At 43.6% G+C, this 266112-nt stretch overlaps 16 protein-coding genes and 2 non-coding genes across 32 annotated transcripts in view; 7 read left to right on the top strand and 11 right to left on the bottom strand.

Moving 5' to 3' along the window:
• Nucleotides 1–587: 587 nt before the first annotated feature.
• btr12 (bloodthirsty-related gene family, member 12) lies at nt 588–9723 on the bottom strand. The gene is made up of 7 exons (XM_029256126.1): nt 9604–9723; nt 7075–7700; nt 6810–6905; nt 2814–3047; nt 1953–2100; nt 1774–1800; nt 588–1145 (listed from the first exon to the last, which is right to left on the bottom strand). The coding sequence occupies exons 1-7, from the start codon at nt 9608–9610 to the stop codon at nt 607–609; spliced, it is 1677 nt and encodes a 558-aa protein (XP_029111959.1). The 5' UTR covers nt 9611–9723; the 3' UTR covers nt 588–606.
• A 13322-nt stretch (nt 9724–23045) lies between these two features.
• LOC108940940 (DDB1- and CUL4-associated factor 8-like) lies at nt 23046–32463 on the top strand. Its single transcript, XM_029256505.1, has 13 exons — nt 23046–23241; nt 24301–24356; nt 25271–25342; nt 26092–26675; nt 26758–26898; nt 27450–27544; nt 29572–29682; nt 30093–30223; nt 30352–30459; nt 30567–30697; nt 31788–31907; nt 32093–32209; nt 32315–32463. The coding sequence occupies exons 2-13, from the start codon at nt 24320–24322 to the stop codon at nt 32414–32416; spliced, it is 1749 nt and encodes a 582-aa protein (XP_029112338.1). The 5' UTR covers nt 23046–23241; nt 24301–24319; the 3' UTR covers nt 32417–32463.
• A 6317-nt stretch (nt 32464–38780) lies between these two features.
• On the bottom strand, nt 38781–57734 carry znf219 (zinc finger protein 219). Of its 5 annotated transcripts, none has more exons than XM_018763987.2 (6): nt 57558–57734; nt 49561–49657; nt 48777–48896; nt 45445–47437; nt 45068–45214; nt 38781–44077 (listed from the first exon to the last, which is right to left on the bottom strand). In XM_018763987.2, the coding sequence occupies exons 4-6, from the start codon at nt 47432–47434 to the stop codon at nt 42912–42914; spliced, it is 3303 nt and encodes a 1100-aa protein (XP_018619503.1). In that variant the 5' UTR covers nt 47435–47437; nt 48777–48896; nt 49561–49657; nt 57558–57734; the 3' UTR covers nt 38781–42911. The 5 variants fall into 5 exon arrangements, 4 of the variants coding, with proteins under 4 accessions (XP_018619503.1, XP_018619505.1, XP_018619504.1 ...); XM_018763989.2 differs by lacking the exon at nt 57558–57734 and adding an exon at nt 51278–51430; XM_018763988.2 differs by lacking the exon at nt 48777–48896.
• An 8913-nt stretch (nt 57735–66647) lies between these two features.
• Nucleotides 66648–103484, bottom strand: arhgef40 (Rho guanine nucleotide exchange factor (GEF) 40). 4 transcript variants are annotated; one of them, XR_003798001.1, is made up of 27 exons: nt 103114–103484; nt 94834–94923; nt 94516–94623; nt 93287–93572; nt 91587–92829; nt 89435–89655; nt 88000–88182; nt 86766–86874; nt 86432–86525; nt 85502–85588; nt 85264–85380; nt 84978–85076; nt 82919–83070; nt 82057–82195; nt 81839–81958; nt 80732–80938; nt 80141–80608; nt 79407–79789; nt 78139–78388; nt 77957–78046; nt 73776–73982; nt 72675–72854; nt 72148–72328; nt 71930–72043; nt 70156–70268; nt 69353–69553; nt 66648–69249 (listed from the first exon to the last, which is right to left on the bottom strand). XR_003798001.1 is itself a non-coding variant. In XM_029256233.1 (27 exons), the coding sequence occupies exons 1-26, from the start codon at nt 103114–103116 to the stop codon at nt 69524–69526; spliced, it is 5274 nt and encodes a 1757-aa protein (XP_029112066.1). In that variant the 5' UTR covers nt 103117–103484; the 3' UTR covers nt 66648–69249; nt 69504–69523. The 4 variants fall into 4 exon arrangements, 3 of the variants coding, with proteins under 3 accessions (XP_029112066.1, XP_029112067.1, XP_029112068.1); XM_029256233.1 differs by having other exon boundaries at nt 69504–69553; XM_029256234.1 differs by having other exon boundaries at nt 69504–69550.
• Nucleotides 103485–106637: 3153 nt separating this feature from the next.
• On the bottom strand, nt 106638–111188 carry LOC108940811 (complement C1q-like protein 4). Its single transcript, XM_018763182.2, has 3 exons — nt 110739–111188; nt 108603–108731; nt 106638–107334 (listed from the first exon to the last, which is right to left on the bottom strand). The coding sequence occupies exons 1-3, from the start codon at nt 111028–111030 to the stop codon at nt 107030–107032; spliced, it is 726 nt and encodes a 241-aa protein (XP_018618698.1). The 5' UTR covers nt 111031–111188; the 3' UTR covers nt 106638–107029.
• Nucleotides 111189–111611: 423 nt separating this feature from the next.
• LOC108940810 (cerebellin-2-like) lies at nt 111612–115813 on the bottom strand. Its single transcript, XM_018763181.2, has 6 exons — nt 115558–115813; nt 115379–115462; nt 114546–114629; nt 114320–114445; nt 112626–112754; nt 111612–112379 (listed from the first exon to the last, which is right to left on the bottom strand). Exons 1-6 carry the CDS (start codon nt 115805–115807, stop codon nt 112105–112107), a joined length of 948 nt encoding a protein of 315 aa, XP_018618697.1. The 5' UTR covers nt 115808–115813; the 3' UTR covers nt 111612–112104.
• Nucleotides 115814–133723: 17910 nt separating this feature from the next.
• LOC108940801 (serine/threonine-protein kinase Nek11-like) lies at nt 133724–142987 on the bottom strand. The gene is made up of 13 exons (XM_018763170.2): nt 142844–142987; nt 142630–142702; nt 141357–141502; nt 141010–141109; nt 140713–140825; nt 140365–140448; nt 140215–140282; nt 139821–139907; nt 138251–138305; nt 137442–137642; nt 135212–135266; nt 135041–135080; nt 133724–134640 (listed from the first exon to the last, which is right to left on the bottom strand). The coding sequence occupies exons 3-13, from the start codon at nt 141498–141500 to the stop codon at nt 133794–133796; spliced, it is 1794 nt and encodes a 597-aa protein (XP_018618686.2). The 5' UTR covers nt 141501–141502; nt 142630–142702; nt 142844–142987; the 3' UTR covers nt 133724–133793.
• A 6163-nt stretch (nt 142988–149150) lies between these two features.
• LOC108941045 (apolipoprotein L3-like) lies at nt 149151–152845 on the top strand. 3 transcript variants are annotated; one of them, XM_018763485.1, is made up of 5 exons: nt 149151–149278; nt 149376–149418; nt 150062–150086; nt 150497–150536; nt 151646–152845. In XM_018763485.1, the coding sequence occupies exons 4-5, from the start codon at nt 150503–150505 to the stop codon at nt 152437–152439; spliced, it is 828 nt and encodes a 275-aa protein (XP_018619001.1). In that variant the 5' UTR covers nt 149151–149278; nt 149376–149418; nt 150062–150086; nt 150497–150502; the 3' UTR covers nt 152440–152845. The 3 variants fall into 3 exon arrangements, with proteins under 3 accessions (XP_018619001.1, XP_018618999.1, XP_018619000.1); XM_018763483.1 differs by having other exon boundaries at nt 151641–152845; XM_018763484.1 differs by having other exon boundaries at nt 149151–149418; nt 151641–152845.
• A 459-nt stretch (nt 152846–153304) lies between these two features.
• LOC108940825 (apolipoprotein L3-like) lies at nt 153305–160245 on the top strand. The gene is made up of 4 exons (XM_018763209.2): nt 153305–154579; nt 155975–155999; nt 157955–157994; nt 159363–160245. The coding sequence occupies exons 1-4, from the start codon at nt 154502–154504 to the stop codon at nt 160207–160209; spliced, it is 990 nt and encodes a 329-aa protein (XP_018618725.2). The 5' UTR covers nt 153305–154501; the 3' UTR covers nt 160210–160245.
• On the top strand, nt 160242–165116 carry LOC108940824 (kelch-like protein 33). Its single transcript, XM_018763208.2, has 4 exons — nt 160242–161542; nt 162111–163059; nt 163638–163808; nt 164045–165116. The coding sequence occupies exons 1-4, from the start codon at nt 160753–160755 to the stop codon at nt 164562–164564; spliced, it is 2430 nt and encodes an 809-aa protein (XP_018618724.2). The 5' UTR covers nt 160242–160752; the 3' UTR covers nt 164565–165116.
• Nucleotides 165117–166415: 1299 nt separating this feature from the next.
• Nucleotides 166416–172141, bottom strand: LOC108941034 (kelch-like protein 33). The gene is made up of 4 exons (XM_018763472.2): nt 171194–172141; nt 167745–168666; nt 167349–167519; nt 166416–167132 (listed from the first exon to the last, which is right to left on the bottom strand). The coding sequence occupies exons 1-4, from the start codon at nt 171960–171962 to the stop codon at nt 166619–166621; spliced, it is 2376 nt and encodes a 791-aa protein (XP_018618988.2). The 5' UTR covers nt 171963–172141; the 3' UTR covers nt 166416–166618.
• An 11276-nt stretch (nt 172142–183417) lies between these two features.
• Nucleotides 183418–189462, top strand: LOC108941028 (FH1/FH2 domain-containing protein 1). 2 transcript variants are annotated; one of them, XM_018763465.2, is made up of 9 exons: nt 183418–184389; nt 184644–184784; nt 185995–186177; nt 186283–186402; nt 187011–187172; nt 187639–187853; nt 188088–188166; nt 188504–188612; nt 188900–189462. In XM_018763465.2, exons 1-9 carry the CDS (start codon nt 183910–183912, stop codon nt 188926–188928), a joined length of 1518 nt encoding a protein of 505 aa, XP_018618981.1. In that variant the 5' UTR covers nt 183418–183909; the 3' UTR covers nt 188929–189462. The 2 variants fall into 2 exon arrangements, with proteins under 2 accessions (XP_018618981.1, XP_018618980.1); XM_018763464.2 differs by having other exon boundaries at nt 188088–188286.
• Nucleotides 189463–190725: 1263 nt separating this feature from the next.
• Nucleotides 190726–203322, top strand: LOC108941249 (heterogeneous nuclear ribonucleoprotein C). Of its 3 annotated transcripts, none has more exons than XM_029256326.1 (9): nt 190726–190835; nt 192670–192703; nt 197472–197737; nt 199459–199531; nt 199690–199737; nt 199825–200006; nt 200433–200546; nt 201670–201830; nt 201973–203322. In XM_029256326.1, the coding sequence occupies exons 3-9, from the start codon at nt 197497–197499 to the stop codon at nt 202078–202080; spliced, it is 927 nt and encodes a 308-aa protein (XP_029112159.1). In that variant the 5' UTR covers nt 190726–190835; nt 192670–192703; nt 197472–197496; the 3' UTR covers nt 202081–203322. The 3 variants fall into 3 exon arrangements, with proteins under 3 accessions (XP_029112159.1, XP_029112158.1, XP_018619462.1); XM_029256325.1 differs by having other exon boundaries at nt 201667–201830; XM_018763946.2 differs by lacking the exon at nt 201973–203322 and having other exon boundaries at nt 201588–201820.
• Nucleotides 203323–209211: 5889 nt separating this feature from the next.
• Nucleotides 209212–245190, top strand: ndrg2 (NDRG family member 2). Of its 3 annotated transcripts, none has more exons than XM_018763835.2 (16): nt 209212–209738; nt 231294–231391; nt 231926–231967; nt 232059–232164; nt 234282–234402; nt 234722–234784; nt 235300–235360; nt 235918–236004; nt 236925–236981; nt 238735–238838; nt 239016–239054; nt 239319–239370; nt 239544–239591; nt 239695–239730; nt 240944–240995; nt 241899–245190. In XM_018763835.2, exons 2-16 carry the CDS (start codon nt 231317–231319, stop codon nt 242060–242062), a joined length of 1107 nt encoding a protein of 368 aa, XP_018619351.1. In that variant the 5' UTR covers nt 209212–209738; nt 231294–231316; the 3' UTR covers nt 242063–245190. The 3 variants fall into 3 exon arrangements, with proteins under 3 accessions (XP_018619351.1, XP_018619352.1, XP_018619350.1); XM_018763836.2 differs by lacking the exon at nt 209212–209738 and adding an exon at nt 222097–222181; XM_018763834.2 differs by lacking the exon at nt 209212–209738 and adding an exon at nt 223708–223739.
• On the bottom strand, nt 214601–214673 carry trnar-ucu (transfer RNA arginine (anticodon UCU)). The gene has a single exon. It is a non-coding gene; the product is annotated as a tRNA-Arg (tRNA).
• On the bottom strand, nt 237234–237306 carry trnar-ccu (transfer RNA arginine (anticodon CCU)). Its single transcript has one exon. It is a non-coding gene; the product is annotated as a tRNA-Arg (tRNA).
• Nucleotides 245191–249848: 4658 nt separating the features above from the next.
• On the bottom strand, nt 249849–252948 carry LOC108940854 (carbohydrate-binding X8 domain-containing protein-like). The gene is made up of 3 exons (XM_029256071.1): nt 252851–252948; nt 251133–251567; nt 249849–250812 (listed from the first exon to the last, which is right to left on the bottom strand). The coding sequence occupies exons 2-3, from the start codon at nt 251563–251565 to the stop codon at nt 250769–250771; spliced, it is 477 nt and encodes a 158-aa protein (XP_029111904.1). The 5' UTR covers nt 251566–251567; nt 252851–252948; the 3' UTR covers nt 249849–250768.
• An 8284-nt stretch (nt 252949–261232) lies between these two features.
• Nucleotides 261233–266112, bottom strand: part of tmem253 (transmembrane protein 253) — a 6721-nt gene continuing 1841 nt past the window's right edge. The window contains exons 2-6 of the mRNA XM_029256378.1: nt 264615–264725; nt 263851–263907; nt 263575–263769; nt 261965–262216; nt 261233–261286 (exon numbers count right to left, since the gene is read on the bottom strand). Of these exons, the coding sequence (XP_029112211.1) occupies nt 261233–261286; nt 261965–262216; nt 263575–263769; nt 263851–263907; nt 264615–264725 (669 nt within the window). The remainder of the gene's footprint in view (nt 261287–261964; nt 262217–263574; nt 263770–263850; nt 263908–264614; nt 264726–266112) is intronic.

The following is a 266112-nucleotide window of genomic DNA, read 5'->3' as shown; positions in this document are numbered from 1 at the left end:
CTTTAACACACAGTACTGCACCACATCCTGTGACAGAACACTGACTAGATGTCATCAAGTTCAGTGCCTCCCTCCATAGCCATTACTATAGTAATATTTTTTCACCTTCCTGGACTCTTTATTTGGAAATTAAGTGTAATGCTAAATGTTAAAACATCATGGTTTTTAGTATCTGGTACATTAATGGCATTTTACATGTTCTGTTTCTTTAGAAAAGTGAATAGGCTCAATAAAGTCCAGTTGTAAAGCACTGGAAAATTTACATAATGTCTCAAGGATCCTTGTACAGAATAAATGGACTATAGACGGGCATCACATGTGCTTAATAAAGTCACAAAATTGAAAAAAAGACAACCACTTGTTTCAGAGGGTTCAGTAGCTTGGAAAGATCTGATGTATTTGTCATTGATTCGCTTTCCTTTACTGTCCTTTTCAGGGTCACGGTGGTTTGGAGCCTATCATGAAACAACTGGGCACTAGGTTCGGATGCATTTTTTTTTTTACAGTGACCACATCTGATATTTAATTGGAGTGGAGTGAGCTGTTTTGGGAGTGGTCTAGGAAATTTCTGGTCTGTTTTTATGCAGGGCCATTCAGCTCTACAGACTATCCATGCTTGACAGTGGAGATGATGAGAGGAGCTGAGTTCTTGCCTTCTTCACTCAGACAAGGGCTGAAAATGGGGTACAGGTTTTGGCTGAAAGTGTCCATGAACGTGTAGAGGTGCGAGCGTGCCTTCACGTCATAGAACGACACCTGACCCGCCTCAAAGTCCAGGTAGATGCCAACTTTTTGGGGCGGAACGGGCAGATGGAGTGGCAGGCGGGCGGATGACAGGGCGTTAACCTCGCCGGCCTTCAGCCACAGGCACCAGTAGCCGTTCTCGGGGTTCAGCTTGATGTCACCCTTCTTGCGTACTGACTCGGAGGCCACACCCAGAGTCCACGCTGTCTTCGTGCCCACTTCCACCTCCCAGTAGTGGCGGCCGGAGGCCAGACCTTCGCGACCCAGGACGAAGAGAGCTGGCTGGAAGCGACGCGGGCCATCGGAGACAGACCGTTTGTGCTCCTCATACCTCACCTGCTTCCCATCCTCTGATACGACCAGGTTCCGCTGTGCTGTGGATGGATCCAGGAGCACCTCACCTGGCATGCAGAAGGAAAGGGGAAGAAAGACGCAGAGTGACAAATGCTTAACTATATATAGTACGCATATATGTACCTGTATGTATACACACACATATATAATTTTTATACTATGCTTTATCACTCAAATGATCAAATCCAGTGAAATGTGCCTTTATAAACTATACCGATACCTGGAAAACTGTATACTATATCAATAATTTAATTTAACTTTTAATAGTTGCCAGCGATACAAAGAAAAGATTAAAATTATGCAAATAATAATATTATTATTATATTGCTGTTATAATAATAATAATAATAATAATAATAATAATAAAAATGAATAGTGCTGGGAGGGGGTGCGGTGGCGCAGTGGGTTGGACCGCAGTCCTGCTCTCCGGTGGGTCTGGGGTTCAAGTCCCGCTTGGGGTGCCTTGCGGCGGACTGGCGTCCCGTCCTGGGTGTGTTCCCTCCCCCTCTGGCCTTACGCCCCTGTGTTCCCGGGTAGGCTCCGGTTCCCCGTGACCCCGTAAGGGACAAGCGGTTCTGAGAATGTGTGTGTGTGTGTGAATAGTGCTGCTGTTCTTGGACGCATTATTTATGTCCCATTCCTTTGGTTTCGTTCTGCTTCGCTGTAAAGACGTACTTGCGTAGTTCTGGAGCTTCCTCAGTTCTGGGGATGAGAGAACAGAAAATCACACTTCCAAAGTTTACCGATGCACTCGGTGTGTGTTCATCAGCTCGGCACAATACACAGGTGTGTCGCGGAAAGAGGATCTTGCCGCAAGTTCCCATTATTAGACTTGCAATCTACCAGTCACATACCTTTCCCGTAGAGTTTCTGCAGCTCTTCCTGGAACCTGTCAGTCAGGGTGCTGACAGACTTCCGCACTGTCCCCACATACAGGTCTGTGTTCACAGACACGCCGGACCAGTCTGAGGGCTCTGGTGGAGGCGCCAGTGTGGGCAGCGTCTGCAGCAAGGACAGAGGAAATGGCTTAGTGTGTGTGTGTGAGATTGTGTTTCTGGAATATGCTTATCTTGTATATTTTGAGGGTGTGTGCATCTGTGTGGGCTGCATGATATATAAATACAGTATATATGTGTACATATGTATATATGGATAAGTGTATGTGTGGATACATACGTTTGTGTACGTTTTTCAATAGTCGTCTCCATAAGACCGGTAAAACTCCGAGTGAGTTGAAAATCCTATTAAAAAGTTTAATTTAACAAAACCTCTACAGGATTTTTTTTTACTGCGTATTTCAGAGCTTTTAAAACTGCTTCTGATGCAGGGATTCATTTGTTACGAGTCTGTAAGAGAAATTCGTTTGTGTAATATGTCTGTAACGTAAATGTTTCTGCATATTTAAAAAAAATAAATAAATGCTTTAGTAGGAAATTGGATAAAGTTTTATGCAGCTACTTTTGTGATGAACGTTGGTTCACATGGTGGAAAGTAACTAAGAAACTGCACTTAAAAATCACACGTCTGCAACTATGTCTCTTTCTCCTAATGTAATGATCACCTGTATTTTCTATGAGATGTACATCACTTTGGAGGAAATCTTCTGCTGAATGAATAAACGTAAATGCACATGTGTGATGCAGCATCTCATTATGTCTGATGGAGAATTTGTGTGATTGAGGCCCTGCCAGTTTCAGCGGGCAACAGAGAGGCACCTGGAGGAAAAGCACTTTGTCCTGCATCTGGGACAGCTGGTCCAGCTCCGTGCTTCTCTTCCTCAGCTGAGAGAGCTCCTGCTCCAACATGCGCACCAGCTCCTGGGCCTGTCGCTCGGCCTCGCGCTGCCGCGCAGTCACGCGCTCCACCAGCTCCGCCTGGCTCTGCTCCACCCAGCGCTGCAGATCCGCGTACACCTGCCAGCTCTCCTCCAGCTCCTTCTGAGAGGAGCTCTGAGGTTCGACAGGCAACAGGCACAGAAATTCGTTAGGATTCAATGACCTTCTCGTCGATGGTATGGACCCGTTATAGAACTACTTATAGAATTTTTTTACTCTCCGTAACACCCATAACCACCCATTACACACCAGAATCCTGAACGTCGACCACCGGAACCATCTAGAAGGACACCAGCCACTTTCATATGGACTGCAGAAATTGTCCTCTCAGATCCCTGATGGTCTCTGCTGAAACCTCGCTTAAATTCATCTCCATCCCAAGTATAGATGCTCTATTTCTTTAATACATTTAATACATTAGGTCTATATACCCCTCTTTTCCAAACAATTATTGCACGAAAAAAACTCACCTTTTTTGCAATACCACTTTTAAATCTGTTTACGCTTATATTTATTGAACCAATCACACCACCGCACTTTATTCCAGTGTTTTCAGTTTAATAGTTAGTTATTATTAACTGTCCTGTAGTATTAATAGTATATGTTGTATATGTTGTCCTCTGCGTCACACCGTGGTCTGGGAGAAACGCTATTTCACTCCAGTGTATGTTGTAAATAAATTATGGAAGTGATCAATCCTTTACACTGCTACTCCTGCAATGTAACATAAATGTTTATATGTATTTAAAAAAAAAAAAAAAAAAAAACTACTAGGAAGTTGATTACAGTTGATCCATATTCTGGTAAAGTTCTATGCAGCTACTTGTATGATGAATGTCGGTGCATCTGGTGAAGGAAAAAAACTGTACTTAAGAATTACACATCTGCAGCTATGCCACTCCTAAGGTAATGCACAAATTGTATTTTCTATGACATGTACCATACGTCGCTTTGGAGAAAAGCATCTGCAGAATGAATAAGTGTAAGTGACAATAAAGTTGATTTTGACTTCGTTAATAAGACTACAGAGTGCGCCTCGAAAACTTGTGAACCCTTATTTTTACCGCAAAATTGTTATTTAATGAGAATCAGTGTTTCTCATGTGACATAATAGGTGTGTAATGACCAATATGGTCCATATGTTGCTTTAGAGGAAATCGTGTGTGTGGTAGAAACGCACAAGTAGTGCAGGTGTAAAAATAAGTGAAGCCCAAGTTTATTGGATAAACCAAGAAGGTAAATAGAATCAGGGGTGTAAATCATAGTCATTCCTGCATTTTCTAATTAATTACTCACATAATTAAGCTTATGTTTATAAGTTTCTTTTAATATTTTATATAACAATAATAACCACCCCTATGGGATTCACATACTTTCAAGCAGCACTGTATGCTTTGGATTCCCGTCAGTCTCCTTGGTGACTCCCCTTAAAGCACAGGTCACATTCTCCTGAACCCCTGGCTTCTAAACACAGCAGTGACACACCAAAACAGTAGATTTATAGAATTTGTAAAGGATGCAATGTTCTCCTGACTTGGTATAGGGCTTGTCATGCATCGGTGGTGCTGAAAACTATGCCGTCGGTATTATGATTACCAACAGGGCCTCCCGAGGTGAATGGGTTTAACAGCGGAGATGCCAGACTAACTATACCACCCTTCTGGGCAGCAGCAGATGGGCGGTGCTGAAGGTAGAGGATCACGCTCGAAGCGACAACAGCAACAAGATCAAAATTCACTGCGCAGAAGAAAGGCCCGGCAACCTACTTGAGGAGAAGAGGAAGACCTGTCCTGAGATGACTCGATTCGTTGACAACAACGACGGGGACGACGCTGGAAGAGCTTGCCAAACTCGCACGAAACCGATTTCTTTTTAGATCTTTAATTCAACAATTCGCCATGAATCGAACGCGAGTCGATGGCGCTTAACCAACTAATGTTGCATATGAATATTCTAACCACGAGAAGTCTAAAACTGTTATTTAGCAGCTCCACACCTACCGAGGTGTTACAATTTCTGACAGGTAAATAATTACATCACTCTGTTGGAGGTTAATCCTGAAGCAGAGAGAACCGAGCAACACAGTGGCTCAATGACTAGTGCTCCTCTTTCACAGTGCCTGGGTGGTGTAAAAGAACATGAGTTTGATCCCCACTCAGCCTCTATGGAGTTTGCATGTTCTCTCTGTATGGTGCTCTGGTTTCCTCTCACAGTGCAAAGACGTGTGTGTGTGTGTGTGTGTGTGTGTGTGTGTGTGTGTGTGTGTGTGTGTGTGTGTGTGTGTGTGTGTGTGTGTTCCACTGATGTATGGATGAGTGACCCAATGTAAGTAGTGTATCTAGCAGTGTAAGTTACCCTGGTGAATAAGGTGTGTGGGCTGATAACGCTACACAGAGTCTCTTGGAAGCTGCTTTGGAGAAAAGCATCTGCTAAATAAATAAATGTAAACTGAAGAGGAGCTCACTGAATGCCTGTCTGAGAAAACACAATGTTTACCTTCAGCATTTTGCCTGCTGTGAACGCAACCTTGTAAGGCAGGACCAACCAGTCAAACCACATTCCCTCCGTAGATAAGCAAATAACTCACTCCTGCTCTGTGTCGCACCTTTATTGTTTCAACGCGCTATAAAATGTGACACCAGAGTTAGCCATGGGGAAAAGGTAAAAAGTTACCTACGGTCTACGTTATTTATGAGGTACCATTGCATTGCGAAACAGTGTCAGTCTTTTTAACAACAAACTATGATTGAATACATGAATTATAACATGATCTATAAATAAAGGCTGTAAAGCAAATTTTACTCACTGTTAATATGATACTTAATATGACCAGCAGTACCAGGTTTGATATATGTTTTAATTGTACTATTTTACCTATAATAAAAGACTTTTGAAAAGGTGTTCTGCTCTCCATGGCTACAGCTGGATCTATGTTTTGTAAGACAGATTTCATTTTATAGTGATTGCAAAAAAAGAAACTGGGAAGGTGTCAACCTTCCAGAAGGTGATCTGGAATCGTGGTTATGCAGCTACTCATGTGATGAACGTTGGTTCATATGGTTGAAAGGAACAACCTAACTCTACTTTAGATTGTACTTTAAACTGTACTTTTAATTTTCTTAAGAAAAAAAAAATTATTTACGTAATATCCTCACTTTAACTATTCTTTCCTGTTTTCAGCTCTGTGGTTGACTTGGTTGCGGACAGATCAAATTTCTGCCATGTAATTATATATTCATTGTATTTTTACACACGGCTCAGCTGCCTTCGAGGCTATTTGAAGACGCAGGCAGGGCAGGAGCACCGGCCTCTGGATTCCATGAGTCCGAAATGCAATAAGTTGGCTCCCCAGCAGGTGAGAAAAGAAAGTTTTCAGCAGCTGTAGGACCTGAGCTTTCGATATGTGGTTAGTATTTCCATTGCTTGTTGTCTACCCTAGTAGCGGGTACAAACAGTTCAAAACATATCTCAGTAGAGGGTATGTATATGATCAATGTGCATATGCTGTATGGTGGAAAATAACACGCGGTAGGAGGTGTGATGATCATGTGACCTGGTGTTGGACTGCCACTGAATTAAATATGAATTCTGAAATAAGACCGGCAGGTGTGGAGTTTGCGTGTTCTCCCCATGTCTATGTGGGTTTCCTCCGGGTGCTCTGGTTTCCGCCCACAGTCCAAAAACATGCTGTTCAGGTTCCCCCATAGTGTGTGAGTGACAGAGAGAGTGTCTGCGTTCCACTGATGTATGGATCAGTGACCCAGTGTAAGTTGTGCGCCATCTTCACAGCATCCATTTTCATAACTGTTATGAAATTTGTAAAGTGTTTGAGTGTTTGGCACCGTCGTGTAGTGTTGAGCAGTCGACTGTACTCACTTTGATAACTTTGATTGATTGTTTGATTTCCTCCAGCTTCTTTGACCTCTCTTTGATGAAGTGCTTCACCTCTGACCTCTTCTTGCCCACTTGGCTCTGAAGGGGAGAGGATCAGGTGAGAGATCAAGTGACGAGAACGTGACTTACACACCAAAAATCAGGTGCAGTGATTTCCTCTCTGAATCTGAAGGACAACAAATTCACGAAGACCTCGGTGTGAAGTCTTCCTTGGGTTGTGTCCTGTCTTCAATCAGTCTTGACTCACCATCTTTTTCTTCCACTCTCTGTCAGCGGAGATGATATCATGGGACTTGTGCGTGGTCTCTGCGCAGACTGTGCAAACGCAGGCATGGTCACTGCGGCAGTATACTTCCAGGAGCCGCTTATGCTTGTTGCACATCTTCTCCTCCAGTCTGGCGGTGGGCTGGACCAGGCGGTGTGTGGAGAGAGATCTTGTCTTATGGTGGGAGCGCAGGTGTGTCTCACAGAACGAGCCCTGGCAGTTCAGGCAGGACTTCATTGCTCTCATCTTTCTCCCGATGCAGGCATCGCAGGGCACCTCCCCCTCCCTTGCAAAAGCCCCACCTTCTGACTCCCCAGGATTGTCATTCCAATGGTTGGAATTAGGTCCCTCTTCCGACACTCCGAGAGCCTGGAACTGCTGAGCGATATCGGCCAGCACGCGGTTGACGCTGAGCTCGGGCCTCCGGTGGAAGGTCCTCTTGCACATGGGGCACTGGATCTGCTTGCTGTGACTCCAGTAGCCCCGCAGACAGGCCAGGCAGAAGCTGTGGCCGCATGGTGTCGAAACAGGCTCCACAAACACCTCCAGGCAGATGGAGCACAGGAACTGCTCCTCGGACAGAGTGCGGGCCCCTGGGGAGGCCACGTCTATATGGAAGAGGAACAGGTGGCAGTGATCAGTTCCACAGCGGTACACTGCACAACAGCCAGCTTCAGACTGCAATAGCGTAGAGGTTTACAGAGTGATCGGGGCCTGAGAGGCAGAGTTCAGGGGTCAGGTGGTAGGGGTTCAGTTAAGGAATATATGGTTGGGTTAATGAGACAGCAAGCAGAAAAAGAGCATTATGTGAGCTCCTGTAGGGTCTTTGGGTTAGGGTTAGGGTCTCGTAGGGTTCATATTAAAGATAATCCACTTTCTCTTGTGTTGCTGTGTCACAGTGCGTGGGTAGTTGAGAGGACATGGGTTCAATCCCCGTTCAGTCTGTGTGGAGTTTGCATGTTCTCCCTGTGTCTGTGTGGGTTTCCTTCAGGTGCTCTGGTTTCCTCCCACAGTGCAAAGACATGTTGCTCAGGTTCCCCCAGAGTGTGTGTGTTCCACTGATGTATGGATGAGTGACCCAGTGTAAGTAGTGTATCTAGCAGTGTAAGTCACCTTGGTGAATAAGGTGTGTGGGCTGATAACACTATGTTGAGTTCACTGGAAGTCACTTTGGAGAAATATGTCTGCTAAATAAATATGTGTAAAGCATAATAAACGGATGTGAAAATAAGTCGCACACCAAAGACAGAAAAACAAACTAAACCGAAATGGACTTTGACTGGAAACTGAAGCACCTGGTGGAAACACATGCAAACATGGTGGGAAAATGCAAACTCCAAAACCTGAGCAAACCCAATGCTGAGAGACAGCATCACTACCCACTGCATCACTGTGCCTCCCTAATCTTTGTTATTACTTAAATTAACAATATATTGACCTGAAAATCATCTCACGTCTTTGGAATTAGACAGTTTGGACAGCAATGTGATAACAATGAAGCTCAGTGGAAACACAATGTGCAGCTGATCAAGAAACATAAAGAGCCTGAAAGTATTATAGAGAGAATCAGAATTAACGAGAAACACTAAAACCCAGTTTACGGAAGAATTCAAGACTGCTGAAGGACATGGGGGCAGCTGCTAGCGCAATGTTTAGAGCTGCTGCCTTTAGATGCGGGTTCAAATCTCACCTCCTTCTGTCGTACCCTTGAGCAAGGAACTTACCCTAAACTGCTCCCGTAAAATTACCCAGATGCATAAATAAGGAAAAAGTTGTAAGTAACTTTTTGTAAGTCAATTTGGAGAAAAGCATCAGTTAAATGTATAAATGCAAAGGTAGGAAGTGCAAAATGTTAAAAATTTCCTGAGCAATAACAGAAGAACAGTTGGGAACTAGAACATATAAATGTACATTATCTTTATACAGCAATTCCTACTAGGACAACTTAGGGAAAAAGCCTTGGTACCGAATGAGGAGGTGCTATTCGAACCCGGCTCTTCTGAATGCAAAGTAACATCTGTAACCTCCACACTACCCTCCGCCCCATAGAAGAAGAAGCCAATTTACACTCGACTGAACACACAAGATCACAGCAGCTAATAAGCATGTATACATATAGACAAAGTGCTATTAAATAGAGACTCTTCAGCAGTGTGTGGGAAGCAGCGAATAGAAGTCGCCCCCCCACAGTGAACCCTCCATGACATTTACGGAATGCAGTAAGACAAGCTCTACCTGTGAAAACGTAACCCACCATGCAACAAAAGCAATGTTACGAGGAACGATCCCTTTTCCATCTTCCTGTACAGCCTCTACCCCGGCATTGTGTAAAAAGTACATGGAAAATCTATATTTTATCTACAATCCCTTATTACTCCATTAGTTTCTACTTTCAGTGATCGTATCTGTTAAGTTTTTAATTTGTCGCTCCTCCGAATTACTGCTTGTGTTTAAATTTATGTCTACGTGTATCGGTGAGTGTGAAACTAAGGAAATAAGAATGAGACTCACTCTGCATTTCTGCTTTCGATCTCCAGGCCTTCTATTTGTAAATTTTATATCTGTAAAAGTTGGGTGGCAAAAACGGTGGCATGTCCTTGCAGTCCTTCTTCCTTCCTCGGCTTCTTTGGCCTCTCTCTTTCGGATAATGCGAGTTCCCTCCCTCCTCAACTTCCCGTACCTCCCTCTGTGTCTGTCTCCTCCTTCGTCCGTCTGCCTGTCCGGTGGGTTGGATTCACTTTACTGGAACAGTACAACAAACTGAAAGGTTTACAGTGCATGAGGTGTAAGTAACGAATACACGTAGTAAAAAGAAAGTAAAAGTTATAGGAAAAAGAAAAAAATGGTCAGCAAGAAAGATTATAATAATTGTAATAATAATTATCACACAGAATACAGAATAACCCAGAATCCCTTGAAAATTGTAAGAATTTTTAATTTTTTTTAATTAAATAAAAATAGGCTCCGGTTCCCCGTGACCCCGTATGGGACAAGTGGTTCAGAAAATGTATGTGTGTGTGTGTATTATCTACATGTATATGTGTGTATATTTATGTATACGCCAATCAGCGAAAACATTAAAACCACTGACTGTCAAGGGGTGGGATATATTAGGGAGCAAGTGAACAGTTAGTTCTTGAATTTCATGTGTTGGAAGCAGGAAAAATGGGCAATCGCAAGGATCTGAACGACTTTGACAAGGGCCAAATTGTGATGTTTAGATGACTGGGACAGAGCATCACCAAAACGACAGGTCTAGTGGGGCGTTCCTGGTATGCAGTAGTTAGTATCTACCAAAAGTGGTCCAAGTAAGGGTAATCGGTGAACCCGCAACAGAGTCATGGGTGCCCAAGGGTCACTGATGCGCATGTGGAGCGATGGCTAGCCTGTCTGGTCCGATCCCACAGAAGAGTTACTGTAGCACAAATTGCTGCAAACCTTAATGCTGGCCATGAAAGAACGGTGTCAGAACACACAGTGCATCACAGACAGGTCAGAGTGACCATGAGAGTGACCCCTGTTCACCGCCAAAAGCGCCTTCAGTGGGCACATGAGCGTCAGAACTGAACCATGGAGCAACGGAAGAAGGCGGCCTGGTCTGATGAATCATGTTTTCTTTTAGATCATGTGGACGGCCAGGTGTGTGTGCATCGTTTATCTGTGGAAGAGATGGCAGCAGGATGCACTTTGGGAAGAAAGCAAGCCGGCAAAGGCAGTGTGATGCAGCAGGCTTGGTCGGTGCCCACTGTGTGGTGGGGCTGGGATTCAAGCCCTGCTTGGGGTGCCTTGCAATGGACTGGCAACCTGTCGTGGGTGTGTCCCGTGCACCCTGTGTTGCCAGCCAAGGCTCTGGCTCGCCAGGATAAGCAGTTGTTAATGTTGTGTGGTAAACACTTACATTACAGGAGTAGCTGCATAAAGGTTTGTGATGTTATAGTGCATGAACATTTACACCATACATGAACTTAAGAGATGATGGGTAAAGTGACTCCAGAAGAGGTGAGTTCTCAGAGCCTTTTTAAATATGGACAGAGATTCAGCAGTTCTGAGTAGAAGGGGAGGTTGTTCCACCGCCACAAAACCAAGAACCTTCGTGCTTTACCTTTTGTGCCTGGGACCACCAAGCAGACAGATGTGGAAGAGAGAATCAGTCTGGTTAGGGTGTAGCAGATGATCAAACCAAGGGGTGTAGCGGATAACAAATAACAAGCGAACAAAGTCTGTGGTTCAAATTGTGTTATTTAGAAAAAATGCAGTTAACCTCTGAGATTTGTGTGAGCATGTCTACAAACATGGCCATAAGTTTAAAAAAAAGGAGCTGTGAGAACATGGCCCTCAGAAAAGAAGAAGTTTGTGGACAACCATTGGCTCCACCTTTAGGCCACTGAGTGCAAATCTGATTGTCTGAGTCATGGATGGAAAGATGGTCTAATAGCTCAATAACATAAATGCAACAGTACAAAATAAGTAACTGATTATAGACAGAAGAGATTCTGTATAAATGGCAGCAAAATAAAATTTATCCAAAGAATATATATAATGTTACCTATAATATAATTGTGGCTCCACTGAGATTTTTTTTCTCTTCGGTATTACAATGTACTGTCCTCTCATACTGGGGAAAAAAATTGCTAGAGCTTTTAATTTATCAGGAGAAATTTATGCAAGGTGTGAACTTAGAACGTACAATGTTCGAGAAGTAACCTTGCAATGCTTCACCTGTTCATACAACAGAATTCTTATTGTGGCACAAAGTAGGGTCCTTTAGATGGACACGTGACAACATTTCCTACTACAGTGTTGACTCTGCAACCTTTGATGTGCAGCACTCTCATCCGTATGTTCTTGTATTCTTTCAAATTCTGCAAAAAGACATGAGAGATGTTTATGAAGATGGCCACACACTGTGTTTAGAAACACATCTTTATTGAAGTGAAGTTGCAATTTGACAATATCGTATTTACATTTATTTATTTAGCAGACACTTCTCTCCAGAGCAACTTCCAACTCCCTCTGTGTAGTGTTATCAGCCCACACACCTTATTCACCGCGGTGATTTACACTGCTAGATACACTACTTACACTGGGTCACTCATCCATACATCAGTGGAACACACTCTCTGTCACTCACACACTATGGGTGAACCTGAACAGCATGTCTTTGGACTGTGGGAGGAAACCCACACAGACCGAGCGGGGATCAAACCCATGTCTTTTCGCACCATTCATGTGCTGTGAGACAGTGGTGTTTCTTGCTGCACCACCATGCTGCCCTCATATGAACCTGATTGTTCACATAAATGTCTTTGCTCAATGTTCGGTGGTATTTTTTTTATGATAAATATATTGTTTTTGCTGTTTTTTTTATTATGTAATTGTCTCCAGAGAGAAATATATCCTGGATGTTTAATATAAAAAAATGTGATAGCAAAAAAAAAAAACCGTTTAGGTGTTTTTCAGCCTGCTAAATTAGGAATGCATGTAGATACTATAGTATTGAATGATGTAATCCCTGTTAAAAAACAGGAATGCATATAGCGCAATGGTGGCACGGTGGTGCCCGTGTTTCTCAATTTCAGGGCTCTGGGTTTGGACCTGGGTTTGAATCAAATTGTCTGTGTGGAGATTGCATGTTCCCCCCATGTTCATGTGGGTTTCCTGACCGTTCCCCATATTCCTCCCACAGTCCAAAGACATGTGCTTCAGGTGAACTGGTGACTCTCATCTGCCCTCAGTTCACAGTTTGTGAGTAAGTGAATCAGTCATTAAGTCTTGTCCATGGTTTACCCATCCGTAAACCCAGTGCCTCCTGGACCGGCTCAGCCCTCAACTGGAAAGTAGGAGTTGTGTGGTAAAGTGTGGAATACTCCACCAGTTACTGTCAGAAATGCCCCGTCCGTATTGGTCTTCAAATCCAGACTAAAGACTTACATGTTCACTTGGGCAAATCACCTTGAAATGTAATTCCACATAGCTGTGTTTCTGTTTTTTCCACCTCTGTGTCAAAATGGATTAAACTTTATTTAAGTTATTTAAGTTATAAATTACTAACAATTCCTTCTTTTTGAGTATTTTGAACCACTGACACTGGGGCCCCCAGAGGTTTTTTCTCCTTTGATTTTCAGTTGTGAGTTTTTGTTCCTTTCCTCCGTTTCCAGCAGACGTACTTATAAAAGCATCGATAATGTCTATAAATTATCTCCTTTGTTTCTTTGTCGTGATGTATTTGTTTTTTGCCTTATGCCTTTGTTCAGTGCTCTGTCAGTCTGTGAGTAGAGCGAGCTATAAAAATACTTTATACTGAGCTGAATTGGGGGGTGCGGTGGCAGAGCAGGTTTGCCTGGGTCCTGCTCTCTGGTGGGTCTGGGGTTCGAGCCCTGCTTGGGGTGCCTTGCACCAGACTGGTGCTCCCTCTGAGGTGTGTCCCCTCCTCCTCCAGCCTTATACCTTGTGTTGCTGGGTAAGGCTCTGGTTTACTGCGACCCCACTTGGGACAAACAGTTTCAGTCTGTGTGTGTGTGTGTGTGTGTGTGTGTGTGTGTCAAATTGGTGGAGAGCCTGGAAGAACAGATTCAGCACCAAGGACAGTTACTCAGTCCCAAAGACCTCAAGCATCATTGAATTTTGTCCACGTCCCTTCCCCCTCCAGCTTTACGCCCTGTGTTGGCGGGTTAGGTTCTGGTTCGCTGCGACCCTGCTTGGGATGAGGGGTTTCAGGCTGTGTGTGTGTGTGTGTGTGTGTGTGTGTGTGTGAATTTTGTCCAAACTACATGCAGAGGTTCTGTTTTGTCAATAAAGAAATTCTAGAAGAAACAAATATTGAAAAAAAGGCAGTTGGAATCAGGATATACAGGAAAGTAGAGTATCGGAATAATTTTTGCATGTTGCACTGTTAGATCTGTGGTTGAGACTTTGATTTTTTTTGTGGTTCAGGGAATGAAGTCATCACATCCACACCTATACCTGACACCAATCAAGCACCTGACACCAGTCTAACCCCTGACCGACCACTCTCCTTTAAAAGATCCTCCTCAGCTCCCATATACTCGCGGAATCGCATTTGAGACAAACGTCTTCCTTCACGATGTCCTGCTCTCCCGCAACCCTTGTTTCCTGTTTCCGTTCTCTGGTTATCGACCCTTCGCTTCATCCCCTGACCACAAGCATGGATCCTCGCTCTAACTCTGACCGCCGATCGACCAAACCTTCTCCCCTCCCCGATAACGAGAACTGTTTATTTCTTTCTCAAGCATTAAAATCCCAATCTCAACAGTTTTGCATTTAATTAGAACCTTCTTTGCAAGGAATAACTTGGATCCACCAGTCCATGCTTTTCATGTTATTATATTAATGTGACTTGTCACCAGGTCAGGTTTATTCCACTATTTTTTAATTAGTATAACACACAGAATTTAAGAGAAAAAACTCAATTTTTCAATAACGTATGTCTCTTAAGTGAAAAATAACCACTGTTTCTAAACAGATGTTTAGGTAAATTGATAATTTACATTCAGATTATTATTATTACTATTATTGTTACTATTATTATTATTATTAACTCTTTTTTAAATTCACACTGAGTCAATTTTTATACAACCTTGGCACATACTTTATTTGACACCAGAAACATACAATTTATTAAATTATGTTCCCTTGACATGGCAGGAGTCCAGTGAAAAATGTTATCCTCATAGTCCAGATTTTTTTTTCTTTTTCTCAAATTCATTTTTTTCCCACAGGAAGAAGAAAAAAAAAATAAAACCAAGTGCACAAAGTGTCTGATTTCTTGCATCAAATTTATTGTGGATTAAAACAATACAAGCGTGTTTCTGCGGTCATTTACTGGGCAGCTTTCAGGCTCACTATAAACCCTCAGCTTCTTGTGATGCAGTAAGGGAAATAGTACATTTGCAGCTTGCACTCTGTTTTAAATAAACATGTACACACAGGGTGTCTAATGTTATGTAGTCCAAACAGGAATCACATAAGAAGCAGCTTCATATCATCAGGAAAAAGGACATGCGTTAATAGTGATGTTCATATCTGACAATCAAGCAGATGAGTCAGAAGTCATAAAAATGGAGATGGTTACTGTGTTTCCTTCCACTTGCTTAAACAGCTAGACAGATTTAAGATTTTATACAGATAGATTTTTTACAGATAGATTTTTGAACTGATGGCACCTTGAGGGATTGCAAACAACTCCAGAGTACTGGCCAAATGTTGCACATTATTTTGGGGGTCGATTTATCCAGAGAATATGGGCCTAAACCTATATTGCACCTCTAATTTTTGAGGGTCAACTTATACACCGGATCGACGGATACGCCAGCATAAACGCTACATCAGTTGGATTCGAAGTCAGTACATTTTTACCGACTCCGACTCCAACTCCAGTAACCCAATAATTGCTTCCGACTCCACGACTCCGACTCCACAGCACTGCTTGATGGAGCAGACATTCTCCGTCCCTCCACTGACGTCCATCTCCATTGAAGAATACTGGAAAGAATAGTTTAGACCAAGTGCAGCCTTTATGTCTCTCACCCACCCCACGGACAGACCTTCAAACTCGTGTGCCCTGAGAACGCTGTTTTTTCTGCATTTTCGCTATTGCTGAGATGTGGAAAGTGTTGGGATGGTGAACGGATACAGAGGATGATTAATGTGGTGATTGTCAAATTATAATTTTCACCTTCTTATGGAGGTAATTTGTCTTAAACATTCCTTTTCATCATGTTCTTTTTTGTGCCTCTATTTCTTCTTTTTCTGGATGCGCCGGAATTGGTTCTGGATGGCCAGCGCAGCCTTTTCTGTCTCAGGGGCATCCAGGTCGATGTCCACCTCTTCATCGCCAGCCTTCCTCGCGGAGTCTGCTAGCTTCTCTGTAGGAGAGAAGGCAGGAGGTCACTGTGACGGCACTCAGGGAGCAGTGAGATGCAGAAAGAGTGAGGAGGGAGGAGACTGAGATGTGAGCAACAACAAAGAGGCAGAAGAAGATACGTAAATTATTTGTTTGCCTGCGTGTCTGGATGGGCAAATGGTCTATGGTGCCAGAGTCTGGAGCACTGGAGCACCTAGGTTAACAACCTTGACAGGTGTTCTAGTCTCTGAAAGGAAGTGTAAGTTTGAATCCCACTTCTGACACACTTACTTTGTGGGCACCTCATAGTTTAGTGGTTAGAGCTGCTGCTGTTGGATCCAAAGGTTGCCAGTTGGAATCTCACCTCTTGTTGTAGCATCCTGATGCAAGGGACTTACCCTAAATTGCTCCAGTAAAAGTACCCAGCTGTATAAATGAGTAAATACTAGCTGTAAGTAGTGTAAGCTGGCGGGTGGCCTGAACTTCTTGCATTAGGTGAGAGCTGGAGGATTGACAGCTGTCAGCCCCCGACCCGAAAAAATAATTGGGCAATTTTATGACTGCCAGCTGCCAACATTTAGAAGGTCAATCAAAGGACCAAAAAGGCAGCTAGTCGGAGGACTTGGAGAGAAGTGTTTTGACTGAGTTTGGAGAAGAACAGGCCAAAAGTGAGGCCTGGAAACAAGTTTTTGTTCTGTTTTGGTGTAGTTATGGTCTTATGCCCAGAAGGGCCTGTTTTTGTTCCTTTTGATTTATAGTAAAACCCATTTTTGGTTTAAAGTCCCAATGTCCCATGCCTTCCTGTGACTGCCTCTTCTCACAGCTGGCCACTGTACTTCAACATCGTAAGCTGCTTTGGAAAAATACATCAGCTAATTGAATAAATGGAAATGTGATCTACGTCTTGCAGGGACAGGGAGACCAGGTCAAAAGTAATGGTCTTGGCTGCAGTTTATCAGTTTACTACAATTATCACTTTATTACATACATCTGAGCAGTCCTGGCCAACTCCACCTCACAAAACTGTTTAAACTCATTGATGTTTCTTGTGCACAACTTTCTTAAGGTCCCACCACAACATCTCAGCGGAGTTCAGGTCTGGACTTGGCCATTCCAAAACCTCGATTATTGACTCGGTCAGTCCAAAACCCCGATTCTTCTAGTTGAAGGTTTTCTACTAGTCACTTGCAGATTTACTTGTGTGCTAGAAGAATTTCTCTATTCCACGTTCCACTTTCAGCTAAGTTTTACCTGCTCCGCACACGGTCTCATCATTTGTATTGGTAGCCAGCTATCACTGTCCCTTTCTTTCTCCAGCTAGCTGATGCGGTTGAAGTCATATCAGAACCTTTGTGCCTCTCCTCATTCTCATCTCAATCAATATGAAAATTCCGTGGTATTTTTTCAAGGTCTTTTGATGACATTTTAATGGATTCTCTGTGTTCATCATCCTATTTTTTGCACTCTTTTTCCCAGGATGCTTAAAGTTATTTCCCATGATGGTGGGACTGAAAAGTAGGCAGCTCAAAGTATCTAGGTTACACTGAAAGGTGTTCCTTGTACTGTAGTCATAATCTCATTGTAATGACAGAAGATGAGAGCAAGACTACATTTATGATCGTTCTAAATGTTTGAACAATATTTTGTAATATCTGAAGAAAAAAGTCATTAAACTGTACATCCTATAAAGGAAATATTTCTTAGCCCCCATGGAAGACTCAAAGTGAATTAATATGCACAGCTGAATGGGTTATGGAGCAAGAGCTACATAATCGATGTGCATATCTCAAACACACGTGCACAGACACACACACCCACACTGGATGAATGTCTCCAAACACAGACTAACGGATGCAGAAGCAAACACACACACACACACACACACACACACACACACACGCAGGGCAGGCTCTCTGTGGCAAGAAACAGAGACAACTCCATCCAGTCCTTTCTTTACCAAGTTTGGATGCAACCAGGCCTCCCTGCGTGCGTTACTGTGTTTCCATTGTTCCATTGTTGTTTAAACGTTGCGCGCATATGTATTTCTTGAGGTGTCCAAAGTGTTCCTGGCGACACCACTGCTTGGTGCCATGCCAGCAACACCCTTTGCCTTCCATTAGGAAAACAGGGAGCCACAGGAGGACACAGAGGAGAGAGGGACGCGGGGAGGAATGTGACGCAAGAGAGACAGAGCCAAAGCAGTACAGAAGCTGAACGGGTAAAGGAGAAGAGCTTGAAAATAATAATGGAAATTAACCAAATAGCAATATTGTTTTGGAGGCGATGTGGTGATGGAACTGGGAAAATAACTGTTTCCGTCTCTCCGGTATCTGCTGGAGAAGGCATGATCTCCTTTTCCGTATGAATTAAACATGCTGCCTGTTAATGTCTCAGCTGCTTTGACTGCCCACACACAGAGGCAGAGAACATACTGTAACCCCTGGCGACCAGAAAAGAACCACTCAGCCTATCAAAGCCATGGAGAGGAGGTGGACCAAGACAGATAAATCTTCTTTGATCTTCTCCGGGGGGGTTGTAATAAGGCAGGATATAGGAAGATGAAGAAATGATGTGAGGAATGCAAATTACACCAAACTGATTATGGATATGAAAACAGCAAAGGCAGAGCATGAGACGGAGGGATCGGGGGAGTGTAAGTGAGAGGAACGGAGGATCAGACCTTTGTTTTCAGAGGTAGGGACCTGGGTGCCGCTGTCCTTTTCACTGGATCTCATCTGAAACAGAAAAGAGAGGACTGCCGCCACTCCATGGAGGAGGAACCAGAAGCCAACGAGGAGGAAGGACCAGAGTCTCCTGCATCAGTGCCGATCTTCCCTCAAACCACCATGTCACCACGTCAGTGTGTACAGTACATGGACCGTGTTCGCAACATCCTGTTAAACTGGCTTTATCTTCTGAATAATTCTACATAGTTTGTCTTGAGAAGAAACTTCCTTGATCTTCCTGTGAAACCTCCAATATTTGCTCAAGAGGCACTCAGAGAATGATCCACCTCCCAACAGCTTTGAAATGCAGAGTAGTGTTCTGATCCCAACCTCATGATTATATCCATAAATGGTTATTTTCATTAGTGCCAGTGATGGAACTATAGCCCTGCACTAATTACTCAGCTGTATCATTGCATAAAGATTAGTAGGTGCTTCAACACAGTAAATGTTCAGACATGGGTTCAAATCCAGGTCAGTTATATGTGGGTTGCACAGTGAGTAGCGCTGCTGTCACACAGAACCTGGGTTCGATCCCCACTCAGTCTGTGTGGAGTTTGCATGTTCTTCCCATGAGTTTCCTCCAGGTGCTCTGGTTTCCTCCCACAGTCCAAAGAAATGCTGTTCACCCCTAGTGTGTGAGTGACAGAGAGAGTGTGTGTGTTCCACTGATGTATGGATGAGTGACCCAGTGTAAGTACTGTATCTAGCAGTGAAAGTCACTGCGGTAAATAAGGTGTGTGGGCTGATAACACTACAAAGAGTTCATCGGAAGTCGCTTTGGAGAAAAGTGTCTGCCAAATAAATGTAAGTGGTGTGGATGTGAGTGAGATTGTCCTGTGATGACCTGGTTTCCTCTTAAGAAAATACTCTGCCTCATGCCCTGTGGTTCTGGTCTAGGCTCTGGAGCACTGTAGCCCTGCATTAGGGACAGCAGTAATTGACAAGGAATGAATTTATATGTGTTAATAGACAAGAATCATGTGTCTGCACCCAAATCGCCCCTTCTGTTGGTCTAATGCACTTTTTGAATTGTTCTGAGATGTATGTCGCTTTGGAGAAAAGTATCTGCTAAATGAATAAACGCAAATGTTAGGATGTTCAAAGCTTTAAAATATTTGACCTTTGTCGTAACAGAAGACATCCTGGAGTCGATGGCCGTCTCTTCACTCTTTTAACGTCCTTGTAAAGCTCTCCAGGCACATTTAAAATCTAATTAGCTTAGGTCATTAATACTGGAGCACGATCATCAGGGGGCAAGCCCTTAAGATATTAATTTAGAAATCAATTATCCGGTCAGCCAAGGACTGAAGGAAGGGAGGAGCAGTTCGGCGTGTCCCTGTGTGTCTCTCAGTCATTGAATGTCTACAGGAGTCTAATTTCAACTTAATCAGAAAAGCAAACACCGCAGCCTTTCGCTTTCATCCACCGTGCTGAGAATAAAAGTGGCTTTCAGAAGGGGAAGCGTGTCTGTTGTCTGAGGGTGTGAATGAACGCAGCTCCCACCTACTTAATATTCTCATTTTGCAGTTGATGAAAGTGTGCAGGCTATTTAAAAAAACTGCTTAAAAGCATAAGTAACAGCTGTTGAAAAGTAGAAAATAGTACTGCTGAAATCAGCACGCTCCTGTATTATCCAGGGGTGTTTTGACACAGGCAATAATAATAATAATAATAATAATAATAATAATAATAATAATAATAATAATAATTGTTTCTATCTCAGACAACAGCTATTATAGTTATTATTTTTCTAAAAAAAAGATTTGATTGATTTTTTATTTATTAATTTGATGTATTATTAACATTGTTGTTATTATCATTATACTGTACATTCAAGATACACATTATTATTATTATTATTATTATTATTATTATTATTATTATTATAGGCTATATAAACTAAGTCAAAGATAGTGTCCCAGAACTTCTTTTCTTGCTTTAAACTCCACTCAAGGCACAGTGCTTACCCTGAACTGCTCCGGTAAAAATTACCTTTCACAGCTGTATAAACAGGTAAGTCACTGAAAGTGATTATCGAACATTGTAAGTCATCTTGGATAAAGGAGTCAGTTAAAACAGTTAGACAAAGTTCATCATTAAACATAAGAAATGATAAATAATAATAAAATAGTCGCTGAAGTTGCTCACTGAATCAAGGTAACACTCAGGAGCCTCTTTTCCCTCCAGTGGCATTTTAAAGTAAATAGAATTAGCGTGAAAAATATGGAAGGTATTTTTCAGGAGTGATGGATACATTTATCTCCAAGAAGAAACGTAAAAAAATCAGAACACCGCTTTGTGAAATGTTGGGTAAAGATGCACGAATTACTTTGTTTTTACTCACCTCGCTCATTGTGGGACAGAGCGGCAGCTTTACACACCGTCCTCCTCTGAAAGCCGTGGGTGAGAGGGACGCCGGAGCTCGATGTTCCCCGCGAAGACCCCGGCAACCTGTCACGCGCCCGAGATGTGACCCCCAGCAGAGCTTAGAGCGGCGAACCTGCGTGGGGAGCCGCGTGGCCGATCGTCCTGTGATGAGTGCGGATCCCTGTCCTGTTCTGTCCTGTACTACTGTCAGTGTCCCAGCCCATCCCCAACACCCCCACCCCGCCCCTCCCACCCCCTCCCTCCCTCCACTTTCACTCTCACAGTTACTACATTCACATTACATACTGTAGCGGTGCTCAGGGCATTACTGGAAATCGTTGTTGTACACAGTTGCGCCTATTAATTAGTGTGCGTAATGCGATTGGTTGTTTCTGCTGTTTATGCAAACGTATTCCCCAGGGGTCTTCTGGGACACCCAGAGGTGGGCAACCCTGGATGGGAGTTGTAGGATGTTGTCTGGCTGAAAGGACATGGGTTGTAAACAGCTGTTCCAACACAACGCTACTTTGTGTTTGCTTGTTTGTTTCTGTGGTGTGATGAGCTTCTATTTTAGATTTTATTATTGCCATGGCAGTTTTCAGGATTCATTTATTTATTGAATAAAGATTTTAATCATTGGAAATGATGAATGGAGAAACTTTTACCTGTCAAGTTGGACAGTGTGGAACCAGGCACCCTTGGTGGGCTGGTGATCCATTATGATCTGTGAGGGGAAAAAAAAAAAAAGAAGGAGCTTCTTGATCTATTGCCTGAGATTAAAAAATAGTTGTGTGATAGTTAATAAGCATTTAGTCAGAGGTATTTTCTGGTTGTGTAAGAGTTGGAGAGTTTTCATCTTTAATAAATCAATCTAAAGACTTCAAGACATAAAATAAATGTGGTCAAGACTGAGTGCAGTTGGATGTCTACTTTCCATACCGGGATCTTACTCAAGGTACACAGGAACCCTGAGTACCTATTCCTCAAGGGAGCTGTTAATACACTTCGTTACCTAAATCATTGTATAATGTTAGGATTCAGCTTGCCCAAAACCTTAAGAAGGAAGCAGTGGTCAACTCAGGCAAATGCTCCTTTCTGGTCTAAATTGACCGGGTAAATTCTTCTTCTCTGTCCATGTAATCACGTCTCAGGTGAGGTGTAAAATTTTGGACAGCAGATTGCTATAACCTTGGTGTAGCAGAATAGCCATATCTAAGCTTTTCTCAATCACTCGGCAAGAGATTTTCTTTTTTCCAAATTATTTTATTGACAGCTAAAAAAGTTGCACATTAGAACTGTACATTTTAAAACATACTTTAACCAAATTCAATTATTAAAAAATAATACATGGACCCAGGGAGGAGCTGTTAGTGTAATGGTTAGAGCTGCTGCCTTTTTAGAGCCAGAAGTTGCAGGTTTGAATCTCACTTTTAGCTGTAGTACCCTTGAGCAAGGTACGTACTATGAATGGCTACGGTAAAAATCGCTTTTCTGTATGAAATGCGTAAATTATTACAGGTAACATAAAATTGTAAATTGCTGTGAAGAAATTAGTCATATTTTTATGTTACATATTGAGGCGCTAAATCTTTCTCTTTGCCTTTTGTAAAACAGCTTACAACACTTACAATTATTTACCCTTTTATACAGCTCAGTAATTTTGCCGGAGCAAGTAAGTTAGTACCTTGCTCATGGGTACTACAGCCACACAGGTGAGATTTGAACCTACGACCTTTGAATCGAAAGGTAAAGCATTATCCACTACGAAATCCGCTGTGCTGAAACAAACAGTCCATTGTATCACAACTGGTCAGCTCCGTGAATAAAGAAATATAATAATAATAATATCACGTGCTATTTTCTTGAAGATTTCAAACAGTGATTGGCTTGAAAAACTTCGCGAAGGAGTGACAGAACTACAATTCCCAGAACTCCCGTGTCCCTGGATGTGGCTCCTGATTGGCTGCGAAGGGACTCGCGAGAGTCAAGCGAGCCACGGAGGCCCATGAAAACATAAACAGAGGAGCAGAGGAACGTTCGTGGTGCCCGTTCGCCGTCATCCGCGGCCGAGGCGTATTCGCTCCCTCCTGTTCTCCGAGCCCCAAAATGCAGCTTCGACGCGGCGATCGGGAGTAGAAGCGGAGGATCGCGGACCGAGCTGCAGCGAACCGTGCGACCGGAGAGAGGCGGGTGTGTGTCTGTGTGTTGTTTTTGTCGTTGTACTTAGCCTTAGGAGTTGTTGTGTATGTGTGTGTGTGCACGCGCGTGTTTGTTTGTGCGGAGAGGAGCTCGCTGGCATGTAAACAAATATGTGTCAGAACGATGAGACGCAGACTAGCGGCCGCAACACGCACTCAGTGAGTCACGCTCCTCCTCGTCCTCGTCCTCGTGCCCGGTGATGTGAAGGCAGGAAATGTGTTTATTATGTCACTTGACTTGTTCGTGTAGATGCGCGCGGGGGTCTCGCCGATCATGCGCTAGTTTATTTCAGCAGGTGGGTTGGAACGAAGGTGAACGCGTTGCGATCGCGGGTTCGAGAGGGAGTCACTCGCTCTCGCTGTGCGCATTTAAAAGGACACACGTTTCTGCTTGAGTTTCTCTCAAGAAAGGACGAATTGATCCCTCGCAAATCGCGGCGAAGGGATAAAGCGCGAGTGAGCGCGAGCGCGCGCACGCAAACCGGCGCAAGTTGATGGGGGCGGCGCGGTGGGGCAGCGAGTAGCGCTGCTGTCTCACAGCGGCTGGGTGGTGCGAGAGGACATGGGTTCGATTCCCCCTCTCACTCTGTGTAGAGTTCGCATGTTCTCCCCGTGTCAGTGTGGGTTTCCTCCGGGTGCTCTGGTTTCCACCCACAGTCCAAAGACATGCTGTTCAGGTTCCGCAATATTGTGTGAATGACAGAGAGAGTGTGTGTGTTCCACTAATGTATGGATGAGTGACCCATTCTAAGTAGTGTATCTAGCAGTGTAAGTCACCGCAGTGAATAAGGTGTGTGAGCTGATAACACTACATAGAGTTCATTGGAAGTTGCTTTTGAGAAATAATAAATGTAGATGTTACGAATGCCTCTCTTGTGAGAGGCTGGTGTGTCTTGTGTGCCTTTCCCCATCTAGAATTTGGACCCTACAATAGTGAGCTGATCCTGTGACAGCTTTGTAAATCACTGCAATTCACTTTGTTGTGCCAGTGCTGGACATTGAAATGTTTAATGTTAATAATATTTCATAACTTCTTGGCTTACCTTCGCAGGTGTTGGCGGACATACAGGATGGCGAGCGGAGAGCGAGCTACAGGGGACCTGAACGGTAAGAGGGTGGGACGTCGAGTTAAAGGACCACAGAACCTGGGCTTTTTTTGTGTTTGTTCACCGTTGGGTTTGTATTTCTGCTTCTTGTATTTCTAGGGTTTGAAGGCAGTTTGGCTGTAACTATGACAAGTTGCTCCGAAAGGCTGGGTGCATGTAAATCTATAAACCCCAAAATTTATAAAATACATGTTTTCATTTAGCTGACGCTTTTCTCCAAAGTGACTTACAATGTTAAGCTACTTACAATTATTTACCCATTTATACAGCTGCGTAATTTTACTGGAGCAGTTTTAGGGTAAGTACCTTGCTCAAGGGTGCTAACAGCTGGAAGTGGGGTTCAAACCTGCAACATTTGGATCCAAAAGCAGTGACTTTAACCACTACGCTACCAGCTGTTCAGATGAAATATTTTCTGAATAATTTCAGAAATACAGTACTTGTAAAATATATTGAAATTATCTAATTTATATTTCCTGTTAGTAGTTAATATATTCACTCAACCATTTCTTAGTGTAGTGGTTACAGTGTTACCTTCCAGCCAAAGGACATGGGTTTGAATCTCAATTCCGCTGGTAGTACTCTAAATCAGGGTACTTACCTTGATTTGAAAGGGTAAAAATTCCCCAGCTGTATGAAGGGGTAAAACAGTGTACATACTATAATGTACAGATATTAATATATAAACCTAATGAGAAAAATCTCCATTGAATGAATAATAATTTTAAAAAATTAGATTTTGAGGAGTTTCACGGCAGTTTAGAGTGTCAGATATTTGCTGTAAATATTTCCCATCAACACTAATCAGGCCCCCCCTCAACCCACCCCACCCCTTTGATCACTCTCATCCTCCCTCACCTTCTTGACCTTCCTGTGTGTTTCGCTCATCTTTGTGTCTCTGCATCCCATCTGCAGACTCCGGTAACTCTGATCGAGGAGAGAGAAGCAGAGCAAACCCTGATGGGGCACCAGCTGAACACGACGCCGGTAAATTCTTGCTCTGCACCCGTTTCCCACTGGATGTAACCTAAAAACAAGCTAGTTTTCATCTAAAAACAAAGCGGCGACAAATAGTAAAGTTCGAAACACGGTTGACAATCTGCTGGAAGTTCAAGCTGTAAATGTGTTTCATAAAATGAAATACAGGTAATCAGGCATATATTTCTAAGGACATGGGCTCATAACCTGAAGGGCGTGGGCTCAAGCCCGAATCACTGCCACTGCTGCCGTACCCTGGATCAGGGTAGTTACCCTGAATTGCTCCAGGGTAATACTGTATAGATACTTCAGATACTGTAATCGTTGTGAAAAGAAGTACAAGCTGTGCAGGTGATATAGTGGTTAAGACCCAGGTTCGAAACCCATCTTCTGTGGTACCCTTGAGCAAGGTACTTAACATGAATTGAAGCAGTAAAAATTACCCTGGGATAATGGGAACAGCTGGTAGTGTAGTGGTTAGAGCTGCTGCCCTTAGACCCAAAGGTTGTAGGTTCAAATCCCAGCTATAGCATTGTTAAGCAAGGTACCATAAATCAACCCAGCAGTTTAATTTTAAACTGGTTTCTCACCAGAAGCAGCAACTGTTATGTAATAGACTGGCATCTGTCCTAAGCATAAGGACATAAAATAACACTTTTAACTGAATCTTGAGAAGCTTCAGAGCGGAACATTGCAGGTGTTTCTCCATAAGTAGCGTTTGCTTCCTTCCTTCCCTCCTTCCCTCCATCCAAACACAGGGTCCCGGAGCACAGCTGGTCCCGACCGAGAGGAAGAGGATGCAGAAAACATGGAGGGCAGCGAAGAAGAAGAAGCCAGGGAGGGTGGCGGGAGCGCGAGGGACGGGAGGATGATGGACGCAGAAGGGGACGGGACCAGGGAGACCCGGAAGAGACGCAGGGAGCGGGAGCCATCCGGGGGCGGGGCTACACACAGCTCCTCCAGCTCGGAGGAGGAGGACGAGGCGGAGGAGGAGGAGCCGCACGCCGAGGAAGATGAGCAGGCGATAGAGGCGTGGCTGGGGGCAGAGGTGCGGGAGCTGGCAGTGCCCTCCTGGAGGGCGGTGCCGTCTCTGCGGGCGCGCGAAATCGGACGGGGAGCCCAGTTTGTGCGGCGGGCGTGCGGCGCGAGGGGCTTGGTGCAGCGGCTCGAGCTGCAGAGCAATCTGGAGCGGCACGCGGGCTGCGTCAACACCCTCCACTTCAACCCGTCGGGCACACGCCTGGCGTCCGGCAGCGACGACCTCCGCGTGATCCTGTGGGACTGGGCGCGGTGCCGGGCCGAGCTGGAGTTCGACAGCGGCCACAAGAGCAACGTGTTTCAGGTGAGGAGGCGTGCGATCGGTGGCTGGGGTGTCGCCCGGCGGGGCGCCACGCGGAGGAGCTGACCGCTGCTCTCCGTTCCAGGCCAAGTTCCTGCCCCACAGCGGAGACTCCACCCTGGCCATGTGTGCACGGGACGGCCAGATCCGGGTGGCCGAGCTGTCCGCAACGCAGCGCTGCAAGAACACCAAGAGGGTCGCCCAGCACAAGGGCGCCGCCCACAGGGTATAGCAAGCGAGCTTTAGTGCGTGCGTTGCATGCGCGACAGGACGTGTATTGGACAGGAGTTCGAGTGCTGCTCAGTTTGCGTTGCTTTCTGCCTGGCGCTCTGGTTTCCTCCCACAGCCCAAAGATTAATTTCGGATTAAGTAGTGATTTTAAATTCCCTGTAGTGTGTGTATGTGGGGGCAAGGAGTGCGTGATGCTGCTCTCCTGTGTAAAAGGGTGAACGTTTATAAGGACTTCAGGGTAGTGTATTTAACACCGTAAGTCACCTTGGATAAAGGTGTCCACTGAGCAGCAGATAATGAACGTTGTCACTATGGAGAAAAGCATCCGCTAAATGCTAAATAAATGTTAATGTGACATCATCACAAGCATTATATCCAAATTACGTTTACTGTAGCCTTTTTAGGTAATATTACCTGATTTCTTTGCTATTAGGAGACTGTATGTTTTTTTGGAAGATGTTAATAATGCTACCAAAGACAGAAGCTGCTCCATGTGATGCTCTAGGGACACTAGTGAGGTCTGACCACCTCTCCCCTGTCCCTCAGCTGGCCCTGGAGCCCGACTCCCCGTGTTCCTTTCTGTCTGCCGGGGAGGACGCCGTGGTCTTCGGCATCGACCTGCGCCTGGACCGCCCGTCCACGTGAGACCCCTGGGCTCAAGCGCAGTGTGACTACATGCTACACACATCATGTCTCCAGAATGAAACTTTGAGCCTTATAATAATGTTAGGGCTTCGCTGAAAAAAAGCTTTGTGCTTGAGTGGTGGACAAAAATGAGCGAGGGTGCCCTTTTCTAGTAAGAGTAGGTTCAGAAGGTGGCGTGGTGGTTGCAGCTGTTGCCTTCGCTATAAAAACCCGGATTCGAATCCCTGCGCGAGGTACTTACCCTGCCTTGATACAGTAAAATTACCCTACTGTATAAATGTACATTCCTTCATTTAGCCTCGATGCTTTTCTCCAAGGAAACTTAACAGTGTGGTGTCAGATTAGAATTTTAATTTAATAAAATTCACCTTTCAACTCACCTCCCTGAAATTTGAATTTGGAAAATCGGCTTTTAAAAATTCAAATAAAATTCAGGGAGTGAAATTCCAATGTTAGAATTTAAAGGAACCCCCATACAGAAAACAAGTCTGGATGTAATAGGACTCCCGCCGGTGTGGCCTTCCAATCCCACCCCGTCAGATAAACTCTGCAAAGTTCAGCGATTTATTTTTTAATTTGTCAATTATATTAGATCGTATTACTTTATTAATACTAATAAATAAGTTGTATTTATTACCTTATAAAACCACAATTTTATTTTTTCCTCCTTGCTGGAAATCAGTTTCTCATTTCAATATGTCCAAATTCAAACATGGGAATTTCACGCTCCAAATTCTACTGCCCAAATTTTTGAATTTGAATTTCAAACGGGTGAATTAAGTGACTTTTTAAATTCACATTCTGTTGACTGATCTGATGCCATTCGTAAGCTACTTACTGACTTACTACCGGTTCATATACGTACCTGGGTACTTTTTACTGGAATAGTTCAGGGTAAGAACCCTACTTAAGGGTACTAGAGCAGGAAGTGGGACCCAAACCTGCAAACTTGGAACAGAAAGGCAGTGACTGTAATCACTACGCCTCCTACTGCCACATATGGGTATAAATTAAAGAATGTTGGTAAGTACCATAGTAAACAAACGTAGCACTGTAAGACAGGAGGTAGGAGCTAATAATGGTTGATAATAAAGCTGTTGTTCCAGCTGTAACATCGGTGGAAATAAACCTCTGGAAGAGAGGGTTCACTTGTGCCTGGGAGATGGCATATTGGGGAATATAAACAATGTGATTCTTAAAGATTATCTGGTTATTACGATCTGACTCCATTAAAACTGCTCTGTAAACTTCAGACTTGTTTTATGGAAGTCAGAACTAACACGGCAGTGAAGGTTGCAGTTGCCTACCTTTGTCCAAACTGATGTGTTGTTATGAAGTTAGATTAGACCAACGTTGTTTACTTTTAGCGGACGCTTTTCTCCAAAGTGACTTACACTGTTAAGCTCCATACAGTTTTTACCCATTTATACAGCTGGGTTGTTTTACTGGAGCAATTTAGAGTAAGTACCTTTCTCAGGGGTTCTACAGCTGGAGGCGGGATTCAAATCAGCGAACTTTGGGTCCAAAGGCAGCAGCTCCGACCACCACACTTCCAGTTGACCTGTTCTTACTTGCTTTGCAGAGAAATGTCAGCTAAGTGGCCCAGCGGTGGTATGGTGGCACAGCGAGTAGTGCTGCTGTCTCACAGCGCCTTGGTGTTGTGAGAGGACATGGGTTTGAGCCCCACTCAGTCTGTGTGGAGTTTGCATGTTCTCCCTGTGTCTGCATGGGTCCCCTCTGGGTGCTCTGGTTTCCTCCCACACTCCAAAGACATGCTGTTCAGGTTCACCCATAGTGTGTGAGTGACAGAGAAAGTGTGTGTGTGTGTGTTCCACTGTTGTATGGATGAGTGACCCAGTGTAAGTAGTGCATCTAGCAGTGTAAGTCACCGCGGTGAATAAGGTGTGTGGGCTGATAACACTGCATAGAATTCACTGGAAGCCGCTTTGAAGGAAAGCATCTGCTAAATATGTAAATGTCAGCTAAGTGAATAAATATTGATAATAAATTAATCTGTCAACAGGAAACTGGTGGTGGTGAAGGAGGGCGATCGGAAAGTGGGGCTCTACTCCATCTTCGTGAACCCGGCAAACGCACACCACTTTGCCGTGGGTGGGAGAGACCAGTATGTTAGGTATGCCCATGCCGCTAATTGGTTTTCCTCTAGAAGACAGTGTGTCATGGTGAAATAACATTCACATACACACACACACACTTGCACGTTCCAGCACAATGTCATCTTGTTCTTGGAGCAGAAGCTTCAGTAGATTTTGTCATCATTACGTCTTTTCCCCCGGTTTTACTATAGTAATGTCAGCTGTCCGTCACACTCTCCCCGCCTTTTACCATGCTTCTCCTCTTGTGTCACACTGCTCTGACTCCATGTATTGCAGGGAAAAAAGTTTTAAAAAAAAAAAAAAAGTCGCCGTAGTTCAGCCGCAATCCTTCAGCAGTGGAATGTAAGCACATCGCGAGGTTGTTTCCTACGGCCCTGCCAAGCGAATGTAGAGCCCTCGCTCCTCACGCCTCCCGCTCCTCCCGCAGGGTCTACGACCAGAGAAAGATCAACGAGAACGACAACAACGGGGTCATGAAGAAATTCTGCCCGTCCCACCTCGTGTCCACCGAGGGCAAGGCTAACATCACCTGTCTTGTGTACAGCCACAATGGCTCGGGTAAACCGGGGCGACACACTCCGGCACACTCCGACACACGCATATCGTTGCTCTGAAACCTGGTTATTGGTGGCCAGGAATACATCAGTAATGTGTGTGTTCCCTGTGGTGCTCACGCTATCCGGCAGAGGTACTTGCCAGCTATAACGACGAGGACATCTACCTGTTTGACAACAGCCATGGTGATGGGGCAGATTATATCCGGCGGTACAAGGGCCACCGTAACAATGCCACAGGTGAGTGTGTTGGGATTTTGGGGGTCTGTGTATCTCCGGTGTGGCATCGTCTTGTCCCGTACGCCTCTGCGAGGTTCCGCTCCGCTCTCCTTCTGTCTGTCCCGTAGTAAAGGGTGTGAATTTCTACGGGCCGCGGAGCGAGTTTGTGGTCAGCGGCAGCGACTGCGGACACATCTACCTATGGGAAAAGAACTCGGCTCGCATCGTCCAGTTCATGGAGGGGGACAGAGGAGGAGTGGTGAGAGAACGGGGGTGGAAAAGAGGCTACACATTGGCTCCTCCGCTTATGAACTTTTGGGACTGTGAGTCTGTTCGGAATCGGATTTGGTCGTAAATCGAAAGTCCCTCACGCCGCTGTTTCACAGTTGAACTTTAACGATACTGAAATCCCTCGATTTCATTTAGGGGTTAGGTTCCGTTAAAGTCACGGATAAAGCAATATTATTCGGCATAAACTCGATTCTAAAATAGCAGCAATACAAGATTCTTTTTGCTAAAAAGAAAAAATACCAACACCACAGCAAGTGTATGAAGCTAATAATGTAACTTAAATTAGCAACTAATGATTTTTTATTTTTTTTTGCTTTATGTTACATTAAAAAAAAAATGTTCACTGTAACTCGCAATGGTGCAAAAATAAATTAATAAAACATGTCCTTACTCATTAATTTATTTGTTGATTTCGCTATTGGATTGTAAACTTTCTTCAAAGTCAGATTATTCCGAATCGCTATCGAATTCAAAATCACTGACTGTTTTTCCACCAAATATCATCCCCTGTGCCACATAAATAATACGCTTTAAGATGATTATTTCAAGATTTTTCTTAAAATTAAAAATAGATTGACTAGAAAAAATAATTTTTTTTTACCCTACAGGCTCCAATTTTTTACTGTTTTATTCCATAACCTTGCGCAGCATCCACAGTCACTCATAAAAACGCCAGACGGAGAAGTGATTTGGTCTAAAGCGCTCCCACAATCCTGCTCTCTGTGTGATTTGCTGCCAACTAGTGGCGGGAAGTGGAAACACAGGTGTCGATTCGCAATGCAAATTTTAGAAGAAAATGCAGTTAAACATAAATAAACAATTGTTTTATTTAATATTTTAAATAAAAACAATGTTTTTATCTTTGAAAATTCATCACTCTTACTTTTGTAACGCGAGGAGCCGGTGTATTACCTAAGGAAACACAGCACTCTTCAAAACAATTCACTTCAAGAGCCAGTTTAAATGAATAAGCATAGAATAAAAGCAAAAAAAAAAAAAAAACTACTGATTGTCTGTCCTTTGTCTCTGTTTCTGTCCGTCTCTCTGTCCCTGTATAGGTGAACTGTCTGGAACCCCACCCCTACCTTCCTGTCTTAGCCACCAGTGGCCTGGATCATGATGTTAAACTGTGGGCCCCTACAGCCCAGACCCCCACCGGCCTGAAGGGTCTCAAAGAGGTGCGGTACTAGTGACCACTGTGTATTCTCACACACGTGTCCCGTAATACAGACACTCGAATGTGTGCGGACTCGTGTTCTTACTACAGCAGTGTGTTTACCAGATCATGTGTGGGCAGTGTGAGTGTCTCTGTTTCTCTGATGATGTCATCTGTGCTAATGCTGTGGTGGCGCTGGCGGCGCAGGTGATGAAGAAGAACAAGCGTGAGCGCGATGAAGACAGCGTGCGTCACGGCGATACGTATGACACGCAGCTGCTCTGGTTCCTCATGAGGCACATGAGACACAGGCGTCCGCAGAGGGTGAGCGAGAAGCACCAGGCGCGTGCGTTTCACCATTTACACCGGTAGCGGTGTGGGGTCAAAGCGGCCGTTTGCGTTGAGGGCGACGCGTTCCTTCTCTTCCAGAGCCGGCGGGCGGACGGGGACACGGACGAGTCCTGGAGTTCTGCCGAATCCTCCAACGACGAGGACACGGGTCCCGACCACGTGCAGTGCATGTCTTCCTGAGCTGGAGGCAAAACCAGAGCCCACCCCCCACCACGCACGCACACACTCACACATTCTCACACACACACTCACACACGGGGCGCACATGCTCACCCTCTTGCACGAAAAACACAGACACACTAAAGTACACACCATGTCTGTCTTCCTGTCCTGAGCCTGACAGATGCACAACACCCATCCACACACCCCCACACACACGCACCCACTTACGCATATCTGCACCCAGGGCTGATTCATTAATACGGAATTATTCAGGCTGACGACTTGAGTGACTCTATCGCACCGATGGCAACACAGTCACGCCATTCAGCGCACCCCTTACCCCCGCTCGCCACACACGCTCGGTTGGCGGCACCGCTACCAAAACACACCTGTGGTGGACAGATGCAGGTGACGACTGAGTGATGAAGACTGACCGCCGCACTGGACAGAGTCATGAACACTGATAGCCTCGCAAACGTGAACGCGATGCACTGATTGATCGGCTTTCGCTGGCGCGCACACACGCTCACACACTCACACACACTTCATCTGACAGAACTGCTGACTGTCTCTCACTGTCAGATTCATGACTTGCAGGAGAAAGGAGGACAGGAAGAGAAATGATACTTTTCTTTTATTAATACACCCCATCAGCATTTTACCCCGTTTTCACCTTGTGTTCGTCCTCCGGGGGTAACTCTTAGTGGAAACTGCAGGTCTGAGGGCTTTTTTTTTTTTTTTTTTTTTTTATTTATTACCAAAAATAATTTTCTCTTTCTAGGATTTTCTCTTCAAATATCAGCTTATTTAATCTGTCAAATAAAAAAAAAAAAAAGGCATATTTTCATTTAGAAATAGAGTTTTTACTGTCAGGTATCATTGCTCAGATGATGTATTTAAGGCTGTTTGTTTGTTTTCTCCTGCTGGGGAATGGCAAGGGAAAGGTGGACGCCACACAAACCCTGTGCAATATCAAGGGTTTCATGCCCTGCTCTTGGACCCTAAAAGATCCTGCGTTTGATCCCGAACAGCAGCGAGCTTCCAGATGGTACCTCAGCTCGTACCCGACACGCACGCTTAGTATACGTCGCTGGAGGGCTTCTGATGGGACGTAGACAAAGGCGACGCCCCCTCACCCATTCAAGACCATCTTCCTGTGTCTGGATGCTGGACTGTGGCACCTTCCTCTTTCCCAACCCGCGCAGATTATTATCCGTCACGCTTGGTTTTCGACAGAGCTTTGGAGAGGTTTATTGGAGGATTCCGTTCTTTGCAGACCCCTCCCGAGGTCCAGTTTCGGGAGAAGATCGGATCCTGCAATGAACCGACCCAGCTGCCTGAGCCTCACCTGTATTCCTCTTTCTATGTGGAGATTCCGTGTTTTTTATGCATTGAAGAGCACCAGCATGGTCTCCCTCCAGCTCTCAAACTCTGTTGTCTCCAGATCTGGCTGAAAGGTCCAGTACGGCTGGCAGAAAACACCTTTTTTAGCAGTTTGAGACCAGATCTTTCAAGGTATTGACATGGAAAGACGTGTCGCACGCAAAACCTGAGCCGATCGCCACTTTGACTCGTTCGCTTGGTCCTACCTTCAGGTATCTGGGCCGGCCGTGAGGTCTGGAGCCGCCGACGGCCTCGCGTGGCCTCGCTGGAGCGGCGGTGTTGGAGAACGTGAAACGCCAAGTTGACAGACAGGTGCAAGCATGTAAAAGCATGTAAACACTGTGGTGCTGTGGTGTGGTGTTTGTCCAAGGCTGTGGTAATAACCCTTCGGCAAATTTCAGGGCTGAGATACTTCGTACGATATTCCGGTGATACTGTAATATTCTCGAATCTTGTGGCACAGCAGCCATACGGTCTTGTAAGTTCAGATGTCGAAAAGAATCGTTCCTATTTTTGATCCTTGAACAAGGTTGAACTTTGCTCTTTTTATATGGAAGAAGTATCCCTGTATTTCTGTAAAGAGAAACTGGGGAATGAGAAACCTGTGGGGTGGGGTGGGGTGGGGTGGGGGGTCAAAAACTTTTTCAGTTTTTCTTGACAAAAATTTTAAAGGTTAAAAAAAATTGGTTTCGTAAAATTGACAGCATTTTGTTCATGATATATAGATAACGACTCTCTCGCTGTGTGTTTCCCCTTCGGTCCGTATCTTTCGATTCCCATGGAAGTTCCATTCGAACGCGAGCTTTGTTTCCGCTGTTTTGCTTTCTCTGTTTTACTCTGCAGAAGTTTTGAACTTGTATGATTTATTTAGTAAACAGGAAAATAATTTTGTTTGGTGTCTTTTTTAATGCATCTCATTAATTTTTTTTTTTTTTATTATTATTCTAACACATGTATAGCACTCAATTATAGTTAAATAAACAGGACTGATGATTTTGCAATTTGCCTATATAGTACTTATATTATTCTGTTAAATACTATATTGTCCTTGGATGTGTATTAATGTTTTACGGTATAGAGTTACAGTAGGCTTTTTTGATCAACTGATTTAGTTCATGCTAAAGACACATTCCTGCAAATCAATTTCGAATTACAGATATGAAATACAGTGTTGCTGGAAAGTATGTGAAACCTTGTGTCCCTCGGTTTCACCACAAAAACGGTTATTTCATGAAAATGAGTGTTTCTCATGGGACATAACAGGTGTGTAATGACCAGTTCCATTCGTCTCTTTAGAGGAAATCATGTGTGGTAGAAACACACAAGTAGCGCAGCTGTAAAAAATAAGTGAAGCCCAAGTTACACTGATTAAACCAAGTAGGTAAGTAGAATGAGGGGTGTAAATCATTGCCATTTACTCATTTTATACATTTAGTTTAACTTTGAGATTTCATGAGCTTATATTTTGATATTTTGTACAAGAATAACTACCATCCTTATAGGGTTCACATACTTTCAAACAGCACTATATATATAATATACATACTATACATATATTCACACACACATATAACAAACTAGAAAATTTTGATGTTAGAGTATTTTCTTATCATTCAGTGTAAAAAAACACCTATTTGAATCCATTATGGATCATTGTTATACATACTGTATGTTTTTAGTATTTTTTTTTTACATTTGTAAAAGCTGTAATGTTTAAAATTGCAATCAGCTTTGCTTTATACCATTTACTCTTAAGGATGCGGCTGTAAAAGTTACTGTGGGGGTGGAGGAGGCGTCCGCAGGCAGAGGCTCTCGTCGCAGTAACCCTCTGCACACGGAAGGATGGAGGAACATGCAGAGTGTGTGTGTGTGTGTGTGTGTGTGTGTGTGTGTGTGTGTGAAAGTGAGACTGGTGAGGCCTGGGTCCGTGGAACGCAGGGACTTCCTGGCCAGACGTCACGAATGGTGTTGTACGTATATGGACTGCAAATATTTTCTGTTTGAAAAATCACATCTTCTGAGTGCCTGCAGAAGGACTGAACAGATATGAGAAATAGCTAAAGAAGTGACATCATGCGTCAAGCTATTTGGTAAAATGTTCCGTTTTAAAGGCAGTACTGTGGTATTACCATAAAGAGGAGGTTTTGGCGAAGGCCCTCTTAGGGTTGACGTGTACCCAGTGTTGTCAGACCATCAAAGACATCTCTTACCATATTATGGGTTCACTGGTGAGACTGAAATGATGATGATGATGGTGGTGGTGGTGGTGACTTTGTTCTCACGCTGATGTCACTTGAAAGGAACTGTTCTCAAATTGCCAGTGTGGGATAAGCTGAAAAGGAGCCTCCGGCCAGGAGGTCATGTAAGGTCATGTAGCGATAGCCAAAATTGTCCTGACGTTCTTCATACTCATATCCTCCATGTTTTATAATAACAGTTTTTGCTGTGTTCAGTTGGGAAAGTCATTTCCCAGCAGCCATCGCAGTGAGGGAGGTCTTCATCTAGCTGCCTTCATCTCCGGTTTGTTGGCAATTTTCCTGTGTTTTGAATTAACCAGGAAAATTTCTGACACGGTTAAAATGAGAGAAAAATCGCAAGGGTTGGGTGGCCAGGATCAGAAGGTCCTGGGTTTGAATCCCAGCTCCTCTGTAGTGCTGTTGAATGCTCAAGTACGAATTCCGCACTTTCTATATGGGTAAGTCTTTGTGTTTTGTGCGTTAATTTACAAACCAGGTTTGGCAAGTGGTCTTGAACAGAGGTGTCATGTGAAGAACCCTGGTACTGTGGAGATTCACAAATCTGAACATCCTCTTTAGTCACCGGACCACCAATAGGTGTCACTAAAGCACGTGCCGTTACCTTGTTCTCGTACCTCTGCCTGCGGATTTTCACATCAGGGTTTTTCTGTTGATGTCAAATGTTCCTGCTACTTTTAGCAAGAACTCTATCAATGTTACCATGTTCTTGCTACTTTTCCAAAACAGAATATGACACTTCTGCCTTTTACATAAGACGTCTATGGAAATGATGCTAGCTGATAAAAATTAAAATAGATTTTTTTTTTCCCCTCACTCTAAAGAGAGTGTGGTGGAGCAGCACATGGTGCTGGTGTCTCACTTCTTCTGGTGGGTTCAGACCTTGATCCGAATGCAGTTCACTGAGTGTAGTTTGCATGTTCTCCCTGTGTCTGTGCGATTTTTGCCAGGTGCTCTGGTTTCCTCCCACAGTCCAAAGATGTGTTTTTGGTGGATTGCTGACTCTAAACCACACTCTGTGTGTATGTATGAATGAATGAGTGTGTCATAGGTGTATTTCAAGTTTTCACACAACCTAACCTGTGAATAAACTAAGGGATGTGTGTATTATTAAGCTTTTGCTGACTGTGACGTGGTGGTTGGACTTACGAACAAACTGAGTTATGAACAGATTTTGTACCGTTTGTGTTTGTACGTTAGAGACCCGGTGTGTGCCATAAAAATATTTGATAATTCTAGCCCAAAAATATACCCACTCTGGTAAGGGAAATAATCTTCAGTGCTAGTTAGTCATTCATGTGTAAAGCACTTAAAACAACTTTATTCCCACGTGCGCTAAGGTGTGCTGTTGGTCGCTCACCTCGCCTCTTCCTTTACTGAAGTGCTTACTTCCATTGTTCAAGTACCTCCTTTAACAAAGTATTTTTTTTTTAAAGAATCTCGTAAATCTGCAGGTGGGGACTGGCGTTTGACATCTAGGGCCTGAAGAATTACGTGCGGCACCGTACTTAGATTTACCACGTTGTTGAATTCAGCCGTTCGGTTCCCGACTTGCTGTCTGCGCCTTTAAAAAGAGACGCCTTCGCTTCGGGTTGACGAAAGCTGCAAGGAACAATTAAGGGTGTGATTCGGGAAATTGCGTGAGCTGTTGCTTCAATAAAAGGAATTAGACTGTCGAATGCTGGATTCGCCGTAATGCGCCTGCAATATCTGGCACCTGTTGTTCCCGAGAAAAACACCTGCGCTAATTTTAATAGCGCTACCTGAACGTTCACAAAATTAAAAACCACTCTAATTTAAGTTCGATTAAAATATTCAGCGCCGAGCGAGAAAAACACAGTTTAGAACTTTAAAAGCCTGCATTTTGAATATATTATCGGTCCAGGACCTTGGAAATGGCCCAAACATTTACATTTATATGATACTTTTCTCCAAAGTGATTTGTTAAGGTTAAGATTATTACAAGCTTATAATTAGTTATGCTGCTGGGTAATTTTACTGGAGAATTTAGGGGAAGTATGTTGCTCAGGGGTCCTACGGCCGGATATCGAACCCGTGGATCCAAAGGCCATAGCTCTAACCGCTGCACTACCAGCTGTCCCATCCCAAACATCTCCACTGTGTCCTCCACGACTTCACTCATCAACTTGGTAACTAGAAGACCCCTCAACCTGCTGCTCGTTGTATTTGCTGCGTTTTACCAGCACGTTTAACACTTTGAATGCCGAAGATTGGCGTCACATCGAGTCACTGGGACTTAGAGCTCCGCTGTAGATACATCTCAAGGTCCCACACACACTCCAAGGACACGTGTTCCAGATGAACTGATGATTCTCAATTGCCCATAGTATGTATTTCTATGTGTGTGTGTGTGTGTGTGAGTGTGTTACACTGATCTGCTGTACGAATGAGCGAAAGACCGTAGGGAGTTTACTGTAATTTATCACTGTAAACCATCTTGGGTAAAGGTGTCAGTGAAATACTAGTTAATAATCAATGTAGACTGAAGGGTCTGATAAGAGAATAAACTATACGAAAATGTAAGTGTTCAGCATTACCTTGATTTTCGCTGTATGCCGTGTTAGAGACGGGCGCTTCTCGTATCCCCGGTAAAAAAAAGTTCTGACTACAGTAGAGCGCTATTTCAACGGAAACATTTTTAAAAATCTGGCACTATTTACAATGCAGATAATTAAAAAAAACGAATCACAGAAAGATGGGGTAACAGAAAACATAGTCAAAAAAACTTTTAAAAACTCTTTAATGGGTTCTTCTCTAATGTTTTCTGTCCACATTTTCATATTAGTCACTACATGTTAGATCAGCTCCCTCACTGCAATAGCAGTCAACTACACGAGACCTCAAACCCACCCGTCAGCGCGCCCTTCCTACTGCACTTACCAGCACACACACAAACACAGGGCCATCCGGGCGCCGGACTCTCCCTCTACTTGTGCCTTAATACACTGAAACCCCTCTGCGAAAAAGTAGCATGCGAACATATTAATAAACAAAGGAATATTTCATATAACGGCATATATATAATAGCAGTGGATGATATTTTCTTATGTATTTAATCATTTCTATTATCGAGGCATGGAAGAATATTACAGACCTTATAAATTGCTCGTAGCAATTTACATAGGATTTACCATGTTTAACAGTACATTATTTTTCCGCAAAGAACATCGTCGGGCACAGAAGCAGAGCTGCTGGGTTTGTGGTCTCAGTAAAACACAACGTTTCTAGTGCTATCTGTACAACATTCATCAGACACATTTGTTTTTATTATACCAAAAATAATAATAATAATAATTATAAGAAGAGCAATACAGCAATGGACTGCCATCTCATCAACATCAATTTAAAAAGTCACATTTGAAAATTAACACAAACCTAAACAAAGGCCTCAATACCAGTTAGTTTACATCACCTTCCTGTGGTGTTTGTGAGAGACACAGATAGAGAGAGGTGTGGAACGCAAAGGCTGAAATGCCCAGATCCACCAATGCTGTATTTCCATTACACAGATACAATTATAAAAGCTTCATCTGTCTGTAATAAGATATTCTGATTTCATATAAAACTTAAGCAGTAGATCATCGTTAAGTAGACTGACCCATAGACACAATTAGGTGCAGGAAGGGGGAAAAAAAAAAGAAAAAAAAAAAACGAAGACATGTCTATGTAGTGGATAAACAGAAAGAAATACAAGACCAATGGAAAAGTGAGGATGGAAAGAGGCATTTGAAATTAGGTGATATAGACTAAGTGCTTTGGGTGCTCACGTGATACTCCAGGAAGTGCTTTAAACAGAAGGCACGATGGTATTGAATCTAAGAACCACCACTTTGACCGAGAAACTCATAAGGTGCTCTAATAACAACGTAATATAACGGACAGTCTGACACAGTAAAGCCGCAGCGAGAATCACCCCCCCCCCCCCCCCCCCCGCCCCCTGCCCTCGACACAACGGACCAGGCTCGGCTCCCCCGGCATCATCACGCTCAATGATGAGTCTTAAGTCATAGCACGAAACAGCTCCAGCTACATTATGGATGAAATTCTTGAAACTCTCCGGAAGTTTTAACACTGAATATTTATGTGCTTTCAAGAATCAGCCCTCTGGCTAGTATGACATTAGTCAGTTTGGAAAAAGGATCCCCAGAAGGCAAAGCAAGTGCTGTACAAATTCACAAAATTTTGATTTTTTTTTCTTGAACTGAGCTCCCGACAATCCGGCAACAAGACAGCGGAAGTCAAAGGCCAACTTTTCCCATGTACTGGAAGTGTACAGTTTTCATAAAACATATAAAAGAAGGAACTAAAATCGGATGCAACTGGGAAAAAAAAACAAAAAAAAAACAAGGCAGCAGGATATGGAGACCCCCACCCCCACCAGGGATAAAAGGAGATGGGGGCACAATTCACGGTGCAGCTCTACAGGTTCAATAACACAAAGTTACTTCATATTATATATATATATATATATTTATATATATATATATATATATAAAAAAAGAAAACAAAAAGTTTGGTTGTACTCAAGGAAAAAACTAGGGAGAAAATACCCTTCACACAGTGATCTATTTTACGTTTCATTCCAGTCTTCTTTCACAACTGTTATAATTATTATTATTACTAATATTAATATTCCTTTCCTTTATGTTTTTTTTTTTGTTTCTCTCAGATAATGTTTTTTTTTTTTTTTTTTCTCTTTTTTGTCCTTATAAAAGCTACACATTTTCTACTGGGTTTTCTATCCTTTTGTTAGTGTTTTTCATAACTTAAAAAATAAACTACTGATCTAAAAGACGGAGTATTCGATAACGTTTAACGATTCCTCTTGAATTGTGCCGCTTCTCATTTTTGCTCCTTTTCTGTCCTTGGAAACTTGAGATGGATGTATGGGTAAATGAATTATGAGTCCGAGCCCAACGCTGGGCTTCCAGCAATCCGCAGCATATTGTTTTTTTTCTTTTTTTTTTTTTTTTTTCTCTCCCCATTGCAGATGCTCCATCATTGGAATAGATTCCAACCTGGTGTCACCAGCACCTTTATACCCATAACTGTCAGAATGTCTCCTCAAAAATACTGGCACTTTGATAAAAATGGAAATATTCCCTCTGTTTTTACATATTTTTAATAGGTGCTAGCATTATGTACAGTAGTGTGACTGGACATGTGCTGCAGCCATACGATTTTTGTCCCAGTGGGACTTGTGGTACAGAATGCAACGTAACCTTCTCATTTACAGAGCTGCTACTATTTGCTATAGCAATATATGAAAGTTATGACCCTTTCTATGTCATATAACCAGGCACTATTCTCCTTTTTTTTTTCTTTAAATGAACACACATTGGTCTTGAATCACACCTGGAAATCTCTTTAAACCAGATGGCAACGGACACGCCCGGGTCACGGGCAGGTGACAAGCACCACGCCGGTCCAGGTAAATGAGAAGGCTCTGAGCTTCCGGATGGATCTCTTGCACTGTTGTCTTGAACTCCGGACAGCAATCTCTCTGGCTGGAGAACGCAAGTGGTTCACACAGAGAGGACCGATCGCTCAATGTTCAGTGCATGTGAACAAGCTTCACACACACACACACACACACACACACACACACACACACGCACACACACTCATGCACACGCACGCGCCCACACACACACACTCCCTTGCAGTCAAGTGGCTTACAGTGGCAATAAAGACACCAGTCTTTTTGAAACACCGAAGGCAGCTTTGTGACTAATAAAACCGGTTCTAGATTGACTCTGTGGAATGTATTCACATCTAAATTCTTGCTGAGTTTCACAGACAGGGCTGCTTCTCCTGAGCTACAGCAGGTTTGGTCCATACAAACTCAGAGGTGTAGGAGCCCTCCAAACTCCGCCGCTGTCCGACTTAAGATACTGCTGTAGAAACGTAAAGTACTCGTGACTTAGAAATGACTATGGTAACTTTAGCTCAAAAGCTGGCGAGATGCTGTAACAGACAACTAGTTCGGAGCGTGGCAGTCTTCTGAGGTACACTAAGTAAGTGCTTCTGGCGTACATTGAAGGTTTGATCTCCCATACTGCAACGTGTTCTGTTGTGTAACGCAACTTTTGTAGAAACCGAGCGTGAGCGGTTCATCTCCATCACGAAAGATATCTCCAGATCAGCGTGGTGGTTTTAAGCGGCACTGAGCTATTTCGCACTGGGCTATGACTGCTGACCTTTAACTGGTGGCTTTGACAGAAGAATCTTTCATTTCGTACTTTTGTTCATATTTTCTTCCTTATTCTCACTCTCCCTCCAGATAAAGGCACCTCTTCTCAACTACAACTGATACAAAACCCTCCGAGAGAGAAACATAAACTTCAGTTGAGCGAAGCAGATAAAAGGCCTCAAAAATTCAGGTTTGATTATTTTCAAAATCAACAGAAGTGGTTGCGTTCAGACAGATTCCAGTTACCACAGTTCAGTAGCTGGTGATAACCTATAGGGCACGATTCAAAATTTGGGTTGTTCGGGTTATTGTAAGCGTGTGCCGAGAGAAAAGTATAATCGTAGCGAGAAGACAACTTTTCTTCAGAAGGAAGAATCTGGTTCTAGAATACTGTCCCCCCAGCGGAAGCAATGGAACTGTAGTAAAAAAAAAAGAAAAAAAAAAAAGAAGAAGAAGAAGAATCCTCACTCTTTGTCAGTTCATGCTGGGGTGGTGAGGAGGATGGGGTGACCACACAGATGGTGTGGAGAAAAAGTGAAACAGAGAACAAGGCTATACCACAGTATTCCTCTGCTACTGGACTGCTTAAATTGTTTTCCTCTCATGCTTGTCCATGTAGACCCCTTTGTCCTATCTGTTTCCTACAGCATCTCATCTCCTGCTATTCACCAGTGCTCCTCTCTGCCATGGAGGTAGCCTCCTGAAACCCTACAGTTGAACAATGGATTATTCTTCTCTCAAGCCCCGGGGAATCATCTAAACTACTGTTGTCTGCCTCCCTGTCTCCTTCCATCTCTTCCATCTCTTCCTCCTCTTGCTCTTCCTCCTCTAGATCCTCCTCCACTTCTTCCTCTTCCTCGTTACAATCATCCTCCATGTTTCCAGTGATCAAATGGTCAGGTTTAGAGTCAGGGGTTGGCTTGAGGGAGGTCCTGGGTCCCACCTCTTGTTGGGGGAGACCATTATGTGTCATGGCTGTACTACTAGCCCAGTCAACATCAGCAATGGGTGTGTCATCTCTCCAAGACTTCCAGAATCTCCATGCTACTGGATCCACGCCTGGGTGAAGGCCAGGTTTTGGGGCTTCATTGTGAGACCATGTTTCTCCTGAGGAGCTCCTCTTGCGACGAGACTTGCTGGTGTGGTTGACCTGCAGGTGCATAGCCATGAGCTCTGCAGAGGAAGTGCGGAAAGGACAGAACAGGCACTGATTGAGGGTCACTCCAGCTCCATTCTCCTCGCACCCCTGGCCTGGAGAAGGTCGGCGGGAAAGGTCCAAGGGCTCAAATCCGTCCTGTGGCCCACGGCCCCCCTTTCTTCCACTCTGGCCATTCACAGGGACCATACGACTGGTAGTGAGAGGCTTACGACGGGAAACCTTAGGCAGCTTAGCCTGAGGCGATTCCCCACCCATGCTGCGGTCCGTGCCCCCTGGGAACACCCCCGCCTTGGCCCCAGAGAGATAGCGGAAGCCATCCACCTCTCCTTTCATTCCTCTAATAGCATTTCCTTGGGAGTTTCCACCTTTCCTCTCCCTGCGCTCTGAAGACCCAAAATGACACTGCTGACCTTGTCTGGAGGACTTGATCCTCCCAAAAGAGCTCTGGGAGGTGGAATTTGATCCGTGCTGCTTGGAGGCGAGCTCGCCGTGCAGAGCCCCGCTGCCAGGCATCGAGGTGACACTTTGGGGGTTTGGAGCAGTGTTGGAGGAGTTACCTCCACCACCAGAGCTCCTCTGCTCCCGATGATGCCTCTGCAGATGGTACTTCAGGGAGCCTGACTGGGTTCCAGCATAGTCACAATGGGGACACTTATACGGTCTCTCCCCTGTAAAGACATTAACAGAGCTGCTTGAGTTACTGCACACTGGGGGAAAAGCACAAACTGAAATAAGTATGGACAGAAAGGTAAAAACGACTGACTGACTGGAAAATTCCGGATATCGATTTATATGTGCTGTTGTTGTTAGTAACAAAAACGACACACATTTATCTGGATGCAGTTTAGATTGATCCAACTTGGATAAATTCTAGAGCATGCCACGCCCACACCCTCGAGCCGACACGGAACACCTGGGACGCGGCGCAGACTGGGGCATAAAAGGCTGCGTCAGACCGGCAGCTGATGCGGAACCTTGTTCAGCCTTGTTGTTTGAGACCTCCTAGCTCTTAGCTCTTCTAATTCCTGTTCCCTAACGCCTTCCCCGATCCCGTCCCTTGTTCCCAGGATCCTGTACCTCTTTATGATCATCAACCTCTTGCCTGCGTACCGACCTTGCCTTTTGGATTCTCCCTGTAAGGATGTTTGCACCTCGAAGACTAACTGCCTGTCCTTTGACCACCTCTCTTGGATCTCCCTGAATAAACCACGAACACCGCTCTGCACTTGGGTCCCCCGTTTCCTTCCGGAACCAGACATAACAGAGCAAATAGTGTTAAGAACTTTGCTCAAGGGTACTACAGTAGGGAAAGGATTCAAACCTGGATCCTTTGGATGAAAGGTAACAACTAACCTCTCTCCAATGGCCCAGGTAGAGTAAATTTGTTTATTATTAATGAATAATTAAAAAGATGCAATTTCCATCCTTTTTATAAGTACTGCACTTCTGGAGTTATTAAACTGTTCGCAAAAACGTCAAGTGACTCGTTAGCGGCTTTTGAGAAGAGTTGATCACAGTACGGCTTACGAAATAAACATGGCAGTATAACCAAGGAAAGCAAATCTTTTTCGACTCGTGTTGTCAAACCTCTGCATGCAGAAAACCATCTTACAACGTTATACTACGACATCTCGACAACAAGTACGAGAATCACTCACCCGTGTGCACTCGGAGGTGCACCTTCAAGTGGTGGGAGGAGCGGAAGGCTTTACCACAGTAGGGGCAGTCCTTCATCCCTGTGCCTCGTACCCGCTCTCTCGGGCCAACGGGCTGGCCAGACGAGAGCCCCCTGACACCATTCTCACCTGCGAAGGGTGCGGGACAGAGAGGCGAAACAATGAACACGAGCAGGGGTTGAGCCAAAATTATGGTCAAGTGACTTATCCACGCTTATTTCCTGGGAACACTTAAGAAAGGGAGATTATCCACCGGCGATCTCTGTAACAAATATTAAATCGTTTCATATTACAAATTTATAATAGCAAATGTCAAATATTAAAATGGGCCAAATCTGCAATTCTGGGACCTTGGTTACCTTGGAAATGAGACATCATTGCATGATATCCTCCAGCAGCTACAGCTCCCGTACTCGTTCCTGCTGCCTGCTGCTGACTCCCAGCAGCCTTGGGCATCTCCATCCTCGACTCGTTACCTCCTCTTCCTCCTCCTTCTACTCCTCTGCTTCCCTTTCCGCCTTCCTCCCTCTTCTGTGGCCTCTGTGCATGGACTCGGGCGTGTGCCACGGCCTGCTGCAGGCTGCGAAAGAGCTTGCCGCAATCCGGGCACTCCCACGGGGTGGCTGGAGGATCGTCCCGGGTCATGAGCCCGCCCAGGTAGGCCCGCACCTGCTCCGCCTCCCCAGCAACAGAACTCTTGTGGGGGTGCTGTCTCGACCGTTGCTGCTGGGCCTGCTGAGCGGCAGCCAGGCTGCGTGCCATCAGATGCCACATAGACGCCTGGTCCCCCAACCCTCCAGCTGCGCCTCCTCCGCTACCCATCTCGGCTACCTGTGCCACGGCTTGCAGCCTTTCCATGCAACTGGCACCGGTGCCATCACCTGGCAGGCCGAGGTAGCCCAGCAGGGATGCTTTACCGGAGGCTCCGGTCTCACTTCCCCCCACAGCAGCCAGCTTGGCCAGGGTGTCCCTTTCTGTCCTCCTTCTTCCTCCACCCGTACCACTCACACTACTTCCTCCTCCAGCCATATGAATACTGGAGTAAAGTGCGCCCAAGGCCTGGCCTCCAGGGGGAGCCTTGGTTTGATCTTCCACAGCATTGCTGCCCAGAGCCATCCCTGCACTGGCCTTAAGTCCTAGCTTGTTGAGGTGCACCTTCATGTGGTTCTTGAGGAACCAGGGCTCCTTGAAGCCGCGGCCGCACACCTGGCACTTGTGGTCGAGTGAATCCTTGTGCTTCCGCATGTGACCCTTGAGGAACCAGGACTGGGTGAAGCGCTGCCCGCACGTCTCGCAGCGGAATGCAGGCGGAGGGGGCGGGGCTGAGGCGGACGCCACAGGGGTCGGCGAGTCCTCAACCTCCATCGGCGACAGAGCGGGGTGGCTCTCCTGCAGGTGCGAGGCCAGGTCCTCTTCCTCGCTGGCAGAGAAGGGGCACATGGTGCACTTGTAAGGGTTGTGCAGGATGCGCACGTGGCGCGACAGCTCCGACGCCGTGCGGAATTTGCCTTTGCAGGCGTGGCAGCGGAAAGCAACCGCAGCGGAGGAGGACGGATCCTCGGTGGAAGAGGAAGCAACAGGGGCAGTCTCCTCCAAAAGGGGGGGTGTGAAGAAAAGCGGGCTGAGAGCGGACGGTGTTTCGCCGGAATCTGGCGAGGTCACCGGCATGGCCTCCTTGAGGATCTGTTCCTGCACCTCCGGCACTCGGTTCTGGATCTGGTGGCTCTTTAGGTGCACAGCCACCGCGGCCCGACTGGCAGCCCGGAACCCACAATGCTGGCAGGAAAACGATGCACGCTCCCGCTCCAAGGTGTGGGCACGGGCATGTAGAGACAAGATGCTGTTGAAGCGAAACCGTTTCCCGCACACCTTACAGGGAAACTTCAGAGCAGGGGGTGTCGGTTGTGCCACTGCCGCGTCGCCTCCTCTCCCTTCGCCACCATCCCGCCCGTTGTGAAAGAGCTGCAGGTCTAGCTCGTCACTGCAGCTCGGGTCTTGAGTGGAAGAGAGCGCCAGCTCCAGTGCCCCGAATCCGGGAAGCGCCTCCCTCAGCGGTGCTTGGTCCAGGCGTAGCTCTGGGGGACTGTTGTCTGGGGAGGGGCTGTGTGCCTCTTGCCCCCCTGGGAAGAGCGCAACCGCAGGGGTGGGAGACGGAGGAACCGAAATCTCCTTTTCCTCACTCTCCTCATCATCGTCATCCTCCTCCTCACATGGGAACGTGGGAAGCTGGAAACTTGGAGAGGAGCAACGGTGCAAGTTGAGGGGACTGTGGTCCAAGGAGGGAAGCGCAGGGGATGCTGGGAGGGGCTCACAGGAGAGAGCCAGGACAGATTCTGGGGGTGAATCCATGCTCTGAAAGAGAGGGAGAGAGCGGAGTGAAGTGTCGTGAGAACGTGGTTGAAGACAGAGTGAAGTGAGAGAAAAACAAGGGTAGGAGGAATTCAGAGGTGGATGGGGCCTTATATTTATTACTCATTATTAATAAAGGTGACTTCATAAAATCTTAATTTTTTAAATATGATAATAATATATTTTTGAAATAATAACATAATACAATTCTATTACTACGTATTATCAAAGTACCTTAATGTTTTCTTTTACATTTATTTAGTAGATGCTTTAATCCAAAGTGACACACATCTCAGAGAACATTATATATTATTATACAATGTTTTGTTATATATTATTATGTTATTATGAAGGGGTGCGGTGGCGCAATGGGTTGGACCACAGTCCTGCTGTCCGGTGGGTCTGGGGTTCGAGTCCCGCTTGGGGTGCCTTGCGACGGACTGGCGTCCCGTCCTGGGTGTGTCCCCTCCCCCTCTGGCTTTACGCCCTGTGTTACCGGGTTAGGCTCCGGTTCCCTGCGACCCTGTATGGGACAAGCGGCTCTGAAAATGTGTGTGTGTGTGTGTGTGTTATTATGAATTGTTATTTTTCCTACGTTACCATGTCACTAAACTTTTTTATTCTGTGTTGGGCATCTACTGTGATTTCTGGATGAACTTGGAGGAGCTTTGACAGGAGCAACAATTTTCCCATTTAAATTAATGTGATTATTGTTCTCGTCCGGATTTTCATTTTCATCATCAAATTATGTACGGATGTCTAGCTGACACCTTTGTCCAAGGTGACTTGGAGCATTATATACACTGTACTGAACACCCTAGTAACCCATTAATACAGCAGAGCAATGTAACACACACACACACACACACACACACACACACACACACACACACACACACACACACACACACACACAGACATCAATAAAGTCTTTGTCAGTACGTTAGTTGGAAATACAATGTCACTGGGTTGGTAAAGGGACAAAGAAGCCAGTGTGTTAGTTTAGATGTTTGTGCACCTGCTTCAGTCACGTTGAGTGTTTATAATGTGCAGTCACTGCCAAATCATTTTTTTCCTCCATACCTTTCCTGTATTTACATTGTCCAGGTGCACACATCAGCTTGATACACAGTGGGTGGCTTCACCAATATGGAGCACATTTGGGATCGTGTCTTCTTCTGCTTCTTCTTCTTCTTCTTATTATTATTATTATTATTATTGTTTATCTGGTGCTTTTCTCCAAAGCAACTTAGAATGTAAGATTTGCATACTAATCTTCATAAAATTATTTACCCATTTATACAGCTGGTAAAGTTTTACTGGAGTAATTAAGGGTAAGTACCTTGTTTACGCCTATTACAGTGGGAGCAGGGATTTGAACCTGAGTGCTTCAATTACAGCAGGGGTTCTTAAGATGGACTCCATGGAGCGCTTGAGGGTCTGTGGATGGGCTTTGAGGGATCTGTAAAATGCAGCCTTACTTTAAAAACAATACTGACTAATTAAACTCTAAAATTAAAATAATTTTACTATGCTACAATAGTCAGAGGGGGCGCGGTGGCGCAGTGGTGCAGTGGGTTGGCCCGGGTCCTGCTTTCCGGTAGGTTTGGGGTTCGAATCCCGCTTGGGGTGCCTTGCGACGGACTGGCATCCCGTCCTGGGTGTGTCCCCTCCCCCTCCGGCCTTACGCCCTGTGTTGCCGGGTTAGGCTTCGGCTCCCTGCGACCCCGTATGGGACAAGCGGTTCAGACGATGTGCGTATGTGTACAATAGTCACTCTGTGTAAAGTTAATCAGGTTTCAGTAAAATGAGACCAATACACACACACACATTTTCAGAACCGCTTGACCCATACGGAGAGCAGGACTGTGGTCCAACCCACTGCGCCACCGCGCCCCCTCGTGAGACCAATATTTGATCTGAATTTCTTTTGGACATTTTCTACTAGGGGATCCCTAACTTTCGTAAGATTCTTAAAGGTGTCGAGGGCCTAGGAATAATAAAGAGTAAAATAAAGGTAAAATAGGTAAAAGTAAGAGTAAAGAACCGCTGTGCTGGAAGGTGACACCTCTAAGTGCTACACCACCTGCAGCTCACAGCAATGTGAATGTCTTTGGAACCCTCACCAGTACAGTTTTTGTTCCATGCTCCAGCTGCTCTGCAGAGACGGGAAAGGCCGACGTAGCGCTGAGTCCAGTTCCCCAGACCACCTCCAACAGTCTTCTGTAAAATTCACCACCGTCATTATCATCATCATCATCATCATTATCGTCATCATTTTCAAATTTCACTGTGTCTGTTGACCAGTTGGATGACACCTCAATGATTCTAGCGGTGCAATGAATTCCTGGTAGGAATATGATATTTTTAAAACTGGGGGATTGGGGGACGGAGACTTTTTAATCCTTTTGTCCTCAACTTCCTTGATATCAGAAATATATATATATAGTGCTCTGGGTTCTCGGTTCTGGCTCCGTTGTGGTGGAACGACCTCCCCGTCTCACTCAGAACTGCTGAATCCCTGTCCACATTTCAAAAGGGTCTTAAAACTCACCTCTTTCAGACTCACTTCGCCCATCATCTCTTAAGTTCATGTAAGGTGTAAATGTTCATGCTCTATAACTTTAAGATGATGCCCGGATAAACCTTTACACAGCTGCTCCTGTAATGTAACGTAAACGTTTATATGCACCTCGAAAAAAAAAAAAAATTACTAGGAAGGTGATCAGGAATCGTCGATATTCTGATAAAGTTTTATGCAGCTGCTCGTGCGATGAACAATGGTTCATATGGTGCAAAGAAACAAACCAACTGTACTTCAGAATCACGTGCCTCCATCTCTTTCTGCTAATAAAATGAACACATTGTATTTTCCATGAGATGTACGTCGCTTTGGAGAGAAGCGTCTGTTAAATGAATACATGTAAATGCAAATATACTGTACATCATCATCAGCAAGAGCGCATTAACATTCACGATCATTACCTCATTTATTACCGCTATATTTGATAACTGTCATCACAGCCATTCGCAGGCACCGGTTTACTGAGGTCAACTTCATTGCCATTAGGGTTTCAAAATGTAAAAGTCCGATCCTACAGGCTGCTGGGGGTCACATACGCTTCGCTTGTCTATAGGAGCAGGGCAGAGCAGGACACGGTCTGTCCCAAACAGGATGGGCGCCAGATGTTTTCACTTCCCCACACACCCTTCCTGTTCTCGCACAACAGCGAGCCCTGAAACGGTACAGAGCGTCGAGAGCGGAGCCCTGACGCAGCACAAAGCGCCCGGCGCCCAGCCCATAAACAAAGCACCCAGGAGTTGGCAGAGCGCGACCGTCACCGCGCCGCAAACACCCGCTGGGGTCTCCGGCGCGCGCGCCCGCCCGCAGCCCGACACGCCGCGAGTTACACGGTACGGCTTAGAGTACTGCGGTAAAGAAGGGAAGGCCTGTGCCGCTACTTCGCTTAAGATGTGCCTTGACATCAGGAAGTGTAAAATCACTGTACAAGCACTGTAATAACACGGGGTTAACAAACACACACCCTAACGCGTAGCAGTCGCCCCAAGTGGCGACTCCACCCTCAGATCGCCGTTACGGTTTTCCGGCGACGCCGGATGGGATCCGCACGCACGCGCGCGCGCGCACACACGCGCGCGCGCGCAGCCCATTTCAGAGCACCGCGGCACTTTGAGTACGCGGTTGCGAACGCGCTCTCCTCGACTCGACGCGTAAAGGTGGGCGGAAGGCCGGTGCTGTGACACGGCGGAGCCGAGGAGACATATTGTAACACGTATGACTCATTAGGCATCTGCGGTATCAATCACATCAATCACACTCACTCTCCTTCTGACTCCTGGGCCTCAATTTCTTTTCCTTTCTCAATGTGCCATCATTGTTTCACATTTTCCCCCAAAGTTGCTCTCCTTCTGTTTTTCTGCTTTGCACTCCTCCCCATCCCCCCCATTCTCTCACTCGCTCGCCCCCTCCCTCCATTATTCACTCATTCTCTTTCATTCTCCCTCTTTCTCTCTCTCTCTCTCTCTCTCGATCGCTCGCTCTCTCTCTCCCCGCTGACTGCAGTGCCAGTTGGACCCGTGCCAGGGAATGCTGATATCAGCTGGTACATTGGGCCTGCCAACATGGCGAGGAAGACAGAGAAAGAGACAGGAAGAGGGGAGGCGAGAGTGAGGGTAAACAGGACCGGTACGCAGAGCAGGCAATGAATCCACACTGAAAAAAAAGAAAAAAAAAAAAAAAAATCAGAAATGAGTGATAAAGAATGACACAGCACTGGGATATTGGGCTTAAAACAGTGTGCATGTGCCCCGGGGGGGGGGGGGGGGAGCCGGAACGCAATGGACACACGCGTGTCAGAAGGACGGGTGCGCCGAGCTTCTCGGATGAACAGCAGAGCCGCGCTCTTTATCTGCTCTCGCACTGTTTACTCTGCTGCCGCGCTGATACTAATGTGATGACATCATCACTATGTTTTATTACATACCATTCTGCTGGTGCTCTGGGCCAACGCTTTTGTGCCAATAAAGCTTTTTATAAATTTTCCAAGATGGAGAAGGAGAGAAGGTGCTAGACAGAGAGGGAGGGGTCATGGAGGGAGGTGGGGACAACACAGATGTATTGTGTGTTTGTAACTATGTATTTATGCAAGTGTATACAAATAAGGATGATAGATAGATAGATAGATAGATAGATAGATAGATAGATAGATAGATAGATAGATATTTCAAGTGTGAGGATGTATATAGGGATGATGACACACACACACATACATATAATATATATATGCAGTATTTAGTGTACATACATATAAAGTGTATCGTAACGTTACACATGTAAGGATGAAGATAGAAATGATTTTTCAAGGTATGCACAGGTCCACCTGTCCTGGCTCTGCTCCTGGCTGTGGGTTAACAGCGTACAGTAAATTTGTTAAATTAACTCTGAAAGTTTATATAGACCCCGCACGTTCAAAATTAACTCCCTTTTAAAGTTTTTCTCCCGTTTTTATTTTACTCCCTCGGAGTTGATTCAACACTTCTAATTTTACTCTGTATGTAAGCGAGTTTGCGTGCGGTTTTACAGTAGCTGAGAGTGCAGGAGGGATGACAGTGTGGTGTGAATGTGTGTGTGTGTGTGTGTGTGTGTGTGTGTGTGGGGGGGAGGTCATGAGGACGTGGAAGCACGCGTGTGAGTGGGTGTGGGTTTATGGGGGGGTGTAATTCAGGCCTTGTGGTTTCTGCCATGGCTGCACAGCGGACTTCCACACAGACGGAATTCATTTCCTGCCCTTCACCTTTCCCTGAACCCTCTCTCTCTCCTGGGCTTCGTTCGAACCCAAACCCTCCGTCCCGCACGTCTTCCTCAAGCAACCGTCCTGCCGTAACCTGGACGCGGCGCACACACACACACACTCCGCGGCTGCCACGGCGAAACACACCCCGGGCTCTCGAGCCCAAACTCGCTTTTCCGTTCGAAAGATGGAAGCGCCACCTTCTCGCTGTCTCCTACACGTTTCAATTAAACCCACTTCAGTTCAAGCCGTTTTACAGCCGAATATTTATTAAACCATCAGCTGCTGAGTTCTCAAAATCTGAAAAATGAGAAAAAAAAAAAAAAAAAAAAAACTGTGCGCATTTTAATTCAACCAAAGTTATGAAACATCTGTAACCAATATCTTTAACATCTGTGAACAGCGGCAGCGAGAAGTGCAGAGGATGGAATCGGCGCTCTGCAACCGAAGGGCCTGGGTTCCCATCCCCCCTCCTGTGCTCGTACCCCTGAGCAAGGCACCGTGTTTGAATAATATATTGAAATTGTACAGTTTTAATTAGTTGTTAATAATTAAAAAGTTTATTCTGCTTGGCCAACGGCTACTTTAGCGCTGAGATCCGTTAACTTGCACCGAAAGGAGCCAGGTTCAAATCCCACTCTTGCTGCAATACCCTTGAGTGGGATATTTACCTCAAATTACTCCAGTAAAAACTACCCAGCTGTTTAAATGGGAAATTTAAATTGAAAGTAGCTTCTTGTACAGACCTCACACTGTAAGTGGCTTTGTGAGTAACAAGTTGGCAAAATGAATAAGTAATAAAAGTGCTGTGAGTCAAAGTTTGGGTATGAAGTAAAAAAGGACATTTTGTTATCTGAGGTTAAGTGTAAAAATGTGCACCTTGCTGTTATTATCGAAGATCATTTGCACAGCTTCCGTTTTGCACATGCAAAACACACAGCGCTCAACTGTTGGGGTTGTGCAGTGGTTAGAGCTGGACCCAAAGGTTGCAGGTTCAAATCCCAGCTGTAGCACCCTGAGAATGGTACATACCCTCAATTGCTCCACTGAGGCTACCTATATAAATGGGTAAATAACTGTAGAATTTGTAAAAATAATTCTAATTAATTATTTGGACAAAAAAATCATCTTAACATTATAAGTCGCCTTGGAGAAAAGCATCAGATTAATGCGGTTAATTTTATCGGGGCCTTTTTTCTTCATGTCAGTTACAGCTCAGGAATGAAAGAATGAAATGTGTAAACTTTCATAATAGTGGCCATTGACCTCATTACATTTCTCAAGGGTAAAAGAGCAGCGTCATCTATAATTTACACTTACTGCCTTAACTGAACAGCACAATTTTACTGTCCAATAGGGGCAGCTGATAGCATAGCGGTTAAAGCTCCTGCCTTTAGATCCAAGGTTCAAATCCCACCTGCTGCAGTATCTCAGAGTGAGGTACTTCCACTAAATCACTCTAGTAAATGGTACACAGCCATGTAATTGGGTAAGAGATTGTAGGTAGTTCAACACTTTAAGTTGCTTTAGAGAAAAGTGTCAGATAAATAAATTAGATTTAATTATCTGTACATTAGAGTACCTTGTGTTTTCTTTAATTTTTTTTTTTGTCTACTCTACACTATGAGGCACCGGGAACCGAAGCCAAATTCCCTGTACGTGTTTGCATACTTAGCCAAATAAATCGGATTCTGATTCTCAGTACATGACCTCGTAAAAAGCATTTTTAGACAGCATTAAGCAAGGTAACATCGTGCACGGTAACCTCATGTCGGAAGTACGCTGGAACCCTGATTCACCTAGGCCCAGATATTTTTTCCCTACCTTCAACAGAAACCCAAATGACTCATATTTCTGCATTTTCCTCATACAGGAACTGTCAAATTCACCGTGATCTCAAACCCACACACAAGTCCCAGTGACGTAAAAGTGTTACAAACTTTCCCCACCATCTAGATAAGTCCCCAAGTTAAACAGCCATACGTGTTGAGTTCTACCCCAGAATAAATGAACATATGAATTACTCCATTGTTACACCCAGAACTGTAATTATGAAGCAAACAGAGGCAAGGATACAGACTTCCGGCTAAAGTACAGTAAATTTAAATCTCAGCAGGCCATCCGTTCTTACAGCGCGTTTCACCTTAATGACTCCAGTGTATATCCAATTCAGCGGTGTAAAATGTACAATATTCATATGTATTCAATATATGCCGGTGTTTTGCAGAAAGGTGACACCTAAGAAAATATTAAATCATAAATGCCATTTATTTCGACCCTGTTTCGCCCATGTTTTACGCAGCTCATCAAAGAGAACCGCACTGGATTTGATTATCTCAAAAGCTTTAATTTTTGATACATCAACTGATAAATGGTGTCTAGCGCGAGGCATCATTTAGGGAAGCGGTGTGGAAGCATCGCGATGCGCTCGAGGCTCCTCTATCATTTCTGCCATCTTGTGTCCAAGAGCTAATTAAGGACAGATTATTGTTATGGGCCACGTGATGTCATAACTGTACAACCAAAATAGAAGACGTTATTATTTCTTTATTTTTAATCATGAACAAGGGAAGGGGAGGGGGGAAGCATCGATGTGATTCGATGTGTCCAACAACCTGCTCCGCTTCTCCTGCACAACAATCGCGCATAAATCTAAGGGGAAATACGAGGAACTGGATGACAAAATGAATCAATATTGTTTAATTCCTTTCTTTTTCTTTTTAACTTGTGCGACGGAGTCACTAAATCAGAACAACAAGGCGCGTCGCGCAGTTTACAGGCGCCGCGTCACCTTTTCCGTCTACAGCCCGTCGAGGCCGTATCGCAGCCAACTTCGTATGGAACTACTGAAGGCGGGCGCGCGCTCGCGCGAACACACTCAGACGTGCACGCGCGAGCGAGCGCGCGCGCTCAGGGCAATCGGCCCAGGCTCTCCGAGGGTTCCGCGTCCCCGTGCTCAGGGAGTGTCTCCGGGGCGACACCGGATGACATGTCGCGCTCCTTATCGCGCCTGGGAATTTCTTCCGCGAGCGCGACTCGTGCGCGCCGAGAACGCGCAGCCCGCTTCCAGCGCCATGTCAATTAAAACACGGAGCCGCGCGCCAGAGAAACACACACAACTACCGCAAACACTTCCATGCGTGCAGACATGGGGCGCGCGCTTAAAATCGGATCGTCTCACTCGTTCCATTAAGTCGCGGTACGTAAGAGTCACGAAACGGGGTTTAATCCACCGGCGCGGACGTTTCGCACTATTGTTCGCGTCGTGGCCTAAATGACAGCCCTCTCTCGACTTGTTTCCAACAAAAAAAGAGGTGGTGGTGGGGGGGGGGGGGGGGGAGACGAGCGAGTGCGCGAAGTGAGCGAAAGTGCCATCATGGATTTCATTTCGAAGCGTCTCTCCGCCCTCTCGCGCCCGCCGCGCGGCGCCACTCCGCTCTTTCACATCCTGCCCTCATCCAGAAGCAGCAGAGGCACCTCGCACCCGTCTCCTCCTTCGCGCACTTTCCAAGTTCGCCGCGAAAACGCTGCGGTCGGGGAGCGACCTGGGGAAGGAAGGTGGAGATCGGGCTCCAGGGGTGACGTTAGGACATCGCGGCGCGAGCGCTCCCGCCGCGCGCCAACTACTACTAGTCTGCTAACAAGTAGCAGCGATCGCGGCGATTAATGCCTCTTTACGGCTCATATTGCCTGGGGCCCGGGCGACGAGAACCTGCCTCGTTCCACCGCACCTTTCATACGAATTCAAACGACGTCGTGCTCCACTTGACATGATCTCAACAAAAGACGGAGCGGATCGCCCCGCGCGCGCGCGCGCTGTGGGACACCGACATCGCTCACTGCACAACATACACACCTCTAACTGCTCTTATTTCTAACTGCCCGCCCCCCCCCCAAAAAAAAAAATACAACCATTCTGATATTTTTACCCTCGTGCACACACAGGCCTACCCATTTTTTTTAAAGTTCTAAAATACACAAGGCTGCTACACACAACCGAACCGTCCACAACAAATACAAAGACATACATTAAAGTGCTACATACGCACTAAGCTAACTTTTCAGTGCCCGAATACGGTTTAAAAAAAAAAACTTAGAAGTTGGCGTGCGGACGGGGGCGCGAGGCGCGCGCGCGCCCGCATTTTCACTTTTCCCGACACTTTTCTCGCACTTCGCGTTGAGCCAGTTCGTCGGAGGCGACCGCGCGTCCTTCACCGGCACCGAGCGCGTTCTTTAGGCCCCTGGGTGCGCTTCCCGTGCGGCGGCGTGCGTGTGTGTGTGTGTGTGTGCGCGCGTGTGCGTTCGTCGCGAGCGTTACATGTGTAGCAGCAGCCCGAGCCGCAGGCACGCGCGCGTACACGCTTGGCACATGCGAACAAAAGTGGTCAGCCGTGCACCGCCGACATGTATGTATGTGCGCGCGGGGCTGATATACGACCCGCCAATCAGTGCGAGCAGCCCGCACACCACCGCAACACACGCAAGGAATAATAAAAAAAAAAAAAAAAAAGAAAAAAAAAAAGAAAAGGTGGAGGAAAAAAGACCGATAAGCGCAATTTAAACAACAACTGCGATCCCTTTCGCCCGATTCGGAAAACATAAAAAAGTCGTCGTCAGATATTTTGTTGTTTCAAACAACAACAATAATAGCGATGAAAATAACATATTCTGAGTTATGTTTCGCCACAGCGTAAAAAACCCCTCAGCTGCGTGTAATCGTATATAGATGAGCATAAGTATAAATGTAGATGAATTGTATCTCATTTAAAATATATATTTTTTGTGATGAAAGTAAGGCTCAATGTACTTACGGGAGAGGCGGCGAGGAGATTAATGACACGACACGTCATGATTACGTTTCACTTGAATTAAATACATTACGAGTTGGGAAAAAAATGGAAATCGGGGGGTTGTTGTATACAAGCATACGGCTCCCCCCGCCCGTGCGCCCTCGCTGCCTCTCCTCCTCCTCCTCCTCCCCTTCTCGCTTTGCACGTCTCTCTCTCTCGCATTTTTTCAAAGATCCCTTTATTGTGCAGTCGTGAGTGAGTGAGTGAGAGAGAGAGAGAGAGAGAGAGAGAGAGAGATGAGAGGGCAGGGACAGAGATGTAGGTTGCAAATGTAATTATAATCTGCCAAGCACCATTTTTAGAGTATTGCCACGTTTTTTTTTTTTTTTTTTTTTTTTTTAAAGAGCGCATATCTCTGCTCTCAAATCTCTGGCGGACCATCAGCCCCGACCACACACACACACAGCCCCCCACTCCGCCTTTTTACGTTTATTATTTCTAATCCCCTCGTTTAAAAGTCGCAGTAAACTGTCACTTTTTTCAGTGTGCGGTTACCAAATGTTGGCGCGATAAACGAGGCCGGAAGCGCACGGTTTTCAAAAAGTTTCACATGCGAGTTGTCTTAACTTCTTTTTTTTTTTTTTTTTAACTGTGCCTCTTTGAAAACATCCGTTTTTTGGTGAGACGAAAAGTTCAGTTACCGTTGGCGGATCAGTAACACATTGTTTGTGACGGGGGGGGGGAGTGATTTAATGCCCACATTTGCTACAAAATGTGATACAAGCAACTCGTTACGTTGTCCCGAGTGCGTGCGTGTGTGTGTGTGTGTGTGTTAGTACGGCTTCGCCCCCCGAGGTGGCCGCCGCGAGCGCCGCGAGCGCCGCGATCGCGAGCCACGTGCTCGCGTGCCCGCCGCGCTCAGGTGCCTGGAGCGCGCAGCTGCTGCACACGTCCGGCTCTCCGCTGCGCCAACGTGCGCACATCGGGCTCCGAAGTGGGACACGAATCTGTGCTCTTCTCTTTATAAGAGCACGAGTGCGATGCTCACGCTTCACCGGTACGACGTCCTTCCTTTCACCTCAGCTGACCCCGTAAAAATACACTACCTTCTCTCAAGCATGGCTTAGAAGCAGTTAAACTGTGTAAAACTGTAATTAAAAAAAGGAATTTTTCCGCACATTTTGACTGCAGTGACTGGACTTCACACGTTTTACCACAGGGCCCTTCTGGCCTTTCGCTCCTCTGTTGCAAAGACATGTTCTTAATCATAGTAGGAATTACATGAATATGTTATGAATACATGTGTGTTCATGATATAACAAGACTATGAGGAGATATACAGTAGGTATGTATGTACATTTTTCAGAACTGCTTGTCCCATACAGGGTCGCGGGGAACCAGAGCCTACCCAGCAACACAGGGCGTAGGGCCAGAGGGGGAGGGGACACACCCAGGATGGGACGCCAGTCCATCGCAAGGCACCCCAAGCAGGACTCGAACCCCAGACCCACCGGAGAGCAGGACTGTGGTCCAACCCACTGCACCACCGCACCCCCCTGTATATTTATATATATATATGTATATATACATACTGCATATACCATACTGGAGGTATGGTATATAATACAGATATATTTGGTTCCTCCAGGACCAAATATGTAGAGACAGCTGGTAGAGTAGTACTTAGGGTTAGTGCCTAAGGATCCAAAAGGTCACAGTATCAATCCCCTGCTCTGGCTGTCCTACCCTTGAATAAGGTACTTACCCTAAATTGCTCCAATAAAATTACCCAGCTCTATAAATAATAAATGAATAAATAATTGTAACCTTAACATTAACGTAAGTCATGTTGGAGAAAAGACACACATACTGAAATCACTTGTCCCAAGTAGGGTCGCAGCAAGCCGGAGCCTAACCCGGCAACACATGGCGTAGGGGACACACCCAGCATAGGGCGCCAGCCTGCCGCAGGGCACCCCAAGCAGGATTAGAACCCCATACCCACCAGAGAGTGGGACCTGGCCAAACCCACTGCACCACCATGTCCCATGGGCAAAAAGAATCAGATAGATAATAAATGTAATATATATACATATATAGGGAGCGAGAGAGAGAGAGAATACACACACACACACACACACACACATTTTCAGAACCACTTGTCCCATACGGGGTCACAGGGGAACCGGAGCCTACCCGGTAACACAGGGCGTAAGGCCGGAGGGGGAGGAGACACACCCAGGACAGGACACCAGTCCATCGCAAGGCACCCCAAGCAGGACTCGAACCCCAGACCCACCGGACAGCAGGACCGTGGTCCAACCCACTGCGCCACCGCACCCCCCTAGAGAGAGAATACATTAAACTAATTGTATATGAATTGTACTTATACGTGGTTAATGCCCTGCAATAGACTGGCATCCCATCCAGGGCGTACCCTGAGAACTGTGTTTCTGGGATCGCCCCAGGCCACCACAGCCCTGGTTTGCTGAAATAGTGAGGTATAAGTGACCATGATGGTAATCCAAAAAATAATTACATAAATCTACATTTATTCCTTTAGCTGACACTTTCCTGCAAAGCAAATTACAATGTTAAGCTACCTACAGTTTACCCATGTGTGCAGTACCACAACTTTTTTTGGCATAATTGAGGTCAAGGACCCTGCTCAGGGGTATGGCAGCAGGAGGTGGGATTCAAACCCACAGCCTCTGAGCCTAAAGGGGGCACTTCTGACCACTACGCCACCTGCTGCCCCATCTGGTTTTTTTGTGGGGGTGTGAATATGTGAAATAATGCAGAGCTTCGCTCACGCAGCTTCTTGTGGATTCGACCAACTGAAATGTGTCTTCTCACCTGTTTCAACTGGTGACGTTCACCTATTTACCCGGCGGATGTTTATCAGGCCAGTGCCCGCAGTGTGGGGGGGTGGGGTCTGGGGTTCGAGCCCTGCTTGGGGTGCCTTACGATGGACTGGCATCCTGTTCGGGGTGTATCCTCTCCCCCTTCAGCCTTGTGCCTTGTGTTTCTGGGATAGGCTCCGGCTTGCTGCGACCCCGCTTGGGACAAGGCCCCTGCAGCAGAAGAGCTGGGGGAGACGCACTGCTCCGACTTTCTGCTCAAAATCTGAGCATCGTCCAGTACGAAAAGCAGGACTTTCGAGCGAGTGTGCTCAAACTTTCGACTGCTATAGTACCCATTCACTGTATTTTACTGTGTGGTGATCACACTGATCCAGTGGCGTGGGCTCCTTTACTAAGCTTGCAACTGGCTGAAACCAAGTGACACAGATTTATTTACCCAGGTGGTGGTTTGGTGGTATCCAGAGGAACACCCCCACCCCGCACCCTCCCCCATGTGGTTGATGGTGACCAGTCAGCTCAAACCCAGGGATGTGCACTGATTCACCTAGCTTTACATTTCCCTCAGTGCCATCTGCTATAGTAATAATAACAATAATAATAATAATAATAATAATAAAGGTCACAATGCTGTGTTTTGCAAGGCCAGAATAAATCTGAATAGTGTTGATGGTTTTCTGCTGTTGAGTGTTGATTTGTACTGAAACAAAAAACAGTGACACACTGTTAAGTGGGAACGGAGATCATGGCTCACACACACAAACACACACACACACACACACATACTCCTGAGTGTTTTAAACTGTCCTGTTGTGAAAATGAGGAAGAGCAGGCGCCCGGTACCTATTGTCATGCTAAGCGCTCAAGTCTCAGGTGCCGGGGGGCATGACTCAGGGGAGCAGGACGTGCAGGAGAGGAACACGTGGGCACAGCTGCCGGGGAGGTCGCACCGTGGACTCCAGCGTAGACACGGCGTAACGGGACCCGGCGAGCACCGCGCCGGGCCGCGCTCAGCTCCAGCACCGCCTGTCAGGCATCAGAACCGCAGATGATGGACCCAGCGGACCCGACGGACCGGCCCTCCGCGTGCCTCCAAACCAGTCTGCTCACACATTAATGTGCATAAATATGACATATAACGTGGTTTGTGTTTATATTTATGAAGGCCGATCCATTCCCCCCCCCACACCTCGGTTACGTACTGTACATGTGTGTGCTTGTGTGTGTGTGTGCGTCTGCGTTATGGCACAATCTCTCTCCATTTCCCACCCGCCCCGACGGCTCAATTGTTTCCTCAGCCGTGGCACAAATGCGCCAATTAATATGCAGAGAGTGACAAACAAAAAAGCAGAGAGAGACGAGATGGAGGAGAGGCAGAGGGGAGGAGAGAGAGAGAGAGAGAGAGAGAATGGAGGAGACAGAAAGAGATGAGTGACGGGCCGAGGGGAGACGCAGAGGGGCGATGGAGGAGACGCCGTATCAGAGCATCGCTTCAGAGGAGGACAGATGTGCGCAGCGGATGAAATCTGATCGCGGCAACAATGGCGAGGGAGACAGGAGGGAGAGATCAATATGTACATATTTAGAGGGAGATGGGGGACATCGATACAGAGCGATAGAATGGGGGGGCAAGTTGGCGAGGGGAGGGTGAGCTGGGGGTGGGGGGGGGGGAGTGGAGATGAGAAAAGATGCCGGTTGTTCGCGCCCTGATCTCCGACATCACAGCGGAGTCATGACAGCAACTCCATACTGCGGCCCAACTGCCCGGATGTGGCAGTGGCGCACGACACACAGCGTGTGTGTGTGTGTGTGTGTGTGTGTGTTTGTGTGTGATGATGAGCGATACAAACATGGCGAGCGGTGCTACGCAGGTAGCCGGCCAATTAATAATGACAATATTTTCTGTTTGGGCTCCATATGCTCAGTCACTGAAGGTGCCGGATTAACCCTTTCCTGCACTGTAATGCGCAGTCCTACAGGTGTGTGTTCACTGTACCTCCCCCCCCGGAGGAGTCAGAGTAGGACTTATATGATATACACAGCATATATGTAGAGAGAATTTCAACTCTTCATAATTGTCTCAGTGGTTCCTAAAATGTGATCTAATCTCCCTCTAAATCTAATCTAATTATAACTGTAATAATTCTTATTATATTATTAGAATATATTATGTAATATTATATATTATAATAAAAACTACATTATAATTCCTCTAATTATACAAGTCTTATTCGCTAAACACACACTCACAAATATAGTGTATGTATTTATATACACACTTATATATATATATATGATATAGTGTAGTGTACAGTGTATATTGTATATTATATATATTTATTTACAGACATATATGAATATACACACACATAAACATGTGTACACTTGTAGTATGTAAGAGTTCTGCAGTATATAGAGTAAATACAGTGTAAATACTCTACACAAACTGTTTCCCATGGTATTTCCAATGTACTCTAGTGTATTACACATGTACAGCAATGTTCACTATATACTTTAATTTCAGTGCACTCACTGCTAATGTACTGTACTTTCTGGAAGTGTTCACACACTGTACTCAGTCCCCACTTGACACCAGCTGAACACACTGTAGCACTTATTAGAAGTGTATTTATAGTGCAAATGTGGCGAAATGTCAAAAACGCCGAGACGTGTGAGCATCCGAACGCCGAGTGTGTCGAGTTAACAGGACCAGCTTCCTTCCCTCTTTTTCTGTGTCATCTATAGCGCTCCTTCCCCCCATACACACACACACACACACACAGACACCGCACACACACACACACACACACACACACACACACCAATATGATGTAAAAAGCTAATCGCATGCAAATGTCTGTTGTCCCGGTAACCAGTCCCGAAAAATCCCTTTGATGTTTCACCCGTCTCATTCTCTCCACGTTCTCTTTGTTCTCCACATTCCCTCTGCTTTGTCAACATCCCCCTTGCCCCTCTCTCTCTCTCTCTCTCTCTCTTTCTCTCTCTCTCGCTCTCCCTCTCCCTCCATCTCCCCCCGTCTGCCCCCTCGCTCACTCTTCTCCTTTCTCCTTCTCCATCTGCCCCCCTCCCTCCCACCCTCTGATCGCCCTGCTCTGCACCGTGTCCTCCCTCTTTTACCCCATTCCTCCCCTCTCCGTGCCTCTCGGTCTGATCCCTTTCTTTTCCTCACACACACACACACACACACACACACACACACACACACACACACACACACAGAGGCACACACACACTCCCCCTTGCTGTCCCATCGCTCTCCTGCCTCTCTGCCCCCCTTCTCATTGACTCCCCCCTTTTTTCTTTCCACCCCGGTTATTTTTCTATCAACACCCTCTCTCGCTCTCACTCTTTCTCTTCCTCTGACGAATCTTTGATCTGCGCCCCGTGTTCGAGAGACGCCTTTCCTGTCTCTCGTGCCGTCTCTGGAACCCATTCTGAGCACAGGAACCTCTCACGATAAACACACGTGTGTGTGAGTGCGCGTGTGCGTGCCCAACTGCTAAACATGTATACGAAACACAGAGAGCCCTCACATCCACTCTTGGCGTGAAGTCGAACTCAGATTTATATTTATATTCCCAACGATCATCGATACTCTGGACTGGCAGCCAGTCAACGTTTCATTTTTAAACCTCCTTCTTCCATAAATCATGTGCTAAAACCCTCTATAGATCCCTCTTTCATACGATGTGGGGCCCTGAAGAAGACAACGGCAGATTTGTCTTTCTAGACCGCGAGTTTCAACCAAAGTAAAGCAGGAGCTGAAAATCCTACAAATTATTATTATTATTATTATTTAGCTGATATTTTTCCCCAAAGCAATTTACAGCACTAGGGTTGTACACTAAGCTGCTTACAAATATTTATCCCTTTAAACAGGAGGGCAAGTTTAACTGGAGCATTTTGGGATAAGTACCTTGATCAAGGGCACAGCAGCAGGGGCTGGGATTTGAACCCTCATGTCCCTCCGCTGGAAGGCAATGGGCCCCTAAACACTCTGCCACCTGCTGGCCACATAGTGAGCACTGTAGATTTTGGTTTACCTTTCAGGTAGAAGAGCATCCTGCACTAGTGCTGGTTTAGGCCTTTCGCACTATAACCTCAACCCTACCAGACCTAGTAATTAATGTAAACCAGATCTAGGAGCCAAAATCCTACCGGTGTCAGAGTACATTTCAGTTCAAGCCTGATTTACACCCGAGGCACCACGTGAGCTCATCTACTGTTCAAATAATAAGTCAATTAAATGACTGAGGCTCTGAAGAAGTGGGGGTTTGACCCTGGATCTAAGAGAAGCCACAGTGGTTTGAGCTGCTGCCTTCAGAGCAACAGGTTGCAGGTTTGAATCTCACTTAGTGCTGTAGTACCCTTGAGCAAAGTACTTACACTAAATTGTTCCAGTAAAATTACCCAGCTGTGTAGATGGGTAAATAATTGCAAGTGGCTTTGGAGGAAAGCATGAGATAAATTAATTTTTTTCTCCCTGGGGAAAAAAAAAAAGAAAAAAAGAACTGGTCTGAGGAAGTGGCCTCAAAGTGGACAACCTTCTACGGCCATCCTCATCTTCTTTCCATGGACAGCCTTTTCCTTCCCATGATATTTTCGTGGTCACAGATGAGGTTTTCAGTGATCCAAAACCTCTAGCGGCAAATATAAAGCCGAAGGCAACGTACCTGGGACTGCGAATGGGAGCCCGATCCGCCGCGCTGTCGTTCACAAGCGCACGCACCCCCTTATAGAGTCGCGTTCCCAGAGCAGTTCGGAACCAAGAGTTGGCCCGAGCAGCGTGGCTTCTGAGGGATAAAGCGAGGAAACCGTGGGATGTCCATGCAATCAGCGGCGAAACATCCTCTCCTGCAGCTCCCGAGGCAGCGGTGCTACCTGCTTATCTGCCACGCAGCCCATAAAGCAGCAAAAAGGAACCATTTCACCTTTAATGCATTTCACACCGTCTGGCGTTTCACAAAGTTTCCATTATGAAAACTACAAATCAGCATTAGTCATGCGAGCTGATGTGCATTTTAGCACCTTGGCTGCTCTTGTGTGGAACATCAGCAGAGGCCACTGTGCCCAGGTGTGTGTGCGCGCGTGTGTGTGTGTGTGTGTGTGTGTGTGTGTGGACATCACGTTACAGAAATCCATGTCATAGGAAAAACTCACGTGTGTACATAATATACTGTGGGTGGCCTAATATTGTTGCTATTTACATAAACCATCCATCCATCCATCCATCCATCCATCCATCCATCCAAATTTACAACTGCTTGTCCTGAGCAGGGTCACGGCGGTCTGGCGCCTATCCCACAAGCAATGGGCTCGGAGCGGTGCGCCATAGACACATCATTAATTACATTATTACATAACATGACATAATTATTACGTAACAAGTAATTATTGCCATTGACCAGTATTGAGCCGGCTTCCCTCCTCAAGGTGACTTACGATTGAAAATATGCTACACGTTTAACACTCATTTACATTTATTCGTTTAGTTGATACTTTTCTCGAAAACAAATTACACTTAGTTACCATTTTTGAACAGCTGAGTAATTTTACTAGAGCAATTGAGGGTAAATACATTGTACTACAGCTGGCAGAAGGGGTGGCGTGGTGGCGCAGCGGGTTTGACCAGGTCCCCGCTTGGGACAAGCGGTTTTAGACAATGTGTGTGTGTGCGTGTGTGTGCGTGTGTGTGTGTACAGCTGGCAGTAAGATTGGAACCCATACCCTTCGGAGCCACGGACAGCAGCTGTAACTACTACACCACCACCTACTGTGTACATGTCTACTCTACAACAATGTAACACACACACTCCTACACAACTGAGAGTCACCAGTTCATGCGAAATAGATTTTCTCTGGACCTGGAGGTAACGTGGGCAACATTCAAACTGAGCTGGATTCCAACCCACGTGCGAACCCACAGCCCAGGTACTGCAAACCACCGGCGCTACCCGCTGATCCCTCATGCCTTCCGACCGGCAGAACACGTGTACGTCTCGTTCAGACGCAAAAACTAAGAAACGAACCATTTCTAACAAAGGCAATTTTTGAACCCGCAGAGATGTAAATTTTTCTTTAATGGAGTTTTACATTTTTTTAACACTGTAACAAAATGTCCAGTTTAAATTCTTGGAGAAAATGTATCCAATATAGCATCACATGCAAACATTACATGAAAAGACTAACAAAACACAGTATGGGTAAACATCTATGTTTTACGGTCGGACCGAAACAATAATATAATATTATCTGGTGAAATAGACCATATTTACACTGAACATGATTAGCATAAAAATGCAAAACTTAATCTGCTGGGAAGCTCATTTAAACATAGCTGTATGTAGTAAATATATTTTAAAATACATGTTTTTTTTTTATTCCAAGCACCTTCAACAACTCAGTAGGTGAAACCCCAGCAGGTGAGTAAGTACATCTGAGTAAATCCAACTGCAGGTAAGTAAACAGATTTCAGAACAGGTCGTAGCGAGCGAACGAACACATTTACTGTACATTTACTGTATCTCCAAACAGTACATCAGATTTTTCCCTTCTTCGCCTGCTGGCGAATGCAGGATGGTGAAAAAGAGCAAGTCTGATACGGCCACTTAAACGCTGAACCAGCAAGGGCTTCTTACACAAGATATGGAGTAAGAGAATATGCGGCTCCAGTCAAAAGTTTGAGTACGCCCGGACAGTCTGGGGAATACATGTATGGGGTAAACTGGACTGTACGGTGAAATAGCCAAGTGTCCTACATCCCTGGAAACTGCTGCAGAACACATGCTGGGCCATTTCCTGCTCAAAATTAAAATTTAACAATAATAAAAAAAAAAGAAAAAAATTTAAAGCGAGTTTACTCAAACTTTTCACCGATCGTCCGCATCAAATGGGACAATGTACAAATCGCAGTCCTTTCCCAACCACCCTCCAGTCCTGCATGTTCCGCGAACACCAGAAAGGACAAGGAGACACGTGAATTGCTGTGAATTACTGTAACACGTATAGAAGAACGCGGGTGGCAACATACAGACACCCCTCGACTTACGCAAATAGACCGTTCTTCAACCGCTTACGTAAGTCACAATTTACGTACGTCTGATTCCTCCTCCTCCCCCACCATTTAACATAACAACATTAATAATTTCTCCATCTCAGTTATTGCATCTTGATATTTCGTCGTTATTATGGTTGTTTTCATGCTAGCTGTTCCTTTCACGTGTTTCTTTATACGTGCAGCATCCTTCACTATCGTATTTATAGTCGATACGGCTGAACCTGGTTTCCGTGTTATAGATTATCATCTTTTTCCACCTTCATACTTCCTTATTATTGCCATTTTCATCTCCAAATCGATTGCTGTACGCTTGCGAGACGGCTCTCGTTTTTCTTCAAGTGCACATTTACCACCAGGCGTTGTCAATAACGAAATTGGTAAAAATATGCGCAAAAAAACACTACACTAACGAAAGGAGACGTGTTCACGACTCAAAACTCGCAGGAACCGGGAAGATGCAGCTTCCTGCCTTGTCTGGCTACGCCGACTTGCACTTAACGTTATTTCAGATGTTTTGCATAAGCGCTATCTGTAAATGTGCACGGCGGGAATTTTTAACGTAAATCCGAATTTACACGTAAGTCAAATTTACGTAAGTAGAGGAGTGTCTGTATTTAACCAGATACGGCCAAGTCCGACGAGCGTAATAATGATGCCACTGATACAAATTTATTCTGTTCATTTCCCGATACATCTGCATCTTTTGAGGCGTCGCCCTCGGACCGAGGGCAGCGGACACCTGAACGAGTCCGACTCGATCGTCGGTTTGCGGAGATGAGGAAAGAGCGCTGGAGAGGAGAGGTCGAGCAGGTCACGGGCGATGGGCCGCCGCACTCCATACCACGGTACGGCAACGCTACTGCTACAGTTACACAGGTGATACTTGGTATTATGTGCCAGGTTAGTGTAGCTGACGCAAACACACACTGATGCGACTTTTCAGGTGAGAAAGAAATGAAGGCCTGGAGTCTCCCCACCACAACTCAGAAATGACATGATGATTTTGGCAGGTGGCGGCGGCGGCTGCTGCTCACACCTCCTTTTTAAAAGTGTGGGTAAATAAGACATGGATTCGACAGAAATGCTGAGCTGCTGTCGGTACGTATTAAAAAATGCTGATTTCACCGTGTTCCGGGTGAAGGAGAAGAAACTCTGCCTCTGGGATAATATACGTATTCCTATATATATGAATAGCAGAACTGCGGGTTTGTGCGCAGTATGTGCTCTTCGCTCGCATCCAAGGTTTCGCTGTAACAAGTGTGATTTAAATTAAATTTACATTTAAATTAATTGAAATGTGTATCTTTGCTGTTACAGTCAATAGTGTTAGTTTTTTACATTTGTAATACTGCGTGTTCTGCACTTTGGTCACCGAAAGCGTGGATACAAGAGCTATTTCATACAACATATATTTTGCACATGACTGTCATGGGAGTTATGATTGTCACCAATAACCCACTTCTGATGCAGACTTCCTACTTATCCAGAGCTGCTGCTGCTGCTGGTCGCGGTTCTTCTTTTCTTCGGACCAGGAATGATGAGGTGAAGCCAATAATGGGCGAGGCTCTGATTTCAACAGCCGCTTGTGCAACTGTGACAGCCGGAGCCAAGATGGTGGCCCACGGGGGGCAAGGAGGCTGGGGGGGGGGGCGGGGTTGCGCGATGTCGGCGTTTCCAGTGTTCTGTCCCACGGCGTCCTTGTCCATCACACTCTTTTGTTCCAACAAGATCCAGTTTGGCCCCGTTGCGGATGCTCCTCTCAGTGAAACAGGAGCTGGAGGGCACACACACACACAGAGAAAAACTGAGATTTGGACAGCGAGAGAACGCAGAGAGACGGGGACGAAAGGGGCGAAATGAAAGGCAGAGAAGCTGACCGATGATTCCTCCGGGTACCGTCGATGTACCGCGGTGCGGACAGGGGAGCCTCGGTCTCCTTCCCACGGACAGAACGCAGTGGTGAACAGGCCATGCAGGAGGAGGACAGGGCAGAGTGTAGGATAAAGGGGTGTGTGCCAGGAAACTTACGGTTGTTGTGGAGATAAGGGTTACACAGCAGTGGAAGGAGATGAGTTCTGCTGTGACACACAGGAAAGAGTTGTCACACACGTGTAGCGGCACGAAGCAGAGCTTCAGTGTGCGTGTCTTTCTGTGCAATGTGCGTATTCACATTTACTTGAGTAACTGGTGCTTTTCTCCAAACAGCGGGGTCATTTTTTTACTGTGCTTGCACACACCTTAACCAAGGACGAGGAGGTCCAAAGGAGGCGGCTCAAACCGCTGGACCAGCTGCCGCCCCCGTGGCCATGCATGTGTGACTCTACGTGTGTGTGTGCATATGTGTCAGCTAACATAGCTGACATGTTGTGTGTGTGTGTGTGTGTGTGTGTGTGTGTGTGTGTGTGTGTGTCACTGACTTTTTCTGCTGCTATTTGAAAAAATTGCACGTTACCTGATATGACCTGTTTCTGCGTGTATATGTCTTCTTGTTTTTGCCCCGTACGTGTGTTTCTTTGCACGTGTAATCCAGTATTACCTTTTGTGTGTGTGTGTGTGTGTGTGTGTGTGTGTGTGTGTGTCATCATGTCTCTGCAATGTAAAGGGACTGAGCTGCATCCCGTATTTATAATTTACCAGCCAACCTGTGTGTGTGCGCGCGTGTGCGCATGACGCTTCCTACCTGTGCGGGCCCCGTCTGTCCGACACTTTTTTCAGGGTCCCTCCCCGATGCCGGTGATCCCCCCCCCTCCTTGTGACTCCCCACCGAGGAGGAATCCGAGCAACTGCTGTGGACTGCGAACGAGACACATGGAGACAGGGACGGGGGCGGCTGTGAGTACTATACCCATGATCTCGCTGACTGAAAGGCTACGCATTCCATAATTCATGACTCACGACTTTAATTAATTCACACGGCGGCGCATTCACAAAACCAAATGGACCTGGAAGCCTGTCGGTGTGAGTGCGACAGTGCGACAACGTGGGTGACCGGGCGACCCCTGGTGGCCCCTACGGGTACTGCAGCGGGGGGGGCGCTCTATCCAGGATGGAGAAGCAGTAGGTGTGGATGGAGACTCATCCAGCCAGCAGTCATGAAAGCGACTGACTAAGCACCCTGAGCATCCTTGTTTTTGGAAAAAGTCGATGTGCACTCATCCCTAATATAACAGGGTCTTGTACGACACTAAACTGTTACAGCTCTTATGAATGTACACCCAGATTTAATACATATCACACACCGCTTGTCCCGAGCGCGGATGCGGCGAGCTGGAGCCTAACCTGGCAGCGCAGGGCGCAAGGCTGGAGGGGAAGGGGACGCACCCAGGACGGGACACCAGTCCATCGCAAGGCACCCCAAGCGGGACTCGAACCCTAGACCCACCGGAGAGCAGGCCCCGGCCAAACCCGCACCCCCCCGGATTTAATACTTATGATTCCGTACAACGGCACTTTTGCCTGGATACTCTGTCATTTCATTTCCATAACGAGCATTTTAGTCACTGCCTATAATGTCATGTCTATGAAACATGTCTATGAAACATGATGTCATGCCATATGTCGGCCTATGACTCTGCCTTTTGTACATGTTAATGAAACGCGCTTATGTCCACGGCTCAGAGGGGATGCTGGTCTGGCCTCGTGTGGCCCTGCACCGGACAGACATTTACTGATAATTAGTTAATGAATGAGAGTATGAAAAATAAGCTAAAATAATAATTTTTGTAACAAATATAAAATATGCACACATTTCTGAACCACTTATCCCATATGGGGTCGCGGGAAACCGGAGCCTAACCCGGCAACACAGGACGTAAGGCTGGCGGCGAGGGGACACACCCAGGACGGGACATATTTCCTATTTGTTACAAAAATAAAATACCCTTCATTTCGGTATTTTAACTCATGTCAAGTGGCATAGGTTTCATCCAGGAATCACATTTTTTAAAAATAAAAAAATAATAGTAATTCACTTGATGGGGTGATTTTGCAGAACAAATCAACCCCATGATGTGATGAACGGGTGCAAAATTAAATTGTCACGTACGAAGGAGTTTTACTCATTTTGTAGTTTTGTACTATGTTACACACAGCCAGGCTCCCAGTACACTGTGTTTCACAGCCATTAACATCTATCTGAGACTTTTTTTCCAAAGCCACTTGTAATTATTTACCTATTTATATGGCTTGGTAATTTTACGAGACCAACTTAGGGTAAGTGCTTTGCTCAAGGGTACTACAGCCCAAGCCGAGATTCAGACCTTTGGGTCTAAAGGCAGCAGCTCTAACCACGACACTACCAGCTGTCCACATGCGAGACCTCACTTATGTGTGAGTTCTGCTATTCCTATCCCTGCCAATCACCCACGGTGTAAGATGGGGGTGTCGTCATTTGACATGTGCATGCGACTCCCTCACAGTGGCGATGGTGCGGCGAGCGCGCGTGTGCGCGGTACCTCTGTCGTTGAGCGAGTAGCTGGAGTCCAGGTCAGACGTGCTGTGAGCTCCCGTCACGTCCAGGAGCAGCTTGCTGGACACCCCCATGCAGAGGCTCTCTTTCAGACACAGCTCTGGCGGAGCAGGGCGGGAGCAGTAAAGTCAATATGAGCTGAAAGGAAATAAGTGAATTACAGAATAAATGTGTTCAAGGTGAGGGGTGAAAGGTCAAGGTCACCAGTGTTATGGATCGCATGGGTCCAGAGGAGCTGGGCGATGTCGTGGGTCCAGGCGGTCCGTTCGTCGCTTGACTGTGCCTGGAGGGTGAGGCAGTCGCGCATGCGGGAAGCTTGTCGCACCCACACCTCGAACTTGACACCCTCCTCACCGACGCACTGGGTCAGCCCCATCTCCCCCACCTGTGAGACGGAGAGAGGGCTTTAGCTGGTGGGCAGCAGGGGGCGTAATAGTTAGAGGATGTCCCGCACTCCAAAGCCCGAGGTCGAAATCCCGCCTCCTGCTGTAGGACACCGGCAGCCTCGCAATGGGGAGTGTGGGAGGAAACCAGAGCACCCGGAGGAAGCTCGTGCGGTCAAGGGGAGAACATGCAGACACAACACGGACCAAGCTGGACTCGAAGCCACATCTGACTGCCGCCAGCTGCACACACCCAGTATACGAGTACTCCCAAGCGTGACCTGCGGTATCTGGGCCAAGTCTTTCACACCCCCTGTACCTTCCGGTCGCCGTCCTCCGCAGCCCCACCTTAATGCTGTGCTTAAAGCTGTAGACGGTCCGGCCCAAGCTGGGGGTCTTGGTCTTGGTGAGTATCAGGAAGTGCCGGTACAGAAAGACGCAGCGGAGCCCCGCCTTCCTGCGGCGAGCGCCGCTACACACTAGCAGCTCCCCCTGGCGCACCAACTCGCCCCTCTCGGCCACCGGTACCTGGGAGCACAGGAGACACACACACACACACACACACACTCAGAGCACAGCGAGAAAACGCGGGTGAAAAATGACACACCTGTGGCACCCGAAAGGGAAAAGACGTGCAGCTCTCACGTGAAGGACAAAGATAACACACCGATCGCATCCGACCCTCTGACACACACCTGACCGAGGTAACGCACATCACGCACACAGATCTTGGTAAAGTGAAAGAACATCCTATTTACCTATTTATAGAGCTGGGTAATTTTACTGGAGCAATTCAGGGTAAGCACCTTACTCGTGTCTCATAAGACTGAGCAGATACACATATGAAAATAGGAACATTAATGTATATATTTATAAGCATACACAGATACATCTATTAATTAAGGGGTATCAGTGAACACTGTCTTACATCAGCAAAATAGTAATTTACTTTGCAGGTTATATAACTGATTGTATAATTTATTTCTATAAGAAAACAACACAATTTTGGGGTAGAGTTTGTGAATTTGCATTTGTGTATATTTATGGGTTGTGAGGGGGGTGGGATTACCACTATTTCTAAATATATGAAATTTGGTCTATAAAATCAGTATACATATATATATATACAATAAATCAATTAAGTATTATAATTAATTTAAATCACACACACACACAATTAATTTAAATACACATTTATAAATAATTCAACATATTATTCCATGTTCATACATTTTATTTTCATAATGCTCAGCGTCTTAGACAGTAATTACCCCAAACATATTAAAAAATATCTTTAAACCGCTACATTGAATGGAGGCAATAGGAGCAAATGAGCCCTGATGTCTGAGGTGTGTCGATCTGAGCCTCACTGCGCGTGAGCCGTCACACAACGGAACGCAATAACAGCTGAAGCTGCAGCCACGGGACTCGGAGAAGGAGCCGTCTCACCGGACAGCCCACTATGAGGTCACTGGCCCGGAGGTCCTCGCCGTGCCGCTGGATGTGCCTAAGGGTGGAGAGCGCGGCCTCGGGGGCGCTGTTGAGGCTGCCCAGCTCCTCCAGGGCTTCGCAGTACTGCGAGAGGCGCTGGGTCGGTGCCGCCAGGCACTGTGGGAAGGCCAAAGGGGACAGCGGAGGCAGAATGGGCAGCTTCACCTGAGGGCGGAGTATTGACCGGGGTTAAAGGAGGGACACCGAGGTTGGGCAATGGGAAGAGGGTGGAAACAGGGGACTTTACTGACACCCTGTGGCCATCGCTGGTATTGCACACAAAGCTGGACACTTCATTCATTCATTCATTCACCTAAAGTTTTTTGGTGTGATTTACACCGCTGGAACATTTTTATTAGAACAATAAGGGCTGAGCACCCTGATCAAGGGCACTACAGCAGGCAGGGGGGATTTGAACCCACACACACACACAAACTTGCTGAAACTGCTTGTCCCAAGTGGGGTCGCAGCGAGCTGGAGCCCAACCCAGCAACACAGGGCGCAAGGCTGGAGGGGGAGGGGACACACCCAGGACAGGACACCAGTCCATCGCAAGGCACCCCAAGCAGGACTTAGGCGCCGGCCAAACCCGCTGCGCCACCACGCCCCTGCTGAGCATTTAGTTCATTAAAATTATGTGACATTTTTTGTTATTATGACCAAAATGCGTCTGAAAATTTTCACTGCAAATGTATTTGTGATATTAAAAAAAGATTAAAGAGGCATAAATAAAAAAAAATGGGTTAAAACTGGGGCATTCGTTCATTTCATGAAATGATGATTTGTTGCAAATAAGCAACTGAACAAATAAAGGAAATAGTGGTTAGTACATTTATTCACTTAACTGATACTTTCCTTAAAAATAACCTACAATGTTAAGTTACTTATAAACATTTACCCATTTAGACAGCATGGTAATCTTTACTGGTGCAATTCAGGGTAAGTACCTTGCTCAAGGATACTACAGCTATAGATGGGATTTAAACCTGTGACCTTTGGGTCCAAAGGCAGCAGATCGAACCACCAGACAACCAGCTGCTCCCTGTATAGCATTAAGTGAAATAAAATCACATAAATCAGGGTCATTAACATATTGCATTTCCTCTGTGTGCGTGTGTGTGTGTGTGCGTGTGTGTGTGTGTGTGCCGAACACGCAGTCAAGCAGACCTCTGATTGGCTGAGGAGGCAAAGCGGTCAAAGCCGAATGAGCTAAAGAATTTTCCTAAGGACTCACTGCTCTCCTTCCTCTGGAGAGAGAAAAAGACCGATAACGTCCAGAAGATGATTATTATAAGCGACTGAATAATAGGATTCACATATTCTTTTCATACACGGCTTCTGCGGGTTGACATTCTGAACGAAAAATGGGGACATCGATGTCAAACCTGAACCGTACACGAGTGCGTGTCGGCTGGATGTCTCCATCAGCGTGTACGCAGACTACGTCTACACGGTGCTGCTTGAAAGTATGGTAACACCCTGTGTCCCTTAGTTTTACCACAAAATGGTTATTCAATGAGTGCTCCTGTGTTCCTCATGTGACTTAATAGGTGTGTGATGATCAGTCCCATAGATTGTTTTAGAGAACATCGTGTGTGTAGTAGAAACACACAAAGAGCCCAAACTGTATTGGTTGTATTGGTTACACTAAGTAGCTAAGTAGGATCAGGGGTGTAAATCATAGTCATTCACTCATTTTATATGTTTACTTTAAGATAACATTTAGATTTTATCAGTCTATTTCAATAATTTATACAAGAACAATGAGCATCCCTGTAGGGTACCCACACTTTCAGGCAGCATGGTAAACAGTGTACACACAGAGCATTTGACACGTTATTCCATCATAATGATTTGACACACAGGTAACAGCAAGGAACCCAGTGACTCAACAGAGCCCATGAAATTAATAAAGTGTGAATTATCTGCTCATCCCACCTCATATCCCCCCTCTTTATTCTAAATGACTAAATTACTATGATAGGATTTCAGCAGCCAGGCTCAAATTATTAATACTGTCAGCTGAGTAGAGTGCATCATTTTTACATTAGTAATTTTGAATAAATAATAACAAAGTAAAATCTCACTGCTTTTGGTCACATGAGGTCAGATATATATATACTGTTAGAATTTGCTGATGATAAGTTATGATTTTAAGCGACTGAATAGCAGGATTCACTTGAAAGTATGGTAACCCCTTGTGTCCCTTAGTTTTACCACGAAACACATGGCAGTGTCTGTTGTGAGTTTATATGTTACGCTGAAGGATTGAAGGAGGACGAACACACATCTTTTGTGCGGTTAATTCATTGCTCCAAATCAGCCCATTAGGCAAATTTCCATTAAGGAGCTGCAATTATTATCTCTTACGGAAAGAATATAATTGGTTCCAGGATGAAAGATGTCAACTAAAATCTAAAATTAACCAAAATAAATGGTATTTTTAGGCGTGAGAACGATAACACCAATATACTTCATAAGTTTTAATGAAAATGTGAATTCTATCACTTATTAATTGTGCAGGGAAGTGTCTATTTTTTTTGACTCTCAGTGTCACCTTCAAACTCCGACTCACAAACCACAAGAGAAACACTTTACTTTCAAAAGTGTAAGGGTATTCAGGACATAAAACCGCTCTGATTATTTAAATAACTGAGTAAATGTTTTCTTTTTTATACAACTTATTTCTAAAAGTCAGTATTAATTTTTTTAACTTAGTTAATATATATTTTATCTTCAATTATTATTATTTTAATATCTATTTTTATTATTATTTATGAATGTATTTATTTATACAATTTAGTTTATTTATTTTTTCATTATGTATTTATTTATTTACTCACTTATTTATTAACTTACTTATTTCAGTGTTCTTTCTTTCTGCCGCTGTTGTTCTGAGGGCTGTCGCAGAAAATTTCCATGTATTGAACTGCATACAATAGCAACAAAGTATCTCATCTCTAAATCTGTTTTTCTGTATGTGAGTTAGACTTGCCATAATCAGCGCTGTGATTGGCCGAGGCTGTCATGTGACAGGAAGTAGCGTATTCGCTACTTAATTTTTTTCATAGAAGGGTTCTCATGTTTTGCACAGTGAAACACACAGTAGGCAGTGAATAAAAGACCTGTTGTGGATGTAAAATTACTGTACTGCCCAGAATAAATGTCGCCCGTTGACTAATAAGCCCTTTGTATGAAAAAATTACATACAGGCAGTTCCCGGATTACGAACGAGTTCCGCTCCTAATTTTGTCTTTAAGTCGAATTTGTACGTAAGTCGGAACAATTAGGTACGGTTCGTATCTAACGTCAGTTAGTCAAATGTTTGTCTTAGTATATAGTATATAGTGTATCTTTCTATGCATAAAAAACATTAGAGAAACACTTCCGGATACACTAAAAAATCTTTATTATAACAATACAGTAATAATAATGATACAATGTAATGAAGACATAATAATAATAATAATAATACTGTATAATTAAAGTATTTATAATAGAGAGAGACATCGGGACAGAGCATTTTACATGCTCAATTATTTTCGCTTTGTCCTTTAAAATTGTCCCGATCGTCGACCAACTGCGGACGAACGCTTTTCCAGTATTCGTTGGCGTTTCATATTTTTCCGATCGCTTTATTATTTCCGCTTTAGTTTCAGTCGTGATCATTTTCCTTTTCTTTGATGCATCACCGTCACTTGTATCACATTTACACTTTGGTTAGGAGGGTAAAAACAAACAAAAAAAGCTAAATACAGTAACACAGGAGATGCTGTGAAGAGCAACGTGGCGCGACTGAAAATAAGGACGTCTTAGTCCTACCTCGGGCCCACGAGCCGACGAACCGCTGTAGACGCGCAATGTTTTCATACGCTTCGCAAAGTAGCAACCGCTCGTTATTATGAATCAATTCACGTAACTCAAATTTTTAATATAATAGGCTTTACAGGGGGTTGTTCGTAACTACAGGTTGTACGCAAGTGGGATGTTCGTAACCCGGGGACTGCCTGTATACCTAATAAGCATTGTAGCAGTTTTTCCATTGCACAGGAGCCCGTTACACACAGGGGGGGCGTACATTCTGTTACGAATCACCGCATGATAAGGCGAGAGGCGAGACGACGGTAAGGGATCCTCACCCTGAAGAAATCGGCCGCCTGATTCACCAGCGCTGAGTCCGGGTCCGGTTTCGTCCTGATGTAATGGGAATACTGCAGGAACTCTTCTTTCTGAAAGCAGCACAAGAGCGAGAGGGACGGAGGGCTGGTTGGAGCACTTTGACGCGCTGCTCTACGAGGACGTTTTCCCGGAGGACACTCACAAATTTACTGAAGCAGTCCTGCAGGAGCAGGGTTTGCGTGAGAGCGCCCTCCATGGCTGGGAGAAGGTGCTGCGTGTGGAAGGCGCACAGGTTGCTCCAGTTGGCGAAAAGAGAGTCCCACTTGCCCCGGAGATGAGCGGGGGCGTCGGGGCAGTCGAGCGGGGGCAGGTAGTTCTCCTCCACGCCTTTGAGAAGAGCCACGTACTGCCGCTCCGAGCTGAGAAGCCGACACCACAGCTGGCAGATTTTACTGAAAGGGAAGCGGGGAGGAGGTTACAGCGGCGGCGGCGGGGGGGTTCGGGCAGTTCAGACGCACGGACACAACCCAGGCTCAAATACAGGTCATCTGTGGACCTCAGGTGACCGGATATTGTAACGACTGGACGGCCCGATGCATCACCACTATCATTATTTTAACGTATTAACTGTAACCCTCAGTAACTGCTTGTGCAAGTCAGGGTCACGGTGATCCAGAGCCTATCCCAGAGGTACAGGGCGCAAGGCCAAGTGTGGAAAATCCTGGACCGGATATCCTTCTATCGCAGTTTTTAATACGCATTCCAGAAATTCCAAACAAAATTTAAATTCCCTGCTTGAAGCACAAATGTAAATAATAATAATTAAAAAAAACATTTTTCTAACATTATTTACACTGTTTTCTCAAAAAAGCTTCAGTCCAGAGCATGGGTAATAACACTATGTCAGTATCTGTAGTGATTTACTTCTGTCGTAAAATTACAGTACTGTTAATTTTATTGTTTGATTACCATATACTGTACATATTTATTCATTTAGCAGACGCTTTTCTTCAAAGCGACTTACAGTGTTAAGGTTACAACTATTTACCCATCTATACAGCTGGGTAATTTTACCGGAGCAAGTTAGGGTAAGTACCGTGCTCAAGGATACTAGAGCCGGAAGTGGGGATCAAACCTGCAACCTTTTGGATCCAGCTCATACATAATATCTAATATAAATATATACAAAAAAATGTCTATTTTATTGTCTTGTACTGTTTTGTTACTAAAATATTTTATTTGCATACAGCAAATTTCCCATCATATCCAAATGGTATTAAAAATCCCAGACATGCTACGCTGGACGGACTGGCCAATTGCCTGACCGTTCACCCCCCACCCCATTAGACCGGTCATGTGAGGATGAACCGAGGAAAGCGGCTGAGGTTCTATGTACTGACCAGCCGTGCATCACACTAATTCAACACAGCTGGAGGTGAAGAAGTGCAGCTGCAGACACATCTGTCTCACCTCTGGGCGGTGGTGCCCTGCCTCTCGCCCCCCGTCTCCCTCTCCGCTCTGCTCAGGAGGACGTGCTGCCGCGGCGACCCGGTGTGGTCCACCACCTCCTTGCTGCTGACCTCCACTCCTCGGATGAGCACGCTCCCGGCCCCGGACGTCGCCCCGCCCGCCGCGCCGTCCCCGGGGAGGGCGGCCGCCACGCCGATGCTGAGGACGGGATCGACGAGCGCCTTTCGACCCAGCCAGGACATGGGGGCGCTTCGGCTGGTGGCGGCAGGGAGGTCCCCCGGACGCGAGTTGGCGGGACCGCGGCGGGGAGCCAGCAGGGCCTGCAGGTCGAAGCTGGGGTGGCGTTTCCGGGGGGGTTTGGGAGGAAGGGCGGCTTCGGGCGGCTGAAGAGAGAGGAACGGGGCCAGCAGGTGGCGCAGCGGTTAGAGCTGTTGACCTGCACTCAGAAGAGCGTAGCTTGAGTCCCACCTCCTGCTGCAGTACCCTTGAGAAAGGTACGGTATTTACTCCAAAATGCTCCGGTAAAAAGTACTTTGCTGTAAAAATGGGTAAAATTTTTGTAAGTAGCTTATTATTATGAGTCACTTTAGATCATTAACTAAATAAACAAGAGAATATTTGACTGTATAGCCAATAGAATCTAATGTATGTCTATCTATCTCTCTATCTATCTATCTACCTACCTGCTGACACACAGTTTAAGAAGCGGACGGGCACACACGCCTCACACTCACACTCTTCTTGGCAGGGTGCAGCAGCGCTTGCAGGAACCCCCCCCCTCCTGCTGCCGTGTCCTTCTTGCGCTCGTCCCCGATCTTCAGGGTGGAGCAGTTCTGCGGGCGGAAGAGAGAGGCCAGGGACCCCCAGGACTGCAGGCCCCCCCAGTCGCCCTCGCCCTCGCCCTCGAGCTCCCCGTCCGCGCCGAGCAGGTCCCACATGCTGGACGACGACGCCGCCTTGGGGCGGGGCACGGGAGGGGCTCCGGGCGGAGCCTGCAGCAGCCGGGTCTTGAACTGGGCCAGCGTGCGCTGGTAGCGCTCCAGGGTGCGAGACCAGAGCTCCAGCAGCGGGCCGCCCCCCAGCTCCATGGCCAGCGCCCGGGCGTCCTGGAAACGGGAGGGCGGGATCGGGGGGAGCGAGGAGAGCGGCGAGGCGGAGGGGGGGCCTGTGGCGGCGGAGACGGCATCGCACCACTGGGACGCCTAGCAGGAGGGAGGGACGGTGCAGTTCAGCGCAAAGGATGGGAACAGCGGCACACACACGCACACACACACGAAGGCGCACAGACGCTGCAAACACACACTCTGGAAAGGGGAGGCACGCACCTCGGTGAGTGTGGACAGCAGCCTCTGTGTGCTGTCCATCTGGGTCCAGCAGTCGGACAGACAGTGCGAAATGTCCCGCAGCCGCTCCCTAACCGGCGGCAGGCGCTCCAGCACCGCCTCCAGCCCCGCCCACTCTCGCCCCGCCCACTCCAGCTCCGCCCATCTCTCCAGCTGTCCCAGCACGGAGTGGGTTTCCCTGTGGAGCTCCTGTGAACGCGCAGCACACGCACGTTTACCTCACCTGAACATACAGCACGGTCAAAGCCTCATGCAGTGAAGGGTGCGCTGCGCTGTGACTCATGTCATGCCAACAAAACACATCCAGACACGTGGAATAAAGTGCTCGTGTAATATTTTTGTGCCGCCTGCAGGTGGTGCGGTGGTGGGAGATGCCGCCTTGTGCTCGAAGGACGCGGGTTCGAAGCCCACCTCCTGGAGTTGTACCCTCCATCAAGGTACTTATCCGGAACTGATACAGTAAAAATCGCCCCGCAGTGTAAACGGGTAAATCAGTGCCAGATAAGATCAATAAGAAAACAAATATACTGTGCATCTGTTCATATATACATAATATACATAGGTGCACACACACTGTTTATTAAACACCGCGTGGACCTACAGCACACTGTAAATAAAAAGATGAGTGAACTTTCTGGAAACTATTTTTGTAACTGACAAGGCTTCATAAGTTGTTATAAAAAGGTGAAAATGAGGGAAAAAAAGGGAAAAATGTCAGAATACAAGTGGGCCCCGATTTACGATGGCGTTACGCTCCCCGAAACCCATTATAAGTGGAAAATATCGAAAGTCGAGAATGCATTTAATACACCTAAAACACACCGCTGCGTGACAGACTGGAAGATGCGGATCATTGTCGCCGCTCAGTATCGCTTGCCCAGGAAAAAATCAAAATTCAAAATTCGAAGTACGGTTTCTACTGAATGTCTGTCGCCAACTCGCCATCGTAAAGTCGAAAAAAATTGCAAGCTGAGCCATCGTAAATCGGGGACCACCTGTAGTTGCCCTTGACAACGGGCTTCACAAACATGGGTGTTAATGCGTTTCGAACTTTTGAGCAACAGTGGTCTCACACACACACACACTCACCAGAGTGGACTCTCTGAAGGCCTTGAACTTCTGCTGTTTGAGGGAGAGTTTGCTCAGAGAAAGGGGGGTGTCCTTATACCCCTCCAGCTGCTCCTGGACCTTCTCTATATCCCTCTCACACTGTGGGGGGGGGGGGGGGCAGGGGTGTACGGTGGACAGTGTAAGCATTATCAAAACATGGTACGTGGAAATTTAGGTAACTCTTGCCCGGGTGCCACCTGGTCCAGTCTCTCCTCCAGAGCTACCAGCTTGCCGAGGGTCTCCAGGTCTCGACCCCTCTGGTTGGACACTCGGACCAGTCTGTGCAGTGCGTCGTCCACGCTGTTGTAGAGGTCAGAGGTCACGGCTAGAGCAGCCCTGGAAGACAAGGGGCAGCGAGAGAGAGGGAGGGTGAAGAGGGTTTCTTCAGGGTCGATTCCAATGACCACCCCCCACCTGGTCATAACTCGGTAGCTATGTCCCCATCTGGACAGTCCAAAAAAAGTCAACTTGTGCACTGAGCGTCAGCTCATTTTCATTGTTTTCATTGACTTCTTTTGTATTTAGTGTTCCGTTATTTTTGGAAGGTTGAATTAATACATAATCATATATTCATATGAATATTGCTTGTGAGCGTTCGTTAAGTGTACGGTATATGATTGAACGAGTCCAGTGGACAGTTGTACAGTATTATTCATCAAGAAGATGCTTGTCCCAAAGGCGTCGTACATCTCAGAGTAAAGAGAAATCGCCTGCGGACGTGATTATCGGAGCACGGCCAGTTTATCCAGTATCGCTGTTGCCAGTGCAGATTACATGAGTAGCTGCTGATGGAGCTAATAGGAAATAAAACGTCTATTAGGATAGACAATCGGTCGATAGGTGCCTCTGAATGAGATGGTTTTGCAGCCATTCTTGCATGTTCAAAGGGATTCAGCAGCCCTGAGGGATGGAGGGAGCTCATTCCATCATAAAGGAGGGTAAAGTGAGAACCTGCTGGCTTTCGATTCCAGACTTTTCCTGGGTGTGATATGCTTCTTGCTGAAACCCTCATTACTAGGAGACCGGAGGGGATCACTGCATTGCTTTCCCACTGAATACCTGCAGTCTTGTGACCTCAGCGCTGGCTCAGTACCACGACTGGTCAGTCCTGCCAGCCAGGCTCCACCTCCTCTCTGCAGCTCGGTCAGCCTTTGGTCAGCCAAGACGTCCATCATCAGCTGCTTGTGTTTGGCCACACTGAGGGACACCACCTTCGTCAAATGGACAGAGGAGAGATGACACGCAGCATAATTTACTCAGCTAAGCATTACAGTGCACTGCTGAGTCCAGCCAACCACATTTCACCATCTTATACCGTGTCATACTACCTCTGGTATTAATATTCATTCATTTATCTGTCACTTCTCTCGAAAGCAGCTTATAGCTATTTCTCCATTTCTACAGCCGGGTGATTTTTACTGGAGTAAATTCAGGGTAAGTACATTGTTCAAGGGTGCAACAGCAGCTGCTGGGATTCAACCCTGGGACCGCTGAGTCCAAAAGCCGTGGCTTTTACCCTTACACCACCTGCTAAGTGTAGATGCAGAGCCAGCTGGTAGCGTCGTGGTTAGAGCTGCTGCTTTTGGGCCTAAAGGTCACAGGTTTAAGCCTTACCTCTACTTGTAGTACCCTTGAATGAAGTATTTACCCTGAATAGCTCTAGTGAAATATCTGAACTGTATAAATGGGTAAATAGTTATAAGAACTTTAACACTGTAAGCTGCTTTGGAGAAAAGTGTCAGCCATGTGAATAAATGGAAAGCTGTCCCAATGTCCAGTCAATATGTTCCAAGGCCAACCAGCAGGTGGCACTGCTGAGCCACATGCGCCAAGGGTGTCCAACCACAGCAGGGGTCACAGTGTCTGGTCTCAGCCAGTCAAATGAAGGCCAGAGCAGGATCGGTTTGACTCCTTCCCATAGAATTTCACGATATTGCTTTAGTAATAAAACAGCAAGCAGTAGAGGCTGCCGAGCACAGCGCAGTCGCACGGAACTGAACCTTTCCGCTGCTGGTTTCATTTCATTTCGTGCCTGTACTTGCTGTGCAGGTGAAACATGCAGGAATAGGGGACTTGGATCAGGGATTTGCAACTTATAGTGAAAAACACAGTATGATGCCTGCAGTTAGGACACAATGCCAAACACAATCAACGGCAGCGGGCACTGAACATGGTCATCAGTAATACGGTAAAGGTGAACTAGTTCCTTCCAGAGGGACTGAGTGATGTTATGCAGGACAAACAATGAAATCAAGTCCTATAAATGTCAGCATGACACACTTCAATGTTCACTGCTGTGACAAGAGGCACATCAGCACAGGCGACCCTCGTAGTTAAACGCTGACACCAACAATGGCCCCATCAGGCATAATGGTTTTGGATGTTACAGATGAAATAACAAGCACCGGTGGAGCAGGTTATGACATTCCTGTGACACAGAAATAACTTGCCAGCACTTTACATTATAAGGACTGACCTATAATGTACCTTTAGGGAGATCTTGGACACTTCGCACCACCACTCTACTCTTGGGTCAGGAAAAATTTGAAAAAGATGAGGATTTTTACTCAAAACTGGACAATAGATAGAGACTTAAGTGAAATATTTATCTGACTCTTTTCTCCAAAACTTTACAATGTTAAGGTACTGACAATTATTTACCCATTCATACTGCTGGGTAATTTTACTCATCCATATATCAGTGGAACACACTCTCTCCAACTCACACACTACGGGTGAACCCGAACGGCATGTCTTTGGACTGTGGGTGGAAACCAGAGCATTCGAAGAAAACCCACACAGACACAGGGAGAACATGCAAACTCGGCACAGACTGAGTGAGGATCGAACCTACGCCCACTCGCACCACCCAGGCGCTGCGAGACAGCAGTGTTACTGCTGCTGTGCTATGTCACGACGGCTGCGAGGGCTCCGTCTCACTCGTTGGTGTCATTACCAGCGAGAGCCAGCAGAGGGCAGGAAGGAGATGAAAACCCTAGCGCTAGGTTGCGCCGGACACTTTGCCGCGTCTCCGTGCCACGCGATGCCCCTCTCTTTCTTCCTGTCTTGCGCTGTATAACAGTTTACCGGGTTCCGCACATGGTGTATTTCATCCTACCTTTGTGCTTTGCGGTAGAGGCTCTGTCTCCAAGGAGTGCAATGCCCCACCGAGCAGAGAGAGGGCGCTCTCGCATCTTTCCGTCAGGCGTTCCAGGCTCTGAGAAAACACAGCGGATTTGTTTGGAACGCAGAGTATCACACTGGGATAGGACACTCAAAGAGAAAGTGAGTAAAGTGATGTAAACGGCATACAGTTCATGGATCCAGTCTGCGAGGTCTGAGAACAACACGTACAGCACGGTACGTAAGCAGTAAATCACAGTAACGGCGGAGGCCTCCCTCACCAGCCTGTAGGCGAGCCAGTCCAAGTGCGAGTGCGGAAAGTCTCCATCGAGAGCTGTGGGCAACTGAAGCCGATCCACGAAGCGCTGAAGGATGCCCGTCCCCCGCACCACGTGCACCTGACGGCAGAAGGGGCACTTACTCGTTTTATTCCGCGAAACGCAAAAGATCGTTAATTATGATTTTGGACTTTCTGTTTATGGTGGGACCCGGTCGAGGGTCAGAGTGTAGTGAAGTTACCTCCACACCCTCCGGGCGCTGGGGACTGGAGTCCTGCTGCTCATCTGTGAGGACCAGCACGCAGCCCAGGCCAGTTGGTACCAGGTCCTACACACACACACACAGAGTGATGCACAAAGCCACTACATACAGTAAACAGAGGCTGTGCAAACACACATCACAGTTTACTAGTAAGAGCAGTTATTACCATCTATAGGTAGTATTTACTGTCCAAACATATAAATAAGTGTAAGTGAGGGGGCAGTAGGTGGCGTACTGGTTAGAGCTGCCGCCACGCACTAAATTCACCCAGGTTCGAATACCACGCCTTGCTGCCGTACCCTTCATCAAAGTTCTTACCCTGCATTGATCCAGTAAAAATTACCTTGCTATAAATGGGTAAATCGTGGTGAGTCGCTCTGAAGAAAAGCTCCAGGCGAACAAATAAAGGCAACGATTGAGGGGGCAGCGGTAACATCCTCCACCTTTTATTGAGGAGACCAGTTCGAACCCTGCTACAGTACCCCAAATCAAGGTACTTACCGTGCTCCGGTAAAAATGACCCAATTGGATAAGTAGGTAAACAACTGTAATTTGTTTTGGAGAAAAACATTGAGCAAAAAATAACAAATAATGAACTACCTAGAATATAACACACACACACACACACACACAGCCACATACAGTAATACATACAGCAGCATGCAGAACAAAAAAGGCTCAACACATGATACACAGAAACAGACGCACACACACACACACACACACGGGGACACAAAGAGACCCGTTCTCGACGCCTCTCTAACGCCCCCCTCCGTCTGTCTGATTTCCCGATGCTCCCTCGCTTCCCAGCGGCGCGTCTCCGAGGGGGAACATTCCAGATGCGGTTTGCGATCGCGGATACGTACGCGAAACGGCTGCGACGTCGGTACGCTCTCGCGCCGAGCTCACCTGGAAGTGCCGCAGAGCCGCCAGACACAGAGCGGTGGGAGGGGAGAGTCTGCTGTCTACCAGCACGGCCAGTCCTTTCTCCTGCACCCAGGGGCTGCGGGAAGGGGGGGGGGGGGGGGGGGGGGGTTGCGGGTGCAAAACAAGGAGGGGGAGGGGGGTGGGGGTGGGGTGGTAGGGGTTGGCAGAGAGGCAGAGGGAGGGGGATAAAGATGGAAGGAGGGACGGTGAGGATGACACAAACAGAGTGGGATGGTATGAAGTGGAAGCAAAGCCATAATGAGACGTGGTGCGAGGAAGAGCTGCAGGTTCGACGTGTGTGCGCACGTGATCTTACCGTGTTATGGCGTGGTAGCAGATCAGCACGTGGGAGAGCTCCTCTTTGCTGTAACCGTCTTCTGGGACCCGCGCTACCACCAGCGCCCGACCCACCCTGTCCACGGTGCCTGAGGGACGAGCGAGATGGCGGTGGGGGGAGGGGGGGGTTGAGGGTGAGCGAAGTAAGGAGAGGCACTCTTGTGAATTTACTGATACCGTCCGGGGCCCCGCAAGCACCGGGACCTCTACTGCATGGACAGTTCCAGTCAAAAGTTTGAGTACACCTCGGCGACCTGGGCAATACACGTATGGGGCACCCTGGCTGGGAGGGTGTGTTCGAGTGTCCTACATCGCTGCAAATTTCTGCAGAAGAGCTGGGAAGACATGGCAGCTCTTTCCCTTCTCATTGAACTTGTTTACCGGAAACAAACAAAAAAAAAAAACTAAATCTGGCTTTCAACAGGCGTACTCAAACTTTGACTGGCACCATAGTATTTACCGTGCCGCGGTTGCGTTATGACGTACTTTTATTCCGTAAGCACATTCTTTTCTCTTAAGTGATCTACAGTGATTATTAACAGGTATTTACCTGACACTTCTATCCCAGTTGAACTAGAGTGTGTGAAAACACCACACTAAACACACACACACACACACATTTTCAGAACCGCCTGTCCCACATGGGGTCACGGAGCCTACCCGGTAACACAGGGCGTAAGGCTGGAGGAGGAGGGGACACACGTAGAACGGGACGCCAGTCCGCCGCAAGGCACCCCAAGTGGGACTCGAACCCCAGACCCACCGGAGAGCAAGACTGTGGTCCAACCCACTGCGCCATCGCACCCCCACCACACACCAAACTCAAGCAGTCATTCACACCAGGATTCACGTTTGATTGTCCACAGAAGACACACGTTTTACATTTTGCCTGTGCTAGTAAAAGGCTCTAGGATGAAGAAAGCCCAAAAAAGAGCAAAATTTTGAGGTTATTTGCTTCATTTTTGACAAATCGGGGTGTTTTTTGAGGCAGACCACCCACTTAGTGAAGTCACGTGGTTTCTTCATTACAACGAAACCACGTGACTTCACTCATCCAGACACGCTGCAAGGCACCGGTGCTCCCCGCTGCACCAGACGCATGTGTTTCCTGATCGGGGTCATCTCAACTAACCTTCAGTATGGGTCAGCATAAATTAACACACCCCATGGTCTTTGTCACGGTGTGATGAAGGAGCCCACTGATCCCCGCTTACCTGTCAGAGCTATGACTCCAGACTCCAGGAGTTCAGGGTCCAGCAACCTAAGGAGATGAGGGGCCTGATGAGGGGAAGCGCTTGATTGGTCGGAATTTTCCTCTGGGAGAGACCCATCGGAAACGGAGTCGTGCGATTGGCCGTTTTCCTTGGGCAGAGCTTCCGATTGGACGCTGGGGATATCTGACAAAGGAAGAGATGCAAAACGGCACACTGAGATGGACTTTAGGATATAGTTCGTACTTCAGCTGCGTTTCTCCGGAGCTACAACTCATCCTCATCTCGTCCGTTGGAAAACTACACACGGAAGCACTCAACTCAAGCTACATGACTTAAGAACTTAAAAACCAATTAAAGGTTAGTTAGGATATGATGAGCTATTATTATGGTCATTATATTTACTCATTTAGCTGAAGCTTTTCTTCCAAAGCAACTTACAATGTTAAAAGTTAAATATTACTACAAGCTTGTAATTATTTACCCATGTATCAGCTGGAGCAATTTAGGACAAGTACCTTGCTTAAGGGAACTACAGCCAGGGATGGGATTTAAACCTGCAACCTTTAGATCCAAAGCCAGAAGTTCTAACTGCTATGCTACCAGCATTTTTAGACTTAACAAGCATATTAATCACATTTTTATGACATACCTATTTACAGAGTATATACAGCATATAGGATAAACACGGATACCCTACTCCTGCCATAATGCATTTTTTATCCAAGCGTTGCTGAAAAAATTTTTAATATTAGCTTCTATAAATACGTTTTCTTATATTTTCTTACTCCAACAAATAATGCTAGAACACATACTGAAGCAGCAGTGACTGGGGTGGTAGGTCTCCCATAATGCAGCGCTGCCCCTGTGGATGTCAGTAGTTGTTGTGCAACCATTATGGGGAGATATAGGGATTAATGACCCCATGTTGTTCTGCGCATGTGCATGCGTGGGTGCCTCTTGCTGTGTAATCATGTAGCGGTGCAACAAAGTGCATGGTCCAACATGTTTGTCTCCGGAGCTGTCTTTCTGTAGTGCTTCTGATGGCGTGGTGTGGATGGGTTCTTACACTATTTCTGGGTGACTTACAGTAAATAAGTATAGTGTACTGTTGTACTTTATTATTAGGGTCATTTTACCTTACCATTATTTCAACTGTTTTATATAATTTTTAGACATTTGTCAAAGTTAGGGTTTTCAGTATGGGCTGGGACCCGCCCATAATTTTCCCCGTAAGGAAGATGTAAAGAATCCGCCTTTTTGTTTTCCACCCCATTTTGAGGAACGCGTTGAGGATGGAGAGCGGGGTAACGCCCGTATTCTGCCATGTTCTCAAGTTCACAGTGCAGATTAATGGACATGACCATTAGTCAAGGTATTAAAAGATTGTCCATCTAATAAAAAAATCACTTCAATAGGAGGACAATAGGAAACAAACCTTCAGCAGTCTTGCCATCTTCCAGACTGTCCACTTTCTCATTGGCTGGTGCACATTCATCCTTCTCCTGCTCTTCTTGGGAAAGGCTGTCCAGCTTTGTGCTGTCCTCATCCCGGGACACTTTGCTGGGGGTCTTTGCAGAGGGTTGGTCCCGGCCGCCCGGACTCACGCACCCAGCCGGCTTAGCCTTTCCTTTGGCTCCCTTTCCCTTCCTCTTCCTCCTGCAGATGTGAAGGTGAAGTGGTACATTTTGTGGAATTATAGCGCTGTCACATGAGCTGAGGACACAAGTCTCCTATGGGCTGCTTTCCATTCCACGGAACCGTTTACTGCCTTCGGGTGTCGGGCGCAAGCCGCACCAGGAAATCTTGCTCAATTTTAAAGGGTGCTCCCCTCCACCTCGTGAAAGAACAATTTGAGACCCTCACTACTCAGTTTCCTCCCGCCAAAGCATTGCAGAGAGAACAGAACACAACTTGAACTTAAAAGAAGGAACCTCTCCAGGTGATACCGCTGCTGCACAAGTCGTGTTTGACCTGCCAAAGTGTTCCCACGTATTCCTCCTCCTCATCTTTCTGCACTGGCTTCCTATAGCTGCCCGGATCAGATTCAACACTCTGGTTATGATCTACAAAACCATCAACGGATCTGTTCCCCAATATCTACAAAACTTGAACATTCACTACACCCCAACCAGATTGCTACACTCCTCCACCTCTGCCCGCTTGGTGGTCCCACACACAAGAGGTCCAAAATCAAAAGCACAAAACTTTTCAATTCTGACTACGATGTGGTAGAACTGCCTCCCTCTGTCACTCAGAACTGCTGGATCCCTCTCTACATTTAAGAAAGGTCTCAAAATTCACCTCTTTCAGAGTCACTTCTCCCCTGATCTTGTAAGAGAGAGATAATGATGTACATCTTTATCTGTTTTATAATATTTAATAACAAATTGTTTAATAATGCACACAAACACACACAGTCACCCTCCCATTGACAGATTACAGGCAATTTAACATCACCAATCTACCTGAACTGCATGTCTTTGGATGGTGGGAGGAAACCAGAGCAGCCGGAGAAACCCCAGGAAGACACAGGGAGACCATGCCAGCTATACACAGGCCGGGTTGAACTGGAACCTACGCCCAAACAGCTCAGGCACTACGAGACAACAGCTCCACTCGCTGTGTATTTCAGCAATAGTGTAACAATATTCAAATTGTCCATCATTTCTTTTCAGTGAGCTAAAAGAGCTCACCAGCTAAATAACACTCTTTAATATGGCTCATATAATTCTGGTATATAGTTCAAAGGTCCATATAACTTTTTAATAATTTGGGCATATAAATGCAGGGGGTCTGAGACTCAGTTTCCAAATTCCACTGAATGTGTTTTACGGGGAGTAATAATCCTGCACTGGAAGAGGCACGGTGTATTTTTCTGTCGGGATGTTCGGAGTTTTCCAGAATACGTGCCAGGAATTATTTTACAATAATTCGTCCATCCATTTTCAGAAACCGCTGATCCAGGGTTGCGGAAGGGCAGAACACGGACGGGACGCCAGGGCAACCACACACACTCCTATTCACTCTCACACACCGAGAACAATTTAGAGTCAGCGGTTCGGCTGAACACACACATCTTTGTCTTGCTGGAGGAAACCAGAGCACCGAGGGGAGAACCCGCATGAACATGAGGAAAACATGCAAACTCCGGTCAGACAGAGCCAAATTCGAACCCATGCCCAAACGCAGAGCCGAGGAGCCGTGATACCGATACACAGAAAGCAATACGTCCTTGGGTGAGAAACTTAGAGTCCATTTCAGTTCAGTGTCTATAGATTAATAAGTGAAATGTGTTACATGCAGAGTCTAAATATTAATTTTGCCTTGTTTATCATCACAGATATGCTAAGTAATTTCATTATTTTATTTGATTTCCATAAAAACAATTCAGCGAGCGAAAGCAGGAGACACAAGCAGTACGGTTTTCATTATGTGTGACGTTGAATCTCACTGGAACCACCGAGGGGTGGTGGTGTACGGGCTGGAACGGAGCGCAGCCATGAACTACCAGCAGGTGACCTGTACACCTCGTTTTACCTGCCTAAAGGTATTTTCCACCTGACCGAATGGCGAGCAGCGTTGTTTACCTGTGTGGTCTCAATCCTGCTACCTTCGTTTCCTTTTCCACCGGACAAACTTTGTCCTGCGGGTTTTCAAGCTGCCCGTTTACTCCCAACATGGGGGCAGGACGCGGACCCGTCTCAGCAGGAAGGGCCGTTGAGGTTGCGCTTTGTTCGGTCTCTAAACCGCGTTGGGTTGGTAAGTCTTTGGTTGGTCCAACAGGAGGACTAAGGCTCTCTCTGCGCTTTGTATCCACACGTCCTTCCGCCCTGTCCTTCGGAGGTGCGGGGATGTCCTGGCTGCACTGGCCAGAATTGGGGATGGTGTGGTGAAGCGGTTCTGTAGAAGGTTCCGGAGAAGGCCCGGAAACCCCAGCCGACAGACCTTCGCAGGTACCCTGGTCTTTGGTAGCATCACCCGATCTCGCCTCTACGTCCTCCATCACGCAACCAGCATCTGGAACGTTGTGCACATCTGTGCGTTCACTCTCCACGTGTTCAATTTTGGAATCGACCATTTCGCCTCCCAATGGCCCACAGTTTCCAGACTCGCTCTTTCCTCGCTCTCCACCCAAGGCCTGTGAGCTCCCTCCAATGCTGTCCTTCTCCCTGCCAACCCCAGGTTTCCTCTCCGGGGCAGGACCTACCAGGGACAGTCCAGAGCCTCTGGGGCTCAGAGTGTCTCCACCACCAGCCTGGTCCTGCTCACTTGGGGACCGGAGGGAGGAGGCCCCGGAACTCAATGCCAGTCCGTCTCCGGCCGTTCCTGCCACTCTCCCTAGGCTGGCGGATCTGGGGCTTTCCTTCGGTGCAGCACTGCCAGACGGTCTCCTGGCGCCCGCGGGATCATATTTCCCGTGGCCCCAGGCCCTGCCCCTCCGCAGCTTGATAGCCCGACCCCTCCTACACAGCGGCAGCGTCTTGGTTCTGCTGCTGATCCCCTGCATCTCCAGGTACCGCTTAGGATCCGAACCACCATCCGGACCACCTCTCAGCTCCATCAGCTCCACGTACTCGCCTCCGGCGTCTGCCGAGTCGCCGTCTGGAGGCAGATCTTCCTCCTCCGCCTCTACCTCCTCCTCCTCCTCCTCTTCCTCATCCCACGACAGAGAGTCCAGGTCGCAGGATGAACCCCAGTCATGGCCAGCGGAGGAGCTGTCAGCGTCGCCGGCCTCGTGGTGGACGAACTTGGGGTACACCACCTCCTCCCACGGCAACCGGACCACTCCATCACAGGTGCTCACCAGACAGGTGTCGAGGCGTCCAGCACCTGGAAGGAGACCCGGTCAAGGAAAAGCGAATGTGAACATGTGCTCATTAAAGTTCCACATGATCCCAGAAGGCAGAGACATGCCGATATCATTGTTAGTCCTGTTTATAGAGCTGACTGGAAATACATTTAGATTTATTCATTTAGCAGACTTTTTTCTCCAAAGCAGCGTACATCACACGTACAGAGGAATTCATGACAAATGATGAGCTGCAGGTTTATGGAGATGAAAAGAGATCCAGAGACAAGTAGGCCTGAAAGAAATGAGTTTTGAGACCCTTCTTGAGTGCTGAGGGACTCAGCAGTGCCGAAGGGCGGAGGCAGCTCATTCTTCTCCATCGGTGCTGAAAACAGCGTTTCGAATTTTGGCCTCCTCATCTCTTTACATCTCTTTTCCATTTAATTTACCCCTCTGTTGCCCTGTCCTTCTCCGTTCCCCTTCTGTGGCCTTTCTTACCTTCTCTCATGAACCCCCGCTCCTTGTTGACGCTCTGCAACCACTCAGGGGTGAACACGAGGGCGTGCTGCGACTCGGGCACTAGGATCTCCTGCACGTTGCGGCCACCGGGGGCCAGGCACTTAAGGGCCAGGCGGGGGCAGCGGGTGGAGAAAGGCACCACCTGCAGGTAGAAGTCAGTGCTGCGCAGCAGCCTCCAGTCCAGGGTGGAGAGCTGTACCACCACCTTCTCCCCCAGGCAGAGGGGCCAACCGGAGTGCAAGAAGAGGCAGCCTAAGTACTGGGCCTGTGAGGGGTGGGGTGGAATGGAGTGGGGTGGGGAACACAGACAGGCTCTCAACCTCACTTCCAGAACGGTTTCCAGCATCCAGATACTTTGCCCACTTGTAGACGAGGATATTTTTTTACTGGAGCAATTCAGGGTAAGTACCTCGCTCAGGGGTACGACAGCAGGAGGTGGGATTCAAACCAGGGTCCTTCACCTGGAAGCTCCAACGACTACGCCACCTGCTGCTCGTATGTATAGCTCTGCTAAAAACTAAACCCTGATCCAGCAAACAACCAGAGCAAATAAGCACAGTGAGGACTGTCGACCGAAAATCCTCCACTGGGACGTCCCGGGACTTTTGAGGGACGCAAGTCGCGGTTCATGACGGACAGTCTTTCCGACCTTCTGTCTCCCCATCCCTCTCAATGCGCCGCACTGTTTTCCGTCCTCCGCTCCCTCCCGCCTCTGTCAATGAATGTTCAATAGATTCTAGTGTCTACCGCACAGGCCACGCCCACCTCCCTGCACCCCGCCCCCTTTCTCCTGTTGTCTGGAACACACATGTGGAAAGAGTTATGCTGATGACTCACGGTCCTCCTGTAGTCGCCGCAGCAGGCAGCCGTGGAAGTGTGGGAATGTGTGTGTCTGCGCACGTGTGACCGTATTAATTCACCCGTTTGTGCGTGTGCTGCTGTGGAAAACGGAGTCGTGGTTGGGGTGTGTAAACGTGCTTTGGTCTCTGTGTGCGTCTGGAAACGTGGGAGTGTGTGATGTGTGTGATGTGTGTGTGTGTGTGTCTGTGTGTAAACGTGTTGCGTTTGCTTTGGTGCTGCTGTCTAAGATGTTCCGTTGTTCCACTGGACACTTGTGAACGGAGGCTGTGTCTGTGAGCTGGAGCACATGTGTAGGTACGGTGTGTGCGGGTGTGTGCGTCCACAATGGCTGGACCTGCAGTACTCACACACGCGTGCTGCTGTAGCCTGTGTAGTAGGTGCTTGGCTGGGATGAAGTAGTCCAGGAGGTATCGCAAGCTGTCATGCTGATAGGTTGACTCCAGCACGGAGAACACCTACACACACACATACACACACACACACACATGCGTGCGCGCTTTAACAAACTTCCAGACACATGTGTCTGCAGTATTTTACACATGCAGAAGATGGAAACATGACAACAGAGGTAGAGTTGTTGAAAACAGGACACCAATTATTGTTATTATTTTTTAAACTGATTCATTATTTATGATAAAGACCAGGGAAGGGGTGATATACTGCACCTGGGACAGGAGTGGGGGGGCTGTACTTTCAAATGGGGGGTAGAGGGAGGAAAGCGCCCCCTGGACACAGTCCTCCACTGCCTCCGAGCCCTGTGACAGAGGATTACTATGATTATTGTAAGAAAACACAGTATATTAACAATGTAATGCAGTATATTAGCAAAGACAGCATATTAATAATGATATTGGTCCAATGTAATAGTGCAGCATATGTGAACTGACTAGATACCAGGGAAACATCAGCATTTCATAGAGGTCAGAGTACAGTTTCCACCCTTAATAGGTGACAATCAGGTAGTGTAGCGATTAGAGCTGCTGCCTTTGCACCCAAAGGTTATAGGTTCACACCCCATCTCCAGCTGTAGTACCACTGGCCAAGGTACTTGCCGCAAATTGCTTCAGCAAAATTCCCCAACTGTATGAATGAATAAACAATCCTAAGCTGCTTTCAAGAAAAGCATCAGCTAAATATATGTGTGTAAAATTAAAATGCTGCATTGTGCTCTTGTACACAGTTCCCTGTTTTATTTGAGTCCAAAGCCTTAACTGTGTTTATTTCAGTTGCATTGGGAGCCCACACACATCGTCTGAAACCACTTGTCTTGTACAGCGTCGCAGGGAGCCAGAGCCTAACCCGGCAACACAGGACGTAAGGCTGGAGGGGGAGGGGGACACACCCAGGGCGGGACGCCAGTCCATCACAAGGCACCCCAAGCGGGACTCGCACCCCAGACCCACCGGAGAGCAGGACCCGGTCCAACCCACTGCACCACCGCATGCCCCCTCCATTGGGAGCCCAAGGAAAGTAAAAAAAAAAAACTTACAAAATAAAAATATAAAATGAAAAATCCTTAGATATATTCATAAGTAAGAGGCAGTGTCTTATATGTATAAAGTGAGGGTGGGCAGTACACCGGCGCTGCAGTAACAGGGTGGTACAGTACATGCGGTACACAGTAACTGCACCACAATGTACATAGAGTATGAACAGCGCACTGGACACGTGTTAATACGTAACACACACTTTCACGGGACGGTGATTAATATTGCTGTAAGAAGCTGTCTCACCTGAATACACACAGCTGAGCAGGGGCTAGAGCTGGTACAGCAGTGGTATAAGCTGTTCCATTCGCACCCAAAGGTTGAAGGTTTGAATCCCACTTCCAGTTGTAGTACGCTTGAGCAAAGTACCTACCCCGGGTTACTCCAGTAAGATAACCCAGCTGTATAAACTGGTAAATAATTACAGTTGCTTTGGATAAAAGCATCAGATAAATGTAAATCAGTTCAGATTCTTTTCTGGGGGAGGCATATAATATTTATACCGCAAGTTAATTCGGAAATGTTAGACGGTTTTGAAAGGTTCCATTTCTCTTCCTGTCTCTCGTACAGTATATATCAACACACAGGCACATCTAAACACAGAACTTCCTGTGTCATGTATACGCTGGCGCAGAATCGGAGTGACCCAAAGCGCTGAGAAGGCACCATCATTGAGTAAACACAGTAAAGCAGAGTCTCCCACGCCGACCCCGTAACCTCACGCCTGGATACAGCAGGCAGCGGGGCGAGGAGTTAATACCCCTCACACAGAATGCTCGCTGTTTGTTTTTCTACAGGCCCTGTCGCCCATAGCAACCTTCTACTCACCCCCCCCCCCCCCCCCCCCCCGCCCCTCTTTCTCCCTCTGTGTCTCCTTTTCACTTTCGCTCTCCCTTGCAACATCATCTGACAATAATTATGGGAAAAGTGCTCTCATAAGAAACATATTGTGCGGCTTTCTCAGAGTCCCAGAACTGGAGCGACACGGTGCAGTTTGGGGAAACTGGGGGGCGGCAAAGCAGGACAGGCCAGGGTAGAAACAGACTGAGAGAGTGGGGAGAGGGAGGGAGGGAGGGAGGGAGGGGGAGAGACAGAGAGAGAGAGAGAGAGAGAGAGAGAGAGAGAGAGAGAGAGAGAGAGAGAGAGGGAAGTGGAACCGGGTGAGGATCATGCAGGAAGGCGGAAAAGAGAAAGAGAGAAGGACACAAAGACCAGTGGAGAAGGAAGAAAAGAGGAAGTCCCCCCAAGAATAAGCGACTGGGGAAGAGAGAATTGCTAGAAGAGACGAAACATAAATATCACAAGAGAGTCACTAAAAAGCGAGCGGTGACACAACCCGAAAAGAGGACAGTTACAAACCTGATGTCTGCTGCTACAAGAGACTCCAGAACTCTAAAGTCTACGTCCAGTTTTCCATCATGAGCTTCTTCTCACTTTTACGCATTAATAATTTTGATTGCTGTCACACAACAGCTGGATTACAACATTTTAAAATTAAAATAAAGAAAAATAAGGGATAAAAAGATAAACATATATAATATTGGGCTTATCTAAGACTTTGGTTTACAAACCCTTACGAATAGTTCAGATGTTCAGGTGCTCGGCGAAAACCTGAACATCCGAATCGACAACCTGAGCTACGAACACCACCAATCTTCTCTACCATTGCTAACCTTCCAAACAGGATCTATGTCAAATCTCTATTAAAGGGATTTATTGAAACACAGAAAAGGGGAACTGCAGTCAGTGAAATGAGAGACATTTTAATTTGGGTTTCTTAAAAAAAAAAAAAAAAAAAAAAAAAACCTTTTTACGAAAGTTAAAACCATAGAGAAAGAACATGTGGGAAACAGCATCCTTCGAATCTAAGCTGGATCTTGCTTTGTACAAGGTCAGAAAACAGTATGACCAAACATATACATATATATATATACTGTATATAGATAGATAAATGCAAACAAATAAATAGATAAATACACAAACAAACAAACAAATATATAACAAGACTTCTACCACACGAAAATTCCACTATCGTGCTGAAACCACTAAAAAAAAACTCAGGGCCAAACGGTTGCTGTGGCCAGGGTACAAGGCTTTGGGTAGAATCAGGCAGTCAGACGCATAACTAGAATAGTCTGGTGTCATTTGATCAGAGTCCAGGACTGGTCTAAAAACTGGCAAATAAATCTCTGCTCCACAGGGGAATTAAATATTTAGGCATGACTACTGGTTGTATTAAATTATGGCACACACAGCATCAAAGAGAGTAAACACAAAATTAAATAAATGTCTTACAAATTAAATATATTATGTATATCTAAATTTATTAAACCAATAAAACCAATGAACATGAATTTCTTAACTAATTACAGACCTCATTTGTCAGGTGAAATGTTAAGAATTATATTTTGCACGGAGAAGATCCGAAGATTGCAAGTTCAAATCCCGCTTCCTGCTGCAGCACCCTTGAGCAAGGTACTTACCCTAAATTGCTCCAGTAAAATTACCCACCTATATGAATGGTTAAATAACTGTAAACAGCTCAACAGCGTAAGTCAGTTTGGAAAAAACCCTCCAGTAAATGTCAACATTTTTGGCTATAATGAACTTAAAAAATACGCTATCACAAACTGTGGAAGAGTAGATGGGATTAAAAATCAAAATATGAATGAAATAATAATTAAAACAATAATCATAATTATTATATATAATTATAAAACATATGAACAGCTGGCGTGGGTTTTAGTCCTGGGTCTGCCCCCAGTGGGGAATTTTTCAGGGTTCTGAACCAAGTTCTCGTCCACTCGCTCGGCCAGGACTTACCATATTCTACTAGTCTGCTACTGGTTTCTGGGACTGTTCTCACAACTTCATGGCCATGACAGACAGAAAAGGTCACTTCCAGAACTGCCCCGGTCCTCAAAGTAATGACACTGAGCGCCCGAATCCAAGGCACAGGACCCGACCAATGACCAACCCTGAACAGCACACTTAGTCAAGGGGTGTGATCCTGCTGCCGAAACAGTCATCCAAAGTCCAAACGTCTCCCAACATTGCAAGTTTTCAGCTTCTCTAGGACTGCCAAGAGCAAAGCTGCCAAGACGTGAGGCGTGGAACCTCCCAGTGTCCAGCTTCCAGAGGAGCCCAGAAAAGCAATTTACAGATGCATCACATGCAGTTTGAATTCATGGCTCCACCACGTTTTTTTTTTCCTGATTCGTTTTTCGAGAAACAAATACACAGTGGAAACCAGAATTTACGACCAAAAGTCCACCACGAGAAACTGACAATCGTCGGCCTTACAGAAAACTTAATGCATTTGCACACCACGCTGCCGAGTGATACTGCTGAAGATACCTTGGCGACAACGTGGTATACTGTAGCCCTGATCTGTGTTTCCTCATCTTCTGAAAGAAAAAAACTGATTTTGCAATGCACTTTGGGTAATATCTCAGCAATCATTGTGAAGCAACACATTCTATGAAGGTTCTGGCCATGTTATAGCATACAGTGGCCCCCTTTCTCAGTCTGCCTTCTTCCTGGATTGCGCTTAAAAAATCCAAAATTTAGACACAGGTTCAACTGGATTCACAGAATTCCCCATGACCTTGTTCACTTTTCCTCCCAAACTAGAGGATTATATTTAATGCACCCAGTGATGGACTGGTATTCTGTCCGGGGTGTCTAGCCTACCGCCCCGTGCTTCCAGGATAGGCTCCAGGCCTATCACGACCTTGACTTGGCCAAGTGGGTAATAATATTTTGCACGCGAGAGTCAGTCTATTGAATATTACCAATACTTTTGCTTCATTGATGTTTGATGGACTGTTTTTTTCTTAATGTGCCTATTCATCTACTCCAGTATGATATTATGCTGAGACTGAAGTTATTGTACTTAGCGTAGCTTATGCAAAATCTAACCCTCTTGGGTAAGTTGAAGGAAAAAGAAGAGGAGGATGACGAGCTTCCAGATGGATGGACTGAGTCACGGAGACAACTGACACACCCCTTTAAACCCCAGGGATGCAAGTGGAGGACAGAAGTTTCTGGAGGGACTCTTTATACATGGTCGCCAGGAATCAACATGGACTCAAGGGCACTTAACAACATCTCCACCATGAGGGTGCTTGAGGGGAAAAAAAAACGGTGCTAATTTTGGAGTGTCAGCTCAACGTCATGGATACCATCCTTAAGAGCTTCCCCTTTTTAGTTAGAGACGCTACCGTGTTTATTACGGTTGCTACTTTACATGCAAGACTGCTCAGCGTCAGTGTCACAGTGCTTTGCAACAATGGGACTAACATGGATGCTGAGCCTAATGCTAATGTGGTAGCGTGCCAATGTTGTGCGCTGTTCTACCACATGGCCTTCGCTCTTGGAGCAGCATCTGCCTTTATACAATGATTATGGGATGATAGCCGTGTTTCCGTCCTGTACCGTTCTACAACGAAGCCCCTGCTACTGGCGTCAACCATTAACGCTAGTTATTAGCGTTAGCCATTAGCGTTGTTGTTGTTTTGTACAGCTACAAAGCTAACACCGCCGCGCTGATCTAGTAGCATCTGGAATCGAGTCATTCTTCCGCTCAGCTTCCTGCCTTTCTCTCTGTCTGTGACACACGGCTCAGGGCGGAAGAGGGCGAAGAAGTCCTCGGGCTAAATATTTGGCAGGGGTCGACAGAGAGAGAGGGATAGTGGGCGGAAGGAAAACAGCGGAGAGAAGGAGCGAGCGGGAGCGAGGGCGAACATGAGAGAGCGATGGGAAAGAATTGGGAAAAATTGTGATCGAAACCAGATGTGGCCCAGAGGCGTCACATAAAGAGGGCCTTTGAGCACCTAGCCCGCTTGCTTACACGGACAGACAACCAGTGCTGTGGAGTCGGTGTCGGAGTTGTGGAGTCGGAAGCAATTATTGGATTACTGGAGTTGAAGTCGGTAAAAACGTACCGACTCCGACTAAATGTACCCTATATTCCGAGGGTATAAGTCGACCCCCAAAAATTAGAGGTGTAATATAGGTTTAGGCCTACATTCCCTGGATAAATCAACCCCAAAAATAGCGTGCAACTTTTGGGCAGTGCTGTGGACTCGGAGTCGGAGTCGGAAGCAATTATCGGGTTACTGGAGTCGGAGTCGAAGGTTTTGGGTACCGACTTCACAGCCCAGCACACAACCTGCACTGTGTCGGGAAGCTGCTCCTTTTGCCCTGTTGTGTCGACAGAGCATCTGGAGAACCACCTCATCTGCTCGTCCAGGTCCATCCATCACCCCCTTTCCCCAGGGCAAGAGTACAGTTCCGGGACATTCATCTTTCCTCATCAAGAGCGGGGCATACACACTTGGGCACGAAGGCAAACGCAGCGGTGGAAAAAGCCTCTCACACACTCGCTGCTCCCTCCAAAATGTTCCGTAACGTGCGAGCAGCAGGAGGCGAGTGGCGAGGCAGGGCCGCTTCTGTTTTACGAGAACCCGAATATACCGTATCTATGTCTGCTTCGAATGAACCAGCGCTTGGAACTCACTGCCCAGCCCACAAACTTTACCCAGCTGAATGGAAATGGTCACGAGCTGCCAGCGTTTCAGGAGCACATCTGTGTTGCGGTAGCGCGTGTTTGTGTATCTGTTTGTGTGTGCACGCTTCTGCAACCGTATCGTGGTGTGCGACTGCACGTGTGTGTATTTAATTCTGCCCGTGTGCATTTGAGGGTCTTCAACATGTGAGGGTGATAGCTCCGGCAGAATTCATGGTGGAGGAGCCCATGCTATAATATTTCTGGAATAGCATACAGGCTGTATATTACAGCATAATTTAATTGCAACACACATATCTTTCTCTATCTCTCCTCTTCCAAGCTCCACTCACACTTTTGCAATAACAGACCCAAATTTTATCCGCGGGTTCAACTGGAACCACGATATTCCCTTTGAACTTGTTTCCACTTTTTTTTTTCTCCAGCTCTATTTAATGTCTTCCACATTATTATTTTGAGCTCATTTACTCCTTATTTAAACCCGCTCTTTGTCTGTGTGAACTCCTACTTCATTGAGTCCTCTAAACTTCAGAAGCCTCCATGCACCTCCACTCTCCTTCTTTCTTATTCTCACTGCCTTTTGGGCCCAGTCTGGAAAATACAGCATCACCCAAACCGCCGTCGCTCTCCATGGCTCCCAGAATAAACTGGCTTCCCTCCCCCCGCTTCGCTCCTGCTCCCTCCCCAAGCTATTGCCAAACAGCTCCACCCTGTCCTGCACGCCAACAGCATGGAGGGGATCTCCTCGCTCCCCCCCCCCCCTCTCTCTTTCTCTCTCTTCATCGCAGCTCCCAGTGCCCACGCAGCGCTGCCGAGACGGGACACCCAGATGAGCTGGACGTTGATAGTCCACACGGGCACAGAAGGACTCTTGGTTTTTCGAATTCCTCAACTCCAATACCTCTACTTGTGCCACATGAAGCTGACATGGCGAGTCTGGATCCCGCATGCTGTTAATCCAGGCTAAGTGGTTAGGACAAGAAAGACAAACTGTGAAGGATGGAGACACACAAGTGAACACACAGGCACACACAGCTGCTGTACAGCCAAGCGAAGAGACTTAACCCAAGAAGCCAAACATTTGTATCTATTCATTTAGTTATTTTTTTTTCTCTCTAAAATAACTTCCAAACTACCCAGAAGTTTTTACTCTTTATTCAGTGGGGTAATTTTTACTAGATCAGTTTTAGGGTGAGTAGGCCTACCTTGCTGAGGGGTACCACAGCGGGACTAGTTATTATTTCAGTTAGTTATTAAGTTTTTACTCCAGGAGCTGTGTACAGAAAGCTAGACTGCAGTTTTTACATAAGGAAGCTCTAATATATGACCTCAGCATAGACGGTTACATTTTACATGTACATATTGCAATACATATTATTTTACATAGAAGATGATGTGAGCTCACTTCAGTTCCCAATTATATATACAAGCAAGGTAAGCATTTATTTTTGTTAAATATTAATTCTTCAGTGGAAAAAATATATTTGTTTTCCTTCACATCAATAGTAGAACTCATGGATGACAACGGTTATTATTATATCGGTTATTATAACGGTTATAATATCAGTTGGTGCCATAACGCACGCGTTGGGGGGGAGGGTACATTTCCCACACATCATAATTTTTGTTATTAATAATTTCTTTTTAGAAGAACGAACCTGAGTACGAAACACTTCCATTCGAAAACGTGCATCGTGCGGAATCATCATCATCATCATGTGGTCAGTTTTCGTAACGGACGGCGGCGCGACGAGGTGAGAAACTCTTTCGACTGATAAACTTAGTTTAGCCTTTTGTTCGCCCCGAGCGCCCTTTTCCGTGTCGCCGCCGGTACCGTGACTGGTACTGGTACTGGTGCTGGTACTGGTGCTGGTACCGGTACCGGGACCGCGCTGGTAGCGCTGCTCGCAGAGACGCGCGGTACTCACCATAAGTGCTGCGTCCGCCGCTCCGTCTACATTGTAACCCGTCCGTCCCGCTACACGCGCCCGCGCCTCGCGCTCCCCCGGCGCTGCCCGCCACGCGCTCGCTCGCGCTCCCTCTTCCCTTCCAGCAAGGTTACGCGTAAAAATGTTATATTCTCGCGTCTGCAGGCGAGTACGGAGTGCGCTCGTGTCCGCGCGGGACCCTAGTGTCCTCCCCCCACCCGCCGGCCCCCCCTGTCGCCCGCGCGCAGCCAGGCGCGCACCCCTCCCTGTGTCTTTCCTGCGCGGAGGCGCGCGGCACTAACTTTTTCCTACTTTTCCTCTAGCGGGACAAGAGATGAATCCACAATGGAGCGCGCGCGGCGGCAGCAGCCCTCGCGAACTCTCTCCTGGTTACAAAATATCACTTTCACACGTCTCAGGCAGTACTTACGTCATCTGTACCGCATTTACTAGTGTATTTGTGCTTATTATATGAGTATCTGCTCGGTTTGTTCTTTTCACATCCAGAAGGGGTAAAGGGTGGTAAACAGTGGTACCAATACGGGACACGAGCCTAAAAATAGAAGATTGTGGCTGCAGATGTGCTGATAAAAAGTGGTTTCTGGGAGCAATATCTCAGCAGCTGTGTTTGCATTCATTAATTTTTGGGGGAAACTGGCAGTGTTAGTGGTTAGAGCTGCTTCCTTTGGATCCAAAAGGTCGCAGGTTCAAATCCTCACTCCAGCTGTATTTCCCTTGAGCAAAGTACTAAAAAGTGCTCCAGTAAAATGACCCAACTGGGTAAACAACTAAGTAGCTTAACATCATGAGTCGCTCTGTGGAAAAGTAAATGTAGATGTAGCTGAGGCCTATATCCAAGGCAGCTTACAGTACAGGTATGGGTTACGTTCTGAGAAATGCGTCGTTAGGCGATTTTGTTGCTGTGCAAACATCATAGAGCACACTTAGACAAACCTAGGTGGTATAGCCTCGATCATAGAGTGTACTTATACAAACCTAAATGGTATAGCCTCGATCATAGAGTGTACTTATACAAACCTGCATGGTACAGCCTGGATCATAGAATGTACTTATACAAGCCTAGATGGTATGGCCTCAATGCAGTCAAGAGACGTGGTAAACATGGAATTTATGACACTGCTGCCGGCGTAACACAACATACTGTTTTACAGTAAACTTTTTTTAATAAGTAGAAAGAGTACACTCTAAAATAACAAGAAAAGTACAGTACAGTAAATACATAAACCAGTAACATAGGTGTTTATTATCATTATCAAATATTATGTACTGTACATAATTGTATGTGCTATACTTTTATACAACTGGCAGCACAGTAGGTTTGTTTACAGTAGCACCACTACGAACACATGAGTAACACGTTTCGTAACGACGGCTATGATGTTGCTGGTCAATAAGAATTTTTCAGCTCCATTAGAATCTTATGGGACCACTGTTGTATATGTACACACACCCTGGCTGATGCTGCTTGTTCCGAGTGGGGTCACGGCAAGCCGGAGCCTAAACCAGCAACACGGGGAGTAAGGCTGGAGGGGGAGGCGACACACCCAGGACAGGACGCTAGTCCATCACAAGGCACTCCAAGCAGGACTCAAACCCCAGACCCACCAGAGTGCAAGACCTGGCCAAAGCCACTGTGCCACCGCACTCCCCTGTTGTATATGTAGTTAGTTGTTAAGTGAAATGTCATTAAGCAGCACATGACTGTATTTAGGATGCTACACCGAACCAGGACAGTAGGTGGCGTAGTGGTTAGAGCTGCTGTGTTACACCGGAGCGACCCGGGTTCCAATGTCACCTCCTGCTGTAGTTTCTGTGGGTGAAATATTTACCTCAAAATTGCCCTATCACATTTACTCAGGTGTCTTAAAGGGTAGACCTCTGCAGGTATCTTGAAGCTGTAAGTCATTTTGGAGAAAAGCCAAAGGAAGAAGTACAAATACTTGGATAATATTTTTATTGACTTACAGAGATTTAACTTCTTAATTCTCATTTCAGAATTCTTTATTCTTATTGTACTGATTTAGGGTTAGTGCCTTTACTGAGGGTACTACATCAGGAATAGGAATTTAACTATGGGCCCTTTAGCTGCAAGGCCAGGACTTTAACTACAATGCCACCTGCTGGCCATACTAATAGTAGTTACAGCAAAGTTTTCGGCAAACACAGACATGGAAATCACAGTGGAAATTAATGACTGGGGACATCGGGTGTTTTGTATAAGAAATTGATGAAAAAAATAAAAACAATTTTAATAAAAATGATGAGATTTAAAAAGGAGATTAAAAACATTCTGTATCTAAACATGAAAACTGTTTCAGGAATAAATCAAAATAATTTCACACCCAACACCAACTGGGGCAAAGTCACTGGCGGCACAAGGGTTTTAAGGCACTTTCCTGTGTGCGACTGAGCCGTAATCAGCCGATCGCTATTTCCAGTAGAGCGGATGGAACACGGTGAAACCAAAGTGAACCTAAAGGTATATGTGTGTAACCTTCTTCAAACAATGTGCTGTTCTTTCCTCCTGCCCGCCTGCTTCCCTCTTCCTGACTGCAGGCCCAACAGTTCCCGCTCCTTTTTTTTTACACCGCTCTGCATCACCATCTCTCAGTACCTACGCACTCGCCGTTGACTTTATTTCAGTGCCAAAATGCTCTCAATGGCTTTTTATATTTTGGCCACACCCATGTCCGCTTTAGCTGCCCCCCCCCACTGCCATCTTTCCCTCTCTCCTTTCCACAGTCCACTCCACCAGTGTCCTCAAGCTTCCGGAGGTAGTGTGGTAGCGCCCCCTGGTGGCTGTGAAGCTTTTCACATGTACTGAATATTTCACATTTTGTACCTTTTCTGTACTAGTAAAAGCATCACATTTTGGGACTTCAAAAGCACCTGTACCTGGGTGTGTGTCCTGCCTGTGTCACTGGGTCTAGACAGTACCTGTAGGAGACTTCAAGCATTAGTGGTGTTACTGGACATTCTTTGATGGACCAGGTGGTGGCACTGTTGCAGGGTCCTTGATGGCATATGTCTAGAGCTGAGAAAGCCAGTTCTGACACTGTGTCAACATACAGGGTCAGCACTGTACCGGGGTATTACTAGGGTATTTCTTATCATTTCTTGTAACACATCTCCCTTCTTTTTGTGGTCTTCGAGTCCAGTTTACATGCAAGTGGAGGGAATATGTGTTTGAATCTTTTCCACCTTTATCCATTAGTCACCCTGGAGGACCTGTTATTTCTTGGGTTTTCCATCATTACACCTAATTTTTAACTTCACAAAATTTATAAGACAAATAATCTTAATGGTCTAATAGTCAGCAAGATGGTAGGAAGGTAACAAGGAAACTATTTTACAGACTGATGTATATTAATCTATCTCTTATAAATAACCACTTGATCAGTGCAGGGTTGTGGTAGTCCTGGAGCCTATCCTGGAAGCATAGGGTGTGAGGCAGGGTACACCCAAGATGCTAGTACACACACACACACACACACACACACACACACACACACACACACACACACACACACACACACACACACACGCACACACACACAGCACGGCCAATTCAAAGCAGTCACTTCATGTGTTTGGACTGTGGGAGGAATCCAGAGCAACCAGAGGAGCCAGAGGAAGCCCACATGAACAGAAGTGAAGGCATTCAGGTGCTGCAAAGACTCATCTGAATCAAACGCACGTCCGAATGCAAAACCCAGGAGCTCCAAGTCAATTGTACAACTTTTGGTGGCGCCTGAAAGCAACGTATGTCTGAAAATTAAACTATAGTTCTGTTCCAAAATTATTAAATACTATTGCTGAGAAAATCATCACTTGCTTTTCATTTAAAGAGCCATACCAACAGATTACTTGACATGTCATTAGATTAAAATGCCTTTTAAGATTGTTGAGTTACAGAATTGTACAAAGGGAAGAGCAGCATCCCATTGAAGGTACTGATGCCCTTAGAGTTATCCCAGACATGGGTATTAGCCAAAAGGCGTAAGTACACCTGGTCCCCCACTTCCAGCTGCAGGTTGACTGCGTTGGACGTGTTGTCACTGTTATCGGTGGACTTGCCTTCGTAGGCCATAGCCATCTGTTGCTCATTCTTATAAATGTTGACACTCATTTCACTTGTACTTCCACCGTGACAGTAATAGCTGAAGTGGTAGACTCCTCTGACTGGTGCGGTGAAGATACCTGCATCACAGATATGGAGAAACAATCAAAGAATAGTATAAACATACAGATTACTTTCTCCAAAGCAGCTTACAATTCTTTACCCATTTATATAGCTGTGTAATTCAATTTCAACAATTTAGGGTAAGTGCCTTGTTCAATGGTACTACAGCTGGAGGGGTGATTCAAACCTGCAACCTTCGGGTCCAAAAGGAGCAGCTATACCCACTACACTACTAGCTGCCCCATGACTTGACACTCTAGAACCCTAAAACACAATTCACATTTATTCATCTGATATTTTTCTTCAAGCAGCTCATAGTGTTGTCACTTACAGCGTTTTACCCATTTAGTCAGCGGGGTAATTTTCATTTGAGCAATTCAGGGTAAGTACCTTGCTCAAGGGTACTACAGCAGGAGGTGGGATTTAAACCTGTGTCCTTCCAGTGCATGATAGCAGCTGTAACCACCACACCACCTGCTGGCCCTAACTTGCCTTCACTGGCAGCAATACAGACATTCGTGTACTTTCGATCAAAGGGTCTTCTGCTGGTGTGGTAAAAGTACCTGTAGCTGGAGTGTACAGCAACTGGAGTATGCTGATTGTTGTACCACTGTAAGGATTAAAACAACAGACTCTGCTTGGGTAACTGTTGTAACGTAAAATAATTTCCAGCTAAAATTAACATTTGGGCTGTTGATGTAATCATAGGCTGGATAATTTGAATATGTTGAAATATTATAATAAATAAAAATGCAGTCTGCTCATAATTTCATTGAAATCTTTCAGTGTTGTGCCACCATTCATTCATTCATTCATTCATTCATTCATTCACTCATTCTTAATTACTTAGTATTTTTTTGCTCTAGTCTATGCTTTTATTTCTTTTTATATATGGAGGGTGTTAGTGAGGAATTTTCTTTGTCTGATAAAATTTGGTTTGAATGACAACATATGCCATGGACTGCCATCCCATCCAGGGTGTACACTCCTTAGCTTTGGGCCTAGTGCTTCCAGGATAGGCTCTGGCTCACCATGACCCTGCTTAGGAAAAGAGATTACTGAAATTGGATGGATGGAAATTCACAAGTTCAGCTGATGGGTTTTCTGACAACAGACTTGGACAATTCCAGCTGATCACTACTGAGAAACATTGTAATTTACTTTCCTTGATTTATACTTGCCATTCCAGTTTTACTCTGTTGTCACCATACTCGGTATGTCACTGTGTCAAAGTGTTGCTGCAATTAAAAAAATAAATAAATAAACCTGTTCCTGTCTGTATCACCTGTAGCTGGGTTGTAAGCACTGCCGATGTTGGTGAAAACTGTTTTGTAGGCCAGAGTGATGTCTGTATTATAGGGTCCAGTATGTCCACTCCCTCCTAATCCTGCTGAGAACGCCACCTTTGGTCTGCCTGCGAACACAGGAAAATCGGTTTCCCAAACATGTTTGACAGAAGAGAGGTCACTGTGATTTCTTAAAAATTCCCGAGTCACATCTTCAAGTGTGAGCTACCCATCAGGTTGCACCCACACCACGGTACTGGAACGCTCCCAGTACATATGTGACAGGTTTGAATAAGATGGGATTTCTTTGCTGTTTAATTCCCGTCTTCCCAGAATCCTCACCCTCAGTCAGTGAGAGTTTTAGAGTTTGTTCCTGTTCTCCATCGCTGTACTGCAGAAAAAACACCACACCTGAGTCCACCTCATTATGCCGTTTGTTAAATAATAAAACATACCTGCCAAACACAAAAATCAAATTTTATAAAATACGATTAACCTTTTCTCCCATCATTTAATGAGTGTCAAAACTGAGGTTTTCCTGGTCTGTTGCTCTTCTTATTTATCAACTAAATTCAATTCAGTTCAATTCAATTCAATTTATTTTTATAGAGCACTCTTCCCACGCGGTGACGCAGAGTGCTTAAACACAGGCATAAGGCAAAGAAATAATAATAAATAAATCTTTACAGTATCATCTAGGAGGGGTGAGGTGATGGAGCGAGTTTGGCCTATGCCTGCTCTGGGGTGGGTCTAGGGTTCGAGTCCCACTTGGGGTGCCTTGCAATGGACTGGCGTCCTGTCCTGGGTGTCTCCCCTCCCCTCCAGCCATGCACCTTGTGTTGGCAGGTTTGGCTCTGGCTCACCTTGACCCTGCTTGGGACAAGCAGTTTCAGTCAGTGTGTGTGTGTGTGTGTGTGTGTGTGTGTGTGTGTGTACCATCTGAAATGATCCTTTATGCACTATATTTTCTATTTGACTCATATTACTCCAGGCTACTTGTACAGTGATGTGTCACTGCAAATGATGCTCTCAAACACACAAGTTGTGTGTTAATATCCCTATGATGACATCAAAAGTGCTTTGTCTTTGTTACGACTCCAAGGAGATCTAGGGGTGTAGAGAGGTGTAATATAAAGCTGTCTGTATCAAATTATGAGTTATTAATTGACAAGACAGCAAATAGTGAGTACAAACAGGAGTGTGTTTAATGTTGTGGTGAAAAGGAAGATAAAGTGCACAAAAATGCAGAGCCAACAAGCAAACCTTACAGAAGTAGACAGAATGCGAAGGGTAATCATAAAAACAAAGAAAAAGCCTAACTAACTCTAACTCTTGTAGACAAGGTACTTTGTAACTCGAACCCGGGAACATAAAGGGGTCAAAACCCAAAACTAAGTCTTCTACCACCTTCCTAACTACACTACTTTTACACTATCTAAAGAAAGAAAAACAAACCACCAACCAAGTGTACAATCAGTATAAAGGTGATACAAAGAAAGAAGCAAAAATATTAAAGAAAAAAAAATCAAAATATCAGCAAGAAATTAAATAGGAAGACCATGAGCCCTATGAAAATCACACTAGAACAGTTTGTTAATCCTCAAGCAAGTTCTTCAATGGCCTCCAGGAAGTGTCCTTTCAGTGTTTGGGATGTCCTGCCTTTCCTGGTCCAGCAAATCATGTCCATGTCTCTTTGACTGATGTTGCTGGACAGTTGTGACTCTAATCCAAGTTAGAGGGAGGGGAAAACCAAAAAAAAGAACAAAGTGGACACCCACCGTGGACGCAAGAGTCTTTTGGAACGTCCTCCTATTTATTTGGGATTGATCATTGCTTTGGAGAAGAGTGTGGGCTTCATCAATAAAAGTAAATATTTCGTTAAAGATCAGCATTACAAACAGAAAAAAGTCCACTTTTCTCCAAAGTGACTTACAATTTTAAGTTACTAATTATTTACCTTATTTATACAGCTTTGTGATTTTACTGGAGCAATTTTAGTGTAACTACCTTTCTCAGGGTTACTACAGATTTGTGAAAGCCTTGATGTATGACTGTCTTCTATTACATATCGAAAAATAAACAGAAATGCTGAAATGACCATCTCTTCCCATCACTTTAACCCTTCCATTTATTACCTTCCTGCTCCTTCTTGAAATCGTCCATCATGGCTTTCAGTGATGTTACTGTAGACTTCAGCTCCATCAGGCTCTCACATGTCTCCAGTCTGGATTCCATGGCTTTCAGTTTCTCCCCCATGGCTCCTAACTCTCTCTGGACTGTGAACATGTTGGGCTCACAGCTCTGTCCTTCTGCCTTTTTACCGTCACTGTGAAAGGTTGGAGTTTTACCGTTCACAGCAAACCCTCCGCTATACTGTCCTTTTGCCCCGGCCAGACAGCACAGTATCACAACTACAGTGAGTCTCATTCTTCAGCCTGATGCTCCTCCCTGGACGATCTGCGGATTTTCAGAGCTTCGGTGTCTTTTATACAAGACCACCTCAATGTCCATTCGCTGTAAGACCAGCACTAGAAAAACTCTGAACAAAGTCCACAGGATTTGTTCCAACAAAGGAAACGCTGTAGATCTGTTTGGACCCCAGGCCAGGAACAGGGGTAACAAGTGATAGATAAGATTGAAGTCAAATATTAGCATTAGGTTTAGGACAAACAACTCAAGGATTTTGAGTTCAAATGCAAATTATTGCTCTTACTTTAATACACTATTTACTTTTCCCCCCTGAATATTTTATTTTTGGGACATTTTTTTAACACCATTTTTTAAGATTCAGTTATTCTGTAAACTCTTCATAGTATTTATAGTGTATAAATCTCATGACTCATTGAGCAAACACACACACTTTGGGAAAACATCAAAATTTAGGAGCTGCATACAACAGGATGAGCTACAGTTTTCACATAAATCTAAATCAGTATACAGTACTACTCAAAAGTTAGAGTACTCTTGCAGGAAAGTAGTTTTTTTTTTTTTTTTTAATTTTTTTTAAATAGACCATATATGTGCTTTGTTAGACATTCAAAATATTCATTTGCTACAAATAATAGGGAAAAAGGGGCAACAGAAGTATAAGAAGGCAACTTTACCATGTTTTCTTTTAATATGATACTTCTACAGAACACATATGTCATTTGCATATGGTTCCCAGCTAATTATTCAGATTTTTGGGGCTAATACAGAAGACTGGGGTAAAATTAAACTGTTGGAGTCAGCAATAAATGAACTGAACAGTGTAATGGAAAAATCCAGTTGAACAGATGTTTTTCTTATTTATTTGACTGTTTTCTCCAAAGCAACTTACTACTATTGACCGATTTAAACTGCTGGGATTTTTTTCAGGTTAAATACCTTTCTCAAGGGTACAACAGAAGGATTCACACCTGTGACCTTTGAGGTGAAGGTGGCGTCTCTAAGCACTACGCCCCCTGCTGCCTCCCATGTACTGAGTTGCTGAAGTGCAGTTTTCAAAGTCCACACAATCCACTACAAGGGGAAGAGAAGCATGCCGCTGAACGAGCTGTGAAGACCACTCCAGATGTGTGTACCCCTGTATAGCTGTACATAAACCTGGTCCCCCACATTAAGATGTGCTATGGCTGAATTTGCTGCAGAGTTTGAGCCATCCATAGCCTTCCAGTCACTTATCATAGACAAATGGTTAATGTTGTGAACCAAGATCACAAACGTTGAGAAATTGGCACCGGCATGTGTGGTAAAGCTGAACTGGTACACTCCCTTGACTGGCGCTGTAAAAATTCCTGCAGGAGAAGTATGGCGAGAGAACACACATTTAATACAAAATACAGATTTTTTTTTTTTTTTAAATGTAGAAATTGGTCTTGATTATTGTTTGTATGCCATTAAGGGCACATACTGCTGTCATACTGAGTACACATGAAATATGCAGAATTTGAATCTAGAATACTGATATAACTGGAAAATGGCACAAAAACATGGATTTTGTGGATTTCAGTAGCACAGAAACCAGGGTGGCTGTTCAGTACCTGTATTAGGGTTGTACCCACTGCCAACGTTTGTGTGGACAGTTCTGTAGATGAGGGTCGTATCTGTGTTGAAAGGTCCGACATAAATTTCTTCATTCATTCCCGCTGAGAATGCTACCTTGGGTCTGTCTGTGGACACACAAGAATTCACACTTATATTTACCGTGCAGTATACTGTGGAATAAGGCACTCTGTAATAACTAGAGTTAGGCATAACATATTAAAAGATTGTTTTTTTTTTTTTTGCTTCATTAAAGTAATGTAATGTTCTGGACACAACCTAAAACATTACTTTATTAATGTAACATATTTGGAAATTTGACTAGTAACATTGAAGCTACTCTTTTCAGAGCCGTTTAGTTTTACGTTGAATCACGTTGATGAAGATTTTTTTTTTTGTCAGAAATAACGGCTTGTCTCATATCTTAAACAATTAAACATAGACTTAAAATGAAGATTTTATCATTTTGTGGGAAAATTTCAAATACAGACACCCTTCGACTTATGCACATAGACCGTTCTTCAACCCCTTACATAAGTGAAAATTTATGTATGTCGCATTCCCCTCCTCCCCTAACAACAACACATATACATTATATATACATAATATATAACATTTACTTTACACTACAGAAGTAGTTGCTTGAAGGTTTATCCATTATTTAACCGGCATGATCTCAAAGTTATAGTGCATGAACATTTACAAGTTACATGAATTTGGGTAGATCATTGTCAAAGTGAGTATGGAAGAGTTTTAAGACCCTTTTTAAATGTGGACAGAGATTCAGCAGTAAGTGAATCCATCAAATGCATGAATAGCACCAGGCATTATGAATAATGAAATGGGTAAAAACTATGAGAAAAAAGTACTACACTAAGGTGAGGAGATACATTCATGGCTCAAAACACGTGGGAACTGGAAAGATACAGCTTCCTGCCTTATCTGGCTACATTGACTTGCTCTTAACAAACTTCTTTTGCGTAAGCGCTATATGTGTATGCCTTGATTTTTTTTTTACGTAAATCTGGATTTATGTAAATTGAATTTACGTAAGTAGAGGGGTGTCTCTAAATACAGCAAAATGATATTCAGTAGGTGGAGGAGGTATAGAATGGTATAATGTGGCTTAAACATATTTGACATTGTACCCATGGAGACTTTACTGCTGAATTACTATTAAAGTATTAAGCTATTGAATTATTACTAGCAATTTACTTTTGGCCATACGTTGGTGCAAATACTGGTTTCTGGTATCATGAATTTAGGGAAAAATTTAAAAAAATCTTGAATAGGCCTTTCACTAGTTAATTTTCTATTTCGTAAACATAGATTCCTCCATATATTTATTCATGTTTTTCAAAGGAATTCAAAGGTAATAAAAGCAATTCTTAAAGAATTACGTTCATTCATTTAGCTGATGGTTTTCTCCAAAGCTACTTACAATGTTAAACTATTTACAATTATTTATTGATTTAGACAGCTGGGTAATTTTACTGGAGCAATTGAGGGCATATACCTTGCTTGAGGATAGCTTTAAATTTTTGCCTAACATAATGCTAGTTTATGCAAATAGGTAGACTTCATTTCAGTGATAATGCTTGAATTGCACATAAGCGCTGCTGCGGTTTTCGGTGGTGCCGGGAATTAAGTCCTCCCGAATTCCCAACGCGCTAAGTTCTCCACGTCATCCCACCTGCATTTTCTGTTTTCAGCTCTTCCAGCACGGCTCCCTGTTCTTCCACAGTGGACTTCAGCACCGTGACCAGGTTCTCATTGACCAACAGTCGGGCTTCCATGGCATCTATCCTTCCTGCTTGGGCTAAAATTGTACAGCACATTTATTGTGAAGATTGCTTACCCTCTAATGCAGGGAAAGCAGCGATCAGCTGTTTGCTCTGGACACCACTCCATTACACTACCTGTGTTTTCACTCTTAAGCTCTGCAACCTGGTTTTCAGCAGCTGTCAGCCTGGTGCCCATGTTTTGCAGCATGATGTTCTGAGCTGAGAAGATAAATGTAAACTCAGTATTAATGGAAAAAATACTGGTGATAGAAAGGCCACTGATTTCGGTTCTTTCAGAATTGTATAAATTGGTATGTCACAAGAACGTGTAACAATTATTACTCTGTTTTTACTCTTATAACCTCATGTTCTTGTATATCCATGGAATTTGTCCAGTTTTGGTTACATACTTTTATTTTGCCGACATCTATGCAAGACAACCTGAAGCGTGAAGTTTGTGTAGTAAGGTACTTTTCAGTAACACAATTCCACAGTGGGGTAATCATCCATCCATCCATCCATCCATCCATCCATCCATCCATCCATCCATCCGCAACAACCACTTCTTTCAAGTGGGGTTGCGGTAACTCAGGGCGCAAGGCCAAAGGAGGAGGGGACGCCAGCCCATTGCAAGGCAGTGGGGTAATCATTTTAGGGTAATTACCCTGTTCAAGGTTACTACAGCAAGAGCATAGCATTTCAACACTATATCTTCAAAGATGAAGACAAATGCTATAAACATTACATTACCTTTTGTTGAGATAAAAAATATCAACAAAGCAACAAAAGTCATCAGTCAAGTGTAAAGTTATCGAAAACAACATAAAATGGCAACATGATATGGCGTATGAGAATACATAGAAATAAAAGTATAAAGTGGTGTTTATGGATGACGTGTTATTGTACAGTATGTTATATAATAATATATTATAATTATACACTTTAATATGTCAATATATGTTATGTACCTGTATTCTCTGTCCTGAGCTCCAACACCAGACTCTCACTGGCTGTAACCCGTCTTTCCATGGCCTTCAGCTCCACCGCCTGCACTGAAGTTAGACGCACATCTACTTAGACTTCTGACACTTTCAACAGAGAAAAACCCCACGTCAGCCGTCTGCTGCGGTTCTCATGAGCTTATTACCTGCGTTGTCCTGTTTCAGATCTCCCACCTGTCTCTCCACATCTTTCAGCCTGGCCTCCATAGCCTTTGACTCTGCGATTGTGACAGCCAGTCTGGCTGTCAGCTCCAGCACAGTTTTTCTCAACTCTGCCAGCTCAGCCCAGATGTCCACTCGACTATTTACCTCTGTCCAGGGAAGATGCTCCTTTTCCTCTGCCTGTCCCTGTGCAACAGCCAGGCACCACAACAACACAACTACGCAGATCCTCATTCTGAAACTGTTTTGTTCCTTTTTCTGAGTTCAAATCCCTCTCTTTATATACATGTCCCAGTGTAACTTGTGTGGGGGGGTACCTCACAACAACATTGGGAATTCTGTTAAAAATCCAAGGACATGATGATAACACAGGGACCTGTGTTATCTCGGCTGTGTTGTTTTTAGTTAAGAAAAAGGTTATGGGAAAATGTCAATCCGGTGTAGCTGGATTGTATGCACTGCCAATATTTGTGAGAACTGTTTTGTTTACCAGGGTGGTTACTGCATTAAGGGTCCAATGTGTTTGTACCTATCTAATTCTGGGGAGAACGCAACCTTTGGCATGCCTGAGAACATGGCAGAGACAAGAGTCGTTCGCTGCTGAATTGTTTCCATCCTTTTCCGGGTAATATTTACCTTTTAGATGCAGAACCCGTTTTTGCTTTTTTCACTTGGTTCTGCTTCAGATCTGAATTCAATTTCCCTTTACATTAGAACAAACTTATGATGTTGGACTTCATGTATCTGATTTTTTTAAATTCATCTTGGTGATTTTGAAACTAGAACAGGATGTGATGCAACACAAGCATTGCGACAGAATAAATATTATTAAATGATTTCTTCATTTTATATAGAAAAATGTTTCACACACACACACACACACACATTTTCTGAACCGCCTGTCCCATATGGGGTTGCGGGGAACCGGAGCCTACCCGGCAACACAGGGCGTAAGGCCGGAGCGGGAGGGGACACACACATCAGAATACAAATAAATAATATTTCCATCACCTGAAGCGCTGTTGCGCCATCGGCCGACTAGGCGGCTCAACGCAGCATCACGATGTGACGTCTTGCAACGCCACTGAGACAAGAGAAAAACGACTTCTTCTTGTCAGCGTTCTGCTTGGTTAGCTTATTCTGCTCGAATAAGACTGCATCTGCGCTCCCCACGGTGCAGAAACATAAAGAGTGTGATTCGTTTCGACCTGTTAGTGTTAAAGGCTCACTGATTTACTTTTATACCTAATGCTTAACTATTAAGATATCATTTATTTGCATAAAAGATTTCGGCTGGACGGATTCATAGACTTAAAAACTGCTCAAACAAATATATAATTATCTTGTACAATGAATTTATTTACATAAAGTGAATTTGACACAGAACTGGAAAAAAAAGTCTGGAAAAGAAAGAGGTTGAATCTAGAATTAATCCAGAGTAGACTTAGTATTTGTAGTTACGGTAATAGCAGATATTTACATGAAAACGATGTGTATATGTAGTAGAATGGTAAATAAGTGATCATCAGCTAACAACACAACTATAGAACAAAATTCTGTCAGTAGTAACATGTAAATGACAGCACTGAGGCATCCTTTAAAGTGGGATCTTTTTAAACATTTTACATCATCCCATACTCCATTTTTGAGCTAAGACTATATCAGGAATAATTTTTTAAGGCAGTTTTATATTTCTCACGTGTTTCATGCATTTTAAAGAGAACTGCATACTGAAGTGCTTTGTGTAACTTTTTAGCATTATCATAATCCAGTAAAGTTATTAAATATTTTTTTTTTAAAGTTAATTTGTTCTGGTTAATATTAACTGAAGTACTGGAGGACTTAAACAGATCTATCAAATTTCCGTGAGGGTTTGCTAAGTGCAGCTGAGTTACCTGTGATCTTTAATCATGGTTTTTCTGTCCTTACCTTTAAATATGTCAAAGAATTCAGCACATAACATACTTATTTAAATCTTAATTACGTATCTTCATTTCTAATAACAGATGCGCTTAACTTACACAGGTTTTTAATAGTGACTCTCTGGACTCACAGGCAACAGCAGACAAAGAAGGAACCCTTGGATACAAGCAACTCTAGCAAACATTCTTTGTATTATCATCAGTAATAACAATGACAGTGTAAACACACACACACATTTTCAGACCCGCTCGTCCCATACGGGGTCACGGGGAACCGGAGCCTACCTGGCAACACAGGGTGTAAGGCCGGAGGGGGAGGGGACACACCCAGGACGGGATGCCAGGCCGTCGCAAGGCACCCTAAGCGGGACTCGAGCCCCAGACCCACCGGAGAGCAGGACCCGATCCAACCCACTGCGCCACCGCGCCCCCTACAGTGTAAACAATGAAATCAAATTAAAGAAATGTATGCTAAAATATACATATAACATCAAGAATCAGTAGAAAATGTTTCGGATGGCACTGGCCCCATAACATTTTGTGAAAGCCAACACAATATTTAAAAAAAAGCCAAACATGGTGGCGGCAGTGTGATGGTCTGGGGTGAGACCCGCCACACAGCAAGACCGAGCCAAGCCCGTTGTGCCAATGCAACCCCCCTTATAAAAGAATATATTTATTTAAAGATTTTGAAAGTAAACATACTGAAGCTAAACTGTTGATATACTTTTAAAACATATAAAGCATACATAATTAAAAATAAACATACACATTTATTTCAGAAAGAAATGATTTTAAAAATGTTTAAAAAATTGTGTCACTATGAATCAGATCAATTTTAATAACATCAGTCTTTTTAGCTTATTAAATGAACATAATTGATCCAAGGAACTAAGGTATAAAGAATTGTATGGAACAATATAACTGCGACATTAAAAGTTGCAAGGATTTAGTTAATGTTTTTACTATAATCTCACAATTACTGGAGAATTACATCAACACGCTCAACACAGGTTTTCAAACTAAACAATTTGTCCATTATTAACTCATACAACTCATTGCTTCCTTGGCTAAATGGTACCAGTGATCTGTTTTTAATATCAACAAGAATCTTTTTGTTTCTCTTGTTACAAAGCATCACAACAAAGAAGAAAACTGAAGAAGATTTAGTCTAAACCACACATTTAACGGATCGCTTCACCTGTCACTGGCTAAACTTTTTCAGAGATGTCCACAGCCTTCAGCAAGGGGAAATTAATGGTTATCAACCAAAAATACACGTCCCTGGTATCTCCAACAAAGGTAAACTAACAAGGTACTTTCAGAATTCAAGGAGTGCAATCAATGTTTCCAAAGTTCCAGGAAGCCCACACAGATACAGGACCTCAAGAACATATAATCCCCGCACAGATCAAATCCCTGTTGTATTACACTACAGCAGCATTGCTCACTCCACCACCGTGCCACACAAGTGACAAATTTTCTCCTTTTTCTTCGACCTGAGTAGTAATTTCAGACCAATTTCTGCCTGGATTTTATTGTTTTGCTTTAGAGGGTTTTTGAGGTACCTGCAGACATTCCTCCACTAGGGGAGATTGTGGTACAAATGGATGTGTGTCCTCCAAGGTTGAAAGAAGTACAAGAGGTGGTACGGCGTGCAAGGGCAGCGTCTGCTCCAGGACCCAATGGGGTTCCTTACCGGGTGTACAAAGGTGCCCCAGACGTCTTAAAGTTTTTGTGGAAGCAGATGGTGGTCGTATGGAAAAAAGGTATTATTCCAAAGGAATGGCGGCGAGCAGGAGGAGTGTTTATACCCAAAGAGAAAGATGCGGTGGATATAGGGCAGTTCAGGCCAATATGCCTTCTTAACGTTGAAGGGAAAATATTTTTCACTGTTGTGGCACAGAGGTTATCTGCATATTTGTTGGTCAACAATTTAATTGACACCTCTGTGCAGAAGGCAGGCATTTCGGGTTTTTCAGGTTGTTTAGAGCATTGCAGTATGATTTGGCATCAGATAAAGGAGGCCAAGATGGATGGTAAAGACCTCCATGTGATCTTCTTGGACTTGGCAAATGCCTTTGGCTCAGTGCCGCATGTTTTGTTGTGGAGGGCATTTGATTTCTTTAAAGTTCCAGAGTGTATTACGAGACTGGTTAAGGTGTATTTTGAAGACATTAAGTTTTATTTCTGTACCAAGCAATACACCACATCTTGGCAGCGGCTGGGAATTGGTATAATGGCCGGATGCACAATCTCGCCTTTGGCTTTTACCATGGCTATGGAGGTGTTAATAAGGGCGTCGAAATGGGTGGTTGGGGGTATGAGGCTGAAGGATGGTCCTCACCTTCCACCAATCAGAGCATATATGGATGATATGACTCTGCTTACTACTACTGTCCCATGTACTCGTCGTTTATTAACGAAGTTGAATGGAAATCTAAAACTGGCCGGATTGAAAATTAAACCTAGTAAGTGTAGGAGTTTGTCGGTAGTTAAAGGAAAGTTATCACGGGAGAATTTCCAGATTGATGGGGAAAAGATTCCGTCAGTGGCTGAAAGGCCAATTAAGAGCTTGGGTCGCTGGTATGATTCCTCATTTAGCGATAAGGAGCAGGTCAAAAGATTAAGGGAGGATGTTGTACTGGCAATTAATAGGATTGATAAATCCTTTTTGCCAGGGAAGCTGAAGGTTTGGTGCCTTCAGTTTGGTGTATTGCCTCGTATTAGATGGCCGCTAACTATATACGAGGTCTGTATGTCAGAGGTTGAAAGGCTGGAAAGGGTTATGAGCAAAACTATTAGGAGATGGTTGGGGGTTCCTCATTGTTTGAGCAGTGTGGCTCTGTATGGAAATGGGGTTTTGGAACTACCACTGACTAGCCTCGTGGAAGAATTTAAGTGTGCCAAGGTTGGTTTGGAATTAACACTGTCAAACTCAAGAGACCCAGTGGTGAGATCGGTTCCTGTAAGTTTAAAAAAAGGACGTAAGTGGGATCCACGGGAAGCTGTTGCGCAAGCGCAGACAGCGCTTGAGCACAGAGATGTGGTTGGTCAGGTGCAGGTAGGTAGGGCGGGGCTCGGTGCCGGCGATCGAATAAAGCTGTGGAGTAAAGCTAAGTTACCGGAGAGGAGGAAGATGGTGATTGGTTTTATTCGCGAACAGGAAGAGGAGGCAAGGCGGGTAACTGCGACGTCACATGGTGTGCAAGGGCGATGTTTGGCTTGGGAGCATGTGGAGAAGCGGAAGATCAGCTGGCGTGATCTGTGGGCGATGGACGCCGGTCGTATTAAGTTTCTCATCGGAGCCACCTACGATGTTCTCCCTACTCCGCAGAATCTTAATCGCTGGGTAGGTACAGAGCCGACTTGCAGCTTGTGCGGTGGTGTAGCCTCTTTGAGGCACATTCTATCTGCATGTAAGGTTAGTTTATCTCAGGGAAGATATACTTGGAGGCATAATGAAGTGTTAAGATCCTTGGCATGCTTGTTGGAGAACAAGCGGGTTGAAGTTAATTCACTCCCGCAGTATGGAAGAAATAAGCTTATTTCTTTCGTGCGGGAGGGGGAGAGTGTTATAAGTCACGCGCGTGGTCGTGGTGATACGAGTTTTAAATGGGGTGAAGTGCGTGACTGGAAGTTGTTGGCGGACGTGGGAAAACAACTGCAGATGCCGCAGTGCATTGCGATCACGGCGTTGAGACCCGATATTGTGCTGTACTCCGAGGGCGCACGGATAGTGTACTTCATTGAATTAACAATACCTTTCGAAGACTCATTGGAAGATGCCTTTGAGAGGAAGAAATTGAAGTACACTGAGTTGGCTGGTGAGGTGAGGGAGCGAGGCTGGCAGTGCGTTATTAGACCAGTGGAGATCGGTACTAGAGGGTTTGTTGCAAAATCAACCACGTCGCTGCTGTTGGAGTTTGGTTTTAGGGGTCAGTCGTTAAGAGCAGCCATTAAAGGCTTGTCAGAGGTAGCAGAAAGATCTAGTCAGTGGTTGTGGATGAGAAGGCACCAGGGTGTTTGGGGGAAGCACACTTGAGTGGGGAGTACTCACCTAGGTGAACATCAATGGTTTGAGTTTTGTTGTCACCTCCATATGCTGGTATGGTGTATTGGTTGGTTGTTGGTGGTTGGGGTGGTTTTTTTTTTTGGTGGGTGGGGTCGCTGGGATGGCACTGTGGGCATGGAGGGGGGTGGGTCTGGGACGCCAGATCTCGCTGTTGAGCCTTCTGGAGGTGTAGTGGGCTCAATTCAATGAAACATCAATGAAGGAAGGTGCCCACTTGACAACCCCAACGAAGTGCACGCGGTGGCTCCCGGCAAGGAGGATGGTGTTTGCCCATGATATTTTTTGTGAAGGGAATTGGTTGGTTTTGGGAGGGATGGTATATTGTGGCATGGTTGGTTTGTCTAGCCCCCTTGGTTTTTGGCACGAGGGGTTGAATATCTTTCCCTGTGTATTATTGTACAACCAATAGACATTTCAGCATGGGACAAAGAGTTTAAAAAATTTGTTTTAGCTAGGTGATTTATGAAGACTCCCTTGATCCATGTCAATTTTCATCTTCAACAACCTGAAAGGTTACCAAAAAATAAATAACCACAAATCTACAGCATAACAATTCAACAGGAATATATACTCTTGCTGAGATGTATGTCGCTTTGGGCAAAAGCATCTGCTAAACAAATAAATGTAAATGTAAAAGGAAATGTCTGCAAATCTCTTAGTTTCACTTTCTCTTCTGCTGCTTTCACATGAGTGATGTGACCTTTCTGCTTTGAATGAGTGTGTTTTTCTAATGTTTTTGGCCACACACCACCCTCTGCTGACAGGAGTCACAAAATGACTAATCTTCTGAATATGTACAGCACGTCTTTAAATTAGACAAAATAAAAGTAGAATAGAGGTGGTGTGGTGGCATGGTGGTGCAGTGGGTTGGACCAGGTTTTGCTCTCTCCTGGGTCCGGGGTTCAAGTCCTGCTTAGGGTGCCTTGCAATGGATTGATGTCCTGTCCTGGGTGTGTCCCCTCCCTCTCCAGCCTTTTGCCCTGTGTTGCTGGATTAGGCTCCAGCTTCCCATGACCCCATATGGGACAAGCGGTTTCAGATGATGAAAAACAAGTACAATACATATTAACAGTAAATTAATGAATGACAGAATAAATAAAAAATCTATTCTGTATGTAAACAATAAATACACACTGTAAGACCAGCTCAGTAAACTACCTGAAAATTAGATGTTAAATTCAGTTTAGTTTTATAGAATACTATTCTCACACAGTGACACAGAGCGTTGAACAAAGGCATAAGACAGCTGACTATATATTAGAGAAGTACATTATCCATGCAGTTATTAAAGCTATAAGTATGCCTCAGATCAAAACACTCCCAACTGACAGTCAAGTATAAAAAAAAATTCTCTGGGGTCCAAGTGCTAGTGGATGCCCATCCCTTCTGGGCATTCTAGATTAAAAAAGCCTTAAGTCAATTTACAACTAATAATAACATACCAACTCTACAGGATATCACTACTAACAATGAAAGAGAGATGATATTTTTAATTCCTGTTACCATGTTCTTCATTGGAAAAAAAAGTGTGATGTGGAAATGTGGCTAAATAGAGAACACACACACAGTCGCTAACCACTTGTCTCAAGCGGGGTCGCGGTGAGCTGGAGCCTAACCCGGCAACACTGGGCTTAAGGCCGGAGGGGGAGGGGACACACCCAGGATGGGACGCCTTCCATTGCAAGGCACCCCAAGCAGGACTCAAACTCCAGCCCTGCCAGAAAGCAGGACACAGCCAGTTTCTCTGTATTGTTGCTAACATCTTCCAGACTCATGATGATGGGTTCCATCTTCTCCCTGTACTCACTAATGATCCTCTCGACATTCTTTCGTTGTGCTGACTGTTTCACCATGTTGGTAATATTGGAAGCAGCACTGGTGGCCCCTCCAGCCACACCTACACCAATCCCCACCCCTGTCACAATGAGCGAGGTACCCAGCGTGAAGGGGGCCAAGACAAGTCCGACAACAGCAGCGATGCCACCAGCTGCCCCCAACACACCCCCTGTCAGGCTGCCCACTGTACTCCTGAAGTGCACACGTTCCAGGTCACTGGCAACAGTCCTCAGCTCAGCTATTAACTTCTGTACAGCATCAATAGATTCAAAAAATGAGTTGTATGAATTTATGACTATTTTCGTGGAGATCAGTCTCTACTTTCAAACACCTGGTAAGGAAGGTAAAAAAAAAAAAAAATCAGTTTAATCATTCAGAGACATATTGTATAACACATTCAGGTTAAAAAACAGAAATAAAGCAGATGTATTTAGATTTTGAATGGTTTATTATACTTATTTTGTTTAATTTTTATTTTACTTTTTGAATACGTCAGTTTAACAACATTTTGGATCTTTTCAAGCGATTGTGTTCATAACTTCATTGCCAATTTTAGCACTAAGTCACAATCAATACAAACTGAATAACAGGGATGTCAATAATTTTATGTTTGTTGGGTCCTGTAAAAATCTTGGATGAAACTGTAAAAAACTAGAAAGACATTTATTTTGATCCTTTAAATTACTTGAAAGAATTACAGATTACCTGGCCTAATTTTATGTTACATCTGTAGCAATTGAATAAACTAGAAATTGTTTGTATCTTTAAAATTTCATAACTTCATGTGCTGAACATCAGGATCCAGTGTATATTAATCTATTGAATTATCAGTAGAAGGTGCTGCACTATCACCAATTTCACACTCAAAAATATAAAATCTGTACTTTTCCAGTACACATTCTTGTCTAAATCTTGACCACTAACAAAGATTTGTCATAGGTACCTTTCCTCAGATTGTGATCAATCAGTTGCCGATTTATGACCTGGAATGAAACATCAATTATTACACACACACACATTTTCAGAACCGCTTGTCCCAATTATTATTGATCATTTATTGGGATTAAAATTATTTTTCAAAGAAATTGTAATGAACTGATAGCCAAAGATCATACTGATTCCCTTGAAAGATAATTTCCATAAAAAGCAGAAATTAGATGTTATAATTAGTTCACATGCTTTGAAATGTCACTTTGATATCCTCCACTGAACTGTATGTAGTGTTAAGGGCCCACACCCCTTATTTGCTAAGGTAATGTACACTGCTACATACACTACTTACAATGGGTCACTCATCTATACATCAGTGTAACACACACACACACTCTGTCAACTCACACAATATGGATGAATCAGAACAGCCTGCCTTTGCACTGTGGGAGGAAACCCATGTAGACAGAAAGAGAACATGCAGACTCCACACAGACTGAGCAAGGATCAAACCCACATCCTCTCCCACCACCCAGCCACTGTAAGACAGCAGTGCGCCTTGCTGCACCACCGTGCCGCCCAACTTCATTAGGATTTTGTTTTGTGCCGTGAGTATGTTCTGCTGGGATTCTTACATTAAGACAAAAACATTTAGAAACATAGGGGTTGCGGTGGCGCAGTGGGTTGGGCCGGGTCCTGCTCTCCGGTGGGTCTGGGGTTCGAGTCCTACTTGGGGTGCCTTGTGATGAACTGGTGTCCCGTCCTGGGTGTGTCCCCTCCCCCTCTGGCCTTACGCCCTGTGTTACCGGGTAGGCTCCAGTTCCCCATGACCCCGTATGGAACAAGTGGTTCCGAAAGTGTGTGTGTGTGCATTTAGAAATGGGCATTTATGAATCCAATATTTATCTGAGCAAAACGTCAACATAGTTTTTTTAGCATGCGTTCCAATTTCAGAAACAAATAGGAACTTGATAATGGTGTAAGTGTACATAGCTAAATATTCAAATTAAAGTGTTCAGTTTCAAACCTCTTTACATTTTTTTACATTGTTTACTTGATTTCCATGCAGAAGACTCCTGAAGTTGCAGATCTATAACCTGAAAGACAATGCAAAACAAAGATAAAAATGAGATTGAACTGAGTATTAACACCACGACTATCTCAACATGGTAATGCAAGACAATAATCTATGATATGTATTAAGTGTTTTGGAAACCAATCTGACAGGGTTGTTTCAGAAATAATACGTTTTGGTCTGTTTGATTCTGTTTGAAAGATTAGAACCGAAATCACAGCGATATCCTGCCTGGACTACGGCAACTGTCTCCTGTCTGGCCTTCCTACTACTGTCATCAAACCTCCACAGTTGATAGAAAGTGCTGCTGCCCGAGTCGTGTTTGACTTACTGAAGCGTTCGCGTGTATCTGCCCTACTCGTTTCTCTACAAATTAGAATCTGTTGACTCCATAGACACCACAGATGCGTCTTTAATTTAAAAATACACTTTTTAAATTTTCTTATTTTTCTTAACTTTAAAGTACACTAAAATTACAACTAATTTAAAATTACTGAAAAAAGTTATGTTCTTATTTGGCGCTGTTTACCAATTAATCCCGTTAACATGCCTGGTGTTTGTCAGCTTTTGGCCACTTTCAACTTTGTCAACACCACAAACAATTCCAAACCAGATGTCCCTTAGCTTATTTACAGGTAAGGTTCTGTTAAAATCTAACATAAATTGAATGAAAATAAAAGTATTTACACTTTACAAACTCCTACCAAAAAGCAGTTGATAACTTCATCCCACAAATGTGTGCGACATTCTTCATCTTGTTATTAATCATCAACGCTCAGGAACATCCTAAACACTTTAGAAACTGATGGAATAATGGTGACAATACACTCCTACTGTGATTTTGTCAGTTTGTTTTGCTGTAACACATGTAAATTACATTTTATTAATCTCTGAAAGAATTTTTTGAAATGACGAGGCTGAATGAAAAGCATTCTAAAATATATAATTCAATTTGGATGTATCTGTGTCTTTGAAAATCTGTAACTCAGATGTTCACAACGTGAGGGGTGGCTGGTAGCATAGCAGAGGTGCTGCCTTTAGACCCAAAGGTCACATCTTTGAATCTCAGCTCTAGCTGTAGCACCCTTCAGCAACATACTGTCATGTCCATGCCCGCACCACAATGGACAGCACCTGACACCAATGAAGCACCTGACTGAGCGCTCGCCTTTAAAAGACCCTCCTCAGCTCCCGTACACTTGCGGAATCTCACAGAGACAACCGTCCCTCTTGCACTATGTCCTGTTGTTCCTCATCCCAAGCTTCCTGTATCCATTCTCTGGCTTTCAACCCTTTGCATTGTCTCCTGACCACGTCCATGGATCCTCTCTCTCACTCTGACCGCCGATCGACCGACTCTTCGCAAATCCCTGACAACGAGAACTCGCCTGACCCCTTGGTTCTGGACAAACGATCCTGTACTTGGGTCCAGCCGCCCCGACGTCCTCGGTTCCGCGTGACACATACTCAAAATTACTCCAGAGAAATTAACCAGCTGTATAAATGTATAAATAATTATAAAGTATATTAACATTGTATGTTGCTTTGGAGAAAAGCATCAGCAAAGTGCATAAATGTAATAAAAAAATCAATGTTTATTGATCTGTTTTATGACAAACAAATTTAACAGACTGTAAGATTAATCTTCATAGTGACTAAGAATATATTTCTGTACTTCAGGTAAAATTTCTGGTAGCCGCTTTGCTATGAAAGGCTTCCTCAGAATGTCATCAACACTGGGTCTATCTTTGGGATCCTTCTGTAGAAGGTCATCTAGCAGACTGCGTAGTTCAGGTGAGAAGTTCCCATGTATGGTTGGTGGAGTAGGTTTGGTCCACAAATCAAAGATGAAAACCATGTTGTCTTCTACAGGAAACTGTAATGGAAAAGGGCAACCTATGGTTACTCTGTGTTTCTACTAAAATTGCTCTAAATTAATTAACAAAGTCAAGGAATTTAGTCACTGAGGTGAATAATATGAATGCATTATGCACATAAAAAAATCTGAATTGTATGAATTGTCTTGTGGAATGTACTTCACCTCCCAGCACAGCCATCTAACTCTCTATCAAACTTGGCAACTCAGTCATTTCATCCACTCCTTTTGTCAAGAACCTACGAGTAATGAACTGAGGCCTCTGCATCTTCCAAAACTCTGACGGGGTGACCCGTACCTGCAGATTTAACCCGCACAAAATCTGCAGGACGTACATTTATCTCACTGCACACTCTGGGCAGCTTCTGGTCCAGGCTATGGTGATATCCCACCCAAACTACTGCAACTCCCTCCTATCTAGCCCATCAGGCTTTTCCATGAAGCCTCTCCAGCACAACTGCCACAAGACAGAGTGCTCCAGCACAACTTGAGTTTGACCTGCATTATGAAGTTTGAGATTCTGGTTACAGCCCACAAGACAATCAATGAATCTCCGCCCTGATTCCAGCAGGACCTTACCACTTACTTTCAGCTAAGGCAAAGTCCTCCTCTTGTTGCTTGGTGGTTCCAAAGTCAAAAGGTCAAAGGTTTCCAGTTTTGGCTCTAATGTGGGGGTATGCAGGGTGCAATTTACATTTATTTATTTACCTGACACTTTTTTCCAAAACAGCTTACACTGTTAAGAGCCTTACAACTCTTCACCCAGTTCTTCCTCTTATTTCAACCTGGAGCAACAGACATTTCCTCACACATTGCTGCCTGCCTGTCAGACATCTCTGCCTAGATGTCTGATCACCACCTGCACCTCAGCCTCTCCAAAACAGAGATCCTTCACATCCCAGATGGCCCATCTTCTTGTCATGAACTCTATTTCAAATGTTTACGGACAATACAAAACAAATCGAAAATAAAAATATGATCGTATTCACATAGGTAACATATATTGTTATTCTCTCCTGTAATCTCCCACAACATTTTAGACCAGCTTTTTTATTTTTTCTTGACTGTCCTTCAGTTGTCTAGAACAGGTCATTAATACCTTGGGGGTCAAGAAGAGCTACCTCCTTATGGTGACCCCCGGTCAACGTCCCTGACGGCTAAGCCGTCTTTAAATCGACCAAACTGGTCTTACCGCACAACACTATGCAAGCAACTTCAGCTTGCCTATGCTGTTAAACATCTGTTTTTGATCATGCAATAAATAAAATAATAAATCAATAGCTTGAGTTAACATGGAACAGGAAATGGGGAGGTATCCATCATGTTTTCCCTCATCCCATAATATGGCTCCCCCTCTTGCTAGCTGAAAAGCCTTAATAAAAGGTCACTATATCTTTATTAAACACGTTAACTTTGCTTCTTGCTATTCAAACTTAGGCCATACTGCTCCTGTACAGTATTTCAATATTCCTGTCCCTGTGCTCCAGGTTGACCTGAACAAATCTACAGTGTTCCTCATTCTTTTTCGGGTCTTGTTGTCACAGATATTTGGCGAATACAGTGAAATATTTCAGGTACAGTTGTCTCTTTGTACAGTAATGGAGTAGCTGGTCACATAGTGGTTAGAGCTGTTGCATTTGGACCCGAAGGTTGCAGGTTTAAATCCCACCTCTTGCTGTAGCACCCTTTAGCAAAGTACTTACCCTAAATTGCTCCAGTAAAATTACCCAGCTGTATAAATGGGTAAATAATTGTAAGAAGCTTAACAAAGTCATTTGCCTTGGAGAAATGTATCAGCTAAATGAATGAATGTATATATTCATGGTGGTGGACTACAGGGGATGGTGATAAAAGGTTCAAAGCAAACAAGAAACAAACAACAGTGCAGGATGAGGATATATGAGGCAGTACAACACAGAGGTCCAAAGACAGGAAAATCTAATGCATTTCACAGTTTTACTTTGTATGTGTTGCTCAAATTAAACTATGACAGCTATAAGGAAGGTTCCTTGCCTTCAAAAACAAAAGCATGCAAACATGAGTTTGAGTGCTTGTAGCTGAATGCATGTTTGTACATAAAAACACCTAAAGATAAAGCACAAAATATTCTTTAACAATCAAAATCACAAGAATTTTTTTCATTGCAAAAAACAATCTGTTAAGGTCCAAAAGCAAGGTTATGAATTCAAAAGGTCAGTGAAGTCCTAAAAGTTTGCAATGTGCCTTTTAAAGAATGCAGAACAATTGATTGTGAAACAAAGGTGTGGAAAAGGAAAATGCTAAACACAATACACTGCACATTCGAAAGAATTAAGAAAAAAAATAAATAAATCTCACAAAAAAATCCCTCAAACACGTGACAGGTGAAATAAAATTATTAAAAAAAATACACACACACACACACACACACACACACACTTTCAGAACCGCTTGTCCCATACGGGGTCACGGGGAACCGGAGCCTACCCGGCAACACAGGGCAGAAGGCCGGAGGGGGAGGAGACACACCCAGGACGGGACGCCAGTCCGTCACAAGGCACCCCAAGCGGGACTCAAACCCCAGACCTACTGGAGAGCAGGACTGTGATCCAACCCACTGCGCCACCACACCCCTTAAAATAAATATATTTTTTTAATAAAATCAATGACACAATATTGTAAGTTTTCACAAATCAAGTTAAACTTCTTCAAAATACTTAAATGATATCAATAGTGAAGGTTTCATCTCAAAGTGTGTGTCCAAAAACAGTAGACTGCTGTATTACAGTCATTTACATTTATATTTAAATTTTTTCATTTAGCAGACGCTTTTGTTGAAAGCGACATACATCTCAGCAAAAGTACAATTTGTGTATTACATTCAACCTGAGACATTTTCTTGTGAAATTTAAGTAGCTGATCAGCAAACTATTGAACATTTCTTTTTAAATGACTTGTGTGGAACTTGGATCTTACGGCTGGTGAAATGAAAATAATGAGTGAATGCAAAAAGCAAGAAATAATGTAACAAATGGAGCTGACAGTGAAAGTTACCCAACCATGGGTGTATGGGTGTATCATTGTAAGAAGTGAAAAGCATCAGCTGAATAAATGCAAATGTCATTTGTTTCACTGTGTGTTCCTTAAATGCAGCTGCTAAAACCATGAGAAAGGTCTCTTTAAAAATGAAGAACATTTACATGTGTTTGGGTGGTGCAGTGGAATGGTGGTCTGAAGTTTGTATGTACTCCCCATGTCTAGTGGGTTTCCTCCATGTGCTCTGGTTTCTTCACACAGTCCAAAAACATCAGGTTTCAATGGACTGTTGACACAAAATTGCTGTTACTTTGTGAATGGGTGAGTGACTGTGTGTGTGTTTGTGTGTGGGGCTACCGTGCAGTGCACCCATTTTACCAAATAGTACAGACAGCAAACCTACAGTGTTCCTCATTTTCTTTCGGGTCTTGTTGCCACAGATATTTGGCAAATACAGTGAAATGTTTCAGCTACAGTTGTCTCATTGTACAGTAATGGAGTAGCTGGTCACATAGTGGTTAGAGCTGTTGTATTTGGACCCCAAGGTTGCAGGTTTAAATCCCACCACCAGCTGTAGTACCCTTGAACAAGGTACTTGCCCTAAATTACCCAGCTGTATAAATGTGTAAATAGTTGTAAGAAGCTTAACGCTGTAATTTGCTTTGGAGGAAAGTGTCAACTAAATGAATAAATGTAAATGTATATTCTGAGTGCTGATGAAAGATTATCAACAAACAAAAAACAAAACAAGAGTGCAGGACGAGGATATATGGGGCAGTACAACACAGAGGTCCAAAGACAGGAACATCCAATGCAGTTCACAGTTTTACTTTGTATGTGTTGCTCAAATGAAACTATTACAGCTATAAGGAAGGTTCCCTACCTTCAAAAATGAAAGCATGCAAACATAAGTTTGCGTGCTTGTAGCTGAATGGTACTGAGGTTCAAAAGAAAGATTATGAGTTCAAAATGTGACATGAACATATGTCATAAAAACATCAGGTATCACTACTAACAGTGAAAAGAGATCATTTTTCAAATTCCTGTTACTGTGTTCTTCATTGACACACAAAAAATACGGTATGAAGTGATGTGAAATGTGAGCTGATAGACAACAGAGGTATGATGTTGCAATTTATGGAAAAACATGTACTGAGTGAAATATATGCATACAATTACTGTAAACATATATTTTGATGAGTTACACATATTTCACTGTATTGCTTCTAGAAACATTGAAATAAAATCAATGATGGTAATGTCTAAGGTGTCAATGTTCATGAACCATGACTTTATGATCATACACAGATAAGCCTTTATGCAGCTCCTCCTGTAATGTATGTAAATGTTTGTGTACCTCAAAAAAAATCAGTAGGAACGTGATCAAGAATCGTCAATAGTCTGAGATTCATGCAGCTACTCATGTGGTGAACATTGGGTCGTATGGTGGAAACAAACTGTTCTGAAGAATCACACATCTGCAACTATGTCTCTCTTTCTCCCAAGGTTATGCACAAACTGTATTTCTCTGAGATGTACGTCGCTTTGGAGAAAAGCGTCTGTGAAATGAAAACACGCAAATCAAATAGAACATATTTTAGTAGTATTCAGTAAACTGAAACAGCAAAACAGGTAAAAAAAATACTAGTACAAGTTTATAAGACATTTAATATTTTGTTTCTAACTTTTCAAGCACCAGTTGCATTGTAATAGTTTTCTTGTACAATGCCAGAGATAATGAAATATTCGCTTTAGATTATGCATTTTGTAGGAAAAAAGTGTTTTTTTTTTTCCCTAGTGTGATTGTTTTTTGGGTTGCATTACTTGTTTTGAAAACGTTGCCTTTTTTTTTAGGAATTGCGTTTAAGCCAGTAAGGAAAAACTGCACTATTTCCATCATCGATATTCATTCAGAAAATAAAGGTTAGAAAACACAATGGAGTCCCAGGTAGCACTGGTGGGACAGAGCTCTTGTGCTGTGGATCTGAATGTCTCTTTCAGTGTAGTTTTCCTGTGCTTCTTTTGTTTGCCTGGGTGTTCGGGTCTTCTCTCCCCGAGTCCAAAGACATGTATGTTCCAAGGGAACTGGTCACTCTAAATTGCCCCTAGTGTGTGTACAGGAGTGCGCTGTCTTGGACTGGTGCCCCAGGCACTTTGTGAAGTGTTACATGTCATAAGCTTCCAGGGGCCTAGACTGAAATCACTGCAGCACTATAGTGGACAAGTTGTGTCAGAAAACAGAGGGATGTCTACTTAGACATAAGACAAATAAATTCAGTCAATCTTTGGCTGGCAAATCATTCATGACATATACAGTTCTCTGTTGTTTTTCCAGTTTTCCTTTCATGATGAATCAGTAAGTCGTCATGGTTACTTGATTTCTGTTAAAATTCCTGCTGTTGTGTCCAAGCTGTAAAATGAAACTGCTTGCACAACTGTAAATTATCTCATTTTTCTCTTTGGTGTTGGATAATAACCTTTGAGCAGCTTAACTGGATTTTCTTTAATTTTTTAAACTTGCTTCACAACCAAAAGGCAGTTTAATATGAGAGACAGTTTTTATGAATTGCATTTTTTTAATAAAGTTTGTGTATGAGTTTGTGAACGCCTTGGTTACTAATAAGCTAAATCTCCATATAATGAAAAAATGACTAAACGTAGTTTTGAATTTGTTACTAGTGCTGCCTAGCTGTTTAATCAAGAGCCCCAGGAATGTTCTGTCCTCCACATGGGTTATTATTGTTGTTCACCGGGCCAATGGTGTCGTTATGAGTTCAGACTCAGTCTGTATTTCTTCTGTCCAGCTTCAGATCTATAGTACATGTTTATTTTGTTAAATAAATACAAAAACTGAACAATTGATCGTTGTCGAAATGAAGGCTGAAGGTTCAATGAAGGTTTAATTTGCCATCTCAGTTCTGGTGATGAGAGAAGCTCTGATTTTATTAATTATTCATAGTTTTAAAACAATAGTGTATGCCCTTACAGTATCAAATACAGTCCTCAAAATGCAAACCAGCACCCCCATTCCACAGAAACCTCACTGATCCTGTACACAACGAAGTCTGAATTTGTGAAAAAGCAGGCAAGTCAATGTCAGCAATATTTCAAAAGTATCCTAAATTAAAATTATCACAAAATATAATTCATATATATGTCTCAGAGAAGTGACTAACTGAAAGAAAACATTCACTTGTAGCAAATTACATAAATTACATTACATTTTTGTAATGGAATGAAAATTTTAATGTGAGCAAACACACACACATTTTCAGAACCGCTTGTCCCATATGGGGTCACAGGGAACCGGAGCCTACCCGGTGACACAGGGCATAAGGCCGGAGGGGGAGGGGACACACCCAGGACGGGACGCCAGTCCGTCGCAAGGCACCCCAAGCGGGACTTGAACCCCAGACCCACTGGAGAGCAGGACTGTGGTCCAACCCACTGCGCCACCACACCCTGTGAGCAAACAAAGAATTAAAATAGATTCAGAACTCCAAAATGTCTAGTTCTGCTTTTATACTTTCCAGCTCACTGAGCTTCTCCTTGAAACTTGAAGCCATGTCTCTGATATTTGCTATGATCTTCATGGTGGTTGATTGTAGTTCAGCTTTAGAGGTTTTTGTGGGATCTGCCGTGGAATCGCCACTTGTTTGTCTCATTTCATGGATCTCCTTGCTGTCCTTGTAGATGAAGTAGGCATCGAGAGCGACGAAGAGGCCGGAGAGCACCCCTGTGAAGACTTCTGCCACACGCACAGCTCTGGATGCTTGGGCCGCCACCTTGCCGATGTTGGCTACTTGGATGAGCCGGACGAGCTCTGCAATGCCACCCAAACCCCTCCCTATTCTACACCCAGCTTGAAACATGTTGGGTGTTCCAATGAAGCTCTCATACTGCTTCAGGATGTCCAGACTTCTGCAGATATCCTCAATACATATGAGGATGGGTTCCATTTTCTCCCTGTACTCATTAATGATCCTCTCAATGTTCTTACGATCCGCTGACTGGATCGCCATATTGGTGATGTTGGAGGCAGCACTGGTGGCCCCTCCAGCCACAGCTATACCAATCCCCACCCCTGTAACAATGAGAGAGGCACCCAGGGTCACGGGCGCTAGGGCGAGTCCAACTATTGAAGTGATTCCTCCTGCTGCCCCCACCACACCCCCTGTCAGGCTGCCCACAGTTGCTCTGTAGTGGACCCGTTCCAGACCATCAGCAACTGTTTCCAGCTCTTTCACCAGATTGTGTAGAAAATCAGCATTCTGACTGTAGAGAGTTTTAAATTTCTCAGTGTTTTCACCAAGAAGAATCACAGCATCACTCAGATTCCTAAAAACAAAGGATGTGAGAATGGGGGGCTGAGCGTTAAAAATACATGCAGTTGTTCCATGTTAGAAACATTTGTCTCAAGATGAATTCTCGTCTCAAGATAATAATATCTACTAAGCACTTATTAATACAGTTAAAGAATTAAAATGATATTTTTACCTTATATTTCTGTATACAGATATTAATTTTACATTGCTTTTGAAATGAAGTTGGTGTTCCTTTTAATAAGCCCGTTTCTTTATTATTATGAAGGGTCATTACTATTAATAGTAAATCATTCTGGGTCCCACCTTCATCTCCAGCTACAAGTAAAGTGGAATATTAAACTGCATATATGTCTAGACTGTATCTGCCGTTATTAGAGAGGACAAACTTTAAATCTGGATTTAACATTTTTTACCTGTCATTAACCACATCTAGGTGGATCCCGTCTTCATTGCCTGGACAAAGATGTAAATAATAATTCTGAACTAAGAGAGGTATATGTAAGTTTGTCATAAATAAAATATCAACTGTGACAGACCCAATGGCCTCCCAGTAGGATTTCACACAGTAAAAAATATTTGTTTACCTGGTGCCACTAGAGGAACAGATATAGATCCATGCCAATTTTCATCTTCAACAACCTGAAAGGTTACCAAAAAAATAAATAACCACAAATGTACAGCATAACAATTCAATAGTAATATAATTGTTACTGACATTTATTAAAAACTTTTTTAACTATCCTCATTGCCCTTATCACTCCACATTTAGTAAAGCAGTCATAGACTGTAAAGTATGGCCATATCAAACCTTAAGATTTTACCTCTTGCTAGTACACCTCCTAAAATTCTCGTAACATTCAGAAAGTACACTGAGGGAGAAATACTGCTTTCAGTGGACCTGCATTTTGAATTACATGAAAGATTGTTAAATGGTTTTCAGTTTTCAATGAGTTCAGTTCAGTGGCCTCCAACTGACATATAATTTTAATTATATTAAAAATAGACAATAAAAGGATGGACCTGACATTTTTCTTCTTAAGCTAATAATTACCCCTGCTAGTTTAGGCACACCCTAGGGCCAGTATCTTTCCAAATATCCGGGGAAAATTTGTTTATGAATTTACACACACACACATTGACTGAAACTGCTTTTCCCAAGTGGGATCACGGGGAGCCAGAGCCTAACCCAGCAACACAGGGCACAAGGCTGGAGAGGGAGGGGACACACCCAGGATGGGACACCAATCTGTCGCAAGGCACCCGAAGTGGGGCTCGAATGCCACACTCACCAGAGAGCAGGCCCCGGCCAAACCCGCTGCGCCACCGCACCCCCCCGTTATAAATTTATATGTAGTGATATCACAGACGCTTTTCTCCAAAGCAACAGAGAACAGTTTAACAGTACATTACACCAACAGACAGATTTAGATGCAGACATGTGATAGTTAAGTACAGTCAATTGGTCTCATACCACCAGTGTACATGGTACATGTTGCTGCATATAGTCTTTGGAGGATAGTGTTATGCAGGATGTATTTACAGGAGCAAATTATGGCTTTGAGATGTTGATGGAAGAAAAGACTTGAGTCAGTCAATACTCCCAGGCTCTTAAATGATGAAGCAGGTAAAATGAGCGAGTTGTCCAGTTTAACAGAGAGTTCTTAAGAGAAGGATGGACCAGCTGGTAGGTGAAGGATCTCTTTTTTAGAGAGGTTCAGTTGTAGGTAGTGTTCAGAAATCCAAGCAGAGGAAATGTCTGTAGATCCAGGAGGTAGAGCAAGGAACAGCTAGGTGTCGTTGACAGGAGAATTCATGAGAGGCATTGACAGAGTAAAGAGTGCCAAGAGAAGACATGTAGATGGAGTACATGGAAAACGTGTTGAGAGATGCTGAGAGGATGATCAGGAACCACACCAGACCACTTGGTAAGATCTTCCTATAAGTAGGATTCAAACCATTTCAGTTTAATACCAAGCAATCCAAAAGATTAGGTTGACAGTGTCACATGCTGCAGGCAGGTCAAGAAGGATGAGGACCCAGGAGAAGGAAGTCATTCTACCTGACTGGAGAGTATCCAGAGACAGATTGAAGGAGACCATTAAAGAGATCATTCTGGGTGAGGAATACACCTAGCTGGTTATAGATTGCAGGTTCCAGAGTTTATGACAGATGAAGGAAGCAGGTAGAGGCTCTGTGTGACAGCAGGAGGTAAGAGATTTCACGTTTTTGAAATGTAGTGAATGAGACTACAGGAAGACCCAATGTGATTAGGGTAGATAGATGTCGAAAGCTTATTCATGATAAAGCCGGCTTCATGTGAAGAACAAGGCAAAATTGTCAGTAGTGTGAGAAGTGAGAGGAGGAAGAGGTAAAGAGTCTGTGTGGATTCTTGACTGGAGACTGTTTGTTGTGGAAGAAAGTGGTTTTAGCCACAGAAACAGCAGAATTGGTGGACACTAGGAGATCCTTAAAAATAGCTAAGTCTTTGGGAGTCCTTGATTTCCACCAGTGTCATTCTGCGGGATGGAGTTTGATCCTTTTGGCACTGAGTACATCTGCTAACCAGGGGGTGGAATTGGAGCTGTCTGGTCTGGATGGTAGACGAGAGAGAGTCTAGAGAAGAGGATAAGGGTTGAGAGGAACACAACAACAGTATTTTCTTTGGACAACACTAAGAACTGTGCTGTAGATGGTGGGAAAAGTTTGTATGGGTGAGGAGAGGGGTAGAACGTCACAGAAAGTGCTGAGGCAGGAGACGCGTTAGTAGTGGTGATGTAGGACAGGATGGAGGTGGAGAAAGGGTCAGAAACATACCTTTTGTAAGAGGTCCTTTGGAATCCGTCTTTTTATGCAAGGCTTCTTTAGAATTTCATCAACACTAGGTCTGTCTCCTGGATCCTTTCCCAGAAGCTCATTTACCAGACTGCACAGCTGAGGTGAGAAGTCCTCAGAGAATTGTGGAGAAGATGTGTTCCACAGCTCAAACATGAAAAGAAGATGATCCTTGGGAGCAAACTGTGAGAGAAATGTGCTCAAGTAGTTAAAGGAGACATTTACCTGACACTTTTATCCAAAGCAATATACAGCTACCTACAACTATTTGCTCATTTATACAACTGGGCAACTTTGCTGGAGCAGTTTAGGGTATGTGCCTTGATAAAGGGTACAACAGCTAAAGCCTGAACCTGTTGGTCTAAAGGCAGTTGCTTTAACCACGATGCTACTAGCTTCCAGCAATGCTACTGCTTTATCTTTCAGAGATTATGTTTAATCAAAATACTTATACTATTAATTAACTTAATATATGCCTCTAAATTAGAGCAGTCTACTGCTGCTAAACCTTACATTTGGCTTGATGAATTTCCCACTAAAATCGATAGGCCTGAACAACAAATTGGATACTTTTCTTTTCTTTTTATATTTAGACCTGAACCTCATTGCTGGTATGAATGAATGAAATTATATTTTTATAGCAGAGATCATCTAATGGATTTCTGCATTGTGTTACACTTTTTGGTGTTTTTCGTTCCATTACTATAGGTATATATCAAAAAACAGAAGTGTAAAAGAATAAAATAGAAAAAACATTGTTGTTCTACAGTCCATGTTTGTTTTGTACTCACCGCAAATTCAAACGAACACATTTCGTACAGCACACAACCCAATGCCCAGATATCACTGAAAAAAGAATTATTAATAAATGAGTATAAATGTGTAATGGGTATATCCCTGCTATGTGATGCACTGTTTTACATAGTTTTGCTCTTTATTTATGGTCATATCTCTCCATCAACTACTTTGTTTCAAAATAAAGCATTTTTTCGTCTTATTGAAGTGTAGCGGGGATGCTCTGTATTTTGTTTATGCTAGATACTCTGCTATTGATTTAAATTTTATATTTCTGAAAAAATGCAACAATTTGGTAATCTATTTGAAATGTAGTTCAAACATACAAACATTAGATACTAAATAGCAAATTGTAAATATGAAGAAAAGATAAAATTCAAAAGAAGAAAAGCATAAGTTCACTTTTTCATTTACAGCACTGTGCAACAAAAGGTGCTATTTAATTAATAGACAGGACACTGTATACAGAATTGCTAACAACAGAAGAATATATGATGATTCTCACAGACTTTGCTTTGTTCTTTAGAGCACTGTTTAAAAAAAATAAATAAAAACTGTTCCATGATGGTTGAACATCATGTCTTGTTTTAGGCCTACTTTACACTTAGTCATACAACACTGTTGCTGATATTTTGTTTCATATTCAAGAAATATTACATTTCATTGGATTTACTCTGGTGGAATATTAGGTTAAAACCTGTCATGTTTTATAACATTTAGACCAGTTCATTTACAGTAAATAAAAGCTATTTACAAGACTTAATCAATCGGTACACCCCAGCCAGGCTCCTTCGCTCATCTACAACTGCTCGCTTGGTGGTCCCGCGCACGAAAGGCAAAGCTCGGAGGTTCTCGGTTCTGGGTCCGTTGTGGTGGAATGACCTCCCCCGTCACTCAGAACTGCGGAAACTCTATCTATTTTCAAGAAGGGTCTGAAAACTCACCTTTTCCAGATCCACTTCACCCAAGATCTCTCCTGTTCATTTACGGTGTAACTGTTCACGCATCGTAATTCCATAAGCATCCCCAGATACAACCTTTAAACAGCCATTACTCTGGCATTGTACTTGCTCATTTGTGTATCTTATAATATTTAAAAAAAAAAAAAAATGGTGGGAGGGTATTGGGATTTGTCTATCCTGTGTCTTATACACCTACTCGAACGATGAACCTCGGTGCAGCAAACTAGGTTTGCTTGAGACTTTCATGTCTGCAGCTATGTCTCCTTCTCTTAATGTAATGCATAAATTGCACTTTTGCTGAGATGTACGTCACTTTGGGCAAAAGCGTCTGCTAAATGAATAAATGTTAATGTAAATATAGGGACTGGCGTCCCGTCCTGGGTGTGTCCCCTTCCCCCTCCGGCCTTCCGCCCTGTGTTGCCGGGTAGGCTCCGGTTCCCCGTGACCCCGTATGGGACAAGCGGTTCTGAAAGTGTGTGTGTGTGTGTGTGTGTGTGTAAATATAGGGATATTCCTGAAAGCAGACAGGTACACTACCAGGTGTTCTGCTAGCTGAGGAAAACATTCTGGGGGAAAATATTAAGAAGAATATCAGCTTCAATACCTTTTTTTAGTAAAAGGTTTTCCCTTCCACACCTCTGGAGAAACATAAAGAGGTGTTCCGATCTGGATTCTTCCGTATTCTTCTTTTCTGGAATAACAAGAAGAAAGTCAGAGGAAACCAGACATCAGAAATTCAGGCTTTAGTGTTGGCTGGGAGCCAACCGCTGGCCGATGACCAAGACAAAATTAGAAATCACTTCGAACAAAGTTATTTCCCAGGCAGCTCCAGGGTTTTTGGATTGTATTAATTGGCATAATACACAATACATTATAGTCATTTACTATTAGCTGTATAAACAAATCAATAACTGGTAAAGTAGTTTAACACTGTAAATCACTTTCGATAAAATGTCCACTAAATGAATACATATCAGCATCATTGAACAATTTTTTACCTGTTTAGGACTTTGGCAACTCCAATATTTCCTAGTTTTATGATTCCATGCTTGGTCAGAAAGATGTTCTAAAATGTTAAAAAAGAATTCATCGATTTTACCATATGATGTACCTTATCCTGAACTGAACCAAGTGAAGAGAGCTCATACCTGAGGTTTTATGTCTCGGTGTAAGATCTCCTTATCATGAAGATCTTTCAAGGCCAGGCAGATCAATGTGAACCAGTTTAAGATCTTGGAAAAATAATAAAATTATAAACACATAAACCATTTATGAAACAAAGTTTCATGAGTTAGGAAAAAAATAAATATTACAGAATTAAAATACCCAGAATTAATGCAAGTTTTCTAGTGTATTTAAGAAGCGCCTTTACATCAGAGTTGCTGTAGTTCATGTTCAGTGATCAGACGATGACCCAAAATGACCAAAAATAAAACTATAGCTCACTTAGTTCAGCCCCTAAGAAGGAGCCTTCAGACTCACTTTAAATTCCTTACCTCATCCTCCGACAGCCTTCTGTCTGCCTCTTTTGGTGTCTTTTTTAGGTCTGCGATCTTTTTCGAGAGATCGCCCTCACAGTACTCCATCACTATGTGCAAGTCCCTGTGCTCTGAACAGGAAACACATCTGTTATACTTACACTCCACTGGCATGGTGTGCAGGCTCAGCAACCAAATATGAAATATTATTGCTAGTCAAAAAGTAAAACAAGATGTGCAAAAACAAGGAAAACGTTACTGAGAAATTCATAAAACCATGATGTCATCATATCAGCAACAATCCAAAAAAAATACCATCTTCAAATGCTTCTTTGTACTGAGTAAGGAACGGGTGGTCCGTGTCAACAAGAATGGTCACCTCCTCATTTATCCTCTCCTTCTTCACACTTTCCACCTTAAAAAGGAAGATATAGGTGTACAGTGTTGGTTTAGCCACCTATTCCATATCCTACAGTAGTACCTTTGAGAAAAGTACGTACCCTGAATTGTTCCAGAAAAATTACCTAGCTGTATGAATGCATAAATCAGTGTAAGCAGCTTAACACTAAATCGCTTTTCAAGCTGTTTTATAAAATTTTGTTTTGTAATGCACTGAAACGTTAAATTTAAATGTCGTAATAAAATGCAGTAGTAACCCTTACATTTTTCGTGTTAATGATCTTGATTATGTAGTCTTTTCCATCAAGAGCACACTTCGCCAGAACAACTTTCTCAGTTCCTCCTTCTGCGGTTTCCTTCTGGACAGTGTACCCTCGCTTTATCATCTGGCTCTGTTCACCACCCATTTCTCCAGAAAAAACACAGAGTCACTGTTACATACAAAGTCAATAACACCATTCTAATTTTGCCTTTTAAAAATCATAGCTCTCAGTTTTAGGGTAGTATTTATAAAATAACACACTAAACAACTGAAAATACCCTCAGGTCGTAGCAGTGTTTAATATATTATTTATCATGAATTCTCAATCACCTTTCTTAAAATAATGCCAAACATAGGGTGGACAGGTCAAAGGAAACATTATGTACTGGTATTACACTTGGACAATTTATTTTAAAGTTATTTTACTGGAAAGAAAAACTGAGATTTTGAGGCGGTAGTAATGTCCACTTCTGAACTTGACTCATGGAAATGGTGAGACCACCAGCATATAATGTGAAAATGTATCTATTACCTTTTAGCAAAGCTATTCATGATCTTAAGATACCTGCAGTTATTTACCCAGCTGGATAATTTCACTGCAGCAATCACCTTGCTGAAGGGTTCTGCAGCTACAGTTGAGATGTGAACTTACAATCTTTCATCCAAAGGCAGCAGTTCTCACTCCTACACTACTAAGTGTCCTGACAGCCAACCTTTGAAATACATACTGTGCTTTGGACAATACATATTTACAGTAAATATATAGTATAAGGTCCCCTCTGTAAAATATCTGAAAATGAAACCCACATCCTTAAAACTGACATGTCATTAATAGATATCAACACATAACCATGTATTACATGGTAATATACGGTACATGGCTCAGCACTTTTCTCTGCAAATAGAGAGTATGCAACATGCATTCCATCGCTTCATCGAAAAGTAAGTTTGGATTGTGGATTAACAAGGATGAGAGGGGGAGAAGAGCAAACTTTATTTATGGAACATTTCATGGACACCATTTCAGCAAGGATGTATCTTCTCAAATCCCCACAATAAATGCATAAAAGTGCCTAAAGTTGCTGGATATTTCAAATCTGATCATGTGTCGCCATCCTGAATGCCTTCCTTCAATGTGATCCCAGCGCTTGTGCTGTCAGATGGCGGTACATGGAGCAACAAACAAAGTGCGATTGTATAGTTGCTGCGAAAGTTTTCTTAAAGGCCCAGTCTCCTATTTCACGTTCCCTCATAATTAGTAAGTTTTGGTTTACCCGATGCTTTCGTCCGACTTTATCCTTGCCCTGGGGACTGCGTCCGTCCACCGTTCACAGCCTCTGGCTCAATCTGATGTGATGAACATAAGAAACACAAGAGCACAGAATCTCACATACACACTTCCAGCTGCACGCTGGTTTCACAGGGAAGACACTGTTAGACATAACCCAACATACAACGTGCGACACGGTCGGAGGTGACGCTGCCCACCTGCTCTCGCAGTCCAAGTGGAGAACAAATGTCGGACTGTTGTCAGAGTTTAATATGGTGCCTTGTGAGTCACCCACAGAGCCCGTAAGTCTTTGAGTTTCACTTTCTCTTCCTTCGATTTCAAATAAGTGATGTGGCCTTCCTGGTTTGAGCGTGATTGTGTTTTTCTACAGTTTGGGCCACACCCACCACCCTCTACCGACAGGAGTTCCGGAGTGACTCATCTTGTCAAAATGTACAGTCTTTGGACTAGAAAATGTACAAGTACAATACATATTTACAGTAAATAAATGAATATTAATCAATATATAGTGTATTATAAACATACAGTGTATAATAAACAATAGAACGGAATACACACACACTTTCTGAACCGCTTGTCCCATACGGGGTCGCGGAGCCTACCCAGCAACACAGGGCGTAAGGCCGGAAGGGGAGGGGACACACCCAGGACAGGATGCCAGTCCATCACAAGGCACCCCAAGCGGGACTCGAACCCCAGACCCACTAAAGAGCAGGACTGGGTCCAACCCACTGCACCACCACGCCCCCCACTAGAACAGAATAAATAATAAAAATATTATGTGTATAAATAATAAATATGCAATGTAAGGTCACCTCATTGAACCACCTGAAAGTTAAATCCAAGTCTTTCTGTGGTGTCCGAAAAGGAAGGTACACCGTTCTTTGGAGGTTTCCCTGAAACAAAGCACTGGAACACTTGAAGTGTGCAAACAAAGAGTTTATTAGGAACAGTGGCTCGTGTCACAAACTCACTTCACACCGCGGAACCTCGTCTGCGTTCGCTCGAAAAAAGCCCCCGTTATATATAGTGCCCCCAATAACGGTTCCCGCTTCTTTTAGGAACTAACCAATAACAATTCTCCTTTGTCAACCTACACCCTACAGGCCGGCAGGAACCTTTCTTTTACAAAACTCTCAAGGATTCGTTCTTGGTGTAAAACACCACACTTTCAAACTGAGCTAATGATCAACACGTCATCAATAGATAATAGTTTGTAATTTGGTCAAAAGAACAGAAAAATTGACTTTTAAAGAGGGAAACTGATACTTTAGAGAGAATATAGCCTAGAAATTGATCACGTTTGTCTAACAGCTGCAGGATTTTGTTTCATCTCCATCTCAGAATTAAAAAATCACCCCAAGCAGCAGACTCCACATTTTCAGTTACAGATGCAACAATCTAGAATATCTTTCAAATATGGAAAAAGATTTACAAATTCTGATTTCCTTTATGCGACGGGGGTGCGGTGGCGCAGTGGGTTGGACCACGGCCCTGCTGTCCGGTGGGTCTGGGGTTCGAGTCCCGCTTGGGGTGCCTTGTGATGGACTGGCGTCCCGTCCTGGGTGTGTTCCCTCCCCCTCCGGCCTTACGCCCTGTGTTACCGGGTAGGCTCCGGTTCCCCCGTGACCCCGTATGGGACAAGCGTTCTGAAAATGTGTGTGTGTGTGTGTGTGTGATTTCCTTTATCTGATGCGTTCCTTTAAAGTGACTTACAATATTAAGCAACTTACAATTATTTTCCCATTTATACAGCTGGGTAATTTTACTGAAATAACGTTGGGCAAGTACCTTACTCAAGGATACTACAGGTGGAGGTGGTATTCAAGCCTATTGTATTCAAGAAAATGAGGAAATTATTCATATATATTTATACATTTAGGAGGGTGCGGTGACGCAGTGGGCTTGGCTGGGTCCTGCTCTCTGGCGGGAGTGGGGTTCGAGTCCCACTTGGGGTGCCTTGCGGCGGACTGGCGTCCTGTCCTGGGGATGTCCCCTCCCTTCCAGCCTTACACCCTCTGTTGCCGGGTTAGGCTCGACCCCAGTTGGGACAAGCAGTTTCAGACAGCATGTGTGTGTGGTTTATACATTTATTCATATGTATTTTCTGTTTGTGTAGCATAGTGTTTAAGGCCCTGAAAAATCTGAAATGTGACACTATTATTCTTGAGATAAGTACTGTACATGTTTAATATCTGTAAACCCCGTAGCACAGACAATCAAAGGGAGGCGCCTTTCCCCTTCTCCAGAGTGAGCACATCTGTATCTGGGAAGGCAAATAAGTTAATGGATAAGGCAGGGGACCTTGACCAGGGACTTTTCTGAGTGACTATTTATACTGATCTGCATTATTGTAATTGTCATGTTCCCCGTTACAATGTTTCTTAGTTCATTGTTTCACTTGTTCCGTGTTCTTTCATTTTTTTCATTCACCATGAGTTGAAATGCTCTAGTATATAGTATCACCTATGGCTATTTTATGTTCTTCCATTGAGGAAGTGTCCCATTTCTCAATTTTGTGCGTATTCAAAAATGTCAAATATCACACTGTCGTATTTGTAGGAGTTAAAGTAGCTACAGAGAATTGTACAAATACAATTAAATCATGTTCACTTTTAAAAGGTTTAAAGGTTTCTTTGGTTTTGTATTTGATGGAAGAGAAGATACGCTCTTTTCTGGAGTCTCTTGCAAATTTTTAGCAAAATATTGATTTTGAACTTTCTTCCCTGTCCATTGAAGACCTCTCTTGTTCAATACTTGCAATGGTCTCCTCCAGCCTGACAAAGTACTTGCAATGTAGTATTTTCCACAGCTGTCCATATTCAGACAAAACTCCCTCGTTCCCATCGCTTGGAAACGTTTTTGTGAACCCAAACGTGAGAACAGCTTATTTACAGTGATGGTGAAGATGAACTAAACAAATGAAATGCATGAAGACTTTGAATATGAGTTCTCATCCACTTATCATACCACTTATCGTTACTGAGACTGCATTTGAAACCTGCACCAACAGGTTGTGAGAGAGAGATGGTGCTACGTTCCTGTACACTATTCAGGACTGTATTATATTGGTGTGTCCTGTATGCGTTGTCTGCCATTGGTTGTCATCTCTGTCCATCATCATCAGTCCTCCATTTGGACCAATCACCTCCAGGCTTGGCCATCTTAAAAACCCCGCCATTTGTCCAATGAACCCAGACTCTTGTGTTGTGGTACTTGTTTGAAAAGTGTTTCACTCATTGACTCATTGACTCATTGACTCATTGACTCATTGACTCATTGACTCATTGACTCATTGACTCATGCTTCTTGTGTTTGTTTAGTCATTCTTTCTTTGGTTTACTGTTATCCTTAGTTGTCTATTGACATTGGGTTATTGTTTTGGGGAAAAAGTGAACAGGTAAGTATGTCACATGGCCTACATATCCAACACGTAGGTTTCAGCAGCCTGTCCAGACACAATAGGAAAGAGGCGATGCCACTTTGTATGTTTAATTTTTTTGGTCAATAGAGTAAGTCAGTTAGGGCATCATAGATGCGGAAGACCCTTTTGTTTAGTTTTATACCAGTACTTAGTAGTCTACCAACTTGTGACCTTTTGGTTCTAAGTTCTTTGCTTTGGTAACGCTTAGTTCGTTTATCCCCTGACATGTCTTTATGTTAATATAAGTACTGTAAATAGTTGCCTGAATATCTGTGCCAATTAGCACACTAAAAAACCATCACTTTGCCCTTCATTCTTGTGTGCATAATTTTGCTGGCCCCTTGCTGTCACTTTGACGTTATACCCTAGCAGCCCCTAGATGTCTGGGGTCATAAGAGATGGTGAGACAGATTGCATTGTGGAAATGGTGTACCCACGCTCTCAGTTATAGACTGGCATGCCACAGTCTTGTCTACAGACTCAGGTGCTTGTGTTTGCACTCTCACCATACATCATTTCACTTAACCAAGTCTAAAGCCTATCCCAGAAGTATGGGCCACAAGGCCATGTAGGGTACATCCTGGACAGGACCCCAATCCATTGCAGCATTGTAGTTACACACATTCGCTGACCACAGGCAATTTTAGAGTCACCAGTTCACCTGAAACAAGCGTCTATGGACTGTATGAGAAAACCGAGCACCTAGAGGAGACCCATGTAGATAAAGATGAAAAAACTCCGCACAGACTGAGCTGGGTTCAAACCAGTGCCTGAACGGCCAATATACTGCACTAGGGTGCCACCCTTATTTTGCATTTATTATTTTTTGCCAGGGGTGCGGTGGCGCAGTGGGTTGGACCATGGTCCTGCTCTCTGGTGGGTCTGGGGTTCGAGTCCTGCTTGGGGTGCCTTGTGACGGACTGGCGTCCTGTCCTGGGTGTTTCCCCTCCCCCTCCGGCCTTTGCCCTGTGTTGCCGGGTAGGCTCCGCAACCCCGTATAGGACAAGCAGTTCTGAGAGTGTGTGTATATATATGTATTTTTTGCCATCTTATTTTAATGTTTTGTATAACTTTTATATCTAATGGTATTATTGATCATTTAGAGTGATTTTGAGGTGCACTTCAGATGGGTTTGGAACAAATTGGAATTTTCCCCATTAGAAATAATTCCATTATCTTTTTTTCAGGAATGAATTAGGACCAGATTTCAGAGGATAAATGTATTTAAAAAGTTAACTAAAATCAACTAGGATACAAGACTGAGTATAGAGAATTTGTCCTTGGTACTCATTGTTAATGAGTTGCTGGTTGCTGTGACCATTATTCTAAAAAGGAAAAATACAGAAAATGGATAAAAAATATAAAGTACATATACAAAAAAGTATAAAGTACAATACTCCACATTCTTGAAATTATCAGATTTTGGCACCGGGGTCCAAGAACCAAATATTACAATATCTTTTAGGATCTAATGCTTTCTAGAATGTTTTGGTGCCTATTACAGTCTTCCAATGGCTGCAAGAGTCTATGGCTAAAACTGACACTCTAGAAGAACTAGTGATATTTTTTTAATCAATAAACTTTAACTAATCATAATCAACACAAAAATGGACATAACTAAGAACATTGAAAACTTTTTGTTACATTATGTAATGTTTATGATCTGTATACATTGTCATTTCGGATTCATTAGTCATTGGGTTTTAAGAGAAATTCAGAACTGTGATTTCAAAGCTTCTGCATGAGTTTTCATGGTTGTCTAGAAATTTACTGAAGAGCCAGTTAATTCCAACAGTCCCTGTTATGTTTAATTTTTGTCATACCCTGTTCACATCCCTCTCTACACCTCCTGTTCACATTTATTTAGCAGACACACACATACACACATTTTCAGAACCGTTTGTCCCATACAGGGTCGCGGGGAACCGGAGCCAACCCGGTAACACAGGGCGTAAGGCCGGAGGGGGAGGGGACACACCCAGGACGGGACGCCAGTCCGTCGCAAGGTACCCCAAGCGGGACTCGAACCCCAGACCTACTAGACAGCAGGACTGCGGTCCAACCCACTGTTTAGCAGACACTTTTCTCCAAAGCAACTTCCAGTAAACTTTATGTAGTGTTATCAGCCCACACAACTTATTCACCAAGGTGACTTACACTAACTAGATACACTACTTACACTGGGTCACTCATCCATACATCAGTGGAACACACACTCTCTCTGTCACTCACACAGTATGCGGGGACCTGAACAGCATGTCTTTGGACTGTGGAAGGAAACCAGAGCACTCAGAGGAAATCCACACTGACACAGGGAGAACATGCAAACTCTACAGAGACTGAGGGGGGATCAAACCCATGTCCTTTCGCACTACCCCAATGCTGTGAGACATCAACACTACTTACTGTGCCACTGTAACCACCCTTTTCAACTCTACACTACTATACCTGATTTCCAAATTCTGACTTATTTTCTATCCAGTCTCAAGAAAATCAGGCACAGTTCCAACCATGTTCACGAAGCTGAACACCCATCAAGTCTATCAGGTTTGTCCGGTCATGTGATCAGGAGTTCCTCCTATTACAGTTTCATCTGAAAAACCTTTTGTTGGTAAATGGGATCATGGTATTTTGTTAGAAAAACTTGTAAAATTTGTGGGAAACTAAAATTTGCCATTCTGCCTTAGTTTAATGTGGTTATGAGACAAATAGTGGAATACACAACAAATCAACAACTAAATAATAATAATTATAATAATAATTAAATGTAAATACACATGTAGTAATGTATAATAATTATTATTACATATATTGCATATTTGACACATAATGTGTTAAGAATGAACGCATTACATTAACAATTTAAGAATGATAACAGTAATAACATGTAAAGAAATGTGATAATCAATGTGCCCTCAAAGATTTTATTGTATGATAATGTAAGGCTCTATATACACTGCAGGTGAGAAATTTGGGCCCATTTTCAATATAGTCAGCACTTTGCCTCCAATAGATTGACACAGCTCTGCAAGGTTTAGCAATTTCACAGTGTTCAGAAGAAAACTGAAAGCTGAGGTTCCCTGTTGTCGAACCACATGGCATAATGAAAAAAAAAAAATAAAAAAATAAATAAAACACTTCCTGGTATTTTGTGAAAGCGCCGTGAAGTGGATATGTCACTGTGAAAATCATAGGAAAGACACTGCGGGTACGAGTTTTCATAATCATCTTGTCTACATGGAGGCTGCACTGTCTTTCAAAGCATATTCTGTTATTTAATACAATATTTGATCTTTTGGTGGCAGGAAGACAACAATGGAGATCTCAGAAGACAGCCCTTTAACCATTGTGAGTATATCATCTTAAACCAGCTGTTTATTGTTTATGTTAATCTCTTTGCTTTACAGTGTATACCTGCACATAACAGCAAGGTAAAAGCTATTCATAATATTTAGTCTATGAGTCAGTGCATATTGTACTATTAAGTGTACAGGGTGACACTCTTGCACTATAATTGTTTTGTAACTAGTCTATACTTTAATATTATGTTAGATTAAGGAGCTAATAATGTCAGTCTTTTGAAAGAAGCTAAATGTATTATTATTATTATTGTTTTTTTCTCTGAGATCACTTTGGAGAATAGTGTCTGCTAAATGAATACATGTAATAGTATGTATTCCTATGTTTTTAAATAAATTAAACCATTAAAAAATGTTTCAGTGATTTTTTTTTTCCCTCTTGAAATTAAAAATATCCTTTTACTGAACCATATACAGAATACTTTCAAACATGAATTCTTTGTTCGTCAGCAATCATAGTTTTGATTTCTGTTTTCTATTTCAATTTTTTTAAATATTTTTTTAAGTTTTGAAAAGTTACAGGTTCCTTTTGTATTTTATAAAAACTCACACCCAGATATCAGGCTATAAAATTTTCTGGATCACAACAAAAGTTGTTGTTTTAAGTGATTTTTGCTCTCTGTTTCATGTAGGAACTCGACAATCTACTGGAAAAAGGTAATTTTTTATCAACCCCCCCCCCCCCCCCCCCCGCCAGTATATATCCCAGTATCACTTTGGAGAGAGTTACTTTTTTTTCAGCCTGATAGAATAAAGTAAGGAAGGAAATAAATAAACCACTCATAATATGCACAAAACGGAAATTAATAAAAGCTAACTTGCTTTTCTTATTTACCATGTGAATAAACCCAGTTATGCGCTGATAGTTCTCTTACACATCGAGCAAGAACAAATAAAAGTCACCCTACATGTTTTTACTGGTCTACAATATAGCAACATTATACTTTAAACAGCTTCAGAATTTATTTTATTTAGCTGACTTATCTTGAATACAGTGCTTCAGTATTTTTTTTTAAAAAATTGATGTGTAGTAGTTCCAAGAATTTCCAACATTTTTTTTCTTACAGGCTGTGATGCTCCAACTAATGAAAGGTTCACAGATGAAGGGTAAAAGATTTTGCAGTTTGTCTTACCCATTTTTTTGTCCTGAACTAAAATGTTCACAATAAACTATTATGAAAAAAAATATCCATGAGCTATAAGAATATAAATATTATAGCAACTTGAAGAAACAAGTATGACCTACTGTGACTCGTGAACAGCTGGTAGTGTAGTGGTTTGCTGTAGTGGAGGTGCTGCCTTCAGACCCAAAGATCACAAGTTCAAATCCCAACTCCAGCTCAAGTATTTACCCTGAATGGCTCCAGTAAAATGATCTAGCTGTATAAATGGGTAAATAGTTTAAAGCAGCTTAATACTGTAAATTGTATTGGATAAAAGTTTCAGATAAATGTAAATGACAAATATATCCTGACTTTATATTATTTGTGTCCAACTTGTGGGTCCGAAACAAGTTCACCAAATGCCACGGGAGACAAATTGCCAATTAAAGTGCAGAAAACTGCATTTTCAAATCAGCCAACAACACTCAACAAAACTAGTCAAATATTTAATGCCCTACGTTCTTTTTTGTCTTTAAATTGATATGGAAAAAAGAAAACGGCAAATTCCAGAGAGGGAAAATGTAGTGGAAATCCATCTCTAAATTTGGAGCCTTTAACACAGAAAGTTACACATACAGACGGTCCCTGACTTACGATGGGGTTACGTTCCCATAAACCCATCATAACTCGGGGACCGTCTGTCTTCCCATTCAGTAGACCTTAGGAAATTGTCCTTTTAAATTCATTGAAGTCATTGTTTCGAAGGATTGGATTAGCACAATGATCTTAGTATATGGGTCACATTGAGAGAAGTAACATCCAAGTGGAATAGGCTGGAGAAGTGCATAATAACAGGCTGTGCTATTACTGAGAACCTCTTTGTTCTGTCTGTTCATATGCTTGTTCATGTCTGCTATTGTTGAATCAATTTCATGCTTTGTTTCTTACATCTGCTGTTGAATTCAAAATCCTGTTGCTGATGCCAGGTCAAGAGCATCCGGCATATTGTGTTCCACAATCTCTGTGACTCAACCATTTTCATTTACATTGTAAATTTTAGTGTATAATGTACATATTTTTGGCCAGTCCTCATGTGTCTTTCCTGCAGGTCAGATGAAACAATGAATGAGGTCAAAGAAGGTTTTAAGCTGTACAAAACTCATGCTGACAAGAGTCTGACCAAATTGCAGCAGAAAACAAGAGACCTTCAAGAGGTTGCTAATAAAATGGAGCGTGTACACTGGAGAACCACTGTGGGCACTCTGACTGGGGGAATATTGGGAGTAGTTGGGGGTATTACAGCCATAGCTGGACTTGCCTTGGCTCCCTACACTCTGGAAATTGCCCTCATCTCCACGGCATTTGGAATTGGTCTAACTGTCATTGGAGGTGTCATCAGTGCAGCTTCCAACATCACTAACATGATTAATGATTCAATAGATCGGAAAAAGGTTGAGAAGACCTTGAAGGAATATGGAGAGCTGATGGAACCGTTCCAAAAATGTATGAAGGACCTAATGAGGCGCATAAAGACTCTACAGAAGTTGAGTGTCTTTGTGGAGAAGAATCAGAGTTCTCACTCCAATGCAGATCTAGCGATGCCGTCCACATACCATCCAGGTATTGACCAAAGAGGACTTCCTGAGGTGGCCACCCACGCTGCCAGAGCTCTGTCTTTGGCAGAGATCTTCACAGAGCTGCTTTCTGCTCTCTTTCATGAGACTCATGTTTACTTTACCTCTGTTGATGGTAAGGAGATCCACAGCATGATGCAAACTAATACTGATTCCACAGCAGAAACACAGTCTACAATAACTAAGTTCATAGTGGAGGTCAGGAAAACAACCAGAGAGCTAGAGAGGGGCCTGGATGAGCTGAAAGATGTAATGATTTTTTTTTCAGAATAACTGTGAAATATAAGCTTAATTATCGCCCATTACAGAAATTCAATTACTTATTTTTGTTTTAAGACTCTATCCCATTAAAACTTTTGTTTTAACTATTTGCATCCACGAATCAGAGGTCTGAAGCCTAATGATGACTCTGAGAACATAATTACGATGCTGAAAAGTTTGTAAAAATAAGACCCCAGAGAACATAACACAATTTCAGCATTATGTATTTTTTTTTAATTTATGGGAAAGAAATCCAATGTCACATGGGTGACTGTTCAGTCTATGTAGAGTTTGTATGTTCTCACCATCTTTTCCTGGGCTTCCTTCCACAGGCAAAAAATGTGTTTCATTTGAGTTGATCAGTCTGAATTGCCTCAGTGAATACATGCAATGTACTCAGTAGAAAACACAGAAACTATTCAACTGATTGCATAATATCATGAATTCTTTCATTGATACATTGCTGCTGTGATTTACAGCATTTGCAGTAATTTTATAATTATGTGTACAAATTAAATTTGTTCATCCCTTTTTTCTTTCATTTTGCGGTTTTCAGATTGTTTCCTATTTTAGTATTTCATGTACGATGTGTTAAAATGATGTTGTAAGTTACTCTGATTCCTTTATGAACAAAATTGTAATGCAAAAGATTATGGCACTCTTCTTTGTTAACTATTACATTGCAATTATAGAATTATAGGGTGCTATTTTATAATAAAATAAGGGGAGCTTGTGTGAATATTCATGTGTCTTTATTCAACAACCATATTAGAGTGCTCACATGACACACTCTAGGGCTCATGGGTAATACTGTCTTTCATGGCAAGTATCACAAAAATTGCAAATAATTTGGTTTAGCACATATAAGCTTGGCACCATATCAACTCTTTATTTTCACTGAACTTCAGAACCAAATGCCAGAGGTCTTTCCAGCACATTATTTATCCGGTGAAAATTTCAAAGCACTCTAACCTTTCTAGCTTATAACACAACAAAAGGAAAACAACATCAACAACATGAAACCGAAACCAAAAAAGGCCAAGCTATGACCTCCCCGAAAGACCCTGTAAGTCATCACTTTATTTTTCATCGCCCATCAAAGATCACACCTCCTAACTCCCAACCCTAAAATTCACAAGCTGCACATTCACAAAAGAACCCGTTGCAGATAAAATAAAGAGTGTATTCCCCCCAAACAAGTAAAAAGTACCATGCATACAATGCGTTACTTATTATCAGTAATATTATCACGAAATGAGTTGCATTTAAACTTGTGTCAGAAGTAGGAAAATTGAAAACAATTCTTCACACACCACACTGAACACACACCACACTGAACACACACCACACTGAACACACACCACACTGAACACACACCACACTGCAGTTCCCTCCACCCAGTAGGGAAACAAGAACGGCTATAAACCGGTGAGTAAGACACAAGGCAAAGACAGCAGCGTTTTTCATTTCATCAGAGACTGTGGGCCAGGTCCGAAACCAAGGTAAAATACTGCAGTGGAGTAAAATATCCACGCCATGTCGGGTAGCAGTTCTTTCGATAGATAAACTGTTTTTTTTTATCAAGAGGTTTCGTTTTGGGGGCAGTGTGGCACATGTCAGTTTCTGCTGAACTTGCTTCCTGATTATTCTTTTTTGTTCCGCTGAAACCTTGACACCAGTAGCGTCGTAAAACATTATCGAGTCAAGCGAAATGCAATGTTCACATTTTGCTGACTTTTGCTATTAGCCTTAAAGTAATGATGTAGCAATGCTATTGGAGGACTCTGTGTGCATATGAAAAGTATGCCAAGGATATCTTACATAAGCCTGAAGAGTTTATTTATTCGGCGAAGCACTTTCGGGTTTCCTTATTGCGTTGCAATAATGTTGGCTGGTTTTCTGCGCTGACAAAACCAAGAAAGGGTTTCTCTTTAACACTCCTCAAGAGTCAAATGTTTTCAGGTTGATTTTCAGGACTCTCTGTTAAATAGCAGATATTAAAGTGAGGCAGCGCATACTGTACAGGCGAAGGCCCTAGCTGTGTGTGTGTGTGTGTGTGTGTGTGTGTGTGTGTATGTATATATATATATATATAAAATCTTCACAGGTTTTTCCAGAAACAGATTACAGTATGACTCAGACCACTGGAAATGTAAGTAGATCCTAATGTAGATTTGCATTTTAAAGCTGTGCTACTTGAATAATTTTACTTTCATCACATTTTATGTTAATTTGCTTTTGCGATAACTGCTTGAGTACTAAATCGGAAATGATTTTGCATCTCATCAAAGATTTTAATACAAATGAAACATTGTGGATATTGAATTATTTTGTTATATGTAAAGAATCATAACATATTTTAAGCCCTCATTTGCTGCAATAGATTCAGGTAATAAAGTCAATTTGTATAATTGCAGTACTGCCTGAAAATATGTGAGAAGTGAATGTGTAAAAATAAGTGAGCCTCAAGTTGCATTGGTTAAATCAAGTAGGTCAGTAGAATCAGGTACATAAATCATACTCATTTATTTATTTTATACGTTTGTTTTAAGATTAAACACAGGTTTTGTAAGTTCATCTTAGCGTTTTATAAATGAAAAATGACAATCCCTATAGGGTTCACATATTTCAAGCAGCACTGTATGTACATATTTTATAATATAAATGTTAATATTAAACGAGTGGCATTTATATATTTTACTAATCAACTGTACAGACTGGAAAGTGAAAAACTGACTAGAAGAAATGTATAATATAAACTTTAAAGTTTTTTTCAAAATTGTTTTTGAAATTGCCCTTTTTTTAAATGTGAATTTTTTTTTAGAAGTGAATTATCTTAAACAGGTTATTTTCAAATCTTGATCAGCTTATGTGGTGCATATCTAAAAAAACTTGTGACATGGCATGAAAGTTGATCTCACCTGCTTTACTGACCCTCTGTTCTTTCATTACAACCGAGTCCAATGTTCTCAGCAAATCATTAATTTACACTTCATTTCAGTTTCGTTTGTTGTCCATTTCCATTTCAACTGACAGTGATACACTTATTGAAACTCACTTTCTCTTATCATTTCACAGAATTCTAAGATGATCTGAAAAACTTTCTATGAAAAGTTCAAAGTTATACATTTTCATTTGTTTTGTATGTACATGTTGCACTATATTTACCCCCATAGTCACCCTCACACTATTATACATGCAGCTAACCACACCCATAAATGTATATGATTAAACATAGGGCCTATATCCACATCCAGAGAGAAATATGCTACCTCATAACTTTAATGTCACTCGTACTCATACATTTTTTTCCCAGTTGCTTATGTTTTATTACAGAATCCCAAACACTTCTCTTTTAAAGCCCTAACCACCAATGATTGCATATCTTATCATGTACTAACAGGCTGAAAAATGGCACAAGCAGAATAATATGTCTTGTTTCAGGTATAAGTTGACCTGCATTTCAGAACAATACAAATGCATAATGTAATAAAAGCTAAAATCCTACCAGCTTTGTCACTGTTACTTATTCCCTTTCTTTTTGTAGAAGTTCAATGACCTGCTGATTATAGGTAAGCTGTCTTTTGAAATTTGCTTTCTTTTTTAATGTATATGACATCATATATACATATATATGCAGTATATGCTTGTGTGTATAGTGCGTGGGCAAAATAACAGAAAACATTTAACAGAATAACAGAAACACTTAACATTATCAAGGACTAGGCCAACTTTTGCCTTCCGAATAGCTTCAGTACTTTTTGGAATGTTGTCAGACAAGTCCTGAACTGTGTGTAGTGGAATAGTACACCATTCTTCAAGAAGAAAAGCTTCCAGTTGTTTGTCCAGTTCCATGTTCCAGGAATGCAGAAGGTGAAAATCTATTTTGTGAAGGTTCATGAAGATTTGATGAAGGTTTGTTCTTGTTTTCATCCAGTGACTGTGGAGGCTGTGGAAAGTATTTGACTTTCTCGTGGTGTTCATGGAACCACTTCTGAATTTGTTTAGCAGTGTGTATTGGGGGACGTTGTTGCCTGGAACATGGGAACATCATGAAGGAACAGCGTTTGCAATATAGAGTGCACCTGGTGCTATAAAATGGTCTCATATTTCTTGTCCATGATACAACTGTGCAGAGCAATCACCAGATCTGATGACCGCCATACGATTCCCCCACCACGTTTAACAGGAACAGACATTGTGAGTTGAAAGCATTGCTTGGTTTTTCCCAGATATAAAACCATCCAGATGCAGGAAATATGGTGAAATATGATACATCTGACCATATTACTTTTTTCTGTTTTTCTAAGGTCCAGGTTCTGTGCTCTTTATATCCAGTTATGCATCTTCATTCATTGGCCTTCTGCACGGCGACCCTGCCATAAATTCCGACTTTGTGAAGCTCATGACATACAGTTTTTGTTGAGACTGGCTCAAAGAGATGCTGAGTCATTTCTGTGGTCATTTCTGAGGATGTACTTTTGAGGCATTTAGCAACTATCTTGTAAAATGTTAATCTATCCCTCTCATTGAGCTCTGACTGGAAACTACTGTTCCTCTTCTCCAATGCAGTTTGTCCATAGTTCACACTGTATATGCTGTTAATATTTTTGAGACTAGTTCCACCACCATTACTATAGGGTAGTAGGTAGCTTAGCGGTTTGAACCATTATTTTTGGATGTGACGGTTACAGGTTTGAATCACACCTCCAGCTTTAGTACCCTTGAGCAAGGTCCTTACTCTAAAATTACTCAACTAAAATTCCCCAGCTATAAAAACAGGTAAATAATTGAAAGTAGCTGAACATTGTAGGTTGCTTTAGAGAAAAGCATCAACTAAGTGAGTAAATGTAATAATTATACAGGTGTTGTGAGCAATGCACCTGCAATTTGGGCACCGATTAGATGGCCTCTTTGGATTTGTGTTAATTGCCTCACGTCGTAGGGGGGCACGGTGGTGCAGTGGCACAGTGGGTTGCACCGGGTCCTGCTCTCCAGTGGGTCTGGGGTTCAAGCCCCGCTTGGGGTGCCTTGTGGCGGACTGGCATCCTGTCCTGGGTGTGTCCCCTCCCCCTCCGGCCTTATGCCCTGTGTTGCCGGGTAGGCTCCGATTCCCTGCGACCCTGTATGGGACGAGCAGTTCTGAAAACGTGTCTGTGCGTGTGCCTCGTGTTGCCTTAAAAATTCATGCATTAAAGTTTTTACTGTCAGACCTCTTCTTCAGCACATGCCACTAACTGAAAATCAGCAGAATATGACTCACCTTTCCAGCTGCATTTGTAATTCTAATTTAGTTACTTCAGTTTTCAACTCCTTCTACATGTGGTATTTCTGTTATTATGCCCACCACTATACATGTTTATTTTATAGTTGTGAATTACCAAAGCTCTATCTGCAAAACAATTATATCCAAATGACAGCTTTATATTCAACAATTTGTGAAAATGCTCTCTAAGTTGGTTGACAAGCTGCGATTTAAAAAAAAAAAAAAAAACATGATTTGAACAGGCTTTGATTTCAATTTCAGGCTATGATGACTGGTCTTATGAAGAATTGGCAGATGAGGAGTAAGTTATCCTGCTTAATTCTTAATTAAATTATTTAAAGCTAAGTCAATGTTTCTGTATTAGAGATAAAAGAGATGATAGTAGCTCTAGGGGGCTAGTTTGAGCCTTCGGTGCACGCGGGCTTAAGCGTTGTTCCATCTGGGGAAACTTCAGCACTATTTCAGGTTCCAACATTAGTGTATCAAAATTGAGGTACTGGAAACAGCCCCTAGCCCTGTGTGTACCTACTAATTTCCCATACACAGACATTTGTCTTCCGATATCCAGTTTTTCCCATATCCAGTTCGCTGTTATTAATGCTACTTATCATTAATCAGTCCATACTTTCATTCATCCGGGCTGCCACATCCAGTCTGGGCCAGCGACATTCAATCCAGTACAATAAACTGAGACCGCATTTGAAAGCTGACCCAAGCAGCTCTGAAATCCACTGCATTATGGGAATGGGGTACCCACGCCTTCAGCTGCGTTCCAACATTCTACTGTCTTATTTGCATATTCACAGTAACACGCAGAAACAATGACACGCCCACCTCCGAGATTATCGACCGCACTGGGCTGACGAGGGTCAGGTGCTGTCACGGTATTTAAATGGACAATTGGAGGAATGGGACATTCTTACTATTCCACTTATTCATACTATGAAAAACACACACACACACACACACACACACACACACACACACACACACACACACATACACACACACACACACACACACACACACACAGTCTGAAACCACTTGTCCCATGCAGGGTCGCGGGGAGCCGTAGCCCAACACAGGGCGTAAGGCTGGAGGGGGAGGGGACACACCCAGGATAGGACGCCAGTCCGCCGCAGGGCACCCCAAGCGGGACTCAAACCCCAGACCCACCAGAGAGCAGGACCCACGCAAACCTACCGCGCCACCACACCCCCCACTATGAAAACATTATTGTTTTATCTATGAGAGATCAAGAACTGAAAATTTCACCTTTTCCGTGAGAGATTTCCTCTTCTCCCCTAATGCCACTGTCTAACCCTTATTAAACACATGGATTTAACAGATTCAAAAGCCATGTTTACCTTCCTGATAGGTAAATAACAGTACTGATACATCAAAAGTAGATCCCACTTAGGTTCTGTTAGGGTATATGCAAAATCATGGTAACTGGAAGAGTCCGGTTTAGTGTCAAGTACAAAAATTTTATGAAGTAGAAAAAATACTTTGAAGTAGGTAGTATTTTCAGTACATTCTGCATCTCTTTAGATCTTCATAATTCCTCTAAACTGTTAATATCAACTGTAGCAGACACTCATGTTGGCTTCAATAAAATCTTTCAAATTATAACTTGTATATAGATTAATTGCCATTTTTCTATCAACAGATCAAGTATAGCAGATCAAGTCAAGCAATTGGTTCATCAATTCAAATCCTTATACAAGACTTCCTTTCAGACCTTTCAGAAGAATATAAATGAACTGAAGGGAATTGCTGACAGCCTGGAGGGTACACACTGGCGGACAACTGTCGGCAGCTTGACAGGGGGTGTGGTGGGGGCAGCTGGAGGTATTACCTCTATTGCTGGACTTGCCTTGGCCCCCTTTACCCTGGGTGCCTCTCTGATTGTGACAGGGCTGGGAATTGGGGTAGCTGTTGCTGGGGGGATCACTGGAGCAACCTCCAACATCACCAAAATGGTGAAGTATGCAGCAGATCGCAAGAACATGGAGAAAATCCTGAAGGACTATGGAGAGCTGATGCAACCTATTATCATACGTCTTCAGGAGCTCAGTGAAAAGCTGAACATATTGCAACAGCTGAGTACTCTCAGAGAGAAATACCAGGAAAACTTCAGCAGAGTAGATCTGATCCTGCAAGCTGGGTACAGAACAGGAAGGAGTCTTACGGGTATCCCAGAGCTCGTCCGTCTGATCCAAATGGCCAACATTGGTAAGGTGGCCGCACAGGCAACCAGGGCTGTGCGTGTGGCAGAAGCCTTCACTGGGGTTCTCACTGGCTTCTTCCTTGCTCTTGACATCTATTTCATTGTTCAAGATGCCAAGGAGATCCACAACATTACACAAAATAACACTGACACAACAACACAATCTGATACAGTTAAATTCATAGCAGAGATCCGGAAAACAGCCACAGAGCTAGAGAAGGGCCTGGATGAGCTGACAAAAGTAATGAATGAACTCAATGAATTTTCCCCTTTTCCCACTTCCTAAATTCCTGATTCGGTATAAATTTTGTTTAATAAAATTTCCAATAAGCTGTTTTTCAATGTGGCAGGAAATATGACTGAAAGAATACTCAGAAAGACAAATAGTTATTTACAGAGATTTTTCTAGTACGATGACATTTTTCATACATTTTTTGAATAGTTTCTTGCAACCAATAATATCTGAAATCAGATCACCGAAAATCATACATTCATTCATTTTTTCATTTGGAGCCAATGGATGCCCACAAAAATAATGTAATAGTCACGATGCGATATTAAAACGGTATACCACACTAAATCTGAAGCTGTAGCTAAATTTGGCTATTATACTCAGCAACTTTACTGAAACAAAATCCCTTGACCTAGTATCTATAATAAGCAGGTTGTTGTTTACGCTTTTCAAAGTGTTTAAAGGGAGTCACTCTGCATGTGTCCGAATTGACTAATGCAAAATTTGGACAGGCACCTTGTAAAATCTCACAAGCACATAATTTAGGCTTCTGAGGGTCATACAGAGGGACGCTTTCCTGCTGGTTAACCTTTGCAAATGGAATTAGTGTCACACCAGCTGCCAGGAGAATGGGAAGAAAGGTGGAAGAAGGAGAAGGAACAGAGGAGGAAAATGCAAGAGGAAGGTGGTGAAGGGCTAGAGGCAGAAAACAGAAAACTGAGGTGGATTGTGGCTTACAACAGCCTTAAGATGGGAGTGAGAGGTTCAAAGGAACTTGAAGAAGGAAGAGTAGATAGGAAGAATTATGAGGAAGAACAAGATGAAGAGGTTACCTACATTTTCTGCAGACACACGCATCCCAAAGAGATGTTCCAGACCATGAAAGAGTTCTATGAATCTGGACTTCTCACTGACCTGATTCTGAAAACTACAGATGGAGGATACTTCTCCACACATTTTCCCATCATGGCAGCGGTCAGTTCATTTCTTCATCACCAACTACAAGAGAGGGAAAAAGACAGAACACCCCAAGAAAAGACCGAGGGAAATGAAACTAGAGAGCTTTGTATTTCTCTGGGTCCAGAAGTGGAGCGCTCAGGGTTACCTGGAGTTGTCGAATTTGCTTACACAGGAACCATCATGAACCTAAACAGAGATGCAGTGGCAAAGGTCAGAGCTGCAGCTCAAACCTTGGAGGTTCCCAGAATGCTGGAGCTCTGCAATGAGGAAGAGGAAAGAAGGAAGATGAAAGGGGAGGGGAAGCTACAGGAGAGGGTCATATCCTCTGAAAAACAGATGGAGGTCACTCTCCAGTGTATCGAACAAATGCGGAAAGAAAAATTGGGCTGTGATGTGGAGCTGGAAGTTGAAGGCAGAGTTTTTCATGGTAGGTGTCACAATGGTTCTTTTGGAAGTAGCACAACCCCCGAATGAGAATGCTTGTACTTTACCTAAAAATAAGATTTGAAGTGTTATTATTGAAGCTGCTGGTGTCTCATGCAGTTTGTGCACCACCTCACTCCCTGTGTTTCTGGGATGGGCTCTAGACCACTGCAACCCAGCACTGGACAAGTGGTTATTGATAATGGATTGATGACCAGACAACCGCAACTAGCGCTGCTTACTGAACCAAAAAATTTGTTTGACTTAACAGATCAGATGGTTAATAAGAGCTGGTTTGTTAATTTCCATGTTTCATTTAAAGCACTTTGTGAAAAGTCCAAAAGCCAAAAAACAGAAAATGGGAACTGAAACATGGAGTGTGCAGCAGAATATTCTCATTGTGATGACTCTGCACTACAGCTCCTCACAAATCCTTCCCACATAGTTCATAAATCGCATGCAAGAAATCTGTACTTGATCTTTACCACATTGATCTGGTTGTTTTTTCCTCCATGCAAGTATTTGTTCTCTGATCTTCCTTGTTAGCTAATCTTTGTTGTTTTCTACCCCAGTACACAAGGTGGTCTTGGCTGCCAGCAGTGACTACTTCCGTGGCATGTTTACGAGCGGCATGCGGGAATCCTTCCAGCCAATCATATCCCTCCAGTCTGTGGGGTCTGTGGAACTGGAAGCTCTCCTGAACTGCTCCTACACAGGATCCCTGCCTCTGAGCTGGGGGTCAGTATTCCAGATCACTATTACTGCCCTCCAGCTCCAGATGCAGCCTGCTATGTCCTTGTGCCTCGATTTCCTCCACCAACGCATAGATCCAAACACCTGCCTGGATGTGGCCTCCTTTGCTGAGGCTTATGAGATAGCTGATCTTCAGGAGATGGCAGAAGACTATGTTCTGAGGCACTTCAGTGAGGTGGCAGCAACTCCCAAGTTCCTGGACTTGCCTTCAGACAAACTGGCAGAATTCCTGCACTGTGACTCTCTGTCTGTCCCCTCTGAGCTGGCTGCATTTCGAGCAGTGGTAGCTTGGATTGAGGCTGACCCTGCCGAGAGGATGGTTTTTGCTAAGGAGCTCATGAAGGGTGTGCGATTTCCTCTAATGACCTTTCGGGAGTTTAGAGAAGTACGAGCTATCAACCTTCGCATGGAGTGTGATGGTGAAAAAGAAGTAGAGCTGTATGGAGCAGCACTCAAGGAGTTTGGGTTTGGTTTATCAAATTCTCAAGATAAATCCAGGGTCCGCCATCCCAAAGACACTCTACTGGTTACTGGAGGAGATAAGTTGGACCCTGATTTTGGGAAACGACAACCAAGTAGGCAGTTGTGGTATATTAACTTGCTACGAAGCAAAACAGGCCTGGTGAAGGAGGTGGAATGGAGGTTTCTGGGAGAAATGCCAGAATCTGCCAGATTCCGACATGCGGTTTCAGTCCTCGGAGGTCAGCTGTATGTGGCAGGAGGATGTCACCATTATGCTAAGGCTGATACGTTAAGATCTGCCTACAGGTAAGAAAGATACTGATTAGCCAGTTATATTGTCAGAGTAATCTTTGGAATATGCTCAGTCTAAATGACAAAGATTCTACCTGTGGCCGGTAGTGGGGCAGAGGCAGCCACAGGAGAGCATCACTGTAAACCAAAGCGAGTATTTATTTTAACCCAAAAGAGCTGAAACACACCCTTCTGGGGCAAAGGCAACAACAAAATCCAAAAAACACCTCATCTTGTCTAGGGTCACCCTTCAATTCATTCATCACCCAACAGCTCTATCAAAGCTTCAGACCAGCTGCCTTTATAGAGCCCCATATTGTTCTTCAGTGAGTGCAGCTGGTCGTCATTCAATTACGGCAGGGACGGATTTCCGGCAACTGTCCATCATGATTTCCCACCTCCCGCCATGGTTGGACTGCCCACTAGCTCACACACCTCTTAAATAAAGTTTGGTTATCAGCAACTCAAAAGCAAGGATGTGTAGAACTTTTTTCCCACATTTTTCCCTTAGTATTCCCCAGTCCTCTTCCACTCTATATTTCCTCAGTTTTTTTTCTATTTCTCATTTACCCCACCTATTCTTTCAATGTCAGGTACAATCCAGTCCAGGATGCTTGGCAGAGGCTGGCAGACATGCACGAGCAGAGAAGCAACTTTTCGTTGGTGGTACGAGACCAACAACTATATGCCATTGGTGGGGACAGGGACATCAACAATAACTTGGACAGTGTGGAATGCTACTGCCCTGAGAGCAACCACTGGAGGTAAGATAGAGGAAGAGCTGGAGGGTGGATTAGGAGAACTCTGAGTAGAGAGAGGAACATAGACGTTAAGTGGAGGATGTTAAATGGTTTGTTGGAACAGGAGTAGAAGGCAGTGTATCGAAGCTTTTGAAGAAACAGAGCAGATTAAGGACTTTTTGCTTTGTTATATTCATTAAATGATGTTAACCTTTCCCATTTAATATTTTTTTCGTCTCTTCACTTCACTTCGAATTAAGTTTTTCCCACCCTCTGGAACATGCATTGAGTGGACATGCTGTCACAGTTTTGGATGGGGAGATCTTCATCTCTGGGGGGTTTGATTGCAAGTACCAGTGCCTGGTATCTATGTTCCTGTACCACCCGGAGAGAGGAATCACCTACCTGTGCGACATGAGTCAGGACCGAGCTCTGCACTGCATGGAGAAGCTGGCTGGCCACTTGTATGTTGCTGGAGGAGTTTGTAACCTACGTAAATTCTACACAGACCAATTGCTCTGTGAGAGGTACGACCCGCTGATGGATTCTTGGAGCTCCATCCCGTCTCTCAGCATCCCCCATGTGAGTGGTGCGTCCGCAGTTTTGGAAGATAAAATCTACATTCTGGGAGGCTACTGCCAAGAGGACTACAGCGAGTCGGGACTAGTGCATCGCTACGACCCTGCGACCCTCCGCTGGGAGAACATGGGCAGGATGCCTGGACCCAACACAGATATACGAGCCTGTATCCTCCACCTGCCCTCACACTTACGACACTAACAGGGACGGCAGCCACATACACACGTGCCTCCGTATTTATAACAGTGACAAGGACAGGAGTCACTTGCACTCTTCCATGTCTTTAATGGCTCATTAAGCTCTTCCAACTCAATGAACATTTTTCCACTCCCATGATTTTCCAGTAACTCCCATGCTCTCCTTCTTCTCCATCACTTATAGCTTTTCTTATCAACTTGCTTCAGCTCCACTGTTCATTCCTTCTCCATATCCCAACTTCTCCTTTCCTTCCCCCTTTTGTCAGTTTATAAAATAATAATCAATACCTTCCCTCTTGATATTACTACCATTCTATTTACCTTATGTTTCTGGACAGTTTCATGTTGTCCTCTTGTTCTTTCAGCTTGTTTACTATCCTCAGCCATGCGTTTGTAATCTTGTTTATGTGTGGTAATACACCACCATCTAGTGGTACGCTTTCTGATCATTGGTTGTGATTCCTTCCAAAGAAAAGCTAGGTATGATTTTCTGTATTGCCATTGCTCATTGTAAATAATTATTTTGTGAATAATAAATAAAAGTCATTGTTTTATGTTTTTCTTTTGACTGTAAACATGAACTATTTTGGGGGTTAATGCACTCAAAATCACTTTAATCTTTAACAAAAAAGGGATATAAAAGGAGTTCAGCATTATGACAGGACCGGTTATTTGTTAGATCTTTCTTTATATTTCTTTAATAATGGAACCTGCATACTGGGAAGGTCGCAGATTTACGTTTTTGTGTTTGGACTCTTAAAATAAAGCATAAAGCTGTCACAGTGATAGTCTGTAAAATGGTTGTCCTATCCTGCAGTGACGAGATGTTTTTTTTTTTTTTTTTGGGTTAAATAGAATTTTAACTCTAAAATGTAATGAAATGTGTCTCAGATGTTACAAGGCATATTTGCCCCACCGCACTCAGTGATGCTGGGGATGCTTTGGTACACAGAATTAACCAAGTCACTTTGTTATGTTGCTCATTGCAATTTCAGTGAGTCTTTCTATTGAGCTAAAAGCATCAGGTTTTAGTGTAAAAAGAGATTGAAATGGCATAGTGTGATAGACTGGTTGTGTTTTCTTCTGTCCCAGCTGATATGCAGAACCTTATACTATTTCTATTTGATCGAAGGAAGTTATGCAGGCAGTACCTATAGTTAAAGGGATGTGGTGTAGAACAGCAGCCAAAACCAAGAAAGGAAAAAAGATTGAAAAAGTGATGTTGAGACAAATCTTTTAAATTTCGGGCATAATGTTATTGGTAAAAATTGAAAACTGCTGCAGTTATACTTAAAGCGACAAGAGGAATGGGAACATAAGGTCCTGTTGCCGATTATAAAGACTTTTAAATATAAGAAAAATTATAGCAAACATGAACAAAAAGCTACACTGAAAAATGTCAGTATGTTGATTTCATAAGTATTCTGACTTTTGAATACATCATTGTCTAGCTGTTGGAGGAATTCTAAATGGAATTTGACAGGACCCCTTTAAAATCATGCCCTGTCTTATTGAAGTTACATTAAGCTTCTGATGTCAAATGGTGGTGACTGTATAGTCAAAACAATAGCACTGAAAATAAGTGATGATGTTAAGCTGTAGAACCCTTGAGCAAGGTACGTACCATAAATTGCTCCAGTAAAATTACCCAGCTGTATAAGTGGGTAACTGTGAGTAGCTTAACACTGTAAGTCGCTTTGGAGAGAAGCATCAGCTAAATGAATAAATGTACCACATAAATGTAAATAAAAAGTGACTGCAGCATAAAACGAAGATGCTGAAGACATGAAGAACACATCAGAGCTGTCATCACCTCAGTGACAAGCAGATAGGTGTCACAAACCAAGGGGTCCTAAGCAAGAGCTGGGTGTTAAAGTGGGTAAACATTTTAATAAGAAAAGGTAAAACACCACATACTGACTGAGTGGTAGTAAAATTCATATATAGATGTTTTACAGGCATCCATGTAGATGCAGGTGAATTTGCAGATATCTCTTGCCCTTGTCACTATTACAAATGTGGAGGTATGTGTGTAGGTGACTCCTGTCTCTGTCTGCATCATAACTGTGAGGGAAAGTGGAGGATACAGGCACGAATATATGTGTTGGGTCCAGGCATCCTGCCCATGTTCTCCCAGCGGAGGGTCGCAGGGTCGTAGCGATGCACTAGTCCCGACTCGCTGTAGTCCTCTTGGCAGTAGCCTCCCAGAATGTAGATTTTATCCTCCAGGACTGCGGACGCACCACTCACATGGGGGATTCTGAGAGACGGGATGGAGCTCCAAGAATCCGTCAGCGGGTCGTACCTCTCACAGAGCAATTGGTCTGTGTAGAATTTACGTAGGTTACAAACTCCTCCAGCGACATACAAGTGGCCAGCCAGCTTCTCCATGCAGTGCAGCGCTCGGTCCTGACTCATGTCGCACAGGTAGGTGGTTCCTCTCTCCGGGTGGTACAGGAACATAGATACCAGGCACTGGTACCTACAGTCAAATCCCCCAGAGATGAAGATCTCCCCATCCCAAACTGCAGCTGCATGTCCACTCAATGACTGATCCAGCGATCTAGAAAATCTGAATTCAAAGTTAAGGAGTGAAAAACTTGAAATGGGAAATGCTGAAATTTAATGAAAATAATCATAAAAGCCCCCAAGCTGCGTTGTTTCTCCATATGCTTCTATACACTGCTTGCAGCCTGATCCAATAAACTACTGCCTTCACTTTAACATTTCTTTCCTCCCTCCACCCAGAGTGCTCCTACTTCACCCTCCAGCTCTTCCTCTATCTTACCTCCAGCAGTTGCTCTCAGGGCAGTAGCATTCCACACTGTCCAAGTTATTGTTGATGTCCCTGTCCCCACCAATGGCATATATTCGTTGGTCTCGTACCACCAACGAAAAGTTGCTTCTCTGCTCGTGCATGTCTGCCAGCCTCTGCCAAGTATTCTCGAGAGGATTGTACCTGAGTGAGGAATGATGGGGTGATGACATTTAGGTGGTGATCACAGAGAAGAGTAAACGACAGCAAAGACGTTAAAGCGGTTAGAGTACGGCTGGCATACAGGATTTCTGCAGAAACCGATATATACGGTTGTGATATAATCACGATTGATTTTTTTACAAGTAAAAATATTTGCTTTCGTGAATTTACTGAGTGTCCATAGTTGGACTGTGCAGGTAATTTCACCTGTATGCAGAATTCATGGTGTCAACTGTGCCGTAGTAGTGCCTTCCACCAATGATGTATAGATTCCCCTCAAGAACACCCACAGCATGACTGAACCTGGGGGACTCTGGCATTTCTCCCAGCATCCTCCACTCAATCTCCCTCACCAGCCCAGTTCGGCTGCGTATGGTGTTGGCATACCACAACTTTCGACTGGGCAGGCGCTTGTTGAAGTCTGCAGTTATCTGGTCTCCACCCACCAGTACCAGCTTATCCTTAGGATAATAAACTCTGCACTGCTCCTCAAGGCTGGAAAAGCTGGACCAGCATAGATCCAGAGTATCACTGCATGCTCTCCATAGATCCACAGCCTTAACTTCATGGAACTCCCTAAATGTCATGAGAGGGAACTGAACCTCTTTCATCAGGTCTTGAGCAAATCCCATCCTTTCTGTAGGATCAGCCTCGATCCAAGCAACAACTGCCCGAAACACAACGAGCTCGGAGGGGACATAGAGGGAGTCAGAACGTAGATATTTCAGAAGTTTGTCTGAAGGCAAGTCCAAAAACTTGGGAGTCGCTGCCACTTCATTGAAGTGCCTCAGAACATAGTCTTCTGCCAGCTCCTGAAGATCAGCTAATCCATAAGCCTCAGCAAAAGATGCCACATCCAGGCAGGAGCTTGGATCTATGCGTTGGTGGAGGAAATCGAGGCATAGGGCCAGAGCAGACTTCACTTGGAGCTGGAGAGCAGTAACAGTGGTCTCAAATACAGACCCCCAGCTCAGAAGCAGGGATCCTGTGTAGGAGCAGTTCAGGAGAGCTTCCAGTTCCACAGATCCCAGGGACTGCAAGGCTATGGTAGGCTGATAGGATTCCCGCATGCCGCTCAGAAACATGCCACGGAAGTAGTCACTGCTGGCAGCCAAGACCACTCTGTGTGCTGGGGTAGAAAACAAAAGAGAAAACAAGCTGAGTTCTGGCTACTAAGGAAGATAAGTTATAAGCAAACTAAAAATCAATTCCATAGCAAAAGGGACATAGAAGGAGCTGGATATTTCTTCTCGAGGACCCCATCATGGTAAGGTAGAGGTTTTGGTGAATGAGGGGTTATGAGGAATGAGGAAGAGTATGGCAGATGAGGAGTACCACCTAAAAAGAAAACGAGTAGTTCATAAATAATTAAAAGTAATTGAAAAAGAAAAACTGAATTGTCAAAATACATCAAATAAAACTCCTTTGCTTTTTGCTGGATGCAGGACTCATCCACCACAGAGGAGAACTAACTGAAGGAACAAAATACAAATGAACTCAAATTCTACTTTATATTTGATCCTGTAGCATATATAACATTTTATTTTTGACATTTATTTCACATAAAATCCTCTTCTCTGAATTATTCTTTGTTCATTATTTATTCTTTAGGCTAGGATGCAAAAACTTTTCTTGTTTTATATTAAATGTTTGATGTCTAATGTCTATTTGGCAATTCTCTTCAGTGTGCTCCATATGTTATAAAGGGAAACCAGGTGCGGTTGATACAGGAGTTTTGACCTCTGACGACACTGCATCTATTAAGATTAATAAACAGTTTGTCTAAGAGTTGTTCGTTCTGGCAGTTTCTAATTCTCCTGAACAAGCTGCCAAGACTGACTGCCATAGAGAAGAAGAGAAAGCGAGGCTCTGCATCATTATTCAGTACCACCATGTTAGTAACTGGTACAGTTAACTTTTGCTTCTGTAACAGCTTTAATAATTTTTGAGTAAGTACACACCAGCTTTGCACACTGTTTGGTAGTGATTTTAGCCCATTCTCATGGGCATGTCAGCTCCAGGATTTTCAGGCTGGTCGGATGATGCTCATGGGTTACAATTCAGACAGGGCCACAGAATCTTCATGGAACTGATATTAAGACTTTAGCTGGGCTTTTGTAGGACATTCTTTGGTATCACTTCTGTTGGCAATACTATAGCAAGCAAAGTTTTTACAGGAGGGGATACTGGCCCCATGCTCAGCCCTCTTCATTGTATATCAGAGCTTTTATATTTGGCACTGGCTCGGGTGTTTGCCAAATTGTTGTTGGTGGCTTATTCCTCGCTCAGAGTGACAGGCAGAACTAGCTGTCAGACATTCACATTTTTTATCTTTAGAGATCCTAACATTGCTTTCGCTTTGTGCTTGGAATCATTGTCCTATGGAAAGGATGACCTTCTACGGAGTTTCAGATTGTTAACAAACTGAAGTTGGTTCTCTTGCAGTATTTCCTTGCATTCTATTCCATTCATTCTTCCTTCTGTTTTAACTAAATACTGCTGCTGAAAAAACAACCCCGCAGCATGATGCTGCTACCGCCATACTTCATCCTAAGGATGGTGTTAGATGCATAGGTAGTTTCAGGTTTATGTCATGTGTAGTACTTTGAATTTTGGCTAAAAATCTCTGTCATGGTCTCACCTGACCACAAAACCTTATCCCACATCATGGTTGGAACACTCATTCTTCCTAGCAAACTCCAGACTCGATTTAAAATGATTCTGTTTGAGTAGTGGCTTGTTTTCTGCTACCGTTCCACACAGACCAAGGTCATGTAAAGCGTTTGATATTGTTGGCTGTTGCGCTTTTGCTCTGCAGTCAGGTACTGAACTCTGTCACCCCATCAAAGTAATTGTTGGCCTCTCTGTGACTCATCTTAGAAGACTGTATCTCCTTTATATTGTTTTAATGGATTTTTCTGTTCGAGGCTATGCATGAACTAAGGGTGCCCACTAGGATATCCAAATGCTTCGGTATTATTTGGTACCCTTTTACTAGTTTATGCATTTCTATTGCTTCGTCTCCAACTTTTGTAGAATGCTCTTTAGTCATCCTTTTCCCTTTCCTTCAGATTCCTTATCTGTTCAGTGATGCTTTATATAGAAGTGGGATTTTTATCTATAAAATATGAATTACTTTAATGTTCCAAGATAGAGCAATACAAAAATGTCTTCACTAGGGCAATTGCTTTTCATCTAGGAAAATTCTGAGCTTTCCCAGCCAAGGAATTCAGTAAATATGCTAACTGCATATTTTAGTTTGTTGTTATTTCTAAAAAAATATTTTCTAACAGAACAAATGTTACGTTAAAATAATTTATTCTAAATTTCAGCATTTTGAAATAAAATATTACAAAGAACAAAATTTCAATGTGCCATTTCTGATTTGGTGAAATGAGACAATTGGTCAACAGCCTGAATACTTCTGTGAGGTACTGTATATCAGATATTACTGAAATCTGTAGGAAAAATAAATGATCAACAGCCATAATATTAATGTAAGGAAAAGTAAAACTATTACTACCATTAGCTATTACAGGAATTAAAGCACTGAGAAGCCATACGGGTCTCAATAGCACAACTTCAGATTTCTCTCGTGATTTGGATACGTCATCAGAAACAGACTGCAATATTTCCATGACAGCAGTTACACCTACCATAAAAATGTCTGCCTTCAGCCTCAAGCTCCACATCACAGCCCAGTTGGTCTGTCCGCAGCTGTCTGATATCCTGAAGACTGACCTCCAGCTGACCTTGAGATGATAACCTTCTGCTCTCTTCCTTCCGCTTCTCCTCTCCCTTATTGCAAAGCTCCAGCACTCTGCAAACCCCAAGTGCCTTAGCTGCAGCCCTGATCTTGGCCACTGTGTGACTGTTTAGGCTCATGATGGTTCCTGTATAAGCAAATTCAACCACTCCAGCTAGCCCTAAGCTTTCCACCTCTGGACCCAGAAAAATTGAAAGCTTTCTGATGCCATGTCTCTCACTCTTCTCCTGGGGTTGCCTGTCCTTGTCACCCTGTTGTTGTTGATGATGGAGTAGGGAGCTGAGAGCAGCCATGATGGGGAAGTGTGTGCAGAAGCATCCCCCATCTGAAGTCCTCAGAGTTAGGTCAGTGAGAAGTCCAGAGTCACAAAAGTCCTTCATGGTCTGGAACATCTCAATGGGATGCGTACGTCTGTATAACAAATGGGTCTCCTCTTCATCCTCCTCTTCGTCCTCATTCCTCTTCTCTTTGCTTTCCAACTTACCCACACCTTCATCTGTTTTCTCTTTGCCCTCCTGACACAGCACTCCTTGGCACATAGTCTGCCCTTTTTTCTCACTCTTTCTACTGCACTCCTGCCCAAGGACCTCCCTGTTGCTTGCCTCCGTTTGCAACAGATCCTTCGTGTCTCTCAGGGGGCCTGTCTGACTCAGTTTCATTCTGGAAAGTACAGGCTTGCTGTTGATGTATCTGTTTTATATCAGAGTGGAACACAGCCTTTTAGACTTCTCCTCTTCTAGATTGAAATGACACCAAAGTATTATTTCGTCATAAAAAGTGTTGGAGAAAGAACATATAAAGAAGCAGCCCAAAACATTGCTCCTAACTTGTAACTGGTTTCAGCTCTATTGGTTTCATGCTTTTGCAGGGGAGGTCAACTGAAGCACTTTCTTAATCACCAGACACAAGACATCGTGCTATTTATATACTAGCACTCATAACTGAACCCTTTAGCCTGTAGTGCAAGTGGTCCATAGCCAAAGGTCTGCCATAGTGGAAAATTTTTCTTGGTTGCTTTTCACTGCCTTTATGATACACATTTTACTGTTTTTTGCAAGCTACTTTACATTTACATTTAAATGTATTCATTTAACAGATGCTTTCCTCCAAAGCAACGTGCATCTCATTCTTGTATCCTTATGTGTGCTACATTCACTACAGCAGCATAAAACCGAGTTCAGACTCATCGAGATGATGACCTTCAAGCACTTTACATAGGCTGTATTATATGTATAATGTAAACTTTGCATTGTGTATTTAAGGCTTCGTGCATTTTTCACATCCATGGGCGAATATGGGAATTTGTAACTCATAGGTGTTGTCTGCTTAACTCCCATAGTGTCACAGGACTCACAGTCAGGTGCTCAGGGAACAACAGCAATAACACAAAACAGACATAGAAGATATAAGGCAGGACGCTTCTCACTGAGCATAGAGGTTGTCATTCCACTCGTACAGGGAGCATAGCTGGAAAGTACAATGTTAAAAATGTTTCTGAGACGAGCTTTTTTTAGGTATTATACTGGAAGAACCCACATGCCCTTGTCACACTGTATGTCTCAGCACTTGACACTGTATTTATAGACACACTTTACTGGGTATGTCTCCTGATCACAATAACACTCATAATTACCTCGTTTTGGGTATTCATTAAAACAGCTTCAGCATTCAGTCGATTAAACAGATGGACTACTGTGATATATGAGGGATCTGATTCCGGTAATGTCAGGAGTTACTCCAAAACAGTGTTCATTACACTGCCTCCTTTAAATAGTTACAGTTACATTAGAAGTATGAAAGGATGCCCAAAAACTAAGATCAATTTAAAGCTGCTATAAATAGTGAATAAAATGTTTAGGCAATAATGAGAGCAACAAACAAACACGATACAACATTTTAGTTCACATAACGACCATTTATTCAATTACAGTGCCTATCCTTACATGTAAATAAGTTTCAGCTTGTGGTTCAACATATAAAAGTTATTTCAGAAGAATGTTTCTAATATACATAATTGTGCAATATTATTGTTACCAATTTCAGGTCACTGAACTTGTGCATGATAATATCAGCATCAGGCTTATAAGAATATAATGTAATCCCACCTTTAGGACATTAATAATTCTAACCCATCATCAATAACCATTCATACAAGGACCACATAATACACGAGTTTAATGTGTCATTTGTTCAAGTACATCACCTTGATATATAGGCAGTGATTAAATGAAGATTAAATACCTGCATGTCCAAATTTGTCAAAAATGGCAAAACTTTCCATAGGTGTACATGACTATAAGTGTGAGATATTTTTGTTACCAGTTTCAGTTCACTGCACTTGTGCATGACAATATCAGCATCAGGCATATATGAATGTAAAGTTTTGTGTAAATAGTGTAAAACTTAAACACAGTAACCCCTCCAGAATGACTTACCTTTAGGACGTTAAGTCCTACTTCCAACCCATCATCAATAAGTATTCATACAGTGCAGGTTCTTGGTGGTTCTGTCCGGGAAGCATAGATTGCGGAGCAGGGTACACCCTGGACTGGATGCAAGTACAGGGCAATCACACACACACACACACACACACACACACACACACACACACACACACTAACATTAAGGGCAATTTAGAGTCACCAATTTACCTGAAACACGCCTTTGGACTATTGGAGGAAAACAGCACCGAAAGGAAACACGTTAACATGTGAAGAACATGAAAACTCCGCACAGAATGAGCTGAACTTGAATCCACAGAGCAGGATCTCTAAGGTGTGAACGCTACCTGCTGCACCACCATGCCATCAGATAGAATGAAAAATCCTATTTATTTTAATTAATTTACTTATTTCATCTGGTATTCTTGTTATCCATGTTTTTGCAAAACTCCGTGTTGCATATGTGTGGGATCGAGGCTAAACACAGCGAATACCACATCCGTTGCACATTCCCACATGCCGATATAAGTAAAACAATGTAAAGTCAGTGAGTATAGAATTTATCTGCGTTTCTCTGTATATGACAATGGACAAAGGCCTAGGGCAGCCCAGTGTGGTTTCAGTTTAGGACAGCATGTTTCTTCTCTGTACTAAACAGATGGTTGCCATGGTGATCTGGTCATCAGGGAGGAAGAAGGCTGAAACACCCTTCATTCAGCTTCATAAACAGTGATTCTATGAATCATCTCATGCACACTGACTGCCACACAGACCGTAAGTTGACGCTGCACAATATTTGCTTTCTGTGCAGTGTAAATGTTGGCTCTAAAAAAATGTTAACTGTTGCTCTCCATACTGCTACTGTGGTCGCAGCTGCTGTACAGCAAAAACTGGTGCCGCACTACTGTTATCTGGCGTTGTACTATGTTAACTAGTAGTAATGTGTAACCATTAGGTTTTGTACCAGGGTACAGGGTGAACGCATGTACAGTATTAGCTATCTTCTGTTGCCCGAGTGTTCATGGCTCATTCTTAAGCAACATGTGGCTATTTCATTATTTTCAACACGAAACAAAAGAAATCTGACTGGATGATCCTCTGAATACTAACAGATGTATTTTCCCCCCGGGAACAAGGTGTTACCGACCTCAGTACTGTTAATTCAAAAATGACTCAGAGCTGTTGTTCCAAAACTGTAACCAAGTTTTATTTCAGTCAGGCCCAAACTGCCATATGGTTAAGATGTTAAATACAAACCATTCCCCCTAGAAGCAAAGCCTACATGTGGAATTAGGTCTCCTTAAAGCAATACAGCAGGACAGGCTGGGAGGCTGGACAGACTGTACCGCCTACCAATTATCCCAAGACCCCACCATGGGGGCTGGAGATGCACCAGTAACAAAAAAAGCTGCAGAATGAGGGACTCTAGTCCAGGTCCATCGACACCCTCATCCCACAGCAATGGTCTAGAGCCACACCAGGCATAAACCAGACAGGTGTGATAAATTGGCCTAGCATGAGCACTCTATCTACATAAGAAGGAGCCACATTTAAGTGAGAATTTGGAAATCCTTTGCGAAGGACTTCTCTCCAGTCAGAAGGAAATGTGGACTTATAATATGGCACTATATGTCCCTTGAGCACCTTACCTCAGGAGGATCTTCAAGGGTTCCCTGCAAGACTGCTTGCCTGCCGACTGGGGGAATGAGTGGCCGCATATAAGGACGTAACCAGTCATCGTCTGCCTGACAACTGATTTTAAAAAACATTGATTTGCGGAGTGCATAGCTTAAACCATTGACATTTTTCCATCTATTTTTTTAATGGCGGCAAAACAGGAGCAGCTCCATGCACTGTGCACTTTATAATGTGCAAAAGAGTAGCTTGAGCTATGTTTAATTACAGGTGAAGACAGAACCGAAACAAGGTGAGATTCAAAACTATTTCAGCAAGTCTGACAACTTTCAGCACCGTGCATATGCAAATGTATCAGTGTGTGTGAATATGAGTGCGTATGTCTGCGTTTCTGTGTGAGTCTGCACACACAATACATGGGAAAAGATGATCTTCTCAGTAAATGAAACGTGGTGTCTACGTGGGAAATAGGAGAAAGAGAAGAAGACTGGTGTTCAGGTACATACAGTTTTTAGTTTTGAACAGAAGGGAAGGTAGGGTACAGTACTTCAGTGTTATATTTACATGAGACTGACAAAGATCAGACACACAGTGTATGATGGGAAATGTGTCAGGTACTGGCAGGGGACATGAGAAGTAACATAATGATGATTATGGCACAGACTGGAAGAAGGAGTAGGAGGACAAAGGACAGCAAGAGAGATGGAGGCCATTGGGATATTGACCACATGCCGCTTTTGGGCTCTTCAGCAGCACCCGTCTGCGGTGGCTCAACACAGGGCCGGCACAAAACCAGGGGCCGGACCTGGGAAACACTTTCCTGGAAGAGAAGGAAAAACAAGGATACATTGTGCAAAGAAAAACGAACGCACTGCATTTTTGCAAAGGCATAAAAGCTGTTAAATCAACTGAGAAAAGTAACTTGTGTCTACGAGGTAAAGTCAGTAAGTTCTAAAACTGGCCACCGTGTGACACTGTTGTGCCGCATATGTTCATAGCTGGCAACTACAGTAGCGCTACACAACAGCGAGTTGTTCTGTCCAGACACAATGCACCACCTATTAGAGAAGCTGTGGGGTTGAGAAAGTGCTTGTTGGGGGCTGGTCCAAAAACTGCCGAAGGACGAGACAAAGTAGTTATGTAAAATAATCTTTTTTAGTAATCTACAAAACTCCTGTACTGATGTAGCTGTCTGTTATTTCTGAAGAGAAGGTGTGTTTAAAAAATAAAATCTGCAGTGTAGTTCACATTATGATGCTGTGTACATCCAAAGTAGTCTACTTAAGTTGAGTAGCTGTTTGTCTCCATCATTGTCCTGTTTTAAAGCTGTTAGCTGTATACCTCCAGGATTGTCCTGTTGTGTGTCCGGTGAGGACTGAGTCGAAGGTTCCAACGATGAACTCTATGACTTCGCCCACCGTCATCTTCGCTCTCCGTCGTGTCCTGCCGTGCTACCCGGGGTCTGCGACGTCTTCGAGAACTGATTCGTTGCAGCGAACCTGCTTCTGGAAATCTGAACCAAAAATGATGGTTAACGAAAACATATAAATTAATTTGCTGATTAAACAGTGGGAACATGATCATGCTCTTAAGCCTTAGATTTTAAAGCAACATTTTGGGCTGTGGCCTTCTTTAGCGTCAGTGATAGTCAATTTGCAACATTTTAATAATCTAAATCCGATTCTATATTAAAAGTAAATAAATGAGAGGAGCTGCTCATTAGCAAAAAACTCTTAATTACAATCAACCAAAAAATTATTCAGACAATCATTTACTTAGCTGACACTTTGCAGTAAAGCAATTTACTGGTAATGGTAAGCTAATACATTCACAATCTCAACCAATCACAATAACTGATTATGGTAAATCTAATATTAAAACTGAAATAGAAAATTCTCTATTAGCATTCATTCGTTTGGCTATCCCTTTACTCCAAAGGAGCAATAAATGTTAAACTACTTTCGGTGACTTATTACAGCTGGGTAAGTTTTACTGGAGCAGCCTGGAGTAAGTACCATACTCAAGGGTACCACAGCAGGAGAAGGGATTGCAACCTGGGTCATTTTAGTGCAAGGCAGTAGCACTAACCACCCTATAACTTGATGTCCATTAATAGACAAAACTAAAGATAATCCAGTCCAATCCAATCCAGCAGAACTGAATCCAGTTTGTGTGTGTATACGGGTGTCCAATGTGTGCTATTCCAATCATTTAAGTACATGCAATGTGCGTTAGTGTGCCCATGTGCAAGCGTGCACCTGCAATCTGTGTCCTCAATGTCGGCATCTGCATCACTCTCCCCTTGGGGATCTGACTGAACACACTCCTCCTGCACATGAAAACAAGCAGATGTCCTCGCATTACTGTAGCAATGAAGAAACACAGAAATCTGCAAAAGGAAGGCTCTAATTTTTCAGTAACGTTGTCACTGTGCAGAAAAATGCACCGCCAGCTTTATTAACTGAGAGGTAAAAATGCTTATGGAGAAGAGCGGATGATCAGACCCGAGTGGGAGCACTGTCCTGTCCATCATGTAAAACTGATTAAAGTTATTAAAATGGCCATTAGCACATAACCTGGTGTTCACCACTGGGACTCAAGATAGACAACAGTGCTCCAGCATCGGTCCTTGTGAAAAATCAGGCGCCGTGCAGCCCTACCTCTGTGCCGTATCCCTCAGAGTATCTGGTCGTCAGGCCCCACTGGATCTCGGAAAACCGGCCCTTCAAGGTGCCCTAGTCCAAAGAGAGCGGGAAGAGCTGTGTTTTGTGCTTCTTGATAACTGTTTAATCAGTTCACATAACATATGAAGGTCCACTTTGGTTAAAAATATAAATTATGGTCATGTCTATAAATACGTGGTGGTGCAGTGAGTAGCGCTGCTGTCTCACAGCACATGAGTGGTGCGAGAGGATGTGGGTTCGATCCCCACTCGGTCTGTGTGGAGTTTGCATGTTCTCTTCGTGTCTGTGTGGATTTCCCCTGGGTGCTCTGGTTTCCTCCCACAGTCCAAAGACATGCTGTTCAGGTTCCCCCATACTGTGTGAGTGACAGAGAGTGTGTTCCACTGATGTAAGGATGAGTGGCCCAATGTAAGTAGCAGTGTAAGTCACCGCAGTGAATAAGGTGTGTGGGCTGATAACACTACAGAGAGTTTGTTGGAAGCTGCTTTGGAGAAAAGTGTCTGCCAGATAAATAAATGTAAATGTCCAAAAAAGTGAGTCAATTAAAGAAGCTGATGAAGTGGACAGCTATAACTATAAGGGCACTGGGAGGGTTAGGAAGAAAGTGCTTTAAAACGGAGTGCATAACCAGCAACACAAGAAATTAAATATTGGGGGGAGGCGGCTCCTAAGGCGCGCGCCCCACAGCTGTTCGCACACCGACCCTGGTCGCAGAGGCGTCCACACACACACATTGGCCAGCTCCGGACAACTGGCTCCTGCTCCTCCCAGGAGACAACATCACACACTTAACTGCAAAGCAAAACGTGCCAAAGATGCACGAACACCAGACTGAGAGGTGAACACGCACACACACACGCGCACGTACATGTGCGATCGCGCGCATGTGGGTGTGCGAGCCCGCGAGGGCGACAGCGCAGAGCGTGTGGGTGTGTAGGTCAGGTGCGTGGGCGTGTGTGTGTGTGTGTGTGTGTGTGTGTGTGTGTGTGTGTGTGTGTGTGTGTGTGTGTGTGTGTGGTGGTCCGTTAGACTAAAAAAGAGTCCGCACTAATATATAATCCGACACGGACTAGGAAGAGAGATGTCAGGGTTAAAAAACATGAATCATCCAGAAGGAACAAAACTCGGGTACTGAGATTGGGGGTGGGAAATTAAATGTAACTACTGTACAACAGCTTGTAGAAGAGGCAAAGAGAAACTATGGGGAGGGGGGGTCCAGGAAGACCCTGTTTTCCACTGCACCGGGACATCGATGATCGGGGACAGCAGGGACACACACGTGGACGTGCTCTCACACACTGACTGTACCTCACACTCTCGGTCCGAATTGTCTCCGGAGGAGAAGAGGCCGTTCGAGTCCGAGTCGTGGCGCCTCATCCTGGAGCTCCCGGTCCTCGATCGGGGGAAACACTTGCCGTGGGTTTAAAAAAAAATAAAAATAAAATAAAAAAGAAAGAAAGAGTGGAGCGAACTGAAATGGTAAAGGACTGGAGCACCAGGCAGTTAGATGAACCTCTTAGTTCTTCTCCCACCACTGAAGTTGTTACATAAACACGACCGCTTAAGTGGGCTGCGACCGTAACAACTACTGCGTCCTCAAACTTTTGGAAAAAAAAAAAAAAAAAAAAAAACGAAACAATTAAAGGCCGCTTAAAAACCCAAAGGCATATATGCGCCGATGGAAAATAAAATTTGTGCTTCCCCTCTGTTTAATTTCTTTTGGCCTCGTGCTTTAAATGAGAGAGCCGACAAGCACTTAAATTACGTAATCTTTATAGACAAGATGTTCGCTGCGTGACAACTTTTTTTCCATCCAGCTGCGGATGAGCACCGAGTAACAAAGCGAAGGTCCGCTAAACACAAATAAACCAAGGTGCGAAAACGCGGTGAGCGGTTCCGATTAAATATTTCAAAACCTGTAAAAGCTCAAACCGTCATATATATAATAAATCATGACATGAGGCGATACTTTAGTTTAGCGCTGTCATTGAATTCAATCGCATTTCAAAGACAACCGAGCGAAGAGACGAGCGACCCTACATGACGCCTCCGTCGCGCTCCGCTCCGGGCTCCGCGGAACTTAAACACGTTTTGCTAAAACTCCGTACGATGTTGCTTCATTGCATGATCTGAATGCATCGGTCCTTCGCAACATTCTCCTTACAAACAAGAAGCATCACTGCGCCGAAACAAGTTAGATAAACCGTCAAATGCATATCTCTCACAGGTTAAAAAAATGGAAGCCTTAAGTGTTCCCGAAATATTTGACATTGTAATCCGCTATTCCCTGCTAACACTGTCAACCGGACTTATCTGACAGCACCAGGCATCGGGAACGCGCCTGCCATAAATACATTCCAAAACAAGTACTGTACTGTACTCGGGACTGCGCTCCAGGGAAAGATTGACAGCATCAGAGACCACTTGTGAATGCGGAGGTGGGCGGTGCGATGACCCGTTACACCAATCGCAGTTTCCCCGGATCGCCGTAAAGCTTCTTCGAGTTCTTGAAGGGTAGGGCACGCTACGTAATGTATCCTGATTTTTGATTGGACAGTAGAGGATAACCGCTAGCCAATGGATAACGACGTCCCGTTCGTCAACGAACGAGCGAGGATTTGCCCCTGAGCTTTCTGCTTATGAGCAGTTTGGGATAATTTAAAGTGTTATGTTGTAAATTTCTACTGATATTTTAGTATTTTATATGGGCTTGGTATTTGAGGTGACCGCTAAGCACACCACTTCCGCAGGATGAGCGAAAGACTGAGGTTTTAATGCAGCCACTAACTAAAATAGCATCTCCAGTAACCTCTATTAGGCTCTAACGGTCGTGTCCGCAGGGAGTCTCACCACAATTTTTTTGTTTGTAGCCAGTAAATTACAAATGATTACACGTAATTTCGCCACGAGATGGTCTTGATATCTCAGATCGCAGAGATTTAAAATGAAGCCAAACCCGATTTTGAGCACAACACAAGAACTGATTCAGCGAGTTTTCCTAGCTTAACTAGAAATATTAAAATGTAGGTTAAAACGGCACTGTGACTGTAGCAATTAATGTCATTTTACTAACCATAACATTTCAAAGATTGGCACCAAAAGTGTGATGACTCTATAAGCAATACTATTAATATTGACATTTATTTTTCATAGCTCAGTTTGGGGGGAAAAAAAGTGTTTTCAGCAATAGACTTGTCACCTGATAGGTGTAAAGCGCTTAGATTTTATTAATAATACATGTGTAAAAGTTTTAGAAGTCATCTCAGCATGAAACATAAAATTCCTAACCAGTGTCAGGACCTATTGTCACTTTTGGGTGCCTTGACTCCCCCCAAAAATAAAGAGACCCACTGGCTCAGGGCCCCTGGGAGCTCAGATGAGATCCAAGTGATTCCACATTATGAAGCTCCTTCATTTTCTGGGCACAGGAGTTAAAACATATTTTAAAGAATGGAATGTAAATTTTTTTTTAATATAATCCGTGATTGTATAACGTTTGGATGATTTATCTTGAGACAATCTGCTGGTTCCGTCTCATAGGCCCTGAACTGGCTGGTCAGCAGTTCTTTAAAACTGTAGCATTAGTACATGAAAATAATGCTGCAGCTCTATAGTTCTTTATGTATCATAATTTTTCTGGTAATTATTTTTCCAGTAAGGATGTAAGTGCTGAATGTTTTGGTTCTCAATTGAATAGGATCCCTTTAGAAGCCCTCTGTGATATTTGCATTTTCAGTTATGCGTTGGCTGCTGCTTTTCTCTAAAAAATGTATTATGTGAAGTACAGTATATAAATACTGTAATGGTGCTGAGGGGAGCTGATACACACACACTGTCTGAAATCACTTGCCCCAAGTGGGGTTGTGGCAAACCAGAGCCTAACCTGGCAACACAGGGCACAGGGGACACACGCAGGACAGGACACCAGTCTGCTGAAAGGCACCCCAAGCAGGACTCAAACCCCCAGACCTGGCCAAGCCTGCTATGTTACCGCACCCCCTCAGGAGCTGATACACACACACACACACACTTTCTAAACCACTTGTCCCATATGGGGTTGGGGGGAGCCAGAGCCTAACCTGGCAACACAGGGCATAAGGCTGGAGGGGGGGAGGGGGCACACCCAGGACAGGATGCCAGTCTGTCGCACGGCACCCCAAGCGGGACTCGAACCCTAGACCCACCGGAGAGCAGGACCCGGTCCAACCTACTGCGCCACCACACCCCTCTACAGAGCTGATACAGCTCAATGTAAATAGTTGGTATTAGTGTCTATTTCTGTGCATAGTCTTGTGTTCTGTTCTGATTGGTTGTGGTATTGCTTATGCGTAGCTTGCCAGGGGGGGGATTCTGGGGAGTTCAAGGGGTGACCTGCTAACCATTGTGCAGGGAAGGGGGGCTTAGAGTGACCTGGGGGAACTCTCCAGTTTGCTTGAATTGTTTTGTATTGTCTAGACTGTCTTTGTCAAGAGTGCTATTGCTGTACCTAGCCAGTAAGAAGCAGTTTCTAAAAACCCTGAGTCTGTCTCTAGTAGATCCATGGAGGGGATGCTGTAATATTTGCAAGTTTGTGTTTATTTTATGAATTCAGTAGACACTTCAATGTGGAAGGCATGTCAGAAAACAATGCAAAAAGTGCACTTTACCAGCAGAAAAGGAGATTTGGATGCAGACGTGATTCTTGAATCAGTTTGTCACATGCTATCAAATAAACCAGTATACATTACACAAGTTGCAGTATGTAGAGGTGTTTATTTTAGGTTATTAAAAAAGAATAAATGTTTATTGAGCACATAGTTGGTCAGTGGAGAAATCCATCAAAGAAATGTGTTCTAAGACCCTTCTTGAAGGTAGAGAGAGATTCAGCAGTTCTAAGAGAAAGAAGGAGATTATTCCATCACATTGGAGCCATAACCACCCTTTGTGCTTTTAATTTTGGAAGCTGAAAATTGGAAGTTCAGACTTTGCCATTAATATTTTGATTTCTGTTCAGTTTTACTGGCGTTTCTGCAATTCCTGCACTTCGATCCAGATTTTTATTCGAGCAACGAATGAAGCATACGCTATGCAAATCCAGAAAGATAACCCAGAGATATAAGGCGATATAAAGGCATGAATATGAAAGAAAGATTAATTGTATACAATCAGTGAGTGTTTGGGAGAAAGAGGGCATTATGTAGGGAAGAAGAGAGAGAGCAAGGGTGGGGAGAGATTGTGAGCTGGAGATATGCAGTTGTGTACACCCAGGCTATAATATATACAGGAGATGGGGAAGCGATAAGGAAATGAAGGAAGAGGGTGCAGCTCAAATAGCAGTGACCGATGCACCTAGAGTCAGATAGATCTCCTGCTCACAGCGACTACAGAAGTGAACCTGAGAGCACCGAAGATCAACATGAGTCTGACCCTATAAGAAACTGAAGGGTCGATGATTATGTGAGCTGCAGGAATCCAATGGAACTGTTTTCTGACAGGAAGCAGCTTACAGACCTTAGGCAGCACTTGGGATGCAGAGGGAACTTGCCTGTTTGATTCACTTGAGACTTAGATCCATGGAATCAGATGAACCACAAGGCGAAGTCTACAGTCTTTACTTGCTTATTGGAATTCACTTTTAACTTGTCAGACAGTGGACTGGAAGTGTTGGTATAATGGAACATTGTTGTCAGTTATGTGAAGTATTTAGTAGAGCCGACTGTATGCAGATGATTGACAGGTGCTGGAAAATGTGTAAATAACATGCCAAATGTATATCGGATTGCTGTGAAAAGGAGACCAAAACTGACACTTTAGATAACAGGTTTTAAAAAAAACAATTTTCAAAGAGCAGAGGACTTGTCGACTCAATGAAGCAAGGTGGTTCTAGACAGAACCGGCCCCTCTCCCCGGGCCTTGATCAGTCATGGGCTGCAATTACGAGGAGTACCACACATCTCCGTCTCAACTCGTTGGACTTCTCTGATCTCTGGGACGAGGAAGACCTGGAGCTGGATAGTTCTGAGGATGATGGAGGACTGCCAGGGGAAAGTATCCATGAGACAGATGAGGAAATTCATTCTTTAGCGTCCGATCCTCCTCTACCACCCATTGCCCCTCCTCTACCTCCAGCCATCCTGCTTTCTTGCCCCAGCCCTGCTAAGGGCCGAACGCTGAGGCTCCACTGGAAGGAGCTACAGGACCTCCCTTTGCTGCCCAGGGTGACTCGTTTTGGTGCTCAAACCATTTGGGCAGGGCTGGAACCAGTTCACCTGGACACCAACAGGCTGAAGTACCTGTTTGAAAGCAAAACCAACAGCACCATCAGAACTATCCTGAAGGGACATCAGGTCAGTGAAGGGGAAGGCATTGTTATTTATTCACATTGCTGCACGCCCTCCATCTTTGTACAGTGTTACTGAGTTGTAAAATCAAGTAATTGAGAAACTACTGGTGACTGCCAGAGTGTACGTTAGTGGCTCAGTCTAGTACTGTTATGCATTGGTGGTGCATGTATACTATGTAGCTTCCCCCCTGAATGCTGTGTTAAATCTGTTGTAGTGTTGAGTGGTGTGTGCTTATAAACCCTTTTTTCCCCATTTAGAAACAGACATGCATCTCGCTGTTAGGAGTGAAACGAAGCAACATCATCACCATTGCCCTGAGCAGCCTTCCCGCTCCTCACCTCCTGCCCCCTGCCATAGTCAGCATGGACTGCTGTGTGTTGGACAGAGAGGACCTGCAGGTACGCCTCGCCGCCCCACATTACTGCTCCCTAAATTAACCAGAAATTACTTATTCATTACAGTGGGCAGTGAAACAAAACAGGGCTATTTATTTATTTATTTATTTATTTATTTATTTGATGAATTAATTGCAGCAAGTGCAACATTAGGTCACAGTGACATACAGAATATGGTAACAGAGTAAAACTGGAACTGCAATTCCAAACATAACTGAAGAAAAGGAAATTAAATTGTTTCTCAGAAGTGATCAGTTTCCATTATTCAAGTCAGCTGCCCGAAAAATTGTGAAAATAGTGGTTCATTTATATGCTGCCTGATGCATAAATCAACAGAGGTCAAATAAGGAATGACAAATGTTAATAAATTTTTACAGAGCCTTTACGGACTATACATTTAGCTGACACTTTTCTCCAAAGAAATTTACAATATTAAGTTACCTAGAGTTATTTACGCATTTGTACAGCTGGGTAAGTTCTACTAGAGCAATTTAGGGTAAGTACGGTGCTCGAGGGTACTATACCAGGATTTGAATCTGCAGCCTTTGGACCCAAAGGTAGCAATTAGAACCACTACTCTACCAGCTCCCCAATTTTTCAAACACCTATACATTACAAAATTATCACTTGATCATATAAACAAAGAACAAAATGACTTCAAAACTTAGCAGTCATTATAAAACTGCAAAGTAACAAGAAAGCTCTCTTAGTACCTCATGAAGCTCATAACCTCTAGCTGTTGATCTATTTTGTAAAGAAGTATTTGCAAGAAAAGAATGATAATCCCAATGAATCCGTGATTTCAAACAATGTGATACACAAATTGTTCAGTGGAGGCTTATGCAAAGACAGGAACTCACGAAAATCACCCTGTCTGGTGGCTCTGATGTTATTTGCACCCATTTTCATTTCTCCATGTCGAGAAAAAATGCAATTTTCCAGTCTGAATTTTTTCATCATAAGGCATTTTGTTTAACTGCAGAGATAGGCCTCTAAATCAAAACTTAAAATACAAATTACATTTCATTGTTAAAGTAGTTCTTGTAAACTGGGAAAGGTATATTCACTGATATATCTGTTAAAACTTACATTTGGGTTGAGCTTTTATCCAAAATAACATTCTACAAATTATATCAGCATGATGAACATGTCTTTACTGGTTATAGCTAAAAATTGACAATCGCATTATTCTTCTTTTTTCTCCTGTGCATAGAAGTTGCAGGCCCTAGTCCCAAGTGAAGAGGAGTTGTGCATGATCAGGGAGGCCAAATCCCAGTCTCCACACTCTCCTCTGGGTCCTGCTGAGTACTGCCTTCTTACACTGGGCAGCATCCCTCACCTGAGTGAGAGGCTTCAGCTTTGGGCTTTCACGATGGATTACGACAGCCTAGAAGGAGTGAGAAATGCATACTCTAGCCGTGCTTTGATTAATTTGCAATGTTTGGCAGGCAGGGCTACGCTTTATTTCGCTTAATTTTTTTCTTTCTGTCTCTGTATCCAGGAAATAGCTGAGCCTCTCTACAAGCTAAAGCTGGCCATGGAACAGTTAGCATCCAATCATACTTTCCGGTGTATTTTAGCGACAGTGCTAGCCATTGGCAACTTTCTCAACGGATGTAAGGTAGACTTCTCGCTCCATGCATTGATCACATGTGTCTTGGTCTGTCCTGCTCTCAATGTCTCTATGGTGTGTAAGTGTAATATTAACACAGGTGGTCCCCGACTTAGGAGGGCGCGGTGGCGCGGAGGCGCAGCGGGCTTGGCTTGGTCCTGCTCTGTGGTGGGTCTGGGGTTCAAGTCCTGCTTGGGGTGCCTTGCAATGGACTGTTGTCCCATCCTGGGTGTGTCCCCACCCCCTCCAGCCTTGCGCCCTGTATTGCCAGGTTAGCTTCCAGTTCACCACGACCGCGCTTGGGACAAGCGGTTTCAGTGTGTGTCCCCGACTTACGAAGAGGTTACGTTCCACGAAACCCATCTGAAGTTGGAAATGCATTTAATACACCTTATACACACCTCTGCGTGACAGACTGGGAGATGAGGATCGCTGTCACTGCCCAGCATTGCGAGAGAGTATCACTTGCCCAGGAAAAAATCAAAATTCAAAGTACAGTTTCTACTGAATGTCTATCGTCAGCTCACCATTGTAAATCGGGGACCACCCGTATGAACATGTTGACCTTTGTGTATCAGTGCAGTTTTTATGAGAATGTTTTGACTTTTTTCTGAAAGGCTCGTGGTTTTGAGTTGAGCTACTTGAGTAAGCTGTCCCAGGTTAGGGACACACACAGCCGCCAGCCGCTGCTGCACCATGTTTGTGTGTTACTGCTGCAGCTATACCCCCAGTCCACAGACCTGTACTCTGACATCACTGCTGTTACATGCGTTAGCAAGGTAGGTCTTTAGGGATATAAACGTGCTTGTCTCTTTCCAAACCTGAACCTTTCCACTTTGTACAAGGATTTATTGAAAAGTTTTAGACTATACCTGTCATACCAAATTTGAAAAATTGTGGCTGTAGCTACCTGTTTATCAGATCGTTGACTTAATGTCATCATTCACTCTTGAGTTACTGTCTTCAAAGTGCTTCCACCACCTGAATACCATTGTCCTCCTTGTTGTATCTTTTCCATATGTTTGATTCAACATTTCAATATCTTCTTGACCACTTTCCCTGAACTTTGCACAAAACTCAAACACACATCTTTCTCACACACTTGAAGTATCACTGCAACTGCCATTGCAGTGGGGCTTAAACTATCAACCCTTGACCTTGACTCCCCATCATGCATGCTACTTGCATTTATTTTTTAATTACTTTAATAATTTTTGTGATTTTTACTTATCATTTCTTCATTAGTGTGACTATATACAGGTCCAGACCAATCTTACCCAACTAGAATCTCACTGTAAGACATCCTGGGAGCAATTGCAAGTGCTGCAACGAGATGCGGAGCGGGGATCCTGTGGCGGTGGGGCAGAAATTGCCCTCAGAAAGCAAATCCCCAGCTTCCTGAAAGAATGTGAGGAGAGGCTCAGTGTTCTGAGGGCTGTCCATCGCAGAGTCATTAACAGGTAGTCGTGAATTAATTATTCATCTATGTCTGTAAGCACAAAGCAAAGGGTGTTTATAAGGTTAGGATCGTCGCCATGACTATAACCAGCTATAACAGTAAGGTAATATAGCCCATGAGTTAGAGAAAGATGATGACCACTTAGTTCGACGATGACTAGCAATGGATTAGTATGACTTTCTTAGTTTTTGCTGCACTGGTGATGCTTTGCTACAGTGATGCTGGTCCTTCATAGGTTCCACTCATTCCTATTGTTCCTGGGATACCCGCGTGCTTCTGTGAAGGAGACTGCTCCTGAGGACTTCTGCAAAACGGTCAGTGACTTTGCCCTGGAATATCGGACTACTCGCCAGGCGATCTTACAGCAGCGTGAGAGAGAGAAGGAGAGGCAAGGACAGAAGGTCACTACTACCCCAAGTGAAACCACTTCACAGGTGACTATGGGGTACGAGGGACCAAGGACAGAAATGGAGAACTCCAAGAGCTAAGAGAAATGTATAGTAGTTTTTCATAGGCACTAGTAACCCATAAATACAAAAATTTTGATACAGACTGGGTGCCAAGGGAACATGAAGAAACTGGGGCTCAACGATTATTTCTCTACTCATTGCATTTGTTCCACCATTAGTCATCCTCACCGCTCCTTCCTAGGAGTATCTGGAGCACTACAGGCTGCAGGAGGTCCTGAAAACACCTGAACCTGTGAGACGTGTTGATCCCGCTCTTCCTCGACACCGAAGCAAGAGGGCCAATACGCCAGGTACTTTTGTATGGAGTGCTTGCGTCTGGTGGGGAATTTTTGAAAAGGTATACTGTATGTTGAACTGAATAATGATGTTTATTTATTTTACTTTACGGAGTCTTTTCTTGGCGTGTAGTTGTAACAAATATGTTTATTGCTGAATTTTGGTGTCCAGCTCTATTGCAGAAGACAGTGTATGTTGTTGCTGATGTCATCTTCTGTTAGTGGTGCTGTTTTGTATGCTGTATAGAATATTGGTATCTGATTTTGTTGCTTTAGACAATTTGTGTTTCTTTCTTTCTGAGGCTTGTCATTTCATAGACTGAAGTGGTGAGGAGTGACAAATGTCCAGCTGTCCCCAAGTCTTGGTTTCTCAGAGCTCCAGCAGAATCAAATGGAAGAAAAGAAGAATCATCCAGGGCAAATGATGTCCACTGGGATAATAGGCAGGTTGAGAACTGTGCACTGTGAAACCCATCTCCGTGGAGCAAACACTAGGTCCATGCGGAATGCCTCCAACAGTGCGTTGCCTGGAGGCTTGGGTGGGTGCGCTCATAGTTTATTTCGTGAGGGACACTGCGAAATCCTTGAAACACCAACATGCGTGCTGCTGATTGTTCAAAAAAGCATGTAACAATCCTCATGACACTCTTCTCATCTTCCATGAACCTCTGCAACTTAAAACAGAAATACTTATACATACCAAATACATATCAATGCGCATACCTACAGCATTAACATGATCAAACAGGTAGGCAAACTTAGTTACACAAACACATACAGTAAGATACATGGGGGGATAACAATATCCACACACTTTTCACTATAGAATAGCCAAAGTTAGTTTAGATAGGTACTGTTCACCAAAACACACACAAAAGGTAATAATAATTTACATAATGCCAAGTTCGCAGGATGAGGCACTTTTTTTTTCTTTAAAAAGTTTGTTTTAAAATAATTTTTTAAGGAACTGAAAATCTTTGAAAAAAGGCAATAAAATAGGTAATCGCTTCTTCAAATTGTGTACCTTTAATATGTTTGTGTCTGATATTTTATATTTTTGTTTGCTGTCCATTTGCTGTTGTTAGGTGCTGTCGAGTCGATGTCGAGTCAACGGATAGTTGTCCTGAAAAGCGTCAAAACCGGCTAAGGATGCCCATTTAGTGTATTTTATTTGAGTGGTTAAGGATTAAACTCTGGGTCCCCAGTGGCAGTTGTGATGATGGTGGTACAATTCTACTGAAATGGGAAGTCTATGGGGGAACTCTGCTGTTGATCTGTTAAGGAGTGGAAATGCCCAAATTGTTTTAGGAAAGTGAAAAGCTGTAGAAGTGCTTTGGGTACACAAAAAATATAATTTGTCCAGCAGAATCAGTCATAACCATACAAGATTAGGCACAAAATGCATTAACCCCATCACAATTGATATCTCACACACTCGCTATCCGTAACTGCTGATCCTAATGCCGGGTCAGAAACCTACCCAGGAATCAAAAGGCATGTGGCTGGTCAGGGTATGTCTGAGGTACCCAGTCCATCACAGGGTAAAACGAGGTGTAGTATTTACATATCAGGTGTTGCTAACACACTGGATTTGACACTCATGCTTTCAAATGTAGTAATTCTTGTTACTGTATTTCTTACTTCGGGCTAAGGTTTCAGCAATATTCAAAACTGAATGCGAATATCATGGGAGAATATATATATAAAATAAAATTAAAACACCAACAAGGGCAACATCAGAGGGTAATGGGTAAATAAAGGAAATGGCTGGGCAAGGCAAGTGGGATTCTTGAAATGCAGCAGAAATATTGCTTAAATGTGCTCAGGATATCAATACTACAAAAGTCAGTTATATTGTATGTATTGATTTTCAGACTGTTGTTTCAGTGACTGCATATCCACCACAGTTCTGTTACTGGGTGCAGTACTTAGCGACCAATGATCGCCAAGGTCTTTCTGAATTTTTTAACGCTGAAACGAAGGATTTGATTGACGTTCAAATTAGCCATTAAATAAGAAGTACAGAGGGGCTGTCTGACGAGAATAGCCAATAAGAATGCCGGATGTAGGAGCTGCTCGTGACAAAGGGAGTGGCTGGTGTTTAGCGTTAAAATAGCTCGGACGCCATTTTAGAAAGGTAGTCGCCTAGGTAGCTAACGTTTGTGTTGGGAACTGATTTGAAAGACCCACGTAACACAGATCGTCGAATTTTAGTAACTTTTTAAGCATAAGCTCCTGGTGAGTATTTTGGTTCGAGAGATTTTTTTTTTTCCAGTTTTTATTTTTCTGATTTTGAGCTATCGCTGGGATTTTCATTTTTTTTGTTTTTACTGTATTTTTGTGAGGCATTCTGAATCTGTGGTGGCTGAATCTGAATGTGGCGTACATTTTGTGAAGCGGTGTTTCTCCGTGCTGGCGAGCTAGTTAGGCTCTGTGGTTTCCTACCAGCTAAACTAGCTGGCTTTTCATAGCCTCGGTTGTTTGTTTTTGTTTTGCTTTTGAATTTAACTTTTTTTTTCATTTTTATGCGGACTTTTTTTGAGAGGAGGGATCAATTAATGCAATGCGTTAGAGCAAATTTTTAAAGAAAATACCGAAGAGGGTTTTTTAATTGGCGAGAGAATCATGGACTGTCTTTTTCTCCCCCGGATTTGGATTCCGGTTTTAATGGCTTTTTTAAAAAAGAAAACGAACAAAAAACATTTTCAACGTTTGTGTTTTTCCTCGATAATTGGCTTGTTGAGTACGTAAAAAAAAAAAAAAGCCAGGTTGGTCGGCAGTTGTTGAGACTGAGTTGACTGAATTATTTACTCTGTGTTGTTTTTTTATTTTTTATTCAGTTATCTTTAGTTTTATTTGTGTTTTATAGACTTGTAGTTTTTTTTTTACACTTTTTTAATCAATTTTGGATCAGCAAGCTTTAATATTTTCTAGTCCGTTTATGATTGTGAGATTTATTATGGACATGCTGCTGCTGCTGCTGCTGCTGCTAGTAGCATCCAGAAATTAGTTTTAAACTTTTTTTTCCCCCCACTGTAACCAAATTTTGAAATCTATTTGTGGTGATTGTGCACTTGCCTTCTTTTCCAGTGTATTTGCATTGAGAAGGAGTGAATTAGCTGCATTCCCCTATATATGATATAGCTGTGGTGCCAAATGTATAATATTCCGCCTTTTTTATGTCAAATAAAGTCAATCTTAAATCTTTGCGGATGTTGCTTGTTGGGAGTAACAACCATCAGAACATTTATTCAGCAGTTTCTTCCATTGCTTCATTCATTGTTGTCCCAGTCCCACACCCTGCGGTTACTCTCTTTATCCTCTGTCCAAGTCAATAGGACCGATTGAATGAAGAATCAGTTTGTGTTACAGTGGCTGGCAAATCAATTAACATCTTATCTCCAAATGGAACGGCTTTGTTGACTGAAATCAACTGTACAGATTGCTTAGGTTTAAAATGTATTGGAAGTTTATGCATTTTAAATGTACATGTTTTGAGCTCAATATGTTGTGTAGACTCCCCTCCCCCCCTTTTTTTTTATGTGGGTGATGCATACAGTATGATGTCAGTTTGAACTAGTTCACATGTATGTTACAACTGATCATGTTGCAGTTTTCATACAATGAGACATTGCTGTGGCTTGGTGTACTTAATTGAAGAGAAGGCATTGCAAGTGTACTTTTACACACTTACAGGTCATCCAAACCAAAAGTGACCAGATGTGGGAGAGAAATTGCTGTACATTGGTGACGTTTTGTCCACAACTGATGGATTCTTAACCAAAACTCTTTGCTGTCCCTCCCCTCCCCATTGAAGACTCTATTATGTGCTGGAAAGCCAGGCCCAGTGGTATTGCCAGTTTGGCAACCACTAAACCACAGTCTCATCCCTCCCACTTTTTGGCCACAATTGGATTAAAATCTGGTCACTTGAATTTGGCCTGGATGGCCGTATGTTATATTTAAAAAGTGCAGATGACATCTAGTGGATAATCCCCTTTCCCCCCTCAGTCAAAATTCATTGTCACCCTCATTACTTTCTAATTCCAATTTTTCCCTTTTATTTTCTCAGTTTTTGCAGAAGCTTTTTTGAACACCGGAGACCAGTAAGTTATTTTTTCAATTTTTTCCCCTCCACATTCACATAAACCTGGTAGTTCATGCATTTATTTTTAATCTACAGAATGTTTTTCTGAAGAAATTTCTTGCTATTTTTATGTGGCCTTTTTTCTCAAATGAACAGTCATGATTTTTCCTTCTAAATTTTATTGGCCTTACACATGAGCCACGTTTTAAAGCATTTCAATAATTTTAATTTACAGCAGTGATAGTCTTAGTCATTGCTGGTAATAAATTATGTAGTATTTCAGCTAAATTAATCTGCCTTTGAGATTTTGTCTGAATCATATACTTTTCAACTTGTTAAACCAGCTGAACCACCTGAGCTTTAAGTTTTAATATCATTGATATTTTTAAAGTTCAATTTAATAATACAGATTTTTGAAATTTAAATTGAGTTTTGGTTTTTTAGTCATTTAGTTCAAAGGCTACAGCCATTCCATTTAAGTATAGTTTAAAAAAAAAAAAAAGATTTAATGAACACATTGAAATTATACATTTCCGTGCTGGAATACAGTTATTCCTTTAACATTAATTTGTTCACTGACAGAATGGCAATTCTTGGCTAATTTTATAGTGCAGTTTCAACAGTGTCACAGAATAAAAGCAGAAATCAGGAAAACCAGTATACCTTTTGGCCCACTAGGACCAAGGTTGTCTGGCTAAATTTACTTTGTTCAGCACTCATGAGAATAAGACCTTGAGAAACATTTTATGAGATCGTTTTTGAACAAGATACAGCTGAAGTTGCTTGAGGATCTAGTTGCAAAGTGGGTTATTTTTTTGAATGCATAGAAGGATCTCGAAGATGTGAAGTGATCATCGTAATATGGCAGCACTTGCTGCGCTTGGAGTACAAGGTTTGGCAATTGGGGTATTTCATTGCTCAACCTCTAGCTGCCTTCATACACCAGCCCAAACTAATGCATCAGTGACTGCAATGATCTTTCTATAACATCTTTTATTTCACTGACAGCTGTGCAGTTCCAAAGTATAACTGCTTGGTGTTACCAAGTTGGAGGAACTATGCTGTCAAAGTGCTACAAATGTTATAACACACCTCAGGAGACCCCCAGTAACAAACACCAAAGAAACTACCAAATTAATCAACGAATAAAGTGCTTTGGTCCGTTCCCCATCGGTTGTCTGCAAACATATGTTGAAAAGTCCTTGTAAATATTAAGTGTTTTAACCATTAGCCCAACATTTCTGTGCCCTTCAGTGCTAATTCCCTCATGAGGATCTTGCATCTTCTTCTCAACAACTTGTAAATCACTTGACTCGTATCCCACACTGGTGCTCTGTTGAAAGGCCCCAGAGAAACACAAGTGCCCATCTTTACCTGCCCTTTTCAAAAGTGTTTATCCCCAGCAAAATGTAAAATTATCTGATTACTAAATCATGCATACAGTACCCTCTTTGGCACTGCCTAATTTTACATGACTTCCACTAGCTGCTGATGTAAGTGGGGTGGGTTAAGAGTGAGTTTGGAACCTGTTCTGAGCTTGGACTAGAGGCCCAGTCCCTAGTTTGCCTCCACAAAAATATATTTCAGCCTGTTTTGTCATTAGTGCAAGTACATTTTAATGTACTCTTACCCCTTGATGTCTGCTCAGTACAAAATGTATTAAAAAAGGTCTTAAAACTCATCTCTTCTGGACTCAACTTCACCCATGATCTAAGTTCATGTAAGGTGTACATAATCAATCCTTTACAGAGCCACTCCTGCAACGTAACAAATGTTTATATGTATCTCAAAAAAAAAAAAAAAAAACTGCTACGAATGTCGTTAGGAAGCAGTGATATTATGATAAAGTTTTATGCAACTACTTGTATGATGAATGTTGGTGCATGTGGTGAAGGAAACAAACTACTTAATCACACATCTGCAGCTATGTCTCTTTCTCCTAAGGTAATGCACAGATTGTATTTTCTGTGATGTCGCTTTGGAGAAAAGCATCTGCTAAATGAATAAATGAAAATATTGTAGCTACACATGAGCTTCAAGCTTCTGCATCAAGGTAGACCAGTTACCAAATGCACAACTAGAGCTATTACTGAATTTAATTCCCCCCCCCACAATGCTACGGAAGTGATATAACTTTGGATGTAGCAGCTAAACAAGGTTCCTTAAGAGTTTATATTTGGAGGATGGTACAAGTGTTTATTAGTCTCTAGCCTTAATGAAGATGGAAGATAAAGTGCATGGGCAGGATTCCCAAATGCTGCTGTACTAGTTTACTGCAGCAAAGGAGTTGCACATCTACAGCACACCTGAGCTTAAAAGTAGCAACACAAAGACTTCGTCCCAAAGTGAACCAGCTAAAGAAATGGAGTTTAATTTTTCCGTCCGAGCTACAGTACTGCTGAGATCAACTGTGTGGACGTGTCTTGCTCAGGGGTAAGGCAATTAAAAACAGGCTCAGCTTTTATACTAAGAAGCCAAATTACTGCTTTAATAAGTGTAACTTGCAAAGTAGGGGCAGGGTGAGAAGAGTGAAGCGTGCTCCTCACACTAGTCACATACCCTACATCCCAAAGGAAAATTTGTCAAAAATGGCTCCAACCTCTTTATGCTTGTCTCTGTAGATCATCCTTAGACAGAAATTTTCAACTCGGATTCCAGTTTGTCTTTTGCTTTGGGTTTATATATCATTTAAAAATAACTGAACAAAGGCATAAAGGTGAAGGATGACATCAGTCTCATCACATGGGAGCTATAGGTCCAGCAATGGTTACATAAACCCTAGTTACTGACTTTGTGCCACTGTGATCTCAAAGTCTCCAGTGACCATATTTATGTAGTATTTAAATGCACCCATTCCTCACATAATAGTAATACATTTGCATTACATTCTCATTAATTCATTTAACTGACACTTTCCTCCAAACTGATATCTCACAGAGGGCTATTTGTAAAATCACCTTGTTATTTGAATTCTTTTTTGGGGATCTAATTACCATGATTGGGAAAAAGTAATTGGTTCCTTAATGAAAAATTCTATCTAAAAAGAATTGAAATCATACCTGTTATTCAGTTTAGATTTCAGACTTACCTTTAAGTGATTGACATTGAACGTGACAAAGTGCGTAGTTGGAGGAAAATAGCCACACTAGCACCAGTGCGGGTAAAAAAAACCTTTCTTGGGTTGAATCTCTATTCCACAGTTCTTGATGCGAGCTGTTGAAGGGGAATAAAATACCTCTTGTGGAAGGGAAATGACTTCATGATGCTCAGAAATGCCATTCATCTAAACATTAAGTCCCTTGTATGGAAGAAATGAGCGTATATCTTCGTGAGACTTGAGAAATGATGAGAGCACACCTAAAGCTTACTGAAAAACTTTTTGTGAGGGATGCGAAAGACAGAAGGCTTTCCCGCCGAAATGCATCCCTCCCCAAAAAGAATTTTTCAGTAATTTATCTTTAAAACGGGGGTTTTAAACACCAAACCCCCTTTCTTTCCTTATTTTACTCCAAGTTGAGTGCATCTTTTTTTTCGTAAGCATAGAAGCAGTTTTGCGTCGTACGTGATCGTTACATGATGTTGCAGTGAACCGAATGGCTAGAGGTGGTTAGAGCACAGTTAGCTTGAGCACTGCATTAGTCCTCTTTCCATCAAAGAAGGGAATTTGTGCTCAAATCATTTTTTATAGAGAACATTTGTAAAATGGAAAACCTTTTCAATAGTTCCTAGCCCACAAAATGTTACCCCAGTTTTTTGCCTTTTTGCTAAAAGATGTTACAAAAATACAGTGGTAAATTGTGTGTTGTCAGAATTAATACGGGCTCTTAAATTCAATGTTCGCAAAATAATTGTCATAAAAGGGCTTTTTCCCCCTTGTTATTGCTTTTCATATTTTTTAATATAAAAAAAGATGAATCGATGTTGCCTTACCAACTTTTTAAACACCATACCAAACAACAAAAAAAAACTGCTGAATTAAAAAAAATTCAAAGTAATAGAATTGTTCAGCAGGTCACACTTAATCATAAGATGCTAAAGGTTACAGCATGTTGTGGATTATTCCGGAGAGTGACGAAGTGAATCATTCTGCAGATGATGGCAGAGGCGCTAAAGAACTGACAAAGGTGACAAGCTCTTTCTGTCAAACATCCATGGGACAAGTAATGTCTTAGAATTCTTTACAAACTTCTCTGTGTTTTCTTCCAAGGCTCAGACGTTCTCTCTGTAAAACACAAATTCTCCCAAGTTGGATATAAATTCTCACAAATACTAAAATGTATAACAAATATTTCAGTACCAAGGAATGGCTTTGTTTTAATAATTTGGTCACAGGACAAAAAATAAGCAGCATCTCAAATCTCCAGCACTCAGATTTGAGGTTCGGAATGCTTATAGTTTGTCACGCTTGCAGTAAGTTTGAAAGCGTAACCCACAGAGTAGACAGCCTCATTGGTTCACTGGTACCTGGACTTGGATTTATACAATACAAATATTAATCTTCCTGTAATCATTTCACCACAATAGTATATACTCGAGAGCCAACATTTTGGTCCAGATGGCAGTGTGGTGTGACTGTCCTTTCTCCTTTATTTCTAATATTCTAATACGTTCTAAATACCATATCACATGCAGCAGGATGCAGGCCTTTCAAAGCAGGTGGCAGCTGCTGTGTCATCGTTGTTTGACTGCTGTGATGTGTTGCATATTGCTGTTGTGATGGCATCACTCAGCTGTGTCTCCTGCTCTCTGATTTCTTCCTTCCACCCTACTTGACCTGACCGTGGCAGTTTTCTGCCTACGAGGAGCAGCCCGATGGCCAGCAACGTGACAAACAAGACCGACCCACGCTCGCTTAATTCGAGGGTCTTCATCGGGAACCTCAACACGCTCCTGGTGACCAAGGCCGACGTGGAGGCCATCTTCAGCAAGTACGGCAAGATCGTGGGCTGCTCCGTGCACAAGGGCTACGCCTTTGTGCAGTATGCCAACGAGAGGAACGCACGCGCCGCTGTGGCAGGGGAGGACGGCCGCATGATCGTGGGTCAAGTGTTGGGTAAGCATCCCCTCCCCCAGCTGGTGAAGAGAAAGCCCAGGCTGGGTGTTTATTCACTCTAGATGATCCCATAGTGTTTAAAGCCACTTCTTTCTGTCTAAAGAACCCATATTTGAATCCCAGCTTCTGCTGTAGTACTCTTGAGCAAGGTACTTGTCATAAGTTGGTCCAGTAAAACTAAAATAAATTCTCAGTTGTATAAATGGGTAAATCATTGTAAGCAGCTTTGGGGAAATGTATTAGCTAAATAAATAAATTTAAATGTTGACAACTTGAGTGATCCATACATCTTAATTATCTTGTCCCCAGACCTGGTTTGGGATCAGATGAGGTACACTTTCTCCCCTTTGGTTGTGAATGGTTAAGGACCAAATTTTCAACGATGTGAAGTTTGTCTCATTTTTTTCCCCCCTTGCATTTTGCTGAAATGTGTTTGTGGTGGAGGCATACTGATAGGTTTTGTACTCAATACACTAGGTGGCAGTAGACTGCAGAGAACTGGTGAACTTTATTCCATTGTCTACAGATTGGACCTCTTGCCCCTTTTGGTAATCGTAGTGAGAAGAGGTGCACTGTTTACATTTATAAAAATGTTTATTCGTTTAGCAGACGCTATGTAGTGTTATCAGCGCACACCTTATTCACCCAAGATAATTTACAAATGTTACATGTGCTACTTACATTGAGTCAGCCATCTATACACCAGTGAAATATTTTCTCCCTGCCAATGGCACAGATACATACACACTATGGGTAATTTTAGAGTCACCAGTCCCCCTGAAGTTATTGTGGAAACAAACGTGGAGTTCATAAAGTTGAGAGAAGACAACAGATGAGCATGTTTATGAATGGTAACAGTCAACACACACGCACACACATTTTCAGAACCGCTTGTCCCATACGGGGTCACGGGGAACCGGAGCCTACCCGGCAACACAGGGCGTAGGGCCGGAGGGGGAGGGGACACACCCAGGACGGGACGCCAGTCCGCCGCAAGGCGCCGCAAGGCACCCCAAGCGGGACTCGAACCCCAGACCTACCGGAAAGCAGGACCGTGGTCCAACCCACCACACCACCGCGCCCCCCAGTAAGGGATCAAACCTGAGTAGGATGAGACAATGTTTTTTTTAAGTATGGTAATTCCAGTATAGCTTGTTTTTGATAATGTTTTACAGTTTTATTGCAGCTGTATCTGAGGTGTTTGCATACCCTAAACCAGTAATAAATCAAATGATTACTGTATTAAGTCTTGGATTGCAATGTAGTGATAAATCTGTATTTATGAACACATTAAGAGATCTTTATTCATTTAGCTGACTCCATCCATCCAAGCAATTTACAATGTTAAGGTTACTACAGTTGTTTACCCATTTATGCAGCTGAGTAATTTTACTGGAGTAATTTTGAGTAAGTTGAAGGGTTCTACAGCTAGAGACAGTTTGAACCTGTGACCTTTGGATCAAAAGGCAGTAACTCTAACCGCTATGCTACCAGCTGTCTTGCACAAACTGTCTTAAGGTCCCAATGTTGTCCATAAGTCAAGGAGCTTTTGTAGTGGCACTGAGAGTGGGTGCTCTGGCCTCAGTTGGTTACCGTGTTGGATGGGGGTAGAGTGGAGTGAAGGTGTAAGCCTGCTCTCCTCATACACGCAGTCAAATCTCCATCATCCTCTAAAAGCATTTGCTCATAGCTTTGGCATCCATTCATAATATAACCCACAGATATTAACTTGGCTGGTGAACCCAAGCCTCACCGATCGAAGACTGCCAAGCGCTCTGCAGGGGACATATACAGGTCCGTCTTCTCTCTCCCCTCTTCTGTTGTTAGTGTATACATAGTGCTGGTACCCTGCACTTGTAAACTAAGCCCATCTGTGAAATTGTTCTGAAAAGATCAGTAAATCAAAATTTTTGCTTTCTTATTTTCCACTCTTTTTATCTCTTTCCCCACAGTTCCTCTTTTGATCTCGATTACGACTTTCAGAGGGACTATTATGACAGGTATGTCAGCGTGTATGTGTGTATATGTATGTCTTTGTTTTTCTCTCGCTGTTTACCTTGTCCTTCTATGTGATCTTTTCTTTTCAGGATGTACTCATATCCATCACGGGTGCCCCCTCCACCGCCACCCCTGTCCCGAGCTGTGATCCCGTCCAAACGCCCGCGGGTCAGTACCAGTGGTGGTGGGGGCCGTCGAACCAAGAGCGGCTTCTCCTCTTCCTCCAAGAGCAGTCAGAGGATCTCATCGTCCTCTTCCTCCTCCCGTGCTGGTGGGTATCTGCTCCTGCCTGTTTCAGTATCCTGTAGAGTGTGTGTATTGTTGGGGACTTGACTTTTGCTCTCACATTGGTGCAGAGGCTCTTAACCTACTCTAAGCAGTGCTCCCCTTTATGAATCCGATGAAAGCTGAGGACTCTTATAGAAAGAAGTCAATAAATTCAGATAAAATATTGCACTGAAAATCATTTACCTTTGCATAAAATTGTCATAAGTCATGGTAGCATAGTAATATTTTTTCCTGCTTTAATTTAGTTACCGTTACTTCGAAAGTAAGCCTATGCTTCATGGACCATGAAGGGTTCCATGGACTCCAGATTAAAAACCACTGTATTAGAATTAGCACTCTAAATCATTAGCATATGTATAAAGTAGTGTTATTATTTTGTTACCTTAAGTCCAATTTCTTCCCATTCTAGTACGAGCAGAGGATCTGCAGACCATAAAGAGAGAGCTGACACAGATCAAACACAAGGTGGATTACCTGCTTGAGAGCTTGGAGCGAATGGAAAAAGACCACTGCAAAAAGTCGGGTATGTAAACAGAATACAGAAATTCTGATTCATCCATTCCTGAAAATGGGGCGAACAATGAAATTTGATATCAAAAGCCTATTTCCCATTTAAATGGGAAAAGTAATATAAATGTGTTCCCAGCCCATTGAAAATGCCAATCCAGTTTTACCAAATATCACTAAAACCCATGATTTCAGCATGGTATAAAACACTTGATTGTCATGTACTTGATGACATCATTAATGGGTATGTCTCTAGGTGGTATGTTTCAGAAAGTAATTGTTTTCCATATATTTAATAGACAGCAACAAACATTCAACAGTGAAATTTGTTTAAATTTTTATGCAGCTTACTGTAATGAATTGCTATTGCTGTACGAACTAAGAGACCAGTTGAGTGTTACTTGTGGTGGGTGGAGGAGTCTTGGCAGTCATTCTTGTACTGCAACTGCACAAACGTGTGGAAACATAGCAAAGATAAGACAGCGAAGGAACAGGAAGCAACTCATGGTGCGCCAGCTGAAGTCCTACACTTCCACTTCACTTGCACAACTTGTGACTTTCAAATTTTTTTTTGGACAGACTTCAAATTACTGAGTTATGAAAATTGCTGCGAATATACTGAGTTCCAGAAATCATTAATTGGGTATCAAAAGCCAGGAGCTGTTAAATTTTATTAATTGAGAGATTCCTGTATTAGCAAAACCACAGCAGGACTGTAGGTGGCGCACGGTAGTCACAGCTTACATGGGGACTGGGGGATGAACTTCTGTGAAGCCAAAATGATATGTTTGCAATATAAACCTTATGGGAACTGGCATCATAAGCTTACACTTACACAAAACAATAATAAACATGTCTATGACAAATTGTAATTACTCATGAAATAAGAACCTGTAAAATGTGAAGCACCAGCACATTTGCGAAAACAAGTGTGAACCAAGAGAGTGAGATATGTGCTGTGGGGGGGATGAGTCATCTGGGAGATGGTTAATGTTGGACCACCAGGTAGTATTACTCACGTGCAATTTCAGCTTTTGCATATTTTCTTATAAATCAGAAATGGTTGCACTGTACAGACTTCACACACAGAATTCCCATGTCTCTTCCCTTCACTGCCCATCCACCACCTCTGGCAGAAGGGAAGAGTTTGAAGTCGGAACCGGGAGAGATGTCCTCCCTGCAGCACTCCAGCAGTTCCAGCAGCAAGAAGGATGACAGCAGCAAAAGGGAGAGAGAGCGGGAGGCGCAGGAGCTGAATGACTCCGAAGAAGAGGGGGACCTGCTGGAGGAGGAGGAGGAGGTGAGGAAGGCTGAGAAGTTACTGTGGAATGTGTGTGCACGCGTGGGTGAGTGATATAGAGGAGCAGGAAGGAGGTGGGAGACGGGAGTGTCCCTTTGCACCCGTGTCTTTTACGAACATTCAGACTCCACTGTTGCTCCAGGTGAAGAGTCGCGAGAGGGAAGACGACAACGACGATGAGGAGGAAGAGGGGGAACAGGAGGAGGGAGAGGACGACGGCGACAGTGCTAATGGAGACGACGACTCGTAGATACGGCGAGATAGACTGTTGCCCACGCACGCAAACACACACGTCCTCACACTGCAGTCATTCTCAGAATGCTCAGCACGCAGGAATAACACACGGCACCAACACTACCAGTGCAAATACTCTAAGGTCAGATGTGGTTTTTTTTTTTTTTTTTTTATACCCCCCTCCCTGATTTTGCACACCTGTGTCACCTGTGGACACACTTCACTGATCAGTGTGGTACCAGCTGTACTAAATCTGCAGCATCTCATCCATTCATCCTCACTCAACCCTGCTGCTCCTCTTAGATTTATGTCCCATTTCTCTCCTGCTTTTAGTTAGGTTTGTCCATGTGTGCACTTGCCAGCCCTCTGTCCGCTGCGCAAGGTGAGCTTTGTTGTACTCTGCTGAACGAGGACTGGTTACTACAGGGACATCTTCAGCGATGTGCTGCAGTAGCTTTTCTTGACCAGCATGTGGCAGTGAGAGAGCGGCTGTATTTGTTTACTGTGTTTAAGGAAAATGATGATATTTGCTACGGTTAAACTTTCTTGCATTTAGGTGAACAGTAGTGAACAGATGGAGATCGGATATATGATGATAAAACGATTGCTAGTTTAGATTTTGTGCTCTTGTACAGAGAAAAGTTCAAGGTAAGCTTAGGAAAAGTTCCAGATTCACTCTATAATGCAGTAATTCAGTGTGTGTGTGTGTGTGTGTGTGTGTTTTTTTTGTTTAGTTTTGTTTTTATTCCTTTTATTTTGTCCTGAGTGTAAAAATAAATTTCAGTAAGTTTTCCTACTTAAGTGTTTGTGACTGACTTGCATGTGCCCTATGAGTGTGTGTGTGTGTGTTATCAGGCACATGCTGTGTACTGATGGGAGGGACCTGGAGCTGCGCGATAAAGCTGTTTGCACACACTGATGGGACAGACCAGGGAGCGCGGGACACATTCCACATTTGCCAAGTTCAGTGCTTGTTTAAACTTGGCATGTTTATAAGAGGCTGTTTCTGTGAGAAATGGGGAGTGTTTGGGGTATGGTTAATTCTCTGTGGGGCTCAGCAGCGGGAGGGCTGGGGAGGGTGTGGATGGAATATACAAGTCATGAGAAACGGAGGTGGAGAGAAATGGTAAAATCAGGAAAACGGGAGGGATTCTGTAGCCTCTGATATGAAGAGGGAGGGGGGAGCTGTAGCATTTGCGGTGATTTATGAGTGTGTCCCAAGGCACAGCAGCTGGGGTGTGTGTGTGGGGTGGGGTGGGGTGGGGGGATCTGGCAGTAACAGGGGCTTTTGTGCTGCGGCGAGGCCTGTTGGATCTACAGTGTGAAGCAGCAAATCTGCTGGCGGGGAGGGAAGGAGGGCAGGGGGCTGCAGAGAGAGGGGCTCTTTGTGTGAGTGTGTCAGAGGAGCTGGTGCCAGGAGAACCAGCGCTTCCTTCCTCTCTCTCCTTCCCCACAGTGTGTGCACCACGGCCCCCTGAGGGGGACACTCGACTTGTTTTGTATTCCTCTGCCGCGGTCTCGCATCTATCCTTTTTATTTCGCTCTCCTTTCAGCAATTCTTCACCCCTCCCCCCCATAACGTGTGATATTTATTTCTGCCCTCCCTGCCCTTTCCAGCTCATTGTCTCCTCCTTCATGTACACATCTACCAGTTTATTTTTATGCTTCTGAGTTTTCTAGAAATAATGATGGCTTTGTTGTTGTGTGTGTGCGCGCGTGTGTGCAAGCGTTGACATCACAGCAACTGGAGTGCTAAAGTAGGTCAGCGCAACTCTGATGTCACTCCCCGTGGAATTGCTTCTCAGCCAATCAAGTGCAGACACTCCTGTGCCCCGCCCACAGGAAGAGACTCCTCCCACTTGATGGAATTCTGTGTCTTGCACCCATTTTCTTTTATTTTTATTTCTTTAAGTGGGGGAAAGAAAAAAGACCCTCATCACGCAAACTTAAGTGCTCCATACAGCAGGAGCAGCCGTACCACACGCATACATGAAATATGCAGACATGTTTATATAAACTTTCCACATGCCGTCAAGAATATAAACACAGGTGTCCCTCAGCTTCCATACATGAAGTATGAAATGTGTATGAAGTGCTGGGCTCTCACTGCTGCATATCAGCTGGACAGAAATGCATTGCTGCTGAAAGAGGCATTAGAGTATTTATTAAACATGAGCATTTCTCTTTAGAAAGGATGTACTCATTTTTACTTTGTTTTACCTTTGAGATGTGCCGATCAACATCATGCATAACAAGACAGGTTTGAGGTTCACTGTTACGACTCTTGTTTTAAATTCAAATCTATTGCGTTACATGGGACACACAGTTCTGCTGTTTTAGATGCGCTGCAAAATGTTGTATGACCTCTTTTTACAGTGGGATGATTAAAAAAAAAATAATTTGAAGATGGATAGTGTGCTTTAAATTTTCCAGAGTTTTCGAGTTAGTCTGCAGACCAACACAGGCCTGTTGTCACATCTTCAGCTGCTGGTTAGCCCCATGTTTTCTCTGTTACATAAAATGTTATACTGTACATTTAATTTGTCTTATTTGTGAAACAGAATAAATAAAACGAATGATTGCATTTAATATTTTTCAGACCTCTTCTGTAAGAGAATTTGTCTTGGGGGAAGGGAAGTATATGGATTTGCCACCATGAAGGTTTGGAAATTATGAGGTTATGAAAAACTACATTGATTTTATTGTAATAAGTAACACGAGAAAACGAGCTTCACAGAGCTGTGCATCCAGGCCACATTCGCTGCGTGTCTGTGTTCCATCTGACAAATCGGATCACGCATTTTTTTTTTTAAGAATTAAGATTTTTGAACACTTCCTTCATTCCTAAATTCCACTTCGGTCCTAAGATGACTCGTCCACTGTGTTCGCAGCTCCTGCTCAGCGTTGTCAGCCCACACACTTCGTGATGCCTGAACTTTGCTGTACTGTGTGTCCAAGGCACTGATGTTCTGTCCTCTTCCAGTTTAATATCACTGTACCTAGAGCAAAAATTTCAAGAATATCTTCCTGACTACTCCCCCATCCTGCTCAGACACTGTTGGAACATCTGGAAAAAACCTTCATTTTCAGAATGGCACCATGCTTTGAGGACAGTGCCAATGCTCCCGGAGCGAGGAAGCAAAATAATACACAGTAAACAGGGTGACTAGATGCACACCTTGATTTACTTCTTCCAGCTGCACCACCCGAGGGCTCAGATCAGCCAGGTGTGGTATGGTTCATCAAAACACAAGCACTGTGAGAACTCAGAAAAACCAATGAGAACTTTACATCATGGTACAGAATTGCTAGTTTGCCTATTTATTTACTAGTAGTAGTTAAGTAGCTCTTTCGATTTATTAACAGCATTCCTTTCCTTCATGTAGTCCAGGCTGCTCTATTCCTTCGAAAGAAAGAATAAAGAAATGATCAGAATATCTGTGAACACACAAGGGGCTATACACTCATTCATTCTTATAATGTAATGTGAAATATCAAAATATACATTTCAATCAAGATTCAGTGAAATGCTCACATTTGCATGTAGAATAAACCTGTAAGGTACAAGCTACTGTGGTGCGTGGCTGTATGCAAACCCAAAAGAGATTATCATTGTTCTAATATAAAATATTCAGATAAACTTCCATCCATCATCAACATCCTCTTGTCCCAAGCGGGGTCGCGGTGAGCTGGAGCCTTACCCAGCAGCACAGGGTGCAAGGCCGAGGGGCGAGGAAACACACCCAGGATAGGACGTCAGTCCATCTCAAGGTACCCTAAACTGGGCTCAAATCTCAGACCCAGTGTAAGTAGTGTATCTGGCACTGTAAGTCACCTTGGTGAATAAGGTGTGTGGGCTGATAACACTATGTAGAGTTCATTGGAAGTTGCTTTGAAGAAAAGTGTCTGATAAATAAATGTAAAACTCCATATATCGAATAATGAATATATTTACTAAACTGCTTGTGTTAATGTCAAAAATTGTGGGTAATGAGCGATCCCTCAATAACTATATTTTCAATAAGTAGGTATTGTGTTACGGTAAGTATTTTTGGGATGATGGTGTAGATTCTTTTTTGTGCTCCTGTACTGTCTGGTTTATCCACCCTCAGCTCTCCTGCTCATCTCTCCTGGCTTCCACAGCCTTTGACTCAGCACTTGTGGGAACCGCTCTGTCCATCAGCTCCAGAACAGACTTTCTCAGCTCTGCCAGCTCAGTCCAGATGTCAGTCTGAGCTCCCTGGGTACAAATAACATCTTTCTTTGTCGCCTCGTGTCCCTGCATCTGAGCAGGACAGTGCTGCCGCACGACTGCATGGATCCTCATTCATACATTTACATTTATTTATTTACGAGACACTTTTCTCCAAAGCAACTTCCAATGAACTCTATGCAGTGTTATCAGCCCACACACCTTATTCACCGCAGTGACTTACACTGCTAGATACACTACTTACACTAAGTCACTCATCCATACATCAGTGGAACACACTCTGTCACTCATATGCTACAGGTTAACCTGAACAGCATGTCTTTGGAGTGTGGGAGGAAACCAGAGCACCTGGAGGGAATCCACACAGACACAGGGAGAACATGCAAACTCCACACAGACTGAGTGGAGCTCAAACCCATATCCTCTCACACCACCCAGGTGCTGTGATACAGATTCTTCCCCCGTATCCTCTGCTGGTATCTCTCTGAAGCTTGACAGCTCCTGAACCACCTAAATTTGTATACCTATTAATTTTAATGTGAAGAATTTTGAATAAAAATATAAGCAAAAACACATTTCACGGAACATTTTGACAATTTTCCATAACAGTATTTATATTTTTTGCTTTAATATCTTTATTGAAGCAGAGCTCTTTTTTAGCATGAGCACATAACCTGGTCACAGCAGTATACAGACACAATCAGTAGTACGAAAACACAAATGCGTACGAGAACGTAATTTTTCAGAATGGTAAAGAGCTTCAATATTTATCAGCATTTGACATTTAATGTCTGGCATTAATAGACATGATAACTATATATCTATATATTAGCTATATATATATATATATATCTATCTATCGTTATAATATAGCAGCACGGTTACAGTCGTACTCCCTGTTATGGTTTCAGTTGCATAATGAGGACAGCTGGTTACGTAGTGGTTAGAGCTACTGCCTTTGAACCCAAAGGTTGCAGGTTTGATCTCCACCTCCCACTGTAGTACTGTTAAACAAGGTACTTACCCAGAATTACTCCAGTAAAGTTACCCAGCTGTGTAAAAGGGTCAATAATTGTAACCTTAACATTGTAAGTTTCTTTGGAGAGAAGTGTCAGCTAAACGAACAAATGTACAGTCAAGAGGCGTGTGCTCGTACCGGTAGGAATTATGTTCGGGAATATAACGAACCACTAGACATCCTAATTAGGGAGCTCACTTAAATTTACCTCAATAAAGTGTGACCAGACTGTAGGCGAAGTGTTGCGAGGCCTACATCTTGCTGCCATGACGACAGAGAAGTGGGGGGTGAGGAGAGACAGAGTGACTGTGGAGAAAGTGACAGGGTGATGGAAAGGCCCATCAAAGAGACACATGCATTGACCCCCACCCCCCCACCCCAGGGAGAGACAGAGGCTAAATCATTATAATTGACTCGTGCTTTTGATTTGCATCCATGGAATGAGGATTGCGAGCGAAAAGGGTCTCGCAGAACGAGAAACGGGAGCTCGGCATTCTGGGTTATTGGACGCGCCGGCTTTTCCACACATGGCTTTTTGGTGGAATAAATACAGAGAAAATGAAATATGTTGCATGAGGTTAAACTTATCATTAAGACGTGGTGAAGACTAGATGGTGGTCAGTCCTGCTCTAATGTGAAACACCACAGCACTGAAAATTCATGTACTGTCGCTGTGCTTTATTATAGACATGATGGAGAAGTAAATATGGGAAACAATAACAATGATCAAAGGTTGGGGAAAATATGACCTTTTCCCCCGATTTTATGCTTTTATTCTTATTGGCAGTTTTCCTCCTCTATGCAGCAGCTGGGTGTTACTAGTGCCGCTTATTTGTACAGTACCACGTTTTTCCCCTAAATATCAGAGCAGCCGCCCATTACTGTGTCAAATCTTAAAATACGTCCTGCAATAATTTTCTTATCAACTCCCACACATTTTCCGCTCGGAAACCTTTGTTGTGCGCGCGCTGTTTGTGCAGAACTGAACACGCGTGTGTTTCCAGGCATACTCGACTATGTGTGCAAATATCACACACTTTTTTTTTTTTTTTTAACACCTGGAGATAAAGGCGCCCGTATTAATTCCGTTCATATGGACTGTGCGATTTAGGGACTGACGGAAAAAAAACATGCTCGGCGTGGGTCACGACACGTGTTGGCGCGTGCGCTGCGGGATTTGGAACCTCTCTGACCCGGGAATTATTATTATTATTGCTATTATTATTACATTTATTCATTTAGGCTTAGCAGACGCTTTGTACATCTGCGATGTACATCTCATCGAAAATACAATTTTTAATTATTATTATAATAGGAGAGAACAGATTCGCGAGATTAATATAATTTATGGGGCAAAGGTTGTAGATGTGGCGTAAACGAGGGTCTTTACGAGACAGGGACTAATAATTTGCACCACTGTCCATTGCACATAATTAGGAATAATAATACATAATTGCTGTTGTTATAATTATTATGCGGACACTTTTGTCCACGGTAACCACGTTATGAACACACGAACTCTCTGCAGCCGTTAACACACCACGTCGCGCAATTCACCTCATTTATCCGTGTAATTTATGTCCCCCGCTGCACGCGCGCGCACGAGTTGCGTGTTTTGCGCACAAACCCGGCGTTCGCCGCTTGCGTAACAGTGCGCTCGCTCGCGCTTGGAGACGGTGCCGCGCGCGCGACACTCCAGCGGTGGTACGTGGCGCCCCCCGCCCCCCCCTCCCCACTCGGCCCCTTCCCATACGTTTGTTGACAAAGGCCTATAATGACACCGGGCTTCGACTCACGGCACTCCACTGTACCGCGTGTGTGTGCGCGCGCACGTGTGTACATGTGCACGAGTACGTGTGTGTTTCTGAGGCGGAACCAGGAGCTTGGAATGCGAGCGTGTTTTGTTCGAGTCCGCCGACTACTGGCGCCTACCACCGGTTCGGCGGAGGGGGACACAATGGCGGCGTAGTGCGCCCAAGCGCGAGACCCGCCTTTAAACATGAAATAACAGCGCGCAGCGCGAGGACGGCGGAAGTCAAAGACCCCGCCGCCGCCCGGTTCGGGACGAGTTCGACTGCGGCGGTTCGGACGGGTTTAAACCCAAACGGTCTCGATGAACCCCCACGTACTCCCCCCCCCGCCGAGGTGCTCTTTAAAGTAACTTTCCAAGCCCCCCGCCCCCCCGCGGCTTTTTGATTGACGGCTCCATATTTTCAGTTGGTGTTTCTGTTTTTTTTTCTCCCCCGCGGCTCGAGACAGGACGAAAAAAGACAGCGGATTTGAAAGGCAAGAAAGACGGGGAGAGACAGGAGGAGTGAAGTGAAATATAGAGGAAAACAGCGCGACAGGGAAAAGCAGCGTCTTGTCACACAGCTCTCCTTTTCTAAAAAAAAACACATTTTTTTTTCCTTTCGGGATTTAAATAAAAAAAGAAAAACTTAAGGTAGGTACGACCGTACGTAGGAAGCCTATTTTGTTGCTTGTTGTATTTTATACACTATTATTATCATTATGTATGCAACTACATGTATTCTGGCCGTGGTAAAGAAGTATTTATTTCTCTGGAATCATAAAGTTTCCAAATTATGCCTTAAAATTGCATTAAAAATGCTTGAATTATGTAAATAGAAGAATAACATGTCATGTGTGTTTCTTATTTATTACATTATGTTTGTACGAACACTCGGTGTTTTGGGAGATGCCGCTGCTGCGATGGAATGACCTGTTGTGAATTAATCGTGTCCATTCAGCTGTAGATATTATTAATAACCACCGCTTTCCACCAGCGCACACACGCGGCGCGTTGCGGCGCGTTCCTCCGCCGCGTGCTTGTGATCAAGGCGTCTTTCGGTCCGTTTCTCAACATTTTCTCCGCTTTTCCAGCATTTGTCCACGAGCGCACACTGACTGGCACGCGCGGTAATAAAAATAGCTGTCAGTAATTGCGTGCTGAAATGCGGTCAAACGCGGGAACCTGTCACGGTCCGTCAGGTTCGTCGCGAGGAGGAGGACACGTGCTGCTTGTGCTTGCACTCGCGGCGTTTCGTTTGTGCAGTTTACCAGGGTAGCGCACGCGGCGAAGAAGCGCACAGGAGCGGGAGGCGCGACGCGACGGAAAGGGTCCGAATGGGATCATGGATGGAACGGCGGGCTGGTGCAACTTAAACCGTGACATTGATTACACTTTTCTCGGCACCGGCCGCCGCGCTCGTGCTTAAATTGCATTTTTCTTTTGTTGTTGTTTCCTCCCCCAAAAAACATTCTGACGCGGAGACAAAGATTCCCTGCTGCTGGCGCTTTTCTTCCAAGAGCGTCGCGCCGTTGCTGCAAACGGGTACGAGCGGCGTCACGCGGACCGTTTGTTGCGCTTGAGGCGGCGGTGCCCGCACGCGTGCTCGGCGCGCGCACGCGGCGGAGGGAATGTGTGTCAATGTCAAACGGAGGTGTGTCGCTCGAGCGGCTGACTCATCGCCCCCCCCCCACACCCAGCTCCATCATTTGGTGGCGTAAACCGCGCCGACTTCTGCGCGCTTCTGATCTATTAAGACGCACGTTTTGAAAATCAGAGATGCAAGAAATCGGGCAGCCACGCTCGTGGGCGCGGCCGTCAGACGCGGCGGGGCAGCGGTCCGGTGCGCAGCGCTGACCCTGGATACTCCGCATTGATTGTTCTTCTTTTTTTTTCAGGCGTGTGACCGCGAACGTGCACACACGTGCACAAGCATGCACGCGCATGTGGACCTCATTTTTAAACGTGGAGGGAAGGGCGTGCCAAGATCCCAACAATGTTTATTTTTAGGCTCTTTAGGCAACTCTTTTGGATTGCACTTGGCTTGGACGGTGGTAATTACCATGCAAACATGGTATCTCTGTATTAACTTACTGAACTTTCCACGTACTCAATACCCCGTTTTACACTGCATCAATGCATAGTATGCCGCACTTGACTTTTTTCAAAAAAAATATAATTCAATTGTATGGCATCAAACTTGATTAGCTTATTTATGTTATTTATGACAATCTAAATTATACAACAGTATTCACTGTACTTACACCCTGAAAGGACTTTCTGGATGAGAACAGCAAAATTAACATGGAAACAGCAAAATAAAATCGTGTATATTCAGAGTGTACAGCAAGAAATAAAGAAAACACGGAAACACCAATATAAAGCTGTATCGGGAGAATAAAATATAAAAAGCATATAAAAAGATGCATAAGGGAAAATAAAACACATGTATACTGGCATACATTGTTATCCACACATAGTTTTATTCAAAATATTACGCATCATTACACCAGCACTACATTGCATTGTGTCTTCTCACATGACACCGTACTACAGTAAATTACTGTCACAAGCACTACTCTGCCTTGAATAGTATTTTACACATATACACATTTTGTGTATCGGTTCCTTTCTCGACACCTTATCTTATCGGAATTGCTGATATGGTGTAAAGAGTACCGAGTGGCGCTGGTATGTGATAGAGCCAGAAGGAGGAAGCGAGTGATGTGAAGAATGTGCTCAGAGATTGTGTGTGTGTGTGTGTGTGTGTGTGTGTGTGTGTTCTCACACTCCTCCACTACCCTCCTGCTTCCCTTCCTTCCCTCTGTATTCCCTGCTTATGAAACTGTTCTTCACACCACTTCCTTGCCTGTGATCCTTCTCCGTAGTATGATGTTGTGCTTCGAGCAATTACCCCTCGTCTGCCCCCTCGCCCCTCCTGTTTCCCGTGGCCCTCTCCCTTTGCCCTCTCCTCCTTCTTCCCTCCATGTACAGCTGCTGTGATTGGTACGAGGCCAAAAAGCAGGCTCTGTTTTTCAGTCCAGCGGCACCTGTGTCCCACACATATATCTCAGGGCTATTTTTAAGCATCTCTGTATGTGTTTGGGTTTTTAATAGCCAGTCATGTAGTTCACATGTCTGTTTTCCAGCCCAGTAAGTGTGTTGTGGTGGGGCTGTGTGTGTGTGTGTGCTCTGTTTTCATTGCTTGGGACATTGGACCAAAGAAACTAATTGCCAGTACTGGTGTAAACCTACCATGTCTGGTGACCACAAATGCTGTTGTTGAAATTACATTTATTCATTTAGCTGATGCTTTTCTCCAAAGCCATTTACAATGCTAAGCTTACAATTATTTACCCATTAATACAGTTAGGTAATTTTTTTTTTTTTCCCAGGAGCAATTTAGGGTAAGTACCTTGCTCAGGGGTCCTGCAGCCGGAGGTGAGATTTAAACCTGCGACCTTTAGGTCCAAAGGCAGCATCTCTAAGTACTACGCTACCAGCTGTCCCCCGAGCTTACTTCATTATGTTTTACATTTACATTTACATTTATTCATTTAGCAGACACTTTTCTCCAACGCGACGTACATCTCGTAGAAAATACAATGTGCTCATTACATTAGCAAAAAGAGAGACATAGTTGAAGATGTGTGATTTTTAAATGGTTACTTTGTTTCGTTCCACCATATGAACCAATGTTCATCACACGAGTAGCTGCATAAAACTTTATCCGAATATCGACGATTCCTGATCATCTTCCTAGTAATACTTTTTTTTGAGATATATAAACATTTATGAAGATTGTCTTCCAGCTTCTTTAACAATGACGAGTCGAGAGATACTCGGTGGAGTTGAAAAGACGATGTACGTTCACATTCTCCAGTAAAACCTTCTTCATGAGCAGCCAGGTTATCCAGCGTCTCACTTTGCGGATTACTCAGATTAACTGTGTTCATGCACTTCCTATTTCCCCACATAGTTAACTACATTGTTTACCAGTTCATGCAATGCACAATATTGAATTAATTATTAAATAATATACTTTCTAATTCAAATTAATTACAGATTAGCTCAACAGTAAACTTTCTTTCATCCCTTATCTATTTTAACAGGAACAGATGTGTTTGCTAGTTTAAAAAGATCAACAAGCATGTAGCTAGTAAATGATATTCAGCATTGTGACAGAAATACGTTGTGTATAATGTGTCTAGATTATGTACACCGAATATTGAAAAACTGGATAATGCACTTATTTATTCCGTTATTTTTTATAGGAAAGAAATAGGGTTCGTTTCAGCCCAGCCCCAAGTTCACTCTAGAATCATCCTACATGATGCCTTGTATCATAAGGGAAACGAGGAAACAAACTAAAATTGTACGCGGTTTTCTTTTTTGAGGTTTGTTCCCTGAAAATTACAAAAAATTGTGATTTTTTTGAATCATATGTCATTGTAGTAGCAAAATGTCAGCATGTACCTCATAAGTTTCTGAGTTAGAATTCTTTTAAGTCCACATTTGGAATATAGGTAAAAATTTTAACAATTTTAATTTAATTTCTTTAGATTTTTTCTGCTTTAAACTATACAGAAACTGATGTTTTATTTTATAGTTGCTGCTTTTTTCTTGCCCCCCTCACCACTGCTGATAATGATGGCATCAAGACCCTCCTAAGGGAATGCATTTTGGGTCTATTGGGCAGCAGAGGGCTATCTGCAGAAATTTCATTTAGATTTATTGTATCTAAAATAAATTTGAAAATGATTTTCTAAAGTAAATTTGCCATGATGGTGTTTGTGGCCTGGAATGGGGAAGTTAAAGGCTACATGTCGTATTTTCATAAATGAATAATCAGAAAATTACAGCACAGTGTTTCACACACTGTGTCTCATACAGCTGCTGCACAATTTTTAAATTCAGCTCCATTATTGAGGACCAGATTTTGCGGTTTGGACCTTATGTAGCAGACCGTATCGATGACAAATCTGGACTGATTAACGATACGGGGTATTCACAATCTCAGACTGGATATGTGAAAAACCAGACTTAGGAAACTGAATAAAGGGAGTAACGAGCGTATATGTATATGAAAAACTACGCAAGATGTATCATTCGGGATGCCTAACGTTGCATAACTCTAGCTAGACCAGTCAGGTAGATGTGCAGCAGAATTCAGTTTCATACAGTCGTGATGGTTTGATTCAGTGTACCTCCATTCCTCTGCAGAAGTATTAGTGAACAAATGGTGTAATCACTGGTAAAAATTGCATTATGTGCTCTATGTATTAATATGAGGTTATTAAGGGGATTCTCATTTAACATTTACATTTAGCTGACGCTTTTGTCCAAAGCAATTTACGATGAATATTAAGACACCAACAATTTTTTACCGATTTATTCAGCTCTGTAATTTTACTGGAGCAATTGCTGAATACTACTACAGATGGAGGTGGGATTAAAATCTCCGATGATGGCGACAGCTCTAACTGCAACACTACCAGCTGTTTCCAAAGGTCATACACCCCAGATGGGACTCGAACCCACAATCCCTGGCTTAGAAGGCCAGTGCCTTATCCATTAGGCCACTGGGGTAGTTGATAGCCTCAGTGGTTAATTTCTTATAGAGATAGGATGTACCTAGATTGCGTCCTTCCTTCACTGATATTTTTGAGGACGATTATATAAGTAGTGCTTCAGGGTAGCTCTGTTTGCTCCAGGTATTTTGATCCAAGTGTAAAAGTATATGAATGTATCCCATTTCCAAGGTTACATCTTAAGGCTCTGTCTGACAGTCACCTGTTGCACATGTGCCTTGAGCCACCTCTCTGTTAAGGGAACCGAAAGTGAACTTTTCCGTTTCGGATTTTTGGAGATGCGTTGTTTTTCTTTTTTGCAAAAATGTTTTTTCTTGCACAAAATTGTGTTTACCTGCCAGACCAATAGATGGTAGTAAAACACACGCTGTAGGGGCTTGTGGGCCATCCTTAATTGAGCCCGCCTCCTCTGAAGTGTGTACAGCCTACATCTGCTTTTCCTGAGTCCTGGTCACTCTAATAGCACCTGTAAGAGGAGGTGTACAGTTACCATGGTAATAAAAGTGGAGGTAAAAAAAAATGTCGAAAACAGAGTGACGCTGTCGTTAATTGCAGATAATTACGGGATGAATTTGTTCACAGTTGGAATTGAGCACGGGCTTGTGGAGGTGCTGCACTCTGAATTTTTAGTAGCTTTATTCCTAATTTTAAGGATGCTTAGAGTTAATTAAAATAGTAAAATAAATAGTAATTTTTCATATAGTGCATTTTTATGTATTATAGCTACATATGAGTTTTTTTTTCTTTTATTTTTCTTTTATTAAATAAAACCTGACCTGCAAATAAATCAAGGGATATTTGTATGATTAAGCTTTTATGGGTGTTGTCTTGAGCATAAAAATGAGTTCGCAGTTACAAACACAACAACGTACGACCATTCATCCTGTCCCAGGCATGTTCGTAAGTTGAGTTAGACAGTGTATTCTGTCACTATGCCCGAATAGTAATAGAAGAGACCGGAACAACACCAGAATAGGGGAACAGCACACCCAGACACACAAAGAAATGTGAAAGTAGACAATAAACTGCAAATAAATGAAATGCAGCACTGGCAGCTCAACTGGATCGTTGCGAGTTGAAAGTGTGTAGCACACAGTAGTGAGCCAGTGCGGCACACTAATATACTGCAGGGCTGTGGAGTCAGGACACAAATCTTGGACTCCGACTCCACAGCATTGCCCAAAAGTTGCAGGTTGTTTTGGGGGTCGACTTATCTGGCGAATATAGGCCTAAACCTATAGCACACGTCTAATTTTTGGGGGTTGACTTATACACCGGATCGACTTATACGCTGGCATATATGCTACATGTAGTCAGAATCGATACATTTTTACCAACTCGGACTCCAGTAACCCAATAATTGCTCCCGACTCTGATTCCACAACTCCGACTCCACAGCACTGCCCAGAAGTTGCATGTTATTTTGGGGGTCGACTCATACGGCGAATATAGGCTTAAATCTATAGTATATTATGCCTCTAATTTTTGGGGGTCATCTTATATGCTGGGGGGCACAGTGGCACAGTGGGTTGGACCAGGTCCTGCTTTCCAGTGGGTCTGGGGTTCGAGTCTTGCTTGGGGTGCCTTGTGAAGGACTAGTGTCCTGTCTTGGGTGTGCCCCCTCCAGCCTTATGCCCTGCCGTGCTGGGTTAGGCTCTGGCTCCCTGCAACCCCATATGGGACAAGTGTTTCAGATGATGTGTGTGTGACTTATACACCAGTATATGGAGTCAGTACATTTTTACTGACTCTGACTCCAGTAACCCAAAAATTGCTTCCAACTCCAACTCCAACTCCAACTCCACAGCACTAGTATACTATGTGCGTAGTATCTGTTCAAAGTGTAAGAGTGATCATTAGGACTGTCCTCAGCGCTTGAGGGCTTTCACGTATTTTACCACGTTTAAGAAAACAGAGCAACCGTTGCTCACAACACAGCATTAGAAGATGTCAAAGTACACTTTCCCCATGGATTGTTATGATATCATGTTTGTTGTAAGACGGTTATTACTGCCTGTTTTCCATCTGCATAGGAAATCTCACTGAAAAAGATGATCTGGCACGTAGATGTAAATGAAAACTAAATATTTAAATGCGAATGTAAATATTTGTGCTATACAGTCCAGTTCCGTGGCGCAAACAGTCTTTCTAATTCTAGCTGCCTGTTTATTTTTGAGGGCTGATTTTTTTCATCAGGTGTACACAGCTCTGGTCCTCAAGGGTCAGAGTTTTGCAGGATTTGGACGATGAACTTTACTGCTTCCCAGGCCGACACCCAAATCACCAGGTTATCTGACATGTTGACCATTTAATGACTTCAGTGCAGCAAAACCCAGATCACCCAGAAGCTCTTGAGATGTTGTAGACCAGTGTTGTAGATCATCTAGGGTGAGTAAGAAATCTTTTTCAGTAATCCCATGTGCACGATTTCGTAACTATAGCTTCTGGTCAGGCCCTCTACTCTTTCGTAGAGAAAAAAAAAAAATTGTCCTTTCTTGCCTGTGATTGGCCAGCTATCTTTGTTCCCTGGTTTGTGATTGGCTGTTCATTGCCCTTGCCGGTGGTAGCCCATCTCTGAATGTCGCCCGCTTGAAGGTTACAACACTATCTGCTTTCATTAAAACCTCCAGCACACTTTCACGTGGAGATCATCCGGTCAACAGTGTTTCTGTTTTGTTTTTTTTTTTTCATTTTTGTCGTTATTTTACAGTGAAGGCTATGAAAGGTTTTATTATCAGCATATTTATATGATGTCCTCTTGCACTCAAGTGGTCTCTTGTACTTAGGTTCAGCAGCCAAATTTTGACATTGTACAGTACCTTCTTTTTATCTCTTTGTCCCACACACACACACACGCACACACACACGCACACACACAGAATTCTCGCTAATGCTAACACAAACTGTCAGACATACACTTAAAGCACGTATATCACAAGCTAATGGAGATATGGGCACACGTTAAAAGACACAGAGCCGCACGTAGTCATTTTCACACAGCGACGCATTCACATGCAGGCACGCTGACACACAGGCACGCACATTCCATGGGAAGAGAGCTGATCTTCTGGAAGGGTGGAACTCCATGTGCCAGGGACCGGAATAGGAAATGATTGATCTGGCGACTCATGGTGCTCTCCTAAGGTTAGGGTTAGAGTCAGTGGACCTCGGGTTCACAGCGCTAAATAGGGCAATGAACCTGAGACTGTAGGTTGTGCCGGTGGGGCCTAAGGAAGCGCTTGATGGCTGCAGCTGTTTCCGTGTTGAAGAGTATCTGAAATGGTTTTCAACCAAGTGATGATATGGAGACTTCGCCCACAGGCGACCATACTTCTCTTACCTCCTGGTGATGCAGAAGTGATGCATTTTGAGACCGTTCCTGAATGTTGAGAGGGATTCAGCAGTTCTGAGTGAGAGGGGGAGGTCATTCTACCATATTTGAGCCAGAACGGAAAACCTTTGCTCTTTCGGGCCACTTGTGCGTGGGACCATCAAGCGGGCGGGGGTGGAGGAGCGTGGCAGTCCGAGCGACCAGGTCTTTTTCAGCCAAGCAATCTAACGCACTTGTTCACTCACTCTTAGACACATTAAGGATAATTCAGAGTCACCAGTTCACCTGAAACTCAAGTCGGACTAGGAGAGGCAGCCGGAGCACCCAAAGGAAACCCAGGCAAACATGGAGAGAACATGCACACTATTATTATTATTATTATTATTATTATTATTATTATTATTATTATTGCTGTTATTACAAACACAGTGCTGATGGTTTTGTCCAATGTGATCGGATGTTGCGTTGCAGCTGAGACAAAATCAGCCTAGCGGAGTCCAGCTTGTTTGACGTGCTGTTTGTGCAGTGCACGGAAATGGGACAAGAGGATTAATTTAATAGATGCTTATAGTTGGATCACTAGAGACAAAACATGAGAAAAATCTTATGGAGTGATATGGCAAAAGGGCTTAATATATAAGGCTTTATATATAGATGGAGCAAAGCAGTTTTCCTAATTTCTTATGGAACTAATGGAATGTGAGTGGTTGTAAGCGAATCCTTGTGCTTGGTTCACATTCATGGGATATGAATGGGTGTGATGGGCTTTCAATCGATATGTTTGTTTGAGAACTGAAGTACATGATGGGTCCAGTGTTATTTTATACCATTACAGTGTACCTCCCAGCAGCGCTGTGGAGTCGGAAGCAATTATTGGGTTACTGGAATCGGAGCTGGAGTCGGTAAAACTGACTATGGCTAAATGTATCATGTATGCTGGTGTATAAGTCGACCCCCTAAATCAGAGGTGTAATATAGGGTTAGGCCCACATTCGCTGGATAAATTGACCCCCAAAATAATGTGCAACTTGCCGTGGAGTCAAGAGTCGTGGAGTCGGAAGCAATTAGTGGGTTGCTGGAATCGGAGTCGAAGGTTTTGGGTACCGGCTCCGCAGCCCTGATTGTCGGTGCTGCTGCTTATTGAGAATGTTGCTGCAGTTGATCCTCACAGCCTGTGCTGACCTGAGCTATATTTCAAGAATGAACTGGGAACACTGAGTGCCTCACACACTGTACTTTCTGGGTAGGAGCCAGGCCATTGTGGGCCTGTACTGGACAACAAGGTTACTGGGTCTCAAAACACATCTCTTTTACACTCACGTCTCCTTGGATCTCCTGGATCTTCATAAATGATGTTATGGACTGGGCTTGGTAGTACCGAATGGGCAGTGCTGTGATTTAATATCTGCTTGAAAACAAATACGTCTAATTTCCTAAGGGCTGGTTTTGACTGGACATAAATGGATAAGACTAATGCGAAGTGAAATCAAATGGTGGAACCAATATGTTTGGTTGCATGGTATATGAATGCGTTTGATGAGTTTTGCTGTAGTATGTTTGCTTGGGAACTGAAGTGAATGTGTCCAGTATTATGTTATTCTCTCTTCGTTGCACCTCCCGATACTGAGCCAGTGGTGTCTTGAGGACGGTAGGGCTGAGTCAATAACGGGCTGAGTTTGGTTATATTGAGTCAGCAGTGCATTGGAGTTGGTAGTACTGAGTGAGTCATAAACTGAGCATCACTGGGTCAGTAATTGACTGGACTTGGTAATAGTAAATCTCGAATGGACTGTGTAATAATGAGTCCCTGATAAACTGAAATGGGTATTGCTGAGCCAATGCTGAACTGGGTACTGCTGAGTCAGCAATAATTAGAGTAGGTCAGGTCCTACTGAGTTAATGATGGATTTTGGTTGGTAGTGTTGAGTCAGTAAGTGGTGGCGTAGTGGTTAGCCAGTTGTGGGTCAGACAGTACTCGGTCAATGATGGATTTTGGTTGGTAGTGTTGAGTCAGTAGTGGATGGAGTTGCACCGAGCCAATAATGAGTTGGATAATGAGTCGATGTTGAGTCAATGTCGCATTGGGGCTGGTATTACTGATCCAGTACTACCAAGAATAAAGTGTATCATTGATTAATCCATTGTTCCCTCAACACGACTGAATAAATGATGGATTGGGGCTCGTATTACTCAGTCAGTAATGCACTGACATACTGAGTGAGTGATGGGTTGAGATGGGCAGGGCTGGATCCTAGAGCTGGAGTGCAGAGAGAGTGTTTCTGAGGTTAGGCAGCTGAGCCCCGTCTGGCCACACAGGGGACTAGTGTTCTCTAGGCTGCTTTGTACAGAGGTGATGTGCATCGGTTTGGCTCCGTGGGAAAGGGAGAGGAAGCAAGAGAGACAAAGACAGAGAGTGAAGGAACCTTGGCATCTCTCTAGGTCTCCATGGCGGCAGGTTCTGTTAGCTTTCCTTGTGTCTGTTTTCCCTTTGTGCTCTCTTTTCTTCCAGAAGGAGTGTGTTGATGTTATTTAACCAAAACTGAAGCAGAAGGAGAGAACAGACACGCAGGTGACCAGACAGCAAAATGTCCACGCAGAAAGGATGCATCTGAGCCAAAATCACATCCCGTTGCGCATTAATTGAATCTTTATTTTCCCACTTGAAAAAGTAGCAACATTATTGTTCAGTCTGCTTCAAATGTTTGCTTTTGCTCCTTTCAGACTGCTGGGTAAAAATAGTTAAACTTCTGTCTGCATGGTGTTCAGTCTGGCACTGAGGGATCGCGGATAACAGTGGGATGCCCATAGTGGACGGCTGTCGTGACCTGGTGTGGATGCACCTGTACGTGAAGCTGTTTTTTTTCTTCAACCCACAGGGATGAAATGCCATATTCACTGGAGACAAAGTCTGGAGCTCATAATAAAAGCTGGAAGCAGAAATGACAGTGCTGGGCACAGATCTGCACATCTCGTCCAGGGCTTGTGTTTTGGCTGAGAGAGAGAGGACGGAAGAGATGTGCTGCCAGAAACACAGTTTACTTGGTGTTCTCTTTATCCCGGCGTTTTTTGGGGCAAAGAGGGTGAGATCAGAATATGTTATGCTGTATGTGGTTGGAAATGCTCTTATTCTACACTGCACAACCCTGCAGGGAAAGAGCCTGATTAAATCTACAGCTGGTAAATGAAAACTGGGGGGGGGGGGGGGGGGGAATAATTTTGCAAAATGAACAACATTATCAGTGATTAGGGAATAAGAGTGAGGGAAATACGGCCCATGTCAGACTAGGCTGATGGATAAGACTCATGAGGTTGGAATGGGACAGGTTGATGAATTTGTAGATGGAACTGATGACAGCAGTAGGCTGGATTTCTGAGGGGTCTTATGAATGGAATTGATGAAAGGATGGATGACTGATGCTGTTGAGTCATTGATGGTAGTGATGATGTTTTAGTTCTTGGAGTCACATCTCATCACGCTTGTCTCCATTATCAAGCACAGTTCTTCCGTACCGCTTAGGTTTGCTCTGTTTTTCTTTCGCCCCATAGTTGTTTCAGATGGAAATGGCGGGGGGGTGGTGGCACAGTGAGTAGTGCTGCTGTCTCACGGCGCCTCGGTGGTGCGAGAGGGTGTGGGCTCGATCCGCACTCAGTCTTTGTTGAGTTCGCATGTTCTCCCTGTGTCTGCATGTCTGCATGGGTTTCCTCCCACAGTCCAAAGACATGTTGTTCTGGTAGATTGGTGTGTGAGAGAGAGAGTGCGTTCCACTGATGTATGGATGAGTGACCCAGTGTATCTAGCAGTGTAAGTCACCATGGTGAATAAGGTGTGTAGGCTGATAACACTACACGGAGTTCCCTAGAAGTTGCTTTGGAGAAAAGCATCTGCTAAACAAATAGATGTAGATACATCTAGTGTTTTTCTTTTCGTGGTTACTCCTCCAGCCCTTAGTCATTGGAATATCTCAGCCTGTATATGTCTAACTGTGTTTCCCTTTCAGTGGCTGCCTTTCCCCTTTGGCTCATTGTAATTCTCGGTGGGTCTCGCTGCCTCTCTCCCTGGTGACAGACTGTCCCCCCCCCATGCATTAAAGAGTCCTCACACGCTCCAGAGCACACTGGCCCACTCTCAGGAAGAACACAGAGATTAAGCACCAAGGGAGAGAGGGAAAGGGAGGGTGAGTGCGCGTGTGAGTGTGCGTGAGAGTGCGTGAGCACGTGTGCGATCGTGCATGTGCGTTTATGTATGTGTGAGAGAGAGGGACACAGTCATACGGTTATAAAAGCAGAATGGTTACGCAATGGCTTCCTTTCTGATGTCCCAGTATCTTGTAAGCCGCCGCAGTGTTCTGTGTTCCGAAACATGTTTTTTTTTTTTTTTTTTTTTTTTCGGTCGTGTTCAGTGACCTTGAGGGAACGGCTTGTTTCGGCTCGGGTTGAGTATTTGTACCTACCGGAGAGGGCGTGGATGTCGGCTTGTGTCACCATTAGGCAACGTGAAGCTACAGCTTGCGTGTTCATCGTGGCGTTGGGACCCGGGTTACTGGGGTATTGTAGGTATTATGTGGTGTTTTTGAGTCTCTTTCAAGGCTCTGGCAGATTTGTCTTTAATGTCCAGCCAGTGAGTCCCCAGTAGGTGGGACAGTTGAGAGTGAATTGGACTCGAGCCAGTAAGATATGAATACTGGATGTGCAACGAGCCATGTGGTGACTAATCGTTGCTGTTTGAAGCGCAGTGGGTCTTGGGCGTATTGTGACTGTTTGTACAACCCCCCCCTCCTTAGCCACGTTCGCCTCTTTCGGAGCCTAATTCCATCACAGAGAGCAGCGGGACCACCCAGGAGCAGGAAGAAAAGATGTATCTTAAACTTCTCTTCTTCCTGCATCTGCCCTTTTGGCTCAATTTAGCCCCGTCCTCTTTCTCCTCCACCCATCACTCCCCTTTCCCTTCCTTTTCTAACCTTCCCTGAACCTCCTTTTTGCTTTCATGAATACCTCTTCTCTCTCTGTTCAGAGTCCTTCTGCGCTTCTGGTCGTAAACCTCCATTTTCCGTGCTCTGGTTTCCTCCCACAGTCCAAAGACATGCAATTCAGATAAACTGGTGACACAAAATTGCTCGTGGTGTGTTAATCGGGAAGTGAGCGCGTGTGTGGTCCATGCTACCTGGTCCTCCCGTCCAGGGTGTAGCCCTCCTCAGCCTTGCACCCAGTGTTTCCAGGACAGGTTCCGGTTCACGTGACCCTGCTTAGGACAAGCGCTTATTGAAATTGGATGGACGGATTATCCCCCATCATCACTCCATATTTTCTGTAGCCAATTGTGTCCTGCTGTTCCACTGACCGCTATATCTCGTACCTGCCAGGAGACATCGAGGCAGCTGCTGCGGCTGAACTCCCACTCACAGTTAGCTAATGCCTTCGCCCAGAATGGAAGTGGCCACGATTTGGCAGCGATTCTGGCAATGTACAGGAACAACCTGCTCTCAGCATTATCGTTTAATTACATGGAACATTGCACTGTTTTTGACGCACTGGTTTTAACTTGCTTGATCGCATTTAAAACTGAAAAGATTTAAAGGTACTTTGCCCCGCCTGGCTGTCTCTGGAATTGCGGAACATTGCGGAAAATCAACCAAATCTATCGGCATGTACGAAAATGCGCACTTAATTATTTGTACATCATAAAATAAAAGGTAGAAAAAGAGTCTGGACAGCACCTGAAGATGTGCGAACAGCGTAAGTGTCACACTCATTAAACACTGTGCACAGAAACCCATTGCTCAGCATCTGTGATTTTTATTATTTTCTTTAGTTCTTTGTTACTTACTTTGTCATTGAAAAATTTAATTGAGCTTTTGTTCAGTTTTTTTTTTTTGCATGGAAGGCAAAGAAAATGCCTCAGTGACACTTATTTTTCATTAGCGTGGACCCTGGTAGTGTTGTCTATTCTAAAAGCTGTACATTTTTATTACTGTACACATTTAGTAACAGTCTGCAGTTAGTTTTTTTCCTCTCTATAGCAAATGTTAGATCCACTGTAATTTAACAGCTGTGTTTGAGTTCTATTACTGCCTTTTTTTTAATGCGTTCAATCATATTCTGACTAGATGGATGCATTTTGAACAAATCATGTGAGCGATTTCTTCATTTATGTCACTTACTTGTCTCTTTTGGTGTCCATTGTTTGGTGGGAAGGGAAGGAAAGATGGCTGGAAGTGTAACGGTTAGAGCCGCTGCCTTTCGACCCAAAGGTTGCCGGTTTGAGCTTCACCTAGTGTTGTAGTACCCTTGAGCAAGGTACTTATAAATCTCTCCAGTAAAACTAGCCAGCTGTATAAATGGGTAATTAATTGTAGGGGGTATAACATTGTAAGTTGTTTCTCAAAAAAGCATCAGCTAAAAGTAAGCAGAGACTTCTAGCGGGCTGGGGCACGACTGAGAGCAAGCATTCCTTTGTCCATAGTCAGCTGCACATATCACAGTTATTGATCAGGTCAGAAGTCTGCCAGCATAGACTGTACTCTCTGGAATGATTGAAGAACTGAGATGTCACATGAACAAGCATTTAAGGAGCTGGAAAGCTATTTTGCAGACTAATCACTGAACAAATCGGCGAAAAAACAAACAAGGAATTGAAACTATCAAAAACAAACAGTGACCTAATTCAAAATCAATATCTTTATGAACGATGGTAAAAGTTTGCTTCGTGGCATTGGTTCTTCGTAATACTTTTAACGGCTGAAGGTGTACTGACAATAAATGTACTGAGTTGTTCTGAAAGAAGCTCCAAAAACAGCACATGAACTGTAAAAAGGAATTGGTTGAGAATAAAGTAACTAAATCTGAATTAACCAGTGCTGTGGAGTTGGAGTCGGTTAAAAATGTACCGTATATGCCGGTGTATAAGTCAATCCGGTATATAAGTCAACCCCCAAAAATTAGAGGTGTAAAATAGGTTTAGGCCGATATTCCTTGGATAAGTTGACCCACAAAATAATGTGCAACTTTTGGGCAGTGCCGTGGACTCGGAGTCGAAGATTTGTGTACCGACTCCACAGCCCTGGAATTAACAGGAGGAAATAAGCAGACAGCGTTGTGATCAAGTGGCGTTAGTAGCGCGCTTCACGCCCTATGCATCTGGGATCACCGCAACCCAAATTGGAGAAGCAGTTTGGGAAAATGGGGAAAGAAAAACTGAACAAGCTTCCAAAGCTGTGTTTGACTAAATATAGTATCAAATGAATAAATTTAATGAAGCAGTGAAAGAATCAGTGACTCACATAATTTGGGACTGAATAACATACCATGCAGCTCTAGTTAGCTCATAAATAGGAACTACATAAAAAAATTGTTAACTATAGTACAGGCAAAATAATTTTAGGTCACTGTATCTTCTTGGCAATTGAGCAGGTATGTTTTCTAATCAGTTTGCATTTTCTGCTTAACTTGCTTGCCGGATAAAGCCGTTGACAAGTACTTCTTAGAATGAAACGCATGTGGTGTCAGAAGTGGGATACTGCATACATTTTTGGTTACGATGTAATACGGTAACAGATTTATGTAACAAAGGTTGGGGGTTTATACAAAGTACAAAAAAATTTTCTAACATTCAGCTAGGAATTTCAAAATGCATGTATGGTTTTACATTTACATTTATTTATTTGGCAGACGCTTTCTCCAAAGGGACGTGCATCTCATAGAAGTACATTTAGTAACATTTTGAATTATGTTACTAAAATTGTGCCTCTTCTCACCCTAGTAAGAGCATTGTTTCACTGTAGCTGTTTTTATAGTAAGAAATTAATGTTGTTCGTAAAGTTAACTGAATTAAAATATTTAATAAGCTACGTAGTGCTGCTGAGATATTCCTGTATGTTATGCAGTCGCCAAAGAGTAGGTTTGTGGAGTTCCGCCGGCGAGTACATGTGAAATTTAGTAAAGTGTAATAAAATAAGGGGGCGCGGTGGCGCAGTGGGTTGGGCTGCTGTCCTGCTCTCCGGTGGGTCTGGGGTTCGAGTCCCGCTTGGGGTGCCTTGCGACGGACTGGCGTCCCATCCTGGGTGTGTCCCCCTCCCCCTCTGGCCTTACGCCCTGTGTTGCCGGGTAGGCTCCGGTTCCCCGTGACCCTGTGAGGGACAAGCGGTTCTGAAAATGTGTGTGTGTGTGTGTGTAATAAAATAAAATGTAATAAATGTAATAAAGCTGGACTTGTAGATGGAAACCAGTAAGTGCCTCCGCAGTTGATTATGTAAGATGGGTTCCCTAAAATTGTACAGATTCCCATCCTCACTCTTGCAGATGCCGAAGTTGAGCCGGAGGCCATTAAAACTGCTTTCGCTTCGAATGAAATCTCTTTTCACTTCAAATGAAATTTGATCATGGCTGCTACACCGAAAAGGCATGTCTACAGCTAGAAACTATGAAGGTCAAGGGAGTTTTTGTTGTCAGGATGTTTTTTTTTTTTTTTACATATGTGTCTATAAAGTGAAACCAAGTGGTTGGAATATTTACCCCAACAGGCCAGTTGTCAGAAGTTGCTGTAGTAACTTGTGGCCCGTTGCTCTCCAGCTTTTCAGCACTTAAATATGCTCATGGGAGCAGAAGCAGTGACATGGCCACACGGCGGGTAACATTGTGGCAAAACGCTTCTGTTACACCACTTACCTTGAAAACCATGTGAGTGGTTCCTATGAGTCTAACTGCTCTTGGCGGCAGTAGTTGGAAAGGAAACCACTGATAAATAACATCTGGTGCAGTTTGTGCCAATTTATAAATTTACTATGAAGGGAATACTGACGGTATTTGTAGTAGCAAATAATACTGGTAAGTAATATTTGTAGTAGCAAGTAATATTACCATAGAGCAATTCATTAGTAATAACTGCCTAATTCTAATGCAGAATAGCTGTCGTTTGGAACCTGTCCCGGAAGCATGGGGTGAGAGTTAGGGTACACCCTGTATGGACGTACTGCTACTAGTCAAGGTGTAAAAAGTGATATATATAGTCAACATCTGCTTTATAGCCTTGGTATTTTAAGGAGAGCGGTATTAGACCAAGCCTGCCTGTATTTATATATCAGTCTTGGACGGAGAACATGGAAATGCCCAGTGACCTCTGTGCTCGCACATTCCCTTATCTCAGCAAGCCGCTACCATCCTATATCCATCTCAGTTTTCTCCACAGATGTCCCAAAAATGGGATGTCAACAACTTTGCTCAATGCCAAAAACGAGCCCCCCCAACAGATTCTAGCAAAGCTGTAAAGTAAGTCAAAGATTCACCGAAATGCATCTAATACTTTGGCTAATACTTCCAATGACTAAATCTAATTTTTCCCCCATCTTCTTTTTGATTTTTTCACCGGCTAAAGCCAGGCTGAATTTTGTATTCAGCTGAGATTTGTATATCAGGACAGCCGGTATTGCAGTAGTTAGAGCTGCTGCCTGTAGACCCTAAGATTGCATGTTTGACCCCAACCTCCAGCTGTAGTACCCTTGAGCAAGGTACTTGGCCTAAATTGGTGCTCAGCTGTATAAATTGATAAATAAGTGCAAACTCAACATTCTGAGTTATTTTGGAGAAAAGTGTGTTGAAAGCTGTGTTTGTTTCCCATGCACCATACTTATGCGTTATTTTTCTAGTCAAACATCTCTGTATTTTTCCAAAAACACGCAGTGTAGCTGTGAACACTTGTCTACACCTGCCTTTTGGACAGTTATAATGGAAAAGGTGTTACAGTACAAACTTGTTTAGGTGGTTTAGCGGCTTTGGCGGAGCTTTTCCGTGAGGGTTTGTGCTGTCGGTCCTTCAGAATGGCTGCAACGGTTTGAGCGATTGCTCCCCTGATACTTAACCTTCACAGACAGACTGGCGACGTCAGCCGGTTTCCAGGCTCAGATGCAGTTTTAGTACAGTACAGGCAAAAGCTTTCTTTAAGTGTTTTTTCATTAGGTGAAATAATTATGCTGCTTTTCAGGAAGTGAAATGTCAAAAACGAATAATCTTATCAACAGTCATGTCATATTTAATTTTAAAATCTATTTATAAACCCGTTTATTACTGTATAAATGACAAATAAGAGAAACGTCAACAATACAGTACTCTCCCCTTATCCACGGGGGATGTATTCCAAGACCACCAGCAGATGCCTGAAACCGTGGATGGTACCAAACCCCATACAGTATATACTGTTTTTTCCTGTACAGAAAAAGAAAGAAAACTAAGGATGAATACCCAGGTCCTCATGAGTACTGATTTTTAAATAAAGGTTTTTTATTTTTAAAAAAAAAAGGTTACTTAAACACAAGAACCGCAATACCGCAACAGTCAATCTGATAACCGAGATGCTACTAAGTGACTAACGGGCCGGTAGCGGATACAGCGTGGGTATGCTGGACAAAGGGATGTTTCACATCCTGGGAGGGACGGTATGAGGTTTCACCACGCTACTCAGAACAACGCGCGATTTACAGCTTACGAGTTGTTTATTTCTGGAACTTTCCATTTAATATTTTCGGACCGCGGTTGACGGTGGGTAACTGAAACCGCAGAAAGCGAACCCGCGGATAAGGGGGAGACTACCGTATTTTAATATGAAGGACCTAATAAAGTGTTGGGCCACCCTTTGCCTTCAGAACATCTCTGGTCCTTCTTGGAATGCCGCAATACAAGTTTTGAACTGTGTGTAGTGGAATATCGGAAACCTCCAGTTTTTTGAGGGATTATGGAGGTGGAAATCAACTGTGCACTCTCCGTTCCAGAATGTTCCATACAGGCAGTGCTATGGAGTCGTAGTCAGAAGCAATTATTGTGTAACTGGAGTTGGAGTCGGTAAAAATGTACAGACTCCGACTAAATGTACTGTATATGCCGGCGTGTAAGTCGATCCGGTGTGTAAGTTGACCCCCCCAAGAATTAGAGGTGTAATATAGGTTTAGGCCTATATTTGCCGGATTATTCCATCCCCAAAATAATGTGCAACTTTTGCGCAGTGCTGTGACGTCGGAAGCCATTATTGGGTTACTGGAGTCGGGGTCGAAGGTTTTGTGTACTGACTTCACAGCCCTGCATACAAGTTGAGTAATATTTAGATCCGATGACTGGGGAGGTCACGAAAGGCATGGTATTTGTTTACAAGTGCCTATAAGGGCATCATCATCCTGGAATATGGGAACATAATGAGGGAACAGTGTTTATGCCATAGGGTGCATCTGGTCCAGTAATGCCGTCATATTCAGTTTCCTGCTGAAAAATCATCAGACCTCAGGACTCCTACCAGATGGCTACCCATGAGTTGAAGGCATCCTTTGGCTTTTGCCAAATGTAAACCTGTCCAGGAAATAAGGTGAAAGATGCCTTATCAAACATTTACATTTAAATTTACATTTTTTCAATTATCTGAATATCCACGATTTCAAATTGCCTTCCTAGTAATTTCTTTTTTCGGTATATCAACATGTACATTACATTACAGGAGTAGCTGTGTCAAGTTTTATCCAGGACCAATCTTAAAGTTATACATTGTTTGAACCGCTTGTCCCATACGGGGTCGCGGGGAACCGGAGCCTAACCCAGCAACACAGGATGTAAGGCTGGAGGGGACACACCCAGGATGGGACGCCAGTCCATCACAAGGCACCCCAAGCGGGACTCGAACCCCACACCCACCGGAGAGCAGAACCCGGTCCAACCCACTGCCCCACCACACCCCCTCTCTTAAAGTTATAGCGCATGAACATTTACACCTTACATGAACTTAAGAGCTCATGGGCGAAGTGAGTGGACACAAGGATTTTCTTTTTTCCATTTCTCAAAGACCTAGTTTTTTGTGCTGCTTACCCCCAGTTATGCGTCACTGTGTGCTGGCCTTGGATGCAGGCGATTTCTGAATGGTAACCCTGCCATAAATTCCAGCTTTGAGAAGCTCACGGCATAAAATTTTTCTTGAGGTCGGGTCACAGAGGTATCGAGTCAGTGCTGTGGTAATTTCTGAGGCTGTACTTTAGTGTCATTTAGCAACTGTCCTGCAAAGTATTCGTCTATCCTTGTCGGTGAGCCCTGACTCGTGACCGCCGTTTCCTCTTTGTTCCTCGATGCACTTTGTCCACGTCTTCCTAAATGCTGTCAATATTTTTGAGACCCTTTCCGCTGACACGTTAAATAATACAGGTACACCTCGCTTTTCGAAACTTGGCTTGACGCCCCTTCGCTTTCTCGAAAGACCCACGTTTGTACCTGTTTTCGTTAACCGAAAGAAATACGAAGAGGATTTTACGAAAAAAGGCAAAAAGCGGAAATAGCGTTCGGTGTTTGTTTTGCAGCGAGCCGTTACAAAGGCAGCGCGCGTTCTGAGCAGCGAGAGCGGCGCCGCCAAGCTCCTTCCCTGGAAACTACGCTCAGCATCGGCATCAAGCTGCCATAGCTTCGAACTGTGTCTGCGAGCATCTGTGCTTCATCTTGAGTATTTTGTGTCCTAAGGTATCAGAAAAGCCTAAGAGAGCTCGTAAGGGTGTCGCACTTAATGTAAAAATGGACGTAATTAAACATTTCGATCGTGGTGAGCAAAATAAAGACGTTGTGTGCGCGTTGACCTTTCCTGCGTCCGCCATTCGTACTATTAGGTCTTACGTGTTATTTGGGATGATTCGGTAGGTTATTTTTTGGGCCTGGGAACGCTCAAAAAATTTTCCCGTATAAATTAATGGTAATTGCTTCTTCGCTTTACGCCGTTTCGGCTCATGAAAGGGTTCATGGGAACGCTCTGCTTTCGGATAGCGGGGGAAACCTGTGTTGTAGTTTTTGTGGCTGATGCGCCTGCAATTTTGGCACCGACTATATGGCATCTAGAACTCTGTTAGTTACCCTACGTTGCTTTAAAAATTTACATATCAAAGCTCTAACTGTCAGACCTCTTTTATAGTTGACACATTCTGCTAATTGGGCATCAACATAATCATAATATGCCTCACTTTTGTAGCTGTGTTTTTATTTACGATTTACTTGCGTCAGATTTTACCTTCTGTTACTTAGTCCACATGTGTATAATGAACGTATAAATAGTGACGCAAGGATTCCGAAACCCAGAGCACCCTGTCAAATCTCCTTCTGTTAATTATTCTCCTTTGAGTGGCTTACGACGGTTAATTAACAGGCTGACAATTCCTCAGCTCTCTGGGTCCCCGTGGAACAGAGAAATATTGAGTTTGTGTGTGTGTGGGGCCCTCTTGGGTTTAACAGGTCACCTTCATTAACATGCAGATTAAACACTACTTTTGTTCTCCTCTCGCTTAGGAGCAGAGAAAAAATTTGTTGCCATGACGACCGAATTGCAGGAAATTGCCATCACTGAAGAAAAGCCTTTACTTCCGGGTCAGCCGGACTCAGTTAAGGTGAGAGGTCAGGGTGCAGTCGCCTACCGCACTCTACACACACTATACAAACACACATTCTCAAAGCGACCTAGTGCAAGGAATTAAAGTCATGGCAAAATTCTTAGCAATTAACAAAATTTCCTATGGGAGGAAACCGGAGCACCCAGAAGAAACCAAACCCACACAGACACGGGGAGAACATGCAGACTCTACAGAGACTGAGCGGGGATTGAACCCATGTCCTCTCGCACCACCCGGGCGCTGTGAGACAGCAGTGCTACAAGTAACATTTTGACATGAAACAGCTAAATGTGTTTGGCTTCCTATTGCCACCTGGTGCCAAAATGAGGAAGGACACTAGAGAAAGTCATGCTCAAAGTCAGGATTTTGCTTAATTTAATAAATTTAAATAATTTAGTCTTTTAATAACCTTTAAATGATATCTGTGATAGGCATATCAGCAGGTCTATTTTAGGAGCAGTGTCATCCCAGTGAGGTCAGCATTGGCTGAGTCATTTGCAGCCCCTCACCGTGTCCCCGCTGTTTTCCCAGGAGGCAGAGCTAGCTGCTCGAATACTGCTGGACCAGGGTCAGGTAAGGATGTGGGCGCATGCGTACGAGAGCGTGTATGAGTGAGCACACGTATGAACACACGGATGAGCCTGACTCTCTCTCTGGCCCTCAGGAGCACAGCATTGAGACACCGCACGGGCTGCTTCACGTCACTCTGCATGGCACGGGGAACACCCGCCGGCCTGCCATCCTCACCTACCACGATGTGGGGCTGGAGAGTGAGTGGACTCCTGCTTCTGGCCTCAGCCTTAGAAATTCTGTAGTGGCCGGCCAGCGAACAGCTTCTAAATATCTGCTTGGGAGTAAAAGCAGATCAGTTTGTACCACCTGAGACTAGCCGATGCATCACCTGATGGGTTGTGATGATCAGTTCTTATAAGCCGAATCCAACTAATGAAGTCTACAGTTTTTAACTGTAATTTCCCACAGGGAGCACATGTTTCACTGTAGCAAAACGAAACGCGGTCGTACCCTGAGATTTGCCCGTGCCGGTTACGAGAATTCAGCGGTGACAGCCGAGTGGGATGAGACCAGAGCCACCATGTGGTCTTCTTCACAGTTACAGTTTGACTCGTGCTTCATTAAGTTCTCAACCTCCAGTAGGTCTTGTTTGCTAGTTTCGACTGTTATGATCTCTCTAAGTATACTTACAGCAGTAAGGAAACAAATAACAATAATAATACAGACATGCGTCGCTTAACGACGGGAATAGATTCTGAGAAATGCGTCGTTACGTGAGTTCATCATTGTGCAAATATCATAGCGTGTACTTGCACAAACCTAGATGGTATAACCTTGATCACAGAGTGCACTTATACAAACCTAGATGGTATAGCCTCTATCATAGAGTGTACTTAAACACACCTTGATGGTATAGCCTGGATCATAGAGTGTACTTGCACAAACCTAGATGGTATAGCCTCAATCATGCAGTGTACTTGCACAAACCTAGATGGTATAGCCTCGATCATAGATTGTACTTGCACAAACCTAGATGGTATAGCCTCGATCATAGAGTGTACTTATACACACCTTGATGGTATAGCCTCGATCACAGAGTGTCCTTATACAAACCTAGATGGTATAGCCTTGATGCAGTCAAGAGATGCGGTAACACGAGATTTATGACACTGCTGCTGGTGTAACACAGAATAATGTTTTACAGTAAACTTTTTTTATAAGCAGTAAGAGTACACTGTAAAATATTGATAAAAAGTACAGTATAGTAAATACATAAACCAGTAACATAGGTGTTTATTATCATTATCAAGTATTATGTACTGTACATAACTGCATGTTCTATACTTTTATATGACTGGCAGTGCAGTAGGTTTGTTTACACGAGCACCACTAGAAACACGTAACACTACTTGCTACGACGTTCCAATGGCTACGATGTTGCTAGTTAATAAGAATTTTTCAGCTACGCTATATTCTTATGGGACCACCATCGTATATGTGGTCAGTCGTTAAGCGAAATGTCATTAAGCGGCGCATGACTGTAATGTCAGAGTTTTTAGGTGTTCTCTATATACAGGTCCGTCGTATTGATCAGCTAAACACCAAATTGCATGTAAGATCTGGCAGTAGAACTTGCTGTCATTTATGCTCTGTTCTCATATGTAGTACTTTCTGTGTAAATGTTTTGCCTGCCGGCATTGTGTGTTTACCCTTCTTACTTGCACAGTCATGCTTTTCTAACAAATGAAACAGGACACGGAACACACACCTTGTTTGTAAGTCGTTCTTGAATTTCTTGTTGTGGCACAGCCAGTTCGTTTTCTTCACCTGCATGTGACTTTTATGAGGCTGGTCTGGGCGCTGCATTTTGTAGTTCGTTAGTACTTCCATTTATTTTCCAGACTCACTGCACTCGCCTCATTTTCCAGAGTTCAATATAAAGAGCCTTCTGTTTATTAGTGGTAATTACTGAGAGCACAAGCTGGACATTGTGGTCAGTGTCCAGTTGTGTATTTTTCTCTTAACAGAAGAATAATCAATAGTTAACTAATATATTTCAATATATTGAAATATATTAATATGTATAATATATATAGTATTTCAGTAATGTTTAAATATTTGTTCCTACTGCAGATTAAACTTTTCTCCAAAAGGCAAATCGGCGACTAATTTTAATAAACCCCATTTCACACATCCTAAATCCTCATACTACTGGTGTGAACTGAGTACATCCCAGCTTTTTGTTGGACTTCCTTGCTGAATGTTAAGTTGTTCTGCAAGATGCTTTGGATGAAAAGCTTTATGTAATAATATATAATATGCATTATATATTATTAAATAATATATAACACATTAATGTTCTCACCTCTCTAAGGTAAAAGCTGCTTCTCCGCTTTGTTCAAGTTTGAAGAGATGCAGGAGATTGTGAAGAACTTCACGGTGGTTCACATAGATGCCCCGGGGCAGGAGGAAGGGGCTGCTGCTTACCCAGCAGGGTAAGATCTGTGCCATGTTGCAGCCTGGCCGTTATGTAACAGTGGATATGCTGTGTAGCTGTTTCAGGAGTGTGTGTGTGTGTGTGTGTGTGTGTGTGTGTGTGTGTGTGTGTGTGTGTGTGTGTGAGAGTTGCTGTAGTGAAATTACCCAGCTGTGTAAGTGGGTGAATAATTCCAAGCTTATATTTGTAACCTTAACATAGTAAGCTGCCTTGGAGAAAAGTGTCAGATAAATGTAAATATTCATTTCTGTTGTGTGTTGAGCCACATGTGATCTGTAAAAGGTGTGTGTTGAGTGACTAAACTTTGATTTTAATAGGTATCAGTATCCTTCCATGGACCAGTTGGCTGAGATGATCCCCTCGGTTCTGCAGTATTTCAAGTAAGTCCTTCTGTTTGCTTCTGACCTGCACACTCACACACACACACGCACACCACACAACACAACACACACATGTTCATACACAGACTGACACGCAAGTTTTTTCCTTTGTTCCAAATCCAAAATCTATATACAACATCAACATAAATTATAAATGGACACTGTAATTGCAAAATGATAGGAGGATGAATGTGCCAAGCACTGATTTAAGTGATAAAAGTCTCTATACGTACTTTTTACAGCAGCAATGCAGAGGTGGACCAGTTCACGTTTTGAATATCATTAGTTCTTAGATCAGCGCCCTTTATGATTTTTTAAAATTTGTTTCTAATCTGATATCTCTTTATTCAGATTCCGAAACCAAGAAGCTTACGGTGTGTGTTTGTAGTGCAGCGCAGTGGTTTTAGTGTAAGCGAGGCGAGGATGTCTGCGGAGCAGGGTTGTGTGGTTGCAGTGCAGGGAGTAGGAATTGAGTGTGCTGCTGCAGTAACCCACAATCCCTTTCTCTCACGCAGTTTCCGCAGTGTGATCGGGATGGGCATAGGTGCTGGTGCATATATCCTCTCCAAGTTTACAGTGAGTCCCTCGCACCATATCCAGAGGGGGAGTGTGTGTTAGCATGAGTTAGCGTTTGGAAGGTAGTTGAATGACCCTATACATCACACACTTGTGCTGTAAAGTGTCTGTGCGAGTGTGTTAGTTTAGTGCGTGCTCGTTTGAATGGTCCTGGGCTGTGTGTAGTTGTGCATCTGTGCTGTATAACTATCTTAGGCATGTTTGGAGTTTTAACCCCCTTTTGTGATCATCAACATAGGAAGCTCTTGCTGTTCTGGAGTGTTACCTTGTTGTATTATCTTGGTGTGAATGTATATTAGTCTGAATGGTCGAGGGGGGTGCGGTGGCGCAGTGGGTTGAACCACAGTCCTGCTCTCCGGTGGGTCTGGGGTTTGAGTCCCGCTTGGGGGTGCCTTGCGACGGACTGGCGTCCCGTCCTGGGTGTGTCCCCTCTCCCTCCGGCCTTACACCCTGTGTTACCGGGTAGGCTCCGGTTCCCTGTGACCCTGTATGGGACAAGCGGTTCTGAAAATGTGTGTGTGTGGTTTACAAGTATTATTTCACTCTGTCCGTTTTAGCTGAACAGCCCAGACTTGGTAGAGGGCCTGGTTTTGATCAACATTGACATGAACGCTCGAGGTTGGATGGACTGGGCTGCACACAAGGTCAGTGTCCCCATTGAATCACTGCGCTGCACTCCTGTCAGTGTGTCTGACCTTTGTGGTCTTTAGGCGATTTAGTTGTTATGCAAATATCATAGAGTGTACTTATACACACCTAGATGGTATAGCCTCGATCACAGAGTGTACTTACACAAACCTGCATGGTATAGCCTTGATCATAGAGTGTACCTATACAAACCTAGATGGTATAGCCTCAATGCAGTCAAGAGACGTGGTAAACAAGAAATTTATGACACTGATGCCGGCATAACACAACATACTGTTTTACAGTAAACTTTTTTTTGTAAGTAGAAAGAGTACACTAAAATAACGATAAAAGTACAGTACAGTAAATACATAAACCAGTAACAGGTGTTTATTATCATTATCAAGTATTATGTACTGTACATAATTGTATGTGCTATACTTTTATACGACTGGCAGCACAGTAGGTTTGTTTACAGCAGCACCACCACGAACACGTGAGTAACGCGTTGCGCTATGGTGTTGCCAGTCGATCAGAATTTTTCAGCTCCATTATAATCTTATGGGACCACCGTCGTATATGCGATCAGTTGTTAAGCAAAATGTCATTATGCGGCATATGACTGTGCTGTAATATAATGTTACCTTGAGAAAATCACTCAGCAGTTTGACGAGGATCATCTGCTCTGCTGGTGCCCATGTTTCAGTTCACATATTGCATGACTGAAATGTAATGACACTGCAGCTTCACTTTTTGCTGGTTTTTCCGATTTTAGTATTCGCAAAGCTACTTCGCGAGCGGGGTTAACCGGTCCGATAATAATTCTGTCGTAACAACACGTTACTGCTGACTCGACTTTTCACCGCGGTCTACTGAGCATGATGAGACAACTGGGTCTGACTCATGTGTAATGCTGTATTCACCTTTGTCCCCCCAGCTGACCACACTGACGTCCTCCCTCACAGAACAGATCCTGACCCACCTCTTCAGCCAGGTGTGTGTATGTCTGCATGCACTCATATCCCTGCATGTGTATTTGTATATTTACATTAATTCATTTAGCTGATGCTTTTCTCCAAAGTGACTTACAATGATTTACTCATTTATACAGCTGGGTAATTTTACTGGAGCAATTTAGGGTAGGTATCTTTCTCAGGGGTAATACAGCTGGAGGTGAGATTGGAACCTGCGACCTTTGAGGTCAAAGGCGCAAAAAAGTACACTACTCTCCACCCCTAAAATTATCCACCCCAGATGGGACTCGAACCCACAATCCCTGGCTTAGGAGGCCAGTGCCTTATCCATTAGGCCACTGGGGCTCTTCTCCCAAAGGCTGTGTGCGTGTGCTCTTGTGCCTCTGGGGATAAAAAACGGTTTTGTTTAATGAACCAGTGATGAGTTGTGTCTTTCAGTTTAAGTCTTTCAGCCTTAAACAAACTTTCGGTCTTAATCACAATTTTGAAAAGCAAAGTATATATTATGAACCTTCATATTTTTAGACAAAAATTATTTCTAAAATATATACAGACGCCCCTTGACTTGCGCAAATAGACCATTCTTTAACCCCTTACGTAAGTCAAAAGTTACATATGTCAGATTCCAGCATCCTTCACTGTCGTATTTATAGTCGATACACCTAAACCTGGTTCCCGTGCCATAACGATAGTCGTTGTCCAGCTGCTTACATCCTTATTATTTTCAATTTCATCTCCAAATCGATTGCTGTATGCTTGCGAGACGGCTCTCATTTTCCTTCAAGTGCACGTTTACCACCAGGCTTTGTAAATAATGAAAAGGGTAAAAAATATGCAAAAAAAACACTACACTAACGAGAGGAGATGTGTTCACGGCTCAAAACTCGCAGGAACTGGGAAGATGCAGCTTCCTGCCTTGTCTGGTTACGCCAACTTGCGCTTAACATATTTCATATGTTTTGCATAAAATAAAAGCGCTATCTGTAAATAATGCGTATGCCGGGAATTTTTTTCCGTAAATCCGAATTAACGTAAATCGAATTTATATAGCAGAGGGGTGTCTGTAGCATATTTTATGGTGAAAATCCCTTTACTGCAATGTGTCCAGATTTAAAATATCTGCAGTGTAATGCATCAAGTTTCTAAAAAACTTTTTCTCAGAACCCAACTTAAAATCTTAATTAAAAATGTGAAACAATGCATAAATATTGCAAAAAATCTCAGTTCACTCTAAAAATCATAAAAATGTTTATGTGGAATTATGGCATCCAGACCTGTATTTCTCAATACTGTTGCGTTTGTGCAAGTGCCTGTCATAGTTACTGAGGAGGTTAAAATAAGAACAAGAAGTTAAGATTAAGGAAGAAGACGAGATGATCTCGTGTTTTTCACACCTTAAAAAGAAAAATCAGTGTTTTCTCTGTAACCCCATGAGTTCTCATTACTGTGACAGGACCTTCCTGACCAACTTTAGGACCTTAAAATAACTAAAATAATCGTAATCGTAATAATTTCGAGAGACGTTCAAGAGCCTAAGGTGATGTTAGCAGAATTTTTGCTGAATCTTCACAGATGCCACCATCGTGAGCAAACATGGTGAAGACTCTCATCGCCGTAACAGATAAAGAGCTTTCTCATCTCGTTTAACTTTCCTGACGCCGACCCACATACACAGTCGTTCTGAGAGTCCTCGCTTTTGCGCGTCTCTTTGCCCGAGCCTGTCAGAACGCACGAAAGGTGTGTAACGTGTGCGTGTTGGCTCCGTTTCTCTAGGAAGAGCTGTCTGCTAACACAGACCTGCTGCAGATTCAGAGGGAGCGGCTCTCCAAATGCACTAATCTCAGTAACGTGGAGCTCTTCTGGAAGAGTTACAACAGGTACACACAAGCGCACGCGCACACGCACGCAAAGAGCGGCTTCTCGGCTGTGGAGCTTCTCTGGGACGTCTTCGTGCGGTGCTCGTACATCGTGCGCGCACACACACACACGTGCATTGACACGCTTACTTGCACGTGATTCTGCAGCGCTAACCTTTACCGTTGTGTTCGTTTCAGTCGCAGAGATCTGAACATCGACCGGAACAGCCCCCTCAAGTAAGAGCGTGCCCTCAGCAACCCCAGCGCTGTAACGTGACATCCCGCAGTGTGTCGTTCCGCACCCTTTCTGCAAACCGACAGTTCGCTTGCAATTTACTGTACGGCGCTGTATTGTCTTTCCTCGATACCGTAACCGTTTACACCGCGGCGCACAAGCCGCAAGTCCTCAGCTCTCCTCTCCCGCGCTCCTCAGCGGAGTGCCCATAGTGTCAGTGCGCTAACACTAACATGCTGCACTGCCCTGTCAATCCTGTCCTCCAGATGCCCCGTGATGTTGGTGGTTGGAGACCAGGCCCCCTACGAGGATGCAGCGGTTAGACTTCATTATAAAATAATGCAGTTCGTTCATGTCGCCTGTACAGTGAGCTCATCAAGTCTTTAAGCCTCTCTTGATCTCAAACTGCTTCTTGCAGAAATCTTAGCTGAGATAAATGGCAGCGGCATTAAAGTGCAGTTTCTTAACGACGGTCCTCTTTCCTTCACCAGGTGGAGTGCAACAGCAAGCTGGATCCAACAACCACTTCATTCCTCAAGGTAGCCACGTCTTGTCCTTCACGTGCCTTTGTGTCTTAATGTGGGTAGAAGTGGTCCAAGCAAGACTAACTCCTTCTTTCTTCTTCATTTCACTCTTGGACAGATGGCCGATGGTGGCGGCCTCCCTCAGCTGACCCAGGTATGTATGCATACTGGACATGCACAGTTATTCATTTATCTGACGCTTTTCTCCAAGGTGACTTACAATGTTAAGTCACTTGCAATTATTTACTTGTTTGTATAGCTGGATCATTTTACTAGAGCAGTTTATGCTAAGTATCTTGCTCAGGGGTACTGGAGCTAGATGTGGGCTTCAAGCCTGCAACCTTTGGGTCCAAAGGCAGCAGCACTAACCACTACACTGCCAGCCCCTCCCCACTAATGTACTGTAGACAGACAGATGAACACATACGTAGTACGTAGATTGGCAGAAACTACTGATCTTGAAGGAAGTGGCATAAGACATATTGAAGACATGCAGTGACAGAGTGAAACGGGTGTCCACTATGTGGCCCCTCTTTGTTACGTCACTGATGGCGCGTCCAGATGCATCGCAAGAAACGCAGTATAAATTGAAACGCAGCGAAGCAGTTTCAGTGCTTACGGAATAAAACTGCTAAAAGACACTAATGCAGAGAAAAAGCATCTATTTATGAAAGATTTCAATGTCCCCGAACTGCAAAGTGAACGTTTGAGGTCAGCGATGGCGTTTTAAGAGCGTGTCCTCCCGGGCGGAAATGCTGGGCGCACGGGGTTGTGCTTCGTCGCTAGAAAAAACCCTTTTTCGGACGGCGAATTTGTCAAGAACGTTTTTGAGCAAGTTGCTGATATCAAATGTCCTGAGAAAAAACCCGATTCGCTAAAATGAGCTGTGGAAAGGTTGACGAAAGTGCTACTTTTTTTTAGAACATTTTAAAAACGAAAGGTTCAGAGTGCCCTATATGCACTGATATATTGGAAACATCACTTAAAACAATATATACGTACTTGTTGAAGCCGGTGATGTACTTAATACGACTGCACCCTACAATAAAATAAATAATTTGTTAATTTGGACGTTTAAGATTCAGTCATATGATGCTGATTAAGATTCGCTGTATCGCTTGTTAGCGACCCTTGAATAATTTCACTAGAAAGTTGGCCACCTCTGGAGTTAAGTGTAGCCCACCTGACCATCCAAGACCAGGGTTAGGAGGCCCCGTAGGTCTCATGGTCCTCAAGAACCGGGTTTCAAGAGGCCCGCATGCTTGTGGATGTTTTCACAGACCGTTCGCTGTAGGTGTACTCTGATCGTGGGGTGTCCCATTCTGCCGCCCCTCACACCCGTTCACCCGTTCCCTATTTGTTCACAGCCCAGCAAGCTGACCGAGGCCTTCAAGTACTTCATCCAGGGCATGGGCTACAGTAAGTGCCTCTGTGTCTGTTGCACGAATATTGTTTAATTTGTATTTACAAATGGAATCTATGGTTTCGCTTATTAACGTGCACTGAGTGAGTTATGATTAACATTTTGTTCGTTTCGGAAATAATTTCTCTATAGCCAAGTTAAAATGGAAAATATCTGTTTGTAAAGGAAATGTGTGCCGCCTACATGTGAACAGCACACGGTCGTGAACTTGCACTGAAAGCATAGATATATAAAATTAACGTGCCCCCCCCCCCCTTATCCGCGGTCCGAAAATATTAAATGGAAAATTCCATAAATAAACAATTCATAAGTTTCAAATTGCACGCCGCTCCGAGTAGCGTGATGAAATATTACGCCGTCCCGCCTGGGATGTGAATCATCCCTTTGTGCGGCGTTTCCTCGCTGTATAAGCTACCAGCCCGTTAGTCACTTAGTAGCTTCTCGATTACTGGACCGACTGTCGCGGTATCGCAGTGCTTGTGTTCAAGTAACCCATTTTTCTTAATTAAAAAAACTTTGTTTAAAAAATCAATGCTTATGAGGACCCGGGCAATTAGTTATTGTTGTTAATCTCTTATTGTGCCTTATTTCTAAATTAAAGTTTATCATTGCTATGTATGTATAGGAAAAAACATAGTATATATAGGGTACGGCACTATCCGCGGGTTCAGAACACATCTCCGCGGATAAGGGGGGCTACTGTAATCTTTGCAGACAATAAATTCCCGCAGTTGGGCCTCTGAGAATTCACAGTATTTCTCCTGTTGACGAACATCAGGAGTTGGTTGTGTATTTCCATGTGCTGTGTTTACAACTAATCGGTATTTTCCCCTTTCTCTCCCCTTTCTCTCCCCTTTCTCTCCCCTTTCTGTCCTCCTTTGGCCGCTGTCCTCCCGCAGTGGCGTCCTCCTGCATGACACGGCTCTCGCGCTCACGCACCACCTCGCTGTCCTCCTCCTACTCCATGGAGGGCTCTCGCTCCCGCTCCCGCACCCTGTCCCAGAGCTCGCAGGGGGGCCAGCTGCCCCCCAGTCCGTCCCACACCATGGAGGTGTCCTGCTAAACGTGATGGGTGCCGAGGGGGGGGAGGGGTGGGGGCAGATCACATTCATTAGCAATTTTTTTTTTTTTTTTTTGCTTCCCCTGAGAAATTACAGCAATATTTAGTGAGGAGCACTACATTCATTATTCTCAGTCGTTACGAGCGTACAGGTCGACGTAGGGAGGGAAATGAATCACCCACACACAGAGCAAGGGAGAGCACCCCCCCCTCCCAGGCGCTGCCATGCAACATCATCTCATCCTCCTCTTCATCCCATACTTGCAGCAAAAGGGGGGGATGAATTCCCAACTCTCTCCTCCTCTCTCACTTTTCAGCTAGATCATCACTGTGTCTTAAGACAGCCCTTTAACTGTGTGGGCGGCGTCGGTGTGTCCGGGCGCGAAGACAGCCCTTTAATGTGGCAGACCCAGTGAGGTTGGGCCGTAGCGTTCAGAACTGTCAGACTTAAGCGTAGTCCTGTACAGTTGTAGTTCTTACAATAAAATCGATGGTGAAGACTGACAATAACAAACATACAGTGTAGGAAGACATAGGGGCTTTTAATATGATTATTATTGTTATTCATAATAACAATGATAATAAAGTATAGCATTAGACAATATGGTTCCTTAACTACAAATTGTTAAGCAAAAACAAAAGAAAAAGTGTTTAACCTGAATTCTTAGTGTCTGTCTGTCCTACAACAGTATTTGCTGAGAACTTAAATAATGGAATGTGTGTTTTAATTTGCTGATGTTGCCGTAGTGAGGGGCGGCAGGCGTGAGCACGGAGGTGGGTCTGGAGGCAGAGTCTCGGTGTCTGTCTTGGAAAAGCCTAGCCCATGAATTTCGAGTGGTCTCTGCCCCGGTTTGCCACCCTTGTAACGCTGTCGTTTTCTGTGACTAAAATGTGTTCAACTGTGTACGGTTATCTCCAGAGCTTCCACTTCCTTCTCACGTTCTCCTTTTACGTCTTTCTTTGGCGCATTATGTTCATCTTATATTTTTGTGTGGGGTTCTTTGGGAAGTGGGTCGGAACTGAATTAGTTTGAAGCCGCATGCATGAATATTGATTCCGTCTGTAATTTCACTTCACGATGTGTGGTTTGGATCGGCGAGGAATGTGGAAACAACTGACAGCACAAGGAAGCTGAATTGTAGATGGGAAGGACCACGAGGCCTGTGGGAAGGGGGTTGATGTTGACTTTGGACAAGGAGCTTCTTGAAAGAGTTAAGAATAAAATCCACTCTAAATTCTCCACAGTTGGTGAAGTTACCAGTTTTGGCCTCAGGTGTCAATGTCTGCCTTCTAACTAGAAGCCTAAATGAAGTAGAGCTCCTTTTTCAGTAGAGCGTGGAGATCATCTGTATCCCAGCTGCTACCAAGATTCGAAACCACCTACCTTCTTAATGCCGTTGGTCCTCCTCCATTAACCCAAAGGTCTGATCCTTTCAAAATCTGTTGTTAAGAGTCAAGACATGAACTGACATCCCGGAGGCATGATCCAAATCTGAGAGCCAACGGAATACGAAATCTGGATCCGACCTAGAGCTACGTGTGGCTCTTCGTTGTAGAAAAAGAGACAACTTGTACTACCTGACTCTGGGTGTCAGTTTGTGAGTGTGCACACACATGTTCCAGTGCCCTTCAGAGCTCTTGTGAGCACATTCAAATGTTGATAACAGAGGAGAGATAAGAATATTGCATGAGGAGCTGTGATCAAATGCAGCAGTTTTCATGGTAATGGTTGTGAGCTGGGAATAGCTAAAAGCTGCTGCTCACAATATTGCAGTAGTAAAGTGTGTCCTCCAAAATTATTTGCTCAAATTCCTAGAGAAACAACTTATCGAATACCCAGCTTGGAGCAAATATCCTCGTCAGTGCCACTGATGTTCTGCCAAACATTACCAAGCCAGAGCCCAAACCCAAGTCCTTAGAGACTCCCTCAAGCCAATACCAGCCCCGATGCCACTGATGATTCCAAAGAGTTGGTGTAACACCAGCCCTAGAGATGAGCCATCACTGATCACTAGTCAGTTAATTTTCATGTTACAATAACAAGTGTGACCTGACTGATATGGAACTGCACTTCTGGTCAAAATGTTGCAGGTTGAAGTTCTCGAAGGTCTCAGCTATACTACCAGTAAGCTTGGCAATTGATGTGAACTGCTTAGGATAAACATGAAACTGTATAAATACGTAAATTGTAAAATTGTAGAGATATAATCTACTCTGGAAAAGCGTCTGCTACGCAAAGACATATAAGTATTATTAGACATAAAGCTCACCACTGCCCTGTACTGAAGACACAATCTAAGGTCCCAAAAGGGGTGCCTTTAGGAAATACTAGTCTATTCGCATGTGTGTGTTTAGCCGACAGAAATCATCTTTCGTCCTGATGTGCAAATTTACACTTCTTTTTAAAGCCCTGTCTTCTTTACTTAAGTTAAACAGTTTTGAGCACTTAACCCAATCTAAATGTGTTCTTGGGGCCTGAGCTGGTGGTGGGGGTGTAAGGAGTGAGCTACGTTGTAATGTGCATGTAAATTAATGGCTTTATTATAGCTGTAGTCGTAACGGTGACCGATAGCGGAAATTGTGATGACGATGATTATGAATGCAGTGAGGAAGAATGGTAAGAAGGAGGAAGACTGCACAGAGGCCCCACCGACTGCTGCAGTGGGATGGGCCATACATGTGAAACCCGGGGCCAATGGTTGGGGCCTGAAGCAGTTTACCAAATAATGGAAATGGGCAGGTATTAGGATGCAGTGTTTGGCCGAGCCGTCTGAATGTAACTGTGTGTCCAGTTTGGGTTTTATTATTATTATTATTATTATTATTATTATTATTATTATAGATAATAATAATTTTTTTCTCCTGTTTTCTTTAATAAGAACGTCTGTTTTTCTCTGTGATGTGTTTGTTTACTGTCTCTGTCTCCTCACAGGCTAGCCAGTGGTGTGCAAGTTATTGTGTAACTTTTTGTAGCTTTAGCACTTAAAAGAGGAAGTAATATAATTAACAAATAACGATAACATAATACAATCAAATGGACTTGTGTTGCTAATTTCTTCTGTGTAATCTTACAATGAACAAAATTTTAAAAAAGAATATCTGAAGTACTGCTAATAAAAGTTGAGAAAGTACCTCCTTCCTGCATTGTTCTCTGCTTTTCACTCAGAAAAAGTTATTGTACAGGTGGTCCCCGATTTACGATGGGGTTACGTTCCGCGAAACCCCACATAAGTCGAAAATATCGTAAGTCGAAAATGCATTTAATACACTTAATACACATCTCTGCGTGACAGACTGGCAGATGCGGATCGATGTCTAAAATTCAAAATTTTATGTATGGTTTCCACTAAATGTCTTGTCGCCAGCTCACCATCGTAAAGTAGAAAAAATCGTAACTCGAACCATCGTAAATCGGAGGTCACCTGTACATCAAGACAGATACCAAATATATTTAATTGTTAAGACTGTTTCTGAACATCAGTTCATATTTAGACTTCCTTGGGATTGCTAGAAAATAACATTGCTTTTTGTACCATTTCAAATGAAAAATACTTCCAACACAAAGCAATACACTGTAAAGAGACTACTTATAGATCTGAACTAAAATCGCTCAAGAGAAACTTTACAACTATGTCGTTGGATGTAGAGGTTGCAGGTTCAAATCCAACCTTTCACTGTCATACTCTTGGAAGAACCGTATCTTAACCACAACTGTTCTCCAGATATTTGCAGCTGAATTACGTCACCGCAACCGGTTTGTGCCACTGATGTCAGTCCATGGATTCATTCTTTCTCTTCCCATTTCTGACCATTTCCATCAGCATATTGCAACAGACACTGAAATTTCACGGAACAGGCATCATTTCCCACTCTTTACTCATCTAGCTTTGCTAACCACACTCCCACTAGACCTTCTTCTTCTTAGGTGAATGCAGTGGAATCCACAGTGGCCTTCTACTGCTGTAGCCCATCCTTTTCAAGGTTCAATGAGTTGTATGTTTAGAGATGCATTTCTGCACACGACTGTTGTACTAGACTTACATTTATTTCTTTAGTAGACGCTTTTCTCCAAAGCGACTTCCAGTGAACTCTATGTAGTGTTATCAGCCCACACACCTTATTCACCAAGGTGATTTACACTGCTAGATACACTACTTAGAATCGGTCACTCATCCATACATCAGTGGAGCACACCCTCTCTCTGTCACTCACACACTATGAGGAACCTGAACAGCAGGTCTTTGGACTGTGGGAGGAAACCCATGCAGACACTGGGAGAACATGCAGACTCCACACAGCTTGAGCAGAGATCAAACCCATAACCTCTCGCACCACCCAGGCGTGGGAACTGCATTGCAAGACAGCAGCGCTACTCCCTATAACACCATGCTGCCCGTCCCTTTGCACTTGTGTTTTTCCTGTTGGCTTTAACAAGTCCATCCAGTTTCTTCACACCTCTCTCAGAAGTGCTGCTGAGTAGATGTTTTTTTTTTTTTTTTAATTGTACCATTTCTTAAAAAACTGTAGACACTGATAAGAAAACCCAAAGATGGTGGCCCTCTCTGTGATGCTGGAACCACCATGTCTGGCAGTTATATACTACCTTCAAAATCACTTAGATTGTGCATCTTCCTCATTTTAATGCTGTAGCTGATCCTAGCTGTGGCTGCATACTTTATATATGCTGAATTGCAGCCACATAATTCACTGTTAGGAGGAGCAGGTATGGAAGAAATTTTTCTCTTTCCCATTTCAGCCATAGGAGACATTGAAAGAAACCCACTCGGACAAACAAAGACTTTCACAACAACATCGGCCGATGGGAGGGCCCCAGATGGGTGTCTCCCCGATCAGTCTTTATTGCCTGCTTTTATTTGGCAAGCTCATACATAATTCATTCCAGGGTATTAACAACAGGTGTTCAGTGTTTTCCCGCCTTTTTTGCCTAGTAACTTTCTGCTTCTTTTGTTCTCAAAGCCCTCACCCTAAGCCAAATTATCCAGCCTCCATCATGCAGTTTACCTTAAACTGACCTCCCTCCAGGCAAGGCAGGACCATCAACCTTTTATGACATGCCTTTATCAGATAACCTCTGACCTGGTGCCTGGTACAGCCTACTTCTCCCACAACGGTCTTACATTCCACAGCACAGAACACAGCCCCAAACCCAGTACAAAAATTTGACCAGTTACCATGCTTAACAAATTCTATGACTACTAAATTTTGACACCACATAAGCATTTCAAACAAAACTAAAAATGGGCACCGCTGGAATCATTCTATCCGTAGAACTAGAAGGAACAAGTGGGACAACGTTGGTTTGGAGAACCTAATGAATACCATGGTGGTACAACTAATAATGAGACAAACAAGGAGTAGGATGAACTGGACAGAATTCAAAACACCTGAAAAACAAAACTGATAATACTTCAGTGCACTGCACTCTGGGTTCAGGTGAGAGGAAAAAGGATGCACTAACAGTATCTATTACAAATGTTTATTAGAACATTGGCATACAAAGAAAAAAAACACTCTCAATCTAAGGATCCCATTTCCTCAAGGGCCTGCACCTCAAAAAAGCCTTCCCCACTTACTTTGCACCTCTCAGGCTTTACTCCTTGCTCCTCGCTAACACAGTTACCCCCTTATATTCCCCGTAAATCCCCACAATGGTTAAACAGGTCATTCACATATTACCCACAATCCAACAAACCAACCAACGACGCGACGAGCCGGAGTCTATCCCGGAAACACAGAGAGCAAGGCTGAAACCCAGTCCAGCGGGGAAAGCAAATTACCTTCCACTCTGTTGCTGTAGATATGTATGTTGTGGAGATGCCCTAGTTTTGAGACCAAAAAGCCTCACAAAATCAGGAGCAGTGAAACAATGGAATCCATCTCTGTGAAATTCTGTCATTTCCCCCCTCATCATCTATGGTGTAGTTTCATACAGTTGCCACTTCATGCAGAGAAATAACATCACAGAACATGAGTTGATCTTGCCCCCTAGAAGCCTCACATCAGAACCAGGAAAACATTTAGATTTAAATGCCTCTTGGAGTTTTTGAGCGAGTTTCAAGATCCTTGCGTCACTTTCATGCATTAATATTTTCTTAAGAACACTGAAACTACTGGGGGTCAAGTTGACAAGTAATATATTAAACCTGGCGTTTTTCGCTTCAAAGCATTGGAAGAGGGTAAACATTTCTTGTGGCTGTATACATTGTGGAATGAGCTATGTTATAAAGGGCTGCAATCCCTTTCAAGTCACTTTCTCGGTTTCTTTCGGCCATTTCTCCTTGTCAGGGTTTTTAATTTAATCTATTTTATAATTTATGACTAATTTATAATTTTATATATCTTTTATATGTTATGGTATAATTTTTCCTCAGAATTAGCAAATTTAATATTGAAAGTGAAAAGTTAAAAATGTTTTCACTTTTAAAACCATTTGAACATCACTGGAAAACAATGACAGGTGACAGTCTTCAGTGGAACACACTCTCCCTGTCACTCACACACTATGGGTGAACCTGAACAGTATGTCTTTGGACTGTGGGAGGAAACCAGAGCACCTGGCGGAAATCCACACAGGCTGAGCGGGGATCGAACCCATGTCCTCTCACACCACCCAGGCTCTGTGCCACTGAGCCGCCCAAATATTTTATATTCAGTCATGTAGACACATGAATACATACCCAGCTGTCCAAGCTGTGAGTGTATGTTAGGTACACCAAAATAATATAGGCTATGCTGCGTCTCCATCATTTTCCTACTACGTCTTTGTGTTCCTCTCTGTCAAATATGGTGAAGATTTGGGTATATTTTAAATGATCATCTATAAAGCAGAGCTTGCCAGAAACACAGCTATACCCTCCACAGCTACAAGTGCTTCGATCACAGTCTTTAATGACCTTTCTTAGCCTCACTACACAAACTTATTTATACACACACACACACACACACACACACACACACACACATTTTCAGAACCGCTCGTCCCATACGGGGTCACGGGGAACCGGAGCCTACCCGGTAACACAGGGCGTAAGGGGACACACCCAGGACAGGACACCCATCCGCCGCAAGGCACCCCAAGCAGGACTCGAACCCCAGACCCACCGGAGAGCAGGGCTGCGGCTCAACCCACTGCGCCACTGCGCCACTGCGCCACCGCACCCCCTGAACTTATTTATACTGTTAGGTAATTCTTACTGGAGCAACACAGCGTAAGTACCTTGCTCAAGACTATGACAACTAAAGGCTGGATTTGAACCTTCAACTTCTATGTCCAAAGGCAGCAGCTCTAATTACTACGTTACCAGCTGTATAATATAGTATCGCTCTAATAATGGATTCGCGTGATTATATTCATGCAAGTGGACTAGATGACATCAATACCATTATCAATACGTTTGAATGCGTGTGTGTGTGTATGTGAGTGTATGCAGGTGTGCTGATCCAGGAGCATTGTTTGCAATAACGTCATTTTCGAAAGACAAACACCAAAAACAATGTGCAGAAGAACGCCTGTTTCGGGAAGATAAGGGGCACAGTGTAAATGAAAGGCGGGGCCCTGAATGAGTGTGTGACTTGTTCCCGTGCGAAGGCACAGTTTGGTACGGAGGTGATACTGGGTGTTATCAACAGGTGTTAAAATCAGGTGAGCGCCAAGTGACGCATTTAAATATCCGGGCCTGTTTCAGCTCAAAAACCGGACACTGGTCTGAAACAACTGAAAGATCTTATTTCAACGGGAACTAAAGCTTTATAAAATACAACTGAAATTACACAACATATCAGGAAATTTTTTATTTTCATTGTTACCCTTCAATGTAAAAATAATAAATAAATAAAAGTTTGCCATCCGCATAACTTCAATTTACTAGGATCGCACTGTAAGTACAGCGGTAAATTTTCTCACCATGAAATCGAACAGACAATCCCAAGGCACGTTACAGTTCCTGAAGAACCTGAAGCTTCATGGGACCCAAGTCTAACTTATCTGTGTCAATTCCACACGTGAAAAAAGTAACTTTACCATGTTTAATACAATGCCTATCCCAATTTATAATTCTGCATATTTTGAGACTGTACAAAAAAATAACACATACACCTTGCTAGTTAAAAGCTAACAAAGTATAATTATCACAGTTATATGTTGTGCATATTTGTCCTTTTTGTACTGGTCCAGTATATTGCATATGTTAATATATGTATTAAATATTAATATATTTAATTATATATAACATTAAATGAAAAGCTTAACTGCACTCTACTGTATCTTTAGTAAAATGTAATGTAGACAACATATAATATGGCACCCTGCACCTTTTAATTAAGACAATATAAGGAATGTATCTTTTTACAGCATTGTCAGAGTGTCAGTCATTAAGTGACTTGAGTGTAATGAGAACATGTATAGGTAAAGGGAAAAAAATACGCACAAGCATGTAATACGCTTATCTGCATGAATAAAGAACCAGCATGCAGCGTGTGAATCATTTCCCAAATCTATAAAGGCGACATTCAGCCAAATGGAAAAAAAAAAAAACCCGGACTGGAAGAGATCAGGGGTGCAGAAACATGGCTTCCTCATGTCCTTGTGACCCATGATGGGAAATATGATGATGATGACGATGATGAGGATGATGAAGGGGAAAGTTATTGTGGTTATGATTAATAGACATCTGGCTCTCAGCATCCCACTCACAGCCAGCTGAGCATCACGGCAACAAGTGTGACCAACAGACCTAAAGAGGAGACACATTGGGGAGGGACACAGATTTACTCAAAATTCACCACACTGCTACGTTTAGTCAAAATGTTTATTTAAAACTCTTAATTCTGGTTAATTTGAGTTCCGTGTCTACATTTATGTGAATGAGAGAAAAGCCAGGACTGAACAGGAATGGTGAAGGAGTCATAAGCTGAAATAATGTAAAGAAATGGGCTTCGTCATGCCCCCCCCCCCATACTCTACATTCAGTACTATTCCTGTTGGGTTGGGGTCTTCGCTGAAATTGTATTCTGGATTGTGGGTGGCTGAGTTTCATGGAAAGGAAGTGCTCACCACTGTTAAGTGTCCTCATGCCCGGGAGTGTCGTCAACAAACTGAAAGAGCCCCCAGCATTGATGCCGGGGGCTGAGCTGTAAACTGTTGTAGCGCTGAACGTGACAGTCGTGCCGTTTCCCGTGGTTGTTCCATTGGTAGTTGAGTTGGTCGCGGGTGGGACGGTCACTGTACTGTTGCCAGATGAACCGCTTGCAGTCGTGTTGGACGCTGAACTGTTGCCACTTGAGGGGGTCATCGTAGTGTTACCGGAGGAGCTCAGTGAACTGTTGCCGCTCGAGGGGGTCATCGTAGTGTTACCGGAGGAGCTCACTGAACTGTTGCCGCTTGAGGGGGTCATCGTGGTGGATGAATTGGAGGGAGCTTGTCCCCAGACCCCAAACATCAAGCAACCCATCGCAATGGCAATGGTGAAAATCACTCTGTCTTCCATTCCTGGATGGAAAAACAGTGGGAGGGGCAAAAAAAAACTTGCTGATTACTAATGTTTGATGCCCTTCAAAATACTGAGAGAGAAGCTGAGTGATGGCATGTTTTAGAAATCACTGTACAAATAAGCTACTGTATCAAATAATAAATAGAAATAGGTGGAAAAATCACATCAGTGCTGCTATAAACGTACACATTTCCTGTGGAATCTAAAATCTTTAAGTATGACTAATGTGACTTTAAAATTGAAAACACCAATATGCAATACTCAGTGTTCACTATGAGCCAAAAACTCAGTACACGCAGTAACACTCCACGGTGCGTGTGCCACTCACTGCTTCTGAAAATGACAATTATGCTCTAACCCAGTCCTGCAAAATTAATATACTTCAATAAAGTGTAATGAAATAATTATACTTTTAAAAACTAATTAAAACTTGAACAATTGATAAAAAGTAGAAATACTGCTTGGCAGAGAAGGGAAATAAAATGAAGGGGTATTGAACATATACCAGCAAAATATGATGGGGGAAAAAAAAAAAAAATTAAATATTTTTAAACACATTTTTCCAAAATATAGAATGACCACAGTCGTACATATCATATGTGGTATAGTAAGTAAGTTATACACACACAGACACGCACGATATACACACATCTCCCCCGTTCATATCGTTAGTTTTTTTGAGTTTTTTTTTATACAACACCAGCATGTTATCATAGGCCAAATAAAACTTAAAAATTAAGAACCACACGTCTGCAACTATGTCTCTCTTTCTCCTAATGTAACGCAAACTGTATTTCTCTGAGATGGATACAAACGACGTCAGTGTTAAATGAAAATGTAAAACAGCTTAATTTAATTTAAATCCGAGATTAAATCCATGATGATTCATCTTCTGAACAGGTCAGATGTGCAGACTTTTGAAGCAGTTTCACACACCAACTAGTCAGTAAGTAGTAAGTAAATAGTAAGTAAGTGGTAAATAATAAGCAAATATTAAGTAAGGAAGTAATAAACAGGTAAGAGACAAGCCTCTGGATCCAAGGTCACAGGTTCGAATCCCCACCTTCGGCTGTAGTACCAGCCAGGCTTTCAGCAAGTTACTTACCATAATTTGCTACAGTAAGAATTACCCAGCCGAATGATAAATAACTGTAGCCTCAACATACATATGACATGTTAAGTCACCCTGGAGAAAAGCGTCAGAAACGAATAAATGTAGTAAAGTATAATTAATTCCTCGCGCAGCGGACAGTGTATCCAGGGTAAAGACAGAGTGTTTTACCGGGTGTAGTCGTGTGGAGCTGCTGGGAGCCCAAGTCCAGGAGAAGTGAGAAATTCGAGAAGGAACAGGTGCTGCAGACCCGAGCTCTGAGGTGCGCGCCGCCGCCGCCCGCTATTTTATCGCGTCGGGGACGGGCCCGCGTGGCCGTTGGGCGTGGGCATGCGCGCGCCCCGCAGCAATTCCATTGTGAGTGTTTTCCGACGCAACATTCCTCGCTTTCCTAATGTGGTGGAATGCAGTTTAGACACTGATGTCAAACTGCCGTAGTTTCGATAGTTATGCTGCATTTCCTCTCAATCGCCCATGGTGACACACACACACACACATACACACACACACACACACACAGTTGCTGAAACTGCTTGTCCCAAGCAGGGTCACGGCGAACCGGAGTCTAACCCAGCAACACACGGCATAAGGCTGGAGGGGACACACACGGGACAGGGCACCAGTCCATCGCAAGGCACCGCAATCAGGACTCAAACCCCAGAGAGCAGGACCCAGTCAAACCCACTGCACCTCAGTTCAGTTCAATTCAATTAACACACACACACACACACACACACACACACTTTCTGAACCGCTTGTCCCACACGGGGTCACGGGGAGCCGGAGCCTAACCCAGCAACACAGGGCGTAAGGCCGGAGAGGGGGAGGGGACACACCCAGGACGGGACGCCAGTCCATCGCAAGGCACCCCAAGCAGGACTGAAACCCCAGACCCGCCAGAGGGCAGGACCCAGCCACACCCGCTGTGCCACCACACCCCCTCAATTCAATTCAATTCAATTCAATGTATTTTCATAGAAAGCTCTTCTCAGTGACACAGAACGCTGAACAAAGGCATAAGGCAAAGAAACAAATACATCACAACAAAGAAGACAGTTTACACACACACACACACACACACACACACTGGCTGAAGGCACTGCTCCCAAGCGGGGTCGCAACAACCCGGAGCCCTAGCCCGGCAACACCGGGTGTAAGGCTGGAGGGGGAGGGGACACACCCAGGACGGGACACCAGTCCACCACAAGGCACCCCAAGCAGGACTCGAACCCCAAACCTGCCAGAGAAGACAGTTTACAGACTAGTGTAATACGTTATCAATGCTTTTATAGAACTATATGTATGTCTACTGGACACGAAGGAAAGGAACACAAACTCCCAACTGAAAGTCAAGGGAGAAAATAACCACTGTGGGCCCAAGTGCCAGTAACTCCCCCCCCCCCTCCCCCCCCACTAGGCATTCTAGATTAAATAGGACTTCTAAGTCAGTTTACAGGTAACAATGGCATTGTTGCTGTATGGTACCTTGATTTCCCAGTTCAGCAAGGTACATCTCGTCCATCATGGGGGTTGGTCATCATCTTTAGTCGGCATGGGCTGCTGTCTCACAGCGCTTGGGTGGTGTGAGAGAACATGGGTTCAGTCCCCACTCAGTCTGTATGGAGTTTGCATGTTCTCCCTGTGTCTGCTCTGGTTTCCTCCCACAGTCCAAAGGCATGCTGTTCAGATTCCCCCGTAGTGTGTGAGTGACAGAGAGAGTGTGTGTGTTCCACTGATGTATGGATGAGTGACCCAGTGTAAGTAGTGTACCTAGCAGTGTAAGTCACTGCGGTGAATAAGATGTGTGGGCTGATAACCCTACATAGGGTTCATTGGAAGTCACTTTCGAGAAAAGCATCCGCTAAATAAATGTAAGGTCCACAGAATTTGAAATATGTTGCACAAACCTGATCTGCAGTGCTGTCAGCCTTATTTATAACATCATTTCTCGAACGGCGATGCTTCGAATCTCGTGGTTTCGGCTGCACGAGCTACAAACACGTGCTCTTGTTTTCCTCACAACTGCTGTTTTTATAGTCTCTGATTTTGTCCAGTTTTCTAGTGTTTAATAAACAATTATAAAATGAACAATTTTGATGTACTTCTTAAACGTTTTTACCTTGAATTCTATTGTCTTCTTGCCGAATTTTCACTTTAAGCACATGGAACTATGTAAATGTGAATACATTTAAGCTGTGCATATGATATTGTAATTTAAAGGTGTAATTTTAATTTTGTTAGTTGTTTATGTCACTGCTATTGCCACTACTTCAGTGATATATGGGAATTACGATTTTCGAGTAACATGAGTACAAAAAACATCACTAAGGATTCTGTATGATCTGGTACCGGAGGAGGTACCAGACCATACAGAATTCTTACTAATGCGCTGGGTGACACCAACCCTAGTGACGCCACTCGTCCCTAGTCCTGCCTCACTACCAACCCTTGACCTGCACTCGAGTGACTCGCTGCGCAATGATGGCCTGTGACTCAGTCGGGGAGGGGACGGACACCGAGTTCTTCTTTGATGCACCAGAGCAGGTGCTAAGATGGAAGCATTTCCACTAGCCAGAAAGTTAGAGGACTGGCTGGACAGAAACCATTGCTGAAGACATAGGGCGGATGTTGTCAAACCTGTTTCTCACATGACAGTTGTTCTTGGTCCTGCGCCAGAAACTGGGAGTTGTGCAAACCAAATTTATAAAATGCCTCGGGTGTGTGTACGTGTGTGCGTTGGTGCTTTCCCATTATGACACCCTGGTTTAATTAGCCCTAGGTACTTTGCTTTGATGGCGACCGGGTCCATCTTCCAAGGCCCGAAACTAATGAGGCTTTTAGTTTCACAGCCAGGGAATCTGATTAATTGTACTGAATTCTGCCTTCATGTGATGAAACACTACAGTTCACTTTGGTTACATTTATTTTTTTTAATTTTTAAAAAATTTCTTAAAATTTTTGGTTATGTTTGATTTTCCGCATTCTTGAGAAACCACTTCCAAAGCCCTTCTTCAGTGAACTTGTGGAAGACGGACTGATGATTCTTGCATGTTTAACAAGGAACCGTATTATTTTGTTATGGTCCCCACCGGAATCGCTGTCTCTAAATATTTACATTTACATTTATTTACTTAGCAGATGCTTTTCTCCAAAGCAACTTAACAATGGATACTACACACCTTATGCACCAAGGTGACTTACACTGCTAGATACACTACTTACAATGGGTCACTATAAATATGTGGCTCACCCAGATGTTAAACTTTCTTCTGCTAGAAAAGACACACGTGTGAATTCCAGAATGTTCCAAACAGCCGTTCAGAACGTCACAGATAACTATGCTTCGCAATGGGTTTCGTGCGACACTGTAACCTTTGGTCTGACATTCATGTTTGCTCGGTTAGGTGAGGCTTTTCTCCAAAGCTTCGTACCCTTTTAAATGTCTTACAATCATGTGCTTGTTTACACAACCGGGTAGTTTCAGCAGAGCAATCTAGGGTAATTACCTTGTCCAAGGATACTTTACTAGTAGGCGGGATTCAAACCTGCAACCTTTGAACCTGAAAGTAGCAGCACTAACCACTACAGTGCCCCCTCCCATGTTCTGTTACGTGTGTATGTGCTGGCAGTTTCTCGGTATACTGGTTTCGTCTCTGTGCTGCTGTTCTGCTCTACTAATCAATAAAAAATAACTAACAATTGAAATATATTAAAAAAATAAATGTAGAAAATGATTAAATATATGAGTAAATATATGCAGGGGAGGTGCGGTGGTGCAGTGGGTTGGACCGGGTCCTGCTTTCCGGTGGGTCTGGGGTTCAAGTCCCGCTTGGGGTGCCTTGTGATGGACTGGCGTCCCGTCCTGGGTGTGTCCCCTCCCCCTCCGGCCTTACGCCCTGAGTTGCCGGGTTAGGCTCCGGCTCCCCGCCACCCTATATGGGACAAGCGGTTCAGAAAGTGTGTGTGTGTGAGTAAATATATACGATATGCATAACTGAGAAAATGATTGTAAGTAGCTTAACATTGTGAAGTTGCTTTGGAGAAAAGTGTCAGTGAACTGAAGAAATGTCATGGGGGCTGGAAGTGTAATAATTAGTGCTGCTCCTTTTGGACCCACAGGTTCAAATCCCACCTTCAGGAATAGAACCCCTGAGCAAGGTACTTCTACTAAACAGCTCCAATGAAGTATCCCAGCTGTACAAGTGAATAAATAATGTGAAGTTGCTTCTGAGAAAAGCATCAGAAAAACAAGTAAATGTAAAAGAATCATCAGATTTATTTTTTTTGTACCCAGAGCAGATCTTAAAATAAGATGGCGGAAGATCCAATAAAAATGCAGTGAGACAGCTATTAGAATGAAGTCTCCAATGTACACACAACACACTATTATGTTTACTGTACACCTTGTTCCTTGTACACATGATTACTGAATATTATAGAAGACCAAAGGGGCGTGGTGGTGTGGTGGTGCGGTGGTGCAGTGGCTCAGTGGGTTGGACTGGGTCCTGCTCTCCGGTGGGTCTGGGGTTTGAGTCCTGCTTGGGGTGCCTTGCGGCAGACTGCTGTCCCGTCCTGGGTGTGTCCCCTCCCCCTCCGGCCCTGTGTTGCTGGCTAGGCTCCGGTTACCCGTGACCCCCGTATAGGACAAGTGGTTCTGAAAGTGTGTGTGTGTGTGTGTGTGGTAAAAATGTTAAGTGTTCAGTCATAATGATGGGTCATTGCTGGGAACTTCCCTGGGTTCTTCCCATGTGACATCTGCGGTCCCGTGATGTGATAAAACAGGAGGTTCTACAATCCTTTTCCTTGCCATCAAGGAGGGGCCCATCTGGGTTTATATAATCTTCTTTACTGAAGTGTTGTGCTTCTACATGGTACTTGTCAAGAGCTGAGAGATGGTTCTCCGAAGGCATCAAGGCAGGTCCTTTGAGTTCGCACTTCTGATTAGTCTCACCGAATAAACGGTTTCGTAAAAATAAATCTTTTGAAAGGTGCACAGTGGTATGTTGAGATTGATAATGCGAACAGCCAATTCTCACAATCGGATTCATTTCACGAGCAACACACTCTGCAAGTGAACGATGCAAGATCCTTGTGTGTTTTTTTCCTCTGCATTTGGTAGAAACTGGGAACACCAGTACTTCACATGTTTCTGAATATGAATGTGTCAAAGAATATTTTTAATATTATTAAAATGACATATTCAACATTACAATATTAATACATTTCATTAAAAAAAAATAATTTTAATGTGCTTTTTACATCTAATTTACTATTACATGCTTAAATTGGGCTGTAAAAGCACATTAAAACGACTTACAAAATTACTAAAAAAGAAATACTTGTTAAAATGTAAAGAAATTTTAAAAGTAACTCATTGAGTAAGTTTACATTAACATTTACTCATTTAGATGATGCTTTTCTCCAAAGCGACATACATCTCAGAGAAAAACACAATGAGTGCAGAACGTCTGCAGAATTTTCATAGGCTTTCTGAATCTAGTTTAATGTTATGTGGCAAAATTATTATATAAAAAGTACATTGAAATTAATTACAAAAACTTAGTACATTTTAAAAGTAATATTTATTTAGCATTTTAATGTTTGTTGCACTTTTAGTTTAATGCTACGTGCCTAAATTATGACGGAAACTACTGACAGTAAGCGAAAGACTGCATGCTGTGGTGGGAAGGAACAGGACGCAATACACACACATTTTCTGAACCGCTTGTCCCATACGGGGTTGCGGGGGAACCGGAGCCTAACCCGGCAACACAGGGCGTAAGGCCGGAGGGGGAGGGGACACACCCGGGACGGGACGCCAGTCCATCGCAAGGGACCCCAAGTGGGACTCGAACCCCAGACCCACCAGAAAGCAGGACCCGGTCCAACCCACTGCGCCACTGCGCCACCGCGCCCCCCACAGGACACAATATTATTCTCAATTTCCTAATTCATGAATCTGGAATGAAGAGAAACTAGAAGTGATCCTCCGAGAAACTGAGCTCAACTCCACTCTGCTGCGGACAATTTTGAGTTGTCTAGGAGCTACTTTTGGACTTCACTTCCTACCGCCATCAGTGATCTCATGAGCACCAGCATCTGAATGAAAATGTGTACAAGTCAAGTTTGCAAGACTTTTTTGGACTTACTTCCATTTCTAAAGCATAAGAACTTCAGAAGCAGTGTAGACATTATGAGATATTACCACTTGTTGCCCCATTGGAGTCCATTCAACTTTTACAGTACAATAACTTTCAAACCAGAACTACTTTACATTATAAATACGACAAATCCTGGAAAAAACACTGTTATTGTTTGGGCAAAGTAAAGTAAGGGCAAAATTATTCCCAAGTAGTCAGACTATTAATGCAAGGCCTCTTTGCACAGTGTTTCAATCCTAATTTAGGTCTTATAACTATAGTTATAAGTTATAAAGTAATTTTCATCACTTTCTTCTCTAAGGACAATAATGTGAATCTGTATTCTAGAGGTCCTTCACCCCAAAATAAGAGCGCAGTAGAGTACAGGTGGTCCTTGATTTACGATAGTTCGATGTACGAATTTTCGATGGTGAGCTGGCGACACACATGCGGTAGAAACCATATTTCAAATTTTAAATTTTGATATGTGGAGCGATACTCTCTCGCGATCTCCTAGTCTGTCACGCAGAGGTGTGTATTAGGTGTATTGAATGCATTTTCGACTTACGATATTTTTGACTTCCGATGGGTTTCCCGGAATGTAACCCCATCGTAAACTGGGGACAACCTGTATATATAAGAGCGCGGTATAATAGCCAGTGTGCTACAAAAAATCTGAAAACTTCAGCCTGGGAAGTTCTTCAAGCAGTCAGTTGATTTATTGGACATGTTTTTAGGTCACATTAGCTATTGTCTGCAAAAAGCATGAAAAATCAGCAGAAATGTTCATAGAAGCAATGACTTTGGACTCACAAGGTTCCAAAAAACTACCTGTAAATCCACTTCATCTGCAATATCCGACACCTCAGAATACAGAGAATAAGAGAAAATAAGACAAACCACTGGGTTTCCAGGATTTGTTGTTGTAAGGTGTTGGGATGTTCTGCTTATGTTAGGGCAAGTAGAGCAGGTACATAATGGAATGGACTTCAATGGGGGCAATAAGGGCTAATGTTTCATAAGCACTATTTGCATACTTATCTATGATTATGAATCCAACTTGTTTCAAGAGTTGTTTTCAGCCCAATCCGGTCTCCAGAACAAGGCTCAACAGAAAAATCTAATAATTTGAAAAAGTTGATATAAACGGCCATGATGTAAAACCAACACATCTTACTGTCTCTTACACTTTCATATATTTAAATCAGAATGTAGATATACATTCGAACCTGTATTACAGCTGTTTGTCCAAAACCACGTCTGGCAAATTCATATACACACACACACACACACATTTTCAGAACCGCTTGTCCCATACGAGGTCGCGGTGAACCGGAGCCTACCCGGTGACACAGGGCGTAAGGCCGGAGGGGGAGGGGACATACCCAGGACGGGACGCCAGTCCATCGCAAGGCACCCCAAGCGGGACTCGAACCCCAGACCCACCGGAGAGCAGGACTGTGGTCCAACCCACTGCACCACTGCACCCCCTACCAAATTCATATACACATAATGTAATATTCCAATTGCCTATATTCTACAATGTTCAAATAGGTTATTTGCTGCCCATCTTGGTACAAAAATATGAGGGAACAGATTTGTTCCCAGGTGTCCCCACAGTGTGAACCTCAAGGACAGGTTGTCACTCACTCTTCAAGAAAAGGTGAAGGTACAGTAAGTGGAGTCCACTCAGGCATAAAAATTACGTAAGCACAAGCTGTTAATGCTTGGAATGTAGTAGATGCAGGTAACACTGCATCGCAATCTAAAGGTCTCGGGTGTGAAACCTCACCCCTGATGTTGTACCGTTGGCCAAGGTGCTTACTGTAAATTACTCCAGTACGAACACCCGGCTGTATAAATGGATGAATAACTGTAAGTACCTTAGTACACAAACCAAACATTATAGGGCACCTCGGGCACAGGCAGCAGCTCAACTGACACCAGTCTGGTTATTTTCATAAAAGGGACATTTTTTGGCAGTGCCCTCAGGTGCAGGAGCCACCGTTCTTGCATCAAGGTCCACTTGTCTGGATGGATGCAGTAACCTGACCACCAAGTCACAGGCATACTGAGCTTCGTGAAGCACTCATTTAGATTTAAATTACACACACACGCGCGCACACACATAAACATACACACACACAAAGGGTGGCAGGCCTGAACTTGACAATTCACATTCTGTCTCTTCTTGTATAATATTTCAGGGCGTTTCCCATACATTTCATCCAGCGCGTTACCTTTTTTGAACTTGCGTGCAGTAAAAGTCAATATTAAACAGAGGACAAACAGCCACGAAACACGCAAGACACACACACACACACACACACACACACACCCAAACATGGGAGGGCACAATAGCGCGGTGAGATTTCCTGGAAACTGAGCAGTAGCAGCAGGTGTCCTCCATTCTTCACAGACTCTGGTCGCGATCGTCTGGGATGAGCTCCATGCGGTCATCCTGGTCCTGCGTGTGAGATAAACAGCTCTGAATGTCACCCACAACTGTTCCACACCAAACAAAAAAATTGCTCTGCGTAACCGACGCGATGGCATGACGGTGACAAAACTGTGGACGTGTCCTGCTGTAAAAAAAAAAAAAAAGCACGCAATATTTATATTTTACATGCCGCAGTTGTAGCGCTCTACTCATAAAGGACAATATGCACAACTATGGTGATACAAGTTCTGTTAAGTTCAAGTTCAAGTTGTTTATATCGTCATTGCTCTATATATACAGTGGAATGAAATGTCGTTTCCCTGGAGACCATGGTGCAACACAGAACAGAGTACAAGACAGTAAATAAATACACAGGACAGGACGTGGACATGGGCTGTGAACGTTGGGCAGTTTGCGGTGTATGGGGTCATGCTGGGTTCGCTGTTTGTCTTTGCCAGGTGAGCGTTGGGAGGCAGCGGGGTGTTGAGCCATCTGACTGCCTCAAGGAAGAAACTGTTGGAGAGTCTGCTGGTGGTGGCTGGTGATGGTCCTGTACCTTCTACCAGACGGCGAAAGGGCGAAGAGTCCATGAGAGGGGTGAGAGGAGTCGTCCACAATGCTGGCGGCTTTGCGGATGCAGCGGTTTTTGTATGAGGTGTCGACTGTGGGTAGAGGGACTCCGATAATCTTTTCAGCTCTTCTTACAACTCGCTGTAGGGTCTTGCAGTCAGAGGCTGTGCAGTTAAGTTTCAGTGCTCGAGCTCTGCTAGGAGTAATTACAGTAGATGAATCATTGCCTGCGGATCCTACCTGGGAAACAGGATAGTACGCCTGCCTGTAGGGGGGGCTGTATCGACGGAGACCCCTCCAGCTGAGGAAGAGGATGTAGAAGGATCCCAGGACACACTGGACTGTGAAGAAGATGGCACTGCCACGCGCCACGTAGGCCCCGATTCTCTAGACGGGGGGCACAGCCTGCGGTTAGTCACCTCTAGTTTAAACGATAGTAAATTTTACACTTCTTTAACCTTTCATACGCTGGTGTGTTCTAACTGGAGATCAAGTGTATTGACCTGGGGAACTGCGGCAGGAGCTGGTTTTAAACCAGAAGCTCAATTTTAAACACCACTGCACACGTGTCTAGGGCCACTTGTCTCGTAAGCAACGACTGAAAGGTCAAACGTACAATATGGTCAAAAGTGAGGTCGACCATAAGGTAAAGTCAAACAGACCTTAATTCACCTTGGTCAATAAGGTGAAAAAGGTGTGTGGGTTGATAACACTACATAGAGCTCACTGGAAGTCGCTTTGGGGAAAAGCGTCTGATAAATAAATAAATGTAAATGTATGGGGTGAAAAGGTCCGTGCCTCATTTCCCTTGGTTGCACTTTCGAAGAAGTCCAGTTCTATATTTATAGATGGGCATCTGACTTTATGAACATGCCTAAAACTGTAAAACTCTTCGCAAGTAATTCTGCTCACACCTGCAAAGCTACTTTTATCAGTATGTCACAATCAATAAAAGCAGGCAATACTGATGTTCGTCAGTTTATATTCCAGTTAAGGTTAGTAAAAGCCTATAATAAAATAAAAAAAAAAAAACAAAAAGATTTATTTCTTTTATTAATCACTTTTAGCTACATTAACATTGAAACTAATTGAAATGTGCTGAAAGTAAAAACAGAAACATCTTCAACATTCGTATTCTCACCACTTTGAATTTTCTTTATTAGTTATAATAATAGCAATAGGAGTAGCACTTGTGTCTCTCTCGTGCTATAAAATTAAAAAAATAATTTAAAAAAATAAAATAAAAAACACCAGGTACAATCTGTAAACAATGTGGGCGGAGTCTGATGGTCCAGCACTTGGGTGCGCTTGGGTATAAGACGTATATGATACATGATAGGTCTCTCAGCTAGGTGTAAACCATTTGCTCTGGTATTACATTTATTCATTTAGCACTTTTCTCCAAAGTGCCTTAAAACATTAAGGTACTTAAAATTCACCTGTTTATATACAGTAGCTGGATAATTTTATTGGAGCCATTTAGGGCAAGTACCATGTTCAAGGGTGCTACAGCAGGAGGTGGGATTCAAACCTGCGACCTTTGGGTCCAAAGGGAGCAACTCTAAACACTGATCATGATTTTACTGTATAATAAGGGGCAGCTGGTATCATATCTGTTTACCCCTTATTCCAAACTAAAATTATAGAAACATTAGTGTGAAGGACATGCAATTAAAATAAGATTTTTATTGTCGACCCTTTCTACCTGGACTGTTTGTAAGTGGAGGAGCCGTTTTGTGTTTGACCTGCTCACTTTTCACATTTCGTTGTTGTGTGTCAAGAGTGTATTCTATTGTCCCCCCCCTCCCCCCACACACACACCTACCTACCTGCTCCTGACTCATGGGGCTGGGCTCGGCAGCGATGCGGAGGCCGTAGGTGACCAGGGAGCTCACGCCCAGCAGGAGGCAGAACAAATTCAAGCCCATGAGGATGATCACCTGCGCAGTTGGACACAGTCAGGGACACATTGCCCTGTCCGGGCTCTGCTGAGCGCTCGGCTGCAACGCAGATTGACTCACCTTCACTTTGTTTGGTTTCCTCTGCACATAGATGGCATGCCCCCCCGTGGCCATGTACTGCAATAACTCAGACACAGTGGATGGTGGTTATTCCCAGTTCTTGACTGGTCTTCCCTCATCTCATACTCATCCTTCTCTATTTAAAAACAGCTTAAAGGTAATTTTAAGTTTGACACACAGATTTTTGCTGTATTAATTTATGATAAGTACTTTGTTTAGGGTGGCACAGCCAGGAGCGCTGCTGTCTCACAGCACCTGGGTGGTGCGAGAGGACATGGGTTTGATCCCTGCTCAGTCTGTGTGGAGTTTGCATGTTCTCTCTGTGTGGGTTTCCTCTGGGTGCTCTGGTTTCCTCCCACAGTCCAAAGACATGCTCTTCAGGTTCATCCATAGCGTGTGAGTGACAGAGACAGTGTGTGTGCTCCACTGATGTATGGATGAGTGACCCAGTGTAAGTAGTGTATCCTAGCAGTGTAAGTCACCGCGGTGAATAAGGTGTGTGGGCTGATAACACTATGTAGAGTTCGTTGGAAGTTGCTTTGGACAAAAGCATCCGCTGAATAAATACATGTAAACCTAAGAGCACTGCACTGGGTCCTCAGAGTGCAAAGCAGGAGCTCTGACCTCTGCGTCTCCCTCAAAACCCAAATTTCAGCACGTAGCACAAGACTTTTCACCTGACCTCTTTCCCAGAAGTGATGAAGGACGCTGATGGCACAGTGAGGTGTGAACATAGGGGGTCATGAACGGAGAAGCAAACTCACAAGGATTCCACACCAGATGGGGGCTGTCGAAGACACGGAGCAGCCGAGGCGCACGCAAATGAAAGAGGTGGTGGTGAGAATACAGGACAGGGAGCTGAGCACCTGCACCACCTGCAAGAGAGACACTCGTCGCAGTGGGAATAATCGAGCAAAGGGATTTCCAATGTTTGACATATTTACACCAAGTCGTACCTATAGTGTAGTGTACTACGATAAGTGACACACTCAGTCTAGACGGGGGAGTGATATAATCACAGCAGGGATACCTATGATACGGTGCACCAGACAGACATTAACAACCTCAGAGGAGAGATATTTATGCCATAGTGTCGTCTTCCGCTGCCTTGCAAAGCTAATTAATTCCCGAAAAATCCTTCATAAGGTGAATGCTCATAAACGAAACACTTCCTTCCCGTTAGCGTCAATGGTTAAAATTTTTTTTGCATTCCCGAGCCCCAGAATTGACACCCATTTGTGCCAAAATATAGCCTCTCCCCCACTTACGACCTATGTGACTTACAACGATCCGTACATATGACCGAAAAAAGAAATACTGTATAAATTAAAAAATAAAGAAAAAATATATGTAAATACAAAAATTACGCTTGGTTGTATGCCCACCAGTGCTAGCGGCTGCGTGCGTACGATAGTGACAGTCAGGCAACATGCTGGCATTGTGTACATTACAGCATCTCTCTCAGTTCTCGCTCTCAGTTGCCATTCGGTAAGTGCACGTTATTCAAGTAAATCTAAAGAATTTTCGTGCTGGATTAAACTATTGTTGTATTAAACCCCAGAGCAGATGACGAGCAAGAGGAAAAACCCATCCTCTGCTGACAGATCTGGCGAGGAAGAAGGCTTCTTATATATTCAAATGTAAAATGTCATTTTATAAAGCTGATTAATAAAAAACAAGATAATCATGATTGAAATTGAGTAGGATAAAAGAATGTTGTTTAGGTATACGACTTCTACATGCCATCTTAAACTTTGTCTGGAAATCTGGTAGCGTAGTGTTTGGATCTTCCACCTTTTGACCCAAAAGTTGCAGGTTTGATCCCCACCTCTGGCTGTATTACCCTTGAGCAAGGTACTGACCCTAAATTGCTTCAGTAAAATTACCCAGCTGTATAAATGGATAAATAATTGTAAGTAGAATAACAATGTAACTCGCTTTGGGGAAAAGTGTCAGCTAAATGAATAAATGTATGTAAATCTCTGACTAATGCCCGTTTTGAGATCCGGTCGGTAGGTCAGAATGGAACTCGGCCGTATGTTGGGGAATGGCTGAATCACCAAATCTCATCAAAACAGACGCAATAACTTCAATAATTAGCATTAGTTATCAAAACACATCATAAAAGGGCAGTTTCTCTTCATCAACTACTCTACTGACTCATCGCATGCCTTGGTGTGTGGGGAATATGCTTCCTCTGTTTCTTTTCTTCAAGCAGCGGTAATTCGCAACAAACCTTCATAGTGCCAAAGGTATTTATTA

The sequence above is a fragment of the Scleropages formosus genome, chromosome 11 (genome assembly GCF_900964775.1).
Source record: "Scleropages formosus chromosome 11, fSclFor1.1, whole genome shotgun sequence".
Taxonomy (NCBI): Eukaryota; Metazoa; Chordata; class Actinopteri; order Osteoglossiformes; family Osteoglossidae; genus Scleropages; species Scleropages formosus.
The sequence above is the reverse complement of the archived record's forward strand: the minus strand, read 5'-3'. Positions and strand labels throughout refer to the sequence as shown.

What these genes read in the sequence shown, in the direction of transcription:
- arhgef40 (XM_029256233.1), bottom strand. An exon ending in GCAGGATTGAGACCACACAG is followed by an intron (nt 89,656 to 91,586) that starts GTAAACAACGCT and finishes TCACATCTGCAG; the next exon opens with GAGGAAGAGGAAGGGAAAGG. An exon ending in AGGACTGCTTCAGTAAATTT is followed by an intron (nt 78,047 to 78,138) that starts GTGAGTGTCCTC and finishes TGCTGCTTTCAG; the next exon opens with AAAGAAGAGTTCCTGCAGTA.
- LOC108940824 (XM_018763208.2), top strand. Translation starts at nt 160,753, where the DNA reads ATGGAATTAGTGTCACACCAGCTGCCAGGAGAATGGGAAGAAAGGTGG. An exon ending in TGAAGGCAGAGTTTTTCATG is followed by an intron (nt 161,543 to 162,110) that starts GTAGGTGTCACA and finishes TTTCTACCCCAG; the next exon opens with TACACAAGGTGGTCTTGGCT. An exon ending in CCTGAGAGCAACCACTGGAG is followed by an intron (nt 163,809 to 164,044) that starts GTAAGATAGAGG and finishes CTTCGAATTAAG; the next exon opens with TTTTTCCCACCCTCTGGAAC.
- znf219 (XM_018763986.2), bottom strand. Translation starts at nt 57,596, where the DNA reads ATGACGTGTCGTGTCATTAATCTCCTCGCCGCCTCTCCC. An exon ending in ATCTCCTCGCCGCCTCTCCC is followed by an intron (nt 47,438 to 57,557) that starts GTAAGTACATTG and finishes CCTCTCTTTCAG; the next exon opens with AGCATGGATTCACCCCCAGA. An exon ending in AATGATGTCTCATTTCCAAG is followed by an intron (nt 45,215 to 45,444) that starts GTAACCAAGGTC and finishes CACCCTTCGCAG; the next exon opens with GTGAGAATGGTGTCAGGGGG.
- LOC108941249 (XM_029256325.1), top strand. Translation starts at nt 197,497, where the DNA reads ATGGCCAGCAACGTGACAAACAAGACCGACCCACGCTCGCTTAATTCG. An exon ending in CTCTTCCTCCTCCCGTGCTG is followed by an intron (nt 200,007 to 200,432) that starts GTGGGTATCTGC and finishes TTCCCATTCTAG; the next exon opens with TACGAGCAGAGGATCTGCAG. An exon ending in TGCTGGAGGAGGAGGAGGAG is followed by an intron (nt 201,831 to 201,972) that starts GTGAGGAAGGCT and finishes CTGTTGCTCCAG; the next exon opens with GTGAAGAGTCGCGAGAGGGA.
- LOC108941045 (XM_018763483.1), top strand. Translation starts at nt 149,386, where the DNA reads ATGGAGATCTCAGAAGACAGCCCTTTAACCATT. An exon ending in AAGACAGCCCTTTAACCATT is followed by an intron (nt 149,419 to 150,061) that starts GTGAGTATATCA and finishes TGTTTCATGTAG; the next exon opens with GAACTCGACAATCTACTGGA. An exon ending in GAAAGGTTCACAGATGAAGG is followed by an intron (nt 150,537 to 151,640) that starts GTAAAAGATTTT and finishes TCTTTCCTGCAG; the next exon opens with GTCAGATGAAACAATGAATG.
- LOC108940810 (XM_018763181.2), bottom strand. Translation starts at nt 115,807, where the DNA reads ATGAGGATCTGCGTAGTTGTGTTGTTGTGGTGCCTGGCTGTTGCACAG. An exon ending in TCTGAAACAGGACAACGCAG is followed by an intron (nt 115,463 to 115,557) that starts GTAATAAGCTCA and finishes GTCTAACTTCAG; the next exon opens with TGCAGGCGGTGGAGCTGAAG. An exon ending in GCTGAAAACAGAAAATGCAG is followed by an intron (nt 112,755 to 114,319) that starts GTGGGATGACGT and finishes GTGTGTCCACAG; the next exon opens with ACAGACCCAAGGTAGCATTC.
- LOC108941034 (XM_018763472.2), bottom strand. Translation starts at nt 171,962, where the DNA reads ATGAAACTGAGTCAGACAGGCCCCCTGAGAGACACGAAGGATCTGTTG. An exon ending in ACCATGAATTCTGCATACAG is followed by an intron (nt 167,520 to 167,744) that starts GTGAAATTACCT and finishes TTCCTCACTCAG; the next exon opens with GTACAATCCTCTCGAGAATA. An exon ending in CCTGAGAGCAACTGCTGGAG is followed by an intron (nt 167,133 to 167,348) that starts GTAAGATAGAGG and finishes CTTTGAATTCAG; the next exon opens with ATTTTCTAGATCGCTGGATC.
- btr12 (XM_029256126.1), bottom strand. An exon ending in ACAAAGTGCTTTTCCTCCAG is followed by an intron (nt 2,101 to 2,813) that starts GTGCCTCTCTGT and finishes TCCTTGCTGCAG; the next exon opens with ACGCTGCCCACACTGGCGCC. An exon ending in GAAGCTCCAGAACTACGCAA is followed by an intron (nt 1,146 to 1,773) that starts GTACGTCTTTAC and finishes TCTGCATGCCAG; the next exon opens with GTGAGGTGCTCCTGGATCCA.
- LOC108941028 (XM_018763464.2), top strand. Translation starts at nt 183,910, where the DNA reads ATGAAGCAAGGTGGTTCTAGACAGAACCGGCCCCTCTCCCCGGGCCTT. An exon ending in ACTTTCTCAACGGATGTAAG is followed by an intron (nt 186,403 to 187,010) that starts GTAGACTTCTCG and finishes TTTTTCTGAAAG; the next exon opens with GCTCGTGGTTTTGAGTTGAG. An exon ending in CAAGTGAAACCACTTCACAG is followed by an intron (nt 188,287 to 188,503) that starts GTGACTATGGGG and finishes GCTCCTTCCTAG; the next exon opens with GAGTATCTGGAGCACTACAG.
- LOC108940811 (XM_018763182.2), bottom strand. Translation starts at nt 111,030, where the DNA reads ATGAGACTCACTGTAGTTGTGATACTGTGCTGTCTGGCCGGGGCAAAA. An exon ending in TTTCAAGAAGGAGCAGGAAG is followed by an intron (nt 108,732 to 110,738) that starts GTAATAAATGGA and finishes CTGTGTTCGCAG; the next exon opens with GCAGACCAAAGGTGGCGTTC. An exon ending in TGCTTACAACCCAGCTACAG is followed by an intron (nt 107,335 to 108,602) that starts GTGATACAGACA and finishes TCTGTGATGCAG; the next exon opens with GTATCTTCACCGCACCAGTC.
- LOC108940854 (XM_029256071.1), bottom strand. Translation starts at nt 251,565, where the DNA reads ATGGAAGACAGAGTGATTTTCACCATTGCCATTGCGATGGGTTGCTTG. An exon ending in CATGAGGACACTTAACAGTG is followed by an intron (nt 250,813 to 251,132) that starts GTGAGCACTTCC and finishes TCTCCTCTTTAG; the next exon opens with GTCTGTTGGTCACACTTGTT.
- ndrg2 (XM_018763834.2), top strand. An exon ending in CCACGATGTGGGGCTGGAGA is followed by an intron (nt 232,165 to 234,281) that starts GTGAGTGGACTC and finishes CACCTCTCTAAG; the next exon opens with GTAAAAGCTGCTTCTCCGCT. An exon ending in CCCCCTACGAGGATGCAGCG is followed by an intron (nt 239,371 to 239,543) that starts GTTAGACTTCAT and finishes TTCCTTCACCAG; the next exon opens with GTGGAGTGCAACAGCAAGCT.
- LOC108940825 (XM_018763209.2), top strand. Translation starts at nt 154,502, where the DNA reads ATGTATATATATATATATATAAAATCTTCACAGGTTTTTCCAGAAACA. An exon ending in CAATGACCTGCTGATTATAG is followed by an intron (nt 156,000 to 157,954) that starts GTAAGCTGTCTT and finishes TTTCAATTTCAG; the next exon opens with GCTATGATGACTGGTCTTAT. An exon ending in GAAGAATTGGCAGATGAGGA is followed by an intron (nt 157,995 to 159,362) that starts GTAAGTTATCCT and finishes TTCTATCAACAG; the next exon opens with ATCAAGTATAGCAGATCAAG.
- LOC108940940 (XM_029256505.1), top strand. Translation starts at nt 24,320, where the DNA reads ATGGCGAGCGGAGAGCGAGCTACAGGGGACCTGAACG. An exon ending in AGCTACAGGGGACCTGAACG is followed by an intron (nt 24,357 to 25,270) that starts GTAAGAGGGTGG and finishes TCCCATCTGCAG; the next exon opens with ACTCCGGTAACTCTGATCGA. An exon ending in ACCAGCTGAACACGACGCCG is followed by an intron (nt 25,343 to 26,091) that starts GTAAATTCTTGC and finishes ATCCAAACACAG; the next exon opens with GGTCCCGGAGCACAGCTGGT.
- LOC108940801 (XM_018763170.2), bottom strand. Translation starts at nt 141,500, where the DNA reads ATGGGTGGTGAACAGAGCCAGATGATAAAGCGAGGGTACACTGTCCAG. An exon ending in GAAGGCTGTCGGAGGATGAG is followed by an intron (nt 140,449 to 140,712) that starts GTAAGGAATTTA and finishes TATTTTTCCAAG; the next exon opens with ATCTTAAACTGGTTCACATT. An exon ending in ACCGAGACATAAAACCTCAG is followed by an intron (nt 140,283 to 140,364) that starts GTATGAGCTCTC and finishes TTAACATTTTAG; the next exon opens with AACATCTTTCTGACCAAGCA.